This window comes from Alligator mississippiensis, chromosome 5, assembly GCF_030867095.1.
Source record: "Alligator mississippiensis isolate rAllMis1 chromosome 5, rAllMis1, whole genome shotgun sequence".
Classification (NCBI taxonomy): domain Eukaryota; kingdom Metazoa; phylum Chordata; order Crocodylia; family Alligatoridae; genus Alligator; species Alligator mississippiensis.
In genome coordinates this window covers 2,366,819-2,599,306 of record NC_081828.1, presented here as the reverse complement: position 1 = coordinate 2,599,306, position 232,488 = coordinate 2,366,819, and the positions used below count along the sequence as shown (strand labels likewise).

Genomic DNA, 232,488 nt, shown 5'->3' with positions numbered 1-232,488 from the left:
GCGTGCAGAAGCAAGGCCTCTTAACCAGGAACCTCCAAGCTTTTTAGTCACAGCAGGAACATTGGCTTATTCCAGAGAAGCTAGGCTTCATCCGATACCTGAAGGTGATGCCAATCCCCCCAAAACAACCCTGACACCTGTAGTAGGAAGAAGGGGGGAATATTTTTCTTAGCCCCTTGTGGCAAGTGGCAAAGCCCAGACACCTGGGAAAGCAGCTCCTTCCACTTTGTATTGTGAATTGGGGACTACAACTACATGTCCACACATCCAAACTGGAGCACCAGACACCCCTGTCATACTACATCCTCCATACATTTATCCCAGTCCCTTCTTTAATCTTTTGTAACTGAGCCATTTGTAGATCTTTGCTTCATTCTCCTGCTGAGCTTGGTCCTCTCCTGTACCCACCGGTGCCAGGTCCAGAGCTCGTGTCATCTCCAAATGACGTGTGTACGAGGGGCTGCTAGTCTTCCAGCTCCTGGGCTCCACGGCGTGCTCCTGGCATTGCTACTTCTGGATCTAGCCCTGTCTAATGCTTAGGAAAGAGATTCCTGCAGCTTCCCTAGGCCATGTACTCCACTGCCTCGCTCTTCTAACTGGCAGATGTTGGGGCAGGGTAGCACCTTGCAGACTAACTGTTTTGGGAAGCATCAGCTTTTGCAGGTGGCAGGCTGCTTTGTTAGATACTGTGATGAACTTCAGAGGTTTTCTGCGAGTAGTATCTGAGGGAGTAGGCTGTCGCTTGCAAAAGCCTTGCCTCCCTGGAGCAGTTAGTCTGAAGATGGGTAGAAGGGGGCAGGATGGCACCTTGGAGGCAAACACAGCTAACCACCTCTCGCTTAACAGTGAAGGTTTTTTCCTGATGTCTGATCTAAACTTGCTTTACTGCGATTTCAAGCTGTTGCTATGAGTTATACGCGACAGCAGTGTTTCCCCCTTTATGGCAGCCCTCCAGATCATTGAAGAGTGCTATCATATCCCCTTTTAATCACCTTTTCAGCAAGCCCGTGTGCTTATGTCTTTTAACCTTTTCTTGTACGGCTTGCCCTCCAAACACTTGCTCATTTTTTGTGTTGCCTTCCTTTGGGCGCTCTCCAACTTCTGTGCATCTTTATTAAAATGCAGAGCTGGGACTATTCTAGCTGGGGCCTAACCAGCACTGGATGAAGCAGCACTGCTACCTCCCATGTTTCACATGCAATGCAGTACGAAGCGACATTTCCTTTTTTTGCAGCTGCATCACTTTGCAGACTTGCGTTGAGTCTTATCCACCAAAACCACAAGACATCTCTGCGCTGCTGCCTGTCGACCAGTTGTCATCTCTTTTGCATTTGTGTTTTTTCAGTGCGTTTCAAAAGGTGTAGCCTCTTCAGAGTCAGGGCACCCTTTCACAAATGTTTTGAGTGTAGCAGTATCCCTGGCTGAGAATCACAGCTGTGCTCATCTTATCTCAGTGGTAGGCAACCAGGTGCCATTGCCACCAGTAAAACCTGTCCCATGTGCCTACTGCACAGCCAGCTCCTCCAGCATCAGGGCTCTGTGGTAAGCCTACAGCAGGGAGGAGCAGCAGCTTGTGCTGCAGCCCTTCCTCATCTGATCCTGTGAAATGTCCCCTGGAAACAAAGATGTCGCATGTTTCTGGAAGCAGACACACGGGATGAGGGGAATTGTCCCATGCACCTGTTTCCAGGAGGGGAGTGGAAGAGCTGCAACCCACCCAGCTCTCCTGCCTGGTTTAGGGTTATTGCAGAGTCCTAATGCTAAAGGAGCACATGCGTGCTGCAGCTAAGTGCATGAGATGGTTTTATTTGGCCAGTGGCAGTGGTTTGGCACCTCTGGGGGGGGGGGGTCTTGTGGCACCCCATTGTGCTGTGGCATCCTGGTTAAGAACGACTGGTGTAGCACCTTGCATTTACCAGCTGCAGACAAGGGAGCTCAGACAGGACTATCCACCACCACCCAACACAGACTCCTCAGTCCTAAACTCCTAGGATGAGGTTTCAGACTGGATATAAGGAAAAACTTCATCACAGATGGTGTGAGCAGACTCTGGGATAGACACCCAGCGGGGGTGATGCAGGCAGGAGATCTTCCAAAGGAGACTGGACACGCACCTTGCCGGGTGATTTGACCCCTGCAGACTGCTGCCCAGGGCAGCGGGGCTGGACCTGATGAGCTCACGAGGTCCCTTCCAGCCCTGAACTTGTGCAAAGCCCCAGAATGGAGCCCTCCTATGCCCTTAATGAGGCAAGGGTCCTGTGGAGGGAAAAAACCAGCATGTTTGTAAGGCATATGCCAAAAAGGGCTGAATTCAGATTCCACCAACAACCTACTGTCAAATAGGCCTGAACTTTTGAGCCTTTCATTTTGTAACCTTGCAATGTTCTTTTAATGTAGCTTTATTAGGTAACGAGGCAGGCATGTGTGCACATGATATTGATATAAGATTAAACTTAACTTTGCCAGAGCAACCTTTTTTTGGCTAAAACCAAATAAAATAATACCAGAGTTGCTCCCTTCCCCTGCACCACAAGAGCATTCAGATCTGCCGCCATCAGCTTATATTTAGTTTCATATGAACTTTTCTTAAGTGTCATACGGTCCTGGATTTGGACAGCTTAAACTTAAATTCTTTGGATGCTCGGTTAGGTGAACTCTTTACTTGCCAGAACAGGCAGTAATTATCACTTAGCACTACTTTAAAAGAGACCGGTCTAATTTCAGAGGTTGGGAGTGGGAGGTACTCAATATATCTGGCAACATAAGCCCTACATTTATTCTTTGTAAAAAGCGCTCTCAGGTTCTCCTTTACATTTTTCATCCTGCAGGAACAGCAGCAACGATGTGAGGTCAAGATGGAGAACTGTTTGATTATCACTTATAAAACCCAAGCAGCAATTCTTGATTTCAAAGACAAAGATATTTAACAAATAATGTTCTGGATTGGCGGGAGTCATGGCAGGGTTGTCCTCAAGTTTTCTTCTTTTCAGAAAGCATTTTTAGGTTTGAAGTGACTATTTTTAATAGGAGATGAATGTTTTGATTTTAAAAGGTGTCTTAATTGAATAAAGCAAATGTAGTAGTAATACAGTCTAAAATGTAGACAAATTCAACATAAAGGCAAATCCCTATTCATCTCGCATTTAACTGAGTTGAGTAAGATCTATTGCAGGTTCCCCCGCATCAGACCAGAAACGCATGATATTGAGATAGCAAACCCAAAGGTACTGATATACTCCATAGAAACTGCAGAATTATATCAAGGATTAAATTCAACTAATTAAATTCCTATTGATGGTAATGAGTTGCAAAAGAGATAAAAATAAGATCCTAAACTTAAAGCAATAGATGCATGAGCTTAAAGGATGATGATCTTCCATAGGTATAGGGTTTTGCTGTATACATACAGTATTTCATGGCGTGATGCTTCAGACAGAACATGTATAGATTCCTACATCCCTATGGCATCTCATTAAAATGAATGCAAGTTGTGGCAATTTATGTCTTGATGCGCGCACACTTCATAAAGTCCCACTCCTGATGTCCGACCCTTCTGAGTTCATTATTACTTAGTATAAGAAATTAGGACCACTTTGGTACGGTGTGTATATACCAGGGTGTGATCCTGCAGAGAGACCAGCTCATCTGAACTGATAAATGGTAGCTAGTGGAGAGAAGGTTGATGTATTTGCATTTATTTTAAATTTAAAAAAATGATGGTCAAACTATAATAGTGTAATGAAAAAATAACCTGCAGCTTAAGGCCATTCCCTACACAATACTCATAGAAATAAATGTGTCCTAAATATTCTCCTGACCAACCCCTATTACTCCATTCCCTGTGGGACAAATAGTTGACTTAATCCCTCTTCTACATACAGAGCAAGACCTTCTTATGCCCTCAAAGGATTTTCCTTCCTTTTTTCTGATCCCAAGTCTATACCTTTTGAGAAATACGCTTTAGCAGGAAGACTGAGGTCCCTGCCCCGCGTTACACGTGTTGTGTAATGGATTGGTTAATTGTGTAGTCAATTTAGACCTGCCATATTTGCAAAGTAAGGCAGGCCACACATGCTAAGTAATTATCACACCATGAAAATGTCCATCCAGCTATAAGAGCCAACCAGCTACAAAGTTAGTGCTTACTAATATATGACAACTGTATCGCTGGTTTCTATCCATCTGTAATTTGAAGGAGTCTCCTCACCCGTCCCTCATATTTCCTCTCCATGTCCCTAAGGGGGGGGACCCTCTCCTATCGCCTCCGTAGACTGGTTGAGGGAGTGAGGGGAGTTTCAGGGGAGCGGAGAGGACAGGCCTTTGCGAGCCACCTCTTTCCCCGTCAGAAACTCCATCTTGCTCTGCTCCCAGCTCAAAGGAGCTTTTCTTGGACTGGTCTCAAAACCCCTTCACTTTTCCTCGGAGGAAAAGGGTAGGAGCTAAGCAGCTGGGACCTTCCTCAGAGTCCCCGTGTGCAGCTGTGATCTTCCCTTCCCCTCACACATTGGGTCTGGGCAGGCGATTTGGGCAGCTCGCACCGCTTGTGCGCCCCTATATCATTCGATATCTCTTTTTAGCAATGGGACCGGGAATCATTTCAGGCACTCTCAGTGGGAGATCCTTTCCCACCCATCCTTGACGCACAAGGCGTGCCCCTCGCAAAGACACTTGAAGTCTCCCTGGGAATTCAGTCGTGTTGTGTTTGTGGTTGCTCTGCAGCCCCCCGTGGCACAGGCTTTCCAATCGATGATTGCATTTGCAAGTCTGCATCCCACTGAAGGAGACATTCCCATATGGACAATAGTGGAGGACTAGGATTTCACTCCAATCACCTATTTTTAGGGTTCGTTGCACTGACTCCAGCACCAGTTCTGCTCATCCTACAGAGGTGCTAATATTACTTTTTCCCCCGCAGCATGCGAGCACCTTCCAGCCATGCACCAATGAATGAGATTAACAGCTATGGAGTGGTCCTTTCTCTCTCATCCTCCCGCGACAGGGAGAATTGTGTGCTCAGCAGCACTTGGTTTTGGTAGGTGCGGAAGTGTCCACACAGCTCTGTATTTTTGGTGGAGGGTGTGCTGCAGGGTTGGGAGCAGGACGTGGTATGTTTATGAGAGCTCTGATCTCCTGGGGTTTTGCTTTACAGACTGGGTCCAGCCCCAGGAAGAAAGCTCTGTCAGGAGAGAAGAGGAATCAGGACTCGTGATAGAGGTGAGATCCTGCATTAGACCAACTACATTTTTGCAAAGTCCTTAATTGCAAGCTTTCAGGCACAAACACCCTTCTTCAGGCATAGGAGAAAAAGATTGCAAAAGTTCTCCCAGGTAGAAATGAAAGTTTGTATTTCATAGGAGAGTTGCAGGTGTGGTAAAACCTCCTGTTTGGCACCATTCATTTTCTGCAGGTTAGGCTCAGAGAAAAGTTGGAATAATCGGTGTACCTCGCAGGTGTTTGGTGGCAAGCAGGATGTAGTCCTCTTTGCTTCTGGTTCTGCCGTTTCATATTTCACAGAAGAGAAAAAGGATGGACTGCTAAATTTCTTACGTAGCGAGGTGTCTCTGGGCTCTGTGATGATGCAAATGACCTCGAACAAAGGCAGGAGCAGGGCTTCAGGTGGTAAGACGTATTTCCTCCTTGTAAAAAAAACCCAAAACAAAATGCTCTTTTAGCTTTTGCAAAAATCTAGTTGGTCTTATAAAAGATATTGCCTCTACCATGAGCTCCGATTCCTTTTGCCTCTAGACCAACACAGCTACAACCTGGATACCTGGCACATGGATGATATTCAATTTTAGCTGATTTTTTTAAATTAAATCTTCACAATCTTACATGGAGGAAGCAAGTTTTACCACCTGAAACCTGAGGCCCTGCTCCTGCCTTTGTTCGAGGTCATTTGCATCATCACAGAGCCCAGAGACACCTCGCTACATAAGAAATTTAGCAGTCCATCCTTTTTCTCTTCTGTGAAATATGAAACGGCAGAACCAGAAGCAAAGAGGACTACATCCTGCTCGCCACCAAACACCTTTGAGGTACACCAATTATTCCAACTGTTCTCTGAGCCTAACCTGCATACAATGAACGGTGCCAACCAGGGGATTTTACCACACCTGCAACTCTCCTATGAAATGTGAACTTTTGTTTCTACCCGGGAGAACGTGTACAATCTTTTCTATGCCTGAAGAAGGGCGCTTGTGCCTGAAAGCTTGCGATGAAATAATTTTTTTTTGCAAAGACCTAGCTGGTCTCATACAAGATCTCACCTCTACCACAAGTTCTGATTGCTTTTGCCTCTAGTCTAGACCAATACGGCTACAACCTGGATAACCTGTCAGGAGAAACTCGTCTTCACCACAGAAAGCCTGACATGATCTTTCAGATATGTTGGTTCTAGGGCTGTTAAGCCCCTGAAGATAAGGACCAAGATCTCAAGTTTGACATGACACTCAATGAAGATAACGCAGGTCAGCTATGAAAAAGATTACAATAATTTTCATGAAAAGTCTTTTAAAGTAAAACAATTCCAAGGGCCACCTTTACACTTCTTTGCACTTGCTGTGAAGCAAGTGTAGCTCATCAAAATAATTGACGTTTATTACCAATGTTTTAGCAATGTTATGCTCCAACTACTCTAGAGAGGTCGACTACCAACTCAACAAATAACAACATCCCATTCTCAACAAAACACCCCATTTAAAAAAAATACTGCATTTAAACCTCGATGTCTTTCTAGAAAGCTCAGTCCCAGGGTGCAGAGAGGCTAGTTTGTAAAACACAAAAGGGTCGTTAGGCTTTCCCCATGTTTTATTTATAGCACAAAATCCTACACAATAAAAATAATCCATTTATGTCACAGCAGGTAATCCTTAGCAAGCTTATTGTCAGCCTCGCTGGAGTCAGGAGTAATGTAAACACGGATCAATGCATATTCAGCTCACATAAAGGCTTTGCTAAAGCTGTTGACCAAAGCAGGTCTCACTAAAGGCTGACCTCATATCACTGGGGTGCCTGCTAACAGACAGCAGAGTATTTAACCGAGTATTTAAGTTGATGGTGAAGGTGTTAAAGTTGATGTCTAGGAGAAATCAATAAAGGCTGGTGCCAGCGAGTCTACAAGGTACCTGATGATGACAAAGGACGGGGGTAATGTGGGAGAGGTGTCAATGTTTGTCATGTAAATAGAACTGCTTTTTCATGCATAAGAGGTCTGGAGAGCTTTGCAAGGTAGCAGGCCTAGGAGCGGTGGCAAGTGGTGCCTGTGCCTCACCACCTGCATCCACCTCTTTGGACAAGTGTGCCAGTGATGTTGTGCTGCCTAGGTATAAACCTGGCTGAGCTTTCACTACTGAACCAACCCGTGTGGCCTTTCTTTTGGAGCAGTGCACACCCTGGCAGAGCGCTCGTACACAGAGAGCCACACCGACCAAGAGACCACGGAGGAACGTCGCTTCCTAGTACAGAAACAGAACAAAGTGCATCAATGCAGGATCTGGGATATCAAATAAGAAATGTCAAAAAAAGGATGGACAGTTGCTCTGTTTTCATTAAATCCTTATAATATCACTTAAAATTAATTAAATCCTTTCTTCATTAAGGGCTGGGGGCGGGGGGAAATCACCTATTGATGGCAGGACTCTGCCAACTGGTAGTTTACTTGTGTCTGACTACTGACAAACAAAACTCCCCCCTATACCCATTTCTGCTCTTTTAAATCAGTATTTTAACACACAGAGTATTGTACAACTAAACAATAGCTAGGTATATATGTATTTTGCACCAATTAGAGAGTAGGTAATGTCCCTGCAACTCTCTACCCCCTTGGCCCACTCCCATAAAATACCATTTGCCTCAGGGGGCCTCCTTGGCCTGGGTAAGAAAAGGATCAGGTCCTCATTCATTCCAGTTCCTTTCTTAATATTATGCCTGATAGTTGTTACCAGATATAGTGTCTATAATATGATAATGAATTATTGCATAATTTATTTAATTCTAATATAAAACCTGCACCTTTTTCTTTAAAATAAAAGGAGATAATTAATTTTTTATTCTGTTAATGTACAAATACTGTGAATTCAGTTAGTTCATAAGGGTTATTTTGGCTATCTGGAATAGACTGAAAAGACTTCCCTCCCCTCAAATTAAGGAAGAATTTAAATTCAAAACAGCTAGTTTAAAACAAGCCCCCCCCCCGCCAAAAAAAAAAATCAGTGTCCAATGTACACAGACTGGCGTGAAAAAATGTACTGCACTGAACATTTAGCAAGGCAAGGTGCTATGAAACAGTACACATTAAAAAAGTTAAAATGCAGCAGTGTTACTGTTCATTCTGGTTTAGTTAATGCATGATATATAAACTTTTGTATGACTGTCGTGTACTTTTACTTGGCAGGGTAGGGAAGTGAACAAATACAACCATGACACGATATGAATTGCCCATACGAAAACAAAACAAAACACATGAAGATCAATCTTTGAAGTCAGAGAGTAAAATCAGGTAAAATGCACTGCATCACTCTTCCCCGGAGACCCCTTCCATGATTATCACAAAAATGAGCAGCATGCATTCGGAAGTCATTCTGCTCTCAGGTTTTTGATATGCTAGACTATTAGAAAGCAATTGCTAAGAGATCGGGAGGACCTACACATCTCACTTACATCAACAGGAGGAGTTACAGATGCTCAGCACTTCTCAGGATTTGCTGCTATGGCACTAAGCAAAGCATCAGGTCAGGTGTCAACGAAAATAGCTTAGCAAACCGTAACTGCAGTAATTAAAGATTTGCAGAATTCCAGCGTTACAGTAAAGCTACTGAAGAAAAATCCTAAAATATCAATGATACCATACCGGGCAATGTAGGCTTTCATGTTTTTTTGCTAAATTCTAGAATATTATACCATCTAAAAAACATTCCTGTTCTTTTACTGTGAAAGGCAAGGATTTCTTAAGGTGATATCTTTTATGGGACTAACTATGTACTTGGGATAGAGTTAGACAAACTGCCAAACACAAGATATTCGTTGTCAAGTCCTTTTCTTGTGTGCTGTCATGTTAGTCTCTTGGTACATAAGCAACTCGACGAGAGATAATTACAAAAGAAAGTATACTCATCCCAGAATCAAATCTGATCGTGCCTGCTGTCACACGTCTGCAATTCTAACATTTACTTTCCCTTGCTATCCAATATGGTTTACTTCTGTGCATCTGGTGCATATTCAACATCTCAGGTTCTCCCAAAATTAAACTGTTATGTTATTTAAACAAAAGTTCACTCAGTATTTTACTTTCATTACCCAAAATAAAATGTGAAAATAAATACATTACAAAAGGCATCATCAAAATTGTAACAGTGGTCTTAACTGTTTAATGAGTGAATTTCAACACAAAATATTTACCATTTATAAAGTCAAACGCTGATAAAAAAGTTGTAAATTCAGTACAATTTCTTTCTACATGACAGTATTCCAGGACATTGATCTTGGTACCAATATGGATCCTTTAGTACAAACTTTTAGTAAACTCCATTTCAATTCTACATCAGTTAAGAAAAAAAAGGACCACGGTAACAGCGTAACCAGAAATAATTCTGAAATAAAACTTTCAAATTGAAATACTAAAAAAAATTCCAGTACCACACAATAAGTTGTCACCTAATGCATGTTACATACATAGGGGCAGCTCTAGCGGTGCCACCACACACGTTTTGGACCATGCCATGGGAAGAAACAGCCAGGCTGGTCCCTTGCCTTTCATTCTCAGCAGCACCTTCCCTCTCCTCTCCCTTCCCTGCCTCTTGCTGCTGAGGACTTTGGGCTCTCCTTACCCCTGGGGTCAGCCAGGTGCAGCAGAGGCAGAGGAGGAGGCAATGGGAAGGGCGGGGCTGGGCTGCTGCTGAGTATGGGGAGGAAGGACAGGGATGCTGAGAAGGGGGATCCTTACCTGGTCAAGGACTTAAAACAAAATCCCTGGATGCTGCTTCTGCAGCATGGTCTGCCTGCCCTGGTGGGGAGGCTAGAGGGCTACCAGCCACCCATGCAGTGCTGGTCACTGCTCCCACAAAATCCTGGATCTGCCTATGCACATATGCAAATATATTCATGCTGTAACCCATATTGTGCACAATGATTTTCAGCTGCATCTAGTCTCCTCTTGAAATGCACCAGTAAGTACATCTCCAGACACTCTGCTATATCTGCCAGACCAATTCTCAAATGAAAAAAGTGTTCTTGTTTTCCCTCTTCGAAAGCTAAAGAGGGAAAGGGAGTAAGGCAGAAGACAAGGTAAATAATGGCTCAGGTGATCTCAGCAAGAGAATGTGAACAAAACTGATGAAGACTGAAATTCCAGTCTTAAGTACCACTTAATTTCGTAGAAATTAGAGTTTTAACAACCAGTCCTAGTGCAAGGAATCTTAGCAGCAGCTTTGGAGGTGTGCTGCCAAAATCCATTCTTTAGATTTTACTGTGCATATCAAAGGTTGTTGGCTCCATTTCAAGAGTCTGTGATAATATTTTTTGGTGCAGAAGGAGGACACTTGCCTTGGAAAAAAAAACAACAAACCTTTAGTGTTTTCCAAATTTGCAGCTGGGGAAGACAGAACAGCATGTTAGAGTGACTTGTTTAAAAGTACACAGGAGAGATGGCAGGGCAGGATGGCACAGGCAAGATGCTGGAAGACTGTATCTAGTATGTGGGAAGTCCTGGCTTGCAATACTAAGCTCTATTTAGGCTATGCAATCTCATGGTGTTGCATGGTAATATTCTTCATTACTCATGGTAAGATCCTTCATTGCATCAACCTGACTGATGCCCTTTGTAGTGCTTTCCTTGAGTATGAGCAAGGATTCAGTTTGTTACAGGGTGCAAAATGCTCAGTAGACAAAAATTGGTGTGAACCCTCATCTTTTAGGAGCTCTTTAATGATCTAAGCAGTGTGGAAAAAGGACAGAGAAGCAACAAAACTTGCCAACCAATGCTGTGAGAGGCAGATGCTAAAAAAGTTAAAATAACTTCAGAGCCAGCTGTTCTTACCCTGGCAGTGGAGAGGGTGCTAGGGTCTGATGAACAGGACTGACTGAACAAGACGAGCTGTGCACACATAGAAGGTGGCGAAGAAATGGATGAATCAGCCTAGCTAGTATGTGCCAACCTGTTAAGATTAGGTTACAATTAACTTTGCTGAATTTCTGACAATCAAATTCTTACAGCAAAGTCTACCTTAATGTCTAGGTCCACAGAAATAATGTAAAACTACAGCATAAATTACAAACAAGAGACCCAGTGCTTGATGCTTTCAGGACTGGAAACCTTCAAGTTATAACTTTAAATTATTAGCTTAGTGCAGGGGTTCCCAACCCCCGGGCCAGAATCCAGTACTGCTGGACCGGAAGTGACCAACACACTGCAGATCAGCAGCCAACTGAGTATAAAACAGAGTTGGCTGCCGGCCCGTCGTATGCTGGTCGCTGCTGGTCTGCAGTTTGCCAGTCCACGGTCATTTCTGGTCTGCAGTATAAAAAGGTTGGGAACCCCTGGCTTAGTGTATAGAGATTGGTTTCACTTATAGCTTTAGTATACATTTATATTAATCTCCCATTTCCCATGCTCCTTTAAGCATAATTCAATTTCACAGGACAGCCATTTAAAAATAAAAAAATGAAGGTACAGTTCGGTCTCCAAATGCTATGTGCAAGGATGCAAGTATAACAGAAGAACCAGAGAGGTACAAACTCTTCTTCTCTTGGCTTGCTTATTACTCTGTACATGGGACGGCATATATATTGACTTACAGATGCATTCAGCCAGAGAGCTTGCTCACTGTGTGTGCGTGTGTGTGCTTCCTGACACAGGAAAAGACCAAAGCCCTCCAGCTGTACGAAAGCATGGCATCTAGCTCTGCCAAGACAAAAAACAGGGTCCACTCACAATCAAACTAGCTTAAGTTAAATTTCTGGACTAGATTTCAAGGTGCATGCCCTTTAAAACAATTTACCCCGTGATATCATCTCCCAGGGCAGTAAAAGTGCTAGATATACGTTTGGGAAAAAAATCTGCCCTGAGTTCATCCAGAGACGAACTGTTTTACATTCAGTTTTTTGAAAATTAAATAATTCCTTACTATTAAATAAAATAAAATAAAATAAAAAGTCTCCCCAGATCAAAAATAGTCAGTCTTCCCAAAAAGCAGCATAAATGTCCCAGCCTCGAGGGCTCCTAAACTCTGCCCAAATGAAAGCCAGGTGATACCTTACCAGGGTCCAGAAGGATACGCTTGTAAATAGCAATAACTTGGAGCAGACTTGCAGCTACCTTCCTGATTACGTACAGTCAGATGACAAACCCTGGCATGCAATGCTCCATTTTGACCTGAAAAGGCAGCTTTTGGATTGAGCTGGAGCGTATGCTGCTGGGGGGGTGTCATCCCTGTACCGTCAAATCCCCTTTTCACAGCTAAGAAAAAGGATTATGGGGCTTGCAAGCTGCACTTTGCTCACTCCCTGCCTTGTACACTGAACCGTGTAACTCAGTAAAATTCATTTCTTTGGATTCCTCCTTGTAGACCCAACAGTTTGAAACGCTCTGCTGGAGGGGTTGCAAAGTAGGTTTTCTGCTCCTCTGAGTATCGTTCCTTCACTTCAATGATATCCCTGTAGCTCCAGTCCTGCCAATGGAAATTGAATTTCTCCAGCAACTGTATTCTTTTCTCCTCTGTGGTCACGCAGTCGATAGGGGCATACTGCTCCAGGAACGGCACCTGAATTTCTGGAAATATGAGGATAGCCCGGATAGCAAACCAGCCTCCATACTGGGGATGTATACACACACCATAGATCTTCTGAAAGAGAGAGAAGAACTGGTACATGTTACTATTTCTAAACATTGCCCTGCCTCTGAACACAGATAGATTTGAGGGAACCATGCGCAGGCCTGGCCAATTGATACGGTACAGTAAAAGCAAGAAAAGCCAATTCCTTCTTGCTGTTATGCTCCAAAGAATTTGCTTTGATCCCTCATTGCCTGTGCCCCTCCCCTGCAGTAAATCAACCCCAACACAGTGTTTAGGAAGGGTAATCTCTCCTTTCTAAATAAAAACTGATCACAGTGCTAGTTTTGCTTAGGCAAGGATTGCCAGATCTCTCTCATGGAAATGGAAAGGTTGTTTTGTTTTCTCCTCCTTTTTTCTCTGCCTCAGCCAGAATTGGTCCCTATGCTACATCTGCCAGTGCTTTTGCCTTATTCGGATTTAAGCATTTAATTTCCAAGAGAAGGAACCAGTGAGCAAACAATGTTTTTACATTCCCACTACCCGAGTGGCTCTCGAGGGACCCTTGGGTTTTGGCTTGTAGCTCACCTTTTCTCCCCAGGGATCACACTTCACGTCCTTCCTCTGGTAATAATATGCTGCTCCAGACACGTGGGCAGCTGTCTGTGCCAGAAACTTGGGTTTCCGGTTTGGCAACATCTCATAGTCATAAAAGATATGCACCTTCTCATCAGGGAAGTGCTGGAAGAAAAACGCAAGGCCAGAATGACTGGAAAGAGCATGCTCAAGGCCCTGTATTTTTCAGTTTGTACCATGTGCACCTGGGCTAAAACACAGACACTAGATTTCCCCCAGGGCAAAGCCTTGCATATTTGTAGGAATACAGAATAAAAATCCACTGTGAAGTACTGAGATAACCCTTTTTCTACCAGGGCGATTGGGTGAATTTGAGTTAATTGTCACTGAAGGTGCTGTATATAAATAACTGTCCCCACGCTAGTCAAAGCCTGAGACAATCCCATCTGGGATAAACCCCTAAAGGCCAGCGTAACAGGAGAGAGAAAAGGAAGTCGAGCCCTCATGGACACTCTCAATGGGGAGAGTTACATTTATTTGGCCTTGCGGGCTGGATCTGGACTGTGGGTTTCTTACAGACTGGATCCAGACCACAGAGCTTCTCCTGGGCCAGGTGACCCACAGTCACAGGGCTAACCCCCTGCAGCTGCTGCAACGGGGCAGCTCCAGAGCCCCGGGGCTTCACACCACTGCTGGTTGTCCCCCTCTCCCCTTTTTGCCCTGCTTCCCCAAAAGTTAATGTTTCATCGGGGCAGGTGGTGAGCAGTGGTGGTGTAAACCCCCTGCGTTCTGGAGCTGCACTGATGCAGCCGCTCCAAATAGTAAATTAGCATTGGGAACAATACTTTGAGCTTACGTGACTGCTTTCCAATCACGAAAAGAATTTGATGAGACAAATCCAGGCACCACAACCCCATCGATACCACCACTTTACAGGTTAAGAAACTAAGAGAGGGTAAAAGACTTCCCAAGAGTTGTCGCCAGCTCCCTGCTTTACCCACTTGGTCCATGTTTTAGCAAGGGGAAATTGTCTTTAAAAGGCTTTTACCTCTTTCACAAGTGATAAGTGATGAGAAATGCACTGGTCCACTGGATCCCGGATCCTTTTCAGCAGCTGTTTGTTCACAAAGGGTTTGAAGGCTTTGTCAAACATGGAAGGTGTGCTGAGGACAACGAAAGCCAGGGTGTTGTCTGGGTAAGCCAGGTGAAAGGGCGGCTGAAGAACAGCATTGTACCATCCAACCTGCAGTGAACACAGAAAAAAAACCTCTGTTAGGAGAGCAGCTTGGGTCTTCAAGAGGAGGTTAGACGAGTATCTAGCTGGGGTCATCTAGACCCAGCACTCTTTCCTGCCTACGCAGGGGGTCGGACTCGATGATCTATTGAGGTCCCTTCCGACCCTAACATCTATGAATCTATGAACATTGTGCCAGCAGCAGGAATCATAAAATGGAGGAGGCTGCAGCTGCCTTCATTGACAATTCAGCCGTGCAGTCTGCCAGCTGCAAAATGCACCATTCAATCAAGATGGGATGCCGCGTGCAGGGATCTACACTCTCTACAAGCTGCACTTCTACGTGCAAGGTAAGGAGGGCCTTAAGCTGCTTGATACTGCACTTTGGCCAGCCCTGACCTCGAAACTAGTATGCAGCCAGCAGTCCTGCCGATGCAAATCAGATGTTTGATTTAGATGCGATTTATTCTGCGTGTCAAATGTGCCTCTTCTGCTTCTCCTTTGCCCTCGGTTATTTACTGCTCGGGGCAAGGCTTGGGCTGTTGATACTGCTTATTAATGTAAGGCTGGAAGGAATCTCGAGAATTTATACAGCACACGGTATCAAGTATGTCCAGAATACCCCTTCTTCCCCAGATCTGAGGAAGGGCACTCTGTGCTGAAAGCTTGTCTAACATTTCTTCCAGTTATGCAACTGGTCTAATAAAAGATACCAAACAAACCTTGCTCCCTGCATATTCCCCAGACGGCTTCAACAACACTGTGGTCCTACGATAGCACCCCTGACAAACCCGAATTGGAAGGGATAATAAAAGATATCAGATTCACTCAAAGAACAATTGAAAGAGATGACGCTAGGCTCCATACAGGTAACATGGGTTACTACAAATTAAAATCTAACATGGGTTATTACAAATTAAAATCTACAAATTAAAATCTACCCTAACATCTATGAAAATAGTGAGCTGCAGTGCTCAAAGTCTGCTTCTCCCATAGGACAGTGTACTGTATATAATGAGCCCGTACAAACAAGAAGCCGGCATGCCAAGAAATCGAGGGCTTCAAGATCCCTCCCACTACTGCAGCAGGAAGCTGAGTGGGGGTGTTCGCCGAGACTGTCAAACCTATTTTGACATTCAAATGTCAGGGCAAAGCTTTTCTAGCAGGATTTTCCTGGCTCCCTTGAGGGGGGGGTTTGGAGCAATTGGCACTTTGTAGAGTTCGAGGGGACTGGGCTTATTCAGTCTGGAGAAGAGAAGACCGAGGGGGATTGAATAGCAGCCTTCACCTCCTTGCAGGGGGGCTGCAAAGAGGATGGAGCTGGGCTGGTCTCAGTGGGGGCAGACGACAGGACAAGGAGCAATGGGCTCAGGCTGCAGCAAGGCAAGTTGAGGTTGGATATTAGGAGGAATTTTCTCACTAGGAGGGTGGTAAAGCACTGGAACGGGTTTTCCAGAGAGGTGGTAGAAGCTCCAGACTTGGAGGTTTTCAAAACCCAGGTAGACCAAGCCTTGTCTGGGTTGATGTAGCTGGGGCCGGTCCTGTGGACTAGATGCGACTCCTGAGGTCCCTTCCCACCCTAATTTCTATGACTGCATGATTCATGCCATTGCATGATTTGTCTTCAAGAGGAGGTTGGATAGATATCTGGCTGGGGTACTATGATCCCAGCACTGGTTCCTGCCCAGGGCAGGGGGTCAGACTTGATGATCTGTTCAGGTCCCTTCTGACCCTAGAAACTAGGCCTGGTGTCTCCTCTGGGTCCACTGTGCAGACAATTGCAAATCCACTCTCCTCTCCGTTTTGTTAGCTGTTTGGTTGATCCATGCTTTCTTTTGGGTTTTTTTACAAGGACAAAATGGGCAGGGTGACAGCCACTCTGCCCCCACTGAAAAGGAGTAAGCAGCTCTTCAGTCACTTGATAGGTTGCATGCTTTGCTTCTTGAGTTTAAATATTAATTTGTGGATGCAAGTGGTGCTACACGCTCAGCGGCACGTTTATCCCCGAGCGGAACATCAGGTGCATCACACAGATTATGACACAGCTAGATTCAGGATTTCCCTTTGGGGCTGGACACATCATAATGCAGCGCAGTTGCAGGGTCAGAAATTAGGAGGCAGAACGGGCCAAGATAGCAAGGAGACACGAGGGACTCAGCCCAAGAAGTGCTGAGCACAGCAAGGTAATTTATAGCTACTCTGAAAACAGTACCCTCACCTGGCTACCCAAATGATTTGACTCTTTTTTTATGAACCGCTGTGACCCAGCAGCTGCTTCCAGCTCTGCCTCTTGGCGTGTCACAGAGGTCATGGCTAACATGAAAAATTAAATCCAGTGGTTTTGGAGATAACTGCTTTCTTAAGGGTCTGAAGTGGCAGGGTCTGACCACCTTCAAGGACAGGTGAAGCCAATTTGAAAGTCACTTTAAAGGCATGGAAGGTGCCCAGCAACATGCTGGATCAGGACCCAGAAAGGAAATGAAGTGGCAGTAAAGCAGCCTCTTTACAAGCTCAGGCCCGGGAAGTCGACTCAGACACAGGGATGTTTTCAAGATGGCGATTTTAGAAGAATGAATAGAAAGATTTTAATCTAAGGTTTGATGCCCACTGGGAAATCAGTAGTCAGTAAACTACCAACAGCTTCATGACAGCTGCATCTTACAGAAAAGCCATAATGATAACATTTTCTCCGGGTAGTTACAGCCTATTTGGGGAAAATGGAAAGTATACCAGATTTTGCTTGCAATACTAGAATAATCGCTTCTAAACAAAGCCTGTTTCCTTTGTGTTTTCACTGGATGAAGATTAGATGCTGTGACAAATCAGGAAAGGCAGCAAGATTTAGTTTGCTAAATATAAAGATTAAGCTTGATTTCTTCCCCAAGAATCAACATAAGACTATACTAAAATGTTTCTAAAAATTGTTCTTCCTTTCCCCATTCTCCACTCCTACTTGAGGTCAATGCTGATCTTATAACCTGACCTGCATAACAATTGCAGATTAAAACGAGTAATGAACCCTTAATTTCAGATACAGAATTAACCACTAAAGAACCCAAAGTGAACAGAGTTAGGGCACTAAACAGCCAGATGATTTTTTTTCCTACTGATCCAGTATCCGTGCTGATTGAGGTAACCAACATTTGACTTAGTATTAGAAAAAGGAATCTCCACTTAAATTTTCTAGATGGTTTCATATTCAGATATTAAATTTTAGAAACTAATTAGAAACATGTAGGCTGAGACTCTGCTCTCAGTTACATTGGTACCAATCTGGAATAATTTGACTGACTTCCAGTGGGCCGGAGACTGCTAGACACCGAACCCAAAATCAGAGCAGGGCCTTGGTTTAAACCTTTGGTTGATCTGTGCTGTGTCGTCATACGCACATCGTTATTAGGCTCGATCTAGTTTAACACCTTGCCTGTCTGGACTGTTTCCTTAGCAAGGACCATCATTACCTGCATTGCAAGCTGTGCACCATGCTTCTCTGTGGGTAAGGACCTACCAAAATCACACAGGGATTTGCGCGCGGAGCCCCCTCCCTCGCTGTCAATTGGCTAAGGAGCCCCAGCGGCCCTGCTCTTCGCTGCCAAGTGGCAAAAACTACAGCATAATTAAATAGCAAAGTCCATGGAAATATCAAATATATTGCCACATTATTATAAATCTAAGTATTACATCTAAATCTAAGCATATTATGATTATCTAGCGTCTTAAAAGACGGCGCCGTAACACTTTGGCGCCTTCATTGAGTCTATGTCGCTAGCTCAGCCTCTCATGCTCTACGGCTGCAGGGATTGTCACACTTTCCTTGTATCCCAGTAAGCTTTTATCTTTTTCAGGCGATTCTGCACAAAATCACGGGAAACACGGTTTTTCACGGTGATCGTGGAAACCACTGTTTTCTGTGACAATCACAAAACTGTGACTGAAGGGAGTCCCTATCTATAAGCATTCCTTGGTTTCAAGGGGCAAATCACTACTCCGAGCTGCAAGGAGCCATGCAAAACACTGTGAGATTTAGAGGTGAGGGTCTGGGCTCCCCAAAATGTTGCTATGCCATGTAAAGGTACGGACTTACGTTTATGGGTGTGCATACTCCCTTTCCACTAATGGTGGGGAAAGGTAAGGAACAGATTTTTCTAATCTCAAAGCCTAACCTGAACATCTGGAAGGCAGCGCCACCTACCGTCTCCCCACAGCCGTGGGCTTGCTCCCACAGACCTCCACCAGTGGCCACTGCAATCAAATTAAGTCTTCCCACGGGCATTATTGGATGTGGTACTGGGTCCGGGTGTAGTCCCTGCGCGCAAGTCGCCTTGCTGCAGCCACTGCACAGGAAGGACGCGGAGCACCTCTCAAGGGCACCCTGCAGGAGCTAGACCTCAAATGGTAAACGCCTGGAGCAGCTAACGATCCTGTGATCATTAGCAAACATTAGCCTTTGCAACAACACAAGCAAGAAAGTAACCCGCACTGACACTTTGTGAACAACAAACCGAGGCACAAGTCAGTCAGGTGGAACGGGTCACCCAGAGAGGTGGTGGACTCTCCATCCTTGGAGGTTTTTAAGGCCCAGCTTGATAAAGCCCTGCTGGGACTGGCTCTGCTTTGGACCAGACGTGACCTCCTGAGGTCTCTTCCCACCCCCCTTGTCTGCGATTCTGTGACAGATGACCCGAACACATGCAAATAGCTCCCTCCAATAAGTCAGCCAGCTCTTCAAGGATGACAACATACAGTTTAGCAGAAGTGACTCAGAGCTGGAAAAATGGCTCTAAAAATACCATTGGGACATTCTGTCTTTATTCGGCTTCAGCGATCAGCAGCCTTCATTAGCTCAAGGTGCAAGTCGAAGATTTCCCCGAGCAATCAGCTTGTCTGCAGCCAGCAAGTCTACTTTTTTTTTTTCCCCCTGTCAACTAACTTAATATTTCTTTAAAATGTTAGCTTACAAAGAGTTTAATTTGCACAGCAGAGGAGGGCATTCAGGTGCACGACAGGACGCATAATGACTTTGTATAATCAGGATCTACTGACTCTTGAAGAAAATCCTGGTTTTCCCTTTGCCTTGTTTAACAGTTCAACCTCACATCAATAAAACCTTCACTTGGAAGGCAGTCTGATACTGGACCGGCGTCAATATTTAACTTCCAAGTCCAACTGCAATGTTTACCCCAACAGAAGCCAATTATTTGTTCAGCGTCATCTCGTGCAGCTTGTCTGTGAAAGGGAACAATCTTTCCTCCTCTTTTTATCCTACGCTGGCTGCGGCCCAGTCAGCTCCTCTGCTGACTTCTTTCAGCCGGACGTTTCTCTCTCCCTTGCCTTCTGCACTCGCCGTTTCAGTACCCGGGGAATACCCTTCCTTCCACCTTTATTAAAAAACACTTTCCCAGCTTCAATGGCTACGAAGAAAATGGCACAGCCCATAAAACAGCACAGCAGCTTTCGGGAGCCATCTGGAAGGGCAGAGATGCCCTCCTTGAGCCGACAGACGTCCTCCGAGGAGACGCTGATACCACATGGTAAAATTAAAGAGAGGGGAGGCACCCAGCACTTTGCAGGAGCAGGCTCCTTGTAGGGAGGCCTTAACGCCAACGCCGAAGGAGACTGACCACGTCACCTTCCCGCCCGGCGGCAAGCCGTGCCAGCAGAAACGGTGACCAGCCACAACAACGCAAGGGACGGCGAGTGCGAATCGCGTGTGGATTTCCTGCCCGATGCGATGTAATCCAGAAGGAACCACCCGCTCGTGCGCACAGATTTAACGTTCATAGATTTCGTAGACATTAGGGGCTGGAAGGGATCTCATGAGATGGTCGGGTCCAGCCCCCCTTGCCACCAGCATGCCTCCTCCACCCCCGCTCCCAAATCCTTCAGCGGGCGACCCCAGCCCGGCGGCTCGGGGTTCGGATGCCCCCGGGTTTCGCTCGCCCTCCGCCGTACGGCCACGGGTCTCCCACTTCCGTAAAGCGGAGGGCGTAACGCCGAGATCTTCCCGCCAGAAGAGAAAGCAGGAGGTTCACGACAAACGAGGGAGGCACTACTCCCGCCCAGCAAGCGGAGCGAGGAGGGAATGGCGTTTCCGCCGCCCGTGAGCATGCCTCCGATTCCCAGAAAGTCTCCGACATGCTTCGACCCTGCCAGGGCGGCTGGGGCCCGTCTCCACGGAAACCCTGGCTCCACCCTCACGGCCCCGCCGCTCCTGGCATCTCCATGGAAACCGGCTGCAGCCACGTGAGCAGGGACCCGCGGGCCGGAAACACGCGAGCGCCCACAGGTGTTTTAGCGAGCTCCTGGAGAGTGAGGAGACCACCCAGGTGACGTCACACGGCGGGGCCCCGTGACGTCACCCCGAGCCCCCCCCCGTACCTGGAGGGGATGCAGCTCGAAGCCGAAGGCGCACAAGGAGTCGCGGAGCAAGCGCTCCGCCCGCGCCGCGCGCAGCTCCATGCCGCGGGGGCTCACGGGACATGTAGTCCCTTCGGGGCCGCGCGCGGAGCACGCCGGGATCGCAGCGCGGGGCAGCTTGGGAGGCGGGCGTCCCCGCCTTCCTCACGCAATGCATGCTGGGGGAGGAGGGAGGGAGAGAGGCCCGCAGTGCATGGTGGGAGATGGGGGTAGTCGCTTGGCTCCCGCGGTGCCTGCTGGGAGGTGGAGTCCTGCCGCAGCCGCGAGCGGACTGCATCTCCCGGCAGCCCCCGCGGCCCGTTGGGGGTGGGGAAGCCCCTCAGGCAGGTTGGCCTTGGGGTGTCTGAGGGGGGGTAGGCCTGGAGCTGTGGGGGTGGGGCACGCGGTGGGACTGGAGCTGTGGGGGTGGGGCACGGGGTTGTGGGGGGTGGGAAGACCCCCCCCCAGCTGCCCCCTCCCCCCCATCGATTTTCTGCTTCCTTGCTGCCAGGGGTCGGTGTGGCGCGGGGGGCAGGTGACCCCAGGTCTCCCCCTCCACCCCGCAGACCCATGCAGGGTTGCTTTGGCGACAGCAAACACTTGCGAGGCCCGGTCTCCTAGCAGCATGAATTGGGACGCGCGGCTGAGCTCCATCCTGACCGAGACGGACGCCAGCGTGGCCAGAATAAAGGCAAGTGCAGCTGCAGCGTTTGGACGTCTGAACCGCGAGAGCCAGCGGCGCTCCTTCCCGCCCGCGTTGCCTGCGTTTCCAACACGGCGCTAAGATCCCAGCTCTGGGAAAGCGCTGTTTAAACCGGTTTGTTGCGCGGTGCCGGCAGCGTCGTGGGTGTCAAGTCTCGGCGGTTGATTTTGTAGCTGTTTGCGCTCCTGCGGCGAGGTGCCAGATCCCTGAACGCTTCGCTAAATTCTTGGTGCTCGTACTCGGTCAACTGAGAAGATCCGTTTCGTGCAGGACCTTTTGTCTTTGACGGTCGCGAATAAAGCTTCCTTTGCTGATGGACGCGCTTCTGCCAGCGTGTCAAGCATGTGAACATGCAGGAGAGGTGATAACTCGCCTTAAAACGAAGAGGGAAGGGGTTCAGCATGAGTAGGGCGCTGGATTGGGGAGGCACGGCTTCTGATTCCCACGTTCTAGAAAATTCTGGGATCGGACAGGTGGCGGCATAGCCAACACCATTGCAATTGAGTCCTTTTTGCCCTTATAAAATCCACCAGGACCCCACGTGCGTTGCAGACGCATCTGGAACTAGCGCTCTGCGGCTGGTACTAACCAGTTAACTAACTAACTAACTAACTCTCTGCAGTACGTTCTGGTCTGTTCATTGGAGAGAGAGTCTTTTTGCTTTCCCCAAAAATATTTAATCCTGTGTTGTGATGGACTATTTGACCAGGTCTACAGACCCTTTAATGCACAGTAATTCAGAGGGAAGGGGCTTACTTCTCTGAGACAAATATTTTCCATAAAGACCTGCCGCTGCCTCTCAAAAACATAGGTAGCCTCCTTACTGTGATCGGTGGTTGGTTAAAACAAAGGAACTTGTAGGAAAGGAGGAAGTGCTGCTTTGATGTGTGTATTTTATTGCTAGAAGCATGGCAGGGCGGAAGCAGTAGCAATGTTATTAAAGAGAGCATAGCTCAGTGCTCAGGGTGAGAAACTGGGCTTTGGGATTCCTGTTTTGTTCCTAGCTCTGCCCCAGGTTAGAGCATGGGGTATAGAAAGGTGCTTTAGATGCAAATATAATTTAAAATCGACTGGTGCTGATCCTAAGCAGTTAACAAAGGGATAAAGGATGCAGGAGCTGCCTTGTCAGCCTGGTTACGGTTGTGTGGGGCTCTGGGAACTCCATAGATTTTCCTTTCTTTGTAACTGTCTTTGTATGCTGCCCGGCACTGCAAAATCATATTTAAAAATGTGAATGTCTTCTGAATACTTTGCTGTCTGCTTTTTTCTAGCAGACCTGAACCCTCTACTTCTCTGTTATCTTCTCACTTGCTCTTGTTTCAGCCCAGTTTGCTTGCAGGGTGGCTTGAGCAACAGGGGAGCACTTCTCAATCTTGCTCTTCTAGGCCAGTGCCCTGCAATGGCTTGGATTTTATGCCAGGTTTCCTCTGCAGGCAGCGTATGAAGCCTGTCCTCCTTAGGTGTGCAGCTCTTACCTGTTCTTGTTGAAAGCAGGTGTTAGCATCTTTACTACATCATCTGGTTTCTCTTTATCCCTTGCAGCAGCGACTGAACACAACCAGCATCTCTTCCAAAGGTAAATCCTCATCTGACTTTCTAAAGCATGTGGCGCTAAAGCATCTAGCATTTCATTGCACAGCAGTGCTTTGTTTCTGTATTTCAAATGGATAGCTATAACTGTCTTTATTTTTATCTCTGTTTTGTAAGAGCTGCCAATGCCCTGGTTTCAAAATCCAGGTTTGTTCTTACCCCAGGTGGCAGACTAATGACTCTTTCAAGCCTTTCTTTATTGGAGATTGGGTGGGTTACTTAGGCAGAGGTTTCAGCATGAACACGCTAGCCTTTCCCAGTGAGAGTGTGTACGATTGCATCAGTTAAGTAGGAACAGGAAAGAATCTGACTGCTACTTGTACAGCTTCAGCTTGGCTTTTTCCTAAGTCCCTGCCTTAGGCATCAGCAGCAGCAAGTTTAAGAATGCAGAAAACCCCAGGGGATTCCTATCCTTGCAGCTCCTAGTAACACTTCTTGCTTTTCATCTCTTAGTGGATCTTCTGCTTGACAGAATAAACACAGAAGACGCTGCATTTGATGAATCCCTGGCCAGATCTGTGCAGCCGTGTCCCACCTGCATAAGTCTTCCACACTGCAGGATGGCAACAGAGGAGCTAGCAGCCATTCGCAGACAGCTGCATTCTCAAGCCAAGGTAACCCCAGGCTTACAGTGACATTTGTCTCCTCTGCTAACAGGAAAGAGATGACTTTTGCTAGTGTAGTAGTAATGCACATCCTTTTAATTGCATACCCAGCACGTGATGTATGAAAACCTGTCCCTTCTGAGCTAGTAGAGGCTCTTTGAGACATCTAGAATGGTCTCTGCATAAAGATATGAGATGTTTTCTTTTTTCCATCATCCTGGGGGAGAGTGTATTACCTGTGTGGCATCTCATATCCTGCTGGTCTGGGGCTTTACCTGCAAGCTTGGATCTGGGTCTCTTGTAGCAGTGTGCTACAGGCCCTATAATGTGACATGCTTAGAAGATAGGTAGGCAGTGACATCTCCAGCTTTTTCATATGGCAGAAGCTATATGAATACTCTTATCTGCCTGTTCACATGTCCTTTAAAGGAAGGCAGGCCCCTAGGAGCACTGGCTTTCATTTGCTCTCCTGTGGTCCACTGTACTCTGTAGAGGCTGCCCTTCAATATTCCCCTAACCAGGGAGGTCCATCTTGCTCAGCCAAGTTGAGTTGCTTTCAAGTCCATCTCTAGGGGCCCATCAGCATTCCCAGTTTCTCCAGCGAACCTCCTTGCTCTAGCCAGCTGAGTCCTCTCTTAGCCTAAATTGTTTTCATGTAAGACTTGTTCTAACCTATGTCTTCCCTTCAGATCATTGAGTCCCTCACCCAGTCCATAAATAGACTGAAACAGGAGAGGGAGCTTCAGCAGCAGCGGATCAATAAACTGGAAGGTACTGAAGAGTTGCCTAGTTTGAGGTCACTGCGAGATGCTTGGAGATGCTTGTTATACAGATTGCATCCCTGTCTGTCTGGGGTGCTCTTGGTGAGACAGCGGATTGCGAGCGTAGATCTTGAGTGGGGCTCAGTTCAGTGCTTTTCTTTGCTAAACAGGGAGAGCCAAGGCTGTCAGATATACCACAGCACCTTGAGTCCGATTGTCTCGTTCTTCCCTCTCAGTGATACTGGTTATCCTGTCTGAGCACTTTGTGGGGAAGGATCAGGGGTGTTGGCTCTTTGTTACATGCCGGGATACACAGCTGAAGCAATTAGCCTTTTCATAGAGTCATAGATGTTAGGGTCGGAAGGAACCTCAATAGATCATCGAGTCCTACCCCCTGCATAAGCAGGAAAGAGTGCTGGGTCTAGATGACCCCAGCTCGATACTCATCTAACCTCCTCTTGAAGACCCCCAGGGTAGGGGAGAGCACCACCTCCCTTGGGAGCCTGTTCCAGACCTTGGCCACTCGAACTGTGAAGAAGTTCTTCCTAATGTCCAGTCTAAATCTGCTCTCTGCTAGCTTGTGGCCATTGTTTCTTGTTACCCCCGGGGGCGCCTTGGTGATTAAATACTCACCAATTCCCTTCCGTGCCCCTGTGATGAACTTAGAGTGTCCTAACTGGAAATGAAATGTCCCATCTCTAAATCCCTTTCTCTCATCCCTAGACCACACAACTTTGGCACAGACGCTCATAGGAGGTCAGCTCTGACCTTTGGTTTGTGCTTGTCACCTATTCTGCTTGAAATCTTCAGTTGTCTAGGACTGGCCATGAGAATTGAACTCCTCTCTTGCCCAACAGGCTTGCTGGGGGGTTGTGGGGAGCTGTTGAACTGACACTGGTTGTGCCATATCTCTTGGGGGGGGGGGGGGGGAGGGGGGTCAGCAGAGGTCCCCAATACCTCTGGCAGTTTATACCAGCATCTTCACTCCTTCTGTTGACATGCCTGAGACCTAATTGCTTCCTGCTCTTCCACTTGCTGTTGCAGGGGAAGTTCATCGATTGCAGAACAGTCCTCACAGTGGCTTGGAGTCCCTGCTGGGACACAGGATTGAGGGACTGAAGAGCGAGTTTCATAACCTGCAGCAACAAATGTTTCACCAGCCAGATGGAGATTGCACTCCGGATGTGTACCCCAGCTCCAGCATCTTGCAGGAGATGCACGAGAGGTCAGTACTGCATCCGGCAGCAACCTGCCTGATGGAGAAAAGGCTGATCTTCCCTTTTCTCTTAGGGGTAACCCCTCTTCCTTTTCTTGCAGCAAAAAGCTTCTGTGGCAAGAATATGAATGTGTGAGGACAGAGGTAGAGCAACTGAAGCACACGCTGAGTAAGTGATGCTCTGCACTGCTCACCGGGGAGGGGGTAGAGAGGGTGTCTTGGCACTGCCTGGGCAGGACAAGCCAGCAGTGTTTTGGGAGCCTGACCAGAAGGAGGGGAAATGGTCCTCAGTTGGGAGTACTGGGGTGTTTAGTTCTGTTGACAGTCCCCATTCGGGAGGGAGAGAGCAAGGGACATTGTGGCGAAGCGGGCCTAGGGCCCAGTGTACTTCGTGCAGTACGCTGGCAGAACTGTGGGAAGACAGTCTCTTGTGCTGTGGTGCTCGGGGAGATGGTCTCTGCCTGCAGTGCAGTGCTAGCCATTCACTCACTTCTGTACCTATGTTTTTAAAAAATGGCACAAGACAAAAATACTGGGATGGGAAAAAATGCGCTCCTGCTTGGCCTTTCTTGGGGAGGACTATCTGGTGGTACTTTGCCTGAATAAAAGACCATCCCTAAAGTTACCCTATGCTTTAGATGATCAAACTCTGCATCTTGTCTTAAAAGCAACTGTAACAACCCCTTCCTGCTCATCAGCCCTGCTGTGTCAGATCTGCTGACTAATCACCAATTACCTTCTTCACTTCTGTTAGATCCCAGAGCTGATATGGTTGTAGAAGAGGGTGCAGGATTTTATTTTTGCTCACAAATCATAAACAGAATTTCTGGTAATGGGTCATGGTAACAGTAGGGGGCATCCCCTCTGGAGGCTGTGCAGTATATACTCCCTATAACGAAGGGTTAGTGTTTGAGCTGTGGAATTTTTTTAGCACTGATGCATGAAACTGAAAACACCTGCCTTGAATCTCGGATCTCAGGCTTGTTATACTGCTGTTGTTTTGCATTCTGGGGATACCCAAAGCACTCAGCCAAGACTGGGTCCCGGTTGTACTCGATCAGGATGAGAACAGAGTGCAAGACCATATCCTTCTACAAAGTCTGCCAGTCTGAATAGACAAGACAGACACATTGTTGGGAAGCAGGTTGACCCACTGTTTACTTATAATACGCCAAGCTCAGTGATGCTAGTAGGCAGTATGTGCAAAACCCCACTGCCATCTTGCTCAGTGATTCAGAGCAGAACTGTGTGTTAAAGATCTTGGACCAAAAAGACCTTTCTGATTTGAGCCTTTTATGGATTTATGAAAGTAATGGCACTGGGTATCACACGCAATTCCCAGGAGGGGCCAGCAGGCTGTGCTCACTGTACAGATAGATGAGTTCTCAGTGGAAAATGATTCTAGCATCAGAGTTGCCCTCTGAGCTTTTACTGAGACTGCTCAGAGACATGAATGTAGAGGTGGCTGTTTAAAAAACAGGCATAGGATGGAAGCAAATTCAGCTATGCCTAAGACCAAGTCAAGTCAATTAGTTGTCTCTGTCCAGGCAAAGCTAAATTGTTTTTCTTCTCAGACCGGCAAGAGGAGGATCTGTTCCATCAGATGTCTGCAACTGATGAAATGAAGAGAACTCAAAGTCGATACTGCAAGGTACCTTGTTTACTGGATCACTTTTCCCTAGAAAAATCTAAGCATGTGCTGTTCTGACGACCTGCGGAACCCACTGCCTCAGGGCGAGGCAGAAAGAGGGCGAGTAGGATTCCTTATGGGAGCAGATGTCATCAGACCCACATACGGATAGAATTTTCCATTTTAATAGCACGGGTAAAAATTGTGTGGCTGTGAATTTGTGTACTTCTGCCCTACGCTGATCACCTGTTGGGGGCAGGAAAGATCTGCTGTCATGGACCAGCATGGTAAGAGAATCCAGGAACTTCATGGACCATATACGCTCCTCTTGAAAACTGGAGCAAAGATCTCAATTTTTGGTGGCCTGCTCCTGTATGCCAGAGCCTTTATTTTCCAGGTTCGCTGCCTTACCACTGCTATGAGGCTTGGTGTTACATTGACAAAGGCTGGGAGGTGCTTACGTTTACCAGTCTTCTCATTGCTCCTGAGAGTAGACCCAGCCCTTGCCTCTGCATGGGTGCGGTGGTTGTATTTTTTTCTCTCTTTATGTGACCATGTTTACGGGATTAAACATTGAGCTTGTAACAGTCCTCCCTGTGAGGGTATTACACAATTTGTTGGTATTTCTGAGTTTCCCAACATGTGGGTGACTGGTTGCTGCGTATGGAACATTAATATCAGTGTGATTACAATCTGAAAGGAAGGAATTTATTTCTTCTTTATTTAATATTGAGGTTGTAGTACAGACCCCAAACAAGAGACTGCTATGCTAGGTGCAGTACATACACATTTCTAAGGGGATTGATATGTAAAGGGTGGGTAAGAAGGGTTCATTCAACATGTATATAGGAGTGTGTGTGTACCTAGTGGGGTAAAAGGCATGGGTACTTATATGTAAACACCTTGACTGCTCCCAGCCCCACTTAGCCTGCTGGCACCACAGGCAGAGTGAGGGAGCTTCAGAGCAGAGGCTGGTGCCTTTAGAAACCCATCCAGGAAGGATGTTTCATGTCAGGGCGTGGGCACATTTGCAGTTGTGACCAGTAGCTGTCAGGACGTGGGGATGAAGGGAGCAGAGTTCTGAAAGGCCTAAAATACCCCAGAGCCAATGAATAGATCTAGTGCTAATTTTCAGCAGGCAGCAGCCCTGGTGATTTTTCAGAACCCACCTGCTGTAGGACCCCTTCTCTGTACAGTAACCTGTCCAAGAGGGGCTGAGCTTGTTCTCAAATTGACTGCTATTATTGGGGGAGGAGGAACACAGAGTTTGTGGGTGAAACCTGGCTAGCAAGAGGTCTTCAGAGTGGTTGCTGATGTGCATCAAGGAGGACTGGTCTGAGAAAGAGACCGTTATTTTGCAGCCTGTCGCTCCATGAGGGAATGGCCCTAAGTACTGCCTTCTGTGTGGGCAGGGTGGAGTGCTCCTTGTCATGGAGCTGTGGGTCTCCATGGCTCTGTTTTCTGGAGCTGTTTCAGGCCCATAGTCTCCCATAGTGCAAGTCGGATGTCTGTTTTCTGCTGGGCTCAGAGTTGCGGGGTAGAACCAGGGACCATTTTTAAAGAGTCCTTTGAGGTGGTGTCCCCTCTTCTCTTCAGATGCTGGAAGATCTGATGAACAGCTACAGAGCTCAGTCTCATGACTTGGATAAAGCCAAGGTGGAGACGCGGAGCACCCAGCAGGAGCTCGGCCACGTCAAGTAAGAACGTGTCCTGCTGGGGGTCTCATGGGAAGTGCAGCACTGTGTGCGTGTGCATTGCATGGGTGGCGGTGGGGTGGCTCCTCTCCCCTTGGCACACTTGGTGCTGTGTGTCCAAGTGCAGCTATTGTTCCCAGGGCTCTCATCCCAGCTAGCACCAAGAGACCCCTTGTTTGCAGTCTTAGAGAAGCCAAAGGCTGCACTCCCATCTGAGCCTCAGGCAGCCCCTCCAGTGTTGGGGTCCCATGTCAAGGCAGTGTGTAAGGGAACTGGCACTGTACTCACTAAGGCTAGGGGTAGAAAATATCCCTCTCCAGTCACACTAACCAGGGTGGGACCATAGTGCTCAATTTTCTAATGCAGAAGGTGCTGGGTTGTCAGCTCTGGAGGTTCAAGTCCCCTGTTTAAGCCTGGAACAGGCAGGACATGGTCTGCTGCAATTCAAGCTTGTCCCCTATGCTGGAGAAGATCTTTGGCTTGGGGCAGGTGTTGCATTTGATTAGAGATCTCTTTGCCAAGACGTCCAACATGGCGACTGGTGTTGGTGTGTCCTTGTGAGAAGGATACCTGTACGTTGACAGCCAGGTCGAGCACTTCCAGTTTGTTTCACATAGGCACGAAGCAGCCATCTGGTGCAAATGACTTCTGTCATTCCCACACTAAGCTGACCCTGAGCTGGGGCCTTGGCAATGAAAGGTTTTGTATCAGACAGCTGCTCCCCTGGGCCTCCCAGTCCCTGTGTGGGTGTGCGCTGTGGAATGGTGCCTGCTCACTTTCCCTGGGCCCTGACGCACTGGAAGATCCTATTGTCTCGGAGTTAACCCATGTGGCTCCCCCTTTACTTCCTTCGTTTCCTGTCATCTCGGCAGGAATTGCCTCTTGCCTAGGGCCCCTCTCAGAAGAGATGCCCACTTGATTTGCCTAAACTCCAGCTGTTTACCAGCTTGCCCTCCTCTCCTCTCTCATTGCATTCCACCGATGGGAATGGGCCCTGCCGTTTGTCTGCAGCCTTTGCTCCACTGGGCCTTGTGGGCTTTGGCTTGGTCCCTGGGGAGGATGGTGACGTCTGAGTTTCTCTCTTGACAGTTCTTGCATCTGCCTAGCTCTGTTTAATTGTACGCTTCTCTGTCCAATCCCAGCTGTCCTGGGATATCTGCCAGGTATAGGAGTTGATGTGGGTTTAACTGAAGGTGGTGGGACTCTCTCTAACCCTCTTTCCCACATACCCTAGTACCACGACAGGATAATGTTTCACAGAAGAGCTGGCCCATCCTTCTGTTGTCAGTCACCGATCCCTGACAGCTCCTTCTCGGAGGAGTCTTCTGCCCACAGCAGCCCCATTCATCGTCGTCAGTGTAATACTGAAGTCCTTTGTGGTACAGCAGTGCTAGGCTTAGTAAATATTGTTCCAGAGAAGCCTTTTTTTTTTTAAATATCTATGGATTTGGCAGGCTTTTACCAGCCAACAGTAACATTATGTGCCAGTTTGGGACAGGAAGTGGAGAGTACGTTATCCCCAGGACTGTGGGGCAGCAGCAGCCCAGGAAGGCAGAACGTAGCTACCACACTTAGAAATAGGACAGGCTGCTGGCGACAGCATCCGTAGCACCTGCTGGAAGGAGCTCTTCCCACCGCTCGGCAGTGTCCTGTCTGATGGCATTTGCTCTGCACAGAGCTGTCCTCTTCTTGTGAGGCAGGGCCTTGGACAAATGCTGACAAGGACTGGTATTATGGCATCCACAGAGCACAAAGCCCTTCTCAGATACTGAGGTAATTCTTGCAGTCTTCCCTTCCCTCACCCCTGTGAAATGTATGGGGGCATGACCCTCTCACTTCACAGCTGTGTAGCTTAGATGCAGAGGTGGCATGACTCGCTCCCAGCTGCACAGTGAGTAGATGACAGAGCTGGTATTATAACCCAGGGGTCTTGCCTCCTTTGTCCTTTTCCTCTGATGCCTTTCCCCACCTGCCCCCATTAAGAACCAGTATTACTGGTGAGGTAACACATAGTTCCCGCTCAGCATTGAGTTCAGCAGGGCTCTGTTATTAAATTCATGTTGATTAATCTTCCTCTAATGTCAGAAACCAGACTTCCCTGCCATTCTGTAGCTTACCACTGTGGAGGACATTATATTAACTTGGAAGCCATCTCCAATAATGGGATTTTATTGTAGTTTGTGGTTAAATATTGATTCTTGTTTCCGCTCTGTAGAAGACCTGTCTCTGCCTTACATAATATCAGTTGCTCAGCAGACCTGCATCTCGCTGCTGTAAACCACGAGTTTCCCAAAATCCCTCTTAGAATCGCCCCCCAAAATGAATTATGCTTCTGTCCTTGAAGCTGATCAGTGTTTGTTTCCATCAGATCTACAGTCACTGACCTGAAAGACCAAATGAAAAGTCTGTGCTTGGAGGAGAAGCCACTTATGAAGCTCACAGGAAAGAAGAGAGTTCGTCAAAGTAAGCAGTGTGAGCTTTTACATCACTGATACTCTGGGGATTTATTCCTGGAGCCTCTTGTTGATTTTTGAAGCTTCCTGGCTTGGAGTCGTAGCCATGTCACCACTTCAGTCTATTCCAGAGGGGCAGCCTGATATATCCAGAACTGGGGAGGAGATCAGGCGAGGAGGGATGCCAAGGAGTCTGGGATTTTTCATTTCTCCTGGGAAGTTTATGTTAATTGTACATTCATGGAAGTCAGGGCTGGGAAAATGCAGTGCAAGGGCATTCCACCCAATATGTCTCCCATGTAAGGTTAGTGCTTTGGGACCTGTTTGCCCGTGTAGTCATTCCCACCTGTGCCAGGTAGGAGGGAAAGACTGTTCAAACAGGTTCAGAGTATTTTTCCAGGTACAAGAGATAGCACAAATCCAAGGCAGCTGAGAATTAGACCTTGGCCTTCAATCATTGACTCAGCTTTCAGCTTATCCTGCTTCTCGGTGCATTTCCCCTAGAGAGAATCAAGGACTCGCTGAGAGAGGAGATGTTTACTTCCTCCGTGATTGATGATTCCACCTCTGAGCTCAGTCTCACAGACGTCAGCTCCGATGAGCTCTCCAGCACCACAGAGATCAAGGAGCCAGAAGGTAAGCATAGCGTGGCTGCTATAAAATTCCTTGGTATTTGAAGATCACAATATTTTCAGTGGGTTGTGAATATCCAATGCCTGAGGACCTCCCTGTACGCGTCCGGCTTCCTTTCCCTTCCAGTGTCTTAGTGAAGCCTAAACTGAGGTCACTAACGATTTGATCAGAGCCCCAAAGCGGTGCCAGGACTGGTTGGTAGGTATTTGACACCCAAATATAGGGGGCAGCATGCTTCAGTCATCAGGGAACTAATAGATTTGGGACTTCTGGGTTCTAATCCCAGCTCTACACTCACTAACAGGGCCAGGAGAGCAAATCTGAGTCTGACCTACACAACAAAGGTTTACCCTAGGTAGCTAGAGGTGGGGAGGAGATCACACCCCCTAGCTGATGCAGCTACGTTGGAAAACACTCTAGTCCAGTCAACCTTTTGTACCAGGACCCATTTGTAAACATCAATGGCCAGTGCCCCCAGGCCCCAGCCCCCTAGTGCGTGGGGCAGGGGGTATGTTGGGTGGGGGGGGCCCAAGCAGCCCCTCACAGGCTGGAACTCTGCCAGCCTGCAAGGGAAAAGCCACCATTTCTCAGATTTTTTTCCTTTAAAGTTTGTTGATCTATTTTTAAAGCTTGTTCATGCTTTCCTATATTCTTGTGACCCATTTTGGGTCACGACCCATGGGTTGAGAAATGCTGCTGTAGTCTGGACACAGCAGTTTGAGGAGATCATGCAGCTACACCAGCAGAAAACTCCCTTTTGCTGGCCACATTCCCTGTGCCACCGTGGCTTTGCCCGCACACCTATTGCATCAGGACCTCTATAAGGTAGACGTGCCCTTGAGTTTCTTTGTCTGCGGGCTGTTAGGCTTGATCAAAGGTGTTGTGTCAAAAAGAAGTCTCGCGCATGAGACAGAGCCAACCATCAACCTCTTGCATCCGTGCTGTTGAGTAGCAGCCCTGAGATGATGTTTCCCTGCATGCACCATGATGTCAGGGGGAGCCTCTCTGCATGGAGGTGGCTGGTCTGTCCTAGCTGTGTGTTAAAGATGAACCCTGCTTGTGGTCTGTGCTGTGAAACTGCACTTGGCTGGCCCCTGGACCAAGGCACTTTCTGCTGCTTGCTTTGATGAGGAAAAAAATATCAAAGTACGCAAGCCATGGTTAAAAATACACTGCCCTGTGAGCAGCGCTGCCTTGCCAAAGACTGAGGCAGTGTGTATATATGTTCTCATCTGTTCCTTGATCCCCCCGCCCCACCCAGTCTGGCTTCGGGGTAACACTTGGTTGGGTGTGAGGCCAGTTGTGATATCTGATACTTCCCCTGGTGGGGGTAAGCATCAGATTTTAATGTTGTCATTCCTCTTTGAGGTTGGTGCTGGCACTCAGCCAGTGAGATTAGGAAGAAGGTGAGAATTACCAGCTTCAAAAAGTTTCCTCTTTCAACCTGTTTATCTCCTTGGATCTGCACAGTTGCTTCTTGGGATATTAAAGTCCCCCGTGTTTGCAGTAATATTTAGCCTTGGGGGAAATCCCAGGTCCAAGAACAAAGTGGTTAATATTCTCTTTAAGGACATTCATGCCCTACTTTGGTAAGGTGCTTAAGATTCTCATGAATGGGAGTTTAAGGCATGTTAAGCTGCCTTGCTGTTTTTTCCAAGTACTAATCCTGCTGGTTAAGTCTTTATTAACAAAGCTGCTGCAATTAACTGCTTTGCAGACAGTTGTAACATGTCAGGCTGGTGTTAGGACATTCCCTAAGCCATCTCTCCATGCCACATCAAAGGGTTAAGTTCCCTTCTTCAGTATCATTCCCAGGCACACGCCAGGGATTGAATTTAATGTTTAATCAGCAAAGTTCTGTGTGAAGCAAAATGTACCATTTTATAACAGGAAGCTCGTTATCCTATGTTATTAGCAGTACATATTTATATCATAGGAGCAACCACAAGCCTAATTAGTATGAAAGCAGGGGCACCCAGGGAGAGCGCTGGCAGTTTGCTGAGAAGCTTGGGGCCATGGTTAATTTAGAGTGGCACCTAATTTTAGTCAAACCCCCATAGTTGGCATGTTTACTCGCATTTTATCTGCCTTGGGAGAAGGTGACTGGGCGCCGCTTGATGTTGGAGCTCATCAGTGACTGCAGACAGACGCGCAGAGAATCAGCTCTGCCTACGCTCTGTAGCTCCAGGGAGGCTGTGACTAGGGGCTGCAGCTTCCTTCAAGCCACTTTCTCTTTGGTGCTTTGAGCTTGGTTTCTCAGGAACAAGGTCCAGAGCATCGCTAACTTTGCAATGTCCCTGTAGGTTCCAGAAATACCTCCACCCCGAGCCTGGAGCTGAAGGCAAGCACGCCGCAAGAGGAGGCTGGAAGCATACTGGATGAGGATGAGGACCTCGGCAGTGACCTGTCGGACAGTCTGCCTGAACTTAACCTGAGCGACCTGTAACGTGTAGCCAAAGAAAGCCTGCTTCTGTCGAATAAGAAAATAATTAAAGGTGGAACGGGAATTGGCCTCCTGGAATTACCCAGAGAGGTGGTGGCATCTCCATCCTTGGAGGTTTTGAAGACCCGGGTAGACAGCCTTGGCTGGGATGATGTAGTTGGGGCTGGTCCTGCTTTAAGCAGGGGCTTGGACTGGATGTGATCTCGTGAGGTCCCTGCCAACCACCATTTTCTATGATTCTGTGAATGGGCAGGCTCCTCATCTGACTCTGCGCACAGTCACCAGCATGGTGGGCTGTGAAGGAGCCAAGGCAGGTTGCGTACATTGATAGCACTGGGTGTGCAGTGCCTCCAGTGATGCATTCAAATGCTCTTTCTCTAGAAGACAGCAGTGGGGTCTCGGTGTGGGGTTGGACTTCTGGCTCTCTTTCTTAGCTTCAACCCTGGGGCACGTCTGTGGAGCCAGGCCCTGCAAGTAGAGAGAACACAACAGACCTTTAGCAGCTGGACACAAATCTACTTGGTCAGCTAAGAGCCAAGGAGAAGCAGCTGAGCTGTGCCATGGCTTCCCCAGAGGGATCTGAAATGGTCTGAGAAGGCCCCTTTGTTGAACAGTGTTTCCATGTCTTCTGCAAGGGGAAAGTTGCTTTGGTTTTGGAGAAGATGGCTGCAGTGGGGAAAAAGTGTCTTATAAAATTCTGCTGTTCTTCTGATCTCTGCCTTGCATCTGGGTGTTTTAATTGATTTCTCTGTGGAGTGAACGCAGGGGAGGGGAGGAGAGGATGGCGTTTGCTTGGAAAGACTTGGTGGCCAGGGGAGGAGAGCCAGGGTCCTGATGGGGCGGTGAATAGGAGCTACCGCAGCCTGCCTGCCCTTGGGCGGGGAGGCTTGGATGTGCCTAGACTGGAGCCTGGCACTGTGTTTGGTGATCTTGGATGCCAGAAACTAAAGCTAAACAAGATACTAGGGAATAAAAGTATATTGTCTGTCAGGGTTCAGATGTTTCAGTGGGGCTGTGTGAACATTGTACGAGGTTGTTTCCCTTTAAAACTCCCTGCCGTCTCTTGAAGGACACCTGCCTCCCCTGCCGCCAGACACACAAACAAGGTTGTACATGGGCGTGGTGTTTCGATTGTACGGCTCGGTGTGCTTTGCAAAGGTGGTCGAGATCTTTTATCCTCGTCTACCAGGTAGGGAAACCGAGGCACAGATCAGCTGACTGACTCCCCCATGTTCCAGCAATGGGGCAGTGGCACTAATTTAGTTTGGTTGCAGCTGCCCACAGCAAAACCCTCCTCGCTGAGTCAGTCGCACTAACAGCCTCAATCCGACTGGGACATGTTCAGAGCCCACGAGCCTCATCTTGTTCCAGACGAGGCCTGTAATTTAGCCTGCGATTCTGACACAACAGCGAGCTTTAAGCACATGCCAAAGAGGGCTGACGCTGCTCCTCTCCCTTCCTGCAGCTCCCGGGAAAGGCCTGTGCTAACGGGAACACTTCCGTGCTTGCCAGAATCATCTGTGGCAACACAACCAGCGTGTCTAATTTCAGAGTAAAAGCACTTCAGAAGGGGAGAGGATTAAAATACGGGGGGAGGAATTACCCTGCAGGAGATTAACTCAACAGATGTTCCATTATAGTTCAAAGAGTGTTGGCAAGTGGGTGCTGCAGCAGGAGCGTTTTAATCCCGAGCAGACTGTAACACGGAGACCTGTTTAGGCTGCTGGGATGCACTGGGCAACTTATTTACCTCTTCCTTCATTGGCACCATGGGCATGGGTCTGGATCTGCCCATGAGTGCAGAGGGAGCTGGGCAGCAGAAGCCAGGGTTTCGGTCCGTCTCCTCCCAGCTATTGGTACTGCCGTTCTGTTGTTACCTCTCTGGGCTTGGGAGGCTTCCGGGCTCCTTTGCCCCTTGAGAGAAAATCACTGCGTGTGAAGCAAGGCTAAACATTAAGCTAGCTCCTCGCATGTTGGAGGCAAAGCAGTATTTGATGCTCCCTACCCAAGCACATCTCTTGGACACAAAACAGGGAGTCCCCGATGGGCCAGGGTCATGCAAGCCAGCTGCGGTCTCCAGTTGTGGTCTCAGGCCACTAGTGGCCCTGAGGTTGTGATCCATGGTCCATAAATCACAGGAGGTCTGTGCATCTTTACAGCGTTGTCAATGAAACTCTTTGGTGCTAAAGCTGCAGCTGGTCCACAGGAAACTTCTGAGGGTTGGCAGCGAGTCTGTGGGGCCCGAAGGTTTGGGAACTACAGGCCTAGGACATGGTTTAAAATGCATGAGTCCAGGAAGAGCCTGGATCCTGGACAGCAATGCTGCTTATGGGCAGCTCAGAGCTAGACTCCCCCATAGAGATTTTAACCATGGTTATGGCTGATAAGGGCCTCTTAAAGTTGCCACATCAACCTGTACAGAGGAGGCCAGATTTGCAGTCCAGTAGGACGATGTGGACAGGGCCGAGGGCTTTGCTCAGCTCTGATTATTCTGAAGTTGCACCTTGGGTGGTTGGTGTTTTCTTGCTGCAGAGCCGAGAGCTGGCATTCCCTCCTTTGGCAGCAAGGACAGGCGGCTCACCTAAACGTAGGACACAAGGGCAGGTCTTGTATGAAAACCAGCTTGCAGGGTTCTCCGGGTCAGAACAAATCCGTCCACACTAATCTGGAATTGCTGGCTCAGACTGGCCAGCCCGGCGCCCAGTGCCAGTACTGGCTGGAGCCCAGACTTCTCCAAGCCAGCCTCGAGCTTTGGCAGCTGGTTGCTTGCTGCGACACCAGCATCATCACAGGTTTGAAAAGCACCTCCTTTCTCCTCCTGCTCTCTTTGGCAAGGTGGAAGGAAGAAGACCCTCTCATTCCCTACAGCTGCAAGTGATGATCAGTTGGGTCATTCCCGTGGGAAACCCCCTGGCGCACACTGGGTGAGAGCTGGGCTAAAAAAAATGTTGCTCTTGAACCTGCATTTCTGTAGGATCTAGGAAAAGGTAGCAAGAGATGGTAAAAGTCTGTCTACCGTCTCATTCACAGGCTCCTCCACTGCATCATAGCACATTGTCCCAGCTACACTGCAGCCAGACGCTGCGACGGACAGCCCGGCATGCAGAGCGTTGGCATCCAGCGCAGGTTTTTCCTGCTCCTTGGAGGTACAGGGACCTGCCCTTTGCGAGAAGCATCTTGGGACAATTCAGCCTTCTGCTGCTTCCCCTTTCCTGCACACGAGTCCTCAGAGGGCAGCAGGGGTGGCCGTGGGGGTCTCAGCAATCGTATTCTTTTATCTAGGCTTCTTTCCTATCCACTTGGCTTCAAATGAAACTGATCTGATTGAGTTCCTGTCCCTCGCTAATGAAGTATAATTAAATCCAAGGTTGGAAAGCATAAAAACTGAACGCAAGGAGGCCATCAAAGGCTTGAGCTGTGTTCAAAGGACATGCATGAATTGGCTACATGCCTGCTTTAGCACCATCAAAAGCTTTTTGCTTGGCCACATGGGGGAAATTGAGCCCAGAAGACCTCTCCATGGCTCATCCCAGGAGAGTCGCGGCACCAGAAGCTGGCTAGATGCCTGGCAGGCAGGCCCAGAGCTTGGTGGGTCACCAAGGCAGATCCCCCCCACCTCCTGCTGGTATGGTTTCTTGCACACATCAGAGCTGGGCTGCAAACAGGAGCTGGAGGCAAGCTTCCCTGCTGCCGCCTCTGGCACTTAGTCTGTGGTTACTGCTTCAGTGACGGTATCTTTTTGGAGGGCTGAGGCTCTGTGGATTTGCCTTGCTTCCAACCATCAGCACAGCTGATGTAACCAACCCGAGCTACTTGCCCCTTGTTGTTTGGCCTGGTTTCAAGGGCGGCTGGTTGCTGATGTCTGTAATTGAGGCAAACCCTTGCATAAGCCAGGACCGAGTTCAGGCGAAGGACGGGCTCTGGAGCACAAAGCACGCGGTGCATTTGTGGCACCCGTTTATTCCATCCGTGCAGCCCTCGTGTTTGCAGTGGCTGTTACCTCGGGCTCAAGTCGCATTGGGCACGATCCTCTGCAGCGGAGGATCTCTTTTTTAGGATTGGGAACATCCTCTGGAGGTCCTTGCAGCAGTGAGCCGTCACCAAAAGCTCTGGACATAGCCTCAAATTTACCTCTTGGATCCAGAGCAGGAGCCTTTTCCCCAAAGATTTAAGCCTCAGAGTCAAGTAGTTCAGCCTGCACATGTTGCTCACAAACAGTTGTTGGAAAGTTTTGTCTAGTTGGGGTGTGTAACTGCTCCACGGTAAATGCAGCCCTGGCACTGTGGGTACTTGAGGGTGGTTTTCTTTTCACTCGGGTGCTAGGAGTGGGGGATGCTGAAGCAGGAGGCCCCACAGCTCGGTACTAGTCAGGTGAAAACCACTGGTTTATCAGAGCCTCCCAGCACAGACTGGTCCCAAGCCACCAGGCTTGTTCAGTATTATCCTTTGGGCCTATGGTCAGAGATGGATAAAATCAGGATAATCATCAACCTGAAGCACAGCTGCCAAGCAGAGTTTAAAGGATGCCTCCCTGGCACATGACATACCCAGCGTATAATTACAGCCCCGCACCGGCCTGTCCTAGAGACTCCACCTGCTCAGTCCTGTCTCACTTGTGTTTCTCTCTACACCCACGCAGAGCACCTGAGAAAAGCGATGCAAATGCTTGTGCCCTGGAAACCTAGCCTGCCATTCCTCGCAGGACAGCTCTACGTGGTGACTTCCAGGCGGCTTCGAAAGGGCATCCATCAGCCCAGCAGCAATCGAGTCCCATAACCCACATCTGTCCCATACTGCGAAAGCAGAGAGGAGGCACAGAGTGGAGGCAGCTCAGCCCTACTTCATCCCAGAGTTTTCCCAAGAAGAAGCGCTTCTAACGGTCTAAGAAGAAGCACAGAGAATTATGGCTTCCCCTGGGATCAGTTAAAGCCAAGCCGAGAGTTGCGAGCACACCTGAGGCCACGGATGAGAACTGGTGCTAGAGAATCCCAGGGAGGGCTTTCCAGTCCAGCCTGACGCCAGGGCAGTGTCCTTAACCACAGCAGCCCCCCAGGCATCGCGGGACTTTGGTGGGGGAAGCAGTTCCAGCGTGTGAGCCAGCACTTGTGCTGTCCTGGAGCAAACGGACAGGTGCAGCTTAGAGCTCCTGGCTTACCGAGCTAAGCCAAGCCATCAGTGTTTTGCATACAGATGCACGGGCAGGGCAGGGGGTTATTACCTTTACTGAGCACAGTCAAAACCTCTGGCCAGTACAAGAGAGAAGCAGAGGCTCCTAGACAGCCTCCTCCTGAATGGCCAGGTAGAAAATAACTGTGCAGCCCTGTGAGGAGGGCAGCGTGCAAGGCCATACCCTTTGTCTCCCATTATAATTCTTCCTTGCTTCAAAGCAGGTGTGTCTGGGTTTTTCGGAGGCATGCTTAGGTACCTGTGTCTGCCTTGCGCACCTTGCAAGTTCTCTTATTATGCTCCACCTCACTCCTTTGCCTGTCAGTTTGCAGCAGGGAATCCTAGAAAATGAAAGTTAGAAGGGAGCTCCGGAGTCTCATCTAGTCCAACCCCCTGCTCCAAGCAGGACCAGCCCCAACTACATCATCCCAGACATGGCTTTGTCTACCCGGGGCTTAAACACCTCCAAGGATGGAGATTCCCCCACCTCTCTGGGTAAAAGCATTTGGGTTCAGCTAGGGTTGATGTTTGTAGTTTGCCTTGCTGTAAGCAAGAGGCCATTTATCCATCCCGTGTCTGGTGTGCAGCTCTGAGGACACCGGGGAGCACCTTTGACAATTGTAACTTTTATTGCAGAAAAAAATCCACTATCAACATACAGAAGAGAAAAAGTTGCACTTTGGTGTTTGCTGAGATCCCTTCCTCACCCCACCCACCCCCAGGTCTGAGGTGGGGCGGTGGGGACATCCAGGCAGTGCCCTTACTGCCGTCTCAGCCACGCCAAAGTTGTTTCCATCAGGAACGGGCTTCTGTCTGTGCCAAACAGTGGCAACACCTGCCCCCAAAGCCAGGAAACAAGTCTGCTGTTTGTAAACTGCTCCGTGCAGAAGCATCTGCCCTTGAGAGGCCGTGCATCCTGCCCAGGGCCTGCAGCACAAACTACATGCCCTCGCTCCCATTGTTACTTTTGAACATCTCGTTATCGTTAACAGACCCGCACCCAATGCCAACAGAACCAGAATGACAGCGCAGGCTCTTGTACCAGCTACTTCCAATGTCCCAGCCTGCTGCAGAGGGGGCAGCCCCCCTGCCCAGCTCATCCGCCTTGTTCCCCTGCTGTGTGGCCTAAATAATAATCACATAAGCCAAGGAGGAGACTTGGGCCTTGCTGATGGGAGAAGAGGCCCTGGAAGCATAGCACAGACACTACCATAGCTGTGGAGACAGGCAGCTGGGTGTTAGCGGGGCATGCGACTGGTGGACAGGCTCCGTCTAGCTGTCACGTGCCTAAACTCTGCTGGGAGCAGCTGGGCTGACAGTCCCACCCTTCCCCAGCTCCGCACCAAGCCCGGATGCACCAAGTTCTGGCTCTAGAGGGTCTCTGGCTGTTCCCAAGCCTGGTGCCTCTTGATTATACAGGTGCAGCAGCTCTCAGTGACGTTCAGCCCCTGCCCTGGGACCAGATGAGGGCTAGGAGGAGCTGGAGAAGAGGAGCCACGGCTCAAGCACAGCATACAGGATACCGTTTACGCTAGTGGCAGTGGAGGTGGGGGAGGCAGGACGAGCCCAACAGCTCCCAGGAAGAGGAAGGGAGAGGAGTAAGGCTCTTTTCACGAACAGGCACCGAACAGCCAAGGCAAGGACCAGGGTTACCGAAAGACTGCACAGAGGAGCTCTCAGCTATCGGGCAGGCCAGTCTCCCCCTGCCGAGAGGGTCCAGCACCACTAGTAGGCACAAACTGACCTCTGAACTCAGGCACTCAGGGAAGGGCAGCAGGGGCAGGAAACGGGCAAGGGCATCTACCCACAGCCTGCAAGGCGGGGGGCTACGTTTGTGCTGCTCCAGGGGGAAGAGCAGCAGGGCTGGAGGCACTCGGCCCCGCCAAGGAGCCACTGCTGCTGCCACAGCTCTGCGGCCATCCAGTGTGACAGTCTGGTACCCCTGCAAGCAGGCGGCACGCTTCTCCAGGTGGCACGGCGGGTGGAGGTGTTGTGCTTTGCCAGCTTCTCTGGGCTGACCGTGCTGCTAAGCCAGAATGGGAACGAGAGGTGCACGAACAGCACAAAGCAGGCGGGAGCCGACCTGCTGCCTGACTCTGGTTCCCGGTGTCGATGTGGAAACCCAGGAGCTCCTTGGGCTCGAGCCGTCTGCCCTCTGGCCCAGGGCAGCCACTGCCAGGGAGCACCGGTGAGTCCTTGCCAGAGATGGGCAGTAAAAACCTCGACACAGCCATGGGGCTAAAAACCAAACCGGAAAATGCCTCTCGGGGGAGCGCCGGGGTATTTAGGACGCAGCGAGCGGCGAGCAGAGGGCCAGGGCCAGGCAGGGGCTCCGGCCCTCAGCATAAAAACTTGAAAACCAAACATTTAAAAAGTCTAAAACCAAACCAAACTGTCTGAAAGGAACGTTTCTGTCCCTGTGCAAAAATCAGCCCGCGTCCTCCAGGGCCTGCTCCTGAGGGCACTCCAGCCTCTCCAACGCCGGGTGGAGGGTCATCTTCTGGTGGCCTAGTAGCTGTAGAGCGAGAGCGGCGTATCCTCCATCATGTCATCCTGCAAGCAAAGGAGAAGCACGCGGGGCATTGGCCGGTGTTCACCGAGGCCTGGAGGGCGATGGGTGCTGCCTCCCGGCAGGGGGAGGATACGCAGCGTTAGCTGCACTGCCATTTCCAGCACCAAGCAACTCTGCCTAGCGCCTCTTCCAGGATCGCTGCCCTCCCCTCCTGCTGTGGCCCTTGGAGAGCGGATGTAGAGGGAAGAAAAGCCAACGTAGGGAGACTCCGCTTATCCCGACAGCACCCAGCTCAGAGCGCTCCAGACCCCCAGGGCGCTTAGTCCTTTCCTGCCGAGATGGCCCCAGCCTCCCCCTGGAGGTATCTGGGCTCGAGATCCCTCTTCTCCATCCCTCCTTGCACAGGGGACCACCCCAGGCATCTTTTTTCCCCCATGGGTTAACCATTGCTTCATCCACCGTGAAATGGCAGCTGTTTCTGGGGTGGGGCATGGCAGCTGTCTATCCCGAGCCGCCCGGGAACACGGCACAGACGCTCTGGAGCCGGAGCGAGGAAGAAAGTCGAATGTGTTGGAAACTCAGAGCGGGGACCGAGGCAGGGAGGCAGGATGGAGCTGCTCGCTGGGGAGTCTGGGCGGCGTTTGCTCTACTTTGCGCACGTGATTTATTCGCCGTCCCCCGCAGCGGGGAGGGCGTCTCTAACTCGCCCCACCCAGGTGCCTCGAGGGCGGCTCCCCAGATCCCTCCCTCCACCCCGCTCTGCTGCTCACCAGGCTGGACAGGGATCAGCCGGGATCCAGCCACCCACCAGGCTCAGGGCCCGTTGCTCACCATGGGCAGGTCCTGCAGGCGCCGAAACTCCATGCGGCTGCTGTGCTGTCGGTACTTCAGGAAGCCCACCAGGCCCAGGACGCCCACCATGATGATGAAGACGGAGATGACAGCGATGACCAGGGGGTCAGCCCCCGCCACCCCCGTGACGGGCGAGCTGGGCAGCTCTGCTGGGAGAAAGCAGCGAGAGAGTGAGGCCACGGGACGGTCCACCCCGGCTGCATTCAGCATGGCCATCCCTTGACCTCCCCTCCTGCCCCGCTACCCTCTGCAGCAGAGACGAGCACGTGGGGCTCAGAGCATTTACCTTGATCCTCCTCATCCCCCACGTCTAGCACTGGCGCTTTCTCGTGCACGGGGTCCACTGCTTGCCGTGTCACAGCCGCTGGGGGTGTCCTGATGGTGGTACCGATAGCGATGACAGTGGTGGTGGTGGTGGTGGAGGCAGCTACGGAGGTGCGCGTGACGGTGCTGGAGGCAGTCGTGGCCAGCCCAGCCTCTGTGGCAGGGATGGTGGCAGGTTCTGTGTTGCTCTCTTTAGTGGCACCCTCGTGGGCTGTCCCGGGCACGGGGTCGGGTCTGCCCGTCGTGGGTCCCAAGGTGCTGAACCCCGAGGGCGGCTGGGCACGACCTTGCGTGGCTGCAGGACAAAAAGTGGCCAATTCCCCTCAAAGCAAGAGCCGGAGCCTGCCCGAACCCACAGCACCAGCCACGAGCAGGGCGGGAGGAGGAGCTGCTCTGTGGTTCCCACCACCCCAGAGAGGACCGCAATGCCATTGGCCAGGCTGTGGCAGTAAACCCCTGCCCCGTGACACCATTGGTGGTGGCGTGCTAACGGATCCCCGTCCACCCTGTGATGCCATTGGCTGGGTGGCAGCAGCGGACACCCACACTGCGATGCCATTGGCCGGGCTGTGGAAGCCTGGGGGGCGCTCAGGGCTGCAGCCTCTTTGATGGGCGTGCAGGGAGGTCCCCTTGAGCTCCACTGGGGAGGGAAACACCCACCCTCCCTCCTCCTGGGTCCGATGCCGCCCTCCCCGCGTCCAGCCGGGCAGCAACCTGGGAATCTGCCCCCAAGGCCTCTGTGCCAAAATGCTCCAGGGGGTCAAGACAGGCTGTCAGTCTCCCCCCCACCCCCCCACCCGGCAGCGGGGTCCCCACAAGCGCGCCAGAGAGGAAGTGCTTGCTGCGAGGCTGCCTGCAAACCGCTAAAGAGATGCAGCCTGGGAAAGGGAACAACTGCTCACGTGACGGTGCCCTCCAGGGAGCACAACTGCTGCTCTCGGTGGCAAAAATAGCCAGAAAGTCCTATGCGCTGAGGTGCGGAGGACAGGGCACCCAGATTCAGAGCAGCGGGGCTGGAAGGGCCCTGCAGAGCTCGCACCAAGCCCGACCCCTGCCCGAGGCAGGATCAGCCCTGCCCAAACCAGCCCAGACGCATTCAGTCTGGTCGGCTGCAACGCGCCGAAACCCCAGCTCGGGCAGGGTCGGTCCCTGCTCCCTGTGGAGGGGATTCGGGGCAGGGCACCAGCTCCCGGGCCTGCCCCTGGCGTTGGCCCAATCCTGACCGGTCAGAACGGCTAAGCTGGCAGGTGCAGGCAGGGAGATCCTGACGCGCTGCACTCCCAGCTGCAATGCGTGGAGGGATGGGGTGGCCTCCCTGCTCCCCGAGGCTGTCCAGGGATCAGCGGTTCTTGGGGGGACCCTGGCCCCAAACACAGCCCATGGGAACCCAGCAGCACACAGGACTAGGCCCTGCGTCCCCCCAGGCTGTGCCTCCGAGGGCAGACCTGCTCGCGCCCCATGCACTGGTGAATGGCGGTCTCACCTGGCGAGTCCTGGGGGGTCGAGGATGTTGGAGCCTCCGTCCTGGCGCCGAGCTGGCCGGGGGTGCCGGTGGGCTCTGCCCCTTCACGGCCCGGCTGGCTGAGCTCTGTCGCGTTGGCGGTCGGAGGAGGAGAGGGGACGTCCAAGCTGCTGTTGGCTGCCTGGCTCTCATTGCGAAGCCCCGTTGTGGCATCTGGGGCGCTGGTCGCGACAGGAGTCTGCAGCCCCTCTGCCTCGGTGGCTGCCCGCAGGCTGGGGGGCAGAGACGGCTCCTCCGGTCCAAGCGTGCGGAGGCCGGTCGTGCCGAGTTGCGTGGTGGCCGTGTCCCGGTCTCTGCCTGTCACAGGAGGGGCCGTCGCCTTCGTGCTGAAGCCCCCCGTCTCGTTGGGATGAACCGAGCTCGGCACAGTGGTGGGCAGGGCCGAGGGCGCCGTGACACTGTGCCCATCTTCTAGTCCAGAGGAGAGAGAAGGAGACGCTGAAAAAGAGGTAACATCCCTGTGACAAAGACGGGCACGTGCCACCCACCTGTGGGGCACCGAGACGGAGAGGGAAGAACAGCCTCCCACAGGCAGCCAGCAGCAGAGGGCAGGGCTTTGGGGCTTGCAGAGATGGGCAATGGGCTCAAGTTGGAGCAAGGGGAATTGAGGTTCGATATTAGGAAAAGCCGTCTCACGAGGAGGGTAGTAAGACACTGGAGGCTCCCCAGAGAGGTGGTGCAGTCTCCATCCTTGGAGGTGTTTAAGCCCCCGGTAGACAAAGCCTTGGCTGGGATGATGGAGTCGGGGCTGGTCCTGCTTTGGGCTAGATGTGACCTCCCGCGGTCCCTTCCCACCCTCCTTGCCTCTGATACACAGGCACAGGGGAAGAAGAAGGGGGGACAGTGGTGGATGCCCCAGACCCGCACTTCTGTGCGGCACCCGATGTTGTCGTCCACCACATCCCAACGGAAACGCGAGCGCTCCGCATCTGGGACCGGTAACGCATGCGCTGCACAGATACCGGCAGCTGGCCGCTATCGCGACGGAGCCATCACCGCCTGGGTTTCTTCCCCCTCGAGGCGCCCGAGAGGGCTGGAGCACGGGGCGGCTCCATGGAGCACTTGGGACTGCTGGAAAAGCCGGGTCCAGCCAAATAAAATGCACCTTAAGCGCGCAGCTCGCCGCGCCTCTGGGCCTGCACATTGCAGGCTGTGCCCGATCGGGGGCTGCAGCGAGCGCTGCTGGGACCCTGGGAAGGAGGCAGCAGGCGCATGGGTCAGCGTGAGCTCCGATTAATCCCGTGCATGTGAAACCAGGGAAGCCAGGTGGCGATTTCATCTCCATGTGTGACACTGAAGAGACCAACCCTGGGGGAAAAAAACCCCCCAAACTGGCCAACCCCAGTGCCCACACCTGAAAACAACGGCAGCCGGTGCAGAGAAGATGCCCCTAAATCACCGGAGAATACACACACCTCGTCTTGTGGCCTGGAACACAGCACTGACTGGGACCCAGGACCGCCAGGTTGTACGCTGGGCTCTGCCACTGACCTACTAGGTGACCTTGGGCACGTCACTTCACCTCTGTTGCACCATTACCTCGTATGTAAAAATGAGGATTGCAATCCCGACTTCCTTTGTAAAAGTGCTTTGGGGTCTGCGGGTGATCCTCCCATCACAGATCCTTCCTTCTCCCTAGTGCAACACACTTACGAAGCACCTCGGGAAAGTTTCCTCCTCCTCTGAGCTGTTTGCGAGTGGAACCGTAAGACAAAATGTCACTTGTTCCTGCATGGCCGGGAACCCACAAGCAGCTTCAGAAATACCACAAACAGGAGCAACCCGCCTCCTTCCAAACCCACGTCCCCTTATCTGCCCAGACAGCGCCGGGCAGACAGCGGGAAGCCCGAGGGGAAGAGCACCAAACACCCTCACGCTGCGCCTCGCGTACCGGGCGAGGTGTTCTCTGCATTCCTCGAATAACCGCCTGCAGAAACCAGGTCCCAAGAGATGCAAGTTTGTTCAGCACAGACACCGGGCAGACCCGACCCGACTAAACCTCACGCAGGAAGGGGGCCAAAGGTCCAGGCCCACCTTGGTAGCCCATGGGGGAAGGCCGCATGCATGCGATGCTGCATCTGCTGCTAGCGCTCCCGCGTTTGCAGGAGCATGGCCTTACAGGCGCCCACGTTGGCATGGCCCATCCAGAGCCACCTGGCTCCTCGACGCCAGCTGGCAGGAGGAGTGCAACGCCCCAGCTCGAAATAACACCCAGCCTTTCATATCCCCGTGGCTCAGCATCCTCCCGGGCTTGTCCCCTCGGCCTCTGCTGCTCGCAGGGCTGGGAAAGCCCTGGAGATAGCCTCAGGGAGATGCAGAAGGGGGCAACATCTAGCAGAGAGAGCTAGTGCCAGGGGCTGGGGCATGGAGGTTTATGGCCCAGCTTCCCCTCCCTGCATCCTGCGTCTCCAGCGCCACCCCCCATCAGCCTCAACACCGAGCAGGAGGCCAGTCGTCTGAGACCTCAGCCGTGCAGGCTGGGAATAAAACAAGTCCTCCCTTCGCAAACACCCGCTCGCTCCCGTCTATTTATAAGCTTGGGGATGGCAGAGCAAACAGGAAGCGGGGTAGGGCCGGGCAGGCTGGCAGCACAGCACGGTCACGTGGCACCTACGCCTCGGGAAGGTTGTGCAACTCGGGGTCGGAAGCGGCGGTGGGGAGCCGTGCATCCAGGGCCAGGGCAGGCGAGAGGACCCCAGCCTGTCTTAGGGGGAAAGCTTGCATCGCTGCAATAGGCAGCTGGGCTGCAGCACGCACCTCTTCCCAGGCCTCTTGCAACCTGGTTTCAGGGCTATTTCAATCTCAGCTGCCCTCGCAGGGGAGACTTGGCTCGCAGCCCTCCAACCTCTCGTGTCTGGGTCCTCCACAGCATCCTGCCCGTCTCACCCAGAGACGCGGGCTTCCCCAGGGTGGACAAAGATCCACTTTCAAAATCAAAAACAGCCACGTCAAACCCAGGCTTTGAAAAGCCTCGTGCAAATGAACACCGTCTCATAAGCTCCGATTTATTATCACTTGTCCATCCAGGGATTCGAGGGACGTCTGTGCGACCCTGCAAAGCAACCCGGGGGAAGTCGCACCCACCCGGAGCTGGAGCTTGCTGAAGCTCGCAGCCGCCTCTCTAGCAGGGGCAGGGAGAGCGTTTCCCTTTCGGCTTCGTGCAAAGATGAGAGACGCTCCTGCCCCTGTCCTTAGAGCCCTGCCCGGCTCTTTGGGAGTGGCAGCAGGGCCCAGCGGGTGGAAGGGGTACCCAGCACCTCCTCCAAACCCGTGCTGCTGCCCCCACAAAAGCACCTTAGCCTGGCACCTCCCAGGAAACTGCAGCTCAGTCCTTCAGCGGGGAGTCCCAAAAGCCCGCGGCATCACGTCCCGGCTGGGACGGTGCCTTGCACGCCCAAGCCATCCGCGGAGGAGGTCTCCAGCCAGGCCGGAGCGGAACTGGCAATGCACGCGCTACAGCAGCCCGAGCTGCTCGGCCAGGCGTTTCGTGGGGGACTCCGTCCCATAAGTTCATGGGAGAGGAGGCCCCGAGCCCTGGGACAGCCGTGCTTCACGGAGCAGCCTGCAAACCCCGCAAGCCTGGCAGGCACCCTCTGCCTTTCATCAGAGCCCAAGCAGCCCTTCCAAGAGATTCAGACGGGACGAGCGAGTCAACGCCCTAACGACACACGAGCCTGGCTGGGTCACAAGCGGGAGAGAGGAGCCCAGGGCAGCTTTCCCAGCCACGCCAGCCCGCGGAGCAGCAGCTGGAGAGATGAACCTGAACGATGTGGGGGAGAAGGTGGGAGGTGGTGCCCACAGATGCTCTGGAGACGTGTCCGGCTCCGAGCGCTGCACGGCACGTTCGCAAAGCAGCCAGCTCCTGCCCAAGAGCATCCTTCTCCCCCGATAAGCGGCTCGTCAGGAGCGGAGACAGAAGCCGAGATCAGATCAGACAGGCTCTGCAGACGATCAGACGGGCGGGCAGCATGGTGCCAGCCTCCGCCGAGGCTCAGGTCTCAGTAGGGAGCCGGGTTACCCCGAAGCCTCCACGCCAGCCGGTCTAACAAGGCCAAGCGTCGCCAGCCAGGAGCGGTAACACCCATGGGAGCTCAAAGCCGACACGCAGCAGCCGGGGCCACGAGACGACAGCTGGCTGGGGAGAAGTGACTGGTATTTCGTGGCCAGGTTTCTGGGCTAGAAGGACGGAGACCCAGCACCGAAAGCTGACGCAAGAGCGCGGTGCTGGAGGGGGCAGGGAGCATTGGTAGAGCAGCTGCTTTCCAGCTAGACTGTTAATCCAACATCCTTCCTACCAGGCAAGGAAAGATCCCAGGGCAGCTCTGCGGAGGAGAGGCTCCCCCAAGGCCTCACACCTCTGCTTGCTTTACACCCAGGCACCTTCTTTGGGTGGCAATAGGAGGGACAGGCTTTCTACCCAGAGCCCGTGGGTTCGTACAGCTCGTCCTCTGTTGCAATCTCCCTCGGTGCAGGAAGCCTGGTGCAGACCTGCCATCCGCGGAGCTGAAGAGGTGGAGCCGCGGGCAAGGGAAGCTTTCAAACCATTATCGTTATTCAACCCCCCGCCCCCCGTCTTGCAGGGGAGATCAGCGATTGCTTGGGCCACGGAGGCTCGGAGAACTGTCTTCGCTACTACTACAGCAGCTCCCAAGCACCAAGGCAGAACTGGCAGCGCGGGGAAGGCGCAAGGACTCTCCCAGCGCCGCACAGCACGTCGGTGGCAGAGGCAGGGACTGATCTGCCCCTGGCCCCGCTCCCCATCTCAGACAGGAGGGCATCTCTGCTCCCTGCCCCCCAGCCCTGCTCTGCAGCTGCTCCTTCCCCCTCTCAGCCCTGCCAAGCGCAGGCAGCAACCCTCTCGTGGCCCCAGCTAAAGCACACGCAGGCCTGGCCAAAGCTTTATAGCACCGCAATCCTAAAAGAAGAAAGACTAGACCCTCCTCCTCCTTAATGCGTCATGGTGGATCGGATGAAGCAGAGCAGAGCAGAGGGACTGCAGCCGGGCTGCTCACATGCTTCAACATCTGTCGTGTCCATCACCACGAAGGGCACGGTGCACGCCCTGGTCTCGGGGAGCGTCTCTTGCAGGAGAGCAGGAGGGATGTGTGTATCCCCTGGGACCAAAGCACCTCAATTCTCTGGGCTGAGCGCGAGGTGTGGCCTCAAGGGAGGTTGTAAGCGAAGGACCCCTCTATTCGGCACTGGGGAGGCCACATCTGGAGTGCTGTGTCCATGACAGAAAGGATGTGGACACATTGGAGAGAGTCCAGTGAAGGCTGGGGTCTGGGGCACATGGCTGGTGAGGGGCGGCCGAGGGAACTGGTCTTGTTTAGTGTGGAGAAGAGAAGTCGGAGGGGGATTAAATAGCAGCCTTCACCTCCCTGCAGGGGGGCTGCAAAGAGGATGGAGCTGGGCTGGTCTCAGTGGGGGCAGATGACAGGACAAGGAGCAATGGGCTCAAGCTGCAGCAAGGGAAGTTGAGGTTGGATATTAGGAGAAACTCTCTCACAAGGAGAGTAGTAAAACACTGGAACAGGCTCCCCAGAGAGGTGGTGCAGTCTCCATCCGTGGAGGTGTTTAAGCCCCGGGTAGACAAAGCCTTGTCTGGGATGCTGTAGTTGGGGCTGGTCCGGCTTGGAGCAGGAGGTTGGACTAGATGCGACTCCTGAGGTCCCTTCAACCCTCACTTTCCATGAAACGAACAGAAAATGAAGCAACGGCAAAGATTTGGGGCTTCTGATGATGATGAAGCTCCTGCAGCAGCTCTTCCGTGCCCCTCTGCGTACGAGGACTCTGGGTGTGGATGCTTTCCCCTTCACACCAAGCAGGTTTTTAGGCCACTTTGGAAGTGGATTAAGCTCAGCCGCTAGAAGGCCCTCAGTGCAGAGCCAGGGTGTCCATGCAGGAGTGAACGTGGAGCAACTGCTGCCCTTTGAAGGTCTGTCCCTGAGCAGAGAGCCTGAGGAGCAGCCCAGAGGACACTGATCTCCAAGGAAGGCGGGGGGAAGCTATGAACCAGGCAATGCTTGCTAGCTCGGGTCCAGCAAAGCTGCCACCGCTGCTTCTTCCCAGGCTCAAATTGAAGATCAAACCCTGGAGGAGTCTGGCTGCGAAGGGCAGGGCTGGGTGGGCTGCGAGCAGCAAGCAGGGGCAGGTGGAGGAGGGAGATGTTGGGATGGAGACGGTCCCCCGATGCACATGGAGAAGAGCGAGATGGGGATTCTCCAAAGCTTGGGTGGAAAAATGAGGTCTCAGGGATGGTGTCGGCCCCGGGATGGGGTGGAAGAGGGGCAGGCAGCAGCCTCAGGACCGGTCCTTCATAGGGATACAAGGGTCTATAAAACGCAGCTCATGCGAGAGCTGCAAGACTCTGCCAGCTGGAGCATGGACCGAAGGAGGATCAGGGAGCCGCAGCCGCGCCTGGGCTCGCAGAGCTGGCAAGACGACCTTCTCTTCCCTCTTTGCTGCGGCGTGGGCTGCTCCTCTCTGTCTCTGCAGCAGGAGAGCCGGGAAGGCGCTGGAGCGGAGACAAGCCAAGCTCTGTGCACTCCAGCTGCCCTGCCAGCCCCGACTGCTCATGCAGCTTTCCAAGCAGGGAAGGAAAGGAAAAAAAGAAAGCCCCCAAACACCACCAAGGTGGAGAGACGGAAAGGCAGCGTCGTGGCCCAAAATACTCTCCAGTTTTATTTTTGAGTCACCAGGCTCCTGAAGGAAGCGGGTTTCTGGCGGCAGCGAAGAAAGACGGCATTGACGGAGCCGAGGCAGGCGGGGAGCGAAGGGGCGAGCGAGAACCAAGGGCACCAGTGTCTCCTGGGGGAGCCTCCTCATCCAAGAGGTCCTCCCGCGCTTGGCGGGCTGGCACCTCCGGTAGCTCGGGCAGACGCTGCCTTGCACGGGAGGGAACAGCAGAGCAGCTCTGTCTGCACCGGGGAAGCCTCCTGCACGGGCCGGCTGCTGCCACGGCCACGAACCCTGCTCGGAGTCTCTCCGGGGTGACCACGTTCAAGGGGATTAGACACCCAAGGTCTGGCCCACCAGCCGGTGCCAGGACAACTGATAACGTGGCTGCAGTCGGGTGGAAGGCACCTTTACACCAGCGTAACTGAATCCTGTTTTACGGGAATCCATTGCACCCTTCTTTCTGTCGGGCCCCCTGCCCCCCAGGACGGCCCTGCGGAAACTCGCCTCTTCACCCGCACCTTCAGTTACGCCGGGGAAAGGTGCCGCCACCGATGTAACCACGTCCACACCCTCGTGCGGCACACGGGAGTACAAGTCTCCGCAGGTGGATGCAAGGAGGGTGCATTGGTGACCTGTTTAAAAAGTTTACAACCAGCCGCCCGGCTGCGACAGCAGCGTTTCTGAACAGGTAGCACCGAGGGAGTCACTTGGCTTCATGGCTCATCATCTGCTAGATCCCGTCTTCGCTCTTCGTCCCACACATTTAACGACCCTCTCTTCTTTTTAATGGGCTTGATGTTCCTTTTCATGCCCTTGAAGCTCTCCTTTCTTCTGCATTTCTGCTCTGTTAATTGCTCCTGGTCACAAAGCTCCTATTTCACTGCCCTGCAAACTGTTTTCAATTCACTGCAACGAAGTTATGTCCGTTTTTGCTTCCATCTTATTAAACTTAGTCATCCAGCCCCGGGCCCCTGGCTTGCAGTCGTGCTTCTGGATGATTAACTGGAGCATAACGTGTGTTGTAGTACATGCGAGGATGCACCGCACCATTTGTGCTGCACCTCCCTACTCAAAATCCTACGTCCACCCATGCAGATCTCCTGCTCAGACTGGCCTCGGCCTTGCTGGAAACCACACAGACAGGAACCAAAGTCACTTCTGAAAATGGACCTGAAGAGCTTCCCAGAAGCGTACCCTTAATTAGCCCTCACAGCAGCTCCACCCACACTGGGGATCCGGCCATTGGCTTGGCTGCAGAGAGCGTCTCGAGAGCAGCCTTACGCTTTAAATACCCCGCGAGCACAACCTGCGTCGGCTTTCAGCCCTCGGCCAGGCCGTGCTCCAGAGCCGACTCGGGGCTGCTGCTGGGGGATTTTCAGAGAGCTTCTGTGCTTGGTGCAGGGTCAGAGCTGGGAGCTTTACAGTGTTTTTTCCCCACCGATTACAGCAGCCCAGCAGAACTGGACAAAGCCCCCCTCTGCCGTAGGGTGCCCGTGCGACGCCGGCTCAGCTTGGACCACCAGTGGTGCCTTCAGTCACAAGTGCACGGTGGTCACGGAGGAAACAGAGAGACTAGGGGGTCTGCTGGTCCGCTAAGTTGGGGAACCACTGGTTCAGACTGGAGGCTTTCCCAGGGGTCACTACTCGTGGTCCCTATGACTCTTCTCCTTTCTGTCTAGCAGCCCTGCCCCTGCCAGGCCGGTCACAGCATCTGACAACACCAGCTCATGCCTCTCCGAGCCAGTTCGTGTCCAGCTGTGGCCTCGACCTGGGGGCCACAGCCTGCCTGGTGCAGCCGCTCATCCCAGTCCACCTCCTCAGCTGACCATTGAGGTAGGCACAGTGGGTCAGCACCCAAGATCTGGGCTTAGCCACCCACCCAGCCTTGCAATCAGAGCAGGCAGCTAATCCCTTACCCCTTCCTATAAAACCCCCCGATCCAGATGAGGATGCGTCGGGGCAACAAGGTTCAGTCTTGTACCCAGGCTGTCTTGCCTTTGGCCGATGCTTTTATGGATTTGTCGGGGAGCCAGCACCCTGAGTTTGGCTTCACCCGACCCTGGTTTTGATCTGCAGGATCCCTGGCCAGGCTGGTACCTTGTACTCTGCCCGACCCAACTCTGACCTGGGTCTCTGGATGGATCCGCTGGCTCCCGTACATTCAGACTCTGCACACTCCCCTCGGATCCCAGTTGCTTCTTCTGACCCTCAGACCTGGCCGCTCACAACCTGGCACGACAACTAGTCTACAAGGTGCTACCCCATTGCTAACTCGGGCTAGCACCGCTAACTACCCCTCCACGTTCGTTATGGTCTAGGTGTCTGGCCACAGCAGCCAGCCGTAGCACAGATGCTGAGCCCTCACACTTGCAATCGGAGCCAGCGGAGCTGGACTTTGGGCTCGGACAGCCTGATCGCGGTGAAAAAATAAATAAATAAAATAAAAAACAGTCAGCTCCTGGGCATCCAGAGGATGTTTTCAATCCTCCCTCTGTGCCTCGGTTCCTGCCTCTGTAAAACACAGACAGTCCCTCATCTCCCGGGGGAGTTAACGAGAGCCATTAATATTTGTTACGCGCCGCATGGCAGGGATGCGCACCATAAACGTCCCCCAAGGAAGCTAACGATGTTTTGAGCGCGCGGGTGGGCTCGCAGGCAGTAAACAAGGCCTGAGGCCACTCGCTGAACGAGGAGGAGCACAAATACCGCGCTGCTGCTCAGGCAGGGAGCACGGTCCCTTCTCCGCGTCCCGGCGGGGGGGAACAGCTCTCGATTGTCTCCGTGCATGCGCGCAGGTCCAAATACCGGCTGTAGAGACCACCTGCGAAGCCACGGGTGCTCGAGGCAATGAAGCAGTTCAGAGCAGTAGTAGGTTGTTATCCAGCCCGGGGGCCAGCAGGAAGAGGAGCTGGGATGCGTTATGGTGGGGGGGTCACAGATGACAGCAGACAGAGCGGTGACCTGGGGGTCTCCAGGCTCTGGCAGGGACTCTGCTCTAGTGGGAACAAACTCCCGCGCCCCCAAAGCACAATCCTTCCTGCTCTGTCCCCATCCCACTTCCTCTCCCCTTCCCAGTTTACCCCAACTGCTGAGGTCCTGTGTCCTGTCTCCCCTCCCTGCCACCTAACCCCTGCAAATTCGCCCCCCCCCGCTATTTAAATCAGAGGTTTCCTCCTCCGTGCACCCAGGGCTCAGCAGGGTGGGCACAGGCAGGCTCCCTGTTCCCCGTCCCAGCTCCCAACCTCGTCGCGGTCCGCAGCAGCACTTACTCGTGCCATTCGGCTTGGCCCTGGCCCACGGCGGGCCCTGAACAGCGTGGGAATTAATGCTCTGCCTCCACGCAGTCTGGCCCAGGTCTCAGGGGCGAAACGTGGGTGTCAGCTGAAGAAAGGAAAGCCGCCATCCCACGTCCAGTCTCTGCACCAGAGCACGGGGCCACCTGTCCTCAAAGCTACCTCAAAAAAGCGGGCAGAAGTATTTCCACCTGAACTGGCTGCAATTTGCCCTGACACGGCCAAAAAATCCAGCCTGCAGCTTTCACCCACCACAAGCTTTAAGCCCATGCATGCAAAGCCTGGCAAAGCTGTGCGTGACAGAAAACAGGGGCTTTTAATGGAAAAGGTCAGGCAGCCTTAGCAGCCCAGCACCACACCCTGGGCTACAGGAGACAGAGCAGCCTAGCTACGCGGCGTGGTACCCGGCTAAAACAGCAGCGTCGCGCTGCTCATCCTGGGCCCCCCGATGAACTCGCCTCGACTAGCGAAGAAACTTTTTGCCTGTGCACCTGGGGCTCCTGCCAGCACCGCCAGGTCTGTTCAGGGCGTGATTATCCACCCCGTGCTCCTAAAGCTGTGGGGTGTCAGCCTAGGAGCCTGGCCCAGGGCCAAGCAGGAAGACCGTGGTGCAGCAGGGAGCCATGTGTTTCCACATCCCAGGTGAACACCCACACTCCTGGGCTGGGCATTTTCTCTTTCACAAGCTCCTGCTCATCCTAACGCAGATGAAAGGCCTTTTGGTCATTGCGGTCACTGCCGGCTGCTGCTCTGGGCGAGCGAGGCGGACACTGTCTGCTAGACTTCGTTGCACGTTCCCCCTGAAGCAGCTGGGGCCGGCAGCCGACTACTTGGTCCTCCGCCATGCAGCAATGCCTAGACTTGGGGGGCGGGGGGTGAATCACTTCTCATTTCCTTCCCGACTTCCCCCCTATAAATCTGCGCTTGCTCCTTTGAGGCATTTACGGACAACAGGGTCAGGGCACCAGCATTTTATCCCAGTACTGGATCGGCCCTGCTGTGCTGCCCACCTACTGCACTGCGCAGCTGTTTGCATCGGTGCTTTCCAGGAAAGCCCAAGCAGCTCCAGCGTCGGGGGCAGGGACAAAGCACCCACGTGTCTTCAAAACCCACCAGGGTGGTTTCCCTGCACCGAGCCCTTGGAGGTCTGGCTCACCCCATGCCAGAGGGCTCTTAGAGCAAGCTGCAGCCAGAGAGGTGAGCTACCTGCATGCCCACGCGGCTCAGCTGCATGGTTTGGAGCGATCACGGATGACGGGTGCAGCCTGCCCAGTCCCATACTCTGCACGGGCAGGTCTCCTGCGGCGCAGAAGAGCTTTGCCGAGGTCAGACTGGAGAGCTGCCCCAGCCCGAGCGACAGCAGCAGAGGCGTAAGCTGCACATCCGCACGTGAGCGAATGGGACTTTCGAAGCCAAGCCAGCCCGGCTTCAAGTCCTGCCTGCAGAAGAAGTTACAAATATCCTGGAGTCTCCTTTCTTGTGCTACAACCACAGCAAAGGCCTGGGACACACATACACATCTGCCACTCGCCTCACAGCACCCAGACAGCTGGTGTAGAGACTTTAGGCCAACAGGGGGGCAATTATTTGCACCCACGGGCCACATATGGAGTTTTGCTGAGCTGTCACGGGCCAGGTCAGCACAACCCCCCATGCAACATCTCACTAAAACTCCCTACGTGCGATGGGACCACGAGCAGGGGCGGGCTGGGATCACGGATGGGCAGGGAGCTGCATCCAGGATCTTGGGGCAATGGGAGCGTGGCGCTGGGGCCGAGCTATGATCTGCTCCCCGTGCGCCCCTGCCCATGGCAGCCACGTCCATTGCAGGGATGTGCAGATAGTGGATTACAATCACAGCCCCAAGATCCTGGGGTCACCACTGCCCCCACGCCTGGGCCAGGTTGGACCGAGGGGCCCGCTGCAGGCCAGACAAAATCCGTCCTCAGTGGCCTGGATCCAGTCTGAGCTGTATTTTGCAAACCCCTACTTTAAGCTCTGCTGGCACCCAAGTCTAGCACGGTTATCCTGGGGCACCTGCCTAGGGAAAACGTGGGCAGCACTACGGACCAGCCGGCAGCGGATTTCAGGGCGAGACCAGGAGGAGCGAGGTGGATACGAAGCAGAAACGGAGCGTGAGCTGTGCTGTGCCTCTAGCAAGTAGCTTTTGGACTCTTCTTCTCCACAAGCTGGTTTTTGGGCAGCGACTCTCCTAGCGAGCCTGCACGGTGCTGTGCAGAACGGGCTCGGAGCCCTTCAGGTAAGTCCAGCATCAGCCTTTCACCTTCTGAATGTGGTTGACCACCACGGTAGAGACGGGGTCTCGTCGGCTGCACGGCCTCCCTGGATATTGCTAGCAACAGCAATGCTTGCGAGGTCTTGGCAGTCTAAGAAGCCCAGTGCAGGCACGGCCTGGGGGCAGGGGTCATCTGCCTTTCCATTCCTTTTAAGCCCCATTTCAGTTCAGCTGGCATCAAACCGGGATCCAGCTGATCCTACACTCCAGATGCATCTGCACACAAGACCACCCCCGTTTTGCTGCTTGCACCAAGGACCAACAACATCCAGAGCAGAGATCGCTCCAAAGACCTGCAACTTCAAAATACGTGGGCCAAAGCCCCCTTGTCTCCCCCCTCCACCCGCTCACACATCAGCATCAGGCATCTCCCAGTGCTGCAGCCACAGAAGCAGGAAAAGCTTTGGTAGATGCCTCCTCCTCGAGGGCACCGGTTCCCACGTCAGACAGCGCAGGTGACCACAGCCTGGCAGAGATGCGGGATGGTCGAGTCACATTCAGGGGAGGGATGAAACAATTAAAAGGGTTTAACGTAGGTGCAGCGAGGACTGCAGGGCAGTGCCCTTTTATCACCAGAGCTCTTCCTCTGGCAAACTGAACATCTTTGACTTCTGGGGGCTTAAAGCCATCAGGCCCCTAGAAGCAAAGCCGGACCTGAACACAAACTAGGATATTCCCCAGAGCTCAGGGGGTTTGGATGCGGGTTTCCAGGTGAGGATGCAGAAACACCAAAAACATCACACGAGAACAGACGAATGGCAAAGCCAGCCCAGCCGGCAGGGAAGCAGAAGAAAGGACTGCAACAGACTGCACCTAGCTGCAACCCTCAGGTAGGTGTTTCCGGGCTGAGCCGGTCAATCACCGATGCTTTGGAGCAGGTTATGCACAGCGTCTTTGGAGGGCGGGTGCAGAGAAAGCTGCCCCACTTTGCACTGATGTGCTGAGGGTGCATTTAGCTCCTTTCTGTACATCCATCCCTTCAGGAGTCTTTCCACCGATTCCACCCGGCTGAGGATCAGGTCCTTCGACTCCCCCCATCTCACTCCCCCCTCCGTCAGCAGGCCCGCAGAGGATGAACTTTCCTCCCTTGTTCCTATGCCCTAACTCACTGCAAACTCTAGGCGCTCTATTAGTCATGCTTAACAGACAGGTACAGGGCACCGATGCCATGATATTTAACATGTCAACACCTAGATCAGTGGTTTTCAACTTTTTTTTCCCATTTGCAGAAAAAATGCTGAATGGAGGTGCAGACCCCTTTGAAGTGTAAGCGTGGGTATCCACACGCTTCTGATTGATCACGGTCATCTTTTGCAGACCCCTTAGAGAGTCTGCGGATCCCCAGGGGTTCACAGACTACAGGTTGAAAACCACTGACCTAGATAGATCACTTGGATCAACTTGGGTGGGGGAAGTGCTTGTAATTTCTAAATTGTTTTCATCTCCCAGAAGGAAGAATATCGCCGCTACAGCTTCTGAGACCTCACTGGCACCGCGTCAGCTTTGGAGCAAGCAGTTTTGAACATTTATCATTCAAAAGCTTCATGAGCCCCTTGTAGAAGCTGCAAAAACAAATAGCCTCCAATGTTTTTCTCCCCCCCAAAACATCAAGCAGTTTAAAGTCAGTGTTAGTCAACCCCGCGGGTATCAGCTTTTCATCATCCTGCAGGCACAGGGGCTACACAGACAAGGAAGAATAGGGGCTACAGGAAGGGAAGAATAACGAATCGCTGTCTGGAGCATTGCAAAGTCTGCCAAGCCCCAGGGCTTGTCCGGCCCCAACTCCGCGCTGGTAGGCGGCGAGCGCGAGATCTCCAGAAAGTGGCATTGCAGAAGCAGGGCGTACCTTAAGCCCTTCCCTACCGCTCTGACCGTGCCTTTCTACGGGACCCTCAAAGCACATTCGTTCGGGTGAACCTGCCCCACCACGGGGATGGGAGCGACAGGGATCAGGATTCCTCCACCCCCTTGATGCAGGGTCTGCCCTTCCCACGGCCAGGCCTGGGGGAGGGCAGGCAGCACCGGATGCTGGGGCGCACTCCAATTCCTGTTACTGTTTCAATGCCTCGGACCCCTCCGGCGGGATCCCCCACTCCGCGCCCCGCTCCCTCCAGCCCTGCCCCAGCCGCTCTGCGCACCAGGTGCTGGACGGACACGCACCAGGCTGTGTTCCCGGCCCCGTCCAAGCTTCCTCCACCCAGGGCACTGCTCCTTAAACCCGCGTTAGAGCCACAACAGCCCTTCAACCCACGGTGACACCCTTGCTAGACTGGAACGGCCCCCTCCTTGGACTCACGGCACCCCTGCTGGACCAGGCGCCCCTCCTCAGCGGGGTCCGAGGGGTGCTGCAAGACCCGCCGCACCCTTGCTCGGCTCCGGGAGCCCCCGCTAGCCCGGCGCGGTACCTGCGGGCTGCGGGAGCGCGGCGCGCAGCAGGCAGCAGGCGGCGGCGGCGGCCAGGAGCAGCGCGGCGCGGGGCCCGGCCATGCTCGCCGGCCTGCGCGCGGGTTGCGTGTCCGCGGCTGCCACGTGGTTCATTCACAAACACTCCGAGCCCCGCCCGCCGCCACGCCACGCCCCGCCTCCCACGGGGGAAGGGACGGATCCTGCCCATCCGGGCTGATCTCTCCTGTCCTGCCCTGCCCTGTCCTGTCCTGTCCTGGTCTATCTTGTCCTGTCCTGTCCTGTCTCATCCTGGTCTGTCCTGTCCTATCCATCCTGGTCTGCCTTGTCCTGTCCTATCCCGTCCTGGTCTATCTTGTCCTGTCCTGCCCTGTCCCATCCTGTCTCATCCTGGTCTATCCTGTCCTATCCATCCTGGTCTATCTTGTCTGTCCTGCCCCGTCCTGTCTCATCCTGGTCTGCCTTGTCCTGTCCTATCCCGTCCTGGTCTATCTTGTCCTGTCCTGTCCTGTCCCATCCTGTCTCATCCTGGTCTGCCCTGTCCTCGTCTATCCTGCCCTGTCCCGTCCTGGTCTGTCCTGTCCTGATCTGTATTGCCCTGTTCTTGCCCTGTCCTGTCCTGTCCTAAGCCCTGTCACGCTGGGACACAGAGCGGAGGCTGGAGGCAGAGCGACAGGGTCCGAGCAGGGTTTCCCTGTTCCTCTCTCCCTGGCAGCCTCCAGCAGTGAAGGTCTGATGCAGAGCCCGTGCCCCTCCTGCCCGTGCTCAATAGTGACGATGCCCCTTTCCCCCAAGCACGCGCCCCATTCCTGGGTGAACCTGGCTATGCTCTCAGCTCCCACCGCATCTGGTGGCCACGGGTCCCATCTTTTCATACCGCGCTCGGTGAGAAACAACCTGCCCAGTGTCCACTTTTAAGCTGGCAGCCTGCTCGTTTCCTGCTGTGATCCCCCGTTCTTGCTGGGTGGGAGATGAATAATAAATCCCTACTGACTTTCTCTTTGCCATTTAGTATTTTGTAAACCCTTCTCCTCTGCCCCCTCTCTTTTCTAAACAGAATAGTCCAGGCCTCACTACTCTCTTCTCATAGGGAAGCTCCTTCATATCACAAATCATCCTTGCTGCCCTTCTCTGGACCTCTCCTGTCCTGATCTGTCCTCTCCTGTTTTGTCCATCTACTCACAGCACTTTCACCACAGGGCCAGCTCTTCCCATTGAAGTGATGAAATAGATGCCCAGGTTTCCCCAAAGGGCGCTGCTGGTCTGGTGGATGTCAAGTTTTGGGGTTTTTTGGTTTGTTTTTTTGATCGATGAGGCCGTGAGTGGATGCTGCTGTCTGCTGAGCAGCCAAGAGCAATGGTTGCACATGGGTCCCCGTGTCGGTCTGAAATGTCAGAACCCCAATCCATTCTTATTCATAGATTCATAGATGTTAGGGTCAGAAGGGACCTCAATAGACCATCGAGTCCAACCCCCTGCATAGGCAGGAAAGAGTGCTGGGTCTAGATGACCCCAGCTAGATACTCGTCTAACCTCCTCTTGAAGACCCCCAGGGTAGGGGAGAGCACCACCTCCCTTGGGAGCCCGTTCCAGACCTTGGCCACTCGAACTGTGAAGAAGTTCTTCCTAATGTCCAGTCTAAATCTGCTCTCTGCTAGCTTGTGGCCATTGTTTCTTGTAACCCCCGGGGGCGCCTTGGTGAATAAATCCTCACCAATTCCCTTCTGTGCCCCCGTGATGAACTTATAGGCAGCCACTAGGTCGCCTCTCAACCTTCTCTTGCGGAGGCTGAAAAGGTCCAGTTTCTCTAGTCTCTCCTTGTAGGGCTTGGTCTGCAGGCCCTTGACCATACGAGTGGCCCTTCTCTGGACCCTCTCCAGGTTATCCGCATCCCTCTTGAAGTGTGGCGCCCAGAATTGCACGCAGTACTCCAACTGAGGTCTGACCAGCGCCCGATAGAGGGGAAGTATCACCTCCCTGGACCTATTCGTCATGCATCTGCTGATGCACGATAAAGTGCCATTGGCTTTTCTGATGGCTTCGTCACACTGCCGGCTCATGTTCATCTTGGAGTCCACTAGGACTCCAAGATCCCTTTCCACCTCTGTGCCACCCAGCAGGCCATTCCCTAGGCTGTAGGTGTGCTGGACATTTTTCCTCCTGAGGTGCAGCACTTTGCATTTCTCCTTGTTGAACTGCATCCTGTTGTTTTCTGCCCACTTGTCCAACCTGTCCAGGTCTGCCTGCAGCTGTTCCCTGCCCTCCAGCGTGTCCACTTCTCCCCATAGCTTTGTGTCATCTGCAAACTTGGACAGAGTACATTTGACTCCCTCGTCCAAGTCGCTGATGAAGACATTAAAGAGTATCGGTCCAAGGACCGAACCCTGCGGGACCCCACTGCCCACACCCTTCCAGGTCGAGACCGACCCATCCACCACGACTCTCTGGGTGCGACCCTCTAGCCAATTCGCCACCCACCGGACTGTGTAGTCATCCAAGTCACAGCCTCTTAACTTGTTCACCAGTATGGGGTGGGATACCGTATCGAAGGCCTTCCTGAAGTCCAGGTATACGACATCCACCCCTCCTCCTGTGTCCAGGCGTTTCGTAACCTGGTCTTAAAAAGAAACTAGATTGGTCAGGCACGATCTGCCTGCTACAAACCCATGCTGGTTTCCCCTCAGCATAACTTGCCCTGCCGGGCTCTCGCAAATGTGAGCCTTGATAATTTTTTCGAAGACTTTGCCAAGGATGGAGGTGAGACTGACTGGCCTATAGTTGCCCGGGTCCTCCTTCCTCCCCTTCTTGAAAATGGGGACCACGTTGGCCCTTTTCCAGTCCTCCGGGGCCTGGCCCGTGTGCCACGAGTGTTCAAATATTCCCGCCAGTGGCTCTGCAATGATGTTGGCCAGTGCCTTCAGCACCCTCGGATGGAGCTCATCCGGGCCTGCCGACTTAAACGCATTCAGTTCCTCCAAGTGACTCTGCACCATCTCAGGGTCTACGCATGGCAGTTCTAGTCATGAAGAAAACGTATCAGATGCCCTCTGATGCAGGACAGCCTGAAGACCCAAGAGGGATGAATTTGTCTACTGGGGTTAACCCTGGAGCCTAGTGGTGGCAGTAGAAAGGGCAGTGGTTTTAACTTGATGGTCTTAACTTCATGTCTGAGTGCTTCAAGAGGATGGCAGACAGAGTGTGGGACTGTGAATGGAGTCTAATAAGTACTCCAGTATCGTCTTCCCTTAGTCAGCCGTCTGATCTCAACGCAGCACAGACAGGGCCAAAACAAGAAAAGCTGAGAATAAATTCCCCCCGTGTGGTTTTGCTTCCTGTACTCAGTTGGGAAATACCAATAGCTATTTTTTCCCTCCTCTGGTTACAAATGGGATTGAAGAGGCCATGGCTGTTTGGGTTTAATCACAGCAGAAATGATTATAGCCTGTTCTCAAAGCAACCTCTGTATCATCGCAGGTCAGCGCAGCCTTTGTTTGGCAGCTGCCTGCTGGTTCAGAGCCATGGTTTTGGCTCCCATCCCCAGAGCAGTCACTGGATTTTTTTCTTCCTCTGTGAATTTCTCTGGGTTTTATTTTTATCATTCTTATTTAGAACATGATAAAATGTCAGCACAAGCTCAGGGAGAGATTTGGCAGGGTAATAACATCATTTTCCCCAAGGTGGGTGGCTCTCTGGGGCAGAGACCATGTGTTTATACACCGCTTTGTAAAAAGGGGTCCAGGCCATTAGTGCCAATAGTCACTGTTTAGCACTCCAATATGTTGGCAGCTGTGTGCATCCACCACTGCCCTCTGCTTGATGAAGTCAGCATCACTCAAGAGTTTATATATAGTCCCGTGTTGCCAACAGGTGAAGGAGATCCTCTTATAGGCACTATAAGTGCTCGTATAATAGCACCTGAGTTGCCACCATAATGATGTGGTTGTGATGCAGTAAGTGGAAAGGCATTTAAGAGAAATTCAAGGGCACTTTTCCCAGGAAGGAGTTGCGTGTGACCTTGGCTCTTCCACTTCGCAGACGCTGCTCACCCATGTACTGAAAGCTTGCGTGCTTGTAACTCGACCTCTCACTTCTAGGGAGATGGACACTCTCTCGGGAGATGCTACAAATGTCACTGCTGGCCTACGGACAGAGAGAGGCTTTCGGTTGCCAGGGTTACTTGTCCTCTGCTTTAATTAAGCCGTGATATATGGACAGGAAATTTTTAACAGACAGAGGCATACTGCTGCCCATCCCTAGAGATGGGTAGTAAATAACCTGAATATTCTCAGCAGATGAGCCCCTCTACAGGTCACAGCTAGAGTTCAGTAATCCGGCACACTATTAATTACTATTATTAATAATAAATTAACCAGCGCCCTCAGAGTGCTTGTTTCTGCAAAACAAAGAAGAGATGGCTGTAAGAACACAGAAGGCTGCAGCAGTGAGGTCACACAATCGTTACAATTAAACTCATTGCTCTTCCCCTAGAGAAAAAAGGGAAAAAAAGCTTTTGAGTTTATGACTGGCGTAGGGGTATATGGATGGAGAATATTACCATTAAATGCATTAAATTAGCAGAAGATAACAAGGGACTCAGAAGCTAGAATGAACCTAGCAAAGGTTTGCAGCCCATCTAGCAGGAAGTTTTCAACTTTATGCTTTCAGGTGTGTAAACCAATAAGAAAAACCAAGCTGAAAATATCCATTGAGATCCACAAGCCTTTCTGATTAAAGCTGCACACGTGATAAGCGCTGCATTGATTCCTGCCAATGTTATGTTTGCTTCTCAATGTGCTTTAGCTTCTCTCCGGTTGTTTCTGCCTGAGAACCACTGCAGAGACTGGATCAGAGATTATAATAATAATTAGGTAATTTTATAAGGAAACAGATGATAGAAAACAAAGGAGCAGGAAATAAGGAAGAGAGAGGGAGAGGCTGAGGGGGAGAGAAAGATTTTCCATCTTGAAAAGAGCAGAGATTGCAGCTAGGGGAAAGACACGTCTGTGCAATGGCGTGGCCCTGGCCTCTACAGGGTGGATTCAACCTGGCTCAGCTGTGTGTCCTGAGCCCTGTACTGCTAACATTAATACTGCGTTACCACTTCTCTACCTTCCCAGCAGTCTGTGCAGAGCATCTCTCATGGACCTGGAGTGCTATTTCCATTGCTGTCGTGAAATCCCGGCCATGCACTGTGAAATCCTAGGGGGGCACATCTTTGCTGCAATACAGCACACAGGACAGCTATTCGGACACAATAAGGATGGGGGATGTTGTGAGGGAAAAAGCTCAGCAGAGGAGGCTTGATGAGAGGGGTGGGGAGAGGGAAAGCCTGTGACGCCAGGGAAAAGGGCAACTGTGCTAAGCATGAGATTGGCATTTAGTAGACTTGGCCCTATACCCAGCTCTGTTGGATGTCCTTGGGAAAGTCACTTAATCTACTTGTGCCTTGGTTTCCCTATGGGCACAGAGGAGTCAGTGCTACTGATCTTCGTGCAGCACTTTGTCCTCTACAGATGGACATTGTGGTATAAGGCCTGTGTGTTGTTATTCCCAGGCTTGGGCAGTGTGTGTTGCCCATCTCTCCTTCCTTCAGCCTTGCAGACTCAGGTGAATGCAGGGGATACCCTTCAGCCTTGTGCATCTTCAGCAAAATGAGTAGCTCCGTGCTGAGGCCAGGATGGTCGGTGACAGCTCAGATTTGTCTTCCATCAGGCATGCACCACAATGTGGCATCTGAACCGTGCACACCTCCAAACCCCGCAAGGAGGTGGATGGACTCAGGGACTGGTCTCCAGTGGTAGTGCGTTATATAAACCCTGTGCAAGGGGGAGGGGGTCTATTACCAGGGGAAACTCTGCTGGAAGCTGAATAGCAAACCAGAAGAGACAGCCCGGGTGATTGTTTCTTTCCCAAGGTCAGTGCATACGACAAGCACATTTTTATAAAAGGCAAATTAAAACCCAAGAGGCCAGGAGTGAAAAAGCACTTGTCAAAGAGAGGCAGCTGCCTCGGGGTGACTTGCAGGCACAGTTTGCTCTGCAGCTCCCTGTGATGTTACAGCCCCTCCGTCATTGCCTCCTGTGTTCAGAGAGATGCCATTCATCTATCTTTAATAACAGTGACACAGGCTGGAAGCGCGTCTTCCCCCCCGCCCTGCATATCTGCCTCCGTCATCTTTCCTCCAAGGACTCTTCATGGCTTCATAAGGAAGAAAGGGGAAAAGTAGTTAAATAAAAGAGATCAGGCAGAAACACCCCAGAGCTGGAGAGTTATCCTTGGGGAGGGATTACCAGCAATGCAGCTCAGATGACTCAGAGAAATGACACTGGGCTAAGTTGCTGGCAGGTTTGAATCTAGGTGTGTGTAGGGGAAAGGGTTTGGGAATTAGTCACTGGAGAAGGGGAGCTGGGAAGAGGATGAGCAGGGAGACAAGATGAGAAACCGGTGCTTCTCTGCAGTGCCAACTCCTAGCCATTTTCCAGGTAGGATTCAGCAAATTGCTAGAGGTCTCTTGGGAGACATCCTGGGGTCATCAGAAGTATTGCTGGATAACTGACCCAGGATGTTTGTGCCTGAAAGCTTGCAACGAAGATTTTTTTTCCAGTGATTTGAGTTGGTCTAATAAAAGATATCAGATTTACCCAAAAAGCATTGTCCGCCTCTGTCCTTAGACCAAAGCAGCTACAACCTATACCCAGCGCTAAGAAGACAGAGGCTCCTTAATGCAGGTGTTTTGTCTCTGGGAGCCCCAAGAGGTCACCAGGAACCTTGGAAGTCACCACATCTATCAACGTCATCACTACGCTGGCAGCACTGCTGCACCGGGCATGCAAACAGCAGCTGGCAAGCAGTTGGGTGTTGTTTGAATCAGTTACTGCTGGGCCTGGGCACACACCCAACCTATACCAAGTGGCACCTCTCCCAAACTGCTGTTGTCCTAAGGAATCTCAGCTTTCAGTTAAGCAAAGCCAGTTAAGCCTCTTGCTAATAGCGTTGCACAGAACATGGACAGAGTGTCAAGGAGGCAGAGATGAGTCTCTGTAGAGAACCAGGAACTGTTGTAGGAGGGGCAAGAAAGGCCCCATTCATTCAGAGAGGTGTGGTGAGAATGGCCCCATTCATCTCACAGAGGTGCGAACTCAGCCGAGCAGCAAAGATAGCTTTCAAGCCAAGGCTGCAACTGCTTCATTCCTCAGGTGAGACAAGCAGCAGCAGATCTTGGGCACCGATCAGCAACCTCTACGCACCTGGACCTCTCACTTCGGTGCCAGAGACAGATGGCATTTGGCAGGTACCAGCAAGTCTTGGCAGTCGAGGATAATCATCTTCCATGGTTGTCTTATCTGTGGGTCCAAAGGTGGCTGATGGGATTGACAGGCTCTGTTGCAACTCGGACACCTGCTTCCATGCAGGGTGGGTGGCTCCGGATTCTTGATACAGTCCGCGACACACCGTTTCTGCTGAAACCAGCCGGTCCCTTTGGCAGGTACCTTCCTCCATTCAAAACCCCTGGGCATATTCAGGCCCTGCAGAGGAGAACGGGGGCTCCGGCAGGCCAATACATCTCAGACTGCTGCACGGAGACGGGCTGAGCCCGTGTACCACCCACTGTGATTCTCTCCGCAGGTCATTTTGATGATGAAGCACCCCCTCCCATGAAAAGGGTGAGCATCAGCTGCAGGCACAAAATCTTCTCACCATACCTTGAGTTCTGGACAGGATCCCAATGGAGCCTGGGCTTCGTATATGTGCTGAGGGCCATGGCACCAACCCTCTCTGCAGCAGAAGACAGGCTCTGCCCTCTGTCCATACTGCAGCACAGAGCTCAGCACAGGCTAACTCCCTGAGTATTCACCCAGCCCTTGGCTGCGTTTTTTTGCAGCTTGCATTGAATTTGGTGCTGCCATGGCTACATTACTACCAGTTCCCAAGCTAGCTAATTGAAACGTAGCATGGATAGATCTGTGCTACACTGCAGTGACAGCAGTGCTTGCAGGGTAGACATGCCCTGAGTCTGTAAGAGAACAGATGGGAATGACAAACAGGCTGGCCCCCACAAAGGAATAACAAGATAAAAGCTGTGTTCTCTGCATAACAGCTGCCTCCCTGTCACGTCCATCTGCCCCTGAGTTTCTAACACAGGGTTTCCTTACAGTCCCACAGATCTCTAGCTAGTTTAACAGGAGTGTAATTAAACACGAGCAGACCAACAACCTCTGGAAAGTCCAGTGTAGACAGGACACACTGCCTTTCACATGCGCGAAGCCAGGTGAGTGACAACTTGCCTTGCATGTATTAGAGCAATCGCTGCTTTGCCTCGGCTAGACATTTCAAACATATTGGCTAACACATATTACCCACTGTGTTCTGCCATCACACCTTCACATCCTAATCCAGACCAGGCACACAGACAAAAGGGCTCTGACTGCCATGCTTAGAAACATGTCACCACCAAGGTAACTAGGCAGAGAAAGAGGCAAGGCAGGCTCCAGTGCTTGGCTTCATTGTTTGAAAGCAAAGTGGGAATTCTTTATCAGCAGATAAAGCTCCACTGCCAAACCCATCTGGGATACATAGGAGGGGACAGGAAATGGGAAGAACATCCTCGAGGGGAGCCCACCAAGAAGTCTTTTGAAAATCTTGCGTTTGATGTGCTGCAGAAGCCCTGGAGGATTCGCTCCTCAAGCTGCTCTATTTCATTTCCACAGGAACAAAAGCCAGTGAAGAGACATCAGATGGACCAAATTCTCCCTAGTGGCACTGATATACACCCAGCACAATTCCAATGCCTTCAATTCAATTCTTCCAGATTTACACTCACAATGTTTTAAAAAGAAAATATCCCCCTGGTGTCCATTGCCCAGGCAGTTATTCCAAAAATACATCTCTCAGAAACATTGGTTTTCATATATTCTTGCAAAATAATTAGCAACTTAGCAAGTTTGTGGCACTTGGTTAGTTGCTAGTAGTATAGGACCAATACATCCAGCTGCACAGATCCATCCAGCTGAAAGCAGCTGTAATACACACTTCTCCCATGCTTCCTTATGGATGTCATTCTGCAAGGTGCTCTGTCCTGAGACCCCCATCCAGGGCATACAGGACATGTGTGCTTCACTTTAAGCACAGATTGAATGTAGAGAATGTTAAGAATCATGAACCAAAAATGACAGCCATAAGGGAAAGACAGAGTGCCTGAGCAAGGGACTAACATATGGGGGTGAGGAGGAGAGTGCAGCTAGGTTACAGAAACTAAACCCTTTCCTGGATCAGAGAGCATAGCATCTTTTGTACAAAGATCACCACCCATCACATAGCCAACCTGGGCTCATTGTCTCCTTGCACTCCCCTGTCTGTCTGTATTCCTCTATAACCTCTTGTTTTATACTTAGCTGGTGAGCTCTCTTTGTCCCAAGTTTGCGTAGTGTCTGGCCTGCCCCACGATCAGTATTTCAAGGTGTTATGATTACACATAAGAGAGATACATGAAACAATCCCTTAGCCAAGTAGGTTTGTGACAGTTCCCTCTGTGTTTAGGGTGTCATGCTGGTGCTAAGATGCCAACCTTACTAGGCTAGAAGGGAATATTGCAATCATTTTGCCTGACTTCTGGGACAGCACAGGCCAGAGAACTTCACCCAGAGATTCTGGCCAAGCTAAAGCAGATTTTTTTAGAAAAAGACCCCTCCCCAGCATGATTTACAACCTTCAAGTGATGGAAAACCCACTACACCCTTTGGGTAGATGCCCCAGTAGATAATTCCCTTGCTGTTTAAATGTGTGTTCCTTATTTTCCATTTCCAGCTCTTGGAGCTTGATTTGCCTTTGCCTGTTAGATAAAAAGATCCCACTCTTAAGAGATACCTTCTTCCCCTGGAGATACTTAAAGGTTGTGATCAAATCACCTCTGAAATCACCACTGGTAACTTTTTTCATCAGTGCATTTTCCAAACCTTGGACTATTCTTGCAGCTCTTTTTCTGAACCCTTTTCCAGTTTGTCATATAAAGCCTCCTTTATATGCGGGCACCCAGACTGGACACAGGATTGAAGTAATGGTTTCAATCATGCTGCATACAGTCATCCAAACACCTTTCTCCTCCCTTTCCATGTTCTCCTCATTAACACTGGTGTTCAGAGCCCTCTCCAGGACGTGGGCATTCACAGAGATGGTTTTCTTCGGTAAAGAAGGAACATCTTTCTATTCTGCAGTCCCAGGAGCATTTCCCATGCTCTGCAGAAGGGACTTCCCCTCTTACCTCCTATCACCTGAGCTCTTTTTAAATCAAATTTTGATTACTGTGGGGTGAATTCACGTTTGGCTTTTTGCAAGGCCCGTGACAATTGAATAGACCGAGCAGCCTCTCCAGAGACGGGAGTTGTACCAAAAGCAGAAAGAAGTCAACCACAAGCCACAGAACAGTTTTTTTTGAGCATTTGATCATTAAGCAAGACAGCTCAACCAACGGCTGTGTGAAGGGGGTGTGGGGGTGATACCCAGGGTGTGCAGAGCTTCCTGTAGTGGTATTTTCAGGATGCATGACCCTTGCCTTTCTTCATGAATGCCAGACAAAGATCCTTACTAATAAAGTTGACCTTTGTGGATCTCTTTCTCCGTTCACTTTCTATCCACCATTAATTTTCCTCCTTCAGGAAACAATTAGAAGTTTTTTAAGCCACTTGCCTTTTTGCAGGTTTGTGAGTCAGTGCTACAAGCATTGTTTATTTTTGTGAGTGAGGGAAGTGGCAAGTAGGAAGCAATCGGCTTTGGTTTCAGGCAGGGCTTTTGCTGCTTCTGCATGCGCCCATGAGATCATCAGCAAAACTTTGGTTCTTCTTATTCCCAAACACAGGCCGCTTGCTCTTGAGAAATAACAGTAGCTATACTTATAACAACGTCCCAATTTATAAGCCATCCCACGCATATGGATTGTCCCTCTGCATAATTATAAGCATGAAGCTGCCTGTGATGAGTGTATGAGAGGTAGCTAGAGACGTGAAGAGTGCTTTTCTACACAGTAGGTAATCCCCAAGAGAGCTTTGTCATACTAGATTATACTGGCATATGGCAGTAGGGAATTTCCAGACCTTTGGTTTGCTTTAAATGCCAGCACCTGAAAGCTGTCAACAAGCCCACTCATGGGGAAAGAGAGAGAGAGCCATTATGTGTGCTGAAATGCAGGACCTGGGTGATGTTTTTGAGGGACTGAAGGGGGAAAAGATGATATTTTTGCTTCAGTTCGGTGATTCTGTCCTAAACCAAACAGAGGGAGAGAAGTGTAGGCCACGAGGTGTCACCCTGGAGTTGGTTCGTCAAAGCAGCAGCTGGTACAAATGGAATAAAGGGAATACCTGAAAAGCTGGAAAATACTGGAGTTAATTTCACTGAGCATAAAACAACAGCAAGCATGTGATTCTAAAGGGATCCTTCACATGCCAAATATTTGGGATCTGCTGAACACATATAAAAACATTGGGATGTTTAAGAGTTTACTTTGCGTAATCTTTTAAAATTAGATTAAGGTGGAGATGCCTGAACAAACTTCCCTCTGAATTTGTAACACTGAAAATGTAGCTTTTAAATATTTTTAAAGGAATTTAAGTCTGGTGGGAAGTGCCATCCCAGAGCCAAGGTTGTCAGGTGTCCAGGAGCTGGCAGGCTGCTTTGGAGGCAGCTCCCACTTCGAGCACCAGCAAACAAAAGTAGCTGACAGATCTGAATAGGTTTATTTGCTTTCCTTGGCACAGATCAATTAGGTTATGATGAATAAGAGGGAGGAAGTAAACTGCCTGAAACCGTGGGGAACAAGAACTGGAGGAAGGAATAGACCGGAATGAGGAACCCCAGGTATGGGTAGGACTCTCATGGAAAAAGTAGTACATGCACAAGTACAATGCTATTTCATACACATGGGAGAGCCCAGTTACAGGTGCAGAAACCAAATTAATTCTAGCATGTCTTAACTTCGGAATCCAATTATGTTAGGGTGAATGGGGGCCAATCTTATGAGTTTGACAACGTGCCAATGAGATTTTAAAGCTAGAATCTAAGAGGCTGGATTTGCCAGCTGAGTAAGATTATAGTCAATATTGGAATTGGATCAAATTAAAACATCTTTTTTAATTAATCCAAGTGAGTACTCACTTGTGCTAGATTTTTTTTTCAGGTCAGCTCTCACTCTGGGAAGTATTTCTTAGGGAGGGCACTTGGTTATTCTTAACCAAGCAACAGATTATATAATTGCCAAGAGCTGTGTAAGTATATAGCCAGCTGCTCACTGATCAGATGCAGACTAAACAAGTATTCTAGACATGGACAGGACACAGACTACAGGTCCATAATTACCTGTATGCAATTAACACAGACCACTGCTGTACCCTGACATCTGTAGGGGGGAATAATATATACCTATATATGCTTCTGGTTTGTAGCTGATGGCTTATGGACTTCCCTTTAGTTGCCAGAAATAATATTTTTAGAAAGGTGACAGGTCAGTGGATCAAGGAACATTTGGAAATATTTTTGTTCTCTCTGCCTTTGATTTGCCTATCAGCCACACTCGCTATTTATACATTAGAAGCAATTAACTGAAGTCCGGGACAGATCTATCCCTATTAAAATGTAATGGAATAACATTTGATGAGACGCTGCCTTGGAGACGTCATTCAAAAAAGGGAAGAGAAGATTAAAAGGTTTTTGCATTATTTTTTTCCTTTGAGCCAGGTGTGGGTATTTATTTATAACAGTTTGGTTTCCAGATGAGACTCTCAAATAAGCGTATGGGCATTTATTATTTAAATCAGACCCACTACAAGGCTTTAAGAATCACAATTCCCCATCTCTCTCTTAGCAAAAGGTGAAACATTGGCCCAGAATAATTCAACAAAAGGCAAGGAGGACAGGAGCAGGGGTGAGCTGCCTTTCACTGCACCTCCACAGCACAAATGGGAAAAGATTGTATTGTGGAAGATTTTCCTAGACCCTATACTGCTCTGAGATTGTTTTCCTTTCATGCTCAAGATTTGCATGTGCCATCTGGCAAATGTACGCTTGCTATCTAGATACTCCTTCACTGGAAGCTTTCAAAAAGAGGTCGGATACGCACTAGTAAGGAAAGATTTTGGAGTAGCACTCCTGCATTTGCACTGGGCCTTAAACCAGATGACCCACGTGCTCCCTTCCAACTCTATGCCTGTATGGTTAAAACTTCTTCTATCAGGTATGTCACTGATCCCAGAATGCTGGAATTATTACACCTTCTTCAGGGAATTAATCATATTTACCCTTTGGGTCTCTTTTTTTCTCTGCTTTCCATCATTAGAAATGCTCGTGTTTGAGCACTAGGTGTCAGCCTCGTTTCATACTAATGGACATCTGCGCTTTTCTCCAATCATGGAGCCACACTGACAACTTGCCAGGAGCCCACAGGTTAGCCAGAATCCTGATGAAGAAGTTGTGTTACATGGATGAGGCTGCAGGTATCCCTAGATTTCATGTGGAGCAGCAGCTCCGGCAGGCAGAGCACGGAAACATGGCAGGATCCAACACACTGTCCTGCGTGACTCTGCCTCCCCTTTTGCTACTGCTCTGTGGGGTCGTAGCAGCTTGCCCCCTTCTTGTAACTAACTATGCGAGCCCTGTGATCCTGGGGGTCTTGCTACAGATCCCAAGCAAAGTTGGATAGACACCAGCTGTAGAGTTGTTACACCTTTTCAAGCACTAACTTTATAGCTGGTCGGCTCTTGTTATAGCTAGGTAATCATTTTTATCCCACGATAATGACTTTGCACATGGAGCTGGTCAAAATTCACTGCGTGTTTAACCAGTTCATTGTATAAAGTTTAACCAGTTAATTGCATGATATATGTAATGAGTAGCAGGGGCCTGGGAGCTGGATAATCCAGCTCAGTCTCCCCGATGGCAGGGGGGATCTGGTGGTGTGCATTGGTGCACGTGCACCGCACTTTGAACCCTGATACAAGTTCAAATTCAAGCTGGATAGAAGCCAGTCATATATAGAGTTGTTACACCTTTTCAAGCACCCATTTTATAGCTGGTTGGCTCTTTTTATAGCAGGACGGTCATTTTTGTGATGTGATGATTACTTTGCACAGGTGGCTAGACTAAAATGATTGTGCAATTCACCAATTAATTGTGCGATAATTACTTTTTATGTGCGACTGGTCTTACATTGCACAGGCTGCCAGTCTAAATGTAGCGCATGATTCACCAGTTCATTGTATGATAATTACTTTGTACATATGAACGGTCTTAGCGTGCATGGGTGGTCAGTCCATATTGTGCAATTCACCAGTTAATGGTGTGATTATTACTTTGTACATGTGAGCAGTTTTACTTTGCATAGGTGGCTGGTCTAATTTCCTTGCGTGATTCACCAGTTAATTATGTGACGATTACTTTGTACGCGCAACCAGGTTGACTTTGCACGGGTGGCCCGTCTAAATTGATTGGACAATTCACCCGTTCATTGCGTGATCGCTACTTTGTACATCTGAACGGTCTTACTTGGCATGGGTGGCTGGTCTATATCGCGTGATTCACCGGTTAATTGTATGATAATTGCCGGGTACACGTGACTAGTCTTACTTTGCACGGCCGGCCCGTCTAAATTCATTGCACGATTCACTAGTTAACGATGTGATGATTACCTCGTAGGTGTGAACGGTCTTACTTTGCACGGCCGGCCGGTCTAAACGACTTGCGCGATTCGCCCGTTTCAGTCCATTCTAGATGCAGCTTTAGACGCCCGTCGCTCCCCAAGTTCGAAACCACCTGCCACCGTTTCCAGTCAGCTCGTCATCCTCTCCCACATCCCTTCCACGCTCTTCATTCCCCAGGTGTTAACGACTTTCTCTTCCTTTTAACGGGCTTGACATCCCTTATAACGGTCCCCCCGTCGAGCGCCCCTTTATTTCTGCTGCGTTGGCTGCTCCTGGTCACCGAGCTCCTATTTCACAGTCCCGCACGTGGCTTCTCACTCGTGCCAATGAGATTATATTTGTTTTTGCTTCCATCTTCGACTGAATCCGCGCCGCCCTAGGTCTCTGTGGTGTCAGGAAAACTTCTGGTGTATTTTGAATGGGAGAAAAATGCGTGTGGAGGGTCCCGGCTGGGCTGGCGAGGCGCTGAGGGAGGAGCAGGCGCTACAGCACGCTGCCTCGCGGCTGTGAGAGGCCAGGGGTGCAGGCCATGCCATGGCACGGGCCTCTGGGACCCGCCTCTGGCCCCTGAGGCAGGGCAACGCGATGCATGCTGGGACCTGCCCCCCCACTGAGCAGCCTGCCCAGCTGACAGCCTCGCACCCCCGCCTCTTGTCAACATTTCCTAATTGGCTCGCTGTCCTATCCATCCGCACAGGACTGCCTTCTGATAGGCTAGCTTCTTATTTATATCCCGCCCCTTGCAGCTGGCCAATGGAGTCGAGGCGCCCCTAGTAACCTCCTCCCTCTTTTCCCAGCCCTACTGTTGCTACGGAGCTGGGGGGCGGTGCCTGAGTGCGGTTGGCTTAGCTAGCCGTCCATTGACAGTCCCGATAGCCAATCCGGAGGCGCCGCTGACTCAGGGAGGCTTGAAAGTGGCGCCGCGTGCGTCGCCCTTTGGCATAGGCTGGTTTGACACGCCCATCACCCCTCCCTCGGTGCCCATTGGCGAAGAGGGCGGGGCGGGGGTGGGGCCGCGTCTTGTCCGGGCTGAAGGAGCCGAGCCCCGGGACCCCGAGCTGCTCCGAGTCCCGGGCCTGGCGGGGCGCCGCCATGACAGCCCGCCGCGCCTGTCGCAGGTACGGGGGAGGTGGGGTGCGGCCAGCTCGGCGCGGGGGGCTGCTGGGGGTGGTTGGAAGCGGGCTGGGGGGGCTCAGGGGGGCTACCTGGGGGCTCGGGGCAGGTTGCAGCCTGGGGGGCTCTATCTGGGGGCTAATGGGGGGTATCTGGGGGCAATGGGGGGCTATCTGGGGGCTCAGGGCAGGATGGGGGGTGCTACTGGTGGCTTAGGGGGGGCTACTTGGGTGCTGGGGGGGGCTCAGGGCAGGCTGTGGCCTGGGGGGGGCTTTCTGGGGGCTCAGGGGGGCTGCCTGGGGGTTGGGGAGCTCAGGGGGGGCTACTTGGGGCCTGGAGGGGGTTACCTGGGGGCTCCCTGGGGGCTTTGGTGGGGGGGTCTGGAGGGGGATACTTGGGGGGGGGGGGGGGGGGCTCTGCGGGGTGGTGGGGCCGGGGGCGGTTGGTGGCTGAGCGGGCCGGGCCGTGCGTCGCGTTCCACGGGCAGTGCTGACATGTCCGTGAACGAGCCGCAAACCGCTTCTGTTTTCAGTCTTTCCTCCTTTTCCCCCCCGCCCCCGCCCCTTTTTTGCTTGAAAGCGCGTGTCGCGGCACGCTCGTCCTGCTCGGTTACCCCAGGACGCGGCTGTGCCCCGTCGGGCAGCCCGCGGCGCGGCACGGCGTGGCTCCGGCCCCTGGGGCAGCAGCCTGCTTGCAGTAACTTTTTCGCGGCTGTGTGTGAAACACGATTAGCATGAATGCAAATGCCGTCTTTTCCAGCACTTTGGTGGGGCGGGGACGGCACACGTGCTGGTCGGGCTGTGCGTTGTTTTTAATATAAAGCGGTTGTTGTGCCAGCTGTTGATCTGCTTTTCCTTTCTGGAGGGGGAGCGGTTGGCTGGAGCTGGGGTAAGAATCGGGTGGTTTTCCTTCTGTAGTGTCGGTGTGTCCACGGAAAGACCAAGCTGTCAGAAATGAGACATGTACAGCGTAGCTTGCCTGTAACTTGGGCGTATCCTCAGGTCTGTGCTTGCCTACTTTTATATTTGTGATTCTTCGTGTAAACGGTTTCACAGCTCTTGGTGGAAAGTGTCCCGGGTTTAAAGGTAGGTGCTCTTCCACGCAGCTTGGAACAAAAAGAGAGCAGCAGATCGTTATCATCCACTTGTTTCTTGTCGGCTGTCCAGAACCTTGCACGCGTGCGTGCGGATACATGAGAAACGTGCTTACATTCCCTTGCAAAACTGTGTGATGTAAGATACGTGACCTTTCAAAGGGAAAAATAGTCAGTATTTGTGTAGAGCATTGACAGTGTAAACGATTATGTAAACTGACCTCTGCTCAGACTTTCATTCTCCAGTCTTGAAACCTTAATGCACCGAAAAAGAGGAACTATCGAGTTGCACATGTAATAATATCTCTCCTGATCAGTCACTTGCATCTCTCCCGTTGCCCCCAGCTGCTGTTTGTAGCCAAGCCTTCTTGTGTTGTCTTATTTAGATTGTAGATGTCTTGTCCTGTCTTATGGATCTGTTGGTTTTAATTGCGCACCAGTGGCACTGCATGTGTATCGTTATATATTCGTACTGTTGCCATAACTGGTTGCTGTGCAGAGCTACAGTGGTCTTCATCGCCATGAAGCTCCCATCTAATGCTTGTGCCTTTTGAAAGTGCAGAGCACTTCCTTCTGGCTGCATTATGAATAATGCAGACTGTGTTTTATAGTTTAACACATGGCTCATGTTGGAATAAAACAAAAAAGCGGCAGAAAAGTCAGTAACTTTTTTATGGTGTCTTCTTTTGTTTCCTGCAGCCAAAGTGTTTGATCTTGTAATTGAAAACTGCACGTAGAAAAAGAAAAGTAAGAATGACACTTTGCTGTGGAAGTGTGTAACCTAGGGCAAGCAATACCTTTGGGCAGAGGGCTGCTTACTGAGTTTCGGCAAGCCATTGAGGGCTGCATGACAGGCAGCCCAGGGCAGATTAATATTAATTTTCTAAATTTTTAGGGGCCCCGAGGGCTGGATAGAAAGGCCTGGTGGGCTGCATTTTTGCCCAGCCCTGGTGTAACCTAACAAGCCACAAGAATGTGCTTGGTTTTTTTGGGGGGGGGGATTTTTTTTTTTTGTGCATCTCTGCTTTTTTGTCTCTTTCTAAGCACTTCCTTTATTCTGTGTTGCTGGGGTAGATTTTCATTGCTCTCTGACTTTTTTGCCTTGGCACAGGGTCCGTCAAAGGGTTGAAATTTGCTTCTGTTGCATGGGGAGAATCCTGACGATGTTGTGGGGAGCAATAGAAGGTCTCTCTCCCTGATAATCCAAGTTGAAAATGTTGTGAGGGGATCCCCGTTGGCACCTGGGGCAGGAGTGAGCTGTCCTGACCTGTGCCAGCATGAGACCCCCTCCCCTCAGCGCCTGTGCTAAGCACCAGTGCAGGGGTGAACTGAAGCTATCGTGTCTTCAGGATAACTTAAGTGTCTCCTCATGGGGAAAGTACAGCGCGTTTAAATCATCCATCTGAGGTGTCGGTATTGTGCATGTTGTCACTCTAGAGCAGCTCATTGTCCTTTGCTTGGTTGTGGAGCAGAGTTAAATTCCTGCCCATGCTACAACTTGGCACTGTTACAGCCCGGGTAGAGGACAAACAAGCTACTACCAGATCCCTCCGTAGGCTTGTTTTTGCATTATTGTAAATGGGCCCTAGACCTCATTGGCAGGACATAAACCTAAGGATATCAAGACTATTGTTTGCAGTTCCTAAAGGTGTACCAGGCCCTAAAAATACTTGCACGTCTGCTATAGGGCAGAGACCTATAACCCTGGGCTCTGTTCAGAGGGTTAATGACTGCTCCCTTTTATCAAATTCACACTGGGCTTTGCTCGCCAATTTTAAACGTGTTGTTTGCTTCGGCTCGGCTTCTTGTGAAGGCTTGTTCACATGGTAAAAACTATCGCAGAGTTTAGCAAACTGACAGTCCCTGGCTGGGAGCAGCGGGGGTAATATAGGTCACTTCTGAGGAACGTTGGCTCTGTGTGTGGGAAGCTTGCGCTGTGATAGCACTGGCTAAAGCCAGGAAGCGTTTTCCTTGTAGAAGTTCACCGAGAAACATATATTTAACTTACAGTTCAACTTTCACATTTACATAAAATAAAAATACAAAGCGAGACGAGTTTGCATTTTATTGTAACTCTGCACCTTAAGTTCATCAGGACTGAAGGTTAATCTGTGAGGGTAATGATAACATTTGTGGAGAATAGCACTTCAGGGTTCTTGTAATGCTTTGAAAAAACTACTTGTTCTTGGGCTCATGGAAGGGAGTGAGGTGATTATTGCCCTCATGTTTTTTGGAGGGGTGGGGGCAAGCAGAGACTGAAGAGCAGGCTGTAAACAGATGTTGCCAAATGAAGTGGATCAGCTGTGCCAGGATGCATCCTGGCAGAGCTGATTTGCTTCACTGGTGAAACGAGCATTGCCTGTTGTCTTGCAAGATTGGTTTGCTTGCCGGTCCCTGCAAGGGAGTTCCTGGGCCATGCAGAATTGGGCCTCTAAAGGCTTGGGAGCACCTGCCTTGGGTGCTTGGGGAGTGTGGGTAGTTCTAGGCTGCCCCCCCCACCTCAAAAAACAGATGTCCACCACAAAATAGCAGCACAAATTAATATTACCTTTTATTGTTGCCACGCACTTGGGCGTTTGTGGCCTGATGAAGGGCAGGAACATCTGTTTGCTCTTATTTTATGCCACTATAAACTTTTTTTTTTATGGAGGTACAAAGGCAACATCTGTTTGCAGCATAAGTTACTTGGTGAAAAGCTGCATCAAGCCAATGGTCGTGCCAGGATCAGAATGCTTGAGTCTGTCTTCCAGCTTCACGGTGAGGCCACAGGATTAGGCAGCTTATGTGGATCCAGGGTCTGGGGACAGCCTGTGGAAATTCACTGATGGCAACAGAGGAGCGTTCTGTGTTAGCAATATCCAATCTACTGAACACTGAGTTCTGAAACCAGCCTGATTAAATGTGCTTTTTTTTAATATGTGGCCTGTTAATGTGGAAAATCCTTTGGTCTACACTGGGAATGAGATGCTGCAAAAGGTTAGTTCTGAGAGCTGAAGCACAATTATCCTTGGAGAAGTCTCCATTGCAGAACAAAATCTTTTTTCATTTAAAAATTGGTTGCATTATCTGGTCACACAAACAGGTAGCAGATAGCAGACAAGAGGGGAAATCCTAATAAGACTGTATTTGCCTGGTTTGGGAATTTACTCAGTCAACATGTTGCAATACAATGTAAAACACTCGGCGTAGACAGGCTGACAGTATGTTAAGCACGTCAGCCCTTCTCTGTGAGTGTGCAACTAAGCTGATGTAAATTCCCAGCATAGTGGAGTACAGTGTTTATCTCCCATCAAAACTAGTGGAAGCAGCTGGATTGGACTGCTATAGAGGTTAAATTCGCGTCTCGGTTTCCTAGTCTAGACTAGAGACAGTCCTGACTTTGGGGAAGCTGGGGGAATTGGTTAAGTGACATGCCTGCACCTGGGTGATGGTGACTTTTGGGAGGAGAATACCAGAGTTCTTGGTTCTGGGCTCTTGACTTGTTCAGTTTGGTCTGGTTTTTACCTCTCCAACATTTTGGAGATCTCAGAATGGATCCTGTGCTTCTCAGGTGGCAGTATTCTTTTGACGCTTTTGGGATGTGCATGATTTTTAACCTCATTGTACAGCTTTGACTTAGACTTTTTATATTAACATTGCTATCTGCCATCTAACCATCTCTGTTACGGTAACACTGGGGATTCAAGCTAGATCAGAAGCTATAAGTGGAGGACAATTGGGAAAGAGTCCAGTGCAGAGCAACACAAATGATTAGGTGCCTGAGAAGCAGGATGTGTAAAGAAAGGCTGGATGAGCTCAGGTTATTTCGTCTGGAGAAGAGAAGACTGAGGGGGGATTTGATCACCATCTTTGGATACCTGAAGGGCCATGTCAGAGGATGGAGATGAGTTTTTCTTTGTGGCTGCAGGGGACAGGAAAAGGAGCAATGGCCTTAAGTTTCAGCAGGGGAAACTTTAGGTTGGAGATGAGGATGAACTTTCTGACTCGGGGTGGTCAAGCATTGGAACAGGCAGCTAGGGAAATTGTGGGATCTCCACCGCTGGATGTTTTCAAGAGCAGGTTGGACAGACAATTGCCTGGGGTGGGTTAGGGATGCTCCTGCCTTGAGCAGGGGGCTGGGCTAGGTGACTTGATGAGGTCCCTTCCTGCCCTATTTTCCTCTGATTAACCATCCTGTGGTGATCTTGAATGTTTGGTGGATGTTGGCATCTCACTTTTTTGGGAACAGCGTACACCTGGATGACTTTGTTGCTTTCCAGGCTGTGTGTTTGAGGATGAGCGTTTCTGTGTATACAAACAAACAAACAGAAAAGAGGAAATGTTGCTGCTGCCAGGTAGCTACAGGGAAAGTTAAGGCAGTTTTCATTTGAAGATTGTGACTTTAATTTTTTCTCGTGTGCTAAGACTTGTCTCTCTCATAGCAGGAAAGTTCCTGAGCCAGTTCTTTAGTTTAGTGGAAGACATTGTCCTGCGTCCCCAAAAGAAACAGTGCTAAGATTGGGAGGCCTGAAAGTTGGTGTCTCCCCTTCTTTAATATCTCGTTGGGAGGAGTATAAAATCTGAGCATGGGATAATCTCTCTTGGCCTCAGAGAAGTACCTCAGATGTGTCATTATGAGCTTTTTCATTATTAGCTGTTTTCAAAACCAGTGCTTATCTGCAAATGAGACCACAAGTAAAATAACTACAAACAAATCCCACCACCTCTTATATCTGTCCGATAGTGGGCTCATGCAATGGAAGAAAATGTCTTGATTAGAAATCAAATTCAGTCCAGGCTTCCAAGAGATTTTGAATTGAGAAACTTTAAATACTTTTAAAAAATGTACCTGGACAGTGTTTGTCTGAGCAAAGTAAGAAGTGATTAGGTAAAAGCAAAGCAGGGAGTATTTTGGGGAAAATATCACTGCAGCAGTTTTTGTTCCTGTAAGAGACTGTTGATTTACCCTGACAGCGGGGTAAAAACATCCAAGAAAAGGTCTGAAAGCCAATGTATGGAAAACACTTTTTGAACATTCCTTATTTTTTAATTGGCTGTTGAGCATAATTTAAGAATCTTCAAAGCTGAACCTTAATATTAAAAAAAAAAAAATTCTGGTTTTGCAACAGGATCATCTTGGAATCTGTGCAGTGCTCTTTAATTTACTACTTTGTACAGTTAATTAAAGTACCCCAGACTGACTTGACAGTCAATTAAACCCCAGTTGATTTCATTGAGGATGTGATCATTAATGTAATTGGCCAAAATGACAGGAGGCCCATTTGGAATGCTGCCCACTAGAAATTTTCCTCTTTCTAATCCGACGTGCAATCCTGGTCAGAAAACCAGACGGATGGAGTTCCTATACCAGCAGTTTCTAGGGGAGATATATATTCTACGTTATAACAGCCTGGAAATGAGACTAGCTTTAACTGGCTTGGATGAAGGAATGGGTAACTTGGGAATCCAGATGGTAAAACCTTCTGGGTTTTATGTTCTGCATTAAGCTCTTTGAATCTACCTATTATTATTATTATTATTATTATTATTATTATTATTATTATTATTTATTTATTTTTTTACTGTGGGACTTCAGGTCTCTGTAAGATCTCCATGTGATTTCAATTGCAAAAGACGGTATGTCTTTGTCTCTCTCTCCTCCCCCCCCCCCCCCCCCCCCCCGCCCCCCTTTTACCTCCTTGCTTGATCTAACATGGTTTATCTGACTTGGTGTTCCTTAGTTTAATGGATGGAGATGTTATCTTCCTGTATTATACATATTTTTTTGCATGTAAAATACAGCTTGTTTCACCTAAGGACACCAACTCTGACCCTGAAGACTCCCTGAAGGGAGTCTTTTTGCCTGTGTGATGAGTCACTGAAGTTAATTGGTCTTTCTCTTGAGGTTGATGGCTTTGCTTCATCTGGAGTCTTCATTACTCTGTAGAATAGTTTTTCCACCAAATGGTTTGCAGTGTAATCTGTGTTTGGAGAGCGCTTAGCAGATTGTGGGTGCTACTGTGTTTAACATAATAGATTATTCCCTTCTGCAAGTGTTTTTTCTTTCCTTGGAGATCTCTAAAGATGTCTGTCTGCATGGGAAGCGCAGGTAAATTGCTGGCACCACAGCTTCCCTCTTGCACCTTTTCAACCTTGAGCATTTTCTTCATCTCTCTTTCCAGTGCCTCTATAAATAAGTGGCAGTGTTGCACCAAGGTCTCCGAATCCCTGAGAATTGCTATTTGTTTTAAACCCTCCTTAATAATTTTCCGGAGCATTATCTTTATGGCTAAAGAGACTGTCTGCTAAAGAGCAATGCCAAGTAGTGTTTCTTTGCCACCCATCCTGCTTCCATAGCGCTTTTAGACCCTGATAGCTTGCAGAGCGAGAACGTGACATAAGAAACTGGATCTCTTGCTCCTGCATGGCAGCGGGCCACCGCATAACGTTCAGTGTGTACGGTGCCACTGTCTGAAGACTCTGGACATCTATGTGGCAAACTTAAGCAGAGTAAAAGCATTTTGTAGGAATACCATAATGGGCGGCGCATGGGGAGGAGGAGATTTAATACTAGCATCTGCTGGGGGTGGCTCATGTTTTTCTCGTTTCTTGTTAAGGACATTACTCATGCAGCCAGGTAACTGGCGATATGTTTCACACGTGCAACATCTCTTCTATCTGGAGAAAGTTAACCTGAAAATTATTCTGTACTGCCCAGTAAAGGTCACTGTTGAACAGAGAAGGGGAGTGTCTGTTTTCGCAGCGTTTTGGCATTGAAATGGCATGTCTTAAAAGATGCATTGCATACAAAACCTACTTATAAACAGTATTGCTGTGTGTCTGAAGGACAGCTGGTGAGCCTCTATTTTCTGATACGCTTCTTTAAAAATGTGTGTATATCTTAAATCTTTGCTAATGATGATTTCAGGTTTAAAATTCCTACATTTGTGTAAACAGAAGTAGAACTGCTTGGTCTCATTACCAACTTGTCTACTTCAGTATATGTCAAAACTTTTTTCTTTTGTCTTGGACACATTTTCTTTCCTTCTCTTTTACCCTTAAAATGCTGGTCAGTCTGTGTGACGGAGTTATTTTATTCAGATTTACCGAGGATTCATGGCTATAAGTGAGCAATTAAATAGGAAAAGATGAATGACTTAGTGAGTCTAAGGTTAAATTAAAAAAAAAAAAATAGGTTACCTGTCAAGTCCACCAGTGCAGCCCTGGTTTGATAGGCTCCAGAGTCATCCTGGTTATTCCAGTATCCTCTCTTTTATATATAAAAAAAAATCTAGACCTACTGCTGTTCTTTCTCTCCCCCTTTTTTTTTTTACTTGACAAATATAACTTATTTCCTGTGTTTTAGCTGAGTCGAAAACAATGTAGGTTTTAAAAAAGCAAAACACTCACTCTGGCACTTTACCTTGAGAGCATTTTTCCCCCCCCTATGCAGCAGCATCACTCACGTAAGCTTGGGGCTAAACCATCAGCCGGTGTTAACTAGCTCTGGTAAGTGCAATGGAGCTAGGACTGACTATACCAGGTGAAGAGTTGGTCCTGAAGTTCTCGTGTAAGGAAGGGTGTAGGTGCTGCCACTATTAACGTCAGCGACAGTAGATTCTCCTTTAACTGAACTGGAAGTTGGTTTGGTTTTAGGTTCAGGAAACAGCTAGTCCATCCTCAGGATGGCGCCTCTCATGCTGGCAGTGGACTTTTATGAGCTGTTTATTAAATATTACTGATGTTGACTAAAGCAAAAAATATTCCCTCCCCCGTTTGGTTTACAGACTAATAAATATTAGTGGTTTTATTTCATGCACTGAAGAATGTCTTATGAAGAAAACAAAATCCCTTCTGTAAGGGAACTTTTTTTCTTATCAAATTTTTGGGCCCAAAGTACTAAGTCTGTCTCCTTAATATCTGGAAGTACAAGGCATTCTTAGATGGAGAATGCTCTTTAGACTGTCCTGTTCATCTCTGTGACGAGATGAAACTATTCCCTGATGCTGTATACGCTTATTTGCTGATTTGTGTTGCCAAAATAGAGCAAAAAATTGGAAGGTAAACTGATGCGAATTGAGTTGAGCTCCTCCGCTACGTTTATGATAATGGTAGCTAATCGGTCATGTCTGATTTCTTTTTTTTTTTTTCTTTCTTTTTGTTTAGCATCCAGCAAAGACGGAAGAAAAACGAATCCAGCACCTAAGATGTGAGAGATCCTTTCCTTCACATAAGGAAAACTTCTTCTGTACAAAATGGATCGAAGTAAACGGAACTCAATCGCGGGATTTCCACCACGCTTGGAGCGCGTTGAGGATTTTGATGGGGGTGGCGGAGGTGATGGGACTGTGTCCCAGATGGGGAGAGTTTGCACCTCTTCGTACAGAGCCCTGATAAGTGCCTTTTCCAGACTTACGCGTCTTGATGACTTCACCTGCGAGAAAATAGGCTCTGGTTTCTTCTCTGAGGTGTTCAAGGTGGGTGGCTAATCTTTCATGGTGCTAGTGCAGAGAATGTGTTTGAGGCTCTGAACAAGGACTCTCTCTGTAGTCCTTTGCAGTCCTTGTGCATGCTTTGCTTGGGGTGACCGACTGATGGGAACCTTGGCAAGTGGCATAAATGTTCTTTTACCCATCTCTGCTTATTTATAAAATTGTGGGTCACTTATTTTAGGGAAGCTGCAGAGGAGCTGGGGGGAACCAGGGAAACTTTGGGCTTGGCTGCTACTTTCTCATGCATATTTAATGTGTGTGTATGTAATTTATTAAATATAGATGCCTTGTATGAGAGAACTCCCAGTTTGGATGACTTCCATTTGGCTTGATAATCAGCCTCGCAGGACTGCACTTGTTTCTGTAGTACAGGTTGTTGATTATCTTTGCCTACTAACAGGAGAAGCAGACGTGTCGGGATTTCAGCATGTGGCTGTCGTCTCTGAAACAACGTGTCTTATGGCACGGCACAGCACATCTGTAACCACTGGTTCTCTTCTGCTTCTTTTTGTTCTCTTTACTTCCTCCGTTCACTCGCTCAGTTTTTCAGTACAATAAATCTTTGATTCTTTGAGCAGATCCGGCGTTGTCAGTGACCTGCTTCTCCTCGGTATTTGGAAAATCAATAAAAGCCATAAAACCAAAATTGAGATTATGCAATCCTGTGTCTGTCAGGCGTGTTCCTGCTGTGCTGAGGTTTCTAGAAGATTTATAGTTCTTTGGATTTTTGCTTGTTTTTATTAGGCCATGAAAAATATTTAAGCTCTTTTAAATAATCTGTCTCCTACCTCCATGGCACAAATTAAAATGGTCTGACTTGGGTCTTTTCAGGTGTTAGTTAAATAGTTTTTTTGGTCTCAGATTATGGCTTTGGATAAAATCAAAATTGCATTTTGTATTTCTGTGACCTGAGATTTTTTTTTCTTTTTTTTTTTTTTTTTTTTTCCAGCATTTTCATCTGTGACGCTACATTTCTGGTAGTCTTATACCATGTGATATTTAATGTTAACTCCCCCTTGCCTAAAGCTGCAGATAAGTTCATAAATTACAACTTAAAATGTATATAATAAAACAAGATTTAACTTTATGCCACTCTGGCCGAACAGAAGTATTTAATACTTTGTATGTAACAATATGGGTTTTGGATTAAGATGAAAAGAATTGCATTAAATAAACTCTTGGTAACTATACCTGTGAAGTTTAACGTCACTTGATAAGATTATCACGGGGCAAGTGGTGTAGGTCATTGTACGTCTGGAGGGTTCGAGTGGCTTGTTTGTTGTTTAAATCGATATTACTTGTGTACTAGCAGTAGATCTGAGTGCTTGTGCTTCCATTTTTGTTTTTAGATCTTTCCAAAGTAATTGAAATCATTGTAATGCACAGTACAGTACAGTAGTTAAACTGCTATACTTTTACATACAGTAGTAGATCACACACAACAGTAATAGCTTAGAAAATATGTAAAAAAACCCTCAAAACTAACAGGAATATAGAAGATTATCCATGAGGTTTACTGCTAGACAGGTCAACCTTATTTCAATATTTGAACAACTGGAGGAAAAAAAAAAAAAGGCATAGAGCTTGGTATTAATTTTTGTTTGGTTGTTGTTGTTGTGTTTTGTTTGTTTGTGTTTTTTTTTTTTTTTTTAAACCTTAGTATCTGAATTGGATTCCTGAGTGGTTATATACCTTGTTATGTCTTGATGCTTCCCAGAAGATGGAACTTGCGGTCTAATCAGGCACGGAGTAGACAAGAGCTGGACATATTTCCAGGTATCCAGAGAAGGGACTGATGTCCTAGCAGTATTGAGGGCGATTACCATTGCTTAACTGCAGTTGGGACTCTAGAAATTATTGCAGTTTGGCCATATCCATGCTGCACAAACAGGTTTTTTAGGTTAACTAGCTGGCTTTCCTCTGTTCAATATTAGCAGATGTTGTGGGAGAGGATCCTTGAGGAGAAGGCGGATGCTTGCTCCCTGGGATGGGTAGAGTTGGGAATTGGGGAAGGGTGGGGGGAAATAATATGGTTGAATATTGGGGAAACAAAGCTGTTCTCTCTGAATCCTTCCCTTAAGAGTGAGGGTTGGGTAGAGCAGAAATGAATTGCTAGTATATGTGATAGCTGATATGTTGCCTAAGGCTTCAGGATGAGATGCTCTTATCCTTGGAGAGCACTCAGTTTAGCGTGGTAGAAGATGTTTACTTCCATGTTCTGCTTAGGGGCCTTTTTTAACTGGGAGAAATCGATGGTATTTGTCTCAGGATGTCAGCTGCAAGTCTGGGGGGGAAAAAAAAAATGATTGTCCTCTTCCTTACAGGCTTGGGTTTTTTCATCTTTTACATACAGCCTGAGAAACGTTGTCTTTTCCTCGGGTAGAATTGCTGTCGGTTATATTCATCTCCCTGTGTAGCTCACCTGGGTCTCTTATGCACTAAGCCTGTGGTAGTGTGGATAGAAAAAGTAATCTGTCTGGGACCTGTTCCTCTAGAAGCAACAGCTCTATCTACAGAGGGGCAAAGCATGCCCACATGGTGAAGTCATATTCAAGTTTTTTGTTTTGTTTTTTTTTTTTCCCCTCCCTGCTGTCACTGAAGCTAAGGTTTTATTTCATCCTTCTGGAGGAAAGGGGTGGGACGTGTTTCACGGCATGAATCCAGATGCAGCTTGTGTTCATTTGGGCAAGTTTTGTGCCCTGTGGTGATGTCAGTGTGGCCACCTAAGCAACTAATCCAAGTGCACTAACGATCAGATTTCATGCTGAGTGCCTTGATGTACTTCCAGCAAGGAGAGAGCCTCATGGTTCAGTGCAGTTCAAGTACAGTCTGGTCTGCAGCCTCCCAGCGGAGGGATCAACATCAAGTCAAATCCAAGAGCATCTTAGAGGTGATTTTTAAGCAACTTACTGAGTACAGAAAATCAACTTTTTCCGTTAGTGAAATGATATAAAATAAGAGTGGGAATAATCACTCTAAGTATGTAGTAAACACCAGACTAAGTAGATTTTGCACTGTAACATAACATAGCCCTATTTTGAAGGCTATGTTTTATGGCTATATAACTGACTCATTCTTTTTGTTTAATTTTAGTGATTATCACCAGAAACACTTCTCAGTGTAGTCTTTCACAGTGGGTGTAAATTGGTTGCATTTGAATTGGAGGTTGCAATACATATGAGTATAGAAAAAAAAATACTAGTTTTGCAAATACAAAATTGCAGGAGAAAACATGCATGTCCTAATGAGCCATTCTTGGTGAGTTTTAATATCAGTGGTTTTGTAGGCCACAGTAAGCTTAAAATGCACTATTCAATTCTTGTTTTAAATGCTTTCTATGAAAACTGCAGCTGAAAATTTGAAGTGTGTGGTTTTTTTTGTTTTTTGTTTTTTTTTTGTTTAAAGCTTATAGCATAATGTCAGTGAGGAGTTACTTATGTACAGATGGTTCTCTGGGTTTACCTCCACATGTAGTATTAATCTAGAATTTCATTAGCCACCCATGTAGCAATTTAAGTGTCCTTAAACATTAAGCCTAATATTTTTCTCAGCTGTTAAACTATAATGGATGCAGCTGGCTAATTGGCTTCAGGCTTAGGCTCCACAGGCCTTTGCAAATGATGGAGGACTCTCTTTTTTTCAAATGGTGCTAAGCATGAAGAATTTTTTTATTAATAAAACTTTAAAAGTTCAAGCTAAGAAACAAATATATTGCAAGACCTGTAGGTACTGATAGAGCTGCCATTAACGTGGGAGAGATGCGTGTCATGCACTGAAACTAAATAGTGCATTATGAAACATGCTGTTCGTTATAGAATATGCGTTGTACAGTCTGAAGTATGAGAGCCGTTAATTTCTCTTCTGTTCAGATCTGATAATTACCAATAAAATTACAAGTATATTTAAATACTTGCTCAAAATTTCTTGCTAGAAATTTTTTCTGCCAAAATCTTTTTATTGGCTTTATTCAAGGCTTTACGTATTCTACATTGAGCCTGTATTCTGTGACAGACTGGGTGTTCTGTTGCAAGTTTTTGGGTGACCTTTTTTAAAGTTTTGGTTTGGGATTTTCTTACTTCTTGACTACAATATGAGTAGTGTAGCCAGCCCAGAATCCTTTGTGGTGCTTATTCTCGTATTCATTTTATTTAATTTCCACCAAGCTCTGTCTTTCCCGTCCCTGTGAATTCTCAGTTTCCAGAGTACTGCAGACATGCTTTGACAACATTAACAGAATTGTAAACTTTGGATGATGAAGGGATCAGTGGAGTTTGGTGGCATTCAGGAAAAGTGAGAGGGTGCCTAGGGTTGTGGGATAAACACATTAAGTGTCCTTGTAGAAAGGTGTAATAGGTAATGATGGTACTTTATTGTATTGCTACCAGCTTTTCTGTCTCCTTAGATGAGAACTTCCACCTCTCTCTGGTGACGGAGAGAAGTAATTGGAAGCTGGCACACTCAAGTTAAGTTAATTCTGTAGTGGGGATACTTCATTAGTAATGTTTGAGTTGGAGTGGGCCACTGAGGCCACCTGTCCCTCCAGTTTCCCCCATACAAGTCCTTGATTCAGAACAGGAGGTGTTTGGGCAGCCGGGCCTGGCCTAACCCTACACTTTGCTGTTCCCTCAGACTTGCTCTTCTACTTCGCGCTCTTTGCATGATTTTTTTTTCGGTTTCTTGACCCAGGTCACTTCTAGACCTTCTCGCTTTCTGACTCGATTTGTCTTTGGAGTCCATTCACACATCCTAACTCAGCCACACATGTCCTGGCATGACAGCCCACTGTGTGACAGGCGTGCATGTCAGAGGTGCCAAAAGGTGGAATTTGTGCATTGGCATGTCTTTATTTTCCAAAACCCTCAGTTTGTGGGTTGTCCCTTTTTATCTTTTTGCCCCCTTTTTGCAAGGAAAAAATATCCCATGTGATCATTTGGAATGGCATGGGCATCTTGGAGTGTTTTCATTGCCCAGCTCTTGTCTTGTTCAGTGATGTGCGAATCAGTGGCCTGTGAAACTGCTAAGGGACTGGAAATGTGTACAGTGGAAGTATGAGGAGGGAGGAAGGACAGGGCTATCTGGATGTTGTAACTAGGTAAACAACCATGTACTCAAAGGTGGAGGTTAGTGCCATGATAAGTATCTCACTGTGGGAACTTGAAGTTTTGTTTTTTGTTTTTTTTTTAAGCATCTAAATTTAGGCTCAGAAATGTGTAGGTTGACTCTGCTTAAAAATGCTGAGCAACCGGCTGGGAGGTACCTAATTATATACCCGTGAGCTTAAAGCTAGGCTTCTATTTTTATTATTTTTGCATGTGTTGACTTTTTAATGTTTGTGAAGTGCTTGGAAGATGTGTGATAACTATTTAAGGTGAACGACGGAGGCAGTCGATGTATGATGTATTTTGCAACCTGCATAGAGAATACTACCTCTATAGGCACTTTGTTCTCTCCCTTCCCAAGTTCTTGCACAGAGAAGGATTCCTTAAGAAAGTATTGAAAGTCGTGCTTTGAAGCACATATAGGAAATGAATGTCCTTTAAACATTCCCCAAGGGAAATAATGTTGCTAGCTGGCTTGATGTGCCAAGTTTATAAGATGCACATTTAACACATCTGAGATGCACATCTGCCCTGAATGGTAGGTTTAAAAGTCCTTTTAAAAAACTTGTATGCTGCCAAGGGATTCTGTTACATTAGCAGGAGCTACATGATTTCTTTCTCCTTCCTTTTCAATACTGTATCTGTAGCATGTTACACTGATCAAAATTGGGACACTTGTTCTAAATTGTGAGTTCATATGTCAAACTGCCTGACAGGCCGTGGGAGGGACCAGCTGGTAGGATTTCACCTGCAGTTGCTATTAAGGCAAACAGAGCATTTGTCTATTTCACAAGTTTCTTTGGAGATTAGAGAACGTCAGTGACAGCCTATAGGGGTATTTTTCTCCTTGCTGTGCTTTGTGTACAAGGTATAACCTCAAGGGAAGTCGGATGTTTAAGAGTAGTAGTTGGTATTTCAGAGATGTATAGGGTATAAAGCCAGAAGGGATCATTGTATGTTTCACCAGTTACTTGGTACAGAGTCAAATAGCGTTTGGCTAAAGCTTGTCTCCCAGAAAGGCATTGTCTTGTGTGGGTTTTTTTTTAAATCTCCCCAGGTGTTCAGATACATAATTTCTGCTGGTACTCTCTGCTCTACTGGTGAATTGCTCTCACCGATATCAGTTGGTACCTAATTTCCTCCTTGTACTTTTTGGGCTTCATCTTCGATTCATTATATCCTCTCATACCCTCTTATTTCCAAGGTGCAGATACTTGTACATCTTCAAACCATCTCTGAATCTCTTTAATATGTTAAACAGCTTGAGCTCAGTACAGAATTCTCCAGTACTTGGATCACTCTTTTGTGTGGATATTCTCTGCAGCATTTCAACTTTTTCCAGTATTTTTCTCAATATTTCTGTCTGAATTGTGGTCACCAGAATGATGTGTCAGGGATGAGCAAGATAAAGCCTGTGTGCCAGATCTGGCCCATGGAGCTGTCATCTGCCCTGAAGGCCAGAAATTTGGTAGTTGGAGGAGCAGTAGCTGCTGCCATTTGGGTGGTGGCAGTACTCATTGTGGCTCCCAAATTGCAGCACCATGAGCCAGATGACATGGCTCTGCAGGCTGGCCCTGTGCCACTGAACCAGGTGAGTTGGACACCACTGGTATACAGTAATCTCATATTTGTCTTGTCAGTGCTATGTGCACAGTTGAAATCAGTTCCTTAGTTATACTTGTTGTCCCCTGTTTATATATCCAGGAATTGCATTGCTTCTATCTTGCCTTTCTATTGCACTGGGACATCATTTTGAGTTGCTTGTCCTTTTTCCAAATCGCTGCTTTTCAGGATCCAGCCTCCTGTTCCATAGATATGGTTTGCATTCCTTGTTTCTAGATGAATGATCTTACATTTGGCTATGTTTTTTAATAGTCCTAGGTTACCAAATAGTCCAGATTCTTTGATGCAACTGCCATATTACTTATTCTTCTGCCAGTACATGTCATTCCTAAATGTTAATCACCAGTGACTTCATCAGCAAATTGGAAGTAAAATTGAATACTGTTGGCAGCTATCCTGCAAGTTCCTTCAGTGAGTAAATATATTGATCCATTTAAGTTGCATGTTACTGGTGCATGGGAGAGTCCTGATATTTTTAATGGAACTGTGGTACTCTCCAGTGCATTAAAAAATCTTTTCACTCATCCGTGTCCCTTGCACCAATATTGGCTGTTGTCAGTGGTGTTGGAGGAACTGCAGATGACAAGTAATGTGGTAAAGAGGAGAGAGGGGGATAACTAACCATTAATCCATGCAGAGACCCAGACTGAAGGAGAGATTGGGAACCGTGAATTTAGAACAATGTGGGGAGCACACTTCAAAACTAGAATCCGCAGTTAACGTGGTAAAAGTAAATGATAAAATATTTGCACTTCTAATGGTTTTTAAAATACAAATACGAGCCTATGCATCATTGGTCTTCGTGCTGAGACTGCCAGAAATGGAATTGGCCTGCAGACAAACTGCCCTCTCTTATTGTTGGAGGTGGTTCCTCCCTGGCAGGGCTCGAGCATGCTGGCTGCGTGTTGCAGAAAAGCTGTCTGTACGGCACCTGTTCTCTGCATAAACAGGACTTCAGACTTGACAGGCATTGGTATGGCAGCCATCACTAGCACTAGGTGAATTTATATACAGGAAGGCTTTAAAAAAAAAAAAAAAAAAAAAAAAAAATCGATATGAAAAGCAGAGTCTGGAAGTAAAGAGTAAATGTTTGATTTTCATGATATATTCACACTAAACCTGTGTGTTTATGCTTAGATGTAAAAAGGTGATAACCGCCCTTACGTTTTATTTGTAAAGACCAATCTATTCCTGTTGCAGCAGAAACTGGGACTTAATTTAAATGATGAGTATTGTGTAGGGCATATCATTGACTCATACAGTTTGCATATTCAGAGGCAGGGTTTAAACCTTAACTTCACTGGACCCCCTTCAACTCCCATCTGTGTCTTTTTTTTTTTTTTTTGAAGCAGAAAATTCATCTGTGGAGAGGATGGTGCACTTGTACAATTTTCAGCGTGCAGATGAAGACAGGAAAAATAGTGGTTTTGATTATGAGAGCCGTTAGGCCATGAGGTCTATTGGGGGGAGCTTCTTGCAACCACAGCTTGCTTCATGTTGCTTGTGCAAACACATTTTTGGTCCTTGGACTTGCAGCATACTAACGGACAGTTCTCTCCTTGCCCTCCTTAGTACATGAAACACTTCTTCTCTTAAAGTATCCTTTGTAGTGGCCATTACACATAACAGTTCTTTGGAGCTTTTGTATTTGCTATGCTTTTGGTAGGATATTTTGAGAGGTAGGCAACTGTGTTAGCCTGAAGTCAGGCAGAAGAATTAAGGCTGCATGCACTAAAGCATCTTAGCAATTATTTTATTATACTTAGAAATACTCACAGAAAGTGAGACAAATGACTAAAGGCCTTGCCTGTGCAAATATCCCTGAAATGTTTTCTTTCTCCATTTCCAGTTACCTAGCAAAGTAGCGTACAAGCATAAGACTTCTTTCGTGTGTATGTATGGCTAACTTCAGGGAAACCCTATCCTGCGGGCAGCTAACACGGTGCTGTAAGAGTGTGCCTATTAGACTGCTTGATGTGCTGAGCGCCACAACTTCTATTAAATGGTTCTGCAGACCTACAACAGAGCAGGTTTCCGTCGAATGTATTAATGACCTGCAATTAAATATTTCCAGCAGCGGGGTTAAAATATTATGAAAGCAACACTGTAGAAGTTAGCTAGTAACTTGCTAAAGCATACAGGAAACCTCAAATCCAGCTCTGCATTTTCTTCTTGTCTTTACCACTTGATCTGAAGGTTCTCTGTTCCTTGTTCTTAACATGTCATTATGAACACTTATTGCCAGGCCTGTAGCAGGAAAATGAATTCATTGCCTGCATTGAAGTGTAAATAGGGGGTGTGTTAGAGTAACCATCCTTCCATAGTTGCTTAAAACAGTGATGTGAAGATGTACAATAACCTTGTTGTTTGTGGGCCCTGCATAAGACCATTAGGTGACTAGCTTGTAAAGGGCTTGATTTGTTTTTATACATTTCTAAAATCCTAAAAGAGGACATGTTTCTATGCTGTAGACACTATCGATTTATTCTAGGATCAAGACTTTTTTTTAAATGCTGATGCCAGACCTATACAGTTTTCTAGCACTGAAGATGGGGAGGAAGATAATCAATGTTACACTGGAATAAGGGTAGGAAAAAGCTGCCAATATAATGCAAGGGCTGGAGAAAAAAACGCCTTCCAGCTGCAATCAACAGTTATTCTGTAGCTTTATTGGAGAGATAATTGAGACGTGACTCTGTCACTGTGTGTAGGTAGAAAATGCCAGTACTAAAGGGCTTAGTTCGGGGAAACTGCTTTGGTATGTCTTTATTCATCACAATTTCCAGAAAGGACCCCTGCTAAATGGGCAGAAACAATTGGTGACAGACAGGGGGGACAAGGCTGAACTCCTCAACAAGTTCTTTGCCTCAGTGTCCCTAAGTGAGGGGCACAACAAGTCTCTCACTGGGGTTGTAGAGAGGCAGCAGCAAGGCACCAGACTGCCATGCGTAGATCCTGAGATGGTGCAGAGTCACTTGGAAGAACTGGATGCCTTTAAGTCGGCAGGCCCGGATGAGCTCCATCCGACGGTGCTGAAGGCACTGGCCAACATCATTGCAGAGCCACTGGCGGGAATATTCGAACGCTCGTGGCGCACGGGCCAAGTCCCGGAGGACTGGAAAAGGGCCAATGTGGTCCCCGTTTTCAAGAAGGGGAGGAAGGAGGACCCGGGCAACTATAGGCCAGTCAGTCTCGCCTCCATCCTTGGCAAAGTCTTTGAAAAAATTATCAAGGCTCACATTTGCGAGAGCCCGGCAAGACAAATTATGCTGAGGGGAAACCAGCATGGGTTTGTGGCGGGCAGATCGTGCCTGACCAGTCTAGTCTCTTTCTATGACCAGGTTACGAAACACCTGGACACAGGAGGAGGGGTGGATGTCGTATACTTAGACTTCAGGAAGGCCTTCGATACGGTATCCCACCCCATAAGGTGAACAAGTTAAGAGGCTGTGACGTGGATGACTGCACAGTCCGGTGGGTGGCGAATTGGCTAGAGGGTCGCACCCAAAGAGTCGTGGTGGATGGGTCGGTCTCGACCTGGAAGGGTGTGGGCAGTGGGGTCCCGCAGGGCTCGGTCCTTGGACCGATACTCTTTAATGTCTTCATCAGCGACTTGGACGAGGGAGTCAAATGTACTCTGTCCAAGTTTGCAGATGACACAAAGCTATGGGAATTGCCCCACAAACACCAGCTTCCTTGCTGAAGCTATTTTTACCAGCACTGAGTCAGTTATCTTCAGGTACCAACTTCACTGGACTAGATGTTGTGTGCAGATGCTTAACTCTGACTCCCAAAACAAGTGCTTTGCTCCCAGTGTAGTAATGGCCTGAGATCTCACAGTGGCCAGAGGAAATGCTACAAGGACTTGTTGGAGGCATACCTCAAGAAAACATGCTGAATTAGAAGGAGCTGTCTGCCAGGTGATGCCGGTGATCCTGCAACCTCAACTAAGCATCAGCCTGTTTCGAGGTAAAGTGTCTCGTCCTTGAAGCAGAGAAGAGAGAACAGAGGCAGGAAAGGGAGATGAATCCCAGCCTGCAGCCTGTGGAAAGGCCTGCAGCTTCTGTGGACAGATCTGTGGCTCAATGGTTTGGACTCTTAAGTCATCTTAAGACCCATCAGTGAGCCATGGTAGAGATCATCCTCCTATTGAGGGATTGCCAATGACTAAAGGGCTTCTTAATTAAACGGACAAAGCCATAATGAGAAACTGGCTAGAAGCTGAATTTAGGCCAGTTAAACATGCACCCAATTTCTAGTTTATAGCGGTGAAAGGTGAGTAACCACTAGAACAAACACGAAGTGAAGCAGTGGATTCTGTCTTCAAATCAAGCTTGGATGACTTTTAGGAGGAGGATCTACCAATAGTCAGACACACAGTTCAGTATAGGAGTAACTGGCCTGAACTGTGATGGTATGTATTTACAGAGGGCGTCAGACTAGATTACTGTGCTCCTTTCTGGCCTGATCAGCGTTGTCGGTAGCAGTACAGGTCTGTCCCATAACTACCGGCAGCTTGAGCAAATTTAGTCTTGTGTCCAGCAATCTTTTTCTCGGACAGTTCTCCCATTTTTAGATGCAGGTTTTTCACCTGGCTTCTTTGCTTTATGCAGCGGAGGCCAGGAAACATCTTCAGCCTAAAGTGGGAAAGGGGTGCAAGGTGAGCAGGTTCTGGCTGAAAATGCAGTGCGTTTGCCTTTCTGCAGTTTTTCTGTATTGAGTTGAAGCTCTGCTCGGCTCTTGCTTGCAACTTGGACCTTTTTGGCACAGTTTTTGTGCATCCTTTAGCCCATAAAAACTAAGTAAGTAAAGAGCTATTGCCAGTTTCTTGAAGAGGGGACCTGATCTATATTCTGCTTGATCTGGGTGCACCTTGAACTGAATATAGCCTTACCTTTTTTTTTTTTTTTTCTACAGACTTCCCTCCCTAAAGTAGCTCCATAACCTGTTTTGAAATGAGGAAATGATACTGAGGGATTACTTCACCCACCACTGAAATAGCTCTCATTTAACAGCGGTGCTGCACCACAAGAATTTAGAGCAGGCAATGAAGTATGCTGTTTTATAGAGAGGAATTTGGCCAGGCCTCTGGAGCTAGGAACTTGACTTATTTTAATTGTGTCATGGGCAGATCTATGGCTCATCCAAAAGAGAGAACTTTTGCAATGATGATGATCCCTAAACCTCATCAGTCTTGGGACAGTGCTTTGATGGTGCCCAGTGTATCAGTACTTAGTGTGTCTGTCTCCAGACTTCTGGATGCTTTCTGCTCCATCATGCCTGCTAGACTCTCACCTTGTCTGTAAATGAGGGCTGCTTGGAGCCTGCAGAAAACTAGATGTGCCTGAAGTAGATGCTGGCCTCAGTGAGTAGTGGGCCAAAGGAGGTACCAAGCCCCCTCCTATAGATTGAGTGCTTTTTGCTCCTACTTTGTTATATGTATGGTCCCTTGCAATAAGAAGTTACTGACCATGAGGATCTGGTTCTTCATGACATGATGTCCATATGGGTTTCCTAACCTGACATTTTTGCCCCCTGCTTCTGCTTTTATTGATCCTTGCTCCTCTGGGCTTCAGTTTTGGCAAAGGAAGTAAGTGCTGGTTGGGGCTGCTGAACCATTGGCATACTTGGGTGGAGAGCCAGAGAATATCTAGGGTGCATGCAAAGCTCCAGTGAAGAATCTGATTGCACGTGCACAGAACAGAGTCCACTTGGGCAAGAAGTCTCCAACAAAACAGTTACTTAAGCAGCCATTATTTCCTAGACCGTTTCAAGTCAGGTCAGTCCCAAGACTGCTGCGACCATTGGGGAGCACCTTGGATGCTGTAACAACCCTTAGTTTCATTCCATCAAATATCTGTGCCTTTAGGTCCTGAGGCTTGGTCTTAAACACCTGTGTTAGTCTAAGATAGCTCTTCTTGGAGAAACGAGGAGAGAGACTGGGAACAGAGTAAAGCAGGGGAGGGGAGGAGAAGTGGCACAATCCTTTTTTTTTTTTTTTTTTTTTTTTTTTTTTTTTTTTTTTTTTTTTTAACTAATATCTAGAAATAGTTTTTGCTTTTCTTACCACATTGGATCATGAAAGCAGGGAGAGAGGTTACCACAGTGCATTCAGTAGTCCACTTGCCACACCATCACTTGATGCCTGCTTTTAAAGCAAGTACCAGAGTGACCAAGTAGCAGATTTGCTACGTTTGCATGCAGTGTCTTAGAAACTCACTTTCAGCATGAAATCCATTTTGCTATGGACAACTTTGAATTTGCTTGAATTACAAGACCAAAGATTACTGTGACTGAAATAAATGAGTTATCCTCTCTCCCCTTTCTTTTGGTTTGTTTCCTTTGCATGGTCCATCTCTGTGTTTCCTGCCATGGGTAGTCTGTCCTGTGCTTAGCCACTCTGGGGTGGAAGGTCTTTCTAATATAAGTGACAGAGATTCAGGTTAGATGTCCATTCCACATCAGATGGCGGGCTGTACTGATGTAATCACAGAATGATAGAAAATTAGGAGCAATTAGAAGTAGGAAAGTTAGTCCTACTCGTAAACCAGTGTTCTCCTGCAAGAAAGCTGGTTTGTGCCCCAACCAATTTAGAAATAAAAGTTAAAAGAAAATACTGCAGAGAGCTGTAACTTTTAAAACAGCACTGCCCTCAGCCTACGCATCTGGGATAGCCATAACTTCTCCCTTTCGGCAGATGTGGCAGTGAGGCAAGACCGTAATTTCCAAAAAAAACCTAGTGATCTTGCTTCTACTAAACCACTAGCCATGATGGCCACTCCCCTTCTCTGCCTTCAGCACATGTGGAGACCTTCTTGTCTTGCCTGGGATTTTGGCTAGGCCTCCTTCTGTTGGTCTCTCGGGGGGTGTAGAAGAGTTGTGGGGGTCTTCATGGTTAAAGCTGGGGAGCGAGCAGGGGGTCCTGGTCGACACTGGTCTGCCTCTGAGGCAGCTGGTGCATGTCTGTGACTAGCTATTGATGTTACGGGGACGTTGATCGGAGCCGACTACCGTCACTGAAACGCGAGCAATTGCGTTACTGTCTTAGTTGCTCTTTCCCCTCACTTCAGTAAATAAAACACAGTGGCGGAAGCTACGGGACACCCCAGGTGACGTCTTGGAAAAGTAAGTTTAGCTATTTATAACCTTTGGAGCTTTGTGAATAAATGACAGTGTTCGGTCAAACTCTGCCCCTTGGACACTGAATCAGACATACTTTCACTTAAGATATCTTAGGAGATTATCCATTGCATTTTAAATATGAAGTACCTTTTTGGAGCAGTACTGGAAGCACTTCAGGAAGGGCTTTTAGATGTATCAGACTGTTGGTACATGGATATTTTCTTCTTTACTGTATTTCCCAGTAACCAAAAATGCTACTCTTGTACCCCAAATCTCCTCTTATTTAAAGCTGTTGCAGAATCATGAATGCAGTTTTAATTCTACCATAGGCACTTCCCTAGCGATGGACTAGCATCCTGAACACTGCCTATTAGGATGAAGTGTAAGGAGAAGCTTCTTAGCAAGTTTTCAATCATAAAAACGGAACTTGGTGAGGAAAAAAAATGCTGTCAAGACATTTTTTTTGCTAGAAATGTTTTTTCAAGTTCCTCATGAAGATGCTAGAAAGGAAATCAGCAGATATTATATTATTTTGGGTAACTTGTGACCAACAAGTCACTTATGCAGTGGGAAAGGGGTTAATTGAGTACCAGATACGAGATATAATGTGATCCTAAAGACTGAAGGGACAGATCATGTAGTCTTTTTATCTCAAGTTGTGCTCCAGGCTTTGATGTATGGTTATTTGTATTGTATCTTTTTTTTTTTTTTTCAAACGGGCTCAGAAAAAAATTGTAGTTTAATGGAAATGTATTAGCTGTGAATTATAAAATCCGAGCCATAAAGGGAATAATTACAGGGTAATATTTAGCTTTTGGGTGGGGAAGATTTAAGTTCTTGTCTCTTTTGTGGTTCATCATGAAGATATGCAAGTACTGTGCAAAAGTGGTCTATGAAGGTAAAGCTCATAGCTCCCCTCGCATGTAGATAAGCTTAATCCTCTTCATTTTACTGATCGGGGTAGGAGGACTTGAAGTCCAGAGATGAATTGCTATGCCCAAGGCCTCTTGGTGAGCTGGTTTTAGTGCAGGACTGAGTCCAATCCTGAACTCTGTTTCAACATACTTTTGTTGCCTGCCTTACAGCTTTATCATGACTTTTAAAGTGCAATAAAGAAATAAACTCCCTTTATTACTTTTTTTTTCTTTGCTTGCCACTGTGTGCACTGTTTGCTGACACTGTTAAATTGTGTGCCTCTCTGAACTTGCCCATAGGAGGTTGAGTGTGGCTTTATATAATGGTACTAGATGACCTTGTGAGGTCCCTTCCAGCCCTGCTTTCTTTTCCTACTCTGCTGAAATAGCAATAAAATGAGTGAACTTCTCTGGAGCGCTGGCCATGCTGTGTTTACACAGATCTGATCTCAAACTCTGGGTCAGTACTCCTTTGATAAGACTGTATGCTTTCTCCTCATAAAAGCAAAAAGGGACAACAGTCTTAATGATTTGATCAAGAACAAACTAATGACGGGGAAAAAATGCAGGTTCTTATCAGTAAATGGCACATACAGATATTGTGTTCCATGTTTCTTCTGTGTTTGATCTCCATTGCACACTACAAATTCAAAACAGAAGGGATTTTTTTCATATAATGAATGAATAAATGAATTTTAAAAGTAACAAACTATACAAGTTTTTCATTTGCTGTAAATTTTAGCTTGGTTTGACAGAGATTGCATTAGGATAACTTATTTGATCTTTATAATATAGAGTATATCATCTCAACTACAAACTTATTACCTTTCAGAATGTAACATAACTTGGTTTCACCTCCATTCCCACTAGCACATCTATCATGGTACTGGGAGGATTTCTTAGGGACAAAACCCTTAAAATGCAGAGTAGGCTCTCTCTCGAAAGACATCAATGATGGAAATCTGCAGCAATTTTGAATCTATTCATCTGTGTTTTATGAGGGGGCAGTATTTAGAATTACTTCTGAACGTGTGTTTAAAATCCTAATGATGCAATTCCAGTTGGCTTTGGTTAGGAAAGCATTGTTCTCTTGCGCATATATTTCCCTCCCTCTGAAGAATTGGAAGTAGGGGTGTTAATATAACAACTAATCAGTGTGAAAACCATCCTAAACCAATGTTACTACTTCACTTTTTTCTTGAAGTAATTTAGCTGTAATAAACTCTTACTTGGCACCCAGACTACCCCAGTGTCATCTTCCTTTGTAACCTGAGAAATGTTGGTCTTGAAGAACTGGTATTATAAAGTATGGATGTCCAAAGATGCTGGTGGCCACCTCTCCCACTTCTGTGCAATGTGGGAGAGCTCAGGGCTCCATGTGCCACCTGCGCAGTGGGGGTTCCCATGGGGCTGCCTTTAGCATGTGCCAGTGATCTAAAGGAACCTGTGTATAGGGATAAACTGGTGTGTTTTGTAAATCATAGGAAATTGAGGTTAGAAGGGACCTTGGGAGGTCATCTGGTTCAGCCCCCTGCTCAAAGAGGGACCATGCCCAGCTATCTCATCCCAGCCAAGGCTTTGTGTAACTGGGTGTATCTACATGTTCATGAATGCACTATAATTATAGCACATTAAGCTTATTACCTATAATTATAGGTACTACCTTAATGTGCTGTAATTAGTGCTACTGCACATTAGTGCTGGCACATGCTTTTTTGGTGACACTAATGCACAGTAGACTTCCTGCCATGCTAATGCACAGTAGAATTAAAAACCCATGCTAATGCATAGTAGGATTACTCTACTGTCCTCAAAGCATTTCATGTAGATGTGTCCACTGGGTCTTAAAAACCTCCAAGGATGGAGACTCCACCACCTCTCTGGGGAGCCTGTTCCAGTGCTTTAGTACCCTCCTGGTGAGAAATTCTTCCTAATATCTAACCTACGCTTCCCTTGCTGGAACCTAAGACCTGTTGCTCCTTGTTCTGTTATCTGCCACCACTGAGGAAATTGGGAGAGTGAAACACTTGTATATAAAGGGGAAAAAAATCTTGGTTTTGGAAAAGTAGGGGAAATCTAACAAGTTGGAATAAGGGGTGGCAGGAGTTAATGGAAAAGAACACTTATACAATTGAAACTTGTACTTTCAGGGTTGGCTCATCATTTGACAGCTTCTGCCATTGAGATGCCAGCAATGCTTACTTAAGTAAAGGAAAATTCATCCGTGTGCGAGATGTGGGCTGTGTCACTCTGGTCCAGATTGCTGCTGTTTTATGACCAGGCTTTCTTTTAAAGTTTTTTGGGGTATAATTTTCACTGAGCCCTTCTGCCCTGTTGCAAAGGTGTCTTTGGAAGAGGGGAGAGATTCGGAGACAGAAGGAGAATTCAGGTTGTGGAGAAGAAGATCACTGTGGTACTTTGGATGTAGTGGCGATTGGATTCGCAGGCGAGATGGGCCGTCTGCAGATGAAGTCTAGCAGTGGGAGAGTAAGGTGGGAATGGATGTTGGTGACTAAAGATAAGGAAGTCCCGTGATTTGGTGAGAGACTCGGGCTGGGGTAGAGCGGGAACATATGCATGTGGTGCTGGTGAGTTGTGGCACATGTTCTAAAAGGTGGTGAGGTGGGAAAATAAGGAGCTGGAGAAGGGGAAGGCAAAAGGAAGTGGAAGGAATAAACTCGGCTTTGGAGAACTACTGTGGATGCCAGTGAAGAATGCAAGAGGAGGCAGTGCCGATAGAGATGGTCAATAGCCTTTTGTTGCTGAGGTATTAACTAACTAGGGAAGAATAAGTGTAGTTAATGAGAAGCCACAGGAAAAGCTGAGACCTGTAAATGTGTCGATCTGATTTCACCTTTAGGAAGTGTTCTTAAGACGTGTATCTTAAGGACACGCCTGGAAAAGGTCAAATTAAGTCCGAGTCAGCTTGGCTTTGGGAAGGCAAGTCGGGTGTCTGTGCGCACACATCTGTCAGTCCCTTCCCCCATGTAAATTCTGCTCCTTCTCCTTGGCGTAGTTGGTTTTCTTAATGCTTGCATTTACAAAAAGCTTTGACAGTTTTTTGTTTTGTTTTTTTTTTACGTGAAGGATTCTTTAATAATCTTTCAAAATGGTTTGGCTTCCTTTTTATGAAAAGGGATAAAGAATTAATGAATGCAGAGCATAAATTTTTGACATTAAAGACGCACTCTTTGCAAATATATATGAAAGTCCTTATAAAAAGGCAAAGCCTTAATAAGTGAAATTATTAAATATTTACAGAGGATTTGAAGCAGGAGTGGAGCCTTGGAGGATATAGCTGACTCTCTTTCTTCTCCTCCCCCAATTGATAATGTGGGGATCAGGTTTAGGACTTGTTTGCACTGATGCAAACCTGATTGTTTGAATGAAAAGTATTTGTACATGGGGCATGCACTTTTATATATGTACTCTGAACTGGTAAATTGCTTCTGAGATTTGCTTCCTGTCAGTATTGGGAGTAAGTTCCCATCAGAGTTGCATATATTATAGTTACGTTGATATGATGACCTCTGTCCTCCATAGTGTTCAGGTGATTTGTCGGTGGCTTTCTCATGCTGTTTCTGCCTTTGCTGGTGGGCCTGTTTACTTGTGGGACCCCTGCTGCTCTGTGGTCAAGGTGTACCTTCCTGTTTTTCTGTTTTCAAAGCTAGCATGTGATCGGGGTCTGCCTCTCTTTGGACTCCAAGAATCTCTCTAGCTAGCCCTTTGCTGTGCTTGTCATGCTTCCAGTTGGACCCGTGCTGCAGTCCTGCATCTCCTTGCCCTCGGGGGAGAGGTGAATGTACAGGGAACTGCTATGGCATTGACCAAGCAAGGTCACAACCAGGATGTTAAGTGGAACTGTGCCCAAATCATGGGCATGCCTGCAGGTTCAGGATTAAAACAAGGCAGCTGATAGCACACCAGCCACCTCTCCATAGTATGAAGAGTTGGACTGGATTTTGGCACAAGATGCTGGCACAGACCTTCCCTTTCCTTTGGGCATGACTGATAGAGAAGAAAATGCAAAGGACTACACAACTGCCTCCTACCTGGCAGCCAGGAACACTGATACACTGGAGCCTGGCCAAGGTGCTGCATGCACACGGGGCTCAGGTAGTCGGTCCTGCTCCAGTTGCTCAGGGCCAAAAGGCTGCTGACACAGGCTGTAAGCAGCACTGGCAAGCATCATTGCATCTGTCTTTTATTATAAGTGAGTGGTATTGCTTGCCAAGGTATGACAGGTGTTTGCTTTATTCCAGGTACTGGATGCTGCTTTCTTGGGCAGATATGAGCAGTATCTTTTGCCTTCTGTCCCCTTTCTTAGCAATAGTTTCCTTCTTCTTGCTCAAAGGGCTGCCCACAGTTGGTAGCAACGCACTAGAGAGGCTGCCTATTCTGCAATGGCCAAGCAGTCTTTCCTTCCCACTTCTATCCCAGTACTCTCTCATCCTCCTCTCAAACAAACCTTTTACCCCTTGTGTGTTCACACCAGTAACTCTAGTCATCTTATTAACTAGCTGCATCTCCTGTCCCACCAGTGTCTCTGTCTTCATCCCCAAATACGCCACGTACTCACCACTTGACTGCACCATGGGGGGGAGGGAAATAGCTTGTCCTCCATAATGTGTTTGAGAACCAGGCATTTAGCATTTGTGTTATAAAATAACCAGCACCTTTTGGATCAGGCTGGACACTAACTTCATTAACATAATGCTTGCATGCCAGCAATAAATTGTCTTATCAGTGCCAATTTCAAGAGGTTTTTCTTGGGAGAACCTTACAAAGGGATTTTTTTTATCAATAAACCTTGGGCACTTTTATCAGTAAAGCATCATAAATGCATTTTCCTGTTCTGTTAGGAACCATAATGTAACAACAAGCAAGCTGTATCTAGACAGCACATTGCATAGTGCAGTTTACAAGGCACCAGTACTGTTAAGATCCTCAGTACCTACAACATGTTGCAGAGACTATATATAAAAAAGGAGCTTTAAGGCTGCCCTCTCCCTAGCTCCTGAATAAGTAGCTATTAAGTAGTAGCTGGTCCCTCCAGCTATGCAGAATACCAGAAAGTTGCATTTTGGTGAATGACCGCAGTATGTTGCTTCCTGGCTTCCCTCTTAACGTTCATAAATGGATAGCTGTGTTGCCATTTCATCACATGGCAAAAACCTTCATTCACCATGCACATCCTCCTGAAACCAGAACACAGGCACTGACGGTCGTGGCAGCGCCTTCTCAACTCTGCTTCAGGCCATGTCCCAAATCTGCTCTTGGAGACCTAGCCCCGTACTGAAATGAAATGCAGCACCACAAGGCTCCAACGTGGCCTGCGTTGCGGCCAGTTGGCCCTACAACTACCAATATAGTCTCTTTGAGCTGGGGAGGTGCTGTCTCCAGAGTGTCTTGAGTGGGCAGAGGCCCTGGGAATAGCATCCCAAAATTGGTGAATGAAGCTTTTCTCTCTGCTCCAGTGGAGACTGAACAACGAAGACTAGAAAGGACATGTGTTTGGAGAACCAGCCTGAAGTTCTGGATGCATCTTCCACTGTTCCTCAGAAAGGAGGGAGGAGACTGGGGAAGCTGGGAAAGGACCTTGTGGGTACAGGCAGCTGGCAGGGGAAGGGTTCACTGTGGAAAAGGAGAGGCTGTGATGGAACTGAGATTTGCTGTGACTCTGTGGGCTGTAGGAATGGACATAAGTTGCCGAGGCAGTGGATGGAGGTGAATAGGCAGATTATCCTTGCTGGGAGAGCAATCCTCTATATAAGCTGCTGCTTGCCTGCTTCTCCTCCCACAATGACCCTCCCCTTTCCACCTCCCCTCTCCGTATGCACTGTAGCCTCCAGGTCTGCCAGTCCAGGTTTCATAGTCTCTGGAGGCCTTGTGTGGGAGGAATAGTTTGCCAGCAGATTTCCGTCCAGTGCCCTGCCACACTCTCCACCCTAAGCACGGGTGGGTGATGCACCACTCCAGGTCCTGGGGGATTCCAGGTGGGCTCCAAGACAAAAGGCCAGTCCCTGCAAGCCAAAAGCTCCCAGCACGGTGAGCTGAAATCTCCCTTACCACTTCATTTAAATTCACACTATTTGCCTGGCTGGAAAAATAAAATTTCTCTTTTAACTTTGATTTTTACACTCACACGCATGCACACACACACACCCAAGGTGCTGCTGTTTGTAAAACTCCATGTGTCACAAACCCTGCACGGAGACATTGAGCCTCCCTATGTGAAAGGCACACATCAGCATTTCATCTGAGTATGCTCACAAGAATGCCACAGAGCAATTATGCACCCCATTCCCTCTGCTGATTAACATATTTTATTTAAAAGTAGCAGAAGCTTGCAAAGGAAGCAAAACCGCAGCAGAATGCTCTATGTAGCCCAGCAGAGCCTGACTCAGGCTAATGCTGTAATGCACCACAAACCACGACAAGCAACTCGGAAGTCCTGGGCCAAGTATGTATCCAAAACATGATGTCCTCTTTTTCGGGGCTGATGCAGAAGTCAAGTGAACCGGGCCAGGCAGGATACATCCTAGAGTACTCAAGAAATCGGCTGAGGTAACTGCAGAGCACTGGCTCTTCTCTTTGAGAGGTTGGGGGAGTCTAGCAGACCGCAACAAAAATAGGGGCTGGGAAATGTGAGGAAAGGTTGGAAGAAGTGGGGTTACTTAATCTGAAGAAGATAGGGTTGAGTAGGAGGTGGGGGGTTTGAGAACAGTCCTCAAATACCCAAGTAGTGCTAATAAAGAGGATAATAATAGGTTATTCTCTGTGCCTGCGGAGGACAGGGCAAGAAGTAAATGCCTTAAATTGCCACAGGAGAAATTTAGGTTGTTTCAGGAAGAACTTTCTTGCTAGGAAGGGGGTTAAGTGTTTGTATTTGGTTGTAGAACATCCATCTTTGGAAGTTTTGAAGACCAGATTAGACAAACATGTGCCTGGGATGGTTTAAACAGGGCTGATTTTTTTTTTTGCCTTGACCTCCTGAGAGCCTTCTTGAGGTGACCTTCTGAGCAAGGGCCCTGACAACTAGACTCTTCCTTGATTTGAAAAGGTCTCTGTGGTCACGGCCAGGGGCATGTTGTGATTTAAGCGGCGGTGTCTTGCAGAACATTCAGAATAGAGCAGACGGAGGATTTCTCTTGGCTTCAGAGATTCAGAACGTGGCTGACCCTTTCCCTCCCCGTTCTCGGTGAGGCTCCCTTGCTTTTCCGTATCCTGCACAACAGACTTCCTAGTGAAAAGTTTTGCTGCCTCAACACTTCCACTTGGGGATGGCCACCTACCCTTCAGTCCTTCCAAGCCAAACTCCCCTGCCATCCTGCAGCTGCTCAGACAGTAGTTAAAACAATTATTTAACTGAACACATTGAATATATAAAAGGGTTCAGCAGCCATGACAGGGTCTCCCAAGGCAAGAGGAAGAGCATGGATGTCTCATTTCCACATTTAGTTGTTTGCTCTTTTCTCTCCCTGGGGGGGGAACAGGTGAAAGGCCATGATCCTAAAATTAAGGATCTTTTCTAGCCCAGCCCACACTGACATTGGTGCTGTGGAGCACACCCCTTTGCATTTATGATCTTCGAAGCATGCTGCAGATGGCTTCTGCCCATCATTTCTACGCAGTTGTGGACACCCTGTGTGCAAAGCCATTGATGTTGGCCTGAGGATTGGCAAGCACACTTCTATTAGTATATTTGTCACTGCCAGGTTGGCATCGCAGTTGTCTCCACCACTCGTGAACCCAGGAATAGTGCTGTTTGCAGCAAGGCTGTTTCATTGGAAGTCCCTCCTAAAGCAGTCTCGTGCTCGCCCTTGTTCCTCTTCTCCTTTGAGTACAGCTGCTGGCAGGAAAAAGGAAGCTATAGCTGCTGCTTAATCTGCAGCCCAAAATGCTGGTTAGCAGAGCAGTGAGCTTGCAAAGCTGCAGCCATTTGGCAGTGACCTGTCAAATGCATACAGCCCCTGCCTATGCCCAGCTTCTGGCTTTGCAGCAAGGAGAACTATTTTTGTCCTTAAGGATATTTTAGGGGACTTAAGCAGCAGCAGCGACCTGAAAAGAGGACAGTCATTGACTTGAGGGGAATTGGTGGGACATTGAAATGTCATTAACCAGCTCCTTCCCTGTCACTGTAGTGGCAGGGAATTAGCAGTGCTGTTCCCCCCCCCAATTTTACCTGTGGCAGTCTGTAGGGCGTGCCTGAGTTTGTGCTTTTTGAGAGCTTGAAATGGCTGTTTGGGGAAATTTGGGGATAAATGATTGCCTGAGAACATAGGGGCCTGGACTCAGTCACTCAAGAGGCCCCTGTTTTAAAGTTGAATTTGATCACTTCCAGCTGGCTTCTATATATCCCATATACCACGGGGTCACTCCTATGATGCACAGAGCCAGGGTGCAACGCAGAAGCGCTGGGGGAAATTCATCCAGACTGCTGAGTGCACAGTTGGGAAGCAGCTCTTCTGTGTGTGGAAGAAGTGACTTGCAGTGAAGTAAGAGCCAGCTGTTCACTCTCATGGACCACTGTACATTAGTTTATTTGAAGCAGTTACATCGAAGAATCTTGCCTCAGTAAATCCCATCATTTGGCATGTCTTTAGAGATGAGCTATGAGATGTGATGCATCTTAATGTAGGCAGTGATGTACTAGAGAAGAAATCCTGTCCAAATTGTATTGCAGTTTAAAGGGTGCTGAATGCCTCTGTAGGGGAGAGGAAAAGGGTTGTGATCAAGTGTGCAACACAACAACAACAACAACAAAAGAGTAAGTAGGATGTTGGCTTATATTCAGAAGGCTCAGGGTTTGTGCCAGTGAGTTAAGTGCTGGTTAGACTGTTTCAGAGTGCTCTGTTCAGATTTTGTTCACTTGCTTTGGAGAAAAGTTATCACAAAGGAAGAGTCAGAGTTGAGAGCAGCAGTGTTAAGGACATGGAGGACACATCTACACAAGCTGTTTACTGCGGAGTTGCCTAATTAGTTCCACAGTAAACATCTGTCTGCATGTGCTGTTAGGATGGAGTAAGCTCATTAACTCTGCTGTAGGTTAGTACTTATAAACACAAGTACTATCCTCCGGTGGAGTTTTTTACTCCATAGCAGTGCATGTGTAAACACTGATGGGGCTGGCTGGGGCACAAGGGTGCTTTAGTGCGGGGCTGCCTGCTGACTAACCCTGCACTGAAGTACCCTCTTGCCCCAGGCAGCCCCCTGCAACATGCTGAGCCAGGTTGGAGCAGCCCTGGGCTGGCAGACTGACCGTCCAGACCCCCTGCCAGCTGGGGCTGGTGCGACCCAGACTCAATGTGCTGCGGTCCGGTCCCAGGCGCACGTTCAAACATGGTGCCCAGGAGCAATTAACAACGCAATATGCACCAGAGTTTATTGCTGCATATTAATTGCACATGTAGATGCACCTGCTGGGACCAAATATAAGCAATATTGGGATGGTTGCTCATGAAATGATTGATCTGGCAGAAATGTTGAAATCAGGTAAAGGCTGTTAGAAAAGCTAAAAGCAGGAAGAACAGAACTTTGTGCATAGGTTTGAATTGTGGAAAAGTTGTTAACATAGATTTGTTAAGGAGTTACTTCTATTGAGTGACGGATACGCAGAGTGTTGGTCCAAGTAGTGGGATAGAGCAGAATTAATAATGCTGAATGGCTACAGCAACTTTAATTGGTCCTAAAATGTTACTTTTGTTAAATATTTTTTTAGGTTTGTTTGTGTTATCCCAACACAAACAATACTTATATAGACCTTCCTCTACTGTTGTTTGAAAATCAAATTCACACTGGGCGTGTCTACATGTGCAATTAATGCTATTTGGTTTTACTGCACGGCAGGCTAATTTACTGCACAGTAAGATCCTGCATGTGTAGATGGTGGCACTTTACTGTGCAGTAAATTAGTTTACTGCGTAGTAAAGTATCTCATGTGGATATGGCCACTGGATCTGAAAATGAAGCCGACTTTCTTTTGCTGAACTTGAGAAAGATAGATATAAAAAGTCAAGTCGGCTTAATTAGTAGCAAAAGCATTGACTTGTTAACACCTCTTCTCTTAATACTGGAGGATAAAATATTGATTTGGCTATAATTCAGGATTTTACTGTGACAGTGTCCCTTGGAGGCTACAATGGCTGATTTGGGAATATGATGGTTTAAAGGAGAATTAATGTGTTGTTCCTTTGTATCTGATGGCTTTTTTGGGGGGGCAAGGCTGAAGTTCACTGGAGAGGTAAGTGTGTGTGTGTGTGTGTGTGCGTGCATGCACACACATACATAGCTATGCATATATATGTGTACAAATATCAAACACTAATGTTTGGCCCATTGCTGGATGCAGAGCCTCTATTTTCAGAGTCCTCCTTCTTTCATGTTGGCTTTTGAGATCTGTTTCAGCCATTAGGACCTCTCATAACAGCTACATTTTATGGAACAATAAAACTCACCTCTGCTGGCTTGAGAGATGGAAATGACCACTTCTGAGATGAATTCCCTAATGCTTCCTTTGTTCTTGCTTATACAGACAAGCAGATGACCTTCCCTCCCTCTCTTCCATAAAGCTGTTTTTCCTACAGGTTGAAAAGTAAGAGAGAAGTAGCTGTTTTAAATACTTGAAGCCCTTGGACATGAGAGTGAAGTTAAGTGATGCCATGACTGGTTTGCAGGTTACAAAATAAAGTTCTGGCTTTCTTTTTTGTACGGTCCCATATTAATGGCTCATCGACCTTGTGCCTCTTGCACTTAAGACCTCTTCACCTCCGTTTTCCTTTTATTCTGTAGGTGAGACACAAAACTTCAGACCAGGTGATGGCTTTAAAGATGAACACGCTGAACAGTAACCGAGCAAACATGCTAAAGGAGGTCCAGCTCATGAACAGGCTTTCACATCCAAACATCTTAAGGTACCTTTTTAAGCTTTGATTCTCAGGAGGGTAAATCAGGTCTCTTTGAACAGTTTCTCTTCAGGTTTTGTGTATAACTGATTCATAATAGGTCCATAGGGGAAAGAAGGACTTTGCATACTTTTTTCTGTGGCTGTGAAGGCAGATGAGGGCTGCAACGGGATGGAGGTCTCCGGTTGTCTTGGACATCCTTGCCACTGGGTTCAGGGCTCCCAAGTAGAACGTATGCTCATGTCGTTGAGTAGCTTGCACCTAGTAAGAACTAGTCACTTCTTAAAATCAGGCTTCCAGCTGAAATTGTCCCAGCAGGTGAATTTACAATGTGAAGCTTGAGCTATGATTTCTTCTTGCTAACTTAATTTGCATGGTTGAAGACATTGTGAATGGTCACAGATGAATTGATCTTTAAATGACTACTCCCTGTAAGCATGACTTTCACTGTACGTTACCTGCATATTGTGCAAAGCAGGATTCCTGTCGTTTTGCTTTTAAGTGCACTGCGCTTATTTTGCATGTCCCTTGTCCGTGTGGGACAGGACACGAGGCACTGAGGAGTAGGAGCAAGAGTGTGGTCCTGCTAATGCTTTTCCTTTTGAGGTTAAACAAGCCCGGGCTTTGCAGTAGCTTGTCTTGTGCACGTTCCAAATGCTTCGCAGCGTCTTTTGTTGCTGCCCTTTGAACCTTTTCAGCCGTGGCAAGCAGCTGACACGATTGTTCAGGTGAGGCTGTAACGTTGTGAGAGATCTAATGTGATGATTATCATCTTTTTTCACTATATCCAAGAAACCTGTTTTCTTTCTCTAACTGCTGCTGCTGTTGACCAGGTCCCTTGACTGAGCTATTGTGAAGGCTCAAGTCTTTCCTCGGGGAGTTCTTGAAAGCTCAGAACGCCTTGGGGAGCTTGAAACCGTGTCATATTCTCTTCCTCCTGCCGGCTGTTAATACAGGTCATGGTACCAGTTTGAGGCGCTGTCACTGTTAGTTTTTCTGCCCTGCCAAATGACTATTTTTTTTTTCCCCTTTGGCAGTCAATGTGCGGCAATACTGTACCCTGTTTGTCCCCTCTAATATTAAGTTACTTGGAACTTTATCAGAAAAAACTCACAGAAAGGGTCCTATCAGCTCCTGGTTAACTTCTGCTTTATTATTATTTTTTCTAAGAGAAACTTTGCCAGGTTAGAGAGGCATAATTTTTGCTCACAATAACCATGCTGGTCATAGGTTATCAGATTATGCTTATCCAAGGGTTGCACTAATCTACCCTTAATTAGACTGTCAATCTGTTTTCCCTGTAGCAAAGTGAAGTTTTAATTCCTGGCATCTCTCTGGTTCTCTCTCTCTCTCTCTCTCTCTCTCTCTTATCTATCTTTTAATGGTACCGTAGGGAAAGCTTTCAGTTCTTCAAACCCATAATTTATGTTTTAAGAATACACTTCATTTCAGTGCTTTGTGACTCTTCAGACTGACATGAGGTCGTGGAGGCTGCTACAACTGCTTGAAGTACAGTTTAGAAAAGAGGTGTTTTAGAAATATCGTAAACTCTGTGAAGCCCTGCAGCTCAGTGGCTTCCATTTTAAATGTGCTTAATTTTGTAAATACAAAAAAAAGCTTCTGTTGATTTGCCTGGGCTGCAGACCTGCTCTGAAAGTCGAGACATTCTTATTTGTCCCTTCCCAGAAGGTTCATCCTCATTAGGGAGAAAAATCCAGGAGGCCAGGTGCTGTGTTGAGTTACACCCGAATGTAGTTTTCCTGCCTTCAATTGGGTTGTACAGGTGTGACCATGAACATGAGTAATGGGATTTAGTTCTGGGATAACTCAGTGAAAGATGGCTTGTGACACTCTGATCTGTCTGACCAAATGCCCCTTCTAGCTTTGACATCTAGGAATAACTTGAAGATGGCAAGATTGCACAAATGGAATAATATTGTTGGTTATACACAAAGCAGAAGAGGACTTCAGCTTGGGCTCTTACTGGTTCTTCAGGGTTGATAACAATAAAATCTTCATTTCTTCCCCATGCTCAAGTACACACATGTGACTAAATGTAAAAGAAGCAGCTGAACTGAGTCAGGTGGCATGTTTATATAATGAGTCTTCAGAGTAGACCTCACATTTTTAATTTGCTTGATTTGTGGCCTCTTTCTAAGGGAGGCTTCACTCTGTTAATCACTGATTTTTGTTGTTTGTTTGTTTTTCCCCCTTCTTATTAAAGAAGTGATTAAAGGGATTGCCTCATTGTTTGTATTAAATGCCAACGTAAAAATGTATTTAATTTTGTTAGGTCTCCAGTCTGTCTCTCAGTTCCGTGGTTCCCCTCCACTTAATTATTTTATCTGAGTCCTAACTGATATATCTTCCAGTTTCTCTGTGATACTTGGGGCAGGATTTTGACTTTTTTAAGAGTTGTCCCTCTCTCTGTTCACTGGGGAGTAACATGAAGTACTTTTCTGTTTAACTCTGAGCACTTTATTCTACTTCTTCATTCATATAACTGCATAGAGATCTACAAGGCTAGGTACAGACGTTCAAAAAGCCTGAGACAACATCGATCTAAGTTGCACAGTTTTCTGTAAGTGGTGGAGTTTAGATTGGTAGCAGACGGGACGCACGTTGGCCCTGTGGTGGTGAGGGGGGAAATCTTGGGGCACCTCTACGTGAGCACGGAGGCTACTCCGACGTGCTGTAAATCCAGTGCATTGAAGTAGACTCGATTAGTCACGTCTCCTGGAGCGTGGCAATTGCCGTGCTCCAGCAGCCTCCTGTGTCCCCTGTATCAGCGCCCCTGTGTTTAAAAATGTCAGCTGGGGCACTTGAACTAAAGCTCATCAATGCTTTAGCTGGCATTTTTAGGCATGGGGGCAGTGGCATGCAAGATGTGGCAGTGCTTTTTATTTAATTAAAACGCTGCCCCCTCTACCCCCAGAAAGTGCCCTTAGACTGGGTTCTGCCATTTTTAAACCAGTCAACGTATGCCACACTTCTGTTCTGTTATGGGTATAGACTGGTTTCTGGTTACTCATACTGGTAAAGATGTATTGCCTGTACCTGGCCTTTATCACCTGTGCCCCTAATGCACTGCAGAAAGAAATTAGCCTAGATGCTGTTAAATACTTCTGAAGGAGCTGTTGTTTGTGTGTATATTCACACATGCCAGCATCTTGCTTTTGCAGTATAATGAAAAGAAAAAACTCCACACGCTGACCTACTAACAGCAGCTCGGAGCAGTATCCAGCAGAGAGATTAATCGCTAGGAGAATGTTCTACCACAGCACGGTTCTGCTAAAACATTTTCGGGAATGATCTTCTGGGGTTTTTATGTTGGGATTAGTCGGTATTTAAAGAGAACGAATCTTTTGCAGGAAGTAGCTTTCTTCTTCCAGGGATTTTCAGTTTGCTATTACCACTCTTCCCTTCCCTTTTAACATTTTCCTTCTGAACTTTTCTCCCGGTGTTTATTGCTGGAGGAGTTGTTCTTTTTCTCAGCATGATGTTGATTTGTGCAGTGTTTGGTGTTTAATCAGTTTGCCTCCTCCACCTACCTCCAATATGAGCTCTGGTCTTGTGTATCATGCAATGCTGAGTCTTTTCAGCGTTCGTAAGCTCTGACACTCCCTGCTGTAAAAAGTGGTTGTATATGATAGCGGTTCCTAAACCCTGATCTGCAGCTCACCAGTGAAATCCATTGTGCGTTCCTCCGACTGAAATGTTTTGAGATTCATGCCCTGTTGTAGCTGTATAATGTGGCAAGCATTGGAAGATCTTCTTCCAGGAAGTGGTTTGCAACATTAAAGATGGTTAACCAGTGGTTTTATGACATGAGAAACTGCTCGTCCTAACTATTGACAGAAGCATCATTCAGCTAGTTGCTTTTGCAGCAGTCAGTCATTTCTGCCATAGCAGGTTCTATAATCTGACTTGATTTGTAATATACTAAGTTCTTTTTTAATTGCTCTGGGGTCTCGTTGTATCCTTGGGCATCTTAGTTGAAATTTTCCTTACTTGAAATGAACCATCTTAGTTCAGTATTTCCATTCCAGAGTGTTTATCTGCTAGTCCATGGTCTGTGTGTGTATGTGTATATATGTATATGTTTCTCTCCTTTACAACATGATTCGTGGTAGCCAAGAATCATTTCATCCCACTTTTAATCATTCCAGTCTGTGCCAGATACTAAATTATATGGCTTCTTTCCATGAAGTACATATTCCTGCATGTTCACCATTTGGCTTTCAGACTCTACACCAAAGTTAGTAGTAAAGATACAAGCGGCATCATTATCACTTGCCTGCTTTCTGTATCAGGTGAGCCTTACTGTTGGAAATCCCTACTTGGTTTCTTTGTCCTAACTTGCAGCCACCTACGGCATTGGAGGTTTGGCTTTGGGGCCTGTCAGGATTGCATGGTTTTCTTCCAGTTCTTGGCTTTACGGGGCTTATTTAGATGTATGACCAGGTACCTAGTTTACTTGTGGGGAGAAGCCCCTTGCAGTCCTCTTCTTGGTGCTTGATTGTGCCTGTTTCATTTTTCGAAGGGTGTCTGGGTGATGCTAAGGTGCTGTCATCGTTCTCTTTCCTGGGGCTTAATGAAATGGACTTTCTCTTTCCATATCCAGACTCTGGGAATCATTCATGGGATGATTTCCTTCAGGGAAAATGAGTCTATTTTTCTATTTGTGAAGAAAAAGTAAAGACTAGCACTTGGGAATAGGAGGCTTTCACATTCAGAAGCTGTTGGAATGGAGTATGGGGCTGACTTGGGAATATGTGAGCATGGAATATGGGGTTGGCTTGCTTTTCCTCCTGACTTGCTTCCATCAAATTGTTCAAATTCTGCTTTCAGACAGCTGATCATATCAGATGAGTCTGATGAAATGGAGGCAGTAGCTGTGGAGAGGCTTAACTTGAAACAGCTTTACAGGGGAGGGGAATGTGGTCACTCAGGTGTGCACAGCAGTTCATTCAGCACAACTGATACATCCATGGGTTTCCAGAAGTAGAAGTGAATTAAATTGCTGCACCTCTAAGCTGAGTGGAACAGATTTATAATGCAGCCATTGGTACCAGCATGACTGTTGTCTGTCCACACCCTTAAAATGGTTCTTCACCATTAGGAGACAGTGGCCCAAAGCACCTTGCCGTCTCCCTGAAGACTGCATGCATCCACACTGAATATAAGCATTTATTAAATAAACTTTTAGTCTCCAACACGCGCGTGCCTGTGCCGTGGGCAACTTTTCCTTTTGCGTAACGCTGTGGTAGATGGTAGATCACAAAAGCAGAGCTAATTTGTCAGGCTCTGCTGGGGGTGTTTTGGAAGAAATTCCAGGTTCATTTTTTGTAGCTGTGCTTATACTGCTGGACTAGCTGAAGCAAAAAGCAGTAAAAGCCAAGTTCCCTCATTCGTGTTGAGACAGGACTCCAAACCTGCAGGGAGCAGATTATGCAAAAATGAAGCTTTTTTACTCAATCCCGCTTTGACCAGGATTTCACTCGAACCTGGCTGTTGAGCAGTATTTCCCTTTGCTGATGTTGACATACCCCATTGTCACGAGGTCCTAGCAAAAGCAGCCTACACGGCCATTCTCCTTGACACCCACTAATTCCCTTTTTGTCCTGGTGGAAAGTCACTTCAACAGTCCTCGCTAATGGACCAGCCTCAATCTGCTCCTTCCTCTCCTGTGCTGTCTTTCAAATTAGGGCACTGTCAGTGCAAGATTTGGATTTCAGTCTTTTAATATCACTACTGTTTGCATGAAAAAGTTCTTTATTTAATATGCACTCTGGGGATTTTTCATATAAAAATGTTCTGTACGCAGAAAGTCTTAGCTCATGTCTTTAAGGACTCTCGGGGGAGCATTTTGAAACACTGCTGCGTGTTTGGCAGGGAGTGTGCAGGCAGATTGACTCATTGATTAAACCCACTTTCTGCAAATATAATAAAAAGGCTCTGTGTGTGTGTGCATGTGGTGGGAGCTTTTTCAAGGAGAATTTCTGTCATTTGCTCTTGTATACAAATCTAGCATGCCGGGAGTAGTGCTGAGCTGTTTTCTTTTTCCTGTAGTTGATTCCTCTCCTAAGGCCTCACTTGTGTGGGATAACTTGTAGTTGACTATAGGTGCAGATAGAAGTGACAATTCTTGCATGATCTGGCCCCTGAAAGCGCTCTACAGCTGTGAACAAACACAAGTGCACGGTTACAGAGTGCTTTAAAAGGGCCCAATCCCACTACAGTCTGAACCTTCATTACCAGGGATCCTGGCTTTCTCTGTTTTTAAAAATCACAAAATCTCTGATTTTAACCTCCACCTCCCCGAACTCTCTGATTTTATAACTTTTCAGATACCTATAAATTTTGGTATTTGATTTTGGTTTTTATCATGGAAAATCAGAGCTCCCCCTGCCCCCTTTACTCACCAGGATGCAGGTCCAGCCCTGCCAGAGGGGGACTCCAGCTGCCAGGGCAATGGGGCCAGGGACCCGGGTCTGTAGCCCCATCTCCCACAGCAGTGCCTGAGCCGTGGCTGCTGCCTGCAGGAAGTGGCAGCATCTGCTGTGGCCTGAGCAGGGAACAGAGTGCAGAACCCAACTCCCCCCATCCCCACAGGCAGCATGGCCAGAGCACAGCCCGTGGTGTGGGCAAGGGCAGGCTGTCCGCTGCAGACTTGGGGCTCCCAGCCCTGCATCCTCCTGGGGCCTTGGTGGCCCCGCAGGCAGGACCCGGTGTAGTAGGGGCTGGCAAAGCGCACCATGCTGGCTCGGCAGCAGTGAGGGGTACAACTGTGCCACTGCTGTTTGCAGCAGCAAGGAGCTTACCCATCTGCCCTGCTATGCTAAGTCTCGCCAGCTGGGCTGTGGAGGCCCTGGGGGAGGGCCTGCAGTGGGCAGCCCAGACCTGCCCCCCAGATCTGTGCGTGGGGTGGACACATGTTCCACCCCCCGGAAGTGTGCGCAGTAGTGAGGAGCCAGCCTCTCCACCCCCTGGATGAGCCACCTGCAGCTCCATCCTGCTCCCTGCCCTAGGCCCTGCGGCTGCACGTTCTGACCCCAAGCCCTATGCGCCTCCCCAGTTGGGCAGCAGCCTCAGCCCTCCCTTAATGCTCTTCCTTCCCCCCTGTGGGCACCTCAATCCCCCCCCCCCCCCTCGACTTACCTGTGGGAGCTGCTCTCCAGGCTGCCAAGTGGCCATGTGCAATTACATGCATGTGGCACCCCTTTTCTGAGTGCCCTCCTCCTGCTCCCCCCAGCCCCTTGCAGGCTGCAACTCTGCCAGACTTCAGAGAACTCTGCAAAAATGGAAAATCCATGTTTCCCTGTTAAAACATGGATTTCTCATTCTTTCTCAGTTAAAAGGGAAAATCCCCCCTCTTTTTTTCATTTTCCTGTGGGAAACGGAAAACCCGGATCCCTGCTCATTACATGAGGGTTCAGATGAGGACACTCCAAAGCAGAGTGCCTTCACTACCTTGTTTTTGTGTGTGCCGCAAGCAGAGCTGGGGTGATTCAGCCATGCATTGCACCTGGTGCTGCTTTTAGAATGGGGGGGAAGAGACTGGAGGGAGCTTGTTCTGGGGGTTGTCCAGCTGGTACTGGAGAGTGGGGTGAGTGGATTGGATCCCCCCCGAGGTGGGTTGCTCCAGTCCTGTAACATGGTTGGGGAAACCCCAGAACAGGCCTCCTTCCCCTGCCTTCTCCACCTCCCATACTGGAACAGAACAGGAGCTGAGAAGGGGAGGAGTGGACCTATAGTGGAAGAGGCTGCAGAGATGCAGCCTCTCTCCCTGGATTGGCTCTGAACTGGATCTCTCTATTTCCCCCCCGCTTCCAAGCCAACAGCTGACATCTGTTGGGTTGGAAGGATTGGTCTAACTCTTGGCGCTTTCTGTGAAGTGCCATAAGTTAGACCTAGGAATTGCACTTCTGTGTGTGCCTTATGTTACAATAGACGGAGCACAGGTATTATTTTATTAGCACCTGATTTTGAAAATGTAAAACCTGGCAACACATCTCTACCACCCCCACAACAGAACTATCACCATTCTTGGATCTTACACCTGCACCTCCAATAGTGTAATATATATCATCTGTGCACCAAATGCCCTGATGGAAAATATGTAGGAGAAACCAAAGAACAACTGCGCACCAGAATGAATGCACACCGGAAATTTATCAAAGACAAAAATACCCACGTACCTGCAGAGTACCCACTTCTCACAAGATAACCACTCTCTTGCCAGTCTCTCAGTTGTAATCCTCAAAGGGAATTTACAAAACACCATTTGCAGACAAGCCTACAAACTTCACTTCATAAATCTACTGGATACAAAAAATCATGGACTAAATATAGACATTGGATTTATGGCACATTATAACCTGCCTGACATCTGATAACCCCAGGTAACCGTATGCATTTTACCACCTTCTTCCCCTCCCCCCCCGCAACTACCTTTTCACAGCCATTGTCTCCCATTCCCCTTCTGCCACACGTGTGTTTTCACAGACCTGTATTTTGCATTTTGGCTTCTGTTCTTCCCAGGAAAGCAGACAAACACCAACAGACTTTTTCCCTATGCCTGAAAAAGGGTATTTGTGCCTGGAGGCTTGTGAAGAACAATTTTTCCAACAATGTAGGCTGGTCTAGCAAAAGATACTACATCTACCCAAATAACCTTGTCTGCCTAGATACAGTTTACACACACAAACATAAGTAAGTGTGCCTCAATTTTTGGCATGGTGGAACAAACCTATTCATGCCTGACTTTGTTCTCTCCTTATCTGGCTGTGTAGCTTTAGAGGAATCCATTGCATATTTTCTGTTCTCTGTCTGCATGTCTGAAGTTTTTTTTGTTGTCTTTAATCTGCCATCCACCTAAATCCCAAGCCTTATTGCAATCCAGGAGTCTGACTGACGTTTTCTACTGTATGATGCAGGCAGTGCATTAGGTAGGACATCAACTTGCATGCTGGTGCCACGTTCAGTGTCTTGTCCACAGATGAGTACTGTGTCCAGGTCTGGGCACCGCACTTCAAGAAGGATATGGAGGAGCTTGGAAGAGTCCAAAGGAGGGTTACGCATATGGTTAGATGTCTGGAGGACAGACCATATGAGGAGAGGCTGAAGGACATGGGACTCTTCAGCCTAGAGAAGAGAAGACTTACAGGGGACTTGGTGGCAGCCTATAAATATATGAGGCAAACATCAGGGGCTGGGAGAGCATCTGTTCACCAAGGCACCCCAGGGGAAGACGAGGAATAATGGACATAAACTGCTAGAAGATCGCTTCAGATTGGACAGAAGGAAAAACTTCTTTCTAGTTCATGCGTCCAGAGTTTGAAACAAACTTCTCTCAGAGGTGGTATAGTCACCTACCCTGGAGATCTTTCAAAAGACGACTGGACACGTGCTTTGCTGGGGTCAACTGACCCCAGCACTTCTTTCTTTCCTGCCTAAGAGCAGGGGGCCTGGACCTGATGATCTTGTGAGGTCCTTTCCAGTCCCCAACTTCTATTAGACTAGATATTAGGAAGAACTTCTTCACAGTTCGAGTGGTCAAGGTCTGGAACGGGCTCCCAAGGGAGGTGGTGCTCTCCCCTACTCTGGGGGTCTTCAAGAGGAGGTTAGATGAGTATCTAGCTGGGGTCATCTGAACCCAGCACTCTTTCCTGCCTATGCAGGGGGTCGGACTCGATCTATTGAGGTCCCTTCCGACCCTAGCATCTATGGATCTGAGTGATATGTCCACCATAACGTCCTTTTCCTGGGAACCTTACACAACCTATAGTTGACCCACTGTAGCAGTACAAATGGGATATTAGGTTGTCCTTGTAACTTGTCCCTGAGATGGGAACCATCCACAGTCCAAGGCCACTATTCTTATTCTCCCTACCTCCTATTCATGACTTGTCTGATTTTGGGTTTTTTTAAATTATTATTTATTTTATTTTTTGCGAATGAATTCTGAGGGCAGAGGCGTTTCTCCAAGAGATGGGTTTCAAACATGTAAAGGCCTCTAGCGTTCATCAAAAGAAGCACTTCATGATGGAAATGTTTTGTGTCCTACTACCATAAGTGGGCTCCAAGAAATTCCTACAGCTTCTAAATGTGAAAGCCTCCTATTCCCAAGTGCTATTCTTCACTTCTTCTTCACAAATACCTCCATTTTCCCTGAAGGAAATGGATTTCTAGTATATTGGGCTTCCAGGCCATACTTGACATAATTCCTCCTCTTAATTGTAGTTGACTCTCTCACCAAGGCGTCTTCCAAGTAGAGCACTTGGAGGAAGTGTAGCCTTTGGCTGAGAAGAGACCGTAGCTGCTGGAGTTCACCTAAAAGAGCATCTTGGCACTCGAAGCAGTGCATCTAGCCAAGAGAAGTCATGCAGAATGGATTGGACAAACAGGTCAACTTCCTGTCCAGAGATGTGAAATCCCACTTGGGCAGTCACGTGTCCTAGTAGCAGCTGCCTCTGTTACCTTCAGCAACGTTGTTTTTCCAACAGTATTTGGATTAACGGTAAAGCTTGCTATTGCCTCATGCAGCTGATGCAGGAGGACTTTCCAGGAATATGGTAGAGCTATTTATTTTTTTTACCAGATTAAAACAAAAAAAAGATTCTTGGCAGTATTTAAAGGGCTAGATTTATGTGACTTGCAAATACATTAATAGCCCAGTCTTCAGTGGCATGGTTGGTTTCCCTTTTCTTTTGTAGCAATTTCACGTTGTGTTGGTTGAGAAATTTATGCTTGGTTCTTGCTTGTCGTATGAGCTCATGCTGCTTGTCTCTGGTTTCAGGTTCAGGTTTTCCCAGACCGAAAACCAGAATGCTTTACGGTTCTTAAATATATTGCTCTTTTCAAAAGAGACGTGTTAGGAATTTGTGCTGCTTTGGGCTTTTGAACAGAAGTACCTGGCGTCTTGAGGAGCAGAGCATGACATCTTTCTTGCTGTGTATTTGAGGGAAGCTGTCAAGACTTACTGACTTTTGTCTTATTTTAACTTTTATAGCATCCCAGTAAAAGAAAATGATGTGCTTAAGAGAGGAATTGGATTCTGTCTTGTCTTTTTTTGTCCTAGTCTCTTGTTTTTTCTTGAACTTAAGTTTCCATATTGGTAACCTAGTACTTCAGAGTTACTGCTTCCTGTCTCCTTTTAAAAGTAGGCATGAATGCATGAGTACATGTGTTGCTTCAGTGTGGTTATTAATATTTTTATTAGTATAATGAAAATCTATGGTGTATTACTTGTCTGTTGAGCCCTTTTATACATGAAAATATTGCAATGGTGAAGTTTTAACAATGGCATGTCAGCAATTGTTCTTCACAAAGGGAAGAATAAAGTTGTCAAGACTTCAGACCTTGTGCGATAGTGATAGCTTCTGGCGTCAATGATCTGAATGAGTTCAAAGGCCGCAGTTGTGTATGTAGCAGGTCTTTTTGGAGGAGGAGGAGGAGATGTTCTTTTGTATTTTGTTTTAGTTTAGTTTTTTGAGAAACAAAAGAAAGCATTGAAGTTGCTAGCTCAAGAGCCTTGGTTCACACAAGGATATTGCAGTATTGGTGTGCAGTTAACATATCTGAGCTGTTCAGTGATTCTAAAATATTAAAAAGAAGCTAGAAAACAGGCAGACCTGTAATCATCCTTGCAAGAGAAGTTGAACCAAGTTGCGTGGACTTGCATATACTTCAGAAGGTAGGACTAAGATCCAGAGTGCCCTGGATAGACTAGAGAAATGGTCTGCGGTCTGCAGTCAGCTAGATGAGTCCTGCACTTGGGATGGAATAGTTTCATGCACAAATGCAGGCTGGGGAAGTCGTAGATTCATAGATTGCAAGGGGCCAGAAGGGACCTTGGAAGATTGCCTGGTCCAGCCCCCTGCACCAGGCAGGAAAGCCGATTTGGGGGTCAGGTGACCCCAGCGAGGTGACCGTCCAGTCTCCTCTTGAAGATGTCCAGGATAGGCGATTGCACCACCCATGGAGGGAGCTTATTCCACCGTCTGGACACCCTGACTGTGAAGAAGTATTTCCTAATGTTGAGCCTGAATTGATCTTGCAGGAGTTTGTGGCCATTATTCCTGGTTTTCCCTTCGAGTGCCCTGGTGAACAGTTGATCACCAAGCCCTTGATGTACTCCCCTAGCGTAGCGGTAAGCTGCTACCAGGTCCCCTCCCTCAGTCTTTCCTCATATGGCTTGCCTTTTAAGACTCTGATCATACGGGTGGCTCTTCTTTGAACTCTCTCATGCTTCCCCATGTCCTTGTTGAAGTGCGGTGCCCAGAACTGGACGTGGTGCTCCAGCTGCGGTCTCACCAGCGCGGAGTAGAGCGGAAGAATCCCCTCCTTGGCTTTGCTGGAGATGCACAGCATGACTAGCTTGGCTGCAGGACCACAGAGAAGGACCTGGGAGTTGCAGTGGACCGTAAGATGAACATGAGCCAACAGTCGGCTCTTGTTGCAACGAAGGCCAACAGCTTACTGGGTTGAATTTAACGGGAGCATCACTTGCAAATCAAAGGGAGCGATTCTGCTCTGTTCGGCACTGGTGAGGCCTCAGAGTCATCTGTCCAGTTTTGGGCCCCGCACTTCAAGAAGGAGGTTGACAGTTTGGAAAGTCCATCACAGAGCAACAAAAATTATTGAAGGTCTAGGAAGCAAGACTTATGAGGAAAAGCTGGAAGAACTAGGGTTATTTAGTCTGGAGAAGAGAAGACTGAGATTTGATAAGTCTTCAAATACCTGAAGGATGATTACAGAGAGGATGGAGATGAGTTTTTCTCTAGGGCTGTAGGGGACAAGGGTAGGAGCAATGGCCTCAATGCAGCAGGTTGGAGATTAGGAGGAACTTTCCAACTCTCAGGGTGGTCATGCATTGAACAGGCTGCCTAGAGAAGCTGTGGCATCTCCATTCTTGGACATTTTCAAGAGCAGTTTGAACGGACACTTTTTTTTTTTGGGATGGTTTAGTTGGGGATGATCCAGGGGGCTGGCCTAGATAACCTCGTGTGGTCCCTTCCAGCCCTGCTTTCCTAGGACCCTATGAAGAGGCAGCAGACTGGATATCTGTAAATCTGTTTTTGGACTCGGGTGATGCCGTGCTCTCTAGTTTGGTATTATATGAACCGAAGAGCGTTTCCATTTGCATGCTCTTTAAAATGGGGTTGTGGTAGGAAGAGGTATTATGTGAGGCAAGAGCAAATGAGAGATTTGACAGTGCAAACTGAGTCTTTTTCCAGTTACAAAAACAGATTAACACAGCTTAGTTTAGGCAAAAGACCTTATCTATATTATTTTTCTTGGGCTGCCAGTAATGTACCAGTCAGCTTTTAGACAAGGGAACAGTGAGGATCGTTCATTTCTTCAAAAGCAGCTTAGCTTAACTAGTACTACATGTCTCTTGCATCATGTTGTTTTCAGATGCAGAAGTGCTCAAGCATGTAAAAGGTCATTTCTTTCACCTGCAAATCACTCCACAAGATTCCCTCGGTGCATTCACAATGGTCATACTTGCTGAAATCATGCCTTTCTGCTCCCTACCTACGTCACAATTAAAAAAACCCCAACACCCTCCATTTACTGAAACAGTATTCAACGTGTGTTTGCCCCTCAAGTGACCAAATTATAAGTGGAGCGATTGGATATCAGTTCCACAAAGAAGCTTGTGCCTGCTTCTTCGGTTACCAGCAATATAGTTTTGGACTCTCAAGCCTGTAATATACATCTGTTTTGACTGCCAGATGTGGGCTGTGGGCCAGGGTAGAGGAGCCTGTTCCAATGACACGAGCTGTGCAAAGGGATGGTTATAAGAGCTTTTAATACACACATTAATCTGAGAATATAGTAAGTAAGAAACATTACACTGCAAGAAATGTATAACAGAGTTATAGTTGTTATGGTCACAAATGGTAGAGTTCATGAACCTGAAAGAGAGAAATGGTTTAAAATAAACAGTAAATATCTCTTAACCTGAAAGAGAGAAGGTTACACCACTTGAAACAGAAAGAAAGTTGCTTTATTACTTAATTTACTGAATTCTAACATTTTAAGAATCACTGACAGGTGGCCAGCCTGCTAGGAACAAGCTTACCCAAATTTCCAAGACTAAGTCTAACCTTGTGGCTGCCTTTAAGTTCATCACGGGGGCACAGAAGGGAATTGGTGAGTATTTATTTACCCAGGTGCCCCCGGGGGTTACAAGAAATAATGGCCACAAGCTAGCAGAGAGCAGATTTAGACTGGACATTAGGAAGAACTTCTTCACAGTTCGAGTGGCCAAGGTCTGGACCGGGCTCCCAAGGGAGGTGGTGCTCTCCCCTACCCTGGGAGTCTTCAAGAGGAGGTTAGATGAGTATCTAGCTGGGGTCATCTAGACCCAGCACTCTTTCCTGCCTATGCAGGGGGTCGGACTCGATGATCTATTGAGGTCCCTTCCGACCCTCACATCTATGAATCTATAAGTCCTGAAAAAGCAAAGGTATCTAATGTCTGCCGGCCGTTTCCTCTGCATGAGCAAGAGTGAAGTGCATGGGGAATGCTGCGTGAGGGCAGAGCTGTTCCTTTTATTAGCTTATCAATGATATGAAGCTGCAGCAGCCCAACTGTGGCAAACATCTGCCAAAGATGCCTAGTTTTGTCATTCTGTGGTTAAAGTAGTTCTAACTGGCTCAGAGCTTAAAAAAAAAATCCCCTGCTTCTAAAATACTCCTCACATGTGACCTAATTCTGCAGTCCTCTAGCCTATGACGTTTTCTGGCCTAGTACCACTTCCTTTGATCCTGTTTCCCGTAGTAATTTGGTTTGGTATAATTTAGGATGCATGATGGAAGTTAGGCCAAGTCAGCCTAAAGCTTACTAAACTGCGCATTTGTCAGGTTTTGGTGAACTTCCTAATTGGAGGTGTTGAGTTTATCAGTTTTTGCACGTGTGGATTCACATTTGGCCACACCAGGGATGAGATCTGCTACGTTGAAAGGGAAAGCTGCCTTTTTGTGGTAAACCCCAGGACTTTAACTTGTGGGAAGTGGAGGAGTAAGATGAGGTCTTGAGTACAATTCCATGGTCTAAGGTGGAATATTCTTTCTCTTTACTATCCTGCTAAAATCCAAGCAGGAAGTTATCGGCAATGAAGTCACGCTTTGGAGCAGCCCTTGCTTCCGGTTCCATCATGGTAGGCATGCTGCAGGTGCCCAGCAGAGGTGGTCCATGCCCTCAAGCGTTTGCAGTCCAAGTAACCGATGGCAGTCAAAGGATCCCTGAATTGTAATGGTGATGTTACCATTTAGTGGAAAAAAAAATGGACTTGCCTTGTGTGGCTGTACAGGAATGTATGGGAAGCACAAGGCACTTCTCCCTTCTCCCCAGCCCCTAGCAATGGTGCCAGCGCAACTGAGAAGACAGAAGGGAAAATAACACGCCACTTTTATGGACCAAGAGCAATTTACTCGGTGTTGTCCTTCCTGAGCAAGGGAGGGGCATGGGAATGAATCCTGATTCTGGGACCGTTCCTTTCCAGGAGCGGTGCAGGCACAGCCACATACTGGCCATCCGTCAAAGTTAGGAGAGAGTCATCTTCTACATGCCAGTTTTGCCTCCATTGAGTTGCTCACTCCAGGTATATTGTACCACAGCTCCCAGCCCCCTTGTCAGGTTGGGATTTTCAGACTCTGTGTCTAATTAAGGATGGAGCTTTTGCTAGGACTGCTTCTTGCATGATTGTAATGCTTGAATATTGAACTGGCTCCTTTGTTCTCTTCCGCTTACAGTCGCTCAAAAGGCTTTGTTTTGTGTCTTACAGGTTTATGGGCGTCTGTGTACATCAAGGACAACTTCACGCGCTTACTGAGGTAGGACTGGCTTATTCAATAGTGAACTCTCCATGTTTATGCTTTGCTAGGGCCAGATTCTGCAGCTGTTCTGAGCGGCAGGTATGCCTTGTCTTTGAGGTTATATCCCACGTGTGAGTTAGTGTAAAGACTGCAGAACCAGGCCCCTTAATTGTATTTCAGTAATAAACTTATAAGGCTCAGCTTTCACATACAGACCCTTAATAGGATGAAAAATGAACAGATGGTAGCCACCAACAGAGCATCTAAATAAGATTTGGTTCACTGTTAAGGTTTCTTTATTTGAAAACATGTATATGCATGATTATTTCTTCCATTTATCTTTATATTACAGTTCATTAGTGACGGCATGAGAGAGAACTCTGTAGAATATAGTTTGCCTTTCATAAGGTATTGGGTTCAGTCCTCACAATCTCTTCATTTAGCAAAACGTCAAGAATAAAAAATGAAATCAAGGTGTCCAGGGAAGAAATTCTTTAACAGTCTATATATCAGTGGTGAGAGCTTGGATAGTAAATGAGTATTTATAACTGGAATTTCTCATTGGCATGGTTGGTGTTATGAAACCTGGTGGGAAGATTCATGTCCCTTGTTGTACGATGATAACTTGTTTTGGAAAATTTAAGCAGGGAAAAGAGGTGGGGGAAGTGCTACCCAGTTCAAAATGGCATTACTTGTCTGAGTCAGTGATGATGACAAAACTTGTATATGTTGCTTTAAAAAAAAAAAAAAAAAAAGAGCAAACTCAGATGTGTGATGAGAATTTAATTTTTATTTAAAGAATAGCAACAGAAATCTGTAACCGATTGGACATTTTCTGACAATAGTCTTTATTCTGTAAATTAAAAATGCAAAACCATGTGGAAAAACTAACGTGCATATGATTTAACTAATGTTTAAAATGAGGAGTAAGTATGTGCATGTCTAGGAGCTGCTGTAGAAGGGGAAGATAGGATAGCCAGGTAAAAAAAAAAAGAAAAGGAAAAGCCTAGTGTTTATTACCAATACACAGAGCATTACAGGGCCAGATGCGCCAGGGTATGCCCACACTTTCCTACCTGCCCCCCTTGCATGTGCAGTCATGGTTCGTATGCAGCCCATACCTAAGCTCTCAGCAGAGACGCGTCCTCGTGGAGAGCTACGTTTGGTGGTTCTGGCTTTAGTCCACCACTTCAGAGTTCTTGGCAAGCAAAATTACTTAATCTTGAAAGCATGATTTTGACTTGGGTTGCCCATAATTAAACATGACAGCAAAACGATTCCTCAGACTTTCATAATGTTTTACACTTGGGTTGAAACCAAGGATGAGACATTTCAGACCGAAGAAGACTTTGGAAAAAGTTATGAGCAACAAAAGCCAGGGAAGCTGAGAGGCATGCTTTATGCTGGACTGCTGCGTGCCATTGTAATTACAGCGTGTGCGACCACTCATGTGAGAACCGAGGTAGAAACGTTTAACGGCCGAATAATAAAAGGACTGTTTATAGACATTTGTCATGGAAGCAGCGAGCACATACAGGCACTCATTAAATGCAGGAGCTGTTTTATGAGTTACTAGTTAATATTTGTACAGTGCTTTAAAAATGTAAAGTACCGTGTCAGCTCTAAGTAGTTTTCTGCTAATTGTAGTGTTGTTTCCCTTCTGGAGCACTGTGGATAGAAATGGTCGCCTAGCTTAAGGGAGTCGCTGGGGCTCGGGGAAGAGGGGCACACCTACAAGAAGTGGTAGAAGGGTGTATACTCTGTGTCTGTCTCTAGAGCCACCATTTCAGGTGCAGCCCAGGTAGATGAAATAACCAAAACCAGTTGCCATCTGTTGTCTATCTGCCAGCTTCTGTGAAACCAGTTGGTGGTGAGCTCAGGACATGGGCAGATGACACGTTTACTGTGCTATCATTGCCATTATGCTGGTGTTCTTAAAAAGGTAGCAGGCACATAATGCAGCCCCACAATCGGAGCAGCTTCTAACGCAGCGGAGGATCATCTTTGACTGAATCGAGGAAGACAACTCCACTTAAGTAAAAGTACATGTGTTTTAAACTTAGGCTGTCCCTGTCCATCCCAAAGTAGCTGCTTGCAAAAGACAAATGGGCTATAACTTGCTCCCCTGCCACCTTGTTATGAGGTGCAGTAGTAGCAGACTACTGTGCGCCACTAACGTGGGATAGCCGCACATCTGTCCCTTCCTGATCCGGGTGTCCTTAACATTAGTAAGCCAAAGTCATGTGAAACACCAAGGTATGTATATGTCTATCCGTGCCCTCATCCTAATTTCTGGTGAACATTTCCCCACTTACCAAAACTTGTCAGTGTGATTGATTGTAATCTATCCCCTTCTCATTTGACACTCCCAGAAATGTTGCCTAGGGCTAATTTGGCCTGCGAGATTGGACTGTCTTTAGATGCCGTTGCTTTCTAGAAAACTGTTCAGGTGGTGCAAGGGGAGTTTTCTGCTACGGGCGTCTGTGCTGCATCTGTTCTTCGGCTGAATGAAGACCTTCATATGCTAGCATGTTGAATATGTTACAGATTAATTGAACCTAGTTCAAGACTACAATAACAGCTTTAAAAAGAATTAAAATCTGTTGAGGGTCATCTGGGCCAACCCCCTGCAGGAATGCTATTCCTAAATCATCTCTGAGTAGTGCTGCAGCATCCTCTTGAAAACCTCCTGTGAAGGAGATCCCACAACTTCCCCGGGCAGTCCATTCCACTGCCTCACTCTCTTAACAGTAAGGACGTTTTTCTTAAGGTTTAGTCTAAATCTACTTTGCAATTTCAAGTTATAAAAACCACTCAGTAAGTGTACTCCACTCTTGTGCTTCTGATTGTTTAGCTCCCTTGCAAAAATGTCTGTTGAGATTTTTGAGGAAGGGACCAATGTAAAGTCCAGAGAGGGAAAAGAGGTTTCGTATAGCGCTTTTCATGCCTAAGATACTTGAAACCACTTTGTACAAAGTGAGTTGTAGATTGGGAATGCAGCGGCGTTGAAGGAAACAGAAGCCCTAAGAGCTTTGTGTACATAGGATGGAAAAACATTGCTGTAAAGTACTGATAGGGACAGCTTAAGGTTGTAGTGTGACTTTTCATTCCCAAGCATTGTACAAGCCTTACTTGTGCAGGGCGGCAGCAACATCAAGCATGAAATCCCCACTTTAGTCTGGTTGCTACTGATGCAGTCTACAAAAATCTCTACCCGCTGTGGACAGAGACCCACATGCGGTGTTGCTGTGTTAGCCGAGCCATCCTCTGGACTTCATCGTACATCGGGATGCTTTGTATCGGGAGTCCCCAAGCGTCCTGGGACAGCCATGACTGTACCAAGCTGTGCACGTGGATACAGGTGTGCTCAAACAGTCCTGTGCAAACTGGAAGACATGCTGAGAAGGGAATTGGAGGCCACATCTCTTTCCAGGCAGTCGCTGTCTCGACAGTGGTTTTCTCGCTGAGGAGGGTAGGCTCTGCTGCCCCGTTCAGTGACCCTGCACACCAAACCCTTCCTGCACCGTGCCTGACTGATGTTACACTGCGGTGCCTGGAAGGGTGTTGAAGTGTGGTGATTTTTTTTTTTTTCCCCTCCCCGTGTCATTAGGATGCTGCAGTGCTCCCTACCACAGTACATGTTGGCAGCCCACGGTATAGGAGGACAGGGTGTTAATGTGGATGTGTGTGCCAAAATGCATTAAAAGGGAAATATCATGGTGGCTGCTGCTTAAGACATGGGGAGGGGGGGAAAAAAAAGCGTGAGAGAACCTAGCCAAGGTTAATTGAACTTGTGCAGTTTCAGCACAATGAGGTTTTTTTATAGCTGTGCAATAAACTGCAGGAAAAACAGCTTACAGTGGAAATGCTTCCAGACATGTTCATTTTTATCTTGGACAAGGCAACCCCTACTGGACTTCTCTGACGCATGGCATTGGAATGGCTCACAAAATAAGCTGCTGTCATCTTTATTGCTGTTGATTACAATTCATTATCCGGAGAGAAGATGGTTCCTATGGAGCCTTTTTGTGGGGGAAGAGGGGGTGCAATTTTTTTTTCTTGCGCTGCAGGTCCCTTTTGTATCTTGTACTCCCAACTCCTTTAATGTTACTTGAATGTGTGTCGTGTTTGTTTGTATTGCCAGGAAATCTGCACTGCCCCCCCTTACAGCCCAGCATAGGTAAAGTGCCAATGCAATCAGTGGGATTTGAGGACTGTTTTATATGTAGTACTTAGAATTTACTCTTGGAGCCAGGCATTGAGTGGGAGGAGAAAATGTCAAAAGCTTATAATTTCCCCATGTTATGCTAGCTTCAAGGATGAAAAACCACTGAACATCTGATAGCAGAGATCCTTGTGCTCGCTCCTGCTTCTGAGCATGGAGGCTCCACTTAATGAGCCTCTGAGACATGCTCCTTCTATCTCCACCCCTTGCAGATCCCTGGATCTGGGTTTTTTGGCTCTGGGTTGGGATAAGCAGCTGAGTACTATTTGATTCTCCTTCATTCCCAATCCACAGGTTACAGCAGTATCAGACGGACAATCTGCTGCTTGGTGCTGCTCCACATCTTGCATTGCCTCCAAATGAAGGCTTGAGGGTTTCATGATGTGTTTCCCCCCCCCCCCCCCCCCCCCCCCCTTAATATACAAGGATTTTGAGGGCACAGCCCATGCCCCCCCTCCCCTCCTACCATGGGTCTGCATTGTGTACTTGAGTTAAAAAACCTTGCTGTAATGTGTTGATAGAGACATCTAGGGGTTGCAGTGCCTCAAACCCTGTGACTGCCATTCCCAAGCATTTTACAAGCTGTTAACCTGGTTACCACTGGTGCAGTTTACAAAAATCTCTACTCATTATGAAGAGAGAGAATCAAATGTGGTGTTGCTGCAGTAGCTGAGCCAGCTCTCCAGACTTCATCATACACTGGACTGTATGATGCTCCGTGACTGGGGTTTTGCAGGACACTAATACCCTGCGTTTCCCCCAGCGATCAGGGGTTAGGTTCAGTTGAAATCTCCATTAGGTAGGTCAATTTGAGGAGAAGAGCATGAGTCTGCAAGAGCTGTCATCCAGGGACACCTCGTCATTGCTGGATCTCCTGGACTCTCTCCTCCCTGCTCTGTAAAACCCAGGCATTCACCCAGATTCCTCCGAGGAGGACTTCTTCAGGTTACAGTCAGTTCCTAGGCAGGGTGGCACTTGCAGATAGGGCACCGCTGTTATTCTGTCCCATCTCTGTGATTAACCCTGAGCAGTTGAGAATGGAGTTAATGAGAAGAGTTGTGGACGAAAGGCAAAGGAGAGGTGGTGGGGGAACTTACCCCATGGCTCCTGGATCAGCTCCAGCAGTGCTACCTATTGGGCGCTTCAGTGTGATCCTACCCCACCATGTTCGAGTCCCTGAAAATCCATGAATGCATCTGTTTTTGTAACACACTTATTTTGGCCTTAAACCCAAGTCACAAGAACAGTGAGGAGGAGAGGAGGACTTGCCCACCATTTGTACTAGGTTTTATAGGGACTTGAGCAGAGTGGAGTAGGATCATACTTGAGTGCTTATGGCCACTTAGGCAGAATAAGATCTGGCCTAAAAGCCTTGTCTCTGGAAAAACTGTATTTGATAACTCTAGGCATTACCTTTTTTTAAACTGTCACTCCTTTTCTCCCTCCCCTTCCCCCTTGCTGGTGAAAGTCTTCGTCACTCTGACATGTTTTTGAATGGTGCCCTGCCTCTGTCATTATGTCCAGAAGGCCCCAATGTTACTTTAGCAAACACATTTTCTTTCTCTTCTTTTGGACAAAGAATTCTTTTGGGGTTGGAGGTCTTATTTTTCATGTGATTTGAGTGCTTAGTAAAATCTCCCGAGATGTTTTAGCACATATTTTGTGCAGTTATTTTTAGTAACTGCCAAAGCCATTGGAGAAACAGGAATCTGGTGTTGGCAGTCAGTCCCCGCTAATAATGGATGAGTTTTTGTTACTTTATTCATGGCTTTGATTTTTCCTTGCTCTGTTTTCCTACAGGCAAACCATAGCAATGCAGAGCTTTCAGACCAGAATGAAGACATCCATTTGTGTGCCATATTGTCTTGTGCATTTTCATGAGCCAGAGTCATTGGAGTCTTTAGTATGAATAAACTGGTGGTAGTGGGAGGAGGTGCTAACTTTTCTTATTTTTAAGTCTAGGCATTTATTCCATGCTGCTTATGAGAGCAGCAGTTCACAGGGAAAGGTTCTTACACTTATGTTTTTCCATAGGGTTTGGGGCCTTGCATGTCTTTCCTGTATGAGCTGAATTTTGAAATGTGATGTTTTTACCATGTGTATAGCTACATAGCACTTCCCTGGGGACTGAGAAGGAGCTTGGAGGCCTGATTGGTGGTAGGTTGTCATAGATTTATTGCAGTTTCTGTGGGTAAAACTCATCTGAGTACTCGTGGAGGACTGGAAGGGTGGTTCTGGAAACTTTCTCGGGGAACCTCTGACTGAGCCAGCTCTGGGAATTCCAGTTTATCAGCTGTGTAGTTTCTTGTTTTATTTTAAGGGCATGTGAATCTTGATTTACAGCGTTTCATAAAGATTAAAATTCACTTGGAAAGCAGACTGGTGTTGCTAGTGAATCGTAGAAAATGAGGGTTGGAAGAGACCTCAGGAGGTCGCATCCAGTCCAACCCCCTGCTCCAAGCAGGACCAGCCCCAACTGCACCATCCCAGACACGGCTTTGCTGAGCCAGGCCTTAACCTCCAAGGATGGAGACTCCACCGCCTCTCTGGGTAACCTGTTTCAGTGCTCTTTCTTGTGAGAGAGTTTTTCCTAATATCCAACTTAAACATCCCTTGCTGCAACTTGATACCATTGCTCCTTGTTCTGTCCTCTCTCACCATTGAAAACAGTGGGTAGCTTTGAGGTTGCTTTTCCTTTTTAAAATGCCTCTCAGTTCTGAGTTGCCTCAGAGGTGTTAGTCTGAAGACAGAAGGGTAGGGGATGGTGGCACTTTAGAGACTGGTTGAGAGGCACGAGCTTTTATAGGCAACAACCTACTTCTTTAGACACTAGGAATGGACAGAGGAACTGCCTTATGCTGTAGTGTTCCAAGGGTAAGGCTACACATATTAAGTTATTGTGAGGTAAGCAATGGTGTGAACTTGCCAAGTGTCAGCATAAGTGGTAAGTTTTGGTGTAAGAAGTAAGCAGGGTCAATGGGCACTCACGCACCCCGTTGCCCGCCATCGGCGGTTGGCAACCACCTGCAGACACCACTGGCAGCAGCAATTGGGGACCGTCTTCACTGCTGGTGGTGGTGGGGGTGGCGAGTGTGATCAGCGACCGCCAGCAGTGTCAGTGGTGGCCAGCAGCAATCGGGGACTGCCTGCAGACTCTGCCAGCGGTGTTGATGGCAAGTGGCAACTGCCTGCAGGCATCACCAGTAGTATCAGCGGTGCTTTTTGCAGGGGGTGCTCCGCCAAGCTCAGGGGGTGCATATGCACCTGCATTCACCCTCTACGCATTGCCAATGCCCAAGCCAGTCCACACACAGTGTTAATGTGCTTTAATGCCTACACATGTAGACACTGACCTATTCCTGCTTACTGCGCAGTAAATTTTAAGCCAGCATAAATGCACGTGTAGACACGCCCAGTAAGTAGGAAGTAGCTTACCTTTCAGTGAAGCTGGGTGAGCTCCTTTGCATTGCTGCTGTTTGCTGATGGGCAGTGACTGCGGAGTATCTAACAGGCTGCACGTTCGCTCCCTCGCCTACTGCATGGTAACTTGTTTGTGTGGCTGTGCTCTAAGTACATGTAAAACTGCTGGTTAACTTTTTGGATTAGATCAATCCCCATGATCTTGTGTGATTTTTGGCTTAACGCTGTAAACCAGCGGTGGGCAACTTTTTAAGGCAGTGGGCTGGATTGACGTAGTTTAGGTCAGAGGTGCTAGGACTCAGCTGCTGGTGCTGGTTTTTGCCAAGGTAGCAGAGGAAGAGCATCCATAGCCAGCACTTTTCCCTGCAACGGCAAGGGAAAGCAACTGCTGCCAGAGCCCCCTGCCGCCAAATACTGCTGAAGCTCCGTGTTTGTGGATCAAATGGGTCCCTGGGCCAGATCCAACCCCTGGGCTATAGGTTGCCAACACCTGCTGTAAGTTTTTATTGCATGCCCTCATCTTTCTCTCCTGATTTTTTTTTAGAGCTCACATTATAGCTGTTATCAGTATTTACAAGAAAACTAGGCCTCTCCAGGTGGCTGCTAAAGACATTTCCCGAATTGTGGCCCAGATCCTGTGGGGCAGTGCAAAGTGAGCACACTGCCCCTCCGGTGGACTCCATCCCTAGAGCAAGTGCATGTAGCTCCTCTGGCAGCATACATTGAAGCAGCTGACCCCCCCCCATTATTACCAAAGCCCTTTCTTCTTTCAGTGCACAGTAGGAGGAAAGCAAGCTGGACATGGGCAGGGTGTTGGGGCTGGCCATGCGCATGCTAAAACCATTGTGAACAGCATGGCTCGGGACAAGGTGCTGCTTAACTTATTCCCTGCTGGGCAGTTTGCTCCCTTATGGCAGCAGCCTTGTGAGCCACAGTGAAGGAGATGGGAGAGGAGAAATGGGATTTTCCACACCTGCCCTAACTTGGAGGACTTGCGCTTAGGGCTCCAAGCCATTTAACCCCTTTCCTGCTGGCTCTGGTGCCAACAGTTTGTTCCTTCATTGAAACAACAGTGCTGACCAGGCTGAAGGAAGAGGGGATAGGACTTTCCCCCAGAGCAGCATGTGCCCTGGACCTGTGCACAGCTGACTGGCCATGTGGAGGGGAGGGGGGAAGGGGATATGACCTTTCTTGGAGCAAGGTGTACCCAGAAACCCAAATACATCCCCCTCCTCTTCCCCCACCACTTTCCCTGCTGCCTTTTGTCCAGGCTGGCTGGGCCACAGGGAGAGGAGGGAGCAGCAAGCAGCATGCCTTGGCTCTCGGGAGTAACCTCCCCACCTGCCCTTTTGCTTGGGTCTCCTCTTCACAGTTTTTCTCCTCCAGCCTTTTGCAAAGGCCCAGCTAACCGATCAGTGCAGCACAGGTTCCCCCATTGCAGCTGCTGCATGAGTGAAGCAGGAATCAAAGGGGGTGAGTCTGTGCCAGCATCCTCCTCTGGATCCACCCCTGGAGTTGGACCAGATCGCTCCTATGCCGCGTCAGTTCCTCACTGCGATGCTTAGTCCTGCAGGTTCGTTAGCAGCTTAGGGCTGCGTTAGCTTGATAGATGTGCGCCATACTTTCAGGTCATTTCCCCATGGATCAGGGCAGTGCAGGTTGTCTGGATCCCCAGGATTTGGATCTGCAGAGAGAGCAATAACTACTGCCTGGTGCAAAGTCCGCTCTCTATCCATAGGACGGGGTACAGGACTGTAGCTGAGACAGTCTCTTGCACAAGGTGAATAGGGTGTTTCCCTGGACCTGTGTAAGGGTCTGTCACAATCTGGGCTAAAGCAAAGAAAAAAAACTAAACACCAGTGAGCAGGGGTGGAAGAGAAGGGGACGAGACATATTTGCAAGGTGAGGTTTTAATAATAAGGTTACTCACTTAATCTCCCCGTGAGTGCCTTGCCAGCTGTAAAATAAGATTAATGTCTCTTTTTAGGGATGTTTGTAAGGATTAATTCATTGTTTTCAAAATGCTTTTGCTAAAAGTACCTTCCATTAGAAAATATTAAAGAAAAAAAATGTAATGATTAATTAATTACATAATTAAAGGAACAACTTTCTTATTGTCTTTTGTATGTAAGATTAAGTTGGCATGGTTGTTAGAGCATCTCAGTCCTTTAGTTTTCTCAGTCCTTACCACTTCTCAGCCTCTTCTTGGCTAAGATCAAGGTAGAAGTAAGAAATGGGGGGATGGACTGACCCCCACCCACTATAGACTCGCAAAGACCATTAATGCCTATGAATACTCTCCACCCCAGCACTTGTACACCACGTACTAAACTCTGTTGTCAGAGAATGTCTTGCACCCTCTACCAATGGTCTTGCCATGCACGGGGGCTTGTCTCTTCTTTCTGTAGTATTGCGCTTCAACTTTTTACCCACGTTACCCAGGTTGGCATAGTCTGCATGTCCTAGATTGCATCGTTATACACCAACTACGTACCTATGTAGCCACTGTGCATGGGGTCCTATATTACCTTCCATATGACTCATTTTTAATATTTTCTAATGAAGGCTTACATCTGCACCAGGCTATAACTTTACTGCATGGAGGGTTGGTAAAGCTGAGATGCACCTGCAAGTCACAGTACCTCTGCCACCCAGTGCTTGGTAAATCTGTCATCTGAATAGGGGTACAGTACTGCTGGATAAAAAAATAATATAGAACATGTAAATATGTTGCTGTTTGTGCTGGTGACCATTTGAGCCAGTTTTTGTGCACAGTGTAAAACCGGATGGGTCCCCTGCAGCACGGTTTCACCCCGGTTAGATTAACAGGTAGCTAGGACTTTTCACGCGGCCAAAAACCTATGTAGCTTCTGTTGTATTTTGAGATGAGGCTGATTTATTGATTTTAATGCTGCCTTTCCTAAAGAAGGCTTCGGGCAGGTTAGAATAAAAAACAAGACAGGTTTTAAAAACCAGATAATACATTATAAACCAACTCCTCAGAACTTAGCCACGTGTGCTAAAAGCCTGCCCAAATAAAAAGGTCTTGCAATGTTATGGCTAACGAAGAATAAATAGTTTCTGCTAACTATTGCTTTGCCATGCAAGAACAATCTCCATGTTGATGATTTGTTTGCCTGGCCAGGATGGCGCTCTGAAAAAATGAGGGGTGGTTGAACTCTGCTAAGGCCCTTTGGGCAAATGCTGGCCATGGTACCATCCAGAGCACAAAAGGAGGAAGAGGTATTGGATCCTCCAGAAAACCTTCAAAAACTTCTGTAGCTTCCTTCCCTCCCCTCCCCACCCCGCTCAGGCTCCCTCGTTGTTTCAGTAGTGCTGGAGAAATCCAAGTTGAACAAAAGCATCCCAAAGTACAAAGCTGTCCAAGAGCCTCGGTGTGTTTGTAGTCTCAATGACCCCACAGGCAGTCAACCAGGATTTAACTGGCCACGTTGTTATTGAAAACTTCTAAACCGTTTTCGAACTGGACACCTCAAACCTGTGCTAATGGGGCCTTTGCAATGCCAACAAATCCCTTGGTGGACAAGTTCAAACCTTGTTGACTCTTGTCCGTTTACTATGCTACCTGGTGGACTTCAAGCTCTTCATGCTGATGATAACGCCTTAAGATGGCTGAAACCATATGCCAAAACTGCATATGCTAAATAAATAAATGTGCTTCAGAGAAAATCCAATTCCTTGGCTCCCTTCAGCTGAAGGTAGGGAATTGTTGAGCCCTTCCAGTCAAATATGACTCTTTGACTTGATGTAGGGTGGTGCTCTTTTCCTCTCAAATGTCTCCTTCTGGAAAAAAGGCTAAAGGAGTGATGAAAGCAAGATATTTGGTGGCTTTGACTCTGCAAGTGGCAGCGGATGCTCCTGACACGTTAAAGCAGATTCACAGCTGGATTCCAGTAACATGTTATTAATCCTGGCAGTACCACGTCGGGGCCAGTCCAGAGAGCTTGGCTTTCCGCAGCTGCCCACCTCGGTGTCAGACCGATGGGTGTTTTGGACATTGTAGCTTAGGACTACCCCACTGATCTACTTTCCTCTTCAGAGACCTTTCTCATGCGAGTTCGTTACTAGAAGAAGTGGCTTCATCCAGGTGCTGTAGAGCAGTTAGCACAAGGAAGAAGGTTCTGCTCCTGTTCTGACTTCTCCCAAAGAAAAAGAGATCTTTTCCTTTCTATGGAGATTCAGCAGACAGGCAAGCAATCTGGGAGACCTCTACAGCAGAGCTGTGATAATGAATCACGGACATGGCTAGTGACTCCCGGACCAAGTCCATCTGGTGAGAAGGCTACAACCCGTTCTTTTTGGTTCAGATCTGACCACAATCATCCACGGCTTTAACTTCAAGACTAGATTTCTGCAATGCGCTCTATGCAGGGCTGTCCTCGACGGCTCTCTGGAAGCTGCAACAGTGGGTGGGCTGCCAGGAACATGCAACTCCAGTGGTCCAGAGCCTGTATTAGCTCCCAGTAACTTTCCAGGTGCAATTCAAGGTGCTGGTTTTGATTTCTAAGGCCCCAAATAGCCTGGGCCCAGCCCTACACGCCTAAAGGATCTCTTTTACTTGTGCTGCATCCTTATTTCTGAGGTCAGCTGAGAGCAACCCGCTGCAAGTACCATCACTGCACCTAGTCTGCTTGATGGAAACACGTAGGAAGTCGTTCTCAGTAGTCGCCCGTTAATCCTTGCCCCTGTCCAGAGCCTGAGCCTGGGCATCTTTCGAAAGTGTTGCAAGACCCTTCCTGTTTGGGCAGGCATTTAGCGGACGAGGCTAAACTGGGATGTTGTTTTTGAGGGTTTTTGTTACATAGGTTATCTTCATACTCTCACTGGCTTTTATAAGTTTCTCCTGTTCTGTTCTTTGGTTTGCTTTTGATAAGTTATTTTGCTCTCTTCTGTAAGCCACCCTGAGTCTTTGTTGGGAAAGGCAGAATATAAAACTAATACATAAGTAAAGATGAAGAGTTTTAGTAGTTCAAAGACTTTAGTGGTAAAATGTGGATTTTTTTTTTTCTTCTTGAAAACAAGCGGTGTCACTTTGAGTCTTCATTAACCATTTTGCAAAACAGAAAAAGCAGCATGGTATGCATAAGGTACTGAAAAGTTATTTCATAGGCATTAAGACAAGTGCACGTTCTCTGCTCTGTTTATATTATTTTCCTTGGGAACCAAATATTTTGTGAACCTCCTAAAAAGCAAAAAGAATTCAGTCCGCAAACACAGCTTGATGTGCTCTACATACCAAAAAAGTCCATTTCGGATCACACAACAGGGCCTGTTTTTAACTGAAAGAAGGGAGGAAGCTCAAGAGTTCTGGCTGAACCTCCTGTTCATGCCCTCGCATCCGGAGGCTGCAGCATGTGTGTCATTTTTGACTCTGCAGTTCTTGCTCAAGCCAAAGAAATAGATTTCTTTGGAGTTTGCACCAAGTCCTTATGATTGTATTATTGCCAAGTTTGACTAGTTTAAATCTCCTCAGGGAGGCTTCCAGAAAAGCAATAGATTGATTTACAAACCTAACATCTTTTTTGTCTTCTGTTTTTGAAACTTAAGATGTGACCCAAGCAGTCCTCTAAAGCTTTTTCTACACAGTTGAGAGCTAGAGACTTAGCTTATTAAAAAAGTTAAGCCTAAATCTTGTCCTACTCCATGTGTCAAGAAATTCAGTAAAAAAGGCCAAATGTTACAAATCTTGCAGTCAAAATTGTGAGAGTTGGTGCCACCGGATGAGCCCACGGTACGTGGATTCTCTTGTGCTCGCAGTCCCCTCCGGTAGGACGATCGGAGCCGGTCGCAACATACCCGGTTTAGGACAGAAGGGTTTGTCACAATTCCTTGTTTTTCTTTTGCTGCATACATCTGGGGAGTTTCCTTTAGGGGGGCTATACATCGGCTTAAAGGTAAATACATAGTTGAGAGTGTTTAGTATTGTAGCATATGCCACACTCAGATGCGCTCAGCTTTTGAGGCTTCTGTAGCGCGCAGGACCAATTGTGAGTTTATTTTGAGGACAAAGTTGCCTCGCCCATCTGCTTCCTCTCCCATAGGCTTTTCTTTTTGTCTCGGGACCTCAGTCCATCAGTAACTCATTGCTCTTCAGAGACAAGGAAGAGGTCTGTGAAGTCAAGGCCTACACGATGAATGAGCCAGCCCTGACCCTTGAGTGCTGTTTGGTCCTGTCCTTGAGGTGCTTTGCGGTGACACGCAAGGAGACTCCCATCACTGTCTGGTGTTCTCTGAGCCTCCCGGGCAGAAGTTCCCAAACTTTCTCATTGCGTACCCCCTTCCAGATTTACCTGCGTCTCCCTGCCAGCATACGCTTTATATTTTAATCCCTTTAAATGCCAATTTTGATTATAATGACAATTCCATCTGCCATTACACAACTTCTCCCGTGTACCCCCTGGAGAGATGTCTTGCGTACCCCCAGTGGTACGTGTACCACCCTGTGGGAACCCCTGCTATAGGGGATGGGAGTTTTCTGTTCAGCATACTGGTGGAGGAAACCCAGAGCTTGTCACCACGACTAGCTAAGGAAGTGGCATAGAGCTGACGTGGACAAGCTGGGTCCTGTCTCCTTTTACCTAAGGACGTGAGCAGTGAGCTGACTCTTCAGTATCACCTGAGTGGAAGGAGCAAGGGACCTGGCAGCTTCATTTGCCAGAGGGAGCTGGGAGCAGGGCTCAGGAAGTAGATGGTCGGTTGTAATAAAGAAAAGGGCTTTACATCTAAAACAGCACAAAAATAAAAAACACTATAACTGGAAACGTTAACTTAGTACAGACTCAATGACAGGAGTGGAGGAGTCTAATTTTAAGCTCCCATATCCATTTATACACATCTAAAGAAGTGCTCGGGTTTCTAGAAGTGATGAGAATCCACTTACTCCGGTGGGAGCTGCCGGGTGTGCAGACTGTTGAAAATCTAGCCACTTATTATAGGCACGTAAATGAGGTATAGGAGTTGAAGGAAAGCTGTTTTAAAAAAACAAAAAGGCAGGAGGGCGGAAGCCTGCCCAGAGCATCGAATGTGTTGTATGGACCGAGCACCAGAGGCATGTCGTATTCAGCCTTTTGAAAGCTGACTCTGTTTGGGAGCCCAAATGAGCAGTCTTTCCCTTATCTCAAGCAGAACAGAACACCCCTTCTCATGCACATCTGTGGCATTTTTAGTATTTAAGAAAAAAAATGAATTTCAGCAGGCTAAAGAAAGACGAGCTTCTTAACCATTGTGAGAGGGGGTGTTGTGCTGTTTTCAGGGATGGATTTTCCTTTATTGCCTGTATATCTGATCACACATGGGCTTTACAGCCCTTGTGTATATTGGACACTAATGTCGACCCTGGAATCATTTGCTGTTCCTTATGACATCCTCCAGGGGTTTTACAGACCCCTGCGCTCTCCTCCTTCCCTTAAAACTAGATTCTTTACTTGACAAATGTTTGTAGTTATTTTTGCTTATCAGCTGCCCAAACTAAAAGAGGAAGAGCTCTTTACTATTGGAGTGGAAGAGCTACTAATACTAATGGAAGCTCTTATGCTCATGGAAGAGCTCTTGACTATTTATGTGTGCCTATGGCCCTCTTCATCAGGGATTTTGGCACTTTATAAACTTCTGTAAAACTTCACAGTTCCCTCCAAGGTAGGAAGATGCTAAGGCATATCCACATAACATCTGCCAGGGCTAGAAAAAGCTAGTGGTGTTCTGCAGCATGGTTTGTGTGGCTTGATCCTGTCTATGAGGCTGTTTGAATGTGCAAGGAGCACCATGTCTGCTTTTAAAGCTTGCACACAGTAAGTAGGCCGACCCTTATACCCACTTTGCAGATGGGCAAATGGAGACAGATCAGTTAAGTCACTTGGATGAAGTCATGCAGGAATTGAATCCATGGGTCTCAGTTTCTAGAGTTTCTGTGGAGCCTACATGTAAAAACCTATTTAGGCTGGCAGCAGCGTGGAAGTGGGAAGGCAATATAGCCACAGATCACGGGGGTAGTTATTGGCTATAACTGCACTTCCTTTTTCAGTGCTAGCACAGGCAGAGCTCAAAAACCGAGCAGTTTACCAGAGCTCAGGCTGGCTGCAGGTACGGTCCTCTCCTGCTCTGGCACCACCGTGTTTACGTGGAGATGCTGTTTCTGTTGCCTTTGATAGCAGCAAGGTGCTTTCCCTCCTCTATGCAAATGCAGCAACTAGTCCATGGCCAGCTTGCTATAATCTAAAGCTTTTCTTTTCATTGTGCCTAAATCTGGGCCGTGTCTCGTTGTTCGTAGGTGGTGCATACAGATTATAAACTCTGCTTTTCTTGGCTGGGTCTCTCTCGTTTCTAGGTCTGTATTACTATAATTGCAGGAAAACGGTTATCAAGGTCAGTTTGCACAAATATACTGGGAGTGTTTTCCGGTTCCAGCAAAATAAACTTATTTCCTGGACTATTTTGAGTATGAATGTGAATCTGAAGTAAGCGTCCACAAACCTTTCTTCAGAAAGCCAGACTGCAGCAGTGCCTTGTGGTTGCTGTACCCCAGCAGCTGAAACTTGCTGTAGAGTATATTCTCTCTAGCCGTAAAGCCAGTAAATGAACCAATACTTTTTAGTTGGAAGAATGGATATGGAGAAGTCTCATGCAGAGGAGAGATGGGAGCTGCTGGGCAGGCAGAATATGGAGGGTGGGATAGACACTTGCCTTCTCTTATTCATTTAAATAACCTGTTTTTGCACCCAGTATCTTTAAACCTGGATGGTGACAAATGTTGTCATTACACAGCACTTCCCAGAGCAGCGCAGAGGAATCCTTGTGACCCTTCGTGAAGTAGAAGCATCCCCTCACACCCTTCTTTTCATAGGTTTTATAGACACTAGGGCTGGAAGGGACCTTTTATAGAAGAGAGACAGTTTGTGACATGCCCAGGGCCACAGCTGAGTTGGGTGGATCTGCTGGATTTCCTATTTTTCTGTCCTGTGGTGTAATCACCAGATCATTGAATCTTTCTTATTGCAAGAGGCAATTTGAGCCATTGTCTATATAAAAAGCCATATCTTCTCAAAGTACAGTGGGGTAGGAAGATAATTAACTCTTAATCCTCTGAAAGGTTACTTGGGGACTGAGCTGTTTTTTTGCTTCACTTGTATTTTTTAGAACATTGTAAATCAGTAAGTATTTGTAATCAGATTGGTATTAAATTGCATGTTTCTCTTTCGTTTTCAGTTACCTAGAAACTGGAAACTTGCAGGAATGAAAGGCAACCCTTCTTGGCCTTATCTCTTCTAGGAAAAGTCCAGGCTCCCTCTCCAGCAGCGCTCTGCTCCACACTTCTGTTTGCAAATTGCTTGGGTCCTTCTGGTTTCTCGTGCAGGGTCTTTTGAGCATCGTTGTTGTGAGAGGTACTTTTTTGCCCCAATCCCTTATCCTGTCCGGTTCCCTTACAGGACTTCTCTGGGCTTCTGCATTGTGCCCTCAATGCCCAGCCCAAATCCAAACCTCAAACTCGAGCTTTCCAGCAGAGACTCGTTCTCATGTGTCCGCGGCCAGCAGAGTGGTGGGCAGTTCAGGCATGAAGGAGGCCAAGTCGCTATCCCAAGATATTTACGCCCGCTGGTTAACTTAACATTTTTGTTTTTAAATTGTGTATCTCTTGATGAATAAGCAGAGCTTTGGGATCAGTTTGAAAACCGATAAATGTAATCTGGTAATCGAGCCACTCCATGCCAGCCTGTGGGATCTGATATCTGAGCTGATGCTAAAACGGTGTCTTGGTATAACAAGCCTGCATGCACGAAGCTGATAAACGCAGTTATAAAAAAAACTGGGAAATTTCCAGCCCTCCTACAGGAGCTAATTATGTCGGTGGTGGCAGAGGGGTACGTGGGCTGGCTGCAGTCATCTGGTTGTCCTGCAGCCAGCAGCCGAGTAAACTGCAGAGAATAAGTGGCTTCTTAGAACGAGAGAAATAAACACTGAGCTCTGTTCTCCTTAATACAGGCTGCTTCTAAAGCCTTTTTTTTGAGAATACTCAGCAAGTTGAGTGTATGGAAAGAGCTGATCTTCCCTGCACTATTGAATACAGGAATTATCTGTGTCCTTCCAGGCTTAGAAATAATGGTCTGCGAGCTTCTTGCCTCTGACACTGCCAAAACTCTGCTCCGTGCCCTTGTAACACGGTGACATTATTATAATAGCTTATCCAAGTCCACCCGTTAGCTTCACTGTTCCAAACCACAATCCTTGGCCTGTGTTCGCCATCCTTTTCTTGGCTTGCTGTCTCCTTGCGCTAGTCTTTGATGGATTGTGTTCTCTCATAATCTAGTCCCTTTCCCCTCCTCACTTCCTGCCCGGGCTCTTCATTCGGCTTCTTGCTGCAGCTCATTCATCCCTTGCTCTCTCTCACCACATTGCTTTTTCTTTTTGCTCTCCAGAGCTCTCCCACTCGCTGCTTCTGACTGCTCATCGTGGTCTAGGTCCTTTCGAAACTCACACTTCCTCTAGCCACTTCATACACATGCTTTGTGTGCTGACGTTTGTGTGACCAAACTTTGTGGTGGGGAGGGGAGCCTGTTCAAATTGCCCTGCTTAGCTTGTGACTGTTTTTCATAGATTCATAGATGTTAGGGTCGGAAGGGACCTCAATAGATCATCAAGTCTGACCCCCTGCATAGGCAGGAAAGAGTGCTGGGTCTTGATGACCCCAGCTAGATGCTCATCTAACCTCCTCTTGAAGACCCCCAGGGTAGGGGAGAGCACCACCTCCCTTGGGAGCCCGTTCCAGACCTTGGCCGCTCGAACTGTGAAGAAGTTCTTCCTAATGTCCAATCTAAATCTGCTCTCTGCTAGCTTGTGGCCATTGTTTCTTGTAACCCCCGGGGGCGCCTTGGTGAATAAATCCTCACCAACTCCCTTCTGTGCCACCGTGATGAACTTATAGGCAGCCACAAGGTCACCTCTCAACCTTCTCTTGCAGAGGCTGAAAAGGTCCAGTTTTCTCATGCTGCACTTGCCCAGTACCTGAGTTTTATAAATGAGATGTTATATGGGGTCATAGCACAGGTGGCTGGTAGCAGATTAGTGTCAATGGTAGCCTTGCTAAAGGCAATTGAAATACAGGGCTCTGGTCACAAAGGATGCATCTACACATGCGTGTTAATGCACATTTGCCTGTTTTAATGCGCATTAAAGCATCACTACAAAAATTGTGCTATTTAGCCAATGCACATTAAAATAGGCTAATGCGCATTAAGTGTTGCTTTAGTTGATGCGTATTAAGACAGGCTAACGCGCATTTTCCTAGTTCCTCGCAATGGAGATACCAGATTTAATGTGCATTAACTGGAGCGGGCCAGTGCACGTGTAGATGCACCCACTGAGCCCCTGAGCTTGATTCTTGCATTAGAGTTGTGTGACGGCGTTGGACAAAGCCACCAAGGACAGTGTTGCCACAAGCTGCGCTGTTCCTGTTGTGGCAGACTTTAGGGATCTGTGTCTTTTTAAGTGGGTTTCATTGGCGTGATTTGTGTTCCTTTTGCTTTCTTCTGCACAACAGGCTTATTTATGTTGAGACTGAGCGAGAAGCCATTGGTGTTCTGTAGCACTGTGGTCTTTATCTCAAATTCAGTGATACTTGGAGTCTCTTTTAAAAAAACAAAACAAAAACCCCTGCTGCTGGAGTCATGTGGTTGAGACGCTTCACACTTACTTTTTTAAAAAAGGGTTTACCTCTTAAGCGCAGAGGAAATCCTTGAAAGCCTGAAGCTTAAGCTAAAAACCAGATGGCAAAGGAATGCAACATTTAAGCCCGTACCGTGGGATTTTGAGGGCTAACTTGATCATTATTTTCTTTTTTGACAGTGTGGGGCTGACAGCGCTGCTGTAGCTGGCCTGCAGGCTAGCTCACTCCCAAGGTCACTCGAATATTCTCCCTGGTTGCAGTGCAGAAAAGGAGTCCCATGTTTGTCTGTCTTTGTGGATGAAGCTATGATGGAGGCCTGGCTTCGGACCGAGCGAGAGAATGCCCAGACTTGTTTGACCTGTGAGGCAGTTTGATTGCTCAGGAAGCCCACCCTCCTCTAGAAAGAGGCACAATACAGATTTGTTCCTGTTGAACCAGCAAGCTGAACTTCTGCTTTGGCACCAGGAGCCTGGCTAGATTTCAGCGTGGATAAAGGTGTAGGAAGGGAACACTTCTACCTTTGCTGCAGTGCCAACATCTGCGCTGTGCCAAAGATAACGTTGTTCTGTTGAGTCATCGTCGAGGCAAAAAGTAAATGAAACCCATAGCAGTTACTTTTAATATCTAGCAGCTGTATTAAATTAATCGCTCATCTGCTGTTCTTCTGAGCTTGTTTGTGAAGCAGTCGATCAGGCGCTGCAGCCCTGCCATGTAATGACACACAACTTACGAGTCTGTTGTGAAAAGGTGCCAATATTGCTCCGTTTTTAAGTCTCCACAAAACTTTCCCAACAGCATCCTTCGTGTTCACGCTTGCAGCCTGATCTAATCTCGTCCCTCACATGCGAGTACATGTGTGCAGCACCTGTTTTAATGCCTGCGGCGTTGCTTTGAGACTGGGACCATGCTGCAGCCGTACACACTTTCTGCCTGAGATCTTTGGCACCAAAATGTTTCAGGGGCATAATGAAGTCCAATGTTCCTGCAGTAAGAGTGACTTTTGCTCCTTCAGCATATTCTTATCGCGCAGAGCTCATTTGTGGTGGCAGCAGGGTAAACAGCAAGTATTGGGAACAAAGCTTCCTTTTTTTCCCTCTTGCAGCAGCAAATAGGCCACCCTCCTTCTCATTCCCTGTGTTTAGGGCAGAGCAGCAAATAAACACGACCAAGCACAATGGCATTGTTGGAGGGTTTGGGGAAAGGAGGCTTCGGGCTGGCCTGACTGCTTATAGCAATGCCATGCACCACAGCTGCTTCAACCAGCATCGTTTGCATGAGGAACCGCTGACCAGGCCTGCTGGGCCATGCAAGGCAAAGCTACAAAAACGTCCCCTGCCTTGTGGGCTAAAATGTAGGGCTAGAAAGCACGGCGTGTGACACAGCATGGTGTGTAACACAGCATGGACAACTCGGTTGGGAAGGCTCCTGCTGCGCCTGGGAGTGCAGGAGAGATTGGACCCCAGAAACAGGACTGCCGTCTCCAGCAGCTCAGTGCATTTATTAAGATTTTTCTTTTTGTAGCACTTGCTAGGAGGCCTGGTGGCTTCTCTACACCACGCGCTGCAGACTCGGGTTTGATTTCCCCATTGGAAATCGGTGGCCAGGTTGTGAATAGAGCGCAACTGCCCTGACTCGGTTTCCTGCTGGAGCAAGCCTGCTTTCCTCCGATGCGTTTTTGTTAGTGTGCTTACACCTGCCGGACTTGATCTTGAAATGGGGCAGCTGGACCCTCTCGTAATAACTAGTAGGTGTCAGTTGGAAAACTGTTTGCTCTCTCTGCCAGGGTGCTGCGTATTTGGTTATAATAGCCTCTATCAAACTAGTGTATGCAAATGATCAATAGGTGAGTGAATTTTTAAAATAGATTTTAGTTGGGCTTTTCTCTTCTCAGCTCTCAGTGATTCATTCCTTTTTGATAGTCCAATATTAAAGCCCTTTTTGCCTCTTTGGTTTGGAAAAGGCCAGCGTAAAGGAGAAGTATGCATCGTAGAAAATGTAGGACCGGAAGAGATCTCAAGAGGACTAGTAAGTCGGGTCTCCCACACCAAAGTAGGGGCAGGTATACCCAGACTGGCCCCTTACAGGTGTTTGTTTGACTTGTTCTTAAAAACCTCCAGCAAAGGAAATTCCTCAGCAGCCTTAGGGAGCTTCTTCCAGTATTTCACCATCCTAACAGCTAGAAAATTTTCCCCGATAACCAATCTTTGCCACAAATGAAGCTGATTTTTCTTTCTTGGCCTTTCTCTATGAAAGTGGCCTTGAAAAACAAGTGATCACTGTTTCCTTGATAATAGCCTATTTATGTGTTATCAGTCACTCCTCTCTTTCAGTCTTTTAGACTAAACAAACCCAATTCCTTCAACCTTTCCTTATAGGTCGTGTTTTCTCAACTTTTTTCATTCTTCTTGCACTCCTTCAGACGCTCTCTAATTTAGGACCGTCTTAATGTTTGGTACTCTGAACCGGACAGCGTTCCTCCTGGCCTCACCGACGCCAAGAAGAGCTCAATAACTACCTCCCATGTCTTGCATGTGATAATTGTAGCATGAGATTGGCCTTTTTATTTGAAACAGCATCACATTGTTGACTGACTTAATTTGAGGTCTACTATCATCCCCAGATCCTTTTGTGGTGTACTGCTGTTTAGACAGCTATTTCCCATTCTTTATCTGTGCATTAGTTCTCCTTTCTGCGTGGTTTTTCTTTTTCTTTTTTGTGTGTGCATTTTTTGCCTTTTTTTGTTGCTGCTTTTATTGAATTTCATCTCAGTGTTTTCAGGACACATCTCCAGTTTGTCAGGATGCTATTTAATCCCAATCCCATAAGCACTTCCACCTTTATTTTAGGTGTACTTTCTGTTCATGTAATTAATGAAAAAAATCAAAGAGAACTTGCAAGCCTTTTCTAGCATGCATTCTGTGTCAGACTTGATAATACTAGATATAAATGGTGCCTTGCCCAGGCGAGAGAACCTAAAACTGGCACACATCAATATATATATATATATATATATATATATATATATATATTAGACCAGAATCACCAGCTCCCTTTCGTGATATTGCCTTTCCTAGCTTTTGAAAATGAAATGCAGAACTTGTAAAATTCTTTCCAGATGTCTTATCTAGTTTGGAGCGGTAGGAAGAAACTTCCCTGTTCCCTCTTCCCCCTTGCAGTAAAATATAGCTGGAAGGTCAGGCCACGATAGTATATTGACACTTAAATATGAACCTTGGCAGAAGGAGAAAGGTAGGTGCTGGGGGCAGAGGGCGTAGTGTGCCAGGTGCGCGGGGACTTCCTCAGCAAAGTGCAGGGGAGCCAAGTCGGTACCTTATGGGGAGGACTGTGAATCCTGGTGTAGCTGTTAAAATTCCCACTGCCGTGTGCCCTGCTGAGCAAGCTTCACTCAGTCTCCTGGTCAGGGGCACGTGCAGGGAGGTGGAAGGATGATGTTATGGAGGAGTGGAGTTTCACTTTGCTTCACAGAGCCCCTTACTGGCAAAGGATCTATTCCAGGCGCTCTCAGTAGCTGTCAGGTGCAGCCTTAGCTATATACATGGAGCACATTTAGTCCTGTTGGCGCTGAATTTGTGCACAGAGCTAACAACCACCCGACACTGCTGTACCATGCATCGCGCAGTATTTAAGCATCTGTTGTGCTTTGACTTTGTGTTGTATTTAGACACAAGTTCTTTGGGTAAAGACTGTCCGTGGGTGGTAGTGCAGTGAGGTTCAAGCTCCCGATGCAAGACAAGAATGGAGTAATTTGTATTGTTGCCGCTTTTATGTGAAAAGATACTTGGTATCTGGGACTATTGCTGCTCATAGTTTAAGGTTTGAGTTATGGGACAACCAACAGACTAGTGGACTGAGTACGGAGGTTTGGAGTCGGATCTATATTGTGTTCCTGGCTCTGTCATCAGCTCGCTCTGTGCCTCAGATCCAGGCACTTGGATTCTCTCTCTTGGCTTTCCCAGATGTGAAAGAAGAGGGAGGTGGGACACCAACTTCTGCAAAGCACTTTGGGGCTTGTGGCTGCATAGCTGACGTTTCTGAAGAGCCCGTCACCATAATATCCAACTACTGTGAGAGGAGTACGGGGCGGCTGCCTATTAGAATTTAGTATCAGTATATTTTAAAATAATTAACATAAGTCTTCGTCTAGGTCACACCAAACGCAGATAATTTTTTTCCAAAAACAGCAACAACAAAACCTTTCAATTGAACTGTTAACATCAAGCTTAACTTAAGTAATTAATGGCAAATTCTGTTTTGTCTTTTCAGTACATCAACTGTGGTAACCTGGAACAGCTCTTAGACGGTAACCAGCATCTGCCCTGGACAGTGAGGGTGAAACTGGCCTGTGACATTTCTCTGGGACTCAGTTATCTTCACTATAAAGGCATTTTTCACCGGGACCTTACATCAAAGGTACCAAGCATAGAACGAAGGGAACTTTAATGGATGTATTATGCTCTAAGAGCACCTCCTCGCTGGCAAATATAACTAGTAGCCTAGTCCAGTCCTTCACCTCCTCGCCCTGTTACATAAAACATTATTTAGAAGAATGTGAGAAAGTTGAAATGCAGTTCACAGGATTAAAACTTTTCCACGGAACAAATTATTTTGAGCAAGTTGACTGTAAACCAAAGAAATAACTGACCTGGAGGGATGTTGCTTGTTAAATGAGTCTGGATTAGGGTTCCTGAGAAGGCAGCTGAAAAATTCAGCTCATAATTGCATTAATTTATTTAAGTCTCTGGCTACTTAAGCATAAAATTCTAATGATTGGAACTAGATAAAAATCCTGTGATGGTACCAGAAGAGTGCAGGGAAATGTTTCTAAACCCAGTTTAAAATCTTTCTCTTATTTTCAACATCCCAAGCTGTGTGTCCAGGGGGAAGAGTGCAGGCTTGCCGTAGATCCAACCTTCACCCTTATTTTCAGACCTCCTCTCCGTGAATACAGCAGTGTCTCCAAAAAATTCCATATGAGAGAGGGTGCTGTGGAGAAGGAGGAATCCAGCATGGGAAATAGAGGGAGGCAGTCACTTGGAGAGGCATGTGGTTGCCAGGGAAGAGCTTTTAAAGTTAAGGTTCAACTTGGCTTTTTTGTAAAATGTGCGCGTGAATGGCTAGAGCCACCGGTACAATACCAAGCCTCTCCTCCCCCTGAGCATAACTTGGGGATATCTGCAACACAGGCTCAGGCAAGATAACTTTTGCATTGGTGACTGCAAAGACCTGCCTCTGGAGCAGATCCATAGTGTTATCTCTTTGGAAGTGTTGTCCACGGGGTGTGCTAGGGGTGTGTGTCTGTGCTGCAACAGGTATGGCTATAGCTTATGTAGATGACCCCAGGTAGCTTTAAAGTGGCTGGCAAAGATGGGCATAACAGTACACCTGCAGAAGCGCTGATCTCTGGGCTAATTACCAGATCTTAACCCTGATTCTCAATGGCCTTTGCAACCCAGGATGAGGTCTGTGCTGCTGTGGCTTGCCTGGTGCTGTCCAGGTCCAAGCTGGTTTGGGTACGTCTACACGAGTTGCATGCTGCAGGGTCCACCTACCACAAACCAGTTCTTGAGAAAACCTTAGATTGTACTTCTGAGAAGCTTTTGGCTGAAGCGACACATTCTTTCAAAGTGAATAGCCTGATTATTATTATTTTTTTTTTGTCTGGGAATAATTTGAATTTGGAACAGTGGTAAAACGAGGGAGTTTTGACAGCTGGGAAAAGTGTGTGTGTTCACGTGCATGCGTGTGCCCATGTGTGTGAACCCAGAGTATATGACATTCTTAATTGCAGGTGACTGAGATTTCCTGAGTGAAGGTCAGTCCTAATCACTTGATTGGTTTCCTAGCCGGAGTAACTTTGTCTTGCTCAATTCCTCCCTGCAGTTTAAATTTAGCTAATAGTTTTCTCTGTGTCATATTTAAACTTTTCTGTAGCTGTAGGGTTAGCCTTTGAACAAACGTCCTCGCTTCAGAGGTGGCAGCATTTAATTGGCGAGTGAAATGATTCATTTAGGAGGTTAGAGTTAGGGACCTACCTCAGTCATGGCAAGACGGTGGGTTTTTTGTGGCATAGAGCCAATTTTGTGGGCATTTTGCAGTGGCCCGCTCCTCCCCGCTGACTGGTGGGGGGCACCTTCGCTCAGTCTACATCACAACTGCGTTTTTGGGTTGGTTTCATGGGAAATCATGGCCGTTGCACACAACGATGTTTTTTGCTGTTCCCACAAAGTCTGTGAAACCGTGATGTAGGTAGGTCCCTAACTATACACATAACTTGCCTGAACTCTTCAGGGGTTTCTAGGATGAGTTGGATGTTTGGCCCTGACTTGTCAAATAACTTCTCTTCTGTTACTTCAGACTGTCTAGTCAAGTTAAGCACAATATTGATGAGCTAAAGATGTAGCTCAAGAGTATCCTGTTGCTATTTTTCCAGCTTTCGAGGAGTTTTAGGGTGGTCTGTCACAAAGAACCGATGTCACATAGGGAAAACACTGCTTGCCGTGTTCAGAATCGGCAAACATGCTGGAGCAGCCAGTCATATGAAAATCCATTTTCCAAGTCCTCTGTGAAGGCTTTTGTTGCTCTGGAGCTTTGCATAATTGTGCGTAGTTCTTGGGAGCTGTCCTATCAGTCCCTCAATGCCGGCTATTGTTGTAGCGTTGAAACAGCCATTTAGAAACTACACCGCTCCAAGGAGCGCTTGGTGCGAGCGCAACAGCAAACCCATCTGTGCTGCTGGGAACAGAAAGCGCGACGGCAAAACATGGGCCTTGCTCCGCAGAGCCAGCAGCTCTGCTCTTCCTTCAAACACAGAAGGTAACGTGCATTGACAGGTCGTGGTGGGGGCTGGATGTGCGACCGCCGGCTGTGCTGCGAGCAGCTGGTTTACGTCCCTTCCTGGCCCTCCTGTTCCACGAAAAACATTGAGCAATAATTAGTGCTCCTCTTCAGTTTTTGGGAGGAAAACTGAACAAAATGCCTGCTCCAGATGTCTGTGAATTTCAGCGCAGCGTTATCAAATAAATGCCGCCTCCTGAATGGGAAATGGGTGAATCTCCTTCACCCGAAAGGAAGCAATTCATGATGGCAGTGGGGGAAGCATCAGTAAATTGCTGTAGCAGAGACATGGGTCGCGCAGATCAGGTGTCTTCTGGCTGCGGGTCACGAGGATGTGGCTACTTGCTCACTGTTAGGAGGAACAAGCTCCCACTCTTATTATCACTGGAGTTAAAACATTTAATGTCAGTTCAGGAAGATCTGACGTGCTCTAGCCTCCGAGCAAGTGTCGTGGCAGGGTTTGCCGTGGGCTGGCAGGGGTTAAGCAGGAACACCGTGGAAAGCTCTTTGTAACTGACCCACTTTGCTTTCCAAAAGCAGCAGCATTTGAAGCAATGATCCTGGTAATCAAAAGAGGGCAAACACGAGGGATTTTGAGTGTTTGCAAACATTGGAAGGGCTGGGGCAGCCAGAGATTCACTTGGATGGCTGGAGCCGGCTCTGCCAGGGAAGGCGAGAGCAGCCGCTCATTTTTTTTTTTTTTTTTTTCCCTTTTACTTATTATGTCCAAATGGGTTGAGGTCCTTCTGCAAAAATACACCTCCATAAGGACTTCTTCATAGAGGGGGCAGACTCTTTTACCGGAGCAGCTTAAAAAAAACTGGCAAGAATAGATTTCTCCTCTGTTTTGCCTTTTCCCCACTTCCTAGCAAACTTAAATTGCTTTTTCTTTTTCTTGTAGTAATTACCGTTCCTGAACATTGTGTACTCCATCAGTGACGGCAGCAAAAATAGGCCTGGTTGTGGCAGTAGTCCTCTGTGGGGATCAATGGTGCTATGCCTCACAAAAACAGAAGCCTTGTGCGGGGGGCAAGGAAAGGTCCTGGAGTGATATACTATGAAGATTTTCTTTTTGTCATTTAATTTAGATGATAAAAGTTGACTTGTGGGCTTCCCCTAAGATGAAGGGGAGGGGTGAGGATCTTGACTGTATGCAGGAGGTATGACCAGAGGTCGATTTAGAGCAAGAGCTATTTTGAGCTCCGTTGGCACTTAGGATGGTTGAAGCAGCAGTACGTCCATGCCTCTTTCCTCTCCATGGCTGTTTGCAACCCATGTGTGCCTGTGTTTCTGGAAGGGAGGTGATCGGACGTAGGAGTCGATGCTGCCAGTCAGAGGATGAGGCCGGTGGAGAGGCAGTGGCAGGACACAGGCACTTAAACAACCCTTGACTCGCAGAGCTGGTCTCCACGGCTGTCACATGCTGCTCGCCTTTCCATATCTAAACCGCAGCACGGCCTGTCTTGGAACCGGTGGGTCACATCTTCCACTTGCTGCATATTAAAAAATGCATGGAAGATTTTGGCCTCAATCATCAGACCTTTTTCCAAGTTCTAACCACCCGGAAATACATCAGGTTACGGCCTTAACTATGCTGATGTCTCCTAGAAGAAAAGATGGTAGAGAAACAAAAACTGATTACAGGAAACTCTCGAAAGAGTGTGAAGGAACCAGTGGACAAATTCTTGCATGCGATTTTTGGCAGCGTTTGTCTTCTCTGCTGATGACCAGATATAATAAGGCTAGTGAGGTGCATAACAGGGTGGGTGTAGAGGAGGGGGTCTCCCTGGACAAAACTGGGTCCTTGTGTATCCCAGAAAGACTCATCCACCTGTAATGGCTAAGCAGGGAGCGTTTCTGTGCCTTGAACTCCTCAAACTCAGGTCTGAAAACAAGGTAATGAATTTTCTCAGGGGCTTTCTGTGACATTCATTGCGATTGTATGTGCTTTCAGAAATATTGATGCATTTATTTTTCCGCAGTAACCCAGTGAGATGAAGGTCTCTGTTGCCATTTTGCAAGCACAGAGGTTAGGGTTAGGAGGGCCTAATGTGGGGTACCTTGTTCGGGACACCGTGGCTGACTCTTTCAAAGCGCTTGGCATTTTGTAGCACTTTGTGTGCAAGGCATGGCTCTTGCTAGCTGAAGTCTCAAGGTGGGTCTGTGGATAAGGACAACCACACAGCCGAAAAGTCCTGTTTAAGCAACTTCCTAGCACAGTGCGAGAACACCGAGGCAGAGGGAAAGTCCAGTTTGCAAGCACATCATTCAGGTGTCTGTGCCACGTGGCCATTCCTGGTCTTTGGGCCACCCCAGGTCACACTTGCATCTTCCAGCTTCTGCAACAAGTGAACCAGGGGGTCCTGCCTTCAGCCGTACAGTCTTCTTCACACACTGCCCTGATTCATCCCAGAGCAGGTCCCTCCTGGGCTCTGGACAAGGGTAGTTGTGTGGAAAAATGTACTATATAATCAGATGATTAAAGTCCTTTAACTGTAATGAATGCACCCAAGAGAACTGAATTCAGGTTTGATGGGGAAACTTTTGCTTTCTTAACTTGAATGCTTGAATTCACAACCTTATTTTCCCCCCCTTAATTACAGGTGGTTTTGTGCAACGTCCTAGCCTAACCAAACCAGAAAGCAAGCTAGAAACATTGCCTGGCATCATCCTGATGCCATCTTCTAGCAGGTTGGGGATGCTGAGATCCTCTGCTGCTTGAGCTGGGGGAGTAACAGCAGTAGCAGGTTGTCACTTCCGTGGGCTAGCATGACTGGAAGGTGAGAGCCAGATTTCACCAGTTGTTTGACAGCAGAGGAAGAATGGGTATGGGGATCTTGAGGCCTTCTGTCCACTTCCCAAGCTTGACCCCTTCTGTCCTGTGTCTTCCCCATCCCAGCCTCTTATTCCAGCTCCTTCTTGTCTATTCAGTCCTTGGACCTCTCCTAGGCCCAAAGCTTTTCCTTGTCTAGTGATTCCTAGCTCCTAGGCACCAGCTCCATGTCCCCAGTCTCTTTGCCCAAATGGAGATCCCATACCTGCCTTCCTCAGGTCCTCATCCTGTCTGTGTCTCTCCCCCTTTAACCTCCACTCACTCCCCTCCCAAGCTACTCCGCCAGCCTGTCAGCCCTGCCACCCTCGGCTCCTTTTCCCAGTTCTTTGCCAACATCTCAGCTCTGTCTTTTTACTCCCTCACCTTACTGGTTCCCAGTTTCCCCAACTGCTGCCTGTCTTGGTTTCCAGCTTGCCCAGGGTTGTTTTCCAGACCCCTAAGGCACCCTGTCTCGATATGCTTCCTCTCCACTGGCTGGTCCAGTCCTTGCCTCCTCTGCATTCAACTCAGCAGCTTGTCCTCCATACTGCCTGGGCCCCGTCCGGGAGTGGTCATCGTCAACACGGGGCAGAGACTCTTAACTGCCTAGCAATGCCGCTGTTACAGCCCAGAGCCACCATTGCATGGAAAGTCCTGCCCGGCCCCAGGCTGGCACGTGCCCCTTGTAGACGCAGCGTCCAAGATGCTCAGCTGCCAGCTCTAGCTAGTCCCTACGGAGAATGTGCAAACTATCATTATTCCAGAGGTTTGTAACTTGACCCAGTCGGGTGGATTTTCATGCAGGTGTTGGCCGTCGTCCATGAAGGGTAGGACGCCTCCTGCCAAGCTTCAGGTCCCTCCAAAGCCAGAGGGCAACCGTTTCTCGGAGAAAAAAATTGTCAGTACTTAACAGGGGCAGAGTATGCCATGTCCTAGCTTGGTTGGGAAAGAGGGTTTCACTACTGGGGCCGACGTCGGCCTGAATCGGTCACGAGCTGAGAGAGCTGCAGTCCAAACCGCCCAACCAAATCGTAAGCAACTGGAAACGGGCTTAGAATAGGAAGCGTTAGGCCAGCCTAATGATAGGTGGTGCTGCCAGCTTCACCTACACAAGCTGTGGGCTCACTGCAGTCTTTTCATGCGATGTGCTGTTTGCTTACTTTAGAAACCCTGCGACTATTTCTAGTTGTAGCAGAGTCGGTTGAAAAGCATTGAAATGCAAACCGGGACTGTGTCGCTGAGGAAATGTGGTGTTGTGGTGATTGAGTCGTCTGGGACTGCAGCATTGCTGTTGGTCGCCTCCTTGTCTGCGCTGTTCCCGGCAGGATGAAGCCAGCTGATGCCTTCCAGTTGATGCGCAGGTTGTTGGACTAAGGAGCAGTCGCCAGAGGCCTGCGGGTGACACGGCAAGAACTTTAATGAAGATATGGATACGAACTGGAATAAAACCCCTCTCAAAGGAATTCATGCTCAGTGTCAGATTGAAGAACAAAATGCAGCGGGCGCTTCGCCTGCCTGGCTTATTTTTAACTCCCAAATTTGTGAGTCTATTTCCATCTTTGTTTACGTCGACCGGAGAGGAGACCGCTGCTCTCGCCCGAGCTGGGTCGGGCCATGCGGAGCAGATGTGGAGCTCCCCGAATGCACAAAGGGGGCTTTATGCGTGCTCACATCTGTCTCTGCATAAACAGCTTGGTTAACCCTTGCGGGCTCATGCACAGAGCACCTCCCTTTCATCAGAGCAAGTATCTGGTGTCTCCCCCATTTAAAAAGGAAAACAAGTCAAACATGGTGTTGCTGGGCTGTGTAAAACCTCCCGGAGAAACAAGGCATCTAGATCTTGGTGGGGATGTCCAGTGAGAGAGCCTGGGAATGCATCGCGTTTCAGTGCGCTGCAGCTGCTACCCAGGGTCCGGGAGGAGGAGGGAAGGGGTTTTTTTGATAACCTGTTGTAGGGCAGCTAGGCTCTTCATTTCCCTGGCTGGCCCTGCTGTCACCCTTTCCATTTCTGAATCGGTTCAGCTAGAAAAAGTTCTTTGCACCAAAGCAGTTGCTTTTTCCCCCCACTCCCACCCTGTTTTAGAACCCAGTTTTGTAGTTATCCTACACTTAATTTGGGGGTAGGGTGTGCGGGCACAGAATCTGCCTTCATTAGGGTGCATGTGAGTCCCATCACTCCTACTTATGGGAGGCCCTCACAGTAGCCTCTTCCAGTATTACATGTTAAATCCAGGCATGCTTTATGCAGACTCTGAATTGCCACGTGATTATATGGCTCTGGGAAGGTGAAGGTGGATGTAGTGGTGCAGGGAATGTTTCTTCATGCACTGTTTGGGGTGTGGTTGCAAGCACGGAGCGAGGCACAGGTCTGCTTTTTCAGGCACTGGCTCTTTGGCTCCAAACCGTCTCAACAGGTTGCAGGTGGAGAATCTGGCTTCTGTGAAAGCAGTGGAGAACTCGCAGTGACCCTGCCGTGGTCCACGTGGTGGTTGGAGACTTGGAACTTGTCGGTAACCTTGCACCTGTTCGAACTTGATCATTTTCTTTAATATAAGTACACCTCTTTGTAACCAACGGAGGGCTTGTTTCACCTGTGGCCAATCGACCTCAAGCTAAGGCCACTTGTACTGGAATAAGTGCACCTGCGAAGGGGTTTGCAGTGGTTTAGCTATTAAAGGAAAGCTGTAGGTAGAACTTCCCCACGTAAGACCTCGGACTCACAGCAACAGAGACCAGGATGTTCAGAAAGCAGATGCCACCTTAACCCCATCTGTGAAACCCAGCAGGGCTGCACGGCTAATAACTAGTGCCTTACCTAAAGGGAGGCCGCAAGCACGCTCTCCCCTCGCCTGTCCTGAGTTCTGGCACCGTGCGCCGGCTCGCTGGCAGTAACATCAGACATGGGGATGGGAGGATACTCAGCCAGCGGGGTGTAGTAACTGCTTTGCTTCCTTCCTTCCAAAGACCCACTCCAAAACAGACCCTGGAGCCAATCTGCGAGTGCTGCAGAGCCATCTGCAGAGCAGCGAGTTCGCAGCCGCCAGCAAACATCTCCGGGGAGCCAGGCTGTGTGCTGTGAATCGGGCATTTGGATTTGGGCTTGGCAGTAGCTGAGTGCAGGACGTGGGCATGAAGGTTGATTAAAAACATGACTCGCCTTTATTAAGGGACCCCGTTAGACCAGGGGCGTCAACCTCGGTGCTTCTCAGAGGCCGGATCTGGTCTGCAGGGCTTCTTGTGGGCTGGGTCTGCACACGGCAGTGACAGATCACTTGCCCCCTGCTGACAACACATCCCCAACAAGGCTCCAAACCCTGAATTTTGGCAGCAGGCCCTGCCTCTGCTCACCCCCAAATTCTTGGCTCCTCTGGACCCCTGGGCCAGACAGCACGGCTCCATACGTGCATCCTGCAGGCTGTACATTTGACGCTCCCGCTTTAGGTTAAGAGTTGGTTTTACAGGTGCGAGCAGAGGCTGCAACCGTGGCACTGAGTGATAAAGGGGTCCCTGATGTCAGGTTGATGCAAGTTGGAGGTTGCTCTTCAAGAAGACACACATGTTTGTGGAGCATCAGGGTGGTAGAAATGTCCCCATGTACTTCCAGTTCCAGCACGAGCATTTCTGAGTTCTGCAGTCTTTGCAAACTGCTCGCTGAAGCAGCATGCCAGTGCAGGAGAGCCGAGGGTGAAGGGAATCGGCCGATTTCTCTCTGTCTGACCTGAGCCAGATGCAGAAAGTAAACAGTGGGTTTGAACAGGGAGAAGCAAACCCAGCTCCAATCCAGCTCTTGTTGTGTGACTAATGGACGGGGTGTATAAAACCTGCCAGGCAGCAGTTTCAACATGACTTGTCACCTGACTTTCCATTGTAAATTTGACCTGAGTAGTTTAAAAGTCCAACCTTTCACCCCACCAACCTGTCATATGGTGCTTGTGACATTACTATTGTCCTTCTCTGCTTGGTTCGGTACTGAATATGATGCAACGACGCCTCCATTCCAGCCGTCACAGTAGGGCTTGAGAAATGTTCTAGCTGTCTAGGACTCAGATGCATTTTATAACGAACACATGTTCAATCGCAGGCAAGTGAGATGAATGTGCTCTTTGATAAGAGATAACAAAGCCCATAATTGAGCAGCTTCATTGCACTTTGGGCCTGTGCGGTTCACTTAACCAAGTATAAATGTAGGAATCCCAAAGCCAACTATTTATTATAGTTGAGTCATGTTAAACAAATAGGCCTTTGCACTTAGGAATCTAAGGCAGCCTGCCGGATTTTCTTTATATGAGACTGGCCTATTTAACCTTTTAATCAAGAGGAGGAAAAAGACATTTACTTTGCAGACGGGGCTAGTGTAATCTCTGTATATAATGGATTGTGATCTGCATTTGATCTTCCAGACAAGGGAAGCATTCTTTTGAGCAGATGCTTTTTCCGGACAAACACAGGGGTGGGGAGTGGTGGGGGCGAGGGGTTTTGCGCACAGTGAAGTCAGCACAGCAAGTTTCCTGCTCCTAGCTGTTATCGCAAGGTACCAGTCTGGGGAAGTCTGCAGAGGGCTGCCTATCGCTGTGTCGCATCTTTGTGTGGGCAGCAAGAAATGCAGCCGTGGGATGCATTCTTCTGGGGTGGGTGGATGGAGTAAAACCCAGTAAGACTTTTGGGAAGAAGGAGGAGGAGGAAGAGATTGCACTGATCCTCCCATCCTGCTTCTCCCTGTGCTGGGAGGCTTCAGGACTGGAGCAGGCTCAGCTTCTGCCTAAATGTTTCATTAAATGAGAGGGAGGATGGGTTAGAAAGGAAAAGGCTACATTTTTAATGGCTTTTTTTCTTCCTTGTATCTGCACCTTTCAAGTGATGCTTTATGCTGTGCTGTGGGTCATGACTGTGACTTAATTTGGGACTTAACAGCCTGTTAGGACTTCCGTTTCCTACTGGAAGCTGTTCATAAGGAAGTGCCCTTACAGTATGGTTTTAAAAACAGTTATTTTTTGGAAAACCATAGGACAAAAGTATGTTAAAGATCCCTCTCCTCTCAGATAACATTAGACAGGTTGGGGTGTTCTGGCTTAGTCCAAGCAAACTCTGAGGGTTGTTCAGGGTTTATTTCAGACCAACAGGATGGGGTTAAACCACTCTAGTTCTTGCTAAGAGCTGGGTACTTGCCATCTCTGGTAATCTGCTGTCTCAGCAAGTTTTTTTAAATGTGTAACTGTATGGCTTTTTTTCAGCACCTCTAGGTTTGACTGACGTATGCGTAGCTTGGCTCAAGTGGGTCTCCTGTCTTCCAAACCAACTCTAATCATCTTGTTGCAATTAAAAAAAAAAATATATATATATATATATATGGATTGGTTGGGGGATTTTTAACCCAGACTGTCTTCAATTTTTCCCCTTTTCTTTCCATTTTCAGAACTGCTTAATAAAGCATGACGATAATGGATACTCGGCTATCGTAGGGGACTTTGGTTTAGCAGAGAAAATCCCTGATTGCAGGTATGTATGGTCTTTGGTTGTTACTCAAGATGAGGAGAGTGAGTGTGGCACGGTTCCACGCCAGAGGAGGGCTGTGATCTGTGAAGCTGAATGCCGGAGGGTCATTATTAGGCTTTGATGCGACTCGCAGAGAACAACCTCTGATTTGAGGCAAGAGCTGTGAGCTGAATGGAGATGGGCAAAACGCTCCAAAGGCTAATTATAGTGCACAGTGATAGACTTTGATGGTGGCACTTATCCTTTAAAATGCTTCAGTGATTAGAGGGCTTGCCCAAGCATTTCAGTGGATTTCCAGAGCAGGTGTTTGGGTCTTTTCTGTACAGAACTATCCATCATTCTGAATTGGGAAGATCCATAATCAATGCCCTCGCCAGTGATTCCAGATGTATTTAATTAGCTGCTTCTTATTTTCACGGGCTTCTGGCAAGCTGCTGAGATCCATGGTTGCAACCAGACAGCATTGCCATCTGGGGACTGTTCGGGCTGCTGGGGACTAAGATGCTACCCACGGTCCATTTGAGGGGTGAGCAGGTGACCATCTCTCTAGCCATCATCATATTAGCCCTCCAGTAGGGAGACCAAGGAAATAGTGCTGTTACCCCTTCTCTTTAGGCAGCCTCCTCTGTGTTTGTGGGTGTTGCCACAAAATGAAGCCTCAATCAAAGATTTCATTTAATGCTTTTAGCCTTTCAGCTGTCTTCCTTGCGGACATAACACGAGCCCACCTTAGAGCGTTGTCTGACTTTAGACCAGTGATTCTCACTCGGGATGCCATAGCACCTTAAGGTGCCTGGGATCCTTTCAGGGGTGCCACACACTGTTAGCCACACACTGCAAGCATGATTCACAAATAAACCCAGAGTTTGCAAACAAGAATTCATAGGGTTACAAGCATCCAGACCTGTTGCAACCTTTCTGAGTTCTTTGCAGCAGACTAATTGCTCTAGTATTTTTTGGTAGTCAAAGAAGTGAAAACAATGAGCTGGCATTTTTCCAAAGGGCATCTTGAGACTATCAAAGGGCGCCTTGAGTCTAAAAAGGTTGAAAACTACTGCTTTAGATGTAAAAGAGTAGTTCAGGGAGGTGTAGTGGGTCCCATTCATCTAAGTGGGGCATTGATGCAGAAACACACAGCGCCCGTGTAAACGTCAGTGCTGTTAACTCCTGCCGCTAGCGATACATTTGGCAGGAAAGTCAAACGCATTTTATTTTTCCAATTCTGCCTCAGGTACCGAAACCTCCTGCCAGCCTTGATGAAGGCATCAAAACATCCATCTTCCCCATGCCAAACCCCAGGTGGACTTGGGCATTGTCAGTGCCCTTTTCTGAGACCCACAGAAAACTGGGACTGTAGAGACAGCTTGAAACTGGGCACAAGTGTCAAAATAATGCGATGTGTCCATAATGATTACACCATTCGTATTTATTTCAGTCCAGTCTCAGTTTTCAAATTTAAATAGGTCCGGCCACATAATTTCCAGCTTGGACTAGGATGCCAGAGAAACAAAGGGACACTGCCATGGCATATAGAGCCTGCTTCCCAATGAAGATGCCTGGCTTTCAGAGGTGGCTCTTTGTGGTCAGGCTTGGGATAAGCGTGAACTGGTGCTGTACGTGGCACGCTGGTAACAGAGGCTGCAGGCTCCAGCTGCATGGCAGTATTGTAGGTTATACAGACCAAACTGACAATCAGCTGTGTCCTGACTGCTTCCCTCTCTTTCCTCACTTAAGGGATTCACACTAGAACTCAGTTCTTTTTGGCTTTATTTTAAAGAAACTATTTATCAGTCACCCGTCAACGATTTTCTTTTTACATTTAACACACGGACCTCAGTCTAAACGTCCTTGTTTCTCACTAATAAAGGGAATTTCTGAATTTTGAGAGGCCTCGTCACAGTGCCAGAGATTCGACTTCCCAGGATGAGTTCCTATCAGAACTGCCTACAGCAAAGCCTCCAAAACATGCAGCAAATCAAGGAAAAGGTCCCTTTCCTCCAGGAGAATCCAGATAGGAATAAAGACCTTCATGAACCTGAGTCTAGGGCAGGGAGACTGCTCTGCCTATAGCTTGGAGACTGGGGTTCAAGGTCTCCTAGTGAAAGAGGCTACTGCTCTTAGAGCAGCACTTAGAGAAACAGAAATAACGTAAGTTAGCAGAAGTCCACTACTTTATTCCCTACCTGGCCCTTGGACTGCCCATCACCTGCTGGGCACAGAAAGCAGAAGTCAGTGTGAATGGCATGCAAACAGCCAGCACGGTCTTCCTCCTGCTGAAAGCTGCTGTTGAGGCTTGGAAAGTGCCGTGCTGATTTAAAAAAAAAAAAAAAAAAAAAGTCGGTGCTTCATTCACTTCCTGACCACAAGGAAAATGTGTATGAAAATGGACTTGTCTCTCAATATTGGTTCATTCTTCTCTCAAACTGCAGCACATACATGGTGGTTACAAGGAAAGAGGGAATCAATTGTTCTTTTTATCCTCTGGGTAAGAGGAAATCAGCCTAATTTGCAAAAATGTAGCCTCAGGTTTAATATTAGGACCAATTTTCCTATCTGGGAAAGTAGTGATGCAGTGAAACAGGTGTCTTGGGGGTGTTGTGGGATTTCTGTCACTGGAGGTTTATAAGAACAGGTCAGACAAATGTCTGTCTGAGACACTGAACTGGACTGGGTGAGGGCCCTGCCAGTTCTGATCCTAAATGCCAGGCCAAGAGTGTGTCATGAACAGCTTCCTTCCTCTCTTTTCTCCCTTCCTTTGCATGTATAAAGTGAGAAGCTGCCAGTGGTGGGCTCGCCCTTCTGGATGGCACCTGAAGTTCTCAAAGACGAACCTTACAATGAAAAGGTGGGTATGTCTAATAGAGCTTGACTTTGGAAGCATCTCTCCAAGGCAGACTTTGTGGTTTATCAGAGACTTTGAAGCTTGTCTGTACCTCTAATTGAACAACACAACTGCTTCTAAATTTAATTCAGATTAAGGTTGGGTGCAAATTCAAAAGGCAGCAGCTCTTCTTGATCAGCTCCTTGCATGCTTTGTCTTAGTCAAGAGTCAAGGTAGCTGCCTTTTTTCCAGTTCGGTTTCATTCATGAATAAAGTGGGTGAAGCTAAACTGGAACAAGATGCTCTTATTTCAGTATAAGTGTGTTCACACATGGAGTTCCTCAGAGACAAAATGATTCCAGAAGAGCTATTTCCAAATAACTCCTTATGTAGACAAACCCTAACTTGCATGGGTGTCAGACTTTCCTGTGCCCTGGACCGGATCTGGACTGTGGAGCTCCTTGCAGATCTGATCCAGACTGCAGCATGAGGAAGTTGCAGCAGCAGTGGCAGCTCTGGCTTCAACCTGGGGCATGCATCAGTGGCTTCACCCCACCATGTGCCCCATCCTGGGGCCAGGGTTGGTGCTGTGGCATGGAGGCAGCTCCAGCAAAGGTTGTGCAGTGGGTTTTGGTGGCCAGGGAAATAAGGCTGCAGAAGTATAGATGGACAAAGCAGCTGGAGGGTGACCGGGGTTGTCAGCCCTTGCTTGCCTTCCTGCTGCTGATCGCTATATCCACCGGGGCCTGAGAGCCCTGGGTTCTGCGGCAGGCCATGCTGGTAGTCTGGCAGGCCAGATAAAGTGGCTCTATGGGCCAGCTCCAGCTCCTGGGCCATATGTTTGATGTTTCTGTCTTACTGCATCTTTGCTTAGCAGAGCTTAGTGCAACATGAGTAGACAATTTGTTGGGTTCCTCTTGCCTTTTGGACGTGAAGGGAGCTTTTCTGCAATAGAAACGTAGATGGAATGAGGGGGGTTGCGTGACCATGTGCAATATGGAATTGAAAAAGCAGAGGTTCCACATTTCACCACCAAATTTCTAAATCTGACTTGCCTAGACAGGAACTGTTCCAAAGAATTGTTGCCAGCCTCCTTTCTCATGGCATCATGTAGCTAGGGCAGAGAAGGAACGAAGAAAGGCAGACTGGAAAGCAGCCTTCAGGCTGCGTGTATGTGCGTGCATGCATGCATGTGCATATAGACACGCAGAATCCTGGTGGAAACCAACTGTTAGTAGATTCTGTCTTGGGAATGCTGCTTTCCTGTGTAAAGTCCACACCCTCTGCCCTTTTTGCCAGCAGCACCAAGTACTCTTGGATGTAGACATTACCATGGCAAACTGGTTATCGTTAGATGTGTGCGTTCCACTTCTCATGTCCTGCACACCTTTTCCTGCTCTCCTTGGGAGACCCAAAGCTGTAAGGCCATCACATTACCCTGCTTGTTAATGAACACAAAAGCTGACAGTCGTGTAAATAGACCTTCGTACTCAGTGTCTGAAGAGGAGCCCTGCTACTGCTCTGTTGTCTGGATTCCCTGTTTGCTTGAGCTTTATAACGTGGGCAAATGTGAAGTGAGAATCTGGGACATGCAGAACATCAGGGTGTGTAGGACAGGTGATCAGTAGGCATGGTGCATGCAGGACGCTGCAGCCGGAGTGGGTGGAGGTGGCTGGGTTCCTGACACCTGGGTGGGCATTTCACAAAGTAGTATTTAACCTGGAAAAGGAAGAATGGACTGAGTTTTTACCTGCATTAACATTCTAGGCAGGCAGCGATCGCTTATCTTCTCAATTCTGCTCCCCAACCGCTCCAATCTGCCGTCATGTCATGTTTGGCTGCATTTGTGATTGCTCACAGCTGTGGGATGTCGGCTGCGATTTTACCCCTTTTGGCTTGGAGCGAGCTTTCATTTTCCTTCATGCTCTGGAGCAGCAGTGACTTGAGGAAATGTTTGTGTGCAGGTGAAAGCATTGGGGCTGGTCCTGCTTGGAGCAGGGGGCTGGACTAAATTTGACCTCCTGAGAGCCCTTCCAACCCTCATTGTCTGTGATTGTGTCATTCTTTTTGGCATCAGTGCTGCCAGAGCACTCTGCTGTGGGCATGTATTTCCTCAGCTGCAAGTGTGAGTTGTGTTACTGTTAGTGGTCGGGGTCAGAGCAATGGGTTCTGGATAGCCTCTGAAACCCCCTTACGGCAGGGGAAACCTGGTGGCAGGTGAGGACACGGACTGTTCCTAACTGAGCCATGTGCTTTTTTTTTTTTTCCCCTTCATTAGGCGGATGTGTTCTCCTACGGCATAATTCTCTGTGAGGTTATAGCCAGGATCCAGGCAGATCCGGACTATCTCCCTCGCACAGAGGTAGGTGGTGGGCGTTAAGTGGGGAGCATTTATGAGTGATGGCTGGTCGTTAATAATTCCAGCACAGCTGCCAAGGAGGTGATGAATTAGCTCAAATATTTAAGGAGGCCTTGAACGAAGAGCCCATCCTTTGGCAGTGCTGTTTGCAAAGAATGGTACCCAGGCCATATTTTAACATAGGTTTCCTCAGCCTTCATCCAGTGACAGACTGCCTTGGAAACATGCTGGAGGAGTTGGCATGGGATCATAGGAGCATAGGAAAGTAGGGTTGGATGGGACCTCCTGAGGTCATCTAGTCCAGACCCCAGCATCGCATGGGACAGATGAACGCCACCTCTTGTTGGAGAGAGCAGGGCAGCTGCAGAGACTATTGGGCCCAGCTGGGCTCTGCTTTACATCTAATTCATTGGGAGTCCAGGGAAATGCTCCTGTGGGCTTTGGGCCAGGCCTCACCCCCGAGGGGGAACCCCCGTCCCTCTTCTCCAGGTAGCTGTGACATTCCCTCCCCCTTCTCTGGGTGCAGACATGTTACAGGGGCTTGGGATTTCAGCTGTGGCGATGCAGATGTTTTTCCTTCCTTCCCTCCTCCCTTCTCTGAGAACAGGAGACCTTGCAGGAGGGAGTTTCAGGGATCTGATGATTTTATAACTAGTCCCTGCACAGTCATAGCAAAGTAGACCGTTTCTGTGAGCTGGCTGGGATGAAAACTTGAAGTTTCAAATTTCATCAGGCTGACTGTGCAACTTATTTATACAGTGCGAGTCGTGAGGGCCAAGCATTGTAGTAATACAAGCTGCGACTCTGAGGACCACGTGAACAGCCCTGCATGTGGTTAACCCATCTGCAGGAGCCTTCAGACTGTGCTCTGTTCTTCTGGCTGATGTGATCATCAGCAGCAACAGGAATCACCTGCTATAATGAAATGGCCTACAGAGCTGTCAAATATGGGGCCAGATCTGAAGAGCGGTGGTTTTAATTTTAGATATTGTCAGGCTGGAACCAGACCAAACCAGTGATCTTAACGTAAAACCCATAGACGCAACTTAATACTTTCCCAACGTGGTGCATTACCTTCCCCGATCAGCTTTCAGCCTTTGGCACTTGTCTCTGCTCCCATCTGTTTTGCCTGCATGCGTCTCCCCTTCCAGACTTCCTCCGTCTCTTGTGGGTTCCTTTCCTCTCCTTCCCTACTTCGTTTCATTCACTTTGGTATGTTTAAAAGTTCACTTTTCTCTCTTATTGTTCTTCCTGTCTGGTTTTCTTAGCCTGGTTGTCCTAAGACAAGGTTATCGTCTCTACTACTGTTTTTTTTTTCCCCTCTCCCCTGCTTGTGTATCTCTTCACTTTTGCCCTTCTTCTTTTCAGTTCATTTCCTTTCTCTCCCCATCCCTTCCTTCAAAGCCTTCCTTTTCCTACTAGCAACAAGGCACTGATTAGTCGGTGCCAGTCGTTCAGACTGGAGTCACAGTGCAGTGTTGTGCATCTCTTCAGTTTTCACTGGATACTACAGGAGCTCCTAGATATTTTTTTTTTAATGCTAATTTAAACCATTCAATCAGATCTACATGAAACAAAGAGCAAATGAAATAGTTCTGTCCTGCTTTGAGTTCTGTTTGCTCAAACGCATGTGTTGGACTCTAATGCGAGAATTTGGCACTGAAAGGTAATAGAGAATTACGATGCCATTTGGGAAAGAGCATGATTTTGAAGTCAAACCGTCCCCATGAGGAATGCAGCTCAGCATCCCCCTGATGTTGGCTTGGCGATGAGCAGGAGGGGTGGTGGGGGTAGGGGGCTATTCCCAGCCACTGTAGGAGCCTGTGAAAGAAAGATGGTGTGGGCTAAGCAGAGAGGAGGATATAAACTGGGCTCAAGCTCTCAGCCACAGTGTCCTCTTCTTTGCAGAATTTTGGATTGGACTATGATGCCTTCCAGCACATGGTGGGAGACTGTCCCCCCGACTTCCTCCAGCTGGCCTTCAACTGCTGTAACGTGAGTATCTTGCTCCGAGCAGAAGGGCTGATGCAGACTCCTCCTCTGGGCTGCTTGTAAGATGGGGATTGTATAATGTGTAGCTGACCCAGGTCCCTTCCTATCCTAGGCTCCTTAAAAGTGAGCTGAAAAACACTTCTCACTCTGTGCTTCCTCCTACTGAGCCACCAGGTTTCTTGCAGGCTGGTCCAGCATGCTCTGGTTATACTGTTTGGACCTTACAAGACTACCGGAGCCCTTGGAATCCAGCCAGCGCAATGCCAGCACATGCTGTTTGCTCAGGGATGAGCTCTGAGCCCTTCTGCTTGTAATAAGGACAACAGGAAACCCACAGGGAACTGCCCCAGAGTGTCCGTAAACCCTCGTAGGGGAGAGGGTAGAACCCAAACCCTGCTGCTGTGTTCCATGGAGGGAGCAGGGCTGTGGAGCTTCAGTTCAGCTGCCATGGGTGTAACACTGGATTAAAAGCCGTGAGATAGGTAGTACTTTGCACTGTCAAAGCATTGAAGGGATTTACTGACCCTTTCGCACCTTAGAGGCAGCTGGGCTCTACGATGCTGCCGTTACAGCTCGAGGAACCAGCACACAGACGGGAAGGCTGCGGCTTTCAACAGTGACCTGATTTTTGACAGCCCAGTTCACTATCGCTAGGCTCGGTCCCTCTGGAAATATCAGGCCCCTGCAGCTCCCAGTGGATTCGGTGCGAGTCAGGAGTGCTCAGCGTCTCCACTCAGCTTCTGGGGGCATCAGGTTGTTACCCAACATTAGAGCGCACTTCTGAAAACATGGTCCAAAAAGACCTCATCCCAGGCTGTAAGCAAGCAAGTGCAGAGCCAAAGAGTGTGTCCCAGAGTTTTGTGGATGAAGGAAGTTGGGAGCACCTGATTCTGTGCCTGGCTCAGTTAACATGTCTGAAGTGCTTTGGTTGCATGACATGTTCTATACAGCAAGTGCTAAAAGCACTGCTTAGAGTAGCAATTAGATTTTGGGAGTTTGCAGCCCCCAGCTCAGACCACAGTGCTTCTAAAGACAGGATTCAGAATAGTTTCCTAGTACCGGGGAGACGGTCTGAGAAGCAAAATGACTAGCTGCATTTATTTCACCGTCTCCCCTAAGAACCAGCTTTCTTAACAGAGGGAGAGTTGTCACTTCTCAGGTTAATAAGCACGGTGGGGATGGTCCTGGCTTGGAGCAGGCAGTTGAACTAGAGACCTCCTGAGGTCCCTTCCAACCCTTATTTTCTATGATTCTTCGTCTTTCCTGAGGGCAGCTGGTCCCAAGCACGGCACCAGTGAACAAACAGGAGCGACTGTTGCATTGACTTAACCATTGACAGAATTCCTCCCCGGGCCCAGCCTGGATCACTCATTCGCTCAGCACACATGGGATGAAAAGGAACCGGGAGAAGGTGGTCTCCTACCCCTTCTAGTGCCTGTTTGTGCTTCACTAGACAGCGATTTGGGCCTCAGTCTGTACCGTGGCTGGGCCAGTCCCTTTGTATTTTCTTTGTTTAATAAGCTGTTGGACAGCCTGTGAACTGCATGGCTCTGCCTAGCCATCTGCACCATAAATATGCAGACACGCAGGTTTTCTGCTGCAAGGGAACGTGCATTAAGGTATCCCAGAGAACCATCAGACCTCAAATACATGTCTTTTATGCATTCAAAAACTCCCTGAATTCAGTGTTAAAGGTGAGACTAACACGCACAAACCTCAAAGTCCTCGATTAAGAGTCTACTTACAAGTCCAAGTCACATTGCCTATGCGTGTGTGTATATATAGATGCAGTCATGTATGTGCATGTATCCAGAGATCCAGCCCTTGACGTACTCGATGCAGTCCGTCTACTTCAACCTAGCGGCCTGTTTCAGTGGCAGCTCCACAGATCGGAGGCATGGCCAGGACAGTCCACTCTGCTGTAGGACTGAATGCTTTAGCAGAATTTGGAGCTGCAGTGGAGGCAAAGGTTGCTCAAAACTGCCTCTTGCTGCCTTCCTCTGGTACAAGCTAGAGCAATCAAGACTGTAGCTGGGCTGTTAGGAAGGCTAAGGTGGAGACAGAACTAGGGCTAGCAACCAGGATCAGGGAAAACAAGAAGTCCTTCTTTAAATGTGTAGGAAGTAAAAAGAAGGGACCAAGCAATATGGGGCCCCTGCAGGACATGCTTGGCAATCTGGTGATTGCACCAGACAATAAAGCTAACCTCTTTAACAAATTCTTTGCCTCCATTTTTCTGAGCAGGGACCGGGGACATCCCCCACCGGGGCTCCGGACAGACTCAGGAGAGACCCTGCCAGGCCTAGGGTCAGGGAGGACCGAGTTAGGGAAGTTCTGGTGGGGCTGGATGCGTTCAAATCAGCAGGTCCAGATGATCTCCACCCCAGAGTGCTGAGGGAACTGGCAGAGGTCATTGCAGGACCCCTGGCATGGCTTTACGAGCACTTGTGGTGCTCTGGCGATGTGCCAGAAGACTGGAAAAGGGCCAATGTGGTCTCCATTTTCAAAAAAGGGAGGAAGGAGGACCTGGGAAACTATAGGCCAGGTAGTCTTACCTCAATCCTGGGGAAGCTCTTTGAGAATATTATCCAGGAGCACATCTGTGAGGGGCCAGCAGGGGAGGTGATGTTTAGGGTCAACCAACACGGGTTCATTAGAGGCAGGTCCTGCCAGACCAACCTGGTGGCCTTCTATGACCAGGTCACAAAATCCTTGGATGCAGGTGTTGCAGTGGACATAGTCTTTCTGGACTTCAGGAAGGCCTTCGACACTGTCTCTCACCCCATTGTCATTAAAAAATTAGGTGGCTGTGGTGTCGATGCCTACATGGTCAGATGGGTCGAAAATTGACTAGAAGACCGCACCCAGGGAGTGGTGGTGGACGGGTCATTTTTGACCTGGAGGGCTGTGGGCAGTGGGGTCCCCCAGGGCTTGGTCCTTGGGGCTGCACTGTTCAACATCTTCATCAGTGACTTGGACAAGGGGGTGGAAAGCACACTGTTCAAGTTTGCAGATGACACTAAGATGTGGGGAAGTGGGCACGCTAGAAGGGAGGAATAGACTGCAATCAGACCTAGACAGGTTACAGGGGTGGGCGGATGAGAATAGGATGGGGTTCAACACTGACAAGTGCAAGGTGCTGCACCTGGGGAGGAAGAGCCAGCAGCAGACCTACAGGCTGGGGAACTCCCTTCTCGTCAGTGCAGAGGCAGAAAAGGATCTGGGAGTCATTAGTGATTCCAAAATGAACATGGGCCGACAGTGCGGGGACGCGGTCAGGAAGGCCAACCGCACCTTGTCGTGCATCCACAGATGCATCTCGAGCAGGTCCAAGGAGGAGATCCTTCCCCTCTGTGCAACACTGGTCAGGCCGCAGCTGGAGTCCTGCGTCCAGTTCTGGGCCCCGCACTTCAGGAGGGATGTGGACAGCATGGAGAGGGTCCAGAGGAGGCCACTCGCATGATCCGGGACAGCAGGGCAGACCCTACACTGAGAGACGACGGGACCTGAACCTGTTCAGCCTTCACAAGAGAAGGCTGAGAGGGGACCTGGTGGCTGTCTATAAACTTACTGGGGGGACCAGCAGGGAATGGGAGAGACCTTGTTCCCCTGAGCACTACTGGAAGTAACAAGGAATAACAGCCACAAGTTGACCAAGAGTAGGTTCAGGCTAGACATCAGCAGGTGATACTTCAGTCAGGGCGGCTAGGATCTGGAACCAACTTCCCAGAGAAGTGGTGCTGGCTCCGACCCTGGGGGTCTTTAAGAGGAGGCTGAATGAACACCTCACCGGGGTCATTTGACCCCAGTACTCTTTCCTGCCATGGCAGGGGTTCGGACTAGATGATCTCCTCAGGTCCCTTCCGACCCGACCAACTACCAAACGATTGTTCTTCGCTGCTTTGTTTAAATTCTCAGCCCTTCCATTGCTCATCGCCATTCAAGCACTGAGCATCTGTTTCAGTTCCACCTGGTGAAACACTGCCCCTATGATCTCAGTTGCCCCGAACCCCTTTATATCCCTCTAGCCGTCCTTCTGGCTGCATGTGAGACAGTGTGGAGGAGCCCCCTTGACTTCTTGGGGCGCTTTGTATGTTCACAGATGGACCCAAAGTTACGTCCTTCGTTTGCTGACATCGTCAAGACATTGGAGGATATTCTGGACCGCTTGAAGAATGAGGAGTCAGACAGGGAGAGGAAGTTCCTGAATCTGGATAGCGCTGAGAGAAAACCCATTTCCAAAGGTGGGTGGGTGTGCACGCGAGTGTGCATGTGCGGCAGAGGTCGTTTCCACAACGGCTGTAAGAGATGATTCCAGCAAGGATGTGATGCTTCTCATCACAGTGACAGCTCCTTCCACCCAGTTCCCAAAGTGGCCGTCAAACCAGGTGTAGTGTTTAAAACCATGTGTGCGTGCGTGCGTACACCACGTTTTCTTCCAGCTCCTTTAATGAGCTCCATCCGCAACCATGAGCTGGAGTATATCTTGGCTTTGGTGTCTGGTTACGATAGAAATATCGGAGCTGCCCCTCCGAAACGGGCCGACGGCTCGGATCAGACAGTGCGTTGAGTATGTCAAGCGCTCGTCTGAGCACAAAGCCCTGTCATGGCCTACGTGGAAGGCAGCCCTGCCCCATCCAGGGCCCGTGTCTTTCGCCACATTGTCCGGCATTTCACGACGCTCTGCTGCAACTCCAGCCTTTTTTCAGATCCTTTCTTCTGCAAAGCTAGGTGCTGCAGCACCGCCAGGCCAGCTCTGTTAGAGGAGAAAGGACGCTTAAAGATGACCTCTGTGGGGATAAACCAGACCAGGACAAATGAGCAATACCCCCCTGCAAAACCCAGTGGCTCCTGCTGCACAAGTTAGGACTTTCCAGTCTTGCCTTCGAAGGCCAGCGTTCCAGAGCCCAGCTGGAGGCGGCAGGGGGTGGCTGAGTGGCACAAGCAGCCTCTGGGTGTGGCATGTGGCAGGGCAGGGAGCAGAAAGCGGAGCGGTGGATCAGGCAGGGGAAGGAGATCAGAGCGGCACTCCGGGACGGTGCCGGGCATCTGCATTGTGCCCTGCAGATGTTCTCGCAGCGCCCCCTGGTGGGCAGAAGGGGTGGGAGCGATCCTTTGAGTTTGGGGAGCACACTGGCCGGACCCCTCCTTGCACGGACGTTTGGCTTTGGGGGCTGACAGCCCGGGGAGCAGAAGCAGGGTAGATGTGAAGCCAAGTGAAGAGCGTGGGCACACAGTGGGAGTCATCCACAGAGGAGAGTAGGGAGCAGTCTGTTGTGCCCCAACTTCTCCCCAAAAGTTCCCAGATGGATAAAGAAACAACACACGGGGGTCTTTTCAATCACTTCCTCCATCACTTTGGACCAGCAAGTTACTTCAGGCTTCAGCCAAGCTGGAGCAGGGTCTCAAGGAAATACAGGAGTCTACACGTGTCACTAGCAGAGGTAGAAACCAAAGGGAATAAATCCAGCCTTGTTCCTACCACCGAGGGCAGATTCAACCAACCATCAACTGCAGCAGAAGTGTCTTGCTTTGCTGTCAAGTGCAGACATAGAAGTACCTTAGAGTAAGGGGCAAAGGGAGTCTTTGAAGGAGGGAAAGCTGGGTAATCCAGGGGGTTAATATGCAGGGAAGGAAGGGTTTTTTCTAAAGGATGCATGAAACATAAAAAAAAAAAAAAGCAAAAGGGGCAGTTCCCTCTGGGGTTGCTGAATCTGTGCTGCTCTGTCAAAGCAAGCATGTGTCTAGGCATCAGGAAAGAGGAGAGTTGGGCTAATTTGTGACCCAGGAGCACGTGTGTGTGTGTGTGTGTGTGTTGGGGGAGGCAGAGGAGGGATGCTCCCTGTTAAAGAGCAGCTCTAGGAGCTGAGGAATCTCCTTCATCTGGTTGCCCCGCCGCAGCTCTGGCATGAAAGCTGAAGGGTGTCTCTCTCTCCCACCCCCTCTCCCCCATTCAGGCCTGATCGAGAAAGGACAAGGAGTGAAACGCCTGAGTTCGCTGGATGACAAGATCCCACCCAAGTCGCCCCGTCCACGCCGCAACATCTGGCTGTCGCGCAGCCAGTCGGACATCTTCTCCCGCAAGCCCTCCAGGAAGATCAACGTCCAGGACCCCTACTACACACCCAGCAAGGGGGCAGGCCGCAAGGTCAACCCCTTCAATGCCAGGGAAGACCTCAAGGGGGGAAAGATCAAATTTTTTGACATGCCGAGCAAGTCCGTAATCTCCCTAGTGTTCGACTTGCACTCCCCTCAGATGGGGGGCTTCCCCAAGGCTGGCCAGTCCCAGTGCCGACTGGCGTACAGCACGGACTGGCAGGAATCCTCCCTCCTGGGGAGGCGGTGCAGATCTCTCCCGGTCTCCCCCGAGATCCTGCATAAGGACTGTGCTCCTTTTGGGGGTCTGTCTTCAACGGTGAGCAGGTGTGACTGCAGCCAACTAGGGGCCGAGGTCCGGCAAAAGCTCTTGAGCAGCAGTAAGTACGGTGTGGCCGAGATCCCCGCTTTCCAAGCCAAGCCTTGCAGGCAGGAGTCTCCTTCCCTGCCCGAGCCGGAGGAGGACATGGACTGCTCCAACGGGCCAGAGTCCCAGGAGGAGAACGGGTTCTATCCAGCGAGCAACACGTACGAGACCCCGGCCTGCTGCCAGCCCCTGGCACCAGCTCGGCCTGAGGTGCTGGCCTACAAGGGACTGTCCCCCCAGAACTCCGTGACCGCTGGGGAAGGCGGCTCCTTGGAGCTGTTTGCCAGCGGCACTCCCTCGGAGGACATGGAAGTAGAGGATGAGATGCAGAAGAACCTGCTGCTGGCATCTTCTCAGGCTCTGTTCAGTGTTAACCCCTCTCCGGAGCAGGACAAAGACGTGCTGCCCTTCAAAGGTGGGGGAGGCTCTGCCCCACACCCACTGGCACCCGCTAGTGCGGCAGCAGCTGGTAGTGCGCAGTCAAGGTGTGACATCTGAGGAGAGCGCACGAGCCCCCGCTCCTGTCCCTGTGGGGTCAGCGGTCCCCAGACACTGGGCTTCTAACTCTCTAGTGCTAAGGCTCAGATAGCTCAGGCAGCCCGGGCGCATCGTAGGAGCAGCAGGAGGCTGCCGAGGGCATCTGAAGAGACAGTATTTCATTTTCCAAGTGTCTATCACTCCTTAGCTCACTGCAGCAGGCAACTACTGCAGCTGCCAGTGGGCAGGACGCCCTCCTGTCTGGGGTCCCAGAAGCCTTGCAAGCCTGCATGCAGCAGGAGCTGGTACCGTGCACGTGGTCGGACCCTGAGCTCAGTGCACCTTCCAAGCACCTGCTCTGGGCTTGGGGATAGGAGATGTGTGTTTGTCTGAAGGACCATCCATGCTCTTTTACACCTCTGCGTTGCCCTGGAATTGAATCGGAAACCTGCCCAGCTGTCTTGGGCAGAGCTGGGCAAGTCTAAAGCCTTCGGAGGAGTAGGAGCAGGGGGTGAAGTTCTGGTTGCAGGGCTGAGCAAGGAAAGAAGTGTCCATCTGGCAGCAGGGGAGCACGTAGCAGCTCTGCCAAGCGCCTGCTAACCCACGCACATGCAACAGGACCTTCCCGTGTTTCTTGTTCCTGTGGGAGTCCGTTCTGATCCGTCAGCACTGCTGCAATAGGCTGGCTCAGCAGCCCGGCAAGTGCAGTCCCAGCCATAGCACCAGCAGGACGCAGGCTGCAGCAGCTTGTGTGCACAGCCCTCAGCGTGTCCCAGTCCTGATGGGGAAAGAGAGATGCCTGCCGGCTTGAGGAAGGAGAGCGCAGGCGCCACGCACAGCCTCGGGGCCTCTTGCGAAAGCGCCAGTTGTGCTGGCACGTTTTTGTGGTGTGGAGGAAGCTGAGTTGTCACCACCTCGGCGCTGGTCTCAGCACTCTGGGAGCCACAACTGGGACACTGCTGATCCCAGCCACGCTCACGCCGGGCCCTCTTGCCCGCTTCTGTCCTTTGCGCCGGGCCGTTCTGTGGATGCGAGGCTCTTACACTGCAATAACAGCCTGTCCCTGCTTGAAACTAAGCAGCTTGCTCCATAGGTACAGCCAGGAACAGGAGGCTGCAGGGCAGTGGAAGCGGCAGCAGTTTTCGGCCACGTGAGCGCAACGGTAAAGGACCTTGTCTTTGAGGGAACATGCTGGATTCTCACGGACAGGCAAGTGGCTTATCGGAGAACCCGAAAAAGATCCATTTCTCCCAGTGAGCTCCTTCCTGTCTCTTGGGCGTTAAGGACGATAATCGCTGTCCCTTGGCGGACGCTGGAAGGAAGCAGAGGTGGGTTTGAAACCCCCCTTGGTGGGGGCCCTGGCGGATGTCGGAGCCTGGTCCAGCCCTGCCACGGAGGCAGAAGGAAAGCTTGTTCTAGGATAGTAATTTGCACAGTTTCCCACACAACCCTTCTTCACCCACACCTCCCCACTCTCTCCCTGCACGACCACTCTCAGCCCCGCTGGCCAGCTTCTCTGCAAGAGGTACGCTCGCTCCGGCCCCGTCTCAAAGCACCGAAGACGTCGGAAGAGGGCTTGTCAGAGCCCATTTGAGAGGGGTCAGTAACTCCTTCCTGGGCCACGAGCGATGCCAGAGGTGGTGCTACCTGTCTGAACCCGGCCGGCAGCATCGCCCCGTAACGTATTGGCCCTGAAGAATCGAATAGGAGCCCCGAGCTCCTTCGCGCAGCCCTTGCCAATAGGCAGCTCCCAAGAAGGGCCATCGATGCCCCTTGCCCCCATACTCCTGCCTCACAAAAGTGCCAATTCCCAGCACGATCCTTTTCCTGTCCTGTGTGGCCGCCGGGGCTGGGGGAGCCGCAGAGCCTGGCAGGGAGCCCCGCTGGCTGCTCAGTCTCCAAAGGGAACAGCGTGCCGGCCGACGCGTCTTCACTGCCAGCTGATCCTCGCTGGGCATGAGGGAAACCACCAGGTTCGGCTGCTACAAGGCCTGTTGGGGATCTCGACTCCAGACCAACGAGCAATAATGACACCAGGGGCTTTGCAGCTGGGACGGTCTCTGGGCCGTGGATGAGTCTGTCCCACTCGCTGCTTCCACTTGTGCCCCTGCCTCGGAGGGGAAGGACAAAGCACCTCCTTGTTGGCTCTCACCTGCCTTCACGCTTCTCCCAGCTCTGATCCCAGGTCAGCCGGTAACACTGCACCATGGGCACCCGCTGCCCTGCACGGTTCCCGTCGTGTTAGCAGACCGCGATGTTTGGGTGGAGTCGGTCTCTGGCACAGCCCGGGCTCTGGTCACAGCAAACCCATCTGTTCCTAACTCCTGGTTTGTCTGAGACGGTAGCTGGTAAAATACCCCCCCCCCCCCCCCCCCCCGCACTGCTAAGAGGCTCTTCATTTGGGAAACAGTTCTGCTCCCTGTAGCAGGCCAACTGACCCAAGGGGGACGCAGCTCTGGTTTTGCAGCCGCTGGGGATGGGAACCAGCGATGCCACCTTTGCACCAGGCCTCCCCAAAGTCCTGGCTTGCGTGGTGGATGTGGCACAGAAATCCAGTTTTGAAAGGGGGCAGTATCGGTTAACGCCAGGCCTGGCGGGTGGTCTGGATGTGGCGAACACTAACCCTAAACAGCCCCCAGGCAGTCATGTGGATGCAGGGGCATGGACAGATGGGTGGTTTTTACTATTGGGAGGATGGGGACTTACCGCTCGCTCGTCGGTGCACAGCGGCTGAGCCTTCATCGCCGTGTCATCTGCCTGCCGCTCCTGCAGCAAGCGAAGCTGCACTGCAACAATTTTAGCCCCCAATGAAACGGGCGGTATGTTCTTGCGGTTGAGCTTCTGCTTACCCTGGGATAGCGCAGGCAGATTGCGGCTACGGCCAGCTCAGCTGAACTGCGGTAAGGCCCCATCTCTCCTCTTTCCTGGTTCATCTGTCTGTGGCCTGTGTCCCTTCCCAGAGGCTGCTCTGCCTAGTGCAAGCCATCAGGCCAACCCCGCATTTTATAGGAACGCTGTTTGTTCTGATCGGGTTTTATCATGTTTTCTACTTCCTTCCGGAGGCAATTTTTTGCTCTTTTGAACAGCTGTTTCTACACACGGCTCTGTTCCCAGGAGAAATCTACACGGTTTTAATTCACTTTGAATCTTTCTAAGTTGGGATGAGTTTAAATGTCTCTTATAAGCTATTTTTTTTTTAAATCCATGATTGATACAAGGAGGGGGGCACTTGCAAATCACTGCCCCGAGAGAGGGGCTGTGGGGCAAGGGGGCCGCTGGGAAGGCGTTGGCGTATTATGGATAACAAAATATTGGTATTTCACGCCAGTACAACTAAAGACACTTGAATAATTCCTGTTTGCACTTAATGCTACTGTTATATCGCATGTCACTACATTTCTATGCAAAAAAAAAAACAAATAACCTTTTTGGGGGCAGCCGGATGTTTGATTTAAATAAGTTTAAAGATCTTTGCCAGATGACTATCTATTTTCATATTTATGAAGGAGTTTTACGTCTTAATATTTTCCAGTCTGTAAATAGCTAAACTTGTAATTAAAGGCGTAGGGAGAAGTTTGTAGCCTGTGTATAATAATAAGTTAACACTGCCAGGAAGAAATCTTTGCAAAACAACTTTTCTAATATTGTGGATATTTATGAAGCTGTAAAGAAAGCAAATCCTGTTTTTAATGTCGATTGCTCTCCCGCTCGGGCGCGGAAGTCTGTGTTGTTGGAATCGCAGTAAGAAGTAACCAAAGATGAAGCCAGCAAAATATTTTCATAATTTTTTTTTCTTGGTCAGTTTTTTGTAAACTGTTTCCCAACTCGCTTTTAAAATAAAAAGAAAACCAAGCGCCGGCTCCTGTCCAGGTGAAAGCAGCTCTTCCCTCCACCATCCCCAACTCCTCTTCACTGGTGTTTACGGTCCAAGAACAAGCACATTTCACCTTGCATTTGTCTTTGAAGTGCTGAGGCCTTTGAAGGGCTTGGCTGCCTCTGCACGACCGACTTGTGCGGCTTCCTGAATACAGGCTGCCCTGCTGTACCAGCAAGTACGGGAGAGCCGAGGCTGCCCTCTGAGCCTGGCTGAGCATGGACTGCAAACACAGACACTTTGGTGTTTAGGAGTGGGAAGCTACGTGGCCCTGGCTGCTTCACAGCAGGAAGTGAGCTCACAGCTCAGCTCATTACAGTGGGAAGGCAGGGTGGGGTGGCCCCCAAGAGACTAGCTTAAGTCTCGCTGTATTTAACTAGGTTCAGTAAGGAGAGGTGCAAAATCCTGCATTTGGGCCACAGCAATGCCATGCACTGGTACTGGCTGGACACATGGGGGAGTCTAGTGGAGGGCAACGAAAATGGTTGTGGGGCTGAGGGACAGGACTGGTGAGGAGAGGCTGAGAGAAATGGGCTGATTCAGTCTAGAGAAGAGCGAGGGGGATTGAATAGCAGCCTTCACCGCCCTGCAGGGGGGCTGCAAAGAAACGGAGCTGGACTGCTCTCAGTGGGGGCAGATGGCAGGACAAGGAGTAATGGGCTCAGGCTGCAGCAAGGGAAGTTGAGGTTGGATATTGGGAAATACTCTCTCACCTCGAGGGTGAAGCACTGGAGCAGGTTCCCCAGAGAGGTGGTGGTCTCCATCCTTGGAGGTGTTTTAAGCCCTGGCTAGACAATGCAGTTGGGGCTGGCCCTGCTTGGAGCACGGGTTGGACTAGATGAGACTCCTGAGCTCCCTTCCCGCCCTCATGGTCTAGGATTCTATGAACTACCTGTAGCTTGGTGGCAGCTGAGCCCATTTGTCACCCTGCTTTCCTAGGGGCCCTTCCTCTGGTACCTGGGTTTGTTCACATGGGCACAGGTCTTCCTGCCTGCTTTGTTCCCTCAGCTGCTGCACTTCATGGAGGTGCTGGTTGGGCCAGTCTGTGTTCAGGGGGACCCGACTCCAGCTCTGCCTTCAGCCAGATGTGCACAGAGTGGTTCAATACCTGTACAGTGCCAGAGTTCCCCCTCCCCTGAGGTCAGAGCCCAAGCAGCTGGTTACCAGCCCTAGGGTTTCCTGGCACAGCAGCTAGGTGCCAGCACGGTCAGTAGCTGCTGGGGCCCTGCCTGGCACTTCCCAGAGTGCCCCGAGAGCACCACTGCTACCTGCCTGCATTCCCATGCGCTCCCCAGGGAAGGGCACTTGGGCAGCTGGGAGCAGGGCGGGCCCAACTCCTGGCTGAAGCAGCCACCCCCTTTCCCTTGGTCCTGGGGGCCCTTCCTCAGAGCAGGGGCCAGTGGAAAAGGGGGCAGCAGTGATCCCCAGTCCCAGGCAGGCCCCCCTCCACCTCCAGCCTTCCTAAAGCTCTTGCCTTGGCCTCAGGAGCCTGTGAGAGTTCTCCAAAGAACCAGGCTGGGGCAAACTGCTCCTGCCACCCCAGCGGACTCTTACCTCGGCCGCTTCCTTGGCAGGGAGCAGCCTCATATCACCACGGGTGAAAGTCCAGGTGCAGGCTGAACACAGGCCCTGGCCCCCAAAAGCTCCATGCTTGAGCTCGGCCAAGGCTGGCGCAGATCATGTAGTGCCCCAAAGGACAAACGTGGGGCTTTGGGGGAAGAGCAATTTAATTGTCCTGGCATTAAACAAGAACAGGACAGTCCCTCCCCCCACCCCACCCCACAAGTTGTTCATGGAGTCAAAGCCTCAAACTTCTGGAGGGAAAATGAAAGCGCTAACCTCCCCCCGTGCTAGCCACTGGCCCAGGCCAGCTTCATCTTCTGGCAGTGAGCTTTGGAGGACTTGGAGAACAAGCTCTTCACGATCTGCAGCGGCACCGACTTCCCGCTGAGGTACAGCTTGTTGTGACAGTCCGGCAGCCACGGCCCTGACTCACCAGCTGTCCCTTTCTTGAGCATCCAGACATAGGCCATGATGTAGCCAGTCATGAAGGCGTCGAAGCCAGCGCGGTGAATGCCCCCATACGCGGGTGAGGCCTCGGCCTCCGGAGGCTTCCCACCAGGGGAGCCAGCAGCAGTGTCCAGGGAGCAGTCTTGGGGTGGCAAGGCGCCTGGCTCCGCTGCGCTCTCCCCTTGCTCGTCGTGGCAGGCGCTCCCTCCGGCGGTTGGTTGCGTGGTACGCTCCTGCTCCATGGGACTCCCAAAGTCGTCCACCCCGACATCTGCGGTCCAATCCACGGTGCTCTCTGCCTCCTTGCTGGATGCCTTCCCCACAGGATCTGACCCTGCTCTGCCCTGCTTCCGCGGGGGCCCGTCCTCCCCCTTGTGGGCCTCCTCTGCTGCCTCTGGCTGCTCAGGCGCCTTGGCGGCCTCCTCCGCATTCTTGCGCCGCTTCCACCTCTGCTTCCGCTTCTTCCGCTTCTCGGCCCGGAGCCGCTCGTCCTCATCGATGATGAGGTCGATGTTGTGGGACTGGGAGCACTTCATCCCATTGGGGCACCACCCATAGGCCTGGCAGGAGGGAAAGCGGAGACATTAGCACAGCCTTTAGGAGCAGGAAGAACCTCCTGTTCCCCTACGGTTGCAGCCTGACTCCAACCCTCCTCTTAGGGCTGAGGGGCAGCCAGGAGGCCCGTAGAGCCTCACTAATCACCTGAGATTGAGCAAAGCTGTGACTCCAGGGAGTCAGTTTACAGCTCTGCAAGCCAGACAGCAAATGATGCTGGTCAGCTAGCAGCAGGGGCTGGGGGACCTCTTGCAGAGCCTGTCCCAGGTCAACTCTCCCTGTCCAGAGCCTGGCCCGGGCAGTGTGTATTCCTCACAGTGCAGGGATACACAGTGTCTGCGTGTGGATATGGGTGGTCCTGGCATCCAGGGTGGGCCACCCCTCCCAGCAGTCCGCCCCCCTGGGCACAGGCTCGTTCTGGGCTGCTTGTTTCCACTCCAGCTCTGAAAGTTTCTCAACTGCAAGGACTGTTCCTGAGGCATGAGACCAGGTGACCAGAGCTCCCTGTCTGCCTTCCCTGGGCCTTGTCCTCAGACCTGCAGCAAGAGACGGTCGCACGACTCACCGAGAAGGTCTCGCAGACGGGGACCTTGCTGGCCTGGGCTGCGCTGTGGTTGCTGTCCTCCAAGGAGCAGTATCGGTAGTCAATGTAGTGGGCCATGCTGGTGGGGTAGCTGCAGAACTCCACCGTGAGGTGCTGGCTGCTCGAGTCCTTCAGCTTGATGTTCTCCCGCTTGCTGGAACACACAGAAGCGCAGTGAGGCTCGTGGCTGAGCTCCCTGGGCCTTACTGGGGCAGGGAGGGGAAACGCTTCACCTGGAGACCATCTCCGCTTCTCAGAAGTTCAGCCCAGGCTTGGGAAGGTCTCCAGGGAGAAGCCACCTCTTAGCAGTCAAATCTGTCACCAGGGTGAATATTCAACAGCTCCTGCTTCTCGTACCCAGTGAAGGGTCCTGAGGGAGTGTCCTGCCCAGGTATGGCTTGACCAAGAAGGCTGGGGGTGTTGGGCAAAGCTTCCAAGGCAGGGCAGGTCCAGCCTGGTGCCAGCCAGGGACGATGCAAGGGAGCCGTATGTCAGCAGGTGACTGGGCCCGGGGCGGGAGACCCCCTTGGAAAGGAATGCCAGGGAAAAACCTCAGATGAGGGCTGGGCTGGGCAGGGAGGCATGGTGGTCCTGCCCTGCTCAGTCAAGCCTGTGAGACAGAGACTGCAGGGGAACAGCGAGTCGGGTCTGCAAGTGCTGAAGCCAGCCCTGCCTGTTCACAGAGGGCTTCCCCCATCTCAAAGCACCCGCTGGTTGCAGTCGGGGAGCACGGGGCTCCTCAGACAGGTGCAGAGCCACGACTCTCTTCCTGGGGGAGCTCGGGGGGCTGCCTGCTGCAGGTTGCCTGTTCTAGGGCCCTGCTCCTGCTGCAGCCAGAACGGTCTGGAGAGGGCAAGAGGTGGACCAGGCTGCTTCCACCTCCTGCCTGCAGGAGTGCAGGCTACCTGGGCAGCAGCACATCCCCATTGCTTGGGAAGCGGTCAGTCAGGCTCTGAACTGGGGGACAGACCATAGCTGTGCCTGGTGCATCACTGTGATGGAAGCACTGCACTTACATGTGGAGCTCCCCTACCCCTTCCCTGGAAGTCTTGGGGATGGACGGGCCCAGCTAAAACCTCCACCTTCCCGCTGCCCGTTTCCTGCCCAAGCTGCATGCATCGGGGCTAACACGTTACCCAAAGCTGGGGCCCGAACGCTCTCGATGGAGACCCAGAAGGTACAGAAGGACACCAAGCACTCTGTCCCAGGGCTCCACGTACCACTTCTTGTAGGCGTACTCCAGGTAGGAGGCCACGAAGCGGGTCTCGAACTCGGAGGCATACTTGGTGTCATAGATGCCGGCTGGGAACATCTCCGAGAGGTCGGCGGTGAAGGTGCCCAGGCTGTCGGGGAGGTGGGCGTAGAAGCACTGGTACAGGAACACCAGGTCGATGAGCCCGTTGTGCAGGATCAGGGGTTTCTTGGCCCGGATCAGCTCCAGAAAGAAGGACCGCACGCTCTGACTCTGGTTCTCATTGCCCTGGGAACGGGAGTGCCGATTAGCCCCATGCTACTCCTGGCCGTGCGGAGCCCCATCCCCGGGAGGAGCCTGGATACACATTCAAATTCAAGCCAGCTTGGAACTAGCTATAGTGGTGTTGCACATTTGCAACCGCTAGTTTTGCAGCAGGTTAGCTCTCTTTAGAGCTGCACTGTCCTTTTCGTGGCGTGACGATTGCTCTGTCCGTGAGGCCGGTCTAAATTGACTCTGCGATTCACCAGTTAATTGTGTCACATATGAATCGTGTAGCAGGGGCCTAAGAAACCTCACTGGCGTCTGTCCCAGGGGGTGGGAGTGATTCCCCCAGCACAGGGCAGCGGGGGGCCATGCTGCAGTCAGGATCCTGGCCTTACCTGTCCCAAGCAGGCACAGACCCACCAACCAGCCCCTAATTCAAGCCCCCCCCCCCCCGTACATTGGCCTCATGATGGCTGGGGCTTCCTGGACCTGCTTGAAGCAGGCTCCCCCCAGCCCTCCGCAGGTGCTGGGGACGTAACCTCACCCTCGAAGCGGGTCTCCTGCCAGTTACGACACTGCGACGGGGGCCGAGGAGAGGAGAAGAGAGGAGAGGAGCCCCCCCCCACCCCGCAGGGCACCAGTACCTTGTCGTTGCCCTTGTGGTAAGGGATGCCCTGCGAGTATTGCTTGTTGAAGTCAAAGCCGTGCTGCACCAGGAACTGCACCGACTGCGGCTCGATGACGTAGTCCTCCATGCACAGCAGCGTCAGGTTGTAGATCTGCGACAGGTAGGTGTTCTCCGACTGCGAGGACGGGCGGCAACGAGTCAGCCTGGCTACGGAGCCCCCCCCCATTTCAACGGGGCCTGACGCTGGTTTCCCTCAACGGGAGCGTTCAGCTCCTTCATGGAGCCCTCCGGCACGCGCTTCCCCAGGACGCCACGGAGGCAGCGGCAGCGTCTGGCGCGGCCCGGCCCCGACCTACCTTGTCCGGGAGCTGCTTGAAGCAGGCGATGCCCAGCGAGAGGACAGAGCGCGTCTTGGCGGCGTTGCACACGGCCTTGTATCGCTCCTCGATGCACCTGGGCGAGGCGGGGACGTGAGCCGTCGCTGCCGCACGCGCGCGGGGGGGGGGGGGGGGAGGGGCGAGAAACGCCGCGGCTTCATCTCCCGTCCCTGCCTCAAGCGTGCTCCCACCTCCCTCTCCCTCCGCCTGGGACAGTCCCAGGACGAGCCCCGGTCGGTCGGCACACGGGGGCGAGGAAACCACACCGGCACCGAGACGCGAGCCTCGAGAGGCCGCGTGAAAACGGGGGAGGACGACCCCACTCACTGGTTCAGCAGGCTCTTCCTCGTCCCGAGGCCGCTCAGCTCCTGCGGGGACGGCAGACGGGGTTAGCCGGCCTCGTGCCGAGAGGAAGGTGGGCTGCTTCTCCCCGCAGCGCGCCGGGGGGAGGGGGAAGGAGGAAAGGGGGGGGGGGGCGGCTCACCGTGTCCACGGCCACGAAGCTGGAGGTGCGCACGGCCAGCAGCATGGAGGACCACAGCTCCTTGAAGTTGTCGTTCTGCACGTCCACCACCGGCACCCGCCAGCCGGGCATCGTCCCGCCAAGCTCGCCCTGTGTGGGGCTCGGGTCGTGCGCGGGATAACGCCCCGCCCCGCCCCGCACGAGGGCCCTCAGAGGCGCCGCTGCGCTCAGGCCGCCGCCATGCTGCCACTTGCGGGGCGCGCTGATGGGGGTCCTTCCTTTCTGCCGTCGCGCCGGGGGTGTCCGCGTAAGTGCCCCTTCGCGACAGGCGCTTGCCTCTGGCAGCCCCCGCGGGGTCCTCGTGGCTGAAGGAAGGGCGGGGAGGAATCTGGTGCTTTAATTGGTGGCTGGCCCGCCGGTCCGGCTGTCAGGAGCGCTGATTGGTGAGCGCGCCGCTAATCCCGCCCTTACCTCACCTCGGAACGAGATCTCGTCCGCCCGCCTCTTCCGCCCTTCCGGCGCTCGTTCTGATTGGCTCCTGTTCAGCGGGGAGGGAGGTTCTGATTGGTCCCCGCGACACGGAAGTGTTTCCCCGGGAAAATCCAGCGTGCGGGTAAAGGGAGTTGCGTTGGGGCATGCGGGGTCCGGAGGCTGCTAGCCTCAGTGCACGGTCTGGTCCACAGTGCATGGTCTGTGGTTCATAGACCACGGTGCATGGTCCACAGCCTCCAGTGCATGGTTCATCGTGCACGGTCCACGGTCTGCGCTGCATGGTGCGTGGTCCATAGTGCAAGGTCCATGGTGCATGGTCTCCAGTGCGGTCCACGGACCAGGGTGCGTGGTCCACAGTTCCCGGTCCACAGTCCCCAGTGCATGGTGGCTGGTCTGTGGTCCACGGTGCATGGTCCACGGTGCCTGGGAGGCGGCTGCGTGTCACTGCTGTTCCCCGGGGGGCTCCCGCGTCCACTAACACCTGCCTCCCCTTGCCCCCAGCCAGACCATGGGCAGACTCCGAGCAGCCGCTGCTGGCGTCGGTCGCAGGCCGCAGCCGGGCACGGGGCCAGCGAAGCGATCGTCCGGCAGGTGCAGGGAGACGACGGCGCCCCAGAGAGGTGACGCCCCGGGAAGCACTGGAGGGGCTGGGCGGGGACGCCAGCAAACGCAGGCCGCCGGCAACCCCTCCGTTGGAGGCTGACCCCTGGGATGCGTCTGGAGTGACCAAAGAGTCGGGTCCTTGAGCCACAGACCCGCCCGCGGAGGCAGCAGGTCTTTCCGCAGGAGGGAGCAGGGTGGGATTCCTCTCCTCTCTGCTCCGGGGGCAGGGAGACGCCTCCCCCGGAAGCAGGCTGCCGCCTGGTTGAGGTTGCGGCGCCGTTGGAGTCAGTCGGCTCCTCCCGGCTCTTGTTGTCGGTGTCTGTTTTCTTGAGTCCAGCTTTCAAGCATGTCCTTGTCGCCTTTTCGGGAAATAGCAGCAGAGCCCGCCTGCGAGTGACGCTGGCTTGGTTAGTTCAGCTCCTGTGAAGCATCGATCTGGCTTGGCCCCGAATTCCCTGTTCTCACGAGAACATAAGAGCTGCTGTGGACTGGGTCAGACCCCAAGTCCGTGGTGCCCGGCGTCCTGTCACACCGCAGCACCGAGCAGAGGCTGGAGGGAGAGCAACTGGGTCCAAGCAGGGTTTCCCCCCGTTCCTCTCCCCCTTGCAGCCTCCAGCAGCGAAGGGCTGATGCAGAGGCCGTGCCCCTCACTCCCGTGCTCGATAGCTCCCGATGCCCCTTTCCTCCAGCATGGGTCTGATCCCTTTGTGAATCTGGCTGGTCTCTCACGTTCCCCCACATCTGGTGGCAACAAATCCCCCCTTTAATGCCTCTCTGGGTGATCAAGAGCTGCCTTGTGTTAGCTTAAACACGTCCTACCTGCTGGTTTCAAGCATACTGGCTGGATCTGGCCTGCAGAGCAGGGTCATCCAGCCTGTAGACTTTTCCTCGATGCTGGGTGCAACGGGGGATCTTGCCGCAGCGGCAGCCAAGTGCCCAGTGGAGCCCCGGATTGGGTGCCGTGCGTGTTGGATCCAGGATGCGGGGCTGGGGCAGGGGGAGGAGCGTCTGTGCCTGATCCAGCCTGCGGCATCCGACCAGCCCATGAACTGTTCCCATGACACTCCTTGGGCTGGATGAGTTCGACAGCCTTGCTTTAACCCCCACAGGGGAGCTCAGCTCCCTGTCTTCTCAGACCCCTGCCTGCCTTGAGCACTCTTCTCTCACAAGTGGCACCGCTGCCGCTGTGGCGGCTGCCATCTTCGTCCTCGTGGTCTCTCCAGGCAGATGGAAAGTCTCTTTCCTTCCTTCCCCACTTCCCCGTCCGTCCCTTTAGCCAGTGGCCCCTGATCCTAACCGGCATCTCTGTGCGTGTGCGCAGGAGCGAGCTGTCCAGCGCCTGCCCAGCCGTCTGCCTTCCATCTTTTCGTCGACACAGCCGAGATCGAGGCCTTTCGGACGTCCTTGCTCGCCTGGTACGACAGATGCAAGCGGGACCTTCCCTGGAGGAGACTGGTAATGCAGGATGGGGTCGGGGCTTGGGTTCTCCGTGGGGCAAAGGGACAGGGCCACGTCCTCGGGGTGGCCATGGAGCTGCAGACAGATTGGCTTTCTGGCCAGTGCTGGTCTCCAGTCCTGACACCAGACGTGCTGGTTTCCCGGTGTGTTTCCAGTCAGTGCCGCGTCCTCCTGTGGCAGGAGATCCTGGGTCCAGCTGTCTGGTTCGAGGTTCCCAGGCTGCAGAGAGGTGTTTATTCACCCTGAGATACGGACTCTCTTGTTCCTTCTCTCTCCTTGCAGGCCGTGAGCGAGCCGGACGTGGACAGAAGAGCGTATTCAGGTGAGACGCCGTGAAGCCTGGGTTGTCCCCAAAGGCTTCTCTTCTCTGATTACCGGGGTGTGCTGGCGTGTGGCGGGATGATCCTTAGCTCGGGGTGGGGAACAGCAGCCGCGCTGTGGACTCGGTCGCATCCCGTTTCAAACCCGCCCGCAGCAAACAGCCCGCTGCGGCCCCTTCAGAGGCCAGCCCGTACGTGCCCACCTGCGCCTGAGCCCTGCGGGTCTGTGGCTTGGTCTGAAGCATGGCAGCAGCCTGAGGGAACAGGCAGGTGCTTGGGACACGCTTCACAGGCCCGGTGCTGAGCCTGCCTCAGATACATGCCCCTGCCCACGCGTGTGTGCATGTGTGAGTACCGTGTTTACCTGAATCCAAGACAAGGTATTCCCCCCGTTCAACATGTCCCTTGTCTTGGATTCGAGTGCCAGGGAAGCTCTGACCCCAACCCCCTGCTTGGGGTTGGAGCTCGAGGTGCCTCTTTCCCCCCACTACTCACCTGCCCCTTGCAGCCTTTGCTCCCTGCCACCTCTGCCCCTCTCTCTGGGGGGCCAAGCTGAGGGGGGGATGCAGGTGGCAGGGAACAGGCCACATGACCCCCCGCTGCTTTCCGTGCTGTAGTTTAAGGTGACCCTCCGACAACTTGACTCTAGACATGGGGGAATTCGAATGTGTGTCTGAATTGTCAGCATCTAGAGCCTCATTCTGGCGGGGGGTCATCTTAAATTTGAAGCTGTTTTGGATTTGGGTGAATACGGTAGCTGTAGGCCAGGCCCTGGGAATCTCTGCTCCCCCCCCAGTTCCCCAGGGCAGGCAGGGACATGGCACGAGGGGACGGTGCCTCGCGGGCCCCTGCGACGGTGTTGCTCCCTCTGCCCGCAGTGTGGGTGTCGGAGGTCATGCTGCAGCAGACGCAGGTGGCCACGGTGATGGACTACTACACGCGCTGGATGCAGGTGAGCTGCCCACCTGCCCCGGGTCCCCTGCACGGCTCCTGCCCGGCTCTCCCCCGCTAACAGCCCCCTGCTTCCTTTGCCCGCAGAAATGGCCGACGCTGCAGGCGCTCGCCGACGCGTCGCTGGAGGTGAGTCCTGGAGGAGCGGGTGCGAGTGCTGCTCTTGGTCTCTCAGCCCCGTAATGCCTCGCGCTCTTTTGGGACAGGAAGTGAACGCGCTGTGGGCCGGCCTCGGCTACTACTCGCGGGGGAAGCGGCTGCAGGAAGGAGCTCGCAAGGTACCCGGGGTGGGGGAGTTACCCTGTGGGGGGTATTTCCTCTTGCCAGCAGCGGTCCCTCTGCTCTGTCACCGGGGGGTCACTGGGAGCTCCAGCTGGGCTCTCAGTTGCCCCCTCCTCGAGTCAGGCGTCGTGTCCTGCTGTCTCACCGAGTCCCTCCTGCCCCCCAGGTGGTTTCCGAGCTGGCAGGTCGGATGCCCCGGACGGCTGAGGAGCTGCAGAAGCTGCTGCCGGGAGTGGGGAGATACACAGCAGGCGCCATCGCCTCCATCTCCTACGGGCAGGTGATGAGAGCGCTGCCCGGGTGCGACCGCGGCTGGGGATTGGGGCACTGTGGGCGGCTGTTCTGGTTCTCGTTGGGAACCGGCACCTCCCGCTTGCTGGTTGCCCGCCGTGGTGCCCGGGCCTTCCTGTTGGGTGCGACGTCTGCAGGACCAGCCAGGCTCTCCCAGGGGCACCGGGCGCTGAGAGGAGGCCTCGTGCCACAGCCTGGGTCTGGGGTGTCCGTGCCCAGCCCCAGCCTGGCCTTGTTGCCTGCTTGCGGCAGGCCTGGCCTTGCTCCTCACCCCAGAGGGACACGGGCCGGCCCAGCTGCCCAGAGCGTGGAAGCCTGCCCGGTAACCGCTGCCCGTCTGTGTCGCGCCAGGCCACGGGCGTGGTGGACGGGAACGTGACACGGGTCCTGTGCCGCCTGCGATGCCTCGGCGCCGACGCCAGCAGCCCACCCGTCACCGAGCACCTCTGGTAGGAGCTGCACCTCGTTCAAAGAGGCGAGGGGTGACTGGGCATGTGGGGCGGCACGATGCTGGCTCCTGTCCCAGCAATGTTCACAGCACAAATGCACTAGCCTGGTCGGGGGGACTGAGGTGGGGCTTGTAGGGGTCTCAGGCTGTGGGCTGAGCCCCCGCTGCTCCGGGGACGGCTGGGGCAGGGCGGCTGCTCTTGTCCCTGTCGCTCGCTCCTTCGCCAGGCCGCCCACACCCACTCCTGCCGCCGTTCCCTTGCAGGGGCCTGGCCCACACGCTGGTGGATCGGGCCCGGCCCGGAGACTTCAACCAGGCGCTGATGGAGCTGGGGGCGACCGTGTGCTCTCCCAAGGCCCCGCTGTGTGCGGAGTGCCCCGTGCGGCCGCACTGCTGGGCACAGCGCAGGGTAGGTCCGGGCCCGGCCCATGCGGAGGATTCGGGCTTGCGTGTGGTTGAGGGGGCAGCTCTGCCACAGGCTTCCTTCATGGCCCTGGGCAAGTCCCTTTGCCTTGTGGGGTCGTTTCCCTCCCTGCCTAATGGAGCTGCGACTTGCTGAGCCCTGAGGTCCCCTCTGGCCCTGCGACGCCACGAACACACCTGCCTTCCTGCCGGGCTCGGGGCCCCCGTCAGCAGCAGGGACCGATGGCTGCGGGGAATGGCTGTAGGGGCCGGGCAATCTCACCCTGGGGCTGCGTCATCCCCAGGGCAGCGTCTAGCCCAGTTCTGCCTGCCCCATCCCTTGTAGGCCTGTCTGTGGACTAGATTGGGCCCTGGAGCCAGCACCGGTGCCCAGGCCCGTTCCCATCGGGGCAAGCCTGTCGTGCTTTAAGCCAGGGTCACGCCGTTGCAGGGCACGATGGCAGGGGGCTGCCCACACCACACTCCCCATGGAGCCGCCAGCTCCGTGGGGGCGGGGAGCTGGGATGAGTGCACGCACCGCCCCGTCGCTGACCCCGTCTCCGTGCACAGGTGGAGAAGGAGCTGGAAGTTGCCTCCAGGAGACTGCTGGGAAAAGCCCCCTCCAGCTGCCCCCCAGGGCCTGACATCGAGGAGTGCGGTAGGTGCGGAAACGTGGTTGCCCCATGGGGAGGAAGCTGCTTGTGGCCCTTTGCTCACCCTCTGCAGGGTCCTATCTGGGTGCGGGTGGTGGTCTTGCAGGGACTGCCCGTGTGCTGGAGCCAGGCAGGGCAATGGGGCAGCTTCAGGGTCTCGTAGAGGTGGGTTTCCATGGGCAGAGCACTGGGGTTGAACTCTAGGCACGGTGGGAGGAGGCAGGGCAGCCTTGGCGGGGTCTCGCCGCGCAGTCTCTGCCCGGGCCGGCCGAGGTCCCCGTCTGGGGTCCAAATTGTCAGCTGCCAGAGCAAGGTGCACTGACAGCGGGCAGTGTGTGCTTGCCAGCAGGGAAGCGGCGCAGGGGTCACGGGCTGACCCAGGGCTGCTCTCACATCTGCAGCCGCCGGCGCCTCGGGGAGCTGCCCCTTGTGCCCCCCTGCCTCGGAGCCATGGGACAGCAGCCTCGGCGTGGCCAACTTCCCCAGGAAAGCCGCCAAGAAGCAGCCCCGGGCGGAGCGGACGGCCACGTGCGTGCTGGAGAGGAGCGGCCGCTGCGGGGAGCCGGAGTTCCTGATTGTGCAGAGACCCAGCTCAGGTACCGGGGTCCGATGCTGAGGGCTGAAGGGGGGGCGGCTCCTTTCTACAGAGAAGCAAAACCCCTTCCTCATTGCAAGGCAGGCCAGCAGGACCCTGGGCGGTGTCCCTGCAAGTGCAGGGAGATGTCTCATCCCCTAAATTCAGTGCCTGCCACACCGGGACTGCTCTTGTGCTTTGAGGAGGAGGTGGGGAAATTAAAGAGTCCAGCAGAGAGCAACAGAAATGGGCGCCGACTTCAGGCTCGCGGTTCCTGCTGGCAGCCACAGGGTGTCCGTCTCGGGCGCTGAGACCCGCAGGGCTGGCTGCAATGTCCGTCTCCCCCAGGCTTGCTGGCGGGGCTCTGGGAGTTCCCCAGCTTGCTCGTGGCCCCGGGGCTGAAGGAGAAGCAGCAGAGGGAGGCGCTGGCGGGGCACGTCCGGGCCCAGACGGGCACGGCCGTTGCAGCAGGTCGCCTGCGGCACGTCGGGGAGGTGAGTCAGGCCGCGCGGGGGTCAGTGCCGTGCCCTGTGGGCCTGGCCTCCTTGACCACTGGGGGCAGCTGCCACGTGTGCCTGGACAGATGGGACCTTGCCCCAGGGCCCTGTGGTGCTGGGAGGGGGGTAGCAGTCGTGGCAGGTTGCCGCTGGGCTGCCTGGCATGGCGTGTTGGTTGATTTTGAAAGCCCAGTGGGGTCTTTTGCACTTGCTCCATCCTCCACTGCCCTGATTACAGCGCCCCCGGGCTCCCTGTTCAGCCCCAGTGCCGTGTCCCTCAGCCGGATCCTGCCACTCATTGCCCCAAGGCTGAGCACAGACACAACTCGGCTCGCTCCCTCCCGACCACCCCTGCCCTGCAGATGCTAATGCCCCGTTGCCCCCTCTGCATCCCAGGTCATCCACGTCTTCTCCCACATCCACCAGACGTACGTGGTGTACTCCCTGCTCCTCGACGGCCCCAGGGCCGCGGCGCCGGTGAAGCGGGAGGAGGAGCCGGAGCTGCCGGCATCCCGGTGGGTGACAAAGGCCGATTTCCAGGCAGCCGCTGTCTCCACGGCCATGAAGAAGGTACCTGGGGACAGCGCGCCCAGCCGTGCATGTCCCTTCCCCTCTCAGGGTCTCTTGCTCTGCACCCCGCGGCCGTGGGGGCCAGCAGGCTCCCCTCCCCGGCCGGTGGGCTCAGCCCTGGTCTCCCCGCAGGTGCTGCAGGCGTGCGAGAGGCAGAGCCGCGAGGAGAAGATGCCCCGCACGGTGAGCACCTCAGCGTGGGCATGGCCAGTGTCCGGGACCGCAGCACAGCATGTCTCAGCCCTGCCCTACGTGGGTAGAGCTGGGGGAGTCTCTTCCTTCCCCCGTGCGCAGGGCACTACTTGTCTGCTGGGACCCCCTGAGTGTCTCCGCTTCTGCCCCTGGGGTGTCAGACCTTGACGGGCCCCTGCGCTCCTGCCCTCCCCCTGGGGCACTCAAGTTCAGTCTCCTGGAGCACTTTGCTCCACACCTTGGGGTCACAGGTGGGGCCAGGAGGGGATTTTCTCCGCTTGCGGGAGGCGCTGGGGGGTGCCAGCGATGCTGCCGGTGCTGAGAAACCCAGAGGTCCCTGGCTGGGGGCTGGCTGTCCCACTCAGGGACAGACCCAGGGCCCCATGTGTAGTCAGGGAGGGATTTTCCCTTGGGTCTGCGGGGGCTTTGCCTTCCTCCAGCAGGGGCAACTCCTTCCCCCCCAGGGAGTGGTAGGGCCTTGGTGCCAAGTAGCTGCATGGCAGGGTTTGCCCTGGCTGTTTTGGGAGACTCCTTGCCTCCGTGGTCCCATGAGCGCAGGGGACTGGCTTTTTCCTCCATCCCTGAACCCAGGTCTCCAAGCGGAAGCGGGGTGCCGCCCTCGAGGATGCCCCCCGCCCGCCTGGCCGGGTGAAGGCAGGCACGGATGCAGATGGCGGCCTGGCCAGGGGACAGCTCTCCCTTCACGCCTTCCTCAAAGCAAAGTGACTGCTGTCTCCGGCTGGATCGGTCAGGATTGGACCCCACCGGTGAGTCCTGGGGCGAAAGGTGTGGGGTGTCGTCCCCCGTTCGGCAGGGGCTGGTGTGCGGCTGGACTCCCCACAGACGCCGGCTCCCCGCCCAGCTCCACGTTGCTGCAGATCACAGCGCTGGGTGCGTGGAGCCCAGGGGGGGCACAACGACTGAGGCACGGTGCCCTGCGTCTCTGAGGCCTCCTTGTAGCTGCCTCAAACCGGAGCAAGAGGGGCCGTCCCCAGGGAAAAGGAAATGTCCTCTCCTCTTGGCCGGCAGCTCCGGCCTGGTGAGAGAGGTACTCACCTTTCATGGTGAGAAGCCATGGGCTTCCCCAGGACGGTTTCCAGGCTCCGGCAGGACATGTCTGACTGGCTTGTCAGCCCCGGACTGGAGACCCCTGCTCCCCCACGGAGCAGAGCTGCCGGCGGGGGACAGGTCAAGTGGGGTTTCTTTCTGGAGCAGCACCCCGAGTCCGAGCTTGGGGAGCTCCAGCTGCCAGTCCCTGGCTCCCTGCGCATCTGGACCGGACCAAATCTCCCTCTTGCACCCCGGGGGATTGTCCCGCTGGCCGAGGCTGCCGGCGGAGGAGCCTGGACGAGCGTATCGTTCCCATTTCAGATCATCACTATTGTTTTTAGGGTATTTAGTCCCGTGAGTCTCTCCTGGTTTACTGGACGCTTCTGCTAGACTTTGCAAGAGCGTTCAGTCTGTCTATAGTTATGGGCTTATATTGAGGGGAAAAAGCTGCGTTTTTTGTTTTTTTTTTAACCCTCAAAACTGAACCTGAGACCAGAGGGTCAGCCTGCGCGTGGTCGACTCGGATGCAGGGTGGACTCGTCATCGGAACAGGACGTTTCCTGCAGGGTGAGGCGCCAACACCCTTCCCTGCCATCTCCCCCCTTGGTAATGGTGGGGTCTGTGTGCACCTAGGGATGGGAAAATGATGCCACAGGGAGCCAGCTGCATCTCCACCCGCTGCCCGTCTGCTCCTCCCAGCAGCCAGAGACCCCTGCGAGAGCCCTGCCGGCGGTAGTCCTGGCTCTCTGGAAGGCTATATCAGATGCTGGTCGGAGCACCAGGTGCCGGTTACTTTTATCTCTGCTTTTACCAATGTTTTCTTAATAAATCCTCTTTTTTAACTGAGACATTTAGAAGTCAGGTTTGTGGCTCCACTCAACGTCATACGACTCCCTCCTTCCTTGAGCCCTGGAAGCAAAATAGCAGGGAAATGCCCGACCCCAGCCAGGGTGGAGGTAGCCAGGCAAACGGCGTGGGAGATGGGTCTGAGGCCAGGCAGAGTTGCGCAGGATAAAGAAACCAGCTTGGGCCACGTGAGCGTAGTGGGATTCACTGCTCCGTGGGCAAGCGGCCACCTCCTGCACTTGCTGCATTGCCCCCCCGTCAGCGCTGTGTGCGGGGCGCAGTGCCCCTGGGCGCACAGACCGTGCCCGTTCCCTGTCCCCGGCAGAAGAATTGGGGTGTGTTGCATGCAGCCGGCGACAGAAAGCTCCTCGTGGGCAGGAAAAAGCAGCATTTCTGACTTTTAATTCAGTAATTCAAGTAACCAACATGTTCCTGGCCCTTATGGGGCAAGTCTTCCCTGTGGGAGGAAAGAGCAGGAGTGTGTGCTGGCAAAGGCAGAGCGGGGGCTGCCCTCCTGCCCCGGGGGCTGGGGAACAGCAGCGTGGTGCTGTGCTGTTTCGGGCAAGGCTGGGGCCGAGCTGCTCCCGAGACCCGAGGACGGGGCAGGAGTGTGGTTGCAGGGCCCTGCTTTCCCCTCTGCAGCCCTGGGAGAACTCCAGGCTCCAGCCGGGGGAAGCCCTGCGGCCTGTGGGTGCTCATGGGGCTCTGGAGGGTTTACGTAGCTTCTAGCCCCGGCCGTGGCCCCGGGAGGGACGGGCCCCGTCCTGGCCATCAGCCTCCCTGGAGCTCTGCTCTGGACTGGCCTCAGGACCCTGCTAGAGGCTGCATGAGACCGGAGCTGTCCCACGGGCTGGGTGGAGAGGGCAGTAAAGCCCAGTGAGCGCCCGATGGCTCAGGAACGGTGAGAAATCGGTGCAGCCCCAGCTGGAGCGGCCCTGGGAACGTCGGCTCCCCCCCAGCCGCCCTTCTGCCTTCCCAGGGGGGTGAACCAAGGGCCCCTCAACCCACTTATAACCTCCATGGGAGCCATGGCACTGGATAAGGATCGACCCCTGGGCACTGGGAGAGGGGAAGAGGACGAGCAAGCCACAGGCCAGGGGCCTGACTGCCCGAGGGCTTTGCAGACCTCCGTCCCCTTCTCCCCGCCACCCGCAAGGCACCCCTAGAACTGCTGGCCTCGTGAGGCCGTGGTGTTGTCCTAGCGCTGCCGGTCCATGTAGCCCTGTACAGACTTCCACAGGGCCCGGATGTTGCCCTCCCCGAAGCCCGAGGCCCCCCGGCGCTCGATGAGCTCCAGGAAGAAGGTCTCCTCGGGGAAGAAAGGCTTGGTGAAGATCTGCATCAAGTACCTCCTCGCCGAAGGGCTCTCCCCAGCCAGCTCCGCGTCCAGCAGGATGCCGTGCCGTGCCAGCGCCCCGGGGTCCTGTCCAGCCCCCTGGATCTCTTCCGTCTTACCCGCCTCGCTGTAGTAGGTGCGGGGTGGCTCCACAAACTGCACGCCGGCCGCTGCCAGGGTTTGGGCCGTGGAAACGATGTCCGTGGTGTAGAGCCCGATGTGCTGGACGCCGGCCCCGCCGTGCTGCTCCAAGAAGGTGTCCACCTGGTTTTGCCCCTGCTCCGGCAGGGACTCGGCCAGCACCAGCTTGCAGCCGTCCGTGGGCCGGGCCCGCTCAGCTCGGCCACCCTGCAGGGCCATGAGCCGCAGCCCCACGCCCCGACCCCGGATCACGTAGCCCTCGCCTGCATCCTCGGCCCCGTGCAGGAGGAAGCGCCGGAAGCCGAAGCAGCTCTCGTACCAGTCCAGCACGGTGCGTGCGCTGCCCCGGGGGCAGGCGTACGTGATGTGGTCCACGTGGGTGATCTCGGCCCCATCCGGCGGCCCCTCGGGGGCAGCGGTCACGGCGTGGAAGCCGGGCAAGAAGGGTCCTCGGTATCGGGAGCGGTCCAGCAGGGTGTGGCTGACGTTGCCCACGATGGACCGCACCACGGAGTAGGTGACAGAGCCGTCGGCGTCCGTCACCTCGGTGGGCGGCACGGCCAGGCGGCATCCCCGGTCCTGGAGGCGCCGGGAGACGCCGGGGATGTCCTCCAGCTCGAAGCACACGTTGCAGGCCGTGCTCACGGCATACGCGGGGTCCACGTCGTACAGGAAGTCGCTGGCTCCAGGGCCCGGCGACGGCCACGTGGGACCAGAGCACGGGGCTGCCTCCCGCCTTTCGTTGACGACGAAGACGGCAGCGCCTTTGCAGACAGCCAGCTGCCGGGCGCGCGCCGTCTCCCGCACGGCCACGGGGCGGAAGCGAAACTTGGTCACCAGGTCACTGGCCAGGCCCTGCCCACGGGGCACGTGGAAGGCGACGTGGCACAGGCGGCTCACAGATGCAGCCATGCCGCGGCCAGGGCAGGCGATGCCGGCTGCAGTCAGATCAGAGGGAAAGCGGGAGGAGATTCAGCACTGGGAAAGTCGTGCAAATCTGCTCCCCTGCCCTGGTTCCTTTCGGAGGAAAAGCCCCGTTTGCTCAAAGGGCTGAATCCGGTGGAGGCGTGCTGCTGCCACGAAGGTGGTACGACTGCCAGGCCAAGCGGGAGCGAACAGCGTGGCCTTAGGGAAGTGTGAGCCGTGTTAGCATGAATCGGGCACGAGGCAAGGGAGAGCTGCACCTTGTAGATTCACGCGGGGACTCTCAAACGGGGTGCCGCAGCATGCGGGGTGCCTCGGGCCGCGTCACAGCTGTTGGGCGTTCAAATGCGACTCGGAGGATAAACCCAGCGCCCGCCGCAGCAGTCCGCCTTTGCGGCCTTCCGCAGTTCTCTGCAACAGAAAAACCCGCGATGATTTCCCTGCGGTCAAACCCCCGAGCCGAGCCGAGCCGAGCCGGCGTCCTCCACCGCCTGCCCGCACCCGCGCGGGTTACACAGATGCAGAACACGCTCGCAGGAGCACGCGCTCCCTGCAGACGCCACGCGCGGACGCGCAGGGCGCAGGCTAGCGGCGGCGGGGCGATGTCGGAGCATCCGCCACTCACCACGGATTCAGTTAGTCTGTAAGGTGCAGCTCTAGTCCAGCCTTGGTAATGCCGCTGGAGATACTCCACGCTTTTGGGGGTACCCCACATGCCCTGGCTTTGCACACACGGCAATTTGCACCCTCGCAATGATCCTTTCCGGGGGGGGGAATGCACACCTGCACACAAGCCCCCCCCCGACCCATTTCTGCCCCTCCAAAAAAATCTCTGCCCCCCCCACCCCCACATTTCTGCCCTCCCGAAATATATGCCCCCCAACCCTGACCTTGGCCGGGTGCGCACGTGGAGCCGGGCCGGGCGCTGTGGGCGGGGCCTGGGCGGGTCCATGGCCGGGCGGGGGGGAGGTGCCTGTCCCCCCCCCCCCACGATGGATCCGCCCAGGCGGGGGTGGGGCGAGGCGGGGTTGCGCAGGGATCGGGCCCGCCGGGCGGGTCACACTCGCCTCCGATCCGGTTTCGGGGGGGTTTGCACACGCAGCGCATTGGCCCATGATTGTCCCGGGGCGGAAAGGGTTCATCCGGGCACTCCCCTGGGGCTTGAGGCGGGACGAGGGGCGGGAACGTCTGTTAGAGCCCTTATCCCGGTATAAAGCAGTGCTGCATCTGAAGTCGGTGGGGTTGGGTATCAGAGACCCTGTACTGCTGCCGGCTCGGGGAGACTCCCCTTGAGCTCAGCCTCTTCCAGCCGGGAGGAGCCGAGCCCTGCAATGGGGCTGGCCGGGGTGCACCTCCATGCCACCGTGCCCTGGCAGCTCGCAGCCCTGTGGTGGGGGTGGCGGGGGTGTGTGGCCCCCCGCACGGGGCAGGGCGGGGGATCCTGGCACACGCAGGGAGCGGCATGACTGAGGTGGCGGGGGGAGGGCTGCCCGGGGGCCGTAGGAAATGCCCTTTCCTCTCTGTTTCCGGGGACGTGTCTCGGGTGGGACTCTCGCCCCGCACCCGCGTGCCCGGCTCTGCTTGTCTGCACCGGGGCCCTGGGCCCGGCCCCTCGCCGGCCTAGCCCGTGTTTGCCCGGCGTCCAGCGCAATGAACTGCGCAAATATTTGCTCCCCGCTCCTGGCAGCGAGCTCCCGCCCGGTGGCCTGGGTGCTGCCGGGACTCGGGGGTCTCCAGCTTCCCCGCTGCAGCCCCAGGCAAGCGGGCAAGGCTCGTTGTGAAGCTAGTCTGCCCCTGAGGACGGTCTGGTAGCTAATGCACGGGAAAGCGGGGGGCTCTGGGGTCCTGCTGTCATGCGTCTCTCCTGCCTCAGTTTCCCCATCGGAGGAGCTGCCAGCACTGTCCTGTGCCGCTGTGTGGACAAAGGGCAGCAGGGCCCGGGTCCAGCACCCCCACGGCTGCCTGCCTCTGGCTCGGAGCAGCCTGCCCCTCCTGTGAGCAGGGCGGGGTGCCGGGGAAGGGGCTTGTGTCCCCTGGGCGCCTGGTGGGACCGAGGGGCATGGAGAGGTCTTCCTCCTCCCCTGCTGACAGCACCAACGGGGGGTGCATCCGGGGTGTCTCTCACATCCTCGGGGTGCAGTCCCGGAGCATCAAACAGGGGCATCCGCTTGGGCCCGGCTCCACCTGGCGACTTGGCTAGCCCGGACGGGCAGGACCCGGCGGCCGGATGAGCAGAAAGCTGCTTTTCGAACAGTGGTTTGGTTTCTTGCAGCAAACATCCTGCGCCGGCTGCCGAGGGCCTGGGCAGGATACCAGCAGCTTCCCCTGGTCTTGTGCCCTGGCACTGCCTAGGTCCAGCTGCTGCAGCGAGGGCTGGAAAGCATTTGAAGGGACAAGTCATGCGGCACCAGCGAGTGCCATCTCCGCCTTGTTTGTCCTCTCTCGGGCAGGGGCAGGGGGCTGCAGCCCTCCCTTATCCCTCCCTCCTGGGTGGAGAGAGCTGGGCTGGGAAATAAAAGGGAGCAGGAACTGGCTGGGGCTGGGTGGAGAGAGCAGCCCAGCCCGGGACAGAGCTGCGGGGTGAAGGCAGAGTATCTCCTCTCTTTTCCATCTTGGGGACGGGGTGACTAGACCTGGGGAAGCGCAGGGAGCTCAGCAGCTGCCAGGATGAGGCCCCAGGGATTGGGGTGGGGGCAAGATGCATGCATTGGAGGGGTCGGGGGGTTGTGAGAAGGAGCCAGGGATGTCTGAAACGAGGGTTGGCCTCTGGGCTGTGTTCAGGCACGTCCGCCGGGGCGCAGCCGGGACGAGCCCAAGTCTCCGGGTTCTCCGCAGTGGCAGAGCTCTGGGCCAAGGGGCTAGCGGGCCCCCGGAGCACAGCGGGGTTGGTGCCGCTGCGGGATTAGAGCTGGGCTCCCCCATTGCGTTGTCTGTGGCTGCTGACCTTCTCGATGTACAAACGGGTTGGTCCCTGTGCACCAGGGACTCTGTCCCCCCAAAACCCCGTCTGCTTCTCTTTACCGGGTGTGGAGATCTCCGCTTCAGCTGTGCTGTGTCCTGCGGCGTATAGCTGTTGGGGGTCCTCCCCAGAGGTGGCTGTATTTTGGCACGGGTGTAATGTAGACCTGTTCAGCGTGTGAACATATTGCACGTGGCTGCTGCAGATGTGGGAGTCCAAGCACTGCAGGGAAAACCGGGTCTCGGTTGTGGGGGGAAGGCAGCGTGCTGTATTCCCAGGCACGGGTAGCTGCTCCCCAGGTTAGGGCCACCCGAGGGGCTTAGAGGAGCCCCTGGAAATGTGGCCGTGCGTCTGTCTGACCCCGTCCCATGTCTTGGCTGTTCCCCCACGTGTGCAGGAGAGAGGTCAGGCTCAACACGACTCGTAACACTCCTCTCGCTCCCCAGGCTTAGGCAGGGCGGCCAGGATGGGGCCTCCGTCCCTGGCCGTGGCCGCTCTCCTGGGGCTGGTGGCCACCGTGCTGGCGGAAGTCACCGACCGCATCTGCCAGCCAGCTCCGCTGTGGAAGATCAATGGGACGGTCCCGATGGACGAGGCGCTGGGGCAGGTGACGGTGGTGGCGCTTTTGAAGGCCAGCTGACAGTTCTGTCTCAAGCAAGCTAACAGGTGGGCTTGGGGCTCCCGTGGGGCTGGGGGGCGCGGGGAAGAGCCGGCCGGGGGCTGAAGCCAGCCGCTCTGCTGCAGCAGCATCCCGTCTCCTCATCCCGGCTCTTCGCTCCTCCCAGCCTTGGCGGCTTGCGCGAGAAGCTGTCCCGGCAAGGGATGGCCAACGTCAGCTACATGATCGTGAACGAGAAGGCGCCGCTGTCCCGGGCCATGTACTGGGAGCTGAAGCGCCAGGCCCCCGAGGGGGTGCCCGTGTACCAGCAGGGGATCCTGGACCCCGACGTCTGGCAGATCCTGGATGGGGATAAGGACGACTTCCTCATCTACGACAAGTGAGTGCCTGGCGTCGGGGCTGCGAGCTCTTCCAGGGCACTGCTGTGGTCTTGTGCTCTCCGATCCCTCCAGGAGTCTTGAATTAGTGACGCGTAGCCAACGGCTGGGCTTCGGGGGTCAGCCTCGTCCCTCCAAAGAGGCTTGTAATTCAGTGCCTGCCACACCGGTCCGGGCAAGGGGCAGCCATGCAGCTGTGGCTCCAAGCCAGGAATGGGGGCTCCCAGGTTGTCTGCCTGACCCAAGCCTAGTTTATAGTCTGGAAGTGGTTGGGGTCCTTTTCAGCTCTGCCGTGCTTTGCTGTGACGCGGGATGGTCTAGTTGGCGTGGAGCAGGGGGTTGCACTGAGGTCCCTTCCAACCCTCTTGTTGCCCCCTTCCTTCTGCGGGTGGCACGTGCCCCCTGCCTGGCTCAGTCCCTGCATTGTGTAACCCTCACGGACTGCAGTTGTTTTCCTAATCCGCTGCTATCGTTTGCTCCACGGGCCCTTGAACTTTGCCCACGGAGGAGAGGGGGCTGCGAATAAGCACACAGCACAGTCAGCGACCTGCTGGGACGGAGCTGGGGCAACGCAAGCCGAGAGGCCTCGGGGAGGGGGCTGAGCTGCCAGGAAGGGCACGGGCTTCGAGGGTCCCAGAGAACCTTCCTACAGACCCCACAGGCGTGTGTTTTTGGACCTGGCCTGTGCTTTCCTTCCCTTTTTTCCCCCCCATCTCAGTTGCACGCGCAGTGCAAAGCCAGCACAAACCAAGGCGGTGACGCACAAGTGCTTCCCGGGATCCCCTTGCTGTGCAACGACTCTGGTTGCACCTCACCAAGCTTCAGTCTTACCCTGTAGCTCTGGGAGAAGCACCCAATTTTAGGGTACCAAAATCCAGAGCATGGTCCTGGTTCACGACCCGCTAGGTATCTTCAGAACCTGGCGGGATTTAGGCCCGTTCTGGCTAGTGAAACCACCTGATTGTGGTGCCGCGGGCAGGCTATTTAGCTCTGCCGAGAGACAGCGCTAGCATGGTGCTGCTTGAAGGTAAGCCTGGCTCTCTCCTGAACCAGAAATAATACCTCTGGGTCTGCATGGACTAACTAGCTCTGCCTCTCTCTGGTTTTTGTTCTGGTCTTTGGCTTGTAACTACTCGAGAGCGATGTCGTCACAAGCCCATGGGTAGGTCTCGCTCTTGAGGGCAGTACGGCATGGGTGCACAGACATGCACGCCCCTTGTACCTTATCGTGGAGCAGCCAGGCCTTACTTTTAAGTTGGCGCACCATGCATGGGTCTCGGTGGGGAGGAGAGGCAGGGGGTTTCTCAGGAGTAAAGTCTCTGGTCTGGGAGGTAAAATAGATCTGGTGTTAGGGAACAAAGTGGGAGAGACTCAGTGAAGAGTCATTACAATGCCTAACCCAATAGGGCCTTAATGGATAAGACCCTGGACTGCAGCAGGGGGAGGTGGTTTCTGTTCCTGACTCTGCCACTAACCTGCCGGGCAACTTTAGTGAGCTCGTTTGACCTCTCCGTGCCTCAGTCTCCCCCTCTCCTACAATGGGTTTACTATCAGTTTACACACGAGGCTATCCTGCTTTGTAAAGGCTGGGGAGATCTGTGGAGGGCAAGCTGTGCATGAAGCGTGGTTGCTGCTACCTGTCGCTGCATGGCAGGGGCTCGCTGAGATGCCTCTCGCTTCGCTTTGCAGGTGCGGCCGCTTGGTCTTCCACATCTCGCTGCCCTACAGCTTCCTGCACTTCCCCTACGTGGAGTCCGCCGTGCACTTCACGTACACCAAGGATTACTGCGGGAATTGCATCCACTACTCCAACAGCACCCAGCAAGAGGTAAGCCGCAGCATGCCCTGCCATGCATTGCTATCATGTGGCGCAGTACAAGGGACCATGGTCCTTTTGGCCCTAACCTACTCGCCACGGTGGAGAGGATTCTCCCCCCAGCTTCAGCAGGTTGGGGTGTACGACGCTGCTCCGACTGCACCTGCGAGGACGCTGACGGGCTCCTTCCAAGGCAGGGTACGTGTCTGTGCATCGCCTCCAACCTCTGACGTTCCCTTCCCAGGCGAACGGCACAGCAGAAGGTCAGGTGAATCCAAGCCTGGCCCCCGAACAGGAGAAGGAAGAGGAGCCGTCCACCCACGGGCACGGCATCCACCCCACACCCCACCACGAAGCTGATGGCAGCGAGAAGGCCTCGGTCCTGCATGGCAAGGCTGCCCCTGTTCACAGCCACCATCACGAGGGGCACAAGCACCAGGCGCCAGCCGCGCAGGACGAGGAGCGGGGAGTGCATTAGCGAGGGGTGAACACGGGGATGTGCAGACGCAGCGGGTTCACTTCCACGGGACTCGGGACTCCTTCACCCTCGCTGGCCCTGTCTCCCATGCTCACCAGTGGAGGGCACGGTGCTGCCTACCACCTTCCGGGTCCTGATCCCTCGCCCAGCCCCGCTGACCCTCCCCTCCTGTCAGCATGCCCCCTCTCAGCACAGAGGCACCCACCGTGGGGCTGCTTCTGACCCCTTCCTCCCTTGACTCGGGCCTTTTCTGCGCTCAATGAAGCCTGTGGTGCAACCCGGGTTCATCCCCGGTCGCCGTGGACAGATGCTGTGTGGAAAAGCAGGGCCAAGGGTGCAGGAGTCAGAGCCAGCGTTGGCTGGAGGAGGCAACGGGATGGCTACAGCCTCTTCCCTCCTCCGCCCCACCACCCTCGGGCAACGGCACGCTGAAGGGGAAGGGGGCAGGGGTGATGGGACAGCCCCTCCTGGTCCATTTCTCCTCCCCGAAGCTCCCCCAGGCCTCATTTTCCCCCCACTTCTCTTAGCAATATTTGCCCGGTGTGACGGGGGAGAACATGGCTCCCGCCCTCTGTGTCCCAGCTATAAATAAAGGCAGTGGTGGCAAGTCGCCGCAAGGTGGCACCCACGTCCTCACCAAGCCACGGCCAGGCAGGCCACGCCAGGGCGAAGAACGAGGGTGCAAATAAAGTGCTGCGAAGTGACCCTGCTCAGGATGGTTACGGAGGCCCCGGGCTCGTGGGGTGCACGCTCCGGCCAGGCGTGTGGGGGAAGATGGCCGAGGTGAAGGGCCCTGCTTGGCTCCGGGATTCGACCCTTTTGGGGCAGCCCATAGGGGTCCCCTGAGCTTACCCCTGGGCGGCGTGGCCGTGTTCGACTGTGCCCTCCATGAAGCCCTGGCATGGACGTTGGGTCCTGGCTGGTGGGCGCTTACCCCAGAAGGCAACCCCTGCCAGCTGCCCTCTCCAACCCTGGTCTCGGGGGAAGGGCTGCCTCCAAACCCAGGGGATAGGGGCACGGGGCAGCAAGGATGCTAGCTGCCGTTGGCTTCTGGTCTCTGCTTGGCGTGGGTATGGAGCAGCATCTCTCTCAGCACCATGCTGGCTGGGCCTGAGGACCAACCCCTGCCGCCAGCTGAGCGCTGAGCACAAGGTGGGGGGGAAGCAATGACCTCCGAGGCGGCGGGGTGCAGCATGCTCCCGTCAGCAGCTCAGCACCCCTGTCTGCTGGGCAGGAGGCATCGAGGCCAGGCAGGAACCTCATGCAGCAGCTGCCTGGCAGAGGGAGAGCGAAGGAGGCCGGAGGACAACGGAGCGGAGACCGGGACTGAAACCATTTGCAAAGCAGGAGGCAGAGCCAAGGGGGGTCAACACGGGGGTTGGAGAGCTGGGACGGCTGCAAGACCAGCTGGCCACCAGCTGCTGGTGTTTATCTTGGCTTTTGCCCTCCTGAAATGCAGTCCAGGTCAAGGAGATAAATGATGGCAATGAGACGATAGCTCATGATGAGTTAGCGGATAACCTTGTTGGGGCCCCTCTGTCCTGACCGCCGGCACTGAGCCCCTGGGCCGGACTCCTCCCTGACGTGCCTTCCTGCAAGCCTGGTCCCAGAAATGAGCTCATCGAAGCCTTCCAGCTGTGCTGGACCTTGGCCTTGACTCTGAAGGGGAGGCATCGCTGGTGTTTGACCTTCTCTTTGTGAAGGGCAGGGCATGCGCGTGGCATTTCCTTCTTATCCATGGGGAAAATGAAGCTCAGGGTCACAGATCTCCAAAGGCAAGTGGGTCCGTGACCCTCAGGGAGGATCCCAGGAGTATCAGGTACCGAAGTACCTTGGAGAAGCTGAGCCCAAGAGATTCAAGGCCTTTGCTTGTGTTGAGTAGAAAAACTCCTAGATGGTGCATCGTTACAGGCACAGAATCTGCCCAGTGCCTTGTAAAAGTCCCAGAAGCAGGATTTTGCTGCGTTTACACTAGTGCCGTTGTGACCTGTGTTAGGTGCTGGGGTATGTGGGGAGTCTGTCCCGGGGTGCCCGGAGCCTCATCAAGCCAAGTGGCTCTGGAAACTGTTTCTCAGCCAAATGGGGGGAGTGTGGCCGGCTTTGGATGGATGAAATATGTGAAAATTGTTGGGGAAACAGAAATGGGGACTTGCAACCCCTCTGGTGCTTGGGCAGAGCACTCAGCAGCTTCAGCTGCACCTGGGGTTGTCTGCAGATCAAGGAAGCAAGTGATGGTGGCTATTAGAGCCTCTCAGCCCCACAATCACCCCCAGCTTCGCGGAGGGCCTTATGCTGCACCCCTGGAATGGCAAGGGTGTCGCACAGAGACCCTGGCACCGGGTGTCGTGGTGCAGGGAAGGGGGAACAGGGGGGGATGCAGGAGTCCTGGCACAGGGGATACCAGGATTCATGGGGTACCCCTGGTGGGGGGGAGAAAGGGATGGGAGCTCTTGGAAGGGAGAAAGTGGCACGAGGAGAGAAGAGAGGCAGCAGGGACCAATAGAGGATGCAGCCCAGAAAAGGTTAATGAAGGGCCTAATTACCTCCCAGCTTTGAGCAAGCAGACACTTAGGAACAGCTGCTGCTCAGAGCCTGCTCCAGGTGGGGAGAGCCTGAGAAGCAGGCAGGGTAGGGGCCGGAGGAGGTGGGCTGTGCTGCTTCTTACAGGGCAGGCTCCTCTGCAGGGCAAGGAGGTGGAGCGGTCCATGGCTGGGGAGAGCTTCACTGTTGGGCACGTGGCTCTGGGGACCTTGGGGGTGCTTTGGACCTGCCATGCCAGCTCTGCCCCTGAAAGTGGGGAATGCAATGGGAGATGCACACGGACCCTGGCATGACGGAGCAGGGGGGATGTCTGCAGGGAATTAGGACTGGGAAGTGGCCTCTTTGGGATACCCTGGCTGGGAAGACCCTCCTGCCCACCCCCTCCTGCTGCAGCCAGCTCCTCTGTGCTGGTGGCACAGGCAGCTTTGACCCCGCTGCAGCCTGGTCCTGGTCCTGTTTGCCCACTAACTGCACCCAGCCTATGTCTGGAAGAGGAGTGAAGAAGGTCATTACCTTCCCTAAGAAGGTCCATCTGGGAGGTATCACCTGCCTGCTCATCCCCCGGACTGATAAGACCGGCTCCTCACAGGAGGGCTGTGTTAGTAACTGTGTGTGCAGCCCGTTGGCTCTGGATTTAGGATCCAGATTCCTTGTTCTGGGTGAGGAAACACCCTCAGACTGACCGTGACCTTTCCATTTGATAATAGGCAGATTTATTGATACACTGTGCTAACAGAAAAGAAGCAATGCAAACAAGCAAGCGATTCTATCTATCTACCAAATCCTAGGGCTGTCATCAGAGTTAAAGTACAGCTGTGTGTGTGAGAGCCAAGCTTCTCAGAAATCAATGAACTGCTGCTGCCTGTCCTGAACCATTCTCATGTATATGTATCTATATATATCTATATATTGCATGCATCTATATATATATATATATATATATATATATATATATATAGCTTATATAATTCCCAAAACCTTTAGATGCTATTTCTAAGCCGGAGTGCACACCTGGTATCTATGGGTGCTGGGGCCTTATCTGAAGGGTCAGTTTGTTGCAGCAGCAATGAGGCTGTTCATTGCCTGGCTGATTGCTAGAAAGAGGGGAGAGATGTTAAAGCCTCAAATGAGAAATGTAACCTCCTGCACCGAGTAGCCTGTGGACATCCGCGTACACGCAAGTATTCTTGGAGCCCACGGGGAATCTCCAGAAGAAATCTACAGTCGTCTTCCTGGAGACGTGAGCGTTGGGCTGTTTGGGCTCTGCAGCCGGGCTGCTGGGCACGTCTCCTGCAGATCCAGTGACAGGAATAGGGTTGAGAGAAGAAAAGTGGTAAGTGTTGTGGGTCTCTTCGGCTGCAATCTGCTGCAGACTGTGGGCTCCTGGGGTGCCCGGCTTGGTGTTACGATGCCCCGTGCCGTAGGGGAGCAGGTACTTGAAGGACTGAAGCCTTGAAGGGCGCCAGAGCCCCTTGCTCAGGAGACGGGTGTACTGAACACCCTCCTATTCAGTGGTCGGCGTGCGCGCTCTTCCACATTTGGCATTAAAGTGAAATTGTTCAAAAACAGCTGGATTGCAACGTGGCCTGCATGGGGCGTCCCTGCATGGGCTGCCTTTCTCTCGAGTCCTGGAGCAACTAGGATAACTTTTGGGGCAAGGACTTTGGTGAGTGATCTCTTATTGGACCGACTGCCTGGCTGGGGTAGACTTAGATGAGCATTTGAACGGAGCGCCTGCTTCATCCCCTCTGAGGAAAGAGGCCCAGCAAGGAATCTTCTTCTGAGCTTCTGAGCCGGTGTGCGGTATGAAAGGTTCCCTACACTTAATGAGCCGTGATATTTCTACTTCAGCTTTCTGCCCTGTAACTAAAATAACACCAGTCCTAAGTAATGGTCGTGACGATAAGCATCACTATGAACTGACTTGCCGGCATTTGGGGACAGCGGAGTAGGTCCGGACATTTCTGGGAAGGAACTTGGGGTGTTCAGAATAGCCCTTGAATATGCTACAGAAGAGGATTTCTGGGGGCAATGTTTCTGCTCAAGTACTTGCATTTTGGATCTTAAAATTCAAGGTCTAAACACAGCGGAGGGGGCACGATGGGGTGTTTGAAGAAAGCTTTTGGTGCTCGTCTTTGCAGCAACATGAACAGGCCCTGCAATTCTTGCTCTTGCAAGCAGGTGCTGCTGCAGCACTAGGCACCAGCTCCGGGCCAGGTCCCAGAATTGTGCCAAACCCCGCACCCAGCACCCTGCGTAGGAGCCGCCGAGGCACGGTCCCACTTTTATATAGGGGATGCTTTAGATTAGGTGACAAGCCAACAGGCTGAGGAGAGGGGCACAGACACAGGTGGATCAGCACTGAGGCACACAGACTTAGGAACCGGATGATGGGAGGTAAATCGTAGCACTGTGGTGAACTGGTAGAAAGCACAAGCGCCGTGAGAGAGGCACGGGAGAACCTCAAACCCTCCCACAACTCTGGAGGGCTCCAAACCAGTCCCATAAAAACGTGTAATTGCCGTCTGCCCGGGCTCTGCATCCGAGCCCTGGTGCTGCAGCTCGCAGTCCTGCTCCGCCGCTCCGTCCGACCCCACGAACGCGAGTCCCCCTCCACCGCGTCGCCCCGTGCTCCCACGCTGCTCCTCCTGCTTCCTGCTGGGAGCTCTAGTGCCCACTGCGGTCCCTGGAGGTGTCTGGGCATCGCAGTTCGTGCTACAGCATTACTCTACGTGCCACGGGCCTCCCACTGTGGAAAGGAAGTGGACAAAGTGGAGAGAGACCTCCCTAAGTCCTCTAGTCCAGCCCGCTGCCTGAGGCGGCAGGATCATCCTTTTCCAAACCTTCCTACACAAATGCGAGATCTTCTAGATTTCCCTGGAGTTTGGTGCTGAGATTTGGGAGGCTCCTGGACCCACCCACCCAGGCTGCTGTGTCTCCCAAGCCCTGGCCCTGGCCATCTCCTGTATCACCACCTTCTTCCTCCCACCTCCTTGCAGGCCACGCAGGATGCATCTGCTCAGCGCATGCCCGACCGCAGCACTTCTCACCGAGTCTTGCTCCTGACTTCACCGCATCCTGTTTCTTGTCTTTTCAGCGGTTCCCCCCCATGCAGGGGAAGGTGCTCTGCCCGTCCCCAGCACCCAGCCACCTCGCCAGGCATCTCAATATCATAGACCATAGACCAGTAGTCAAAACCCTACTGAAATGAGAATTAAAACCCGAAGGCCAAAAGCATTGCAGGAAGGCTGGAATTCTCCCAGTGCCAGGAAACACGGGGCTAAAAGAAAGGGGGAAGAAACCAAAGCTAATGGGGGAAAGATGCACGGGGAAGCCTTCCCAGATGTGATGATGGCTCCCTGGGGACTGAGCTGTTTGTGCAGCTGCTTTTGGAGTAAGAGGACGTCTGAAGGCCCCCGTGCTTGCTTTGCCTTCTCCCTGTGGAGGTTGGAAACAGCCCAGGGAAGCGAGGAATGACGGGCTGGGTCAGCGGGAAGGCCGGGGTGTGGACCCAGGCTTCTTGATAGCGCCAGCAGATATCCCATGATGTTTTGCAGCCATTTCCCAGAGCACGGGAGCCTCCTCCCAGGACCTCCAGTGAGACAATGCTCTAGTGCGAACATGGCTGAGCGACGTGGACGTGGATCCCGAACTGGGGCCACCTCTGAGACCCCAGGAGCTGGGGGACTGCGGGGAGCGAGAGGCCTGCCTCCCCCTCTCCTGCAGGCAGGCTGCTGCTAAGGTGTCGAAACGAATCAGCCGTGAAATAATCTCCTTCCTCTCCCCTTCACCTCGCTGGCCAGAGCTGCCCTCGTCTGCATCCGGGGCTAACGAGACTTCGCTCCCCACCAGCACCGGCCGTGTCACGGCTCTGGGAGCAGCCAGCGTCTGGCACCCCTTCCGCACCTTCCCCGTGTCTCCCACCAGCTCCTCTCTCCTTCCAGCTGCGTCCTGCGCTCCCACCTCCTCGCTCCGTGTTTGCAGTTCCCCATCCCCTCTTTTCCTCAAAGGGGTCCTTCCTCCCTGGGAAACCTCCACGCAGACCCCTCTGTGCCTCTCGTGGGCTCGCGCTTTCCTTCGGTGCAGGCCAATCTATTTGGCAGCGTGCCGTTCCGACACTGCCTTCCCCTGGCTGATCTGCTGCTCTGCTTTCTGCTCCCTGCTCTGATCTGCCACGTGCCGCATACAGAGGCTCAGGGGCAGATGCAGGACTTGGAAAAGGGGGTGCAGGACCAGCTACCTATGCTGCAGGTGTGGCCACACCCTGCTCACAGCCTCTGCCCCCACATCCCACCAGTCCCCAAAGCGGGCAGACATCCCGTCCTTCCCCGCTGTGCTCAGAGGCACGGCCTCTCCTCTCCCCTTCTGCTTTCCCCACTGTCCTGGGGCTGCGGCCCAGCTGGAGCAGGCAGGAGCCGCTCTGAAGAGTCCCCTGCCCCAGGGACGGTGTAGAAGGATAGCGTGCGTTTTGGGGTGCGGCGATCTCCTGCTCCAAGGCTTCCCAGGGCTCCTTTCCCAGCGCCCTCAAGACAGATCGAGCCCAGATCTCTAAACCCTTTCCCCACTGCTCCATCCCTGCACTGCAAAGCCTGGGGATAATCAGGCCTTTTAATAAAAGCCCAGTGGGGACCACACCTCTCACCCATGGGCAGCGCTCCGGTGCAGAACAAGCCGCTGCAGCTCTGAGGATGTGACCCTGAGCCCCCTTTGTGACTGCAGCTGGGGGTGTCCTTTGGATAAGAGATTCAACCTACACCCTTGGATAAAAGAGAGGGTTTTTCTGCGTTTTAAATCCAGCAAGACCTGCGCGAGTGGCTGCTTGCCAGTGAGAATCGGCTCTGGCTGAGCTAAGGTTGGGAACAGGTCTCCAAAGAGAAGAACACGACAAAAATGGGAGTCGAACTCGCGCGTCCACGAGGCCGTAACAGTGTGGCTTTGGGCACTTGGCCACCTTGTCGTAGCCCATCCATCTACCCACTTCCTGTATCAAACTTGCACTAGAAGCAATTTGGGGCTTAAAAACATGAGAACTGCTGTTTCCCGGGTCAGACCCAGGTCCGTCTTACCCGGGCTCCTGTCTCGCACGGCAGCAGAGAGCGGAGGCTGGGAGGGAGGGTGCCTGGGGCTGAGCAGGGTTTCCCCTGTTCCTCTCTCCCTTGCGGCCTCCAGCATTGAAGCTCGGATGCAGAGGCCGTGCCTCTCGCTCCCGTGCCCCTTAGCGAGTGATATCTCTTTCCTCCGAGCATGTGTCCGATCCCTGTATGGCATCGGGTGGGTGCTGGGCTGTGAACGGGGTTAGGTCCAGTTGAGGATGATTTAGCCAGGGTGTATTGGTGACTACTGTACTGCAACCTCCTGGCCTAACTTCTTACTCCAGTGCTATACCACGCTCCTAGCTTTTCTGCTCTGCCTTGCCTCCGGTCCCTTGGGTCTTCTTGCACATGTCAGTGGCCACGTGCACAGAGAAACTTGAAAAAGGGGAGCGACTATGCTGCTCCCCCCAGGCTGGAGCTGGGATTTGGGCAGGAAGCAGTGCGTGGGGAGGAGATGTAGCTAAAAATCCTGCTTTCCAAATACATCATGACACCGCCGGGACTGCCTGGCTCTTTGCAGCTGTCTCGGTGCTGCAGAAAGCAACTTTCTGTCCTCACTCAACACCGCGCCGGCTGTGTGGGGACCAGGGCTGGGCTGGCCTAGCCTGGAGACAGGAGCGGCCCTCGCTGCTGGAGAGACTGGGCCTGGCTTCCCAGCACGCTGTCCTCATTTGCTCATTCCTCCTTGTTCACCATCAAGGTCATGACTTTCCCCTGCTGCCCACCCCGGCCTGGGGCTGCAGCCTCCCAGGCTCCGATGTTTGCAGGCAGGGAGGGGATGTTGGCGACGGGGGCTTGTTGTCACGACTGGTTCGGTGCGGGGCCTGGGCAGCGTTGTGGGGGCTGACCCTGCAGGGGTGCAAGTGCAGGTTGGGGAGCTAACCAGCCCGGATGCAGAGATGCCCCTGCTCCGTGTCGCTTGGGGAGGGGCTGCATGCTGGGAGCTCCTGGGCCCGCTGCTGGCTGGGCCACAGCAGATCCTTGCGCTGCTTTTGGCTGTGCAGTTGGCACCGCCAGGCCCCCTGCCAAGGGCTAGCCCTCTTGGTTTTGAGGCTTCCTGCCAGCCTAGGAGCATGGGACTGGCGGGGGCTGCATCCAGCAGGCTGAGGAAGCGCCAGATAGAAGCCAGTCTGCACTTGCAGGCATTTGCACGTCCCTTGCTAGTGCTTTGTGTGCACGTGGGGCAGGGTCCTGTCTACACTAGGGCTGTCGCTGCCTTGGGGGACCCTGTTGCCATAGTCTGATGCCCTGGGGCGCAGCAGAGCTTTGTCTCAGATAATCCAGGTAGGGATTTATTGAAGGGAGAGTAGACAGGGATTTATTCTTTACTGTCTCTCACAATCCAAGAGCTAGAGGTCATACCACGAAACTAATAGTAAGTTTACAACTAGCACCATGTCATGAAGCAGGGGGACTCATTGCCACCAGATGTGGTGGAAGCTGATGGCTGAACCAGATTCCCAAAGGGACTGGACATACTCTTGGTGGAAGGGGGCATTGGTCGCTATTGAGCACGGGGATGAGGGGCACGGCCTCTCCATCAGCTTTTTCTGGACCTTCAGTGTTGGAGGCTGCAAGTGGGAGAGGAGTAGAGGAAAACCCTGAAATGAAGCTACCTGCTCAGACCCAGGTCACTCTCCCATCCGGCCGCGGCTCTCTGCCGTGGTGTGACACAGGGCACTGGGCGAGACGGACCCGGGGTCTGACCCAGCACATGGCAGCTCCGTCCTTATTATGTAGGGAAGTCAGGCCGGCAGGGACCTTGGGAGGTCACATCTAGTCCAAGCCCCTGTCAACAGGGTCAGTCTGTGCCAGGAGGGGATTGGTGCCCCAGCCCTGCAGATGCGCAGGGGCAGCTGGATTATTGTGTACACGTGTGTGCATCTGCATGTGCCAGGAGGGCGTCCGTGTGAGCAAGCAGCCTGGTAAACGTGCACCTTGGTGCAAGAGTGTGCACAAGCACAGGTGTGTGCAGCATTGAGGCCGGGGGCGGGGAGGGGGGTTCTTGGCTTCTCCTTTTTGCAGCCATCGTTAGTTTAGGAAGCAGCAGGTACGCTGAACCCCCGTCCTGTCCCATCCCTGTTGGTGTTTCCGTGTCCTATCTCCGTCTAGCTGGGGCGTAGGAGAGCCGAGCAGGGCCCAGCTACGGGGAGGGAGCGTTACAGACCGGGGCAATGAGCCAAGGGGTGGAGGTGGGCGCGCAGCCGGGCTGGACTGCGGAGAAGCCCATCGCTTTGCAGTGGCAGGCGGCGCTGGGCTGTGCGGGGGGCTCTGTCATGCACAGACCCAGGGACCTCCCGCATCAGCTGGAGCCAGCGGCTGGCAGCAGTCGGCGCCTGGGGCCGCGCTTGCCAGCGGGTTATACAATCCCTCCTCGGGGAGCGCTGACAATAACAAGGTGGTGGAGCTGCCGGCTCCCCAGCGCCTGTGGCCTCCGAGCCGCCGGAGCGCGTGACGGGCCTTTCTGGACCGTCCCGGGAGCCGCTCTGGTGCCGCTGGGGCAGCGCAGACAGCGCCCTGTGCTCTCTGCAGTCTCCCCTGTTTTGCTGCTTGCTCTCTGTGCCTGGCAGGAGAGAAACCCCAGGGCAGGGGAGGGCACCCCCAGGGCACGTTGGCTTCCCTGGTCCCAGCTGCCTGGGTTTCCCAGTGACAGCAAATTGCTCTGAGCAGGGACCTCAAGCGTCATCCTCCAGCCATGGCAGGGCTGGTCCCTCTGTGGCGTGGCTTGCAGCTTGGTGAGTGGAGATGCCCAGCCTGGCACTGGGTTTTTCTGAAATGCAGCTACCAGCGGTGTCCAGGGTCTCCTGTGGTGCATGGAGCCCTCTGTCCTTGCAGTCAGTGCTGTCCCCCTGGGGAGACCCTGCTATCCAGGCCTCTCCTCCTCCCTGGCTGCCCCCAGGAGCACGGCAAAGCTGCTGCCTATGCCAGGATCTTCTCTGTGTGGTGCCAAGCACCTGGGCAGGTGACCTGCACCCACGGCCATGGGCATGGCAGGGGCAGCTCTCTAGCTCCCTGACCAGCCAGGCGAAGAACACGAGCCGAGCTACAGCTGCAGGCTCGGTCTGTATATTAGCATAGCCCAACGGGCTATTCTCCCAGCGAGTGCACTTAAACTTCTTGCCGTGCTCGTTCCTGTGTGGCACACGCGCTCCCCTTGCCTGGCCCCCCTGGGCAGGAGCTTGCAATTAAACAGAATGACAGGCAGCTTAACGAGAGAGCGAGCTCCCTCGCTGCAATCCACGGCTGCGGCCTGGGGCTGGAGACGAATGCCCAACAGTAAGTCGGAGCCTGGATCCTGCTGCACCCGCCTGGGGAGGATCTCGCTGCAGCCCCGTGCCAGCTCGAGTCCGGGGAACCACGCTGGGGCTGCCGTGTGCCTTGGCCCTGGCTTCTTGCTCTCCCAGCCCCTGCACCTGCAGGCACCAGGCCAGGAAATTGCTAGTGTTAAGGTGAAAGGGAAGCGGGGGACCCTGGCTCCCATGATGTCTGCTCTCCTGGGTCCTTGTGCGTGCGTGGGAGCTGCCAGAGAGAGAGGAGGGGGTCTGCAACGTGCTCTTCCACGAGGCCTCGCGGAGTCTCTGCAGAGGCCGGGGAACAGCCAGTCCTAGTGTCAACAGAGGCCTCTTGTGCTGCGGGGCTGTGCCAAGAGGACGACTGGTCCCTCCTTCTCCCATTGAGCGGGCGGCTAGGGCTGGCGAGCTGCCACGGGAGGCTGCTTTGGAAGCCTTTCATCCAAGAGGCAGCTAGGAACGGCAGGGCCGTGTGCAGGGAGATGGCGGTAGATGCACTGGGGCATGTTCCCTGCCTCCCGCCTGGCTCTGCCCCTTGCACAGCCTTTGCCTCCGTGCAGCTGTGAGTGCGAGCACCCTTGTGTCTTCGACTCGCCCATTCCCGCGGGGGGCTGTGCTCAGCACCAGGCCTGGGCATCGACTTTTATTTATTTATTTGCCCCCCCACCCCCTTCTCTAGCATGAAGGAAGCTGTGGGCATACGGTACATTTATGGCGGAGTAAATGGATTCCTCTCTGAAGAGGGGAGCAGGTGCACGCTGCCCAGCCTTGCACCGGGGTAAGTCGTTGCACTGTGGGGCAAAGTTACTGCTTGAGGCAAAGAGCATCAGTTACCCCGGTGTAACCAGAGTGTGTCCGCTGTCATAGCTCTGTACAGCCCTGGGGTAGCTGTTCATCGCTACTGGCCAGATGCTGTAACAGTACCTGCTGGGGGCAGCCAGTCTGGGATAGCCGGCGGTGTCTGCTCCTTACTGGGCGTGTTTACATGTGCATTTACACCAGCTTAAATTTACTGCGCAGTAAGTCACTGTGCAGTAAGCAGGCAAAGGTAGGTTTACATGTGTAGGCATTAAAGCTCATTAGCGCTGGGTGCTTGGGACTGATTTGGGACTAAAATGAATGCCAAGTCAGTCACCACACACAGTGTTAATGCGCTTAATGTGCAGTAACGCATCTACATGTGTGTTACTGTGCAGTAACTAATCAGGCATGAATTTGATACCTGCATCATGCAGCAGGACTGCATTAGTTACCACATGATGCAGGTATCAAATTTAAGCTCAAGTCAGTGTAAGTCACTGTGTTTGCTCCACAGTATGGGTGTGCACTTGTAGACATGCACCGCACTGTGCGGTCACTTTGGTTACTGCGCAGTAAATGCACACATGTAGATTCTCCCAGTGTAGGATAAATTCACGGCGGAGTGGCATCTGGGGGAAGTCACTCTGCAGGGATCCAGTTGTGTTTCCACACTCGGCAAGCGGGGGACTGCACCAGGCCAGAGCCCCGGCTGCTTCTGTTAACCCTTGTCTCACCAGGGTCACCAGCCAGATCCTGCCTCTGGGATGGAAACTCCACGTGGAAGTGGGGCTCACCTTGCTACGGCTCTGGGAACTCTTACGTCCCCTCGGCTGCCAGCCAGTGCCTCTCTCTCCTCTTCGGGGACAAGCACGCAGAGAGGCATAGGCAGCTGGATTAGTTTCCTGGTGGCAGGATATGGGGAAGTCTCCCGGGAGGGAAAACCCTATCTCATGGGACAACCTCTTTGGAGGAGGGTCAGTGGGGACAGTCTTGCCCTGACCCAGAGATGACTTCTGAAGGCAAGTGGGTCTTTTTTGATTTCTAGTTGCCGTGATCCTTGGAGTTAACGGTGGAAATCAATGGACCCCTTCCCCTTCCACCTCCCTATAATGCCCCCGCATTGAGCTGCACAGAGCCAGCCTGCCTCCAGGTGACTGGGGACCTACTGCAGCCCTTCTCCCGTGTGTCAAGAGATTGGGGTGGAGGGGAGAGGCTCTTGGACTTGAGGCATTGAGCTCCAGCCCCGAGAGAGCTTGGTGCAGCCAGGCCGGATGAATTTCCAGCCCGGCGGTCAGCACCGCCTCGGATAATGGGAAGTGACTGGCACTATCTGCTGACCAGATGCCCGGGGCGCCCGAGGGAGCGTGGAGATGGAATTAGCCTCTCCCCGCCGGAGGAGGAGGCTGGGCTGACAGTTCAGCACAGAGGTCATTTAGTGAAGCAAGGCCGGGGGGGATTAGCAGACGCTGCACAGACCGGTGCTGATGTCAGGGAAATATGGGCAGCCTCGGCATGGCCAGGGTGTCCTAACAGGGTCCCTGGCATAAAACCACGGGAGCTTTGGGGCTTCCCCCAGTGAACGATGCTGGCGGGTAAAGCGGTGGGCTGTGTAGTAGCTCCAAGGAGGCATTTCTGGCTCTTGGTGGGTCGTGCTTTTACTGGTAAAGCTGCTTCTACCCTGCTCCATCACTTATTTATCCGTATTCTGTCCATTGTGGCCCAGAACAAACCTCTCCACGCCGTGATGCCGGCTTGCTTGGGCTCCTCCCTTCACCAGCCAGCAATTCAAAAACCCCAGCCCAGAACAAACAATTTGCTTTTGTTGCTTTCCTCTGAAGGTTGAAAGAGGCTCAGTGCGAGCAAACAAAGCGGGCCCAGTGCCGCAGCACCCTGGGACGGAGACCTCTCGCCAGCCCGCCGCGAGGCCGGGCACGAATGGACGCTCATCACGGCTCGGGTGCACGGGCTCGGATTCGAGACTCCATCCAAGCCAGGCCCAGGCATTAGAAGGAGCTTGAGGGAGCTTCACTGGGGTTTTGTTCCCACCCCTTTCCTTTCCTTTCCTTTCCTTTCCTTTCCTTTCCTTTCCTTTCCTTTCCCCCTTTTTTTTTTTGTAAGGAGAATTTAGTGGAGAACAAAGGAGCTGAATTAATCCGTAGAGCCCTGCACTTTGATTAGCAGATGGCTGAAAGCTGAGCAGCCTCCAGTCTGCATTAGCAGAGGGGAGCTTGCCTGGAGCCTTCCTGCCTCGCGCAGTGGGCCCCTGAATACATCTGGAGGGAAATGGGAGCGCCCAGATGTGCGGCAGGGCATGGGCTGATGGCCAGGCCAATGCTTTCAGAAGCCAGAGGCAAAGCTGTGCCTGGAAGGAGACCACCTTCAGGGTCACAGCCCCGATGCTTTGCCTCCAGTTGCCACCTACGTCTTGGGGCATGTGAGAAACAAAGCAATTAGGGCATCCAGATGGGAGGCGGTGAGGCCTTGGGCTGGGAGCGCTCCTCAAACAAGAGGCAGGAGGGTTTTCTTGTGGTTGCCAATGCGACCTGTGCCGTGGGGAAGGATGCCCGTTTGGAAGTGAGACAGCTGCTCTGTTCTCCTGTTTAGGGCAGGCGATGGGGTCAGGACTCTGGGGTCCTATGCCATGATCTCGGCCTCTAGTTTCTGGGCCAGAAGTGCTGCCCACCCTCGGTCCTGGCTGATATCGCCCCAAGCTGCAGGCAACCACCCCAAGCCCTCTGCTCCTTGGATGCATGACTTCAGTCTGGCCTGTTCAGAGGCAGCTCTCCAAAACATTGTCCTTGCTTGCTCTTAGAGGAGCCAGAAAGGAGCAGCATGGTTGTCCACACTGCCATCTTTCCTGCGTCAGCACCATGTCACCTGGTGCAGCCTTCATAGGCTTCATAGATGTTTAGGGTCGGAAGGGACCTCAGCAGATCATTGAGCCCGACCCCCTGCCTGGGCAGGAAAGAGCGCTGGGGTCAGATGACCCCGGCCTGGTGTTTGTCCAGCCTCCTCTGAAAGACCCCCAGGGTAGGGGAGAGCACCACCTCCCTTGGGAGCCCGGTCCAGACTTTGGCAACCCTCACCATAAAGAAATTTTTCCTAATGTCTAATCTAAATCTGCTTCTTATATGGAGGTGCTTGATCTTTTATTATTTATTAAACTTTTCCAGTCTGTTCTCATCTCACAAACTTGAACAAATTCTAAGGGCCAACATATCAAACAGGTCCAAGTTATTGAGCCCATGTCTGGATCTAGATGTATTCAGGGCTATATTTTTGGCACACCATAAAGGAACAAAAGACACTCGGGGAAAATCAAAGCGAAGGCATGAAAAGGCAAGAGCAGAAGAAAAGCGAGAAAGGAGAAAGGACGGGGAAGGAAGGTTGGGGCAAGTACATCTCCCTCCATTCACTGTCAAGCATCTCCCTCTTTTCATTGAGGCTTTCTGTAGGTTTATCAAACAGCCCTAGAAAGCTGTTCCAACAGGACTGTAATTTTTCTAGGGGTTGTCATTGCTCTCATGTGAACTTTTCCTTCTTAGCCAGGCCCAAGCATAGAAACATAGATAATGAGGGTGGGAAGGGACCTCAGGAGGTCGCATCTAGTCCAACCACCTGCTCCAAGCAGGACCAGCCCCAACTACATCATCCCAGCCAAGGCTTTGTCTACCCAGGGCTTAAACACCTCCAAGCATGGAGATGCCACCACCTCTGTAGTGGTCCATGTGATACCAGCCTTCATGTCTTGCTTTTCCTGTGGGAATTAGCAACCTATACGCCTGCAGGCTGGATCTGGCTCAGAGCTGTTGGGTCCAGCCCATGAAACTAGGGGGTTTGATGGCATTTTGACAGTGGGGAGCTTCATCTGGGCTGGTGAAGAGGCACAGCCATGGGGAGAAGCAGCAGTGGTGCAGCCCTAGCGCTGACCTGCCTTGGACCCAATCTAGGTCATTTCAGCCCATTGCTTGACCGCTGCCCTATTGCAACTTTTGATACCTCCTAGCCAGTGGAGCTCCATGTCGCTACCCCCTTTATCATGGGGATTCCCTGGGTCCCCGGGAATATGAGCCAGCCTGCAGGGGTCTGCTCTTAAGAGGCAGCATAGTTTGTTGGCCTGTGTTAATTTTGGTGGTAAGGCCAACCCAGCACCTTGAAACTGCAGTGCATGAGCAAAGCATAGGTGTGAGAGTGGTTCATTTCCCCCCTGCACCTTCAGCATCGGCACAGCTTTGATTGTCCAAAAAAATAGCCCTTCTGGGTGTTTTTTTTGTTGACTGAGATGTCATTGGAGGTTCAAGTTCATGTTCTCAGTCTTTCATGCTGCTCTGTTCTAATGTAGGGGTAAGTCATTTATTGCAGGTTGCATTTCTTCATGGACATCATAGGGAATTGAGGCTGGAAAGGACCTCCATGGGTCACATCTAGTCCAACCCCTGCCTGAGACAGGATCAGCCCTGTCCAAACCATCCTATACAAATCCATAATGTAACCTCTTAGCAAAATTGCTGCCAACCCTGACACGAGACATCACACCCGAAAGCAGGGGAAAGTAGGGGGACAGCAGTGGCCAAAATCCTGCTGCTGTAAAAGGTTGTTAATAATAGATCCCGGGCAGAGGCCGTGCCCCCATTACAGAGGAAGGCAACCCGCACCCCCCAGTCTGTACCAATCTGACTAGGGGGTAGAAGTCCTTCCTGACCCCAGATACGGTGTCAGTCTAACCCTGAGCACAGGGGCAAGGCGCTCTAGCCAGGATCCTCTGGGGTTGAGTCCCAGCAGGAGCACTGGCCAAGCCCAGTCCCATCCCCAGCCTGGGCGGCAGCTAGCACCCAGCACCTCTGAGCAAGGCTTAAAAACACCCTGATGTATGTAGCAGAAAGAGGGGAAGGGGGCAACCAGCAAAACCCAGAAGCCTGGAGATCCCCATAGTAGAACAAAGGCAGAGTTATGCCTAAATCCTCCCCAACCAGTGGCTATCCAGCCTCTTGAACACCTCCAGTGATGCCTGATCCCAGCTGTATCCTCTCTCTGGGTCAGTAGGGACCTGCCCAATGGATGTAGGTGCTGGGATGGGGAATAGCACACCCTACAAGATCCAAGGACTCCTGGAGCTTGCATGCTGAACTTGGGGGAGCGGAGATGCATGGACTTGAACATGCTGCTATTTTCAGTACAACCTACTGAGAGTTGCAAGTTGGAGAGAAGTAACCAGTGGGGTCTGGCACTCATTTATGAGTTGGGTTGGGATATAGAGAGATGCCATTTCTCCCCCATTAGCATCTCCTCTCCCAGCTTCTAGCATGCCATTCCTCCAGGTTGAAGCATCTGCATGAGAAGAAGGGTGGAGAGTACCAGTCAACGGGCCATACAGGTCCACATCTGGGCCATGGGGCGTGGGGGGGCGGGATGTTTTGAGCAGCTTGAGCATTGCAACGGGGCCCCTTCCCCATTACTGAGGGGAAGGGAATTAGAAACCTTTGGGCAGGCCCTAAGATGCAACAGAGGCAGCTGGGAACACACAAACTCGGAGAGGAGCAGCCGCTCTGTCCCAGGTGTGCAAGATGCGATGGGATTTCAGTGCTCAGAGGCTGCAAGGCCTCAGGTGGGGAATAACAGCTACAACAGAGCACAGGCTCATCAGATGACAACTGATGTCCTTATAGGACCAGACCCCCTGAGAAGGTCTCATTCTGATCCTTGCTAGCCAGAGGAAAGATGCTCAGCACAGCCAGGACCGGTGGACATCAAACTATGATGCAGGACAGTAGCTAAATAATTTGAGTTTTGTGCTTTTTTTCTGTTGTCACACCAGAGGAGTGGGTTGTGGCTGTCAGGGACAGAAGGAGACCACGAAGGGGCCTGTAGCCCCAGAAGGACTGAGAGGGAAAAGACCTGAGCCCGAGGACATGAGAGGGTGTAAGGATGAGAAGACTGGCACCTGATGATGAGCAGTGTGGAGTGGACACCAAAGGCCTAACTCCGGTTATCTCTCCGAAGGCAGCCTCCAAATTTATATTTCCATATAAACTAAGATCAAGGCATGGCAGGTATGAAAGTGGGAACAGAGGCACTTGGCTATGGCAGCTGTGGGCAACCCTAGAGCCTTTACAGCACCCAGGGACCAATCCAGCTGTGCGTGGCCAGAGGTGGGACCTCCCCTTCATCATGCATGTCCATGCAGGTGTTTTGGTTGTGACAGCGTTGATGTCCACTGCTTTATGGCACAAGCATGGCATTATTGCCACAGATTTGGGCATCAAAGCCCGCTGGTTTAGCAGATCATACAACCCTAGAGAAGTGGGGCTGGAAGGGGCCTCTGAAGGTCACATCTAGTCCAACCCCTGCCTCAGGCAGGATCAACCCTGTCTAAGCCATCCCATGCAAGTCCTTGCTTAACCTATTTCTAAAACAGCACAATCAACCCTCTCGCGCAACCGCAAGGCATGTTGCCCAAAAGCAGCCAAACTTCCCCCGGGTCAAGCAGGGGGATGCCGGCTCTCAGTGTCCTGCCACCGCGAGGTTTATTAAGATGCTGAGTTTTTGGTTGTGGCCGTGTTGGTCTAAGGACATAGGCAGGCAAGGGTCTTTGGTCAGACGAGATATCTTTTATTAGACTCAGTTGGTGTAATAAAAGATATCACATCTAACCAAAGACCCTTGCAGGTTTATTAAGATGTACTTGAGAGATTTAAGGAGGAGAGCCATACTCACTATTACAGAGGAAGGAAAACCTGCTCAGTCCATACCAATCTGACCAGGGGATAAAATTCCTTCCTGACCCCAAATACAGCGATCAGTCATTATAGTGGAGGGGCAAGACCCCCCAGCCGGGACCCTGCGGGGTCGGTCCCAGCAGGAGCATTGGCACAGCCCAGAGCTTCAATACTTGCAATCTCTTAAAGTTGCAGAGGATGTTCCTGGGTTCCCAATACATTCCTTTTTTAAAAAGAGATCATTGATCCCCCCCACTTCAATGAACGTGGCAAGTCCCCTGAGCTCACGTATTAATCTGGGTGGCGTGTTCATCTTATACCAGGCTTATTTCCCCCACAGGCCAAGGGTGCTGGTTTCCCCTTTCCCCAGGCCATTAGTGATTTGTGCGATAATTGGATTGAAGTTGATTTTAACTATTTGCTTTAAGCCTCCGGGGATTAGAATTCCTAGATATTTTAATGCCGTTGGCTGCCACAGAAAAATCCCACTAAGCAGGGCCTGATAGGCGTGTTTGGGTCTTCCGAATGCTTTGGACTCGTTTCAGTTAATCATCCATCTGGACAAGCACCCACAACTTCGTCTGGGTGCTAATAGTTTGTGGGGCAGAGCGCAGGACCAGCACATTATCCACGCACAACAGCTCTTCTATACGGCCAAGCCCTGCGCCCATTGCACTACAACAGCAAAGCCTTGGCTTGTGTGTGCTGGGAATTCCTGTGCTGGTTTGAAGAGCATCAGGGAAAGCAGCCAAGAAATACCCACTCTTGATCTGGAGTCTTCAGGTGAAGAAGGATAGTTATTAATAACCCCTGCAGCATGAGGCCCAACTCCTTACTGGTGACTTTGTCTAGTTTTCAGACGTCGGCGCTTGGTCTCCTACGTTAACCAGCCCTCTACTCTCAGCAGCTTTCTTCCCCCCTGGCCCCAACAGATCTTTTCGCCTTCTCCTAAATCAACTAAATAGGCTGAGCTGGTTTAATCTCTCACCTCGAAAGGCCTTCTAGTCTGCCTATCTGAGATGACAGGATTCGCCCTCCCAGAGGGATGTTTGTAGCTTAATTAGTGCTTGCAAAATGCACAAAGAGATGCTTGGGTGAAAAGGTCAAAGCAAGGGGAGAATCATCACGATAGTCACCAGAACAGGCTTGTGTTGCAAGGATCCCCGTTTCCCCCCGGTTCATATTTTAGTTTATTTTGGCGAGTGATGTGTTCACGCAGGGTCCAGTCAGTCCCGAGGCCGCTGGGACTGTTGGGGCACTTTGGATGTTGTATCAACCCTCCTCCACTCTGCCCTGTGCTCGGCTAGCTTTGTGCACTCTGCCAGTCCCAGTCCCATCCAGTCCTTGATATTGGTTCCCAGCTCTTCTTGGGTCCATCTCTTTCTCTTTTCCTCCCCTGTGCCCTGCATGATGGTGCTGGCAAGGGTCCCCGGCCTTCTCGTGACGTGTCCCAACCATTGCAGCTTCCTTCGTTGCACAACCTCCAACACCGGTTCCAGTGTCTTGACCGATTTGCTGCTTGACAGACTCCTTGGTCCGGTGCTCAGCGTACGGGATGCACAGCCGTCTCCTAAAGTGGCACATTTCAAATGCCTCAATTCTGTTCTCTCTCTTCTTATTAAGCGTCCGAGCCTCACAGCCATAAAGCATCATCGAGATGGCCACAGCACGCAGCAGATGTAACTGCATCTTCATATTGCTGCTTGTCCAGATTTCTTTCAGCTTTGTTAGTTGGATGGTGGCAATGGCTCTTCTGGTCTTGACTTCCTTTCCAGATGTTAAGTCTTCTGTGATGGTGGCTCCGCAGATACTTAACATTTGTTAATCCTTCTAGATTTTCATGCAGGGTGCCAGCTCCAAAGGACAAAGGGGGAGGTTTCCTGGGGAAGCCTGGGTTTCCTGGGAAATGGTATCCTACCCCAGCCCTCCTCTGAGGAAAGGACACCGCAGTTTGCCTACGGCTGGGTGGGCAGAAGAGGAGATACCATCGTCTTGGCCTTGAATGACCCAAGTGTCGTAGCGGGTGAAGGCCCGTCCCTTGCACTGCGGGCAGGCTGACCCCAGCCAGAGTCTACAAATGCCTCCCAATGGCAGGATCTTGGCTACACAAGTTATGGTGATGGGGGATTGCTCTTGGACTTTCCCCTTCAGTCTTTTGGCTTGGGGCAAATGAGATGAGGGAGCATCTGAGCTCCAAGGCCTCTGAGCTTGGGGCTTGCACATAGGATACCTACTATGGATTTGGGAAAATCTGATGCCCTGGACTGAAGACTCTGGGGGGAGGAGACTTGCTGGTGGTAGCACTGCACAGGCTTGAACCTGGGGCTTAATACGGAATGGTTTTGGCCGGGAAACGAAATGTTATTAAAAAATAAAAAGACTTGTGTCTTAGTTCTTTGCATTGAACTTCGGCCCCGGTGAAGCAGAGAGCATTTCCACAGCGCTACACAGGTGACAGGAAGATGGCATGGATGGAGAGGGAGCACTCTCACTTTCCACGTGAATCAGCCTCTATCAAACTTGCAGCCCTGCTTTATCGAAGGCCTCCAAGCTCGGAGGCTGAGACGAGTTGCTGGATTTGGAGATTGCAGACATTCATAAAGAGACACTGAGGACACGCTTTGTTCCAGTTCCTGGGTTCCCATCGGGGCTACGCTGCATCTTGAACTGGATTCAGGCACTGGGATTCCCTGAGCTTATGGGCGTTGTTGCTCATTCATCAGGTAAAGGACTTGAGCAAGTTAGCTGAGACCGGGTGCCTTCCAAGGGCCAATCTCTCTGCCCGAGACCATGGGTGCCCCAGGACCCCAGGCTGATAAAAAGGGACCGGGAGCCAATAAATCTCAGGAACTTTTGTCACTGGAGCTAACATTTCCATCCTCCCGGGGGGGAAACAGCTGTGCTGCAGCTGGTTATATGGCCACAGCAGAACTTGGGCCCAGCCCTGACTCTGATTTTCCACCACACCAAACCTGGAGCTTGTTCAAGTCTATGGAGTCAGGGCAGGACCCATTATGAAAAGCTAATGCGAATGGTCTGTTTACTCGCAGCTCCCCTATAATTTATTCATGCTCTTTTAGGCTTGCAAAATGATTCCCATGTTGGTTTAGCATTTCTAATTAACCGGAGTGAGCATTAAGGAGGCGGGCCCAAGCCGGTAACACTGGAGGGCCCCTTTGTCCTGAACTCTACATCACTGGGAGCCAGCCATGGTCGAGCCAGCAGCCTGCTCTCTCCTGCTGCTGAGTAACCGTCTGGATCTCCATCCGCTATTAGCATTTGCTCTTGGGAGGGGAGAGATCATCTCTTCTCCGGCAAGAGCCAAGTCTGCACCCAGCAGCATCCCTGTATTTAATTGTCAGTCCATCAAGTGCTGGTTGGCTTCCCAAAGTAAGTGCATTTGTTGGGATGATGAAGTCATCCCCACCGCAAGCACATCTGCCCATGGGAGCCTGGCATTTAGCTTACCAGGCGAGGGCCCCATGGAAGGTAGTCTGGGAGAGCTGGGAGGGGGATTGGGCTGGTTGGTGCTTCAGGGACCAAAGGGGCTCACTCACCTGGTTGTGGGTTGGTGGAGGAAGTTGGCGTCCCTGGGTGGTCTCTGCCTGGTAGTCCCCTCTGGGTTGCACGGGAAATGGCACTGAATGATCTTCAGCTTTCTATTTCACCCGCGCCGGCTGCTGTTCTCTGCCTGCTGGCATGAGCAGCTGGCCCATTGGCTCTCTAGTGTTGGGGCTAGCACCCACCATCTCCCTCAGTCTCTGAGCTTAGCAGGGGAACCTCAGGATCAACTCCCCGGGTAAAAGTGGCCGGTGCTGATTTCCTCCACTTCTTGCCTCCTCTTTCCCTCCATCTCTCCGGAAGGGGCCTCCCAGGCTCCTTTCACCATGGCACAGACAGCTGCACTGATGTCTCCTCTGGTGCTCCAAGGCTCTTTTGCCTCATGGATGCTAATCCCTCAGCCCTTGCCAAGGACAAAAAGGGTCCCCTGATCTAGCAACATCATCCTGGCTGGACATAAGGAAGAATTTCTTTACTGTCCAAGCCCCCAAGGTCTGGAACAGCCTGCCACTGGAGGTGGTTCAAGTGCCTTCATTGAACACCTTCAAGATGAAACTGGATGCTTATCTTGCTGGGATCCTATGACCCCAGCTGACTTCCTGCCCTTCGGGCAGGGGGCTGAACTCGATGATCTTCTGAGGTCCCTTCCAGCCCGAATGTCTATGAAATCTATGAATCCCTGGATATGCCTGGGGTCCAGCTAACCCAACACCTCGGGCTAGGTCAGCCTTCCTACCAGGCCAGCCTGCAAACAATTCCTCTTATTCCTCACAGGAGGAGCCTAACTATCCTGCTTCCAGCCAGACCCCTGCTGCTGGGTCATACTCTGCTCTCAGTTACCTGGGACACTCAGGGCACTTGTTCTGCTGTGACTGTGAGGACAGGATGGGGCCCTTTTGCTCACAGACTGGCCCAGCTCTGCAAGGTGCATCCTTTGCATTCCCTGCAGCCCACAGCAGACAGGGTGCTCAGCGCCCCATGGTATCTGGCCCAGGTTTTGGCTGCTTACCTTGCCAAAGGAGAAGAGCAGTCTCTTTCCCCAGAGTCCTCTTGCCTCCTCTCTGGCAGAAGAGTGGAAACATGCATTTCCCACAACAGGGGAAATCAGCCAGTCCCACAGAGCTCCCTGCCACTGTACTGCAAGTGGGGGGATTTTGCCACAGCAGTGATGCTCAAGGCACCCCGGGGTGCCTGGAGATCCTTTCAAGGGTGCCGTGAGGCGCCTCGCAGTGTTAACACTAGTACATGTGCAAACATGGTTCACAAGAGAAACCCAGAGATTTCAAATAGGGATCTGGAGTCCTCTACACACTTTGTGGTCTTTCTGAGTCCTTTGCCACAAAAGCATTACTCTAATATTTTTCTGTAGGCAAAAAGCAAGTGAAAGTTCAGAGCTGGCATTTTCAGAGGGGGATCTTGTGTCCAACGAGCGGTGTCTCCAGTTTAAAAAAGGTTGAGGACCATTGCCTCAGAGACATGGGTGGATCTAGGATTTTGAAAAGGGAGGTGCAGATGGGGAGGTGCCTCATCATATATAACATAGCACATTTTTCTACAGTTAAAAATGCACTAGAAGCTCTGCTAATATGCTAGGGGCCCAGGGCTGGATTACTCAGTTTAACATTGAAGGAAAGACAAATATAACTTAATTGAAATTGTTTAGAAACAATCTGCAGGGCTGTGAAATAGGAGCTCTATTACCAGGAGCAGCAAACAGACAGCAGAATTGCAGGACAAAAGTTAGCTTGATTGGTGGAACATTAAGACCATTAAAAAATGACAATTAAGAAAGAAGAGATGGTTGTTAAGGAATCGGGGAGATGATAATGAGCCATGAAGCCAGTTGAAGTTGACTCTCTCATTAAAGCTGGACTAGAAATGCTGCTGCCACGGCCAGGCAGTTGGTTTTAAAACTTGGGTGGAGCAGGAATCAAAGCAGGATGCAAGTGCATCCCTCCTGGATCCTCCCCTACTTGGTGAAAAAACCGATCACGGTGATAAAGGCTATATACAAACCTGAGAGAGAACGATGGTCTAGTCCCAGGTGAAAAATCCACAGATAAAGGCTGTGGCTTTTTATCTGAGAGAATAAATAGACTTTTGCATTTAGACATCCACCCACTTCCCAACCTGTTTCTTGAACTCCCTTGACACAAAGCTTTTGAGATGGTCTCCCACAACTGTTTTGCAAGCAAGCTAAGCAAGTATGGGCTGGATGAATGGACTGTAAGGTGGACAGAAAACTGGCTGTATTGTCAGGCTCAGAAGGTAGTGATCAATGGCTTGCCATTTAGTTGGCAGCCAGTATCAAGTGGAGTGCCCCAGGGGTCAGTCCTGGGGCCAGGTTTATTCGGTATCTTCATTAACGATCTGGAAGATGGGATGTTGTGCACCCTCAGCAAGTCTGCAGATGACACCAAGCTGGGGGGAGTAGTGGGTAGGGCTTGGATTCAGAGAGACCTAGCCAAATTGAAGGCCAAAAACAAATCTCATGAGGTTCAACAAGGACAAGTGCAAAGTCCTACATGTAGGAGGAAGCAATCCCATGCACCAGGGTAGGCTGGGGCTGACTGGCTGGGCAGCAGCTCTGCAGAAAAGGACCTGGGGGGACAGGGGACAAGGAGCTGGCCAGGAGCCAGCAGTGTGCCCTTGATGCCAAGAAGGCAACCAGCATCCTGGGCTGCATTGGCAGGAGCATTGCCAGCAGATCGAGGGCAGTGATCCTTCCCCTCTATTAGCACTGGGGAGGCCACATCTGGAGTCCCGTGTCCAGCTGTGGGCCCCACAACAGAAAGGATGTGGACACATTGGAGAGAGTCCAGTGGAGGGCAATGAAAATGGTTGGGGGCTGGGGACAGGACTGGTGAGGAGAGGCCGAGGGAACTGGGCTTATTCAGTCTGGAGAAGAGAAGACCGAGGGGGATTGAATAGCAGCCTTCACCTCCCTGCCGTGGGGCTGCAAAGAGGATGGAGCTGGGCTGGTCTCAGTGGGGGCAGACGGCAGGACAAGGAGCAATGGGCTTAACTTTCAGCAAGGGAAGTTGAGGTTGGATATTAGGAGAAACTCGCTCACTAGGAGGGCGGTGAAGCACTGGAAGAAGCTCCCCAGAGAGGTGGAGGAGTCTCCATCCTTGGAGGTTTTGAACACCTGGCATTTGAAGACCTGGCTGGACAAAGCCTTTGTCTAACCTAGCCCTACAGCTACACAGTCAACCCTGTCACTACTACGAGGCCTCTTGTCCAAAGGCACCAAAGCACCCTAACCTGCCCAAGGTACTTTGAACTGGGCAACCTGCTATATATTACTTTATTGAAGAATAAACAGCCCCACCAATAAATATCTCCACCCGGGAATGCATCACCATGGCATAGGCTTGGGCTGTTTCTTTCTTATCGGCTTATCTGCTATCTAATCAATTAACGTCACTGCAGAAGCCGAGGATGAGGACGTCTCATTTCAAGCAGCTGCTCCAGCAAGTCAGCTGCAAAGGACGATGGCCAGGTCTGATATGTCTGCTTTTGCTGGTTCGGAGGCTGAACTCCTCTTGGCAGTGTGGCCATGTAGTAGAGGACCCACCTGCATCCTGTTATCTACTAAGGATGTGATAATTAGGACTTAGAAATGCTCCCCTTTCTTGAAAACACCTTTGGATATGCTCTCAGAGCACTGCAAATGTTAACCGAGTCTTGCCAGGCCCTACCTGGGATAGGCTTATATTATCCTGCGTTATCGATACACAAGGCTAAGACATGGAAAGAAAGGGGAAGTGATTTGCATGAAACTACAGTCGGTCGGAGTGGTGTTGTAGCCTCGATCATCCAGGAAACATGTGAGAAGCAAAGGTTTTTGGTGATAGATTTTAATGGACCAACTGCACAGTGGGGAGAGATGTCAGACAAGCTTTCAGGCACAAACCAGATGAAACGTCTAACATCTCTCCCAACCCTGCAATTGGTCCAAAAAACCTTGTTTCATGAAACTACAGGATAAGGTAGGAAATAGAGCCCAAGAGCTTGGTTTGACTGAGCCACGAAACACACTTCTCTCTCTTTCACAGCAAAATAACTGTGTGCACGTCTGGATCTCAGCAGAATCCCTTTCCGCTCTTTGTTAGAACTACTGAAAATAGCTATTAAGTTTTTAAAATAACCATTCAGCACCAACAGTATAATGGTGACTTTCCTGACAAATCAGAGAACATGTTCCCTGCCTCAAAGGTCTTACAATTTAAGCATCTGTGTCTATTAAATTGTCATTCAAGCTATTTTAAACTAATCTATTTGGCAGGAGCAGCAGTAGAGATGGGTGTAGAGACCTGGGGCAGCAGCTACCTACATCTGTTTCATTTTCTAGTTGCCTTGTTCAAATATTGTCTGGGGATCAGCCTTTCCCATGGGAACCGGTATTCCCTTATCAAGACTCAGGGCAATAATGTGGATGGGTCATATGGGAGGCAGAATCGTGGCCTATGGGATCTCAAGGTGATCTAAAGCCCAGCTGGGATGGTCGAGGCTGCCGGTAATACAAATGCAGCAAATGCCTGGGACTGTGAAAGGTCTTTGCTCAATCACTGACAGGCCTAGCTCCACATTGCAAATGAATCGAGTGTCAGGATCGGGGCTGGATGCAGATGACATCCAGCCAGCAACCCCTGGGAGGAGAGCTCTGTCTGCATTATCAAGGAGCTCACACTTGAAGTTAGGGAGGAATGAAAGGGGGAGGGAGAAGCAGGGCAAAGATGGCGAGGTGGAGAAAACCGGTGGTGAGAGAAGGGGAAAAGCAGGCTTCCTTCCTGATCAGGGTAGGGCAGGATGGAAGGGAGAGGTGGATGGTAAGGGAGGAAGCCAGCATTCATTACCAGCTCCTGGTGCTGATGCAGCAAATAAGTGCAGCAAGCGACTGCTCAAACCCACTGGGCCGGCAGGTGCATCGAAGCCTGCAGCAGGCACACTCGTGAGCGTTCCCTATTGCAAAAGCCCCTTCCGGCAGCTGACCTGCCCGTCGGGATGAAAGCAGGGGGAGCGACTTGTGAAGGGTGACCTACTTTCGGTGCAGGTAATGGATCAAGCCTCCGCCGTGCTCCAGCGAGTGCCGACCCCTGTCTCCAGCGCTGCTCAACACCAGCTGCTTCAGAAGAAAGTGGCAGAGCCCAAGACTGAATTATTGAATAATCTTACCCCAAGGGGAGTTTCTTCCTGACCCGCAGCTGTTGGCTTTTGCCCTGAAGCATGCGAGTCTTTCTGCTTCATGAAACGTCCTGTCCTTTCAGCCGTTCTCCTTTTTGTCCATCTCCCTTCTCCAACCCCCTGCTCAAGGCAGGATCACCCCCGTCTAAACCTCCCAAGTAAGTGTTTGTCTAACTTTATTCTAGAACATTCACAGAACAACCCTCGCACCCGACGATTAGGTACCACATCTGAAACATCGCACCCCACACTTGACCTATACAGGCAAAGCAGGGAGGCGAGAGCACTGCCAACGTCCTACTGTGGCAAGACTGTTGGCAAGCCGGCCAGCTGGCCGGTCAAATATTGTCGATTGACGGCATTTTTTTGGTCAGTGAAAGATTATAGCAATTTTACACACACAAAAAAACCCCCTACTTTGTCATAGTTTTCTTGACAGAAATATGATTTTAATTTTTTTTAACACATTTAATGAAAAATTTGTGCTTTTTCTGTCTATTATTCGGATCTATTTTACAATTTTTGGCTGCTAAGTGACTGGACTTTATTTGACTGGTCAAATACCCAACCCTAGCTGCAAGGACGGGCAATTGTTTGTTCAGGCACGTTCAGGAGGCCCGAGGATGAGCTGAGGGTCGGCTGGGTTGTGCAGCATTTCAGGGGAAGCGATGGGGCAGCATGGGTGCTGGGTAGGAGCTGGGGGAAGACAAATCTGAGGCCTGGTGTTTGAGGCCAAATGGGAGTAGGGGAAAGGACCTGGCTACTGCAGGCAGCCCCCTCTCCTCCCCCAGGCCATCCCCAGCTGCTGCAGTGCAGAGGCCAAAGATGAACTGGGCCAAGCTCAGGAGCTTGGTGATACCCGAGTATGTGACACCTGCTGTAGGACCTAGGGGATTCAGGCACCTGACCTTGAAATTGTTGACCCCTGGCCTGGGCAGAATGAACAAGGGGGTCAGCAACATCCAGCAGCTGCTGCTTCCCTACCCCTGCCACCCACAGCACGGGGCAGGGTTTTGCTAGGGGAAAGCTGGATCAGTTCCCATGAGGATGAGGAGGATCAGCTGGTGGGAGGGAACCAGGTGGGTTCTCCTGTCCCTGCGCGACACGGGGACCCCGCTGGGGCAGCACAGGGTACCTGGAGGCACCTCGGAGATGAAAGCACCACAAAAAGAACAGGCTGAAGTTAGCAGCATCGAGGGGAGGCAGCACTTCCTCCCCTGCCTGCTGGGGGCAGTGGGGGAGGGACAAATCCTTCTCCCCTTGCCCCCATCCTGACCCTGCTCCCCCAAACCTGTCCCTCCAGCCACCCCCACCAGCCTGGGTCCCCCCTTCCCAGCCCCACCAGCCTGGGGTCCCCCTCTTTGCCTCTCCCAGCAGCCTGGGGGTCACCCACCCCCAGCCCTGCCAGCAGCCCCCCACCCCACCAGCCCGGGGTCCCCCTATTTCCTTCTCTGAGATCCTGCCCCACCAGCCTGGGGTCTCCTCCTTTGCCTCTTCCACCCCCAGCAACCCGGCCCAGCCCCCACGAGTCAGGGGTATCCAGTCCAGGGTCCCTTTACTCACCTCCCCCCCATCCCCACCCAGGGGTCCCTCACTCCCAGCCCTGCCAACCAGGGGACCTCCCAGCCTGGGGGCCCCCTCTGCACCTCTCCCACCCCCAGCAGCCCCCCTATTCACCCCTTCCACCCAAACCCCGGCTACCCAGGGCCTCCCTCTCCTCTTCTGCCAGCTCAGGGGTGGGCAAAGCGCGGCCCACAGCCCACCAGGCCCCTCAAACATTTAGAAAATTAATGTTTCGGTGGCCTCAAACACCGGGCTGCCTGTCCTGGGGCCCTCCGTGGCTTGCCAAAACTCAGTAAGTGGCCCCCTGTGCTAGCCCC

General features: G+C 50.8%; 8 protein-coding genes and 1 long non-coding RNA gene across 35 annotated transcripts; 4 read left to right on the top strand and 5 right to left on the bottom strand.

Annotated features, from left to right (window-relative positions):
* Positions 1-2,690: 2,690 nt before the first annotated feature.
* On the bottom strand, positions 2,691-21,124 carry MMACHC (metabolism of cobalamin associated C). 6 transcript variants are annotated; one of them, XR_002090901.2, is made up of 5 exons: positions 20,953-21,124; positions 14,389-14,583; positions 13,353-13,505; positions 11,033-12,836; positions 2,691-5,636 (listed from the first exon to the last, which is right to left on the bottom strand). XR_002090901.2 is itself a non-coding variant. In XM_006268029.4 (4 exons), exons 1-4 carry the CDS (start codon positions 21,031-21,033, stop codon positions 12,525-12,527), a joined length of 741 nt encoding a protein of 246 aa, XP_006268091.1. In that variant the 5' UTR covers positions 21,034-21,124; the 3' UTR covers positions 9,337-12,524. The 6 variants fall into 6 exon arrangements, 2 of the variants coding, with proteins under 2 accessions (XP_006268091.1, XP_014465502.1); XR_002090909.2 differs by lacking the exon at positions 2,691-5,636 and adding an exon at positions 7,321-7,454 and having other exon boundaries at positions 11,791-12,836; XR_009462296.1 differs by lacking the exon at positions 2,691-5,636 and adding an exon at positions 7,322-7,454.
* Positions 21,125-21,179: 55 nt separating this feature from the next.
* Positions 21,180-35,410, top strand: LOC102562094 (protein Spindly). 4 transcript variants are annotated; one of them, XM_014610012.3, is made up of 12 exons: positions 21,180-21,318; positions 21,537-21,661; positions 23,216-23,249; positions 23,717-23,877; positions 24,558-24,639; positions 25,674-25,854; positions 25,947-26,014; positions 27,420-27,496; positions 29,072-29,172; positions 31,538-31,632; positions 32,127-32,258; positions 34,559-35,410. In XM_014610012.3, the coding sequence occupies exons 1-12, from the start codon at positions 21,195-21,197 to the stop codon at positions 34,699-34,701; spliced, it is 1,323 nt and encodes a 440-aa protein (XP_014465498.3). In that variant the 5' UTR covers positions 21,180-21,194; the 3' UTR covers positions 34,702-35,410. The 4 variants fall into 4 exon arrangements, with proteins under 4 accessions (XP_014465498.3, XP_059583740.1, XP_059583742.1 ...); XM_059727757.1 differs by having other exon boundaries at positions 21,302-21,318; positions 21,482-21,661; XM_059727759.1 differs by lacking the exons at positions 21,180-21,318; positions 21,537-21,661 and adding an exon at positions 21,673-22,034.
* Positions 35,411-40,470: 5,060 nt separating this feature from the next.
* LOC102561859 (mucin-1) lies at positions 40,471-59,868 on the bottom strand. 5 transcript variants are annotated; one of them, XM_019489610.2, is made up of 5 exons: positions 59,750-59,868; positions 45,036-45,512; positions 43,515-43,847; positions 43,208-43,377; positions 40,471-42,417 (listed from the first exon to the last, which is right to left on the bottom strand). In XM_019489610.2, the coding sequence occupies exons 1-5, from the start codon at positions 59,829-59,831 to the stop codon at positions 42,373-42,375; spliced, it is 1,107 nt and encodes a 368-aa protein (XP_019345155.2). In that variant the 5' UTR covers positions 59,832-59,868; the 3' UTR covers positions 40,471-42,372. The 5 variants fall into 5 exon arrangements, with proteins under 5 accessions (XP_019345155.2, XP_019345166.2, XP_019345173.2 ...); XM_019489621.2 differs by having other exon boundaries at positions 45,036-45,485; XM_019489628.2 differs by having other exon boundaries at positions 45,036-45,482.
* Positions 59,869-63,317: 3,449 nt separating this feature from the next.
* Positions 63,318-75,021, bottom strand: LOC132250706 (uncharacterized). Its single transcript, XR_009462295.1, has 2 exons — positions 74,417-75,021; positions 63,318-71,106 (listed from the first exon to the last, which is right to left on the bottom strand). It is a non-coding gene; the product is annotated as an uncharacterized LOC132250706 (long non-coding RNA).
* A 383-nt stretch (positions 75,022-75,404) lies between these two features.
* On the top strand, positions 75,405-179,044 carry TESK2 (testis associated actin remodelling kinase 2). Of its 3 annotated transcripts, none has more exons than XM_014610026.3 (11): positions 75,405-75,546; positions 84,780-85,090; positions 110,655-110,776; positions 126,567-126,615; positions 150,204-150,350; positions 161,000-161,082; positions 163,849-163,924; positions 166,179-166,262; positions 168,168-168,254; positions 172,354-172,495; positions 174,209-179,044. In XM_014610026.3, the coding sequence occupies exons 2-11, from the start codon at positions 84,869-84,871 to the stop codon at positions 175,210-175,212; spliced, it is 2,016 nt and encodes a 671-aa protein (XP_014465512.2). In that variant the 5' UTR covers positions 75,405-75,546; positions 84,780-84,868; the 3' UTR covers positions 175,213-179,044. The 3 variants fall into 3 exon arrangements, with proteins under 3 accessions (XP_014465512.2, XP_019345133.2, XP_019345141.2); XM_019489588.2 differs by lacking the exon at positions 75,405-75,546 and adding an exon at positions 76,347-76,429; XM_019489596.2 differs by lacking the exon at positions 75,405-75,546 and adding an exon at positions 86,766-86,881 and having other exon boundaries at positions 85,003-85,090.
* On the bottom strand, positions 178,861-185,513 carry TOE1 (target of EGR1, exonuclease). The gene is made up of 7 exons (XM_014610027.3): positions 185,162-185,513; positions 185,005-185,045; positions 184,657-184,753; positions 184,317-184,475; positions 183,434-183,693; positions 182,196-182,367; positions 178,861-181,635 (listed from the first exon to the last, which is right to left on the bottom strand). The coding sequence occupies exons 1-7, from the start codon at positions 185,270-185,272 to the stop codon at positions 180,916-180,918; spliced, it is 1,560 nt and encodes a 519-aa protein (XP_014465513.2). The 5' UTR covers positions 185,273-185,513; the 3' UTR covers positions 178,861-180,915.
* A 53-nt stretch (positions 185,514-185,566) lies between these two features.
* On the top strand, positions 185,567-194,769 carry MUTYH (mutY DNA glycosylase). 11 transcript variants are annotated; one of them, XM_059727753.1, is made up of 17 exons: positions 185,567-185,753; positions 186,138-186,252; positions 187,557-187,690; positions 187,976-188,015; positions 188,892-188,965; positions 189,052-189,093; positions 189,171-189,242; positions 189,413-189,526; positions 189,889-189,986; positions 190,250-190,394; positions 190,958-191,049; positions 191,442-191,636; positions 191,963-192,108; positions 192,508-192,681; positions 192,814-192,864; positions 193,465-193,640; positions 194,557-194,769. In XM_059727753.1, the coding sequence occupies exons 2-17, from the start codon at positions 186,141-186,143 to the stop codon at positions 194,746-194,748; spliced, it is 1,857 nt and encodes a 618-aa protein (XP_059583736.1). In that variant the 5' UTR covers positions 185,567-185,753; positions 186,138-186,140; the 3' UTR covers positions 194,749-194,769. The 11 variants fall into 11 exon arrangements, with proteins under 11 accessions (XP_059583736.1, XP_059583733.1, XP_059583730.1 ...); XM_059727750.1 differs by having other exon boundaries at positions 185,694-185,753; positions 186,134-186,252; XM_059727747.1 differs by lacking the exon at positions 185,567-185,753 and adding an exon at positions 185,760-185,913 and having other exon boundaries at positions 186,134-186,252.
* A 381-nt stretch (positions 194,770-195,150) lies between these two features.
* HPDL (4-hydroxyphenylpyruvate dioxygenase like) lies at positions 195,151-200,580 on the bottom strand. 3 transcript variants are annotated; one of them, XM_019489489.2, is made up of 2 exons: positions 200,192-200,580; positions 195,151-197,581 (listed from the first exon to the last, which is right to left on the bottom strand). In XM_019489489.2, exon 2 carries the CDS (start codon positions 197,156-197,158, stop codon positions 195,968-195,970), a length of 1,191 nt encoding a protein of 396 aa, XP_019345034.1. In that variant the 5' UTR covers positions 197,159-197,581; positions 200,192-200,580; the 3' UTR covers positions 195,151-195,967. The 3 variants fall into 3 exon arrangements, with proteins under 3 accessions (XP_019345034.1, XP_019345028.1, XP_019345044.1); XM_019489483.2 differs by lacking the exon at positions 200,192-200,580 and adding an exon at positions 198,061-198,290; XM_019489499.2 differs by lacking the exon at positions 200,192-200,580 and adding an exon at positions 197,796-197,995.
* Positions 200,581-200,595: 15 nt separating this feature from the next.
* On the top strand, positions 200,596-204,123 carry LOC109283636 (selenoprotein Pb-like). The gene is made up of 4 exons (XM_019489520.2): positions 200,596-200,795; positions 200,915-201,127; positions 202,815-202,953; positions 203,186-204,123. The coding sequence occupies exons 1-4, from the start codon at positions 200,596-200,598 to the stop codon at positions 203,417-203,419; spliced, it is 786 nt and encodes a 261-aa protein (XP_019345065.2). The 3' UTR covers positions 203,420-204,123.
* The last annotated feature ends 28,365 nt before the right edge of the window (positions 204,124-232,488 follow it).

What these genes read in the sequence shown, in the direction of transcription:
- HPDL (XM_019489489.2), bottom strand. Translation starts at nt 197,158, where the DNA reads ATGGCTGCATCTGTGAGCCGCCTGTGCCACGTCGCCTTCCACGTGCCC.
- TOE1 (XM_014610027.3), bottom strand. Translation starts at nt 185,272, where the DNA reads ATGCCCGGCTGGCGGGTGCCGGTGGTGGACGTGCAGAACGACAACTTC. An exon ending in GCTTCGTGGCCGTGGACACG is followed by an intron (nt 185,046 to 185,161) that starts GTGAGCCGCCCC and finishes CCGTCCCCGCAG; the next exon opens with GAGCTGAGCGGCCTCGGGAC. An exon ending in ACCACAAGGGCAACGACAAG is followed by an intron (nt 183,694 to 184,316) that starts GTACTGGTGCCC and finishes TCCCGTTCCCAG; the next exon opens with GGCAATGAGAACCAGAGTCA.
- MUTYH (XM_059727745.1), top strand. Translation starts at nt 185,855, where the DNA reads ATGGTCCACAGCCTCCAGTGCATGGTTCATCGTGCACGGTCCACGGTC. An exon ending in GACGACGGCGCCCCAGAGAG is followed by an intron (nt 186,253 to 187,556) that starts GTGACGCCCCGG and finishes GCGTGTGCGCAG; the next exon opens with GAGCGAGCTGTCCAGCGCCT. An exon ending in GTCAGGATTGGACCCCACCG is followed by an intron (nt 193,641 to 194,556) that starts GTGAGTCCTGGG and finishes GTGTGCACCTAG; the next exon opens with GGATGGGAAAATGATGCCAC.
- LOC102562094 (XM_014610012.3), top strand. Translation starts at nt 21,195, where the DNA reads ATGGGGGTAGTCGCTTGGCTCCCGCGGTGCCTGCTGGGAGGTGGAGTC. An exon ending in AAAGAAGAGAGTTCGTCAAA is followed by an intron (nt 31,633 to 32,126) that starts GTAAGCAGTGTG and finishes CATTTCCCCTAG; the next exon opens with AGAGAATCAAGGACTCGCTG. An exon ending in AGAGATCAAGGAGCCAGAAG is followed by an intron (nt 32,259 to 34,558) that starts GTAAGCATAGCG and finishes ATGTCCCTGTAG; the next exon opens with GTTCCAGAAATACCTCCACC.
- LOC102561859 (XM_059727756.1), bottom strand. Translation starts at nt 46,359, where the DNA reads ATGGAGATGAAATCGCCACCTGGCTTCCCTGGTTTCACATGCACGGGA. An exon ending in GACCCCCCAGGACTCGCCAG is followed by an intron (nt 43,848 to 45,035) that starts GTGAGACCGCCA and finishes TTTGTCCTGCAG; the next exon opens with CCACGCAAGGTCGTGCCCAG. An exon ending in GCCTGCAGGACCTGCCCATG is followed by an intron (nt 42,418 to 43,207) that starts GTGAGCAACGGG and finishes CTTTGCTTGCAG; the next exon opens with GATGACATGATGGAGGATAC.
- TESK2 (XM_014610026.3), top strand. Translation starts at nt 84,869, where the DNA reads ATGGATCGAAGTAAACGGAACTCAATCGCGGGATTTCCACCACGCTTG. An exon ending in TGGCCTTCAACTGCTGTAAC is followed by an intron (nt 168,255 to 172,353) that starts GTGAGTATCTTG and finishes GTATGTTCACAG; the next exon opens with ATGGACCCAAAGTTACGTCC. An exon ending in GAGAAAACCCATTTCCAAAG is followed by an intron (nt 172,496 to 174,208) that starts GTGGGTGGGTGT and finishes TCCCCCATTCAG; the next exon opens with GCCTGATCGAGAAAGGACAA.
- MMACHC (XM_006268029.4), bottom strand. Translation starts at nt 21,033, where the DNA reads ATGGAGCTGCGCGCGGCGCGGGCGGAGCGCTTGCTCCGCGACTCCTTG. An exon ending in ACTTATCACTTGTGAAAGAG is followed by an intron (nt 13,506 to 14,388) that starts GTAAAAGCCTTT and finishes TTTTTCTTCCAG; the next exon opens with CACTTCCCTGATGAGAAGGT. An exon ending in GTGATCCCTGGGGAGAAAAG is followed by an intron (nt 12,837 to 13,352) that starts GTGAGCTACAAG and finishes TCTCTCTTTCAG; the next exon opens with AAGATCTATGGTGTGTGTAT.